This window comes from Mastacembelus armatus, chromosome 6 (genome assembly GCF_900324485.2).
Source record: "Mastacembelus armatus chromosome 6, fMasArm1.2, whole genome shotgun sequence".
NCBI classification, from domain to species: domain Eukaryota; kingdom Metazoa; phylum Chordata; class Actinopteri; order Synbranchiformes; family Mastacembelidae; genus Mastacembelus; species Mastacembelus armatus.
Genome location: NC_046638.1, coordinates 23,384,352 through 23,666,458, shown reverse-complemented (window position 1 = coordinate 23,666,458; position 282,107 = coordinate 23,384,352). Strand labels below are relative to the sequence as shown.

The following is a 282,107-nucleotide window of genomic DNA, read 5'->3' as shown; positions in this document are numbered from 1 at the left end:
CTGCTTAGCAACAGCTTTTTCTAGGATTTGAGAAATAAATGGCAGGTTGGATATTAGTCTATAATTAGCCAAGATCATTTCGTTGCAGAGTAAGAGGGAGACGATGATGTTTTACCCTGAAGATCCCAGTGAAAAGTATGGCCTGTTTGCCCTCAGGCTGGGGAAGTACAAGGCTCACTTCTATACTCAGGGTACAGTAGGTTTTATATACAGATCAACCACAATCAAAGCCACAATAGTTGTGATCTTGACTTGGTTGTTCATGTTTGTGCATCAGGATCTACCCACAGTGGACTTACCCCAGACCATGACTGCACAGTATTCGCAGCCTTGAAGCCCCATGACCCCCCTTTGATTTTTGACCTGGAGGCTGACCCCTCTGAGAACTACCCTCTCCCTCTGGATGACCTCCAAGCCCTGCTGGTGAACATCAAGAAAGTCAAGGAGCAGTTTGAAGCTTCTATGGTGTTTGGAGAGAGCCAGATATCAAAAGGAAGTGACCCAAACCTGGAGCCTTGCTGTGATCCTCAGTGTGCCCCCAAGCCCACTTGCTGCCTTTGCTAATGGGGACCAGTTCTCACACTTGCTAATGAAGATAATGGTGGGAAGGCTGGAGGTAATGCACTGACTTAAAGCACAAAATATATGGATTTTTGTAATTGTCTGATGATGCACTGCTATTTGTGCGTTGATAACCTCACTTTAATTACCATTCAGGCTGAAAAGTCATATATAGTAAACAGTCTGTTTCCTTAGTGAGGAGATGATTTTTTACATGAATATAAATTATATTAAGAACTTTTTCCTAAATGAATTTTATTGTTAAAGTGTTTGCAACTTCAATAACAAGGAAGAAGAGATCTGCACAATAAAGACAACAATGAGGGTTATGGACATCAAGCATATATTTTATTCATAAGACCAAACCCATGACAAGGCAGAGTGATTTTTTTTGTTATTTTTTTCAGTTTTTCCCTTGAATTTTACAAGTCCTTGTTTTTAAAGATACAAGATAGGATATGTTTGTTCTGTCACATACTGTTTTGCTCTAGGTATACAGTGAAGAATCTTGTTAATGTAATAAAGTCAAAAGTTTGGTTTAACTGTGAATGTATGTTTCAGCGGCTATATGGGACAAGATCAATCTCAGAGGTTTTTTGTGAAGCTGTGTGGAAAGAAGGATTTTAACTAGACTGTAACAAGATAGAAAAAACAAAGAAGCAAATAGATATAGATCGAAGATGGATCACACTGTTGGAGCTCAAAGGCGATTACTATAATCGGCAAGACACAATAATTTTCCCATGGCAGCTGACTCGGTCACTATTCAGCTCTAACAGCAGATTGGTCAGTAATCTGGTAGGTGTGTCACACACTAATGATGTCACATCTCACAAATATACCCTAAATGTACTGCTGAAGCCTGTCTGTAGAGAGTTATGGAGCTGGCAGAAATGCAGATGCCACCTTTGTGACCAATACTGAGATAACACCTTTTGTAGAAACATAAGACACTGAAATAAAATTATTGCAGATCACATAATGTGTGTTTTTCTTTTCTTTCAGGGCTTTTGTTTGGTTGTGATCTTTTTTTAATTTCATTTTAATCAATGTACATATTTCAGTAACATACTTAACATAAAGGACACAGCACTATCTTAGATTTGCTATTGTATATACATGACCTAACTAACAGCGACACATGTAGATAACACCTCACTAGCTCCTGCTATATCAATTTTCAGTGAACCTTTTAACACTGAAATCGTGCGGATCTGAGGTGTTTCTTTTGGTGGACTGTGACTGAAAGCAGCAGAACAAGATGCCAAACTGCCAAACTGTCTGAAAGAACAATGCGGATAGCGGGGAGTGGTAAACAAAAGAGTGAAATTTTTCATAGTCGACTGCATCATTTCAAAGTATATCCTTCCCCAGTGTAAGGTGCTAAACTATAAGTTGTGTTACAATAACCCCAGAGCAGATTATTGTTTACTGTATGAACACCAGACTTAAAGCAATAAATAACATAGGGACTCATGGCCATCCCTTCTGTCTATCATACTTAAAAAGACAAGATCAGTCTAACCATTTACAGAACTAAAAAAAACTCCCTTTAAATGCTTTATTAAAGGTTTGATTCTATTGTGATACAAGGACCATGAATTAGCAGGAGACTCACCAGAAAGTAGGCACACTGTCATACAGCATTACTGATACGTGGCTACTCGTCAGTCTAGTCATTCCTTTTCCCTCATTGAAACTGCCAAGTCAAAAGAAAACAAAGACTAGGGCGTCACTGAAAACAAGAGTTAAACAGTCGGAGGTGTGAGAATATGGCTTTTCCAAGGGCCATTGCTTTCTTTGACCTGAACGTCACATCAATCATAGAAAAGCTGAATGGTTTCCTATGAAAGTTTCCCACGGTGATGATCAGGAAGCAGTGCATTTTTGATAATTAGACAAAATGGTCCCGTCATATCCAAATGTGCTGACAGTTACTGCACTTAATCCAAGCTCAATATCTACAGGGATGATGACTTTCAAAATTCATTGCAATTCACTACAACTTGTCCAACATGTCTTATACCTGCAGTTGCTCCTGTCAGCGTGAGACATTAATACTCACAACAAAAATTAGAACAAAATCCCCTCCATCAATCTCAAATGTGAGTGTGTCTTAATTAGTGTAGATGAGGCGCCTGTATGTCTACTTCCTATACATGTATTTACAACACACACTACATCTTATACACAACACAGGGGTAAGCTCGGACCAAGGACAGTTCACTATACTCTCTCTACTTTGCTCCAATGTCACTATCAGTAGAAATCAAATTAGCAGTTTGTCAATAATGAACAAATACATATTTACAGATAATTAAACACCGACTCTTAATTCTACACCATTCCCTTACTGATTGTTGAGCTGCTTGCCATTCACTTGGATATGTGCATTTATTGGTGTGTCTGTGTGCAGTAACCCTACTAGCCATGCATTGAAAAGTGAAACAGCAGTAGTAGGTATATGTCATTTCAAAAGAGGAACCTTTAAATAAATAAAAGGGAAAAAGCATCTTAGTTTTACATTATGGAAAAAGATAAAAGAAACAGGCATTTAATCCACTGACATGATGGAAATAAACAAAGAGAGAGAGAGAGAAATGACTGAAATTAGTCAAATGCCTAGCATATTGTAGAAATGAAGCTCCCAGTTTTGGAGGGACAGAGAAGAGTATTTTACAATAGAGAAGACCCCCACTAACAGTGCCCTCTGGTGGAAAAATTGATGAACATACACAAGCTTTAGAGGAAGAAGGCAGTCATCATGGCAAAACATGTTACTCCAGGTAGATGTCCTCGGTGGGGCAGGCATACTCTAGATGTTCCTGGTAATATTCCTGGAAAGCTCGGCTGCAGGGAAGACAGGCAGATGAGAGCAGGATTAGCCAAGTACCGGTTAGTGGACAGTCGTCCAGAGTCAATATCCTTTTTGCAGTGACTTTTACATGATCCTGCTTTGTTTGCTAAGAAATGTTCAGGTACTGCAAAAAAATGCTTAGTAAAAAAAAGAGAGTAATTATTTTTTATAAGCTCTTTCCTTGTTGTTGAGTTTGTTCCACAGACAGAGCAATAAAAAAAGACAGCTCTGCCCATCCCATACTCTCCTGCCTGCCCTCATTCCATCCAGACGTGGTGAACTATCTGCGTCGTTAAGTATTCAAAGCCAATACGGCTGAATCAGACATGATTAAGCCTCCAATCATTATTTAACCTTACCCACATGTGCAGACATAAAAAGCCAGTGTGTACAATAAACCTGACCTGGTTCTCACACAGCTACAGATGAAGTGACTGGTAGCAAAGATTAATTAATTAATCTAGGACTTCTACCACAACAGAAAACTATCAAAGAGTACTCGAATCCTACCACAGCTAAATAGTTGGCATTGTCCTTTAAATGAAGGTAGTGGTTTTAGCAACTTGGCAAAAAAATGCATGTACAGTTTAAGAATAAATATGTCATGTTCTGCATTCTTTTAGCATAAAATGAGTCATTACTGCCCCTTGGTGTATGCTTCATAAACATAAACAGGAGTAACTGGAACAATAACACAATCTGGGCTTACCCAACACTCTCTGCTACAGGTCGCATGGACTCTTGGGATACAAACACGTGGCAAGCAAATCTGTTCAGCATTGGGTGCTTAGTGATGAAGCCAAAGTAGCTGCAGAAAGAATAAAGCAACATGATGCAATCAAAGGTTGCACTGTACAGTGATAACACGTGCAGAAAATCTGTGTCTTTGATTACCAGTTGTTCCTGGGATGGCATCCACAGAAGGAGATATTCTTCATCTGGAAGAAGTGACTGCATCTGTCATACTAAATATGAATGGAGAGGTGTATAGACAAGAAGACCGATATTATAAGTTGCTTTTATTATTTGTTATTATTATTTTTAATAATATGACATTTTAAAGAAATGCTTGCTTAATAGCACTTAATTTCTTCTTCCATTCATTTGTCCATACCTCATCGAGGTTGTCAAATTCATCCTCCAAGCTCATGATCAGTTTCACTCCTTGCAAGCTAATCTCCAACTCACACAGAGAAGGAGGTCGCACATGTACCGTCCGTTTCCTCGATATCGCAATCTAACAGTCAGGAGACACATCCATGTTAAACATACTGCCATGTGACATGCTGTATGTGCTGTTGTGCACGTTTTGTCTGACTTTCCATTTTTTGTACCTTCTGCATGGCAGCACAGAGGATGCCGTTGCCTTGGTGATAAGGTACCTCAACAGACCCCAAAAACTGAACGCTGAAAGTCTCAATCCAGGCTGGATTTCTTTTCATTCCTACAGAGTGAAATGTGGACATGCATACAGACTACGTGATTCCTCTATTTACAATGAGACAGGGAATAACTGTGGATGTGCCTCTCCACTCACCCAACAACTCCTTAGACTGCCCTATGACCTCATGGACGTAAAAAGCAGGGAAAATGCCCCTCTCCCCTGTCCGCATGTTATAGCCTCTGCACCAGTAGTCGTCCTCTTCTTCCTCCACATATAATGGATCATCAACATCGAGTTCCAGCTCATCTGCATGTCTGGGAATAAACCTACAGAGACAGGGAGGACAAAATAAGAGAAAATCATCACTGTTCTGTCTTTACATAGTAAACCTGTAGCAGAGCATATACTGGGGTTCATCTGTTTAGGTTTCAGGTGACTCCTGGTGGGGACCAAAGACAGAAAAGTGATGAAACAGCTGAGACAAAGAGCATGACAGCATGGTAAAGCAAATATGTATGTAATTATATGCGTACATGTATTATATTCTGCGTGTATATCAGAAAGGAGCCTAAAGCTTATTGTCTCTTATGCTCACACATACACAAACAGAACACGGGTGCTGGCTGATCTGAATATTACTGGATATCTGCCCTGCCCCATAACATCATTAATGATTCACAAGAACTTTCTTACCCAGATGCGAAATTGTAATTAGAAAATTTCACAATTCTTTCCACCAAACCATTTTTACAATCCATGAAAACTACTATTATTATTTTACAATATGCCCATTGCCCTTTTGATTCAATTTACAGTTGAATGAATATACTATGGATTGTCTTACCTGTAGACTGCCCTGTGTGTTTGATCCCTCTCCTCTCCGTTGATGGTACAAGAGAAAAGTCCAAAGGATTCTGTGCCTATTGGATAAATAGACACTATTTAGACTAATCACCACGTTTTTACAATTCACTGCTAAATGTGCAAAAATATAATTCAGCTGATGCTTTTTATGAGAGAAAATTTCTCATGTAAACTTTCTGACAGAAAGCTAATTGAATTTATCAAGAAATGTCAATAAAAGTGATGAGCCTTTCATGATGCAAATCACCCTTCATTAAAGACAGCAATCTTAAGACAAGACCACTGACTGATGATGAATGTACTGAGAATCTAAGCCTTCCCAGAGGTCTGGTGTGAGCTCACTGCCAAATTTAGATCACATGTTAATGCATCATGCAGACAATGATTAGTGATAATGCAGTATATTCATCCTGAAGAACACCATGGACACATTGATCAAATATGCTGTTAGGCCATATTGTGTCTTTCTTTTCCTTTTGGCTGCTCCCTTCAGGGGTCACCACAGTGAATCATCCACCTCCATTTAACCCTATCCTCTGTATCCTCCTCACCCACAACTATCCTCATGTCCTCCTTCACTACATCCAAGAACCTCCTCTTTGGTCCTCCTCTAGGCCTCCAATGTATAATAATTTTCATTTGTTTAAGGTAAAAGAGTTCAACGTTTTGAGACATATGCTCATTCACTTTCTTGAGTTAGAGGGAAAAAGTGAACACAAACAAGAAGATGTTTATAAAAACAAAATATAAGTTACTGGTTGTTGAGTTTTAGAGGAGATGATTCTTCCTGTTATGTTAATACTAAAGTTCTATTAACCACCTCCTGTCTGCCATGGTAGAGCTGTATCAACCTTCTCACATTCCTCTCAGTAAAAAATAAGAATAAACATATTTCTAAAAATGTGGAATACAATAGGTTTGTGTGTGACTTACTGGAGGAGCGGGATGTGCTGTTGACAAACACATTGAGGAACTTCTTCGAGAATGGGAGGTCTGCCTCAGGGGAGGAGTCCTCGGAAGAACTGAGAAGTTCTGGCCTCACCTCTGCCTCATGTTGCCCATAGCCCACCTCGGCAGTTCCCAAAGGCTCCTCATCACACAGCGTGGAAAGCTCACTGTCATCACTCAGGACAGAGGTGCACCTGTCAGGGCAAGATTTGTCCCAATTTATGGTAAGACAGCCACTAGTGTTATGATTAACTCAAGGAAGGCACATGGTGAAGAAGGTAGTAAACAACAAGGATTTGATAACATTTTTACAGTATAATAATAATAAAATAATATTCCATTATCTGATACTCAGATTTGAACATATCTTACATATGTATTTTTGCCACAGCATACCTTCTGAGGCTGACTAGTTCCAGCGTCGTATTCTCATCCACCACTAAAGTGTACTTCATGGAATCGTACGCCAGTCCATCCTCCTCAGTCGGCTGCTTGAGCGCAAGCTCTTTCTCACACAGTGGGAGGTCATGGTCAGATAAGGGACAGTCTTGCACACTGGGATCAATGGGCGGGGAACTGTCAATCTCTAGGTCACTACCCATGTACGACTGCTTCCTCAAGCCGCCCAGGAATGGATAGTCCCTGTTGTCCTCTTCCTCCTCATCATTGTCTGTGGAGTAGGTGAGACTGAAGCAGCGGTTGGTCTGTGCGGTGGGAATGTCGAGTGTCAGGCTGTTTTTGACCTCGGTGATGCGCTCAAGAGAGGCCGAGGAACGACTGGTTGGCCTGGGCTCAGTCTCTCGACCTTCGTCCTTGTCACTGACCACACTCTCACTAAGGCTTGGTGAGTCCAGATCCTTCCTGCCCTCTGACATCATAAAGTCATTATTGGGCTCCTCATCTTCGTCCTGTCTCCTGACATTCTTTGATGGTTTGTCTGTGGAATTCTTCTCATAGTCTTTAGCGTTATAGTCGTTAGAGTCTGTGCTTCCTCTCCCATTGCTTGCAATGCATTCTAAAATCAGAGGGGCTATAGTGTCACCAGTAGGGTTGCTCATAAAGAGACAGGAACCTATCACTGCACCTTCTTTTGAAGACTCTACACTTTTTCTTTCTCCTAGAGCCATCATTTCCCTTCTGTACTCTTCATCTTTCTTCTCTTCTTCCTCTGATCCCTCCATCACTGCTTTCTTCTCTTGGTCCTCATCATTGAAACCATCACCCTCTCCAATGTCTGAGGATGGTGAGATGGTGTCCGACACAGACACCTTCCTCTTGAAGCACTCCTCAGGACAACTGATTGGATACGAGCCTTCTGAGATCATTCTGTTGACTAAGTTGCTCAGAAGCCACGGTGAGTCTGAGTTCTCGCTCAGGTCATCTTCACTTTCTGATTCAGAGTCTCCCTCGCTAGTTCCATCATAATCATCTGCACATGGCATTAGCCTGGGTCCCACTGGAAGATAGAAAGAGCGTTTGAAGCTCTCCAGGCTGTGGTCTGGTTCTATCTGGAGCACCATCTGTCTGGACAGGCTGTCCTCACAACATTGGGCTGGTGGCAGAGTCTCATCTGGGTCAGCCTGGTGCTCACAAGACAGCTCCTCCTCCACATTCTGCAGCTCCACTGGAGCTTGACTGTCATCGTAGGACTCAGGAAGTAAGATGGGTGAGTCGACGGGAGATGGTGTGGCAATAGTGGGTGAGGGTAGAGGGGAAGGAGAGGGCAGAGGAGACCCTTCTTTGATTGGGTCAGGCTGGCCCAGTAGTAGCAATGCTTTCAGTCCAACAATTCCACTGTCCTGCTCCAGCTCTGTATCTGGGTCCAATTCCTGGTCTGATGTAGGCGAGCTGGCCTCCTCAATGGAGTTGGTGAGGTGAGATGAGCGTCCACTACTGCTGTCATCACTGGTGAGGTCCAGCTCTGTTTCTGAGATAGAAGAGATCATGTTGGAGACCACAGGACCTCCACAGGCAAACGCAACTTCCAGCTCCCCTTCAATGTCGGAGTCAGAGCCTGGAGAGCTGAGGTCTTTGTCCTGGTCTGAAGTCACATAACCTTGCTGGTTCATGTCTGCTATGCCTGGGTCTGAAGATGGAGAGGTGGAGTCATTAGCTGCTGCATCAATGGCAGAAGCTGTTGGAGCATCTGAACGGCTGGAGGACACATAGCTGGAGAAGGATGCGGGCTCAGAGGGTTCGATAGAGGGGAATTCAACGTACGATGACTGATTCTCTTTACACACCATATCGAAGGTCTCCTTACACATGAACTCTACTTCAAAGTCCTTCTCCAGCTCCTCATCAGACAAAGGTGTGTCAGCGCCATCATTGGCTCCCATGGGTGCTGTGGATGACAAGCATCGACTGGTTCCATCTGGGTCTAGATCGTTTTCCGGCTCCATACCTGACTCGCTGGTGATTGTGTAGGTGTCGGTGGCACGACGGTTTGAGTGTTTGTGGTTGTGGTCATTGTTGAGGTCATGGTCTACCTCAGTGTCTGAACACTGGGAGTGCTCATCTACAGAAGGTACTCTGGTTGTCTGGATTACAGGGTCATTTTTTGGCTCAGTCACATCACCAGAGCACGGGTGGGACTTATGTTGACCAAATGAACCTGTGGAGATAAAAAAGTATGGAAATGTATGGAATGGTCTGGAGTTGTGAAAGTAGAGCAACTTGAAAAATTAAAGAAAAAAGATAAAAAGAAAGAGCATTAGAAATAATGAATGAAGAGAGATAGCAGGTGGGAGTCTCTTTCTGAGTAATCAGCCAAAAAATGAGTGATGAGCAAGTTCAGCAAAATCCTCTCAATTAATAAGACACTAATTTGAATTCCTAAAATAGACTAGTGCAAGACTCGACGTGACAGTGTTTTGTTGAACTTTGATATCACTGAACCAGTTGAATGTTAAATTCACATCACGTCACTTAATTTCACATCATGGCACTACACGACACTGATGTTAATGAAATGAGAGCTAAGTTTGCTGGGCTGCCCTTCTTGTTACCGTATTCGGGCCTCTCCCGCCTGTTGCCTTCCATGTCGCAGAGGAGGGGCCTGTGAGGGGACTGGGGGTTCCCTCCCTCTCCTGCCTGTTTTGGTGGAGTACCTTTACTCCGAGACCCTGGTGCCTGGGAAACTGGAGAGGGTGGACATTGGCCTGTCACATGGCCACCATCCTCCAGACATGAGTGGGTAGGAGACAGACGGCCTGGAGGTAGAGTAGACATTTATTTTGTGACTGTATATAACACCTGCAGGTTGAAAATGATAATCTTCTAATAGCTGAGTGTCGGCCAATTACTACATGAATGAAATACATTAAGGTAACTGATTTCAGTAAACTCTAAATACAGTTAAATCTACTAGGAGATATTGTGATAGTCATGATAATTTAATAAACAACATTATGCTATAATATTATACTCATTTTAAGTTGTGCTTTTTTTATTTTGGTGATATCACCTGATAAGATTGCATTTGAGTTTCATATATTATATTATATTATATTATATTATATTATATTATATTATATTATATTATATTATATTATATTATATTATATTATATTATATTATTATACTGTTAAAAAGTCTATGTTGATTTTTAATAGTAGTTAGACCAGAATCTGGAGGGAAATGATAAGGACAGCCATCACTGGTACAGTGTTATCAGGAAAATTTCATTATTATTGTTGTTGTTATGAAAATGCTTGAATACTAACCTAAAGCTATATTTATTTTACCATAATTGATCAGCACCTTTTTGCATGGGGTATCATGTGTACTGGACACACAAATGAATACAAATATAAATGAAAACACATTCCCAGTCCACACCTAATTTCTTATAGACAACTAATCATGAACTTACTCTGCAGGGCAGGGTTGCGTAAAGAGTCTTGCCAGCTTCCTTTCTTTGGGGACAGGCTGCTGTTGTTGTTCAGTGAATCCTAATAAAAAGAAATAGAGGAAGAGAGTTAACAAGGTGCTACATGACAAATAAGACTGAACACCGTTTGCTGTGTGTGTATGAGCAGAGTTGCAGTCTGCTCACCTGTGATACAGCAGTGGTGAGGTTCAGTGTCGTGGGTCGGCTCTTTAGAGTACCAAGGGTAGGGGAGGGAGGAGGGGAGGCAGAGGGGGACGGGGGAGCATCTGGATCAACCTCTTCATCCTCTTCCTCCTCCTCCTCATCATCCTCGTCTTCATCATCAATCATCTCAAACTCTTGGAAGTCATCCTGAAAGGAGCAGACTGGGTGGTGCATGTCATTCTTCTCCAGAATGAGGGAATCCTGGAGGGGAGGGGGAGAAAGAGCTTTAATGGAGATACCAGTGCTCTTTGTTTTTCACACACTCAGCATATTTTAGATGATAGCCACACCAATTAAAGCATCTTCTGTTCTGACAGCAAGCAGGTGAAGCTATTATGTAGTGAGCCAACACAAAGGAGAAGAAGCTGCTACCTTCCCTCCACTGTGCACTACTTTCATTTAAAAGCTTTGGCAAGAAGAAGCCTGTCTGAAAGGCAAATTATAGAGAAGCACAGATGGGGAGCAAGCAACATAATCTACATACATGCCATCTGTAAACACAAACACACATATACACACACTGAAGCAGTGTAGTGGGCAACTGTATAGTACAACAACATTCAGTCACAATACATTTTGTTCATAGGTTCTTTGTGCATCTTCAGGGCATTTATGTGTGTAAAATAAAGGCAAAGTCTTGAGAACAGACTGTTTAGAAGAGAAAGGAGGTATAAAAAAAACAAATCAGGACGGGCAAAGAAATGAAAGTGGATAATCTGATACCTCTCAGCTTTCGGCTGTTTTACTGGAAAGTAGTGGACTAAATGATTTTGAGGTTTAAGCGACCACACCTCTATGAGTGTGCTGTCTTGGAGCCTTTGCTAAACACAAGGCATGTTGTTGTTCATGATTTAATCACCTATATGGTAACGTTTAACTAAATGTTTGAACATTGTAAATAACCTAACAATAATAAAAGGTCTTGTGTCCATTTAGAGGCTCTGCTATAAGTAGAAAAAAGTGTCATCACACCAACTTATTCTCTCCCTCACTGACCATGATAATATTGATAACAGTTTTACATGTGGTCATTGCCACAAACATCTCTTCCCTGTGTTGAATGTCACAATGCAAAAAGAAAGACTGGTTTATCTGCTGTGCAGTCTGAACAGCACAGCAGCTGCTCTGCCACTCAGTGCAGTCTTTTTAATGGATGAATCAAAGCTCACCCTCTCACCCATCCACCACACACACTTCTGCTGACGCCTGCTGCATCCACTTTAAGCCGCAGCAACAGAAATCAACACTCCACTACTGTCTAGTATCATATCTGTGCTTCAGCCTTTAAAATGGTACTGAATGTTTTGAAAAGAACCATGCATTATTGAGAAACATTTAATTGATCAATATATAAAAGCTGTGTTCATAACCTAACATAAAGATTCACAATGTTTTTTCCTCACACTGATCTATTACAATACATCACTGGGGATTTATGACCTATAACTCCATGACAGTGTAAAAATCCAGACATTCATCAGCAGGGCTATGAAAATGCCACATCTGCCTGAGAGAATAATCTGCACAGTCAAGAAACATCCTCTTTTAGCAGGCAGGCTAAAAGAAAGAGAGAACTATAAATAAGAGTTGTGTGTTGGCGAGAACCGATTCCCATGATCTCCTGTTCCCAAGGACATCTCATCCAGTGACTGTCCCTCCACTGTCATTCAGCAGTCTTATTCAATATGCACTCCTGCTGGCAGTTGTGAATAAATTTAACACTTTCACATACTTAATATTCAATATTAAAAGGGTACCACACACAGACTAAACCATACTGTTTTGTGTTATTTATATGTTTTGTTAACATTTATAGTAGTTTCTGCTCTTCAACAGCAGCTCAGTAGGACAATTGGGGAAGAGAAGGAAAAAGCTTTTTTATCTCTAATTGGCAGACCAGGTTTGTTCATTGTGACTAATTCCACATCTACTGACTGAGGTGCTGCTGCAAATCAGGAGCTGGTGTGACTGCAGAGCCACTGTACAGCACTGCCCTCAGCAGTGGAGTGAGAAGAGGCTGTGGGTTGAACTGTAGGGCCACCTTGTTTACTGATCTGACCAGCGGCTGACAGAATAAAGCATTGGACGCAGGAGCGGAGCTGACGACATGGTTTTCAAAAAAAAAAGTGGCCGCAAGGACAAAGAGAACACCGGGGACTAATAAATCTTGGATGTGGAGACTGAGAATTAAGTGGTCTAACATGCAGGGGGTCAAAAGCAAACAGAAGATGGTGGTGCCACAATTCACTACAACTGCTGATTAACAGTGAATGCAATGGTGCCAAATTAGTTTAGATATAAGGGAGTTATCAGATCCTCTATTGCAGCAGTCAGATGTTTAGCTGCATGTTTTCTTTCTTGACTACATAAATGCATTTTCTACACATTCACTACTACACATACACCTGCAAAGCCATTAGACTTGATGCATATGTAGAGTCTTGATGGTTAAAGATTAGGACAATGGGATTTTGGCATTGAGTTTACATTTTGATAAATGAGCATAAGAAAATATGCACCCCACATACTGTTGCCACTCTGGTCACCTCCTGTATTGATTACTGCAATTCACTTCTAACTGGCCTACCACAAAATCTCCTACATAAACTCCAACTTATTCAAAACTTTGCTGCCCGTATCGTAACCCGAATTCCCTTAATGCATCACATTACCCCCACCCTCCAACAACTTCACTGGCTCACTATCAAATATCGTATAGAGTTTAAAATTCTCCTCCTCACATTTAAAGCACTTCATAATCTCACTCCCCCTTACTTATCGGAGCTCGTTCAGTTCTACACCCTCTCACGCATTCTCCGCTCTTCTTCATCAAGGCTTCTAGTTACACCCCCTTCCTGCTTGACCACCATGGGTTCTAGAGCCTTCAGCTGTACTGCTCCACATCTCTGGAATTCTCTCCCAGAAATAATCCATAACATAGATTCTCCAACCAAATTCACATCTCACATATCATACATGATGTAAAGCTGCACTCAAATCTCCACTCAAGTTACTTGTCTTCAAGTATCTTAAATTATGACTCTGTTTTTTGTTTCATTAATATTGTTGTGTTATTTTTATAAAGTTTTTTCGGTTTATCTTTTATCTGGAAGGCGACCTTGAGTGACCAGAAAGGCGCCTATATAAATAAAATGCATTATTATTATTATTATTATTATTATTATCATTATTATTATTATGTAGTCTATGCCTAATATACACAATCACCATCACTGCAAAAACAAAAATGCCATTGTTTTGTTTTACACAACAACAGTATAAATGTGTCTGTGTTTGGGTGCATATACGCCAATATACAGACCCTTTACCAAATATACTGTAGCTTGTAATCTGGGTAAATCGTATGACAGATGTTCATTAGTCTCCCAATAATGGAAACCATCTAGTGAGTGACGGCCTCCATCAATCAGTGTTTCTGTAAAATTTCACATTTTAAACAGCTGAGACATACACACATTGCTCTGTCACATACTGAATTATGCATGCATTCATGGTGTTCGGTCTGGAGAGACAGAGATGGATATTTGTGAGCCAGGAAGTGAAGAATCCGACAAAATGAGGCAAAAAGCAGCGGGAACAGTCTGTGTGAGAGGAAAGAATCAGACTCAGGGAATGACTCTCTCTCTGTCTCGCTTGTGGTCTCTGTTTATATGACAATAAAAAATTAGAGGTCAAGAGAAAAAAAATAAATAAATCACACGCTTCAAAGCACACTGTCAAACCTCACGGACAGCTCAGGACAGCCTGAGCTAGAAATGCTCTGGCATTTTGGCATTTGGTCAGAAATTACCATTTCATCAGAGATAGTAATTCAGATATTGATAACAACCCCATGTGCACAATCTTTAATTGCCTGCCTTCAGATTGAGCGTTTCTAAGGCATTGAGTGTCTGTTTTTGCTCATGTGTCTGTGTAGTCCGTGTAGTGATCTAACGGGTTATGCGGATTACGACCTGGACCCCATAATGAACGGGAATTAATCAGGGCTGGAGGATAATGTCACTGTTTAGATGGACTGTTCTTCCTATACATCAAAGACTGGCTGCCTAATATGACCGCATCGGACTAACATAGAAAGGAGAAGAAGCCTCTCTCCTCATCAGCAGAGGGTGTTGCATGAGGGAGGGATTGCTGCTGTTGATGAGCTGACAAAGTGTCAACCACCCCACTGATGCAGGAAAAATCAAACACCATGTGCATAAAATTCTGTCTTGCTTTTCTTTCTCTGTTATTTATATGCACACACACACACACACCACACACTCTCTCTCTCTCAGAGGGCAACTGGGTGTGTGTCCTATTCATCCCATGTCAGCAAGATTACTTCCTCTGGGCAATGATGTAATGTAACAAGGACCGACATTGTCCGATTGCTCTGTTCTTTCTTGTTTGAGAGCAGTCAGGGCCTCTGCTGAAGTGTGTATGATGTGTGTGTGAGAGACTGCATGTGGGAGGCAGGGAGAAGATGGAGATGGTTTACTACACTATGACCTCTTAGGCATGATTAAAAAAAACAATCCAGTATCTGAAGTCTCTCTTTTTCTAGAGGTCTTCTCACACTTTATGCAAAAACAGCTTTGTTAGAGAAGGGCTTTGTTAGCTATCCTTAATGTGTTTTGTCAAAGGATTAAAGCGGAGGCAGCACAATATCTAGTGCAGATTTATGCTGAGAGCTTAACCCTTAGAACCAACTAGCCCTGAGCTAAATCCCCACTCCCAGCCACCTCAGAAAGTCAGGGAAGGGAGTGGAGAGGTGGCAGAGAGAAAGGGAGGAGGCAATGTGAGCTCTGTCTCTGAGCAACACTCTGCATAGCAGGGAGGGAAGGGAAGACACATGGGAGGGAGGAAAAGACAGAGGGAGGGAAGGAGGTTGTCTCTGCATAGCAGCAAACTGCACTGGGTCACCCACCCTCTGCTGCAGCTGTGGCTCCACGCCACCAGCATAAAACATTTACATCTCTCTTACAGGATGGAGAGAGAGTGTGGGAGAGAGAATCTGAGACAATAGTTCTTAGAAACTGTGTAATTAAGGTCTAAGCTGGACATGTGGGATGATACAGCTAATGACTCAATTTGCGTATACTTCATAACGCAGTCACTTGAACAGGATGCTTAGTAAGAGTGTTGCTCAGAATGTCTATTACATGCCGAGGAGTTTAATGAATGCATGGAGTTTGCTAATGCTTCTCATTTTGTCCCTGGTATTATAATGTGGCCATCTGAGGCTTGTGGTCATCACTATAACTGCAATGGTGATAGACTATTTAGCCTACAGACAATTTAAAGCTACAGAGATGCTTTCATAAGATATGCAAATGGTGAAAACTTATTCTATTTAGCATGTACAACAGCATATAAATGCTGCACACTACATATTTCAGACGACCACCAACAACTGGGTAAAACATCAATACAATGATCATGACAAAAACAAAGAACCTCACCTTCTCATATGGATCCGAATCATAGTTGAGTCCAATCCCACAATCATCAGTGATTTCAGAGAGATCTTCATCATCAAACTCCTCCAGGCTGATGTCATGGGCTGGCCTGGAAATACATAAAGCGACAGTATATTTGCTAAATGTTTTGTAAAGAGCACTGATATTTTCAATATGCATGCTTTATCAGGGAATATTTAAGATAAGATAAGCTTTATTTGTCACATGCACAGTTATACATAGTACAAAGTACAGTGAAATGTATTTTTGTACCTGCAGCCAATAGCCACACAAAGTATACAAGTATAAAAGATACAAATATGTATTTGTATATAAAATATATAAAGGTGGCAATAGATGGGTAGCTCATGTTTTGGGATTTACATAATGTACATTTTGCAGCTGTGACAATAAATTCAGACAATAATTTCAGAAGGTTCATGATTTATACCCTGTACCCTGAAGAAGTGTGTTCTAAGGGAAACCTGCTCTGAGTCATTTCATGCATCTTATGTGTGTGTGCGCTCAAATGTTGGGTACAGGCAGCTACACAAACTCCTCTGTCCTCTATCTTCTATTTTAATATAACAATCCCTATAGCAACAAGGGCTGCCACATTTCAGTGGTGCTGAATAACGTCAACACACAAAAAAAATCCTAAAATTAACTGTAAATATGCCATATTAACGTAGATGAATGTTATCTTATGTATATGTATGAGCTCTGGATGAATTTAACAGAGTTGGATGTGAATTATTGCCAGTTGTCTCTTACACCAGTTTCTGAACTTCCAATTACAGGCCCTGCACACTGGTGCAGAGAAGTGCATATGTCTCTGTAATGAGCCATGGCATTGCAAATTTTTTTTGATTAGGCTCTGTCTCATCTTTGCCACATCAGCTTCAGCAGGTTCTCGATTCTACAGTAGTTGGCTTGTGATGCGTTAAAAGAAATGCTGCATTGCAGCTTCTCTACTAAGAAAAGGACACTCCACATACTACATATGGATGCAAGCTTACACCACAGATATACAGTACATAGGGCTCCTATCCACACAATGTCATTGGTCATATGGAGCAAACAAGGGCATGCTGATGCATCTAAATTGAAACAAAAATAAGGTAATGAAAAAGTCAATCAGCAAGTCAGTCACATCATCCAGTCAGCAATTTGATGCCAATGCCAATGCTGGTCTGGTATAATGGACAATAATGTGCTGCTGACAGAAAATACAGGAAAAGAATAATGGAGATATTAAAAAGCAAAGGAGTGAGCTTTATATTAACATCATATACTGTAAAGTTCACCTTTGCAGCAATAATTTTACCAGTACAGTTCAGTTTACACAGCAAAAATACCAGCGTTAAATCAACACTAAACATGTTTATACTCTATGTGAACAGTAGACACATATAAACACTTTTTATTGGTAAATTAATGCCAACACTGGCATTTTTAAGCACAAAGAATAAAGCCAGTTAATAAGCAAGAACAAATTTTCATTTTAGCTTTTAAGCACTGAAAAGTAAAATAATAGAAGGACATTTTAAGAAACAAGGACTGAAGTAATCCAATCTAGCAGAGGGAAAACACTATCAAAATGAAATATTTAAATTCTGATAAGCTCAATGGCATAAAAGGTTTTGATAAACTAGTGTGATTCAGTTGGTACTGATACTGAAGCTTAGACAAACATTTATTTCCAATTGTGGAAAATCATAATTGCACTCAAACTATTAAGTGTGACCTTGCTGTTGATATGTATATCTAATCAGATTTTTTAAAAAAGTATTTCTGACATTAATGAAAACTTCAGAATGCTTTATCTAAAAATTAGTAGAAATTAATTTGGAAGCTGAAAGTTGTAGCTCAAATTAAAAAGACATACTTGTGAGATATTTAAATTTAAAATGATTCCTATAAATTGTATTGCTTTTCATGTAGAATAAGCAATACATTATAGTAAATTATAAAAGATTTAAGTACTTTTCTTTAGGTGACAAATTTAAATACCCAGAGTGTTTCTATTTCTTATCACTATGTTATTCCATCACATATCCACAAAATATCTTATATGTATATATATATATATATATATATATATATATATATATATATATATATATATATATATAAAATCAGTGATTTATGTTTAATTACAGCTGTGTTTGTGGAGTGTAGATTGTCAGATGTGCAAACAAATTATTTAGCGTCTAAGGGTCACCCTGTCTAAACTGATAAGACACAAGTTAACACAGGCATTCTGGCTGATATAGGCCCAGACACTGTATATAAAGACTGCTCAGATCCAAGCTGAGTTGTATCCATCCAGGAGCGCTGAGTCTACAGGAGGAACCATGAAGTGTCTTATTGCTGTTCTGGTTTGTGTGGTGCTCGCCGAGGGACTCGTCAAGTAAGGAAACTACCTCTCTATATTTTTAAGGCTCATTGCTTAATGCTAGAACAAATAACATTTTGTTTTAAGGGCCACGTCTAAGGCGGCTGAGAGTAACAGCCCATGGCAAGTTAAAATTCTCAACATTTTTTCTTCTTCCTTCCTCAGAATCCCTCTGAAGAAGCAAAAGTCCATCCGCCAGTCCCTGAGAGAGAAAGGCATCGAGCTGCCCTACCAGGATCCAGCTCTGAAGTACCAGCCCTTCGAGTTTGATGGCTCCGCCAACATGTACATCAACAACTATGCTGATGTAAGAAATACTGTGTTAACATGACTTTAAAAACACGCACTGTGCACAACATTTTTATTAAAGCATTAACTGACGGGTGTGTACTACTTTTATTCTGATCCTTTTTTTCACCTGTGATGCACAGACCACCTATTATGGACCCATCAGCATTGGAACACCCCCCCAGTCCTTCCAGGTGCTGTTTGATACCGGCTCTGCCAACCTGTGGGTGGACTCCGTCTACTGCAACACTCAGGCCTGCAGTGAGTACAATCCAACAGGCTTTACAATATATGCATCTGATGAACTTTTCCCAGGGACCTAAAGCTGATCTAGACATTTCACATCGTATTTCGAAGAGATTAAATGTGTGCAGACTAGAACTTAGATTTTTTCCAGATTCATGCCACAAAGAACTTTTAATCTTTGGGAAGAATCCGTGACTGCAAAATTCAGCTCACAATTTCTGTAATCATGCATATTAACAGAATTACAAAAAGCTCTATGAGGCATGAGGACATGTTTATGACACCGCTCAAGCAACAATCCAGATCTATGTCATTTGCAGACACACACACGAAGTTCAACCCTCAGCAGTCCTCTACCTACGTCTCTAAGGGTCAGAACTTCTACCTGCCCTATGGAGCTGGAAGCCTGTATGGAGTCTTTGGATATGACACTGTCAATGTAAGTCAAATCCAGAAAACAAACCAAGTATTCAGTTTAAAAAAAAATAGTATATGTCACTGTACTATATGTATACTGCATCATGCAGCTCAGTGCCAACACTGTGCCAGTAGTATTTTTTCTATATTGAGTTTTGAAAAGACCTGAAAACATATGCATCTTTATAAACCATCTTGACGTTACGATAAAGCAGCCTTAGAACACTTCTGATGATTTGGTACTTCAACAGCCTGAGCAGGAGTCCACCCTGCACAGTTTCTGATATTGCTATCCATAATCCTACTTGTCTTCAGTAGCCTGAATGCAAATAAATACACTCTATGATTTGGAACTGACTTATGGTTGGTTTTGGATCCATAGGTTGGCGGCATCGTGATCCCTAACCAGGAGATTGGTCTGAGCACAAATGAGCCTGGTCAGAACTTCGTGGTGGCCCAGTTTGACGGCATCCTTGGCCTGTCCTACCCAGCTATCTCAGCTGGGGGAGAGACTCCTGTCATGGACAACATGATTTCCCAAAACCTGCTGAATGCTGACATCTTTGCTTTCTACCTTTCTAGGTAAAACTGACTTGAGATTTTTGAGAAAACCATATTTTATATTCTATAATTACTGTAGTATATCAAGAGCTTTGCTTTGTTGTCTGGTACAGGGGAGGACAGCAGGGCAGTGTGCTCTCTTTCGGAGGAGTGGACAACAACATGTACCAGGGCCAGGTCTATTGGACCCCTGTTACCTCTCAGACCTACTGGCAGATTGGCGTTAATGGGTCTGTGTTTTTTTTTTGGTTTGAAACGTCAAATATATTCTGATCACTCTTAGGTATTAACTGTCCTAATGTGACCAATAAATTTAATCATGTGCCCCACAGATTCGCTATCAATGGTCAGGAGACTGGCTGGTGCTCTCAGGGCTGCCAGTCCATTGTGGACACTGGAACCTCCATGCTGACAGCCCCAAGCCAGTATTTGGGTTCCCTCATGCAGGCCATTGGAGCCCAACAGAACCAGTATGGAATGGTAAGACAAATGGACACACAGCTCAAGCAATCAGCAAATCCGACTCTGTACAAAAGCTGGTCCATTTAAAAGTTACTATGAAGGTATTACTATTAATGTCAAACCAAATAAAACTACAGAGGCATGGGCAGATACAACAGGAGTTCCTGTCGCCCTAAAAACTAATTTGTCGTCTTGATCTCCAGTATGTGGTGGACTGCAGCCAGGTCAACAACCTTCCAACTCTGAGCTTCGTTATCAGTGGTGTTTCCTTCCCTCTGCCTCCTTCTGCTTACATCATCCAGGTAAGTAACTGCATACTGAGCGTAAGCATGTATCTGTGTTAGTCTCTATACCCATTATTTACAGGCCATGATTTTTTTCCCCCATTTGTGAGTGTGTCTGCAATGATATGCACATTTCCCTTTTTCTCTCTTTACCAGGAGAACCAGAATGGATACCAGTACTGTTCAGTGGGCATCACCCCTACCTACTTGCCCTCTCAGAATGGCCAGCCTCTTTGGATCTTTGGAGATGTGTTCCTCAGGGAGTACTACTCCATCTATGACCGTACCAATAACCGTGTTGGCTTTGCTGCAGCTGCTTAAGTGTCACTATTGAAACCTAAGTTGACCATTAACCTGGTCAAATAATAATAATCTCCTTTATGTCCACTTACACACTGCTAAGCCCTTGAGGATTTGGTACATTTCAAAACATAGGCACATCTGTTTAATTTCAGTTAACATAGTTACCACTATAAAAGTCTTTTGAATCTACAAATTGGTACAGATCCTCAAAAACCTACTAAAGCTGGGTTTGTATATTCTACAGAGTTAAAGTGAAATGTCCATTATACTGCATCATTCTCAAGCACAATAAAGACAAAAAATGCTCACTGCAAGTGTTTTCACATTTCATCTTTTTAAATAAGGCCTTGTTGTCCTGAGTGAAGGACACAAAGGTTATCTCCCTTTCTAATTTACCTGGTGACTTTAAACACTTGGATCATATGCATATAACTCTCTTCCAACATGCAACAATTGCAATGATAAATCAGTTGTGTTGTCTTGCTATTCAGGTGCATCGTGCATGGAAAACCTGTTCCCAAAATAATTAAATGAGGATGTTATTTTATTTATTATATATACAATATACTTATATATACTTTTAATTGATTTATAGTGCACCACAGTCATATATGCTGCTGCCAAGTACCACTGATGCCAGACATTGTCAAACAATATATGTTGCAAAAAATGACACATTGTAATCACAACAAGAAACAGTCTAAATGCAGTCTGTGGGTGTAATCAGCACCTTTTCACATGGATGCTCACAAAGACAAAGTAGTCACTGTGCTGCATTAATAGCATTTTGACCAAAACTGGAGAGAGGAGGTCATTAACGAGTTCCTCACACATCCAGTTCTTCAGGCAACATGTGTTTGTGCGTGTAGGTGTGTGAGGGTGTGTGGTTCACAATGGAAAAACATCACATCAGTGCAGCTGTAGCCCAGTGTTAATTTTGACAGCAGATTTTAATTTAGTTTTAGTCATCGTCTTTTGACTAAATGCAATTTTAGTTTTAGTCATATTTTAGTCATCTGCTTTGTTTTAGTTTTAGTCGACTAAATAGCGTAAGACTTTAGTCGACTAAATCTACTGTAGATTTAGTCGACTAAATATATTGGGTTTGATTTAAATGTAATTTAGTTAAACTATTGTAATATACAAAATATTCTAAATTAAAATTAAATAAAAACAAGTTTCAGTAAATATATGAAATATGGCCTTTCCATAAAAGACCAAAAATTAGATATGCATTGTTTATAACTTGCATATGGCATTCTTCATTCTTTAACGCAAAAGGTCAACTCCAAAATATTTAAAAGAAAAACTGTATTTAGCAGTAATGCCACTGCATCAAAGATGAAACTGACCCATATATCTTCTCTTTGTTTTCTCCAGCTGTTTCCATTTCATTATAGTTTAAGTCAGACACAAACCCAGTGTAGGCTATGATGATGTTGTGTACTCAGGTGGATCAGTTACTTTTCAAATGTGTCTTACAGGATTAAGTCTGATTGGATCTTTTCTAAAAACGTCCCTCACTCACATTTTCCTCTCGTTTTCATCAGTTAATGAAAATGTCAGTATATTTTAATTATAGTTTTCGTCATCACCACTTAATTTTTATTTAGTTATTGTCTCGTTTTCATCAGTGAAAACTTGTCGTTGACGAAAATTATAACGAAAATACTTAATAAATAATAAATAAATTAACACTGCTGCAGCCAAGGCAGCTGTCACCAGCTTTTTGGAAAACGAAGAATTAAAAAGCATAAGTACATTCGAGAAATAGACATTCCTGTTTGTGTCATGGCACAACGTAATTTTTCCACAGTGACAGGATGAAAAGCACCAAATCTGACTTAGTGCAGTAGAGCACTAGAGCTATTTAATGTTGGTCTTGTTTCTAAACTATTTAACATTAATATACCGTATGCGGTATTGATCAAATTACACATATAGTAGCACTTTTATATGGTAGGTTCACCCAAATGCTATTACTCCGGATAATACCACAGAACATGCTCACACATAGAAAGTACCATAGCACCAGTGAAACCCACAGTAATGGTGGTTCTGTCTGGAAATAGATGGTGTTGTTGAAATATCACAAAGGTCACTTTTTAAATGTTGTGTGTAATAAAATGAGGACTAATACCACAACTCCTAGACATGGATCACTAGGTGTATGATAGAAAATATGCTATTTTGTAATTTGGATGAACTGGTCCTTTAATATTTATCACCATCACTCTGGATGATTAATGTTTTAAATTTCCTCTTCCCTTTTTGCACTGCTCTATTGCTTGATATTCTGCTGTGTTTTCCCCTACTCCATTTTGTTTGTGTGCTCATCTGCATACTGTTGGACTGCTCCTGTGGCTCTGCAATGCATGTCATAACAGAGTGTAGCCCCGTTTCCCTAGACTGCAAAACCTAAGAACTACATGTCACTGAAAAGCTGCAGACACACAATAATGCCCAGAACAAAAGCCTCTGTCCTCTTCAGTCACACACAAACACACAAGGAAACAGGACCATTTCATATGCACGTTCACCTCATCTCATGCACGTTTTGATTTCTGGCTTTATATCAGATAGTGACATGCAGCCACTATTGCAGCGTTGACGTTACTCGTCCATGTTGGTTCTTGGTGTTTAGACAGCGTGCAGTGCCTGTCACACTGTGTTTACCACTCCCTGTTGATCCATCACAACACTGAAGTCTCTTGCATTCAGCCCCCCATTTTTAATAATTAGGATCTGATCCCTGTGCTGCTTCCACATACTGTACAGAAAAAACAGTTTTGCATCATATCACACTGATGCTGGTGATGCTAATTTACCGCAACTGCTTCAGTCTTTAATCTATTTCTGTGAGTCTGCTTTTTTATTTTCTCCCTGATCTTCTCATACTTGAGCATCGCCAGCCAGTATGTGCTGTAACAGTTACTCCCTGTCATCTCTGATACTGTGATGTCCAGACCATGATCAAACCAATAAACTCTCATCGTAGTTTGTCTAATACTCTTAACTGACTGCACCTTAGAGCGTGCAGAGTACCCTTTTACCTGTAACACTTTTTATTGTTTTGTTATATGGAAGAGAATCTACACACAAATTGATATGTGATAATTTGCTGTTTCTCCTTGTCTTTATTAGAGTAAACTGTCAAAATAAAACAACCCAAGATATTTGGAGATGTCACGCTGAACTCTGTTAAATAGCAACAGATGTTTTCTCCATTCAGAATAATAATCAGAGCTCCAGTTGATAAAAAAAAAAATTGTTAGGTGGAACCCCAACCCAGCTAAAAGGAGGTGATGGGAAATGAGGTCTCTACTGTAATTAAGCTGCCTTTTAACCATGAGCATTTGCTTCACTGTGACATCACCTTTAAAAGACAAGGACATATGGTGTAGTTGCTACTGACTCATTAATAAGATCAATTTCCCAGGCTTTTTCAGCCACTGTCGGTTACACACCGGTAACATATAGCACACACCCCCAAACAGATACACTCGAGCACACACACACACACACACACACACACATATGAGTCATATGGTTAGCCTAATGGAGCAGTCTCTGTTGCCCGTGCCAGATCCAAACCTGAAGATCACGCCATTTTTCAACCAAAGACGGAGATGATGCATCGGTTTGCTCAGAGAAGATGATTTCAAGATTTGGCTGGATTTGTGTTCATGAAGTCATCAAGTTAATGCTGATAGATTGGAAACGTTCACTGGCATCAAACTGAGGGAAAACAAATCTCATCGGCTGCATAAATATGACTTGTTTAGTTATTCTTATATATTACTGTAGGTATATATGGCAGCAAACTACAGCAGCAGCCACTGTTTGACAGATGAAAACTTGAGTCGTACCCAGAGTCAAAGACAAGTCAAGGAAATAAACACAGAGAGAGAAGGGAAGATACCAGGGAGGAGGCAGAGACAAAGGCGCTTAAGCTAAAATGAATCTGTATGTGATTTAAGCCTCTTACCCCATGGTAACCATATCCACCACCCACCTCCCTCACTCACTCCCTCCGCCTTCTCACCGGCCTTCAAACGAGGCAAAAGTGGAACATCGACTGCTAAACATGAGATTCACAAGACAAAGGATAGTGGGGAAAATCTGAAGGATGCTACTGAAAACTGTAGTTGTCTACTTGTAAAATATTGATGCCCTAGTGTTGATCACAACTGGGGTTTGATAGAAGTACATCAAACTGGAATCATAACAAATAATCTCATAAAATGCAAAACTATTGCTGAATCTAGGTCTCCAACCGATAAATATATTTATCTATATATTTAGTCTATTTATTTATATTGATTTATTTGAAGAATATATTTTTATTCATCATCAAATTTAGAAAAGAGTGAAAGCAGCCATGAGCCTGAAATGATATTGTTAAACATCGTTTTGTCTGACCAACATCCCAAAATCTAAATATATTCAAATTACTGTCAAAAAACAGAAAATATTCACTAATCAATAGACTGAACATTGTCTGAATAGAAGAAAGTCTGCCATTCAGAGAATCAAAGCTGAGGTTTCACCACATTGACTAAATACTGTATATTCTACTTATCTACATATTTGTGAAGGTCTTGTACATTCAAAAGGGGGGGTCACAGTAAGTGATTTATTCAGCTTAGAGCCTTCACACATTTTTAACTTGGCCTCAGATTCTGAACAGACCGTGGTGTCTGAACCAAAGCCTCCTAATACAAAACATACAAACAATTTAACCTCCACATTAACACCAACACCCCAGACAAACAAATGCCTCCCCAAATTGCAATCGATGAACACTAAAGCTCAGGTTGTTGGCACTGTACTCTGTGAGTCCCACATTTTGATATGTCAGCATATTCGCAGGAATTGCTTTTCCTGCCTGGATTAATTTCTTTTCTAGAGAAACATTTCTGTAAACTAGAGCACCATAAACTCCTGTTGCACTGATTGAGATCCACCATTTTTTTATAGAACCATGTCCATGTTTATGTTGGAAGAAAAACACACGGACGTCGGCAACAGAAATTCATATACATCTTTTACAGTTCCTGTTCCCAGGAGAGAGAGCACTCCCTGACTGCAGGTAAAAATTATAGTGTGTCATAAATACCTAGTGCCCAAGAGAGAAAGATGGCTCTCTTATGAATTATGCTGCTCAGTGGAAACAGTGCTGGGGTTCTGTAAGGCAGATTACTGTATGGCACCATCACCCCACCAGAGCTTTCATCCATGAATCAGTCAAACACACAAAAACAAAAAGAGACAACACATAAAAACATATATACAGAGAAATAAGGAGAAAAGCGATGCACATGATCAAACAAATGTATGCAATTTAAAAAACTAAAAACTTTTGTTCCTGTATGTCTATCCCACATTCCCGTATCCAGACAATATTTTAAGCAGGATGATGGTGTTGTTGCTGGTATCTTAAATTGATCCACAGCAGAACCAAAATAAACACAAAAAGCCTGTGTGCTCTTGAAAGCACGGGAAACTATAACAGCAGATCGAACCTAATCAGCATCCAACCACTTTAAACAAATGAGCAACGTAAACAACTACTGTAACACAAAAAGAATGAACTTATACCCACTGGCCCTCTGATACAGTTGTGATTTGCTGGCTCAGGCTGTTTGCCCCTGTGGTAAATTCAGCAGTGATATATGGCCAGAGCTCTGGTTACAGGGAGTCATGCAAAATTCAGGCCTATTGATCTGATATGATGAGATGAAGCATCACTGAGTAATCTGATAACTGACAGCAGCTGCCATGTATGTTGGATGATGTAGAAAAATATGTCCTATTATTCCTGCCCTCTACACAGTTTCATCCAAATCTCACACACATGCATATTACACCTTATCACCTTGTTCATCCATCCATAATCAAACTGCTCTAGACACATGTCAGGGTTCCAGAGCTTCAGAGGGAAACTGGAGCTGTATCACTGATTTGTCTCAAGCAGTTTACGCCCTCTCCAAAGTGTTCATTAACACAGGCAGATGTTTTGATCCTATTATGTGTGGCAGAGGTCACATTAGAGGCGTATGAAACAACATCAACATTAGTGGCACTTCCGTAAACCATTGTTTAGCAGCGTGTCCTTGCCTGGGTTGGACTCAACAGGGCGTGGGCCTCACACAGAGAATGCGCAAAGCGCGGCAGCTACAGATCAATCATTTCCCATCTATTTACCCATTTTCACACTTTGGGGAGAATAAATAAACGATAGTGTGATAAAACCCAGTGTTTTCATAAAGAGCACCGGTTTAAAAATACACACAAGCAGCATTATTAAGCTGCTGCACCTACAGGCGAGCAGAGACGCAGCAGCAGCAGCAGCAGGCCTGGCAGCAGGTTGTCTACCTACTATATCTATTACTACTCGTGGCTGATACAGCCAGCGATGCTGCAGTCATCAAAACAAGCCTGATGTGTATGCTTCATGTTTCTCAGCTCATTTTTCATCTCTCATTCATCACCAGCGCACTCCTCCTCCCTGCATGTGAGCTCTTACCTGCAGCCAGGAGGAGAGAGGGAATGGAAAGTGGATAGAGAAAACATCTCAGCCCTGTCCGCCATCTTCTTCCACAAATGACTCAGAGCGACTGCAGAAAATCACGGAGGGAGCGCAGTCCATTCACAATCACAGGGTAGAGGACAGACGCCGCCGTGGACAGAGGTTTCTCTCTCTGCGGCCCCACAGATGACCCCCCCCCCACCCCGGCCGCAAAATCAGACGAGCCTGCTCAACACCATCAAATCTGCAGTCAACCATCCACACGAGCAGAGTAGAAGGGGGGTGCCAGGCCAGAAGCGATCTTCTGAACCAGCGCAGCACAACGCGGCGGAAATGAAAATACTATCCTGTGTCCGCACGAAGCGTAAATGCGCAGCGTGCGACCGCAGTCCGTGTGGTCGCTCTCCAAATGTCTGCTGTTATGATGCCGCCTGCTAGGACACACAACGGATACTGGCCAGCATTGCGTAGACTGAGGAGGAGGAGACGCTATAACGTCAGTGCCGTTACCGTATGAGCTGTCTGTCCTTAGAAGATGTAGCCAGAGCTAAACCATGCAGACTCGACAGGCAGCAGAAAAACATTGTCCGCACACAAAAATGTAAAATGTACAACCAAGGAAACGGTGTTTTCCGGAGTCGAGCCCGGAACCACTAGAGTTCCTTAAAGGGAATCCAGGGGTTTCTCGGAAAAGAGCTGCGCTTCAATTTTAGGACCATGGATATGGTTGTTGTTTGGCTTCTTTAATTTGGAGCCCATCAGCGTCCTTTCCTAGAGTCAGCCTTAGTTTGACCCCTGAGGGGACAAAGAGGAGCACGATGGAAAAGGAGCAGATCAAAAGAGCGCAAAGACACAGAATGAAAATACTCTGGATTTCAATGACCAATGTAAAAACAATACAAATAAAAAACTAAAACTAAGAAAACGAATTTTTCTGCAAGGTTACATATAAAATCACTGCTGTGTTATAGTTACACTAGTTTTATCATCCACATAAGAATAAATGTAATCGAATGATTTCCTGGACTTACAAGCTGGGTGTAAAAGGTTTAAACTCATCAGTATTTTGATTTTAGCCAGATGGTTTGAATTGATATTGAATTGATAGTCTCAAAACGCCTATTTGTAGTAAACAGACTCATCATAAAAACAATATATCAAACATAGTTGATATAATTGTTTTTTCGTAAACAGGCACTACGGAAACACACATACAGATTTAGGCAGATTTTGTCTCGTGAAGTTGACATTGCTTTACACAGATCAGCATCACAGTTTTAACGGGTATAATCAATTTGCCAATCACACCGTGCAGGTATTAATCTCTACTGATCATGCGCAGTGTGGAGCTGTTCACTGCCTGTGGTGCTGACACCGTGCACCCCGCTCAGCAGCAGTTGACCCATTGTGCCACACGAGGGCGGTCACAGAGTGAAAACCTGACCAGCATTGACCAGTAGATTCGTGTTGTACAATAATGCTGGAACATGCCAGATCACACAGCCAACAAAGGCAGGTGTAGCGAGGGTAAAGTCCATTTCAACTAACAGCCGAGGAGAAGCTCACCTGATTTTTTTCATATTGATATTAATGTAGGGTCTTAAGAGGCACCAAATGCGTATTTTATTTGTCTGTTTTGTTGTTAATGTTATGATTTTGACTGGGTATAAATCATTATTTTATTCTTACAGCTGTTTACTGTGTGCTCAATGTAGAGCTTAAGAGAAAAATAGGACGCTTTTGCTTTTCTGTGACGGCAGTGAAGGACACAGACTTTTCATAGAGTTGCATTTTTATTTCCATCAAATTGAAGGATTGAAGGAACTTGGATGATAAGTATATAGAATATTCATCATTAGACAGGATGAAATGTAAAATCAGTTACACTTAAAGGCTTTTAGTTTCTCAAACCTTCATAATATTTTTGACGTGTCAAATTTTGTAATGGCCAGATACAGTTCTTTCCTTGTTTAAACTGAACTATTAACAAGAAGCAAGAGAAATATACAGACATTTATGAACCAATGATAATGTCCATTGTGATGGTCACAGCCTCAGCAGGAAATTGAGTTAAGAGATCGCCTTCTCTCCGATGTTAAGACGCAGAGTGACGTCACCTTCCCATTCAAACGCTGAGGAAACAGAAAACAGAAGACGTGTTTTACTTGATGCACCATGTAGCTGTCAAACAACACAGGACACAGGCAAACGTACAGTAAGAAGACGCCATTATTATGTTGACTGCTCAGATTCTCTTTATGATACCGAAAACGTCAAACAGTTCGTGTTTATATGACCTACATTCCCTGGGGGACACATCACGGCCTTTCCGTGGAGGGACAGGCACATCCCCTGGCACTTGTGTTCCGCCACCAATAACAGATTCGCAACTGCTACAAGCTGTGTTCGAGCCACCTGCCTCCCTCCATCCACTAAGAAGATGAGATGTTAGACGTCATTACTGCATCAGTTCTCTATCCACACACGTGCACACTCCCACAGACTCACCCACTGATGTAGGAACAAGCTCTGTGGTCGCTATCGATGACTTGGGCGGTAGATGTTGCTCTCAGATGGCAGGTAATGTAGAGCTGTTGGTAGAATGAAATCTTAGTGTTCTTGTTATCTTGTAATCCTGTTCTTGTAATCTCGATATCTTTGCTTTGTAGCAGAACAGTGTGGGACATGCTCACCAGTCCAGTGTCAGTACCCTGGAACCTGAAGGCCTCCAGCTGGAACTCAAGCTTGTTCTCCATAGTGCGCAGCATGAATTTTGAAGTAGAGCCTGTGATCCTAGCATCAAGCAAACACCTGCACACACAAAAAAATATAAAACAACAGCAGAGAAGTGTTTTTGTGTGTGTGCTAGTGATCCTCTGTCCTCACTCCACAGTCCTCACCCACTGTCAAGGAAGAGGTATCTGGGGCTGGAGGATGGGTCAGAAGTCGCAGTAGCTACACAGGTGTCCACATAAACACGGAGAGGCACGTGGAAGTACTGCTTGACCGAAGCCTCAATATTAATGATGTCTCCCAGGAAATACTGGTAGCTTGGCCTCAGATATTGCCAGTCATCTGTGCAATACAATGATGAGACTTCAAAACACAATCCCATAAATGTAGAAGTACTCACATATAAAATGTTGTTTTACTGACCAGTCATGAGTCTCAAAGTGAAGTATAAGAACTCCTCTGCCACCTTAACTGCGGAGAATGGGATCCAGAGGGGGTCAAGAGGTAGGCTGCTCACATTGTGCTTCCTAAATGATTAAACATGTTTCCTTCGAATGCAGGATACTAAAGAAATCCTCAGAATAATGTTCATTTATTTATCAACTTTGATACTCAATAGTTATTTGATTTGATTAGGTCAAAGGTTATGAAGTGTATACCTCATTGATTCCTATATTACTTTATCTGTTTCATTATGTTTTGTTTGTTTATAATGATAGTCTGCATACCTTTGGTAATAGCATTCCACAATTACAGCAGCTTTGCTGGTCCTCACAACAGGAGAACCACCCAGAGGTTGGGGGTCATAGTTCAGAGTGAAGCTGTACATGAGGGTGTCTTCTAACATCTAGCAAAGAAAGTACAAAATCAAATAGGCTTGTGCATCATAGTTTAACTAATATTCATTATAGTGTCATATTTATTTTTCTGTGATTGGTATTATTTGTTGTGCTTACCGTTAATGAGCTACCACAATCTTGAAGTTCAGCTTCAAAAATCAACACTTGAGCAGCAGTGTCCTCTGCAATGGGAGCACAGGTTCCCAGGGTAAGGTCGGCAGGACTGATCAACTGGCCAATCCCAAAGAAGTCCTTCTTGACTTCCACATGAGCATCCTTCTCTCTGCACTCGACAGCAACAGTCGCAGCAGCAACAGGGTATCTCAGCTCAAAAGGCACCACAGGATCAAGGTCGGGCTTCGGATCTTCAGGGTACTTCCAGGTGAGTGGTTTCGTAAATTGCTGCTTTGACTGTTGGGTATCTTGAGGAGGCACCACGCCCAGAGGTGGTAGTGACTTCTGGAATCTAGACGGGAAGCTTCTGCTCAACTGAGCATCACGGAAACAGCCAAGCAAGGTCAGTGCCAGAAGGCACGCAGCAGAACATTTCATCACCATGCCTTCCCAACAACAAATGACCTAAACAGTTTATTAGGTGATGTAAGGACAGCGGAAATGTGCACCTTCTTTTATAATACAGTGACACCTTCCCTCCCCTTTTGCTGGCCATTCCCCATCAGATGTGATGGTTGTAAACTTCGGCCAATGGAATTTTTGCAGCTGTTGACACAAGTCCCTAGATAGACTTTTCAGCTGGCTTTAAACTTAATGCACAACATGCGGCTGTGCCAAGAAAATATAAGTAGTTATAAACAAAAAACATACACTTACCAACACAAACCAAGATATGAGGGTCTGGTGACTGTACCAAATGAAACACACAAACATATTTATGATAAGAGCAACTTTATTTTTCCTCAGGGGGAAATTCAGATTTAGTCTTGCAGTGAAAGTGATAAGTAGTAAAGTAGCAGGAATAGTCTGAACAGTTGGGTTCATGTTAATCAGTTATCTTTATCATCTTGTATATAAGCAAAAGTTATGCCGACCCTGGGTTAGGTCTCCCTGCCCTCAACTTGACATTTGAAATAATTTCGTTCTGCCAAAGTACATTTTGTCAGGGATTACAAATCAATATGGCTTCAGTCAGTATCAAATCAGATTAACCATCACGTACAAAAATACAACAAAGGGATCAGTGACTTTCACTTACAAGGGAAGATATTATGGGTTTTAGAAAATATTGACATGCATTAAAGTGTGTAAAACACATTTTTCTTTTCCTAATGTTGATTAATGCAGCACCTCCCTTCTTTGTCTGACATGGTCCCTGTATTTAAGGCCATGCCTGCTCTGATTGGTCAGCTCCCACAGGCCTGCAGCAGGATCCACCTACCGACTCAAAGCTGGGACCGCTTTTCCCGAGAATCGGTACAGCGGCCTGAACCTTCCAGCAGGGAGAGTACTGCCGTGGAGTCTAGGAGCGAAGTAGACGGTCAACGAAGATGGGCTGAGATACGATCAAAGAAAGTAAAGAAGAAGAATCCCGTGTCCACTCACTGAGAGTCAGAATTGGACAAAAAAAGCGAGAAAAAAAAATCCGGAATCCGCGGAAAAAAATTTCCACTCAGTTTGGAGAGCATCAAAAAGTGGGTTTATTAAACAAGCGAACTGTTTGTGCATGAAGGAAAGTCGTTGGTAATGGCGATGAATGTCGTTTAAAAGTCAAGTCACTGCAGACGCAGACCCTGTATGCAGCTGGAAACACTTAGAATGTAAATCTCATAGATCAAGTGATAAGTTACACTACTTACATCTTGTCTTCGGTAAAAGAGACTAAATTAAACTTCGATGTCAGCAGTTTCTATATGGGAACCTCTGCAACAGTGATCTTTATAGGCCTACCAACAATATTTCATTTCAGCTGTAGAAGGAATGGCGATGTTAAGCTGTAAAAAGACTCCTTAAATCAAAACGTCACGTTCTTTACGACTTGTGTTATACTTCTAGTGAGACATAATACATTTTCATTTTCACCAAACCTTTGAATGTGCAGCCTTTAATAAACAAGAGGTGTCTTATGTTTAGGGGCTTATTAATCACAATATGGATGTATAATATATATAATGGGTGTTTACTATCAATATTTAAAAATTGATAAGAATTAGAAAGGTTTGAAGAACAAAATAGGGCAGCACAGTGAGTTAGTGGTTAGCACTGTTGCCTCACAGCAAGAAGGTTCCTGGTTTGAAACCCATCAGGGGCCTTTCTGTGTGGAGTCTGCATGTTCTCCCTGTGCTTGTGTGGGTTTTCTCCAGGTACTCTGGTTTCCTCCCACAGTCCAAAAACATGTCTGTCAGGTTGATTGGTGACTCTAAATTGCCCATAGGAGTGAGTGTGAGTGTGTGAGGTTGTTTGTCTCTATGTGGCCCTGTGATGGACTGGTGACCTGTCCAGGGTGTACCCCTGCCTTTCACCCAGAGAGAGCTGGGATAGGCTCCAGCAGATCCCTGGGACCCTGGTTAAGGAATAAGGGGGTATATATGACTAAGTACATTAATTTATTTAGAAATGCTTTTATTGTTTAAAACTGCTTTAGTAAAGAGCGTAGAAGTACTGCTGCAAATAGTGAGACTTCATTTTACCACATTGTTGAGTTAATTGACTCTGATCTGTTCACTTTAAAACTAAGAACATTCACTCCTCTACTACACTATTTAACTTGAGGTTTCTGCCAAGTCAAAGACCACTTGCCTTTGAATAATCATAATCAATAATCATTTGCTGAAGAACCTCTTATCTAATTTCAACTACTTATTAAAAAAATGAGCATTTGTGATGCTGTATTCACTGTGCTATTTACTTTAAATGAAGTATAATTTATTTAAAGTTGCCATGTCATGTTTACAGTACCAAATACAGCAAAGTGTATTAAAATACATTTTACCTTTGTCATGTCTGCTCATTAATGAGTATGTCCACTGACCAAGGTGACACTTTAGTGCTGAGATGACAAATTTTGTGAGATCAGTTTTACATTTCTCAACATCCATTAACTTCCTAAGAGCTTTGGTTTGGCAGTAATTTCAGATTTCTTCTAGCTCATGAGGTTTTATGTGAAACCAATAAATATAATAATCAGATATTATTAGTGAACATGCAACACGTCTTGAAAAAAGATGTCCACCTGTGGGGACACTCGGTCTGAGTTTCCTCAGAACACAATCAAGACATCATTGTGTAAAAAAGTGCAAATTTCTTTTATTTCCAACCTGAACACAGTTTTCAACAAGTTTCATTGTCACTGTTGCATCTAACTGTTTCAACTTCTGAACATGAATATGGAAAAACAAAACATGCAACATATTCAAAAACAATGTGCCTATGTTTTGTTATTGCTTTTGTATTGCTTTTTTGTAATGCTCTAAAACTATGACTCCAAACTAGGGATGTCCCTTTTGTCTGTGGGGACAGTTGAACAGGTTTCAGTTACAATCAGTTAGAATCCAGTACTACGGTGCAGACAACCAAAAATGTGATGTCCATGTATGTGGACGCCAGGTCATAGGAGGTTAAAGACAATTCTGAGGTCACATCAATACTTTTAGGCATTATAGTGTAGCTACTATTTATTTGATTAAGAAATGATTTTAATACATATATTTTAGGAGAGTCACTTATAAAAGCTGTGATGTGTGAGTGAGGATAAGGTCCCTCAGTACTGGCATCATGTCCATCTGTATAAAAAGAGCTGTAGGCTGCTTTTACTGTGAGCGTTACCAGCCAACACTATGACATGACAGCCAGCACTGATACTGCTGATGCTGCCATTAACGTACCTCTGAATAGCATTGACCATTAGCCAGTGACAGCTCTGCTGAATCTGTTCACTCTGCACAATTTAAACACCATTGAATTGTAGAGCTAACACAAAAAAGGTCATTGCTTATATCTGGACAGTATTACTGTGACATGCGGCAGAGATATCAGGAGGTCCACAGGAGATTCTCACAGGTGAAATGGAAAAGCCGGGTGTTTGTGACACTGCAGGTTCCTGCAGTTGAGGACGTGGAGGAACTTGGAGTGGCCCTGAAGAGGTGGCACTGTGGTGCTGTCCCACAATGTGGTGTTTTCACAGTAGTTTGACTTGCACATTCATCAAGATTAAACCTTTATATGTTAGCATTTTAAAAACTCCACCTCAAATAACCATCAACCACGTCTTCCTGTCTTTCACTAGCCACCAAAAAGTTTTAGGATGTGTTATGTGATGTTGTTTGCTGTTTGGTGGGATGAAACATGTCCTATCAGGAGAGTTGGATGACAGGTCGACGTGGACATATTTACCGACAAATCCAAAATTTCGGTCACAACGACCTCAAACTTTATTTGTCACCAAATGTTTATTTTGCACACAGGGGAACATACACTATTGATTTTTTTTCTCAGATTCTGTAACAATGTTTGTCATAACAGATATTTCAACCTTGAACTAGTAGAAGCATTTATATTATGTAAGGAACAGGACACACATGCATCCCAGCATGTAAGAAAACAAGCTATAGGTGAATCTTTCTGTACCATAAACCACCAAAGAGTAGCAGTTTATAAAAGGTTATGAGTGGTAACAGTGGCTGTCTCATGAGGCCTGTCAGCACAGATAGATCATTAGTCAGATTCATGATGACTTTCATGATGACAACTTATTCATATCGTTATCATACACTCCTGTCAGTTCAGCTCAACCATTTCACTCTTATGAAAAAAAAAAATTCATGTTGTCTGTTCAATTGATCTTTTGCTGAGCTTGACAAACTCCAGGAGTGTGGTGGTTTTCTCTATGTCTCTGTGGTTTTTCTCCGGGTGCTCCAGTTTCCTTCCAAGACATGCAGTCGTGGGGTTAGGCTAATTGGTGTTTGTCTTTCTCTATGTGTCAGGCCTGTGATCTGTCCAGGGTGTACCCCACCTCTCGCCAGAGTGAACTGGGATTAGATCCAGCCCAAATGGCTCTTACAACATTTGAAAGGTCAAAGATTTGCATTACTAAATTAGTTTCATGTTAGGGACCCAGAAGTCAGCACTTTAGCATGAGAAGGCCTCAAGTGTCCATAACCTATGGGCCAACGAACACTGAAGGGGAAGTGGAATGAATGGAGGACCATCTTGGACCCTGGTACTTGGTTGTACTAATTCACACTTCACCCACAAATAAGAAGCTTTGGTACATTTTCTCTTCTTGTGTGACCCATATTGCAGTTTGCTATGATAACAGTGGCAAATTAACAGCTTCAGCTTTCTGTAATTTTTAAAGAATTGGTCCTCGATATCCAAGAGGTAGATGAAATACTGACCAGTAGTAAAACCACATTATCCCAACTTAACAATGAGCTGCCACACTGTCCAACACAATAATGAATTAGATTTAATTTGTTTTCAGACATTAATGATGTGTTTGGCAATTTTCAAATCAGCCAACTAACTTTAGCAATACCTTAACATTAACAGCTCAATGTATACCTGGCATTAGTTAATGAAAGAAATTGCTTGTTTATGAATACAAAAGTACAAAATTAGAAATGACAAACAAACATATATAAATGTCTTTCATTTAATACTCTATAATAATTATGACCAGGCCAGAATACAGAGTACACCAAGTTTTGACTTGTGCCTGTTGGGAGTTTGAACTTGGGAGTCCAGACATCTGAGGGCTAGAGAACAGATGTGGTGAGGTCACATCTTCTGATAACTAAGCTCTAACACTTCTCGAGTGTTTTTCAAATGCAGGCAATGACATATGACACAGAAAAATCTAACTTCCTGTGGGGAGCCTTTATTAAACTGCAAAATAGTGGGGCAGCATTTTATGCATGAAATCAGTTACAGTACTGATGAATTTTTATAGGAAACTTTGGAAATATCATAATAAACAAAGTTCAGTATGGATACCAACAGCCCACTTTTACTATGTCAGTGATTCCACTAAATTTATCAAAAAGTTAGTTACTACAAGTTCAATCCTTGTGTGTTAAATCGCTGCTTATTAGCCAGGTTCAAAAATATTTTCAAAAAACATATTCTCTCTATTTGAAATAACCTGGATTTTTGTACATTTAGGTACACCTTTGCATTGTAATGCACTCCAAACCATTACTACATATACTGTCTTTGTAAAGCTTCAAATACATTTTGAATGAGTTTTTTGGTCTTTGCTGAGACTGTGTCAGCCAGGGATTGTTTTTAAGGTATTATCATTTTTAATGCTGTCAGCTGTCATATTGTGCTCAATTATACTGAGAAGTGTTTCCAGAAATTATGTTTGACAAAATAAAGAAAATATTTTCAATATAAAAACCATCAAATCCTAATGTTATGCCTAAATACAGCTTTAAAAACTGGACAGTATAAAATATGCAAAAATTATTTATTACGGGTTTATCTTGACTGTATACAGGATAAAGTGGTATAGATTATAGATGGATGGATGTATTGTATTGCATTTGAAGGTAAAGTTATACCAAATGAAGTAGTAAGCTAGTTTATTTCATAAAATTAGCTTTCAGACTGCATTATAGCCAATTTCTTTTCATACAAATTTGACTACAATAATTTGAGGATATTCCTGCAGAACACATTTTGCTCTTCAGCATTTTACAAATATGTATGATACATTTTCATTTTCATTTTTTTTTTTTTTACCACAAATACTTCAACCAATGTCACAGATCTTTTACTGCATGTTCTCAGCCATTCTTGAGCTTGATAGTGCCGTTTACTGTGAAGGAGCGCCCATGATCACAGGCCCAGAAGAAACCACAACATTTGGCTGAGCCTGTTTCTGGTCAACAGCCCTGACGTTTCTCTCTGCACACAGAAATGCATATGTGGTGAGATTTAAACGCATATTGCTCTTGAATTATGCAGATTATTAATTCGTGTCTTACTTTTTCTGAAGCATGAGGGCTCACATGAGCGACCTGGTATTACCGTGCACACAGCTGTACTACAGTGAATGTACACCTGACCAAGGAAAACAATGTTAGTAGATCAATGCCAAAATATTGTATTTCAGCCATTTCTTAACAGTGGATATAGTCATTACCTTTTCCTTCTGGGGCACTAGTGAGGTGGGGTCCACAAAAGTAAACATTTTGAAAATGAAACGCCTGTAGTGAGTTGGGAAGTCCACTCCCGAAAAGGGACCCACTGGAACCAGTGTGGACAAGTAGCGATCATCCCTATATGGACAACTGGAAGGAAAGAAAAAATCCATTATTCCTTCTGAACAGGCCCGACAGAAGTTAAAACTCAGATAACAAATAAACATGACATCATAAAGAGGAGTGTAAATGTATATTTAAGTTACCCATTGATCAGAATGTCCCATTGGGGCAGACTGTGAGGATTGGGGTCTGTGGTTGTCCAACAGCGACCAAGAGTAAGGACAAGGTTGGGATCTGTCTTTTCTAGGAGTCGAACCTCCACGTACACAGGGTCCCTCAGCACTTTGGTCACAGGATAGTCTGCATCCGTATAGAAGGAACTGTAGGCTGCATCCACTGTGAGAGCAGAACGGCCAGTTAATATGCCAGCCAACATTGTGACATGGTCTATAAACACAGCAGTGCTGCCAGACTGACATACACTTACCTTCGTTACAACCCTTTGAATAGCACTGACCATTAGCCAACCTCAGCTCTACAGTGATGGGTCCCAGAGCACTAACTGGTAGAGGAGGATCTTGTAATGGCAACACCTCTGCAACCACAGTTTCAACAGCAGTGCCAATGTACCTACACTGGAAGAGCAAGCTGAAAAGAAAAACATTGGTAGTATTCAGAACTTGATACTTTGACACTACAAACGTCTTTAAAATTTGACCACATACTCATAATGGCTGTCCCTTGTGATGGCTCCGCGAGGCCCAACTCCCACTTCATATGAGGAAGACATCCTGTTTTCATAAATTAGAACACCAGTTTCCTCCTAGAAATGGCACAAAAGGTGGGTGAGAAAACAATCTTTCAAATTTGTCTTAAAGGAATAAAAAATGATGGATAATCAAGGTTTTACCTTAACAACAGTGCCACATTGAGTAACAGGAAATTGGTAGATGGCAAAGTCTGCATTAGAGTCAACAAATGCACACCTTGGACCTGTCCCCAATAGTGAGATTGACTCAAGGTCAAGGTTGGGCAAAGTGGCATCTTTAGCCACTACCACAATGAACTGGGCATCCTTGGTACACTGGACAGTCACTGGTGGCACAAAAATAAGCATCGATAAACTGAATGAGTAGATATAACTTACCAAAGAAAATATAACACGTCTGTTATAAACTCAATGCAAATATCAGCATACTGAGATAATAGGTTGAGGTTATGATCACACTGGAACTGGCTTATCAAAATGAAACATTAGAAATAATTATTTGATTATTTCTTCAGGGCATACATGAGCAGGATGTACAATGATATGAGTATTTTTGAGTGCATGTATATTGTAAATGACACAAAGTGACAAATGACAAAGTTGAATGTAGGATAGAGGAACTTCACTAATCAGTCATTGATAACACAATGAAAATTTTTATATGTACTTAGAAATAAGTAAATAAGTAATTATTTTTGGGGAAGGAATAACAGCTGAAAACCAACCTGCCTTTCCATAGTAGCAATGTCTGCCATCAAAACAGCAGCTAATGGCATCACATGCAGCAGCAGTAATATCAGAATTTCCACATGGGACTTTCTGGCTGTCTTCCACATCACAACTGTGTACTGTGGGATCTTTTGGTGGTACCTTTGGCCCCTGAGGATACGGAGGCACTGGAGGATATTGAGGATGTCCTGGTGGCCGAGGAGGTGATACCTGTGGCACTGGAGGGTTTTGAGGGTCTCCTGGTGGCCGAGGAGGTGATACCTGTGGCACAGGAGGATATTTAGGATGTCCTGGTGGCTTAGGTGGTGGTACGTGTGGCACTGGAGGATATTTAGGAACCCCTGGTACAAAAGGTGGTACGTCTGGCACTGGAGGATACTGAGGAACCCCTGGTACAAAAGGTGGTGGTACGTCTGGCACTGGAGGATATTGAGGAACCCCTGGTACAAAAGGTGGTACGTCTGGTACTGGAGGATACTGAGGAACCCCTGGTACAAAAGGTGGTACATCTGGCACTGGAGGATATTGAGGAACCCCTGGTACAAAAGGTGGTACGTCTGGCACTGGAGGATATTTAGGAACCCCTGGTACAAAAGGTGGTACGTCTGGTACTGGAGGATACTGAGGAACCCCTGGTACAAAAGGTGGTACATCTGGCACTGGAGGATATTGAGGAACCCCTGGTACAAAAGGTGGTACGTCTGGTACTGGAGGATACTGAGGAACCCCTGGTACAAAAGGTGGTACATCTGGCACTGGAGGATATTGAGGAACCCCTGGTAGCCAAGGAGATGGTACCTGTGGTACCTTTGGTGGGTGAGGTGGTACCTTTGGCACTTGAGGATATTGAGGAACCTTTGGTGGCTGAGGTGGTACCTTTGGCACTTGAGGATATTGAGGAACCTTTGGTGGCTGAGGTGGTACCTTTGGCACTTGAGGGTATTGAGGAACCTTTGGTGGCTGAGGTGGTACCTTTGGCACTTGAGGGTATTGAGGAACCTTTGGTGGCTGAGGTGGTACTTTTGGCACTTGAGGATATTGAGGAACCTTTGGTGGCTGAGGTGGTACTTTTGGCACTTGAGGATATTGAGGAACCTTTGGTGGCTGAGGTGGTACCTGTGGCACTTGAGGATATTGAGGAACCTTTGGTGGCTGAGGTGGTACCTGTGGCACTTGAGGATATTGAGGAACCTTTGGTGGCTGAGGTGGTACCTGTGGCACTTGAGGATATTGAGGAACCTTTGGTGGCTGAGGTGGTACCTGTGGCACTTGAGGATATTGAGGAACCTTTGGTGGCTGAGGTGGTACCTGTGGCACTTGAGGATATTGAGGAACCTTTGGTGGCTGAGGTGGTACCTGTGGCACTTGAGGATGTTGAGGAACCTTTGGTGGCTGAGGTGGTACCTGTGGCACTTGAGGATGTTGAGGAACCTTTGGTGGCTGAGGTGGTACCTGTGGCACTTGAGGATGTTGAGGAACCTTTGGCAAAGGTAGGAATGGTGGCAAGTTTGGAGGAAGTGGATTCTGTGGTTGTGGATGAGGTGGAAGTGAAGGCTTCTGCCAGTCTTGAGCAAATAAAGTCCTAGCTAAGAAGCTTAGCAGTGTGAGTGCAAATAAAAAGGTGGCACTCCAGTGACCCCCCATGGTTTCACAAGAGTTTGACCAGGACAGTCCCTAAGTCGATCAACTAATGTGTGTTGCCACATTTATATGTGAATGCTTGACTTAAACTTTTAAAAACTCCACCTCTGAAGCTAATAACCACCAATCAAGACTTCCCATTTTTCAATATCATAGAAGCTCCATGGTGCATGATGCAATGCTATCTACATTATCCAGGCAAATGATAAGCCTTTTGGAAACTTCACAAAATCACTTGTATGGGTGGGACTAGGTGATAAAATATTTGTCCTGTCGGATCAGGTGGGTTTGATGGCACTCTGACATTAAAGTATTTATTTGCAAGTCCAACATTTGGGTCACACAAACCTTTTCAAAGATCTTTGTGGCCTCAGGCTTTATTTGCCCCCAAAATGTTTATTTTGCTAGTGCACAATGGACAGGACTTGATTTGGTTTAGTTGGCAGTTTGTATTCTACCTTGAACTTAGTCAAAGGTTTAGATGACTCTGAGATGGTCAAGGCATTAGAAGGGTACATGTGCTACCTTTTCTCAGAATCTGGAGCACAGTTTTGATAAACTATGCCAAACTACACTTCTGTTTAATTGCTGTAATAACCTGATGATGGTCTTTACCTGGGGTGAGTTATTGACAATAAAATACTGAGCCTGACTTTAGCTCAGTGGAACTTAAGGGAAAAACTACAAGCAGCTCTAGCTGACCAGTCAGGCTGTTTTCAGTCCCAATGTATCATCCATAATTGTAGAAGCGATGGTGTTTAGCAATCACTTTAAATGCTGCAGATTATGTTAGAAAGGCCTGTTCACAGAGACATCTTCAGGTCTTACTTGGAAGTTTCTAGGGAGAAGAAAGTCAGGGCATCTCTGCTTAGACCTTTGCCCCATGACCCAGATAAAGCAGCAGAAAATGGATGTGTTTTAAACAAATACAGTGTAAACACAACTTTTTTTGCATAGTTTGGCCCAGACTTAAAACACTGTGATTCAAACCTTATCTAAATTGATATGAAAATTTAACCAATCCCTCTTGAATTCAATTAGAGCCAAATCAAAACATCAAACAAATATGACTTCCATACCAGATTAGTTGCGGCCCAGGTTAACAACGACCGCTACTGGTGCTGTTGACCTACAGGGTGCCAGTGAAAATTGGACTACTGTTGGTCAAAGAAGGAGAGGAGGAAGGCGTGTTTGTAGGCAAAAAGAGAAGCATAGGGGCAGGAGTGTAGGACTTAGAGTAGGGACTTTGAATGTAGAGAATTTGTCAGGGAAAACTAGAGAGTTGGTTGATATGATGGAGAGAAGAAAGGTGGATATCTTGTGTGTTCAGGAGACCAGGTGGAAAGGTAGCAGGGCCTACAGATTAGGAGCAGCGTTCAAGCTGTTTTATCATGGTGTGGATGGAAAGAGGAATGGAGTAGGAGTTATCCTGAAGGAGGATTTTGCTAGGAATGTTCTGGAGGTGAAGAGAGTGTCAGATAGGGTGATGAGTCTGAAGCTGGAAGTTGAAGGTGTGATGTTGAACGTTGTCAGTGGTTATGCCCCACAGGTAGGATGTGAGTTAGAAGAGAAGGAGAAATTCTGGAGGGAGATGGATGAGGTGATTCAGGGTTTCCTTAGTGGTGAGAGAGTGGTGATTGGGGCAGACTTCAACGGACATGTTGGTGAGGGAAACAGAGGTGACGAGGAAGTGATGGGTAAGTTTGATATGCAGGACAGGAATGCAGAAGGACAGATGGTGGTAGACTTCACAAAAAGGATGGAAATGGCTGTAGTGAACACATTTTTCCAGAAAAGGGAGAAGCATAGGGTGACATATAACAGTGGAGGCAGGAGCACAGAAGTTGATTACATCTTGTGCAGACGTTACAATCTGAAAGAGATCAGTGACTGCAAAGTAGTGGTTGGGGAGAGTGTAGCCAGACAGCATAGGATGGTGGTGTGGAGGATGACTCTGGTGGTGAGGAAGATGAAGAGGACAAGGGCAGAGCAGAGGACCAAGTGGTGGAAGTTGAAAAAGGAAGAGTGTTGTGTGGCTTTCAGGGAGGAGCTGAAACAGGCTCTAGGAGGTCAGAGGTTCTTTCAGATGACTGGACAGCTACAGCTAAACTGATCAGGGAGACAGGTAGGAGGGTACTTGGTGTGTCATCTGGGAAGAGGAAAGCAGATAAGGATATTTGGTGGTGGAATGAGGAATTTCAGGAGTGTGTTAAGAGGAAAAGGTTAGCTAAGAAGAAGTGGGACACTGAGAGGACAGAAGAGAATAGACAGGAGTACATGGAGATACAGCGTAAGGTGAAGGTAGAGGTGTCAAAGGCCAAACAAAGGGCGTATGAGGATTTGTATGATAGGTTGGACACTAAGGAGGGAGAGGTGGATTTGTACAGGTTGGCGAGGCAGAGAGACAGAGATGGGAAGGATGTGCAGCAGGTTAGGGTGATCAAGGACAGGGATGGAAATGTGTTGACAGGTGCCACAAATGTGATGGAAAGATGGAAGGAATACTTTGAAGAGTTGATGAATGAGGAAAATGTTAGAGAGCACAGAGTAGAAGAGGTGACTGTTGGAGCAGGAAGTAGCAAAGATCAGTAAGGATGAAGTGAGGAAGGCGTTGAAGAGGATGAAGAGTGGAAAGGCAGTTGGTCCTGACATACCTGTGGAGGTATGGAAGTGTTTAGAAGAGGAGGCAGTAGAGTTTTTGACTGGGCTACTTAACAAGATCTTGGAGAGTGAGAGGATGCCTGAGGAATGGAGAAGTGTACTGGTGCCCATCTTTAAGAACAAGGGAGACGTGCAGAGTTGTGGAAACTACAGAGGAATAAAGCTGATGAGTCACATAATGAAGTTATGAGAAAGAGTAGTGGAGGCTAGGCTGAGGTCAGAAGTGAGCATTTTGGGGCAGCAGTATGGTTTCATGCCAACAAAGAGTACCACAGATGCAATATTTGCTTTGAGAATGCTGATGGAGAAGTACAGAGAAGGTCAGAAGGAGCTGCACTGTGTCTTTGTAGATTTGGAAAAAGCGTATGACAGGGTGCCGAGAGAGGAGCTGTGGTTTTGTATGAGGAAGTCTGGAGTGACAGAGAAGTATGTTCGAGTGGTGCAGGACATGTATGAGAGCTGTAAGACAGTGGTGAGGTGTGCTGTAGGGGTGACAGGGGTGGAGGTGGGACTGCACCAAGGATCGGCTTTGAGCCCCTTCTTGTTTGCTGTGGTGATGGACAGGCTGACAGATGAGGTTAGACAGGAATCTCCATGGACCATGATGTTTGCAGATGACATTGTCATCTGTAGTGAGAGCAGGGAGCAGGTGGAGGAAAATCTAGTGAGGTGGAGATTTGCTCTGGAAAGGAGAGGAATGAAGGTTAGCCGCAGTAAAACAGAGTACATGTGTGTAAATGAGAGGGACTCAAGTAGAACGGTGAGGTTACAGGGAGTAGAGGTGAAGAAGGTGGAGGATTTTAAGGACCTAGGGTCAACAGTCCAGAGCAACAAAGAGTGTGGAAAAGAAGTGAAGAGACGTGTGCAAGCAGGTTGGAACGGGTGGAGTAAAGTGTCAGGTGTGATGTGTGACAAAAGAGTATCAGCAAGAATGAAAGGAAAGGTGGACAAGACAGTGGTGAGACCAGCAATGTTGTCTGGTTTAGAGACAGTGGCACTGAGAAAAAGACAGGAGGCAGAGCTGGAGGTAGCAGAGCTGAAGATGGTGAGGTTCTCTCTGGGAGTGACGAGGATGGATAGGATCAGGAATGAGGACATCAGAGGGACAGCTCATGTTAGATGTTTTGGAGAAAAAGCCAGGGAAGCCAGATTGAGATGGTTTGGACATGTTCAGAGGAGGGACAGTGAATACATTGGTAAAAGGATGCTGAGGTTAGAGCTGCCAGGAAGGAGGCCTAGAGGAAGACCAAAGAGGAGGTTCTTGGATGGTGGTACATGAGGATAGTTGTGGGTGAGGAGGATACAGAGGATAGGGTTAAATGAAGGCAGATGATTCGCTGTGGCGAACCCTGAAGAGAGCAGCCAAAAGGAGAAGAAGAAGATAATAAGTTTAAAGGCTTAGAAATTTCTGAATTATCCAATTCAGACTGTTTGTTTCTTCATACCTTTACCTGAATCTGCAGTTTCATAACCGTGTTTCTTTTGGAAGAAAAAACAAACAAAAAATACTTATTTTATATATTTATATATTTAAAAACACATGAACACACAATAGCTCTAACTTTAAAGGTGGAGAAGTGATAAATAAAAATTCCATGTCACACTTGTGTTTGACCAAGCCATTTAATTTGTCACCACTATGAGCAGTCAACACTAATTTGACACAACTACATCTGTCGGTGTTTCACTACAATCTGTTACTTATATAATAGTAAAACTCATTGCATTTTCTCTGGAACTGTAGCACCACTATATCAATAATAAGTCACAGCTACAACAAAAAGCAAAAATAGAAGAAATAGTGGTGTATCATCAAATCTGTTGTTTTTTCTTTTTTGTCATTTTGTGTGTTGCTCTCTTTTACTTATTAGTGTTTGATTTTATTTATTTACTGGTTTGTTCATGTCTTTTGTTAGTTACTGAAAATGACAATGAATCTATTATGTTAAGAGTAAAACTGATTAATTTCAAACAATATGCTCTGATTTCCAGCTTTTGCGGGAAGCTGTGTTTGCTGGGCTATAGGTGAAGAGACAGTAGGTTACTTCTTGAGCATTTCCACTGAACTGATTATCTTATTAATACATAAGTAAAACTAATCCAAAAACAATGTAAAGTTAATTTTGATACTAGCCTATATTTTGTTACTAAACTCTACTCTACTTTTATTTTGATCGCATATTTTTCAAATTTGACTAATACGTAATGAATCTAAATACTCCTTCGGTGTGCTTTTTGGATGGCTTTTCCCTTTAAGGAGCTAAACCGCGATGGCCTACATTTCCCACAATCACAGGCGGACATATTATTATTAGTGAATCGTTGCGTAGCGAAGTGACAGTGGCGTTCGGTCCCTGGTAATGATATGAGCCGTTCACTGTGACACGAGACTTGACGGAGAAGTGTCTATTTACCGGCGATATGTCGGTACCGGCCGCGCACAGCCCGGACACGAGCAGCCGAAGGAGGAGGCAGGCGGAACAGACACAAGGTGAAAGTCTTATTTCAGCCTGTGATATTCAAAAAACTTTATTTATAACAGACACTGCAAATACATACTCCATTTTTAACCTGCCATGGATTTGTTTCTGTAGCTGTCCAGACATAACTGTGCATATTTTTATTATGGATCAATCTATTGGTTATGCTTTCGATTTATCTATAAAATGCCAGAAAATAATGAAATACAGACCATCTGTCCCAGAGACTTCAGGCAGCTTCGTTGTACACCAAATAGCTCAGAACTCAAATATAATAAATGTGCATTGATAGAAACCAGAACAGGCAGGAATAAACACAGTACAGCTGATTTTAAGATGTCAAACCAGGCCATGTTTCATATTTTTGTATGATCACTTAGGAAAATAGTTCATTCACTAATTTATTAGTTGAATTATTGCTCTGATCCCAGTCCAGACTTTCCTTATCATGTTCAGCAACACATCTAATTTTAAACTTTCATATACTCCCAAGTCTAATACAGATATGTACGTATGTTATTTGCTCCGCAAACCAATGGGCTGGCTTTCATGATCAGTCTTATTAAACCAGTGCCCAGCTTTTCTCAGACAAAATGATTCACTGTCAGGAAAAAAAAATGTGTATTGTATTGTTAGACTTTTTCTTTGCTCAATGGTAACTTCTATACTTTCTACTATCTCAAGCAAAAACAGAAAGAGGAACCAAAACAAGACTCTGCCTAAAAGCGTGAGGTCTATTTTCACCAATAAAAAGAGGGAAGTCCATGCAGTATCGTCCTCGCTGGTATTATGAAGCCAGATTTGTCAGCACTGGGCCATTCATCAAAGCTGTATCTTGGAAGAGAGAAAACCTGGAAATAAAGGAATGACCCTTGTCATGATTTGCCCTTTGCTTAACAGCAATCATGTGTGAAGACATTAGATCGGTCAGGCCAAAATGGGATTTTTGTCACATGCCAGTGTGAGTGTCGTGCATGTGATGGTCCTGTCACTGTAGTGTCCGACATATGGGTTTAGGAGGGTAATAAGTGGAATCAGTGTGTGTGACGTGTTTTTGTTTTGAAGTTACCTGAACCTTTGTAGCAGCTGTGTCACGACGGATGAAACAGGGATTCTGGGCTGTACATTGGATACCAGGGATGGGGACATTGACTTGTGTTAGAATAAGGGCATTGTAAATTGCTAACTGTGTTATGAGAATTGTCATTTTGCAGACAGATTTATGTAAAGGGTGTAACCAGGCATGTCATAGTTGAGGAAACCCAGGTTTTCTGTGCAAATCACCAAGACATGTAAATGTATGGATGTGAACTCTGTATGAACTCTGAAGTTAACCTATGTTTCAACTTTCCCCTGTTGTTTAAAGTGAGACGGTGCCTGGAACCCATGTAACCACCTCCAGATATAAATTAAAGTGTTCTGAGCGGGCTCGGGGCTGCAGCCGGAGATAGCAACAAGTTTGTATCTCCTAACAGTCACGAGCTCAACCTAGAACAAAGAAAAGAAAGTCTCTGTTTAAATGTTTGATTAGAACCAACAACTTGAACTCCAGATTTGGGATTTGTGAATATTTTATAACTTTTTTTTTTTTTTAATTGCACATTAACATGACGGAAATGAGCTGAATATCAGTTCCCACTGTGACTTGACTGTGGATGAAACATCACAGATACACTGGTTCCACACAAGGCATCCAGTTAAAGTTAACTTTGTAATAGTTTAAACTAATTATCTACTAAACAACTAATCAATGTTGATACTTCTGCTAATGATGATAATGCAGTACATGCTTTGAATTCCTTAGATATAGCTGCATCAGCTCCTCTAAGCAGCATGGACTTTAAGACTTGACTTGGACTCAGTCTCAGAGACTAGAGACTTGGACTTGCACAGAATGACTTCTGAGCGTGTTGGCTGAGGGTGCCAGTAATTTGACTCAGCTGCTCTGACTCTGCAGAGTAAGGAAAGAAGTGCAGTGCAGATACAGATGACAAAGCGGCTTTTTCCCCCTCGTTTCTTCAATAGCTCCAACACAGTACTGCCCCATGCACTTACAGTTTGAGGAGTATTTAGATCATGGCCTACCCTGCAATAAGACTATAATTGTCATGACCAGTTTCATTTTATTTTAGTTGTGTTATCTTGCTTGGTTTTGCAGATCCACTGTGGGAGCATGATCACCATCACAGACATGAGCAGATGTATGATCGACTGTGTGGAGATTCAACAGGCGCCTGCGCTTCATCTTCACATCATACCTCATGTGCTGCACTGATCACAAGTTGCCTGTCTCCACACACATGTGAGTAGCAGATATGGACTCATTTATTGCTTTTTAACAGGCGTGCTGGGCTGTTTTATTTGTCATCTTGCTGCTTGTCATTTGAGGTTCAAGCCGTAATGCTTGTGAAGAGAGCTGGGAAGATATTCAACAAAAGAGAACCATCAGAGCAGAGAATGAAGTGGAAGCCAACAAACTGGTCAACAACTACAGAGTAAGAATGTTTTTCATGGCATTTGAAAGCAGCTTGAGTTCAGTGGAGGAAGCAAACTCAATATCTGTGTGTGTTAGTTTGGTTTTAGAAAATGGAAGAGCCATGTGACAGAGCGTTCATTTCAAGACAGATCGGATGTTGTGAAGGAACTCTACTCTGAGCTGAATGTCATTAAACCACACTCAGGTACAGGTCACTGTCCCGGTTGTTGTGTTCAAGCTTTCTGTTGGTTGATATTTTCAGTTTATTGCAACTTATTTTTTTAGGGTTGAGGTTTGTATTTGTTAAGGGAACATCTGAGAACACGACAGAACAGATAAACAATATCTGACAGGATAAGAACCAAGCAGTCAGACAATCACACAGGCTGGGGTTTCTTTTCCCGTGTGTCTATGAATGAATCCATAATAAACACACATTATTTTTTATATGTAAATTACACAGAGAAACAGCTTTGGTTTGAAATCATCAGCCTTGCACTATAATTGCTGTGTTTGTCTTGCCGGGGTCAGGTCGTCTCATCACGTGTGGAAATGTAACGTATGTACTTCTCTTTGGTTGGTGGGTCTCTCTGGCATATTACCTGGTCGGCATACTTATGTTCATCACTGTCATCGGTGTACCATATGGTAGGTCGGACCAGTCATGACCTGACAGTTACGTTCTTGACTGACATACTGTGTGTGTGTTTTTAGGTAAGCTCAAGGTAAAAGTATAGTACACAAACAGTTCATATCCAAGTTTCATTTGTAATGCAACTCTACTGTGAATTGGACTTATTGGTACTAATTATATGCTTCCAGGCCACTTATTTGTTTATTGCAGTGTACTTTATTTATATACATGTATGTGTGTGTGTATATGTGTATATATATATGTATGTATATATATATATATATATATATATATATATAAAATTTATGATCAAATCAGATTTGCCTTTGGTCATTTGTGGTCTCCGTCTGTTCAGGTAAACTTTGCTGGAAGTTGGCCTGCTACTTCCTGTGGCCATTCAGCAAGTCCATCCACGAGGTACTGTTCTCCCATTGTCCCATTTCCTTTTTCTGCTCACTGAAATAAGGTAGCTGCACAGTTTTCTCACTCTCACTGACTTGGAGTCATGAAAGCAGAAGTGCTGTTTTTCTGAGTAACACGTTAACTCTGCAACACTGTAAACCATTTAGTCCACCAGCTGCAGAAGAAACCCCACAGAAACACAAACACCTCTACATTCACTTTCAGTTCCTAAATAATGGAAAACAGAGCAGTGATTGGGTATTTGTTGTTGAGAGACATTTCTTCTTTAAAATAACAAAGTATATGTCAAAGCAGAATCATGACAGCAGTGTTTGTAATCTATGTATAGCGTCCTTAGTAGATGTTTCTGAAAGGGACTATAATATGTGTAAATTGTACTGCAGGAATATTTTCTTACAAACTGGTTTTGTCAGTAAACAGGCAGATAATAGTGAAGAATGCTCATTATAACCTCCCCTTTATTTTAGTTTCATATACCACAACTGATAACAGGGAAGCTGCACCCACAGATGTTTGGTGTTTTTGCCTAAGCCTTGACAAAAATGAATCACTCATTGTCTAAATGTTTTCTGATGAATTTTCTTAATTAACTTACCAGTTCATTGACCTGCTGCCACTCTGCCACAGGCTATGGCAGGACTCCTATTGCTCTGTTGCAGTTCATGGAGTTCTTATAAAAGTCAGCAGCAGAAGTCAGTGTCATAAGCAGATTGGTAACACCTCCTTCTCTCCTTCAGAGATCATTTGGTGTGTTTCTCTTGGTTCAGTTTTAGGTCCTTTTTCAGATTAGCTAATGTTCTTGTTTCAGATTTTAAACTTCAACTTAGTGCATTTCTAAGGGAGGTGATTTCACAATAAGAGCGTCTAAACTTTGTGAGCATCTGACCTTCACCTCACCTCTGTCTTTTTTTAATGTGCAACATATGATTGTTAGGATTGTAGCTACAGAATATTAGAATGGCAGCAAAGTATGCAGTGAAATATATGTTTTTTTAATTTCCCTTTCCTCTTGTTGTGGTTTCTACAGATTGGAAATACATTGAGGAGATGTTGTGAGCAGGCACCAGACTGTGAGTGCAACAGTGATAGGCTTGGCGATAACTCACCACTTCTGCTGCCTTCACCCACAGAGGTGCCAGTACAACCTCTGCACACTCCCTACTGGGTAACTCACATACTTAAAGAAGGATACATATAGAAAATGCATGATCACCATTGGTCCCATCATGTAGCTGATTTCTGTCTCATGTAAATCAAATATAGGATGTCATTAGCCTCTGTTTGTTTCCTGTTCTGTAGCATCGTTTCTCCACCTATGTGTGGCTGCTGCTGGGATATCCTCCTCTGGTGGTCATTCACTTCCTGGTCTGTTTCTTATCCTGGATCCTCATCTTCACCATCCCTGTTTCCAAGATGAACCTACGGGCACTGTGTGTCATTCTTCTCTTGCCTCCTGAGGATGTTTTTGTTTCCACCTGCTCTCAGCAGAAGGCGAGAGAGAGTTTGTATTTATCAGCCATAGCACATAAATGTGGAGAGATTAATCAGCTCATGAGTATCATGCAACAGTTACTTTGTTTTTCTTTTTTTTACCTAACTTGTAGCATCAAGACTCTGAGACCAGAGCACTGCTGTGCTGCTACCAAGCAACAAACTGGTACTACTACAAATACACTGTTGATGGGATTAATGTGTTTGCTGTCAGTATCCTTTTGCATTATACGTGAAGTGTGTGTTATATGTGTGTGTCACATGAAGACAGACTATCTTTGACTCCCACCTCAGACCTCCTCCCTCTAGTGATTGTTGCTATTATCATCGGATATATTGACAAAGAAAACAAGTACGCCACCTCTGATGTCAAGTTTGCCATAGCGATCTGCTCCATCATACCTCTGTCTTATTATATCGGTATGGGCATTGCCAGGTGAGTTCTGTTACTCATACCTTTAAAACACACCTGTAAAGGGACCTTAGAGATAAAGACATCTGGGCTTCATGTGACCTGGTTCATCTGCTGTGTGACAAATGTAAAAGGAGCTGCAGGTTTTCTCACAGAATATCTGCATTTGTGTCCTTCTGCAGTATCTCAGCCCAGAGTAACTTTGCTGTGGGTGCAGTGGTGAATGCCACCTTCGGTTCTATCACAGAATTGACCTTTTACATCACAGCCCTGATCAGAGGACACAAGGCAGCTAACCCATGTCTGCAGGAGGTTGTTAAAGCAGCACTCACTGGCACGCTCCTCGGATGCATCCTCTTTATTCCTGTGAGCCAACATGCATTTACATCAAATTATATTTCTGTTATTTCAACCAGATGTAATTTTAAGTCCTTGTAAAGACTGAAGGTGGGAAAATCTAAAAATTGTACAATTTTAAGTTGGCAGCGTGCATGGCAACCTACATTAAAGGTACCCTGTATAGGAAAAGTTCTGGTCATATTCAGTGTCTAACTAAAGTACATTATGTTTATACTCGAGGTCTAACACATGTGTTAAGTGATGCTTTTCCTCCTTAGCAAAGATGATTTTTGAAATGTTTCAAATCCTACATTGTACTGGGTTTATTTGTTTACAAGCTATCAGTCCTTTTCACTGCCTTTACTGAAGAATCAGTTTGGTTTTTGGTGCGTGTGTGGAGTTTGCATGTTCTCCCTGTGCTTGTGTGGGTTTTCTCCAGGTACTCTGGTTTCCTCCCACAGTCCAAAAACATGTATGTCAGGTTGATTGGTGACTCTAAATTGCCCATAGGAGTGAGTGTGAGTGTGTGAGGTTGTTTGTCTCTATGTGGCCCTGTGATGGACTGGTGACCTGTCCAGGGTGGACCCCTGCCTTTCACCCAAAGAGAGCTGGGATAGGCTCCAGCAGATCCCTGGGACCCTGGTTAGGAATAAGGGGGTATAGATGATGAATGAATGTCAGCTTACTTACTTATAAATATCATTTCAACAAATAGAACCAATAAGGAGTTTAATAAATTAGTGTCAAAGCCTCAAATGTGACGAATATAATTTTCACACACATACACACTGGTGCAGCATGTACAGAATGAATGTGGCTTGTTGCTTTGTCTTTCTCTCAGGGCATCTGCATGATAATCGGAGGGCTGAGACACAGCGAACAAAGATTCAACAGTCGCTCTGCAGGAGTGAGCTCTGCATTGCTTTTCATCTCTGTAGGAGGTAGGTATCCAAAAATCGATACTCTGTCATCCAGTTGCCATTTCATCCATTTTCAAACATGTCAAACAAGTTTTGACGTTAACAAACGTTATTGTACAGAACTCTTTATGAGGGAGCAATAGGAAACAGTATCTTCTTCTCTAGCGTGAATGTGGCTTTGATATGCTCGACGCTGCAAGCTCACACCACCTCCATGAAAAGGAAACTACAGTGGCAGTTGAGGACAAAAAGTGTAGTAGTTGTGAAGAATGTACCACTTGTTCCACATGCAGGTGGCTGATACAGCTGCAGTCGCTTTAATTCAATTCAATTCAATTCAATTTATTTGTATAGCGCCAAATCACAATACAAATCATCTCAAGGCACTTTACAAAAACTAAAACTAAGAACCCAACAAATCCCTTATGAGCAAGCACTTGGCGACAGTGGAGAGGAAAAAACTCCCTTTAACGGAAGAAAAAAAAACCTCCAGCAGAACCGGGCTCAGTTTGGGCGGCCATCTGCCTCGACCGGTTGGGGTGAGTGGATAGAGCAGAGAGAAAAGAACAGCAACAATAAACAACAAATAGACACTGCAAGTTGGTGGGGCCAGTAACTGCACATCAGCGATAAACAGCTCCAGGACCAGGGACACCTGCAGAAGGTACAGAGAGAGAGAGAGAGAGAGAGAGGGAGAGAGCACAAGGTTAGTGACATTCAATGGTGGAATATACATGAGGTGGGAGAGAAGAGGGGGGGGGGGTTAGGGTAGGGGAGCTCAGTGCACCGATGGTCCTCAGGCAGTCTAGGCCTATAGCAGCATAACTAACTAAGGGATGGTTCAGGGTTGCCTGAAGCCAACCCTAACTATATGCTTTGTCAAAGAGGAAGGTTTTAAGTCTAGCCTTAAAAGTACAGAGAGTGTCTGCCTCCTGAACCCAGGCTGAGAGCTGGTTCCACAGGAGAGGAGCTTGATAGCTAAAGGCTCTGCCTCCCATTCTGCTTTTGAGAACTCTGGGAACCACAAGTAGGCCTGCACTCTGAGAGCGAAGTGGTCTATTGGGATAATATGGTACTATGAGGTCTTTAAGGTATGAAGGAGCTTGATTATGAAGGGATTTGTATGTGAGAAGAAGGATTTTAAATTCTATTCTATATTTTACAGGGAGCCAATGAAGAGAAGCCAATATAGGAGAAATATGATCTCTCTTGCTAGTTCCTGTCAGGACTCTGGCTGCGGCATTCTGGATTAATTGGAGGCTTTTTATGGAGATACTGGGACATCCAGATAGTAATGAGTTACAGTAATCTAGCCTTGAGGAAACAAATGCATGGACTAGTTTTTCTGCATCATTTTGAGACAGGATGTTCCTAATTTTGGAAATGTTGCGCAGGTGAAAGAATGCAGTTCTAGAAATTTGTTTTATGTGTGAGTTAAAGGACATGTCCTGGTCAAAAATAACTCCAAGGTTTTTTACAGTAGTGCTGGAGGCCAGGGCTATGCCATCTAGAGTAGCTGTAATTTGAGAAAAGTTATTTCTGAGATTTTTAGGCCCAAATATAATGACTTCTGTTTTCTCCGAGTTTAAAAGTAAAAAGTTACTGGTCATCCAGGCCTTTATGTCAGTTAGACAGGCTTGAAGTCTGGTTAACTGGTTTGTGTTAACAGGTTTAATAGATAGATATAACTGAGTGTCATCCGCATAGCAGTGGTAATTAATAGAGTGCTTCCTAATGATATATCCTAAAGGAAGCATGTACAGGGTGAACAGAATCGGTCCTAGCACAGAACCTTGTGGAACTCCATAACTAACTTTTGTTCGTGTGGAAGGTTCATCATGGACATGAACAAACTGGAATCTGTCCGATAAATAGGATTGGAACCACTTTAACGCTGTTCCTCTGATACCAATCACATGCTCCAGTCTCTGTAATAAGATGTTGTGGTCAATGGTGTCGAATGCTGCACTAAGGTCTAGGAGGACAAGTATCGAAACAAGTCCATTATCTGAGGCTAAGAGAAGATCGTTGGTAACTTTCAACAGTGCTGTTTCTGTACTATGATGTGCTCTAAATCCTGATTGGAAATCTTCAAATAGTTCATTCCTGTGTAAGTGGTCTGATAGCTGCTTAGCAACAGCTTTTTCTAGGATTTTAGAAATAAATGGCAGGTTGGATATTGGTCTATAATTAGCCAAGACTCCTGGATCAAGACTAGGCTTTTTGAGTAAAGGTTTGATTACTGCAGTCTTAAAGGCCTGTGGTACGTAGCCTGATACTAGAGATAAATTTACCAAGTCCAATAAAGATGAGTTCATTAATGGCAGGGTGCCTTTAAGCAGTCTAGTCGGGATGGGGTCTAAGAGACACGTTGATGATTTCGATGAAGCAACTACTGATGTAAATTCAGAGAGATCTATAGGAGAGAAGCAGTCTGAACATAACTGAGGTCCTACAGATGATTCAAGAGCTACTGTAGTAAAAGATTCATTTATTGCAGGTATAGGAAGCATCTGCTGAATTTTATCTCTAATAGTTGTGATTTTATTTGTAAAGAAACTCATAAATTCATCACTGCTGAGAGCTAAGGGAACACTGGGCTCAACAGAGCTGTGACTTTTTGTCAGTCTGGCTACAGTGCTGAAAAGAAACCTGGGATTGTTCTTATTTTCCTCTATTAGTGATGAATAGTATGCAGTTCTGGCTTTACAGAGAGCTTTTTTATATGTTAGTAGACTGTTTTTCCAGGCTAGAAAAATTTCCTCTAAGTTTGTGGAACGCCACTTCCTTTCCAGCCTTCGTGATGCCTGCTTTAAGGTACGAACATGTAAATTATACCATGGGGCTAGTCTTCTCTGAATCACTAACTTCTTTTTCAGAGGGGCTACAGAATCAAGCGCTTCACGCAGTGAGGTTACAGCGCTATCAACAACATGATCAATTTGGTAGGGAGTAGGATTAAGGCAGCTGCCCTCCACTATGTTTATACTTGGCATAGATGCAAATAAAGATGGAATCATTTTCTTAAATTTATTAACAGCGTTGTCAGATAAACATCTGCTGTAGTGGAATTTTCTTCCAGACGCTGCATGATCCATCATTTTAAATTCAAAAGTTATTAAAGAATGATCTGACAAAACAGGATTTGGGGGAAAAATTATTAGATGTTCAATTTCGATGCCATAGGTCAGAACAAGATCAAGGGTGTGATTAAAACAGTGGGTGGGTTTATTAACGTTTTGAATGAAACCAATTGAATCTAATATAGATTTAAATGCAATGCTGAGGCTGTTATTTTCAACATCTACATGAATGTTAAAATCTCCCACTATAATGACTTTATCTGATCTAAGCACTAGATCAGACAGGAAGTCAGGGAATTCAGTTAAAAACTCTGAGTAAGGAACAGGTGGACGGTACAAAATGACAAGTAGAACTGGTTTTTGTGTTTTCCAGTTTGTATGTGAGAGACTAAGAGTGAGGCTCTCAAATGAGTTATAACTGTTCTGAGGATGAAAGTTTAATAATAAGTTTGATTGGAAGATTGCAGCTACTCCTCCACCTCGACCTGTGCTTCGAGGAACATGATAATTTTTATGACTGAGGGGGGTTGATTCATTCAGACTGACATATTCATCCTGCTGTAACCAGGTTTCAGTAAGATAAAGTAGGTCAATTTGGTGATCAGTTATCAAATCATTTACTAACAGAGATTTAGAAGAAAGGGACCTAATATTTATTAATCCACATTTGACAGTTCTGTTTTTCTGTTCAATAAGAGGAGTGGTCTTAATTTTTATTAAGTTTTTATGAATAACTCCTCTTCTGTTAACTTCTGATTTATTTGATTTATATGTTGGAGGGGCAGACACAGTCTCTATGTGGTTTGAGGGGGGCGGCGGCTCTAAGGAAACTGCAGAGAAGCGTTTTAGACTGAGTCTCTGCATCCCGGTCCCCACCCTGGATTGTCAGGCTTTAGGTCGGCTAAGACTGATTGGTGGCTTTACATTTAACCCTTGTTTAAAATAAATTACACATTTTAACAGAACTCTGTCATATTAAATAATCAAATGGAAAATTACAGATCAAAACGCATTAAGAGTTTGTAAATTAATTTATATTTGATTTCTCTATTTCTGTCTGGCAGGTGTGTTTGCCCCCACGCTGTTCTCCAAGGCTTATGGGAACTTGGTGTGTGACGCATGCACCAACTCCATCGGAGGAAACAGCACAAGCAACAGCAGTGGACCGTTTATCTGCTACAACTGCCACTACGATCTGGTCAGCATCCTGAGCAGCACAGTTTAATCAGAATATATTAATTGCATGCACTGTGCTATGTATAATGTGTATCTTTTTTATTCAACAGAACAATGGTACACTGTTCCACAGCCATGTTGAGTAAGAAATCATTTTTAACATATATATATGTAATGTAATGTAATATAAAAAAATTAAAGGGCCTTCCATGTTTTAGCACTTGGATTAAAAATTCTGAATATGTGAATAAACCAACAAGTAGTTTTCATTTAATCAACTTAACTTAATGTTGGAAAAAAACTTTGCCAAGGATGACCTGAAACCTGAAAGTCAAGCATGTTTCAGGTCTCTGTTGTTGTTTTCATACTGTAGTGAGAGAAATGGAAATCAAGACCTGCTGCTTCAGATGGTTGAAAATTTATTTCAAAAATAAGAAAAAATGGATTTGAAGTAAAGTATAAAATGGATGAAATAAATAAATAAATAAATGTTCAGCTGAGTTTCTACTAGAAATCACTAAGCTGTTCCCTTCTGTTGTTCTCTAGGCCACTGGTGTACACAGTGTCTGTCCTCCTGCCAGTTGCCTACATCATTGGTCTGATATTCACACTGAAGACACACTCCCACATTTACAACATCCATGTTGGAGGACAAGGTGTGAATCACTAACGAGTCGCTGTTAATAGCTAACACAAAACTGCACCTTGCATTACTGCTTTACAGTGAACAGTGAGGGTTTATTGGTTTTAGTGCTTAGCCATGATCTGTGTGTGTGCAGTGACTAGCCACCATGGAGCAGTGGTCCACTGGTCACGGTGGAGGTCCCTGGTCATCCTCATCGTGGCCACTGTGCTCATGTCTGCCTGTGCAGATCTTGCCACTGAGCACATCCAGCCCATACTAAACCAACCAAACATCTCTCAGGTCAGGATATGCACCTGAGCATGCTCAGGCTGTTTTTAATTTGTGGTGAGCCCCAGCCGTGCTAATAAAAAAATTTTTCTGCAGTACTTCATTGGGGTGACAGTCCTCGCTATGGTTCCTGAGATCCCAGAGATTGTTAATGGGATCCAGTTTGCACTCCAAAACAACATCAGTCTTAGGTAAATCATGTGTCTTCAAAAAGGTTCTTAAACCGTTTAACAGTGATATCTGTCTCTAAATCATCTTTATTTTTTAGCTTGGAGGTGGGAAGCTGCATCGCTGTGCAGGTCTGCATGCTACAGATTCCAATACTGGTTTTATTTAATGTCTTCTACGTAAGAGATTTTTGTCTTTCATTTATTCATATATAAATACAGTTTTTTTTAATTGTCTAAAATCAAACACCATCTGCTTTGTGTAGGATGTGGGATTTGTGCTTTTATTCAGTGATATGCATCTGTGGGCCAGCATCTTCGGTGTGATTCTAGTCAACTACATCTTCATGGATGGCAAGTCTGATTATTTTCAGGGTAGGTTTGAAGAAGTTACTGTGGAATTAGACCAGTTTTTAAAAGCAAATAATTCATTCCCATGTGGATGTAAAGGAAAGAGGAAGTTCACCAAAAGTTTTTAGTGTGTGAATTCACAAGCCATGTTGGATGATCAAAACACAGAATTTCAAAGCCTGAAGACACCGGTGCTTAGATAAGGATATATGAATTTTCTTTGTTTATTGTACTGATTGCAAAAGCCTGAGACACTCTTCAAAGCTGGGTCCACGAGTCTGGTTTAGTCATTACAGATCTTTTCATAGCGGTCAATATGCCTGAGGGTGTTTTGAGTTTTATTCAACAAAGTTATGTGGATCACTCAGAAAAGGCTGCATGAAAAACACAAAGTATAAGTATGCCTAAAATAACCTAGTGAATTCATTAAGAATAGAAACCTGCTGTCCAGTGCGATGGTTTAATTGTATGTTATTGTAGAATAGTAGGTCTTTTTATTTAACACAGTGTCATCTTCAGTGATTGTTATTTCCTGTCTGGTTTTTCTCAGGTACTGCTCTGGTGGTTGTCTACTTTATCCTACTAGCTCTGTATTACTTCGCTCCAACTCCAGCAGGCTGTTAAATGTCCATCTGTGATTTTAAGTCCGAAGGACACTGAGTGCCAACAGGATTAAAACTAAACAATCAAGTGGAATTCCTGTAGGGGGACCTTTATTTCAGTAACATGTTCAGTCACCTATTTAGCTTTCATAAGTAGAATGTAAACACAGTAATGTATTTGTAGACAGACATCTTTAATGTTTTCATTATTTGAGAATCACTGTGCTTGAGTGGTTGTCACAGGATGCTGCTGTATAACAGATGATAATATGGTAAAAGATTTGTACAAATATTTTATATAAATTTTAAATACTGACAAATACCATGACCTGTCCAGGGTGTACCCCTGCCTACCCCTATTTAGCTTTCATAAGTAGAATGTAAACACAGTAATGTATTTGTAGACAGACATCTTTAATGTTTTCATTATTTGAGAATCACTGTGCTTGAGTGGTTGTCACAGGATGCTGCTGTATAACAGACGATAATATGGTAAAAGAGATGTACAAATATTTTATATAAATTTTAAATACTGACAAATACCATGACCTGTCCAGGGTGTACCCCTGCCTTTCACCCAAAGAGAGCTGGGACAGGCTCCAGCAGATCCCTGTGACCCTGGTATAGAGTATAGAAAATATGATGGATGGACAAATGCCATATATTAAAAGTTGCACAGAACCACATTATAGACAATTGTAAATGCTAACTAACATGACATTAAATGTATTTTTATGTGGTTTCCTAGATTAAACAAATCAAAATACTTAAAACTGTAAGCTCAGGTAAATGCTTTGATTTTGATTGCAAAAACAAACTCCTACTACTGTAAAATGTATTGTTTGGAAGCTAACATGACTGAGTTTCTCTTTAGACTATGGTCCTTGTAAAATTTATAGTTTTGTAATACAAATGCATATTATGTAACATATCTGCACTAATGGTATTTTGTTGAAGGTACTGTTGTAATACATTTTATATACTTTAACAAATTAAGTGACTTTATTTCACCATCAGCATGTGAGTGTGTGTGACAGTAAGGGTGGAAATGGTGAGGCTTTCTGTGCATAATGAAAACAATAATATCTGTCAATGCAATTTTCTGTAAAACTACCTGCCTGTGTTTTTATTGTTTACAGACAGGAATTACAAAACATAGTGTACATTACAGCCATAATTGTCCCAGGAGTTTGTATAAAGTAACATGCACATCATGCTGACATGCAAAAGAGATTGGTTAACTTTCAGTAACATCAAAAATGATGCAAATACCAACATCTCAATCTTAAGCGCTGCAGTACGTTTATCAGAGCTGAGCAGGTAGTGAAGCAGAACGTAGCTTCACAATAAGACTATTCTGAAAAACAGGACTGAGGTGAAGGTTTTGAATTAGAAAATGGGCATTAACATGCAATAACCTTGAATGAGTCCAGCTTAAGATTGTATCAGCACAACTAAAGAAAACCAAAATGCTGCTGAGACAATCAAATTCAAAATAAAAGTTGACAAAATGGCTGGGAAAAAAAAGGCAAACATGACTGGATACAAAGAGCTGGGAGTAGTACTACAGTTTCCGATTTACAGTAACTGCAAAAGATCAAAATCATCTAGGGCGTACGACAATCTGACACCACAAAAATGATGGAGCCTGCTCACATTTTGAAGATGAACATGAAGCTCTGTAGACCAAGTGAACACAGTATGTTCAATCCTGAGCACGCCTTACATAATCTACCTTGTTACTAATTCAAAGTAAAATCCCATACCACTTGTTTTTCAATATATCACTGCACAACCAAAGACTTAAATAGTACTAATCAGTACTAGTCATACAGCATATGACATAAAAACTTTCAATCGAGTAAGACAAAGTGGGAAATCAAAGATCAAAAAAATGAAAGGTAGCTTCATTATACACTACAATTTAAGGTTTTGTAACAAAACAGCAGCATGGTGATTAGAATAAATAGGTAAGAACATGTGGCTATAAGTTAATGAAAAATCTTTAGCTGTAGTGGTTTCTCCTGATTAAACAAACCGTTCAGCAATAGATGGCTCATACAGGGAGCCCCATGCAAATCACATGGGGAAACGATGTACAGAAGAAAATAATCGAAAAATAAACATCTTAAAAAGGACAACTTGCAGAAATAGAAAAATGTCGCACATTTTGTAAATCACAAGGCACAAAATAAAGAAATTAGCTTTGAGAATCACTGCGGCGCTACAGGTGAGGAAATTCATTTCAACTTATTCAGGTTCATTTTTCCAAAAAGAAGAATCAAAGAGGCACAGAAAGATTCACAGTGATGGCATGTCACAGATATTTTAAAGAAATCTTGTAATAGCAAGGTCTAATGTGATCACTGAGGGGGAACGTTTTTCAAATTTTAAAGCAGACTTATAATCACATCGGCATGCAATCTAAAACGTGACAACTTAACTTAATTACCATAATTAAGAGGTACCGCAGGTATAGTGTGTCTCTATCAACAGCACGCCACTTTGTAGATGATCTGGCTGTTTCAAAACCAACAGATGAACAGAAATGTAAGAGTCAGGATTTGAGCATAGTCATTAAATCCTACCTATGGCACAGTGTGCGTAGCAGCAGCTGCCTACATACGTGAAAGATGGCGACAGTAAAAGAAGCATATCTGGGCCTCTGAATGGAAAGTAACATTCACACTGCCCTTCGGGACGTGGGCTTTGGAAGCTCTATCTACATCCTGCTCCACACGTTTCTGTGACAGTGATGTGTGGTTAAGTCAGAAAAAAAAGACTGAGGAATGCACTAACACACAAAGCACAAGACACCTCTGGGAGACAAGGAATTAGAAATCAGCATTCAGAGATTCTGGTGTCCACACAGACGCATGGCTTCTGATGGATACGTGCAAACTCAAATCTGACACGTTCATGTACAGACAGACTTAAAACATTGCACTTTGCATGTTTAAAAACAAGCCACACACATTTACATAAAACTAAAGCTAAAAGGCATTCAATGTTTTCTTAAACCCATCTAACATCTTCGCATTTTCTTTGTCCTTTCAAGAACTTTTTTGCCAAGTTAGGAGAAATTTTAGAGTCAGTGCTGTTCCATCTCATACCATTTTCTTCAGGCTCCGCTCTCTATTTGAACCTCTGAATTAGTGCGTGGGTCAGTCCCAGGTTGAGCAGCTGAAGGGTGGACAGCTGTGCTAAATGAGGAAAGGTTTTCAGCAGTTTGTCCCAGGTCAGTTCCAGCAGGCTGGGCACCACTAACCACACTTTGTACAAAGAGCCAGTCCTCCGGTTCCCAGATATGTTGACGACACCTCCGTGAACATACATACAGCCAGCCTGAAGAAATCCATCAATCAATTAGCAAATCAACATAAAGTTAATCAGCATCAGCATTTTGATAATTGATGCATTGTTTAAATCATTTTAAACAAATACTGATTTCAGTTTTACCTGTGCGAGAATTAGATTAGAATGATTTCCTAATATCAAGCTCTGGGAAACTGTGATCAATTTTATAGAGGAAAAAAAAAAAAACACTAAACAATCGGTTAACTGAAAAAATAATCAGTAGATGGATGAAAATTATCATAAGCATTAGACTGTACCAGTGTAGATTTATTTTCTTAGAGGAAGATGAGTGGATGACAATTGACTAACCGGTGTGACTGTAGCACAGTGAAAGTAGGCTGGTTCAGGCATGATGGCAGGCAGCTTGGTCCACTGAAAAGTCTGCAGGTTGATCTTCCACAGGTCGGACAGGATCACCTCTCCATTATAACCACCACATATAAACACCTCTGGAGGTAAAAGCAGAAAGAAACACGGCTTAAAAAAAAATATTCCAAAAAATTCCAGCTATTGCTGAGTGAAATTATTCTCACCATCTTTAACTTGCACACAGCTATGGCAACGTCGAGCTGCAGGATATCCTGTCACAATAAAGACAAATATTAATAAGATCACTGTGTGGTTTTTTTAGCTGAATATTCTGCTAAAAAAAAAAAAACAAAAACATGGATCACACACCTATTTTTTCATGAGGTTTGGTGACTATTTCCTCCCAGTAATTCGTCTCCAAGTTATATGCATGAATCTGATGAAGAAAAATAATATAACGATAAATAAATAATTTCAATGCATGAGGTGATGAAGTAGCATTTTGTTTTCATGTCAGAATTCCTTTGTGCTGGTCTATCTCACCTTGTCCAGGGGGTATGACATCCAAGAGGTGCCGCCACCTAAAATGTATATTCTCTGTCCGTCATGTGCTAGCTCATGCCTGTACCTGGATAGTCGAGCGTTTGTTTATAGTCAGCGTGTTTTAATATACTGGGAATAGGTCAAACATACTGTAGTCATTGTCTGTTTTGACTAACCTCTCCTCAGGTAGATCTGACGGTGCATTGTTGGGTTTGAGATGGGTCCATTCTCTAGTGGTCAGGTCCAGCCTGTGTAGGTCTGTGCTGTAAAGGTAGCCTGTTGTTCCTCCAAACACATAGAGGTAGCCGTTTATGATGGCCATTGCCTGGAAATGGAGAAAGATGTTTATGAGTAATATACATTTACATATCGTGGTCAAAGAGCACAGAACAACTTTAACCATACTTTAAACCCACTATCAAGAAATAAAACGGTGTTTGTTACCTGCCCGTAGATCTTGTTTGGCCTTTTCCCTCTGCAGCTGAGCATGTTCCACCGTTTGTACTGAACATTGCAAACATGAACATCATTGCCGTTGTTCTCACCGAAAGGAATTCCAGTTCCACCAAAGACCAGCAGGTTGTTGCCGTGTAAAACAGCTGGAAAAGACACAGGCACACAGTCGATCTCTGCCACAGTTATCTGGTTCTAAGGGAGAACAATTCAATGTGTACAGTGGGTGTGAAACACAATAAAAGAAAGAGCAACCTATCCGTCCTTACCTGACATAGACGCCAGCTCTGTGGGCATGTAACCCTCTGTGTGGACTTGTTGCCACGTGCCTGTGGCAAAATGAAACCGCCAAAGCTCCCTGAACAAAGGGTAGTCTTCATTTTCTGCACCTCCTGCCTCCTCGAAGTCTGGGTTGTAACCCCCAAACACGTACAGATTGGCGCTGTCTGCAACACAGCGGTGTCCACTCCGGGCGGGGGGGACACAGTGTCCTGTGGGGGGAGGAAAAAGGTAGAGACAGGACGTCCTAAACATTAAAGAACATATGTGAAGCATCTTGTCCTCACCAAATGTTCTTTATATACAAATACTACGCATTCTCACCTTCTCTTAGGAACCTGTTGGGGATCCTCAGGTTTGGGCAGGAAGGGGAGAAGATCCGTCGAGCCTGGAGCCACCGTGCCCTCTTCTTTGAGCCTGTAGGTCAGTCACCAAACAACAAAGGGTCACTCAAAAACCTGCACAGTAAAGGTTCTGCTTACATTTCAGTCACCAGGCCTGGTAGAAATGCTCACTGGTGTTCTGGACATCCAATCTTATTTATTTAGCATTTACCAAGTGTATCACTGGAGGTGGTTTTACACACCAGACGGGATTTAACTTCTGTTCATTCATGGTATCATTGACCCCTCCCCTCTCCAGTTTATTTGTTCTGACTGATCTCCGCTGGCTTCCGTAGCACACTTAGCTCTAACTATGGCCCGTGGGCTGTGAAACACCACGACATAAGAACCGACTCCTGGTGCACACGAACACAACACCGGAGGCTGGTACAGGACGAGCCTCGGTTTCCTGTTTGCTTCGCTGACAACAACAGTCGGGTTGTTTACAAACCTGAGTCTCGGACTGAGGGCCTCCACGACAGTTTCTCAAACTTATTGAGGAGGCTGCAGGTTCCGTCGAGTTCGACCGACGACATATTCGCAGGAGGCCACGACGTTCACACCTGGAGCTGGACGAGACCCCGCTGCAGAGGAAGCAGAAGCATGAGGGACCGAAGAGCCGCAATGATCACACCAACGTAAATGAAAAACAGCAGAGCGTCCACACCTGCGGCTGTCTGCAACGTCACAGACAACTGACCTCAGCGGACCAATCAGAGGAGGAGGACCCTTCATGACGCGTTCAAGAGCCACACGGAAAAACTGTACAGACCCTGAAATGCTCATATTCACAAAGAAGTGGGAAAACCAAAAGGTTTTACAATCTGTATGTGGTTAATCCTTCACTAACCTCACTGATACCCAGTGGTGGAAACAAAATCTGAGCCTCAGCTAGGGCTCAGCTCTGAGCCTCACCCCTTCCTCTTTTAATGCATCCAGTTCAAATAACAGAATACAATTTTTAAGGTAATCAGAAATTCTGCCTATGACCCGTTTTTTAACCCTAATTACCTCGTAAAACCTTCTCTGCGGTTTTGAAATATTTTGAACATTATTTGTCTTGTTTATTCAATTCTAAGCAGAAGCCAACCTACTCATGCCCCTTACTGTCTTTAGTCTAGATCTAGCTTTAGTCTAAGTTTCCTTATTGCTTTGTAACCTGATTTTATTTTGTAATGGCGTGACAACTCAACTCTTCAGCATTAGAGCAGTACCATGTTTAGAGACAATATTTTTGTTCACCTTCCTGCAGGAGTGGACTAAACTCTGTGCACGTTTCAGAGAAAGAAAAAGCCTCTGAAAGGCACTGTTATTGTTTTAGATCCCCAAAAAAATAGTCCGTCAAACTATTTTGCAAGCTAATTCGTCTGCACATTATTATTTTGATTATTCAATTGATCTGTTTATTGATGCTGACAGAAAAGCAGCAAATTCTCACATGTAACAAGTTGGAACAAATGAACATTTGGCATTTCTGCCAGAAACAAATTAGCTGAATACTTCATTGATTGTGATTGATATAATAATTAACTATAGATTAGTTACACTAAAAACACACAACAGGACGTGTACATACTATTTATATAGTTATGTTCATATTTACCATTTAAGATGCATGTTGTCTGTTCAGAGCCTATAGCAGTTTGCTCTCCTAACTTGTTTCTGTTTCTGCACAACTGCCCACTATTCAATTCAATTCAATTCAAGCTCAATGCACCGATGGTCCTCGGGCTGTCTAGGCCTATAGCAACATAACTAAGCGATGGTTCAGTGTTACCTGAAGACAGCCCTAAGTATACGCTTTGTCAAAGAGGAAGGTTTTAAGTCTAGCCTTAAAAGTACAGAGAGTGTCTGCCTTAGTGACTAATGTTTTTACAGGGTACACCATGTTCCTCAACAAATTTCCTTCTGCACTGCAACTTCACTTGTCCAGGTGGCAAAAATGTTAACCAAAGCTTTACAGTGATCATTTGTCAGCAGAAAGACTCATCTCCTCAGCGGCTCAGTGAACGTAACATTACCTCTCCAAATATTTTCTCAACAGGCTGACTGCAAGTAGAAAAGGAAACCAGTCCTTGAAACGTCATTGACAGTCAGAACAAAGAGCTGCAGTTGTGTTAATGAGATTAAAAAGGAGATGTGTTGTCTAGTTCCATCCTGATAGATTTCTAGAGGGCCGCACGTGAGACCATCTCATCTAAAGGGATTAGCATGATTGGGCGATGCCTTTTTGTTTGTTAATGCATGATGAGATTAAAATGGATAACAAAATGACTGTGCTTTAAATGATGTTGCCAAGGCGTGTTTTAACCTGCAGTGTAGGACGGGTTAAACAGTCCAGTAAGGCAGACTACTTTCTTATCACAAATCAATATGAGTACCAATCAATCTGCCAGTAAAGATCTGAAAACACACATGGGTAGATTTGTAAGAGCAAATCTCAGTGTAAGTAATGACACAATTGTGAATGTAATCGCTATATTGTGCATGCAATAGCAACTGTGTAGATTTAATAAAACTTCCTTTGCTTGCTAGGTAGTTTTAACCAGATCAAACTGACTGTTACACATCCATCTCAATGTCCATACTGGTCATCATTATTATTATCTGTGGTTTTCTGTTCACATGTAGTCTGGTGATACTTTTGTTTTGCCTTTCTTGAAAATGTGGAATATGCCTGGTGTCGTCTCTTCCACTGCAACTATCAAACAGTGTGCATGGAAGGATGGGTCTCTGTGAAGTCAGTGCACTGGCCTTTGCACTGTATTTGACAGATATTAAGCAAGTATTGTAAAACAACAATCCTTTTAAGAAAAGCTAATGTGTGTAATCACTAAGATTTTGCATTAGTTAATTTTGTTTAGACTCTTTCCAGTTTATTTTACTACATTATATTATTAACAGTAATAATATAATAATTATTATATAATTATATAATCATTTTCCAGTAAAGGCCACCTTAACAGAACATTAAAGTGAACTTTATTGCCAGACTGTTTAAATAGAGTACATTAGTTTAATCTGGGTATAGCCTATCAATTAAAGTGTCAAGTATATTGTAACCTTGTGGTCAGTTGAGCAATGGTTATTCTGCACTAAAATATTTACCAAAATGATATGTGGCTGAGACCGCTCATTATTCCAGGCTATCATTCATGGACATGGAAAATAACTTTGGCCTCATGTGCTTGTTATAGCCTTTCAATAAGCTAATTTCATCATAGATCCAGGCATAATAGAGCAGCGGACACTTCATTTTGACCACTATATGAGCAGCCTCAGGTAAAACAAACCAGAAGTACATTTTTCTGTGTGAACCTCCAGCCATGCAGAAACGTCTGCGGCAGCAGCAGCAGCAGTCATAATTCATTTTTATGACTATGCACCGCCGGTGTCGGTGTGTTCTTTGGAGCGTATGTCTATGCCAGGCTCCTCCTCTCGTCGGTCTGGTCTGGAGGTGGATGCCAGAGTCTTGAGGACTGAGCTGGTTACACACGCTGAGACCAGGACGAGTCAGCGATGTTGCAGCGAGGATCCAGTTTGTGGACACAGTGGGGAGGCTGCTGATACCGCCCTGACGGGGGTTTGTAGGTATTTTCTAGCGGAGAGGTCGAGGTAGCCCAGTCGCAGCAGTATTTTTAGATCACTTCTGAAGGGAACACAAAAATGTCGTCTCCAAGTCCGGGCAAGAGGCGAATGGATACCGACGTGGTGAAACTGTATCCTTTCCAGAACATAAACAAGCCAAGAAATCCAACAAACACGTCTCGTTGTTGTGATCATTATCAGCTTATTGATTACCCGGTGTTGTAATCAATCCTGTGGTGATGTACGTTGTGTGTCCGCTGCCTGTGTGACGTTAACGTGTTCGTGGAAAATGTGTAAACACTTAGCGGCTACTTGTGTTTGTCAGACGCTAGCTAGCTCGCCGTTGAGTTAGCAGCACGGCTAGGGAGCTAGCCTCACACATTTAGACCAGCTCCAGCCTCATGTGGGCGAATTAAGGAGCTGGTTTTAGCAAGTTAGGTCGCTCAGACTTCAGCTCTGCATGGCTTGTTTGTGTCCCCCGAGAAGCAGCAGCGGAATCTGTCGCAACGTAACGTAACGCAAAGCTAGCCGCGTTAGCTAGCGTCAAGTTAGCATTCCGGACTGACAGCATAATAATGTGAAGGATTTGGTGAAAAGACACGTTTATTTCCTCAGGATTTGTCTAGTGAGGTTCAGTAGCAGGCTGTTTGTTATGGTCCCATCAACAGAGAACTAATACGGTCTGACGTGTTAGACATATTATAAAGGCAGAGGCTAACTGTGGAGAAACTACTTTCACATTTTATACTTTATTTAAATTGATGACCGTACAGATACACATGTAACTGTAAAATAACAATCATTTTGTTACTAATAGTAAACAAGTCACGTTTAGGGAGTTTCTCAAATTATAATGTGAAATATATAAAGGTGAAATATACTTTTATCTTTAATTATGCTAAAAGCAAAAAAAAGCGAGCTAATATGTTTTGTCCTTTTCACTTATTTTTCACTAACATCACTGTCTTTGAGATTAAATGTCTTTAATGCTCTGACAGCTGACTGGTGTAGTCTAGTTGCTCATTATCTGTAGTCGCCGTGTAAACTTTGCATGAAAGGTTTTCTGACAGCGTGAGCTGAATTGTTTTGTTTTTGTCCTGCAGCTGGAGGCTGCAATCTGATTGGTCAGCCTGTTACCATCCGGAATATGGGAGAGGGCGGGGCTTCACATACAGCTGATCGGGGGAACAACAAGCGTGCTGTCCGGGGCGCATGCGGGGATGGGGGCTGGGAGCACCCAGTCCATGGCAGGGACTGGGCTGAACGCCATGAGGTTGAACACCCTGTTTTCACCTTAACAGAGTCCTTAGGAAAGACAGAGATTGTGCTGAGCTGTTTGTTAGTTGACTCATTGATTGAAAATGCACCATCGACAATTTTAATAATTAAGTAATTTATCAAGCAAAAATGGGATAACATCCGAAGTTTTAAGCTTTTCTGGTTTGCTAGTCATTGTCTTCTTGATCAAACAAAACTGATCGTCTAAAGTTTAATCATGGGCGCTAAAATTGTTATGAGGCTTTTACGCAATTTTCTATGAATTAAAAAAATAACATTTTAATTGAGAATTAAAATAATAGTAGTTGTCCTGCTTCTTTTAACATACATATTGTCTTTTATATTTATATATATAGATAGATATATATATCTATCTATATATATAGATATATGAGTGTGTGTGTGGCTTGGAGCCATCAGTTCTTGCTTTTGTGCATCCTAAAATCACTCACTCAGTCTATCATCATTTAGTTTGCTGTAGGTCACTATGTGCTATATAAATGTGCAGATTAATTGTACTAATGGGATTAGAGGTGATATTGTAACAACTGAATTTACAGATGGGTAAAAAACCTGTTAATCAGCCCGTTTACATGCATACCAAAAATCCAATCATTATCAATATATTGATTTCTGGAGTTATCTGATTATTCTAGTGATCATGTAAATACCATAATGCGATAAGGCTTTATCAGATAATGGTAATGAGGAAAACCTTTTTTCATAGAAGGATAATAGTGTTAAATCCCAGTGTGCTGTTAGTCTTTGTCAGAGTGAAGGTTTTCCCTTGTGTACTTATATCAGTCTTGAGTGAGTATATGCTTGGGTTTCCATGGATAACCCTAAGGGAAAGGCATGATAGAGATGCACATTTTCACCGCACCAGTCTGAATCTATAACAGGTTTTATTTATAGGACCCATTGCCTCAGACCACATTTAGAGCCTCTCTGTATTCTTGGATTGTAAACCTTTTTCTGTTGAGAGACTGAGATTTTTCAACCCTCTTGTAGATGTTTAGTTATTTTGCTGCCTGACAGTTATGTAATCAAGTTATTTTAGCGTTATTATTTGTTTGACTAAATTAGCATCCTGATGTTACTTTGGTTAGTTTGCTGGGAACACGATGACAGTAGGATCTATGGTGGGATGATGAAACAGGGTGTAACAGCTTCTTTGTGTGTTTTTGGTGTGTTGTGTTTTTCTCCATCTGTCATTGTGTCAGTCTCAGTTGCTGGCTAAATACACCCGACCTTTCTGCGTTACTGTCAGACAGTTGACTCAGTCTCATGTGTCTTTCTGTCACTGCACACTATGATTGTGACACATCCTCCCGCTCGAGTCACATTTTATCTTCTCCAGCTGCAGTTTACCTGCCAAAAATGATGATTTCCTATACAGCTTAGACAGCATATTTACATTTAATACACCTTATAGTGCTTGGCACTTGTGCTGTCAGAATTGACTCCTTTTTGAGTATTTTCTGATTTTTATCAAGAAATGCATTCTGGATCTGTGCAATAGAAAGAGTTGTCTTTAAATTCCAGCACTGAATAAAAGTTTCTATTACCAATTCAAATACCATTTTATTCTGCCCGGAGGTTGTTTTGTTGATAAGAAAAGTTGTTGTCTTAACACTGGCCACCACTTTATCAATCTCACTGCTACGGCTCATGATATTGATCCTATGTTTGATCTCTGCCCAGACCAGTTCACAGAATGAGGCAGTTTAGTGAACCCAGCATTTAGATTCAGCAGCCCAGCCTGTTTTTGATGAGGTTCTCTCAAAAATATATTTAGTGCTGTTTGAATTATGTGCCTCTCATGTTGGTCGTGTTTTGGGTGTGTCTTTTCCTTAATCAAATGTCAGCATCGAGAGCAAGCATGAGGTCACCATCCTCAGTGGACTCAATGAATTTGTGGTCAAATTCCACGGACCTCCCGGAAGTAAGGGCTTATTCAGCACTGTTTTAATGTTTCTTGTATGTTAAACCATTTATATAAAGCAATATTTTGAGATTTTGTTAAGTGTTTGCTCACTTTCCATTAGATGAAAAGATTGGTCCCTATGTTAAATATGAAGCTACGGCAGCAGCCACCTAGCTTAGCAGAGCTTCATGGTGTTGATCTCTTCTAACGCTTGGCAAGAAAGAGAATATGCATATTTTCTAAAATGTTTGACAGTTACTTTAGCAGCAATGCTCTTTTGTTGGCCACTGGTAAAATGATGGATATGTTTGTCTTGATTTGATTTGTTCAGCGCCATATGAAGGAGGTGTGTGGAAGGTTCGGGTGGACCTGCCAGATAAATATCCCTTCAAATCACCATCCATAGGTATGAATTCAAATGCTGTATTCAATCTTAAAATATTAATTATTAATACATAAATACTATAACCAGAAGCACTGAAAATCTCTCTGCCCATCATTCTTCTTATTGAGCAGTACTGTTGAACATCAGAGTGACTTCTATTTTCTTACAGGATTCATGAATAAAATCTTTCATCCCAACATTGATGAAGCGTAAGTAAGAGAGTTTTTTATGTCAGTCTGTAATGGTTGTTGACAACAGCCTGACAGCTACCTACAAATATTTTCATTAGTGTTGCCTACAGCATACCGTCATGTTCCGCATATAGGAAATGATTCATGCTGTCGAGGCAACGTTGATGTTTTTTCTTGGTCCGACTTTGCGTCCTTGTTTGCTTTGACAACCTCAGCTGGGCGCTTGTATGAGTCGTGTGTTGTGTTTTGTCTTTTTTCAGGTCAGGAACTGTGTGTTTAGATGTCATTAACCAGACATGGACAGCTCTCTACGGTAGGTCACATAAAAGAAGACAGTGTGAGAAGCTTACACCTCTACACTGCAGTTTCAGGCAGAGATTCTCAGTTTAATCAGATTAACAGTGGTAACTGTAGCTTGTCATGCATTGAGGCTGAGAGGACCTGAGGCTGTTTTCTTACTTTGTTTCTGTTGTTCGAGTGTTACGATAAACATAAAACTCATTGTTTTATTACTTTTGTATTAGTGTTGTCTACATTTTGATATACACTTATGTCCACCAGATTTATTAACACATAGTTCACTTGATCAAGTTGTTAGTAATGACTGAATTATTTCAATAGGTTGTGACTGTTTCATAAAGATGTTATGCAGCATGTGAACTTCATGGAACAGGGTACATATATAAAAGCATATTTATAGAGAGAGTAATTGTATCATAGCTGAGACAACAAGTGCATTTGTTCTTCAGCTTGCCTTTAAACCACAGCTTTTTTGTTTTTAGACATGTATGTGAAAACATCCTGGCAAGTGTTTGTGTGTAGGTGGTGTGACATCGGTGTGACGAGTACTTTGCACAGATAATAAGCTTTAGTTGTGGTGACTTACAGTGCCAACATTTGAACAAATGGAAGAGTGCATTCAGTAACCTTGATGATGGAGCTGACTGAAGTAGCTTTATAACTTATAGTTAAGAATTTTATGAAAGCCCCAGAGCAGAACAGACAGATGTTCCTTGTAACTTTGTGACCTTTTTCTACAAACTGTATAATTTTCAGACAGAATGATGGTTTCTATAAACCAGCCGTTTCACCTTAACTCCCTTTATGTGGGCCTGAGAATAGACAGATATATTTGTGCCAGATCTGTTCCTGTATTTGAATCAGTGTTTTGTTTTTGTTTTTTTAAATGATCTTTAGTGGACACATGATGGAACGACTGTATCGGAGTAATGAGAACCCATCCATGTCACAGGTTCTAGATTTGTTCTCTATTGTGACTAATCTTTCTTCCCACATCCACCAGACCTCACGAACATCTTTGAGTCGTTCCTCCCTCAGCTGCTTGCCTACCCTAACCCCATCGATCCTCTGAACGGGGATGCAGCTGCCATGTACCTGCACCGACCGGAGGATTATAAACACAAGATCAAAGGTAATACATTGGTGTCTTACGCTGAAAATCTCAAACTGTGGATAAGATGTTGAGTTAAAAAAAAACAAAAAACCAAATTGGTAGTGTAGGATGTTTCTTCTGGTATTTCTAAACTGGGGGAAAATAAGATTTTAACTACATTTCCAAAATTTGCAGCATAAATGAATTATCCCTTGTTTCATCCAATAATGCTTTGCAAACATTAGATGTTTTTTCACCAAAATAGAATGTTGGTGTTGCTTACTTTTCTGCTAGGTGACAAAACCTGTTTTAGAAGAAGTCCAGTCAAACTGGGGATGATGGAAAAAGATGTTAAATGTGATAAAAATGTGACATTTGTGTCATGTGAGGAACACTACGTCTCTTCATTGGTCCACATGGGTCTGATGTTTTTGCAAGTAACATGTTTTGTCTGTCAGAGTTTGATAAGTTTCCAGTGCACTTTACTGCATTTTATTTTTATTAATACACAATTTTTACCAACAACCAAGCTGAAAATGATATTTGATGATGTGATGAAAATGATATAGCTGAGTTTTATTTAGCACAAACTCAAAATGCAGTACATAAAAGCAGGTGGGTGGAAACATATTTTCTATCACTTGTTCTCCATGGGCACGTTACAGTTGCTCAGACGTGGTGGACAGGTTAGGTGCTGTTTGAATCTGTTGAGCTTTATTGCTGCCAACTCACTGACCTACTTATTGCACAGTCAGCACTCTCCCTCCTTTTTCAGAGTACATCCAGAAGTACGCCACGGAGGAGGCTCTAAAGGAACAGGAGGAGGGAGGAGGTGACTCTTCTTCCGAGAGCTCCATGTCAGACTTTTCAGAGGACGAGGCTCAGGACATGGAGTTGTAGTGAAGGGGGAGATCTGCCTGCTTCACGTGACAGGCTGTCATTTTACTGAAGAGCAGAAACTCAGTACTATATTCATATTTAAACAAGACAATTTTTTACAGCCACACAAGGATTTTTATTGCTACACAAGGATTTGCAGTATGATATTGCAGAATATTAAACCTTATTTAGGAATACGTGACACCTGCCCTTTCTCCCTCCTCGTCACCCCAGCACATCGTGTTAAGTTCAGTGTATCATTCATTTCCATGGTCTATAGTGGATTCAAGGTTTCCCACTGCACGACTGAGTCTAAACTGAGCAGTGAGACCAGTGAAGGAGGAAGGAGGACATCATCCTAATAAAACTAGACTGTTTACACTCAGTTTCATATTTGAACCCACAAGCAACATCTCACCAACTTTTCTGTTTTCCAGTCTGTATTCAATATGTTACTGCATCAACAGGCGTCTTTTCACACCAACAGAAGCCTGCAGGATGACAATCTACTATTACTGAGCGGTCTGAGCTTCATTTCAGAGGCATGTGGGTTCCATTGTTTTCCTGTAAACTGTCACCTTTTTTTTTTTGACACACAATCATCACTTATGAGGAGCTGAAGACTACAGTGCAGTCATATGCTCATCGTAGACAGACTGGTGTGGCTGCAGACAGCCCCGCCCTCTGTGCGGACCTGCCGATGCACACTGTAAAACAACCAATGCATCAACTGTGACGGCGGCACAGCACATCTGTGTTTGTGCATGCCTGTGGGCATGCATGAATGTAATGCAGGAGAATCATGGTGTGTTTGACACCCTGTGTTGTAATGACCCCTAATGCTCAGCAAAAGTGGAGGAGAGGGTCCCCAGTCCTGACCCATCTCACCTTTAGCACCTTCCTCCTCCTCCTCTCCGTTTTAGGAAAGTGTTTGTCATTCTCTGAGTATCTTTGTATGTCGTGGCATGACACAGAAGTAAAGTTTGTGTAGGACTTTGTGGAGCTGTAGACATGAAGCAGGCTGTAAGCCAGATGGGGTTTAGTGGGGATTATCCAGGTTCTTGTTGAATTGTTGAACTTCTTAACTTTGCCTATTGCTTGTGTTGAACTATAATAGGTGTTTGACTTGCGTAGGGATAGTTAGTTTTTTTTGCGGGTGGTGAATCCTATCATAATGTATGGTTTAATGCTTATATAACACACTAGTTTAATGACTAATTGTCCTGTAAAGATGAGGAGAATTAACACATCTTTGTCTGTGGGATGACTCTTTGTTGAAGCAAAGATATGTTACTCCCTTGCACTCCCTTCTTATGCAAATGTGTCCATCAACGTCATCTACATTATTAGACAGAAGTGCTCTTTGTTTCAACCATTCATCACTGCTATATTTACTTTTGCCACACAATTGATGGCCTGTTGTTTTCGAAAATGGCGGGACCAAAACCTTATGGATCTATAAATGTAGTTTCATGCATACCCCGAAACATAGGAGATCCTCCTCAGAATCGATTTAGAGATAAAGAGTTTAACCTGAGGTTAGAAGGAGAAGATAAATGGATGAATGTTCCTGGAAGTGCAAAACTCTTGAAATGCCAACTCATTTGATTTAAAACTTAAATGTGGGCACAGGTTTCTTCTTTTTTGCCTTTGGTCATCATCTTCAGTGGGCGAATTTTGTTCATGTGCCTGTTACCAGAGAAGTTACACTTTACTGTTGAATTTCTAATTTTATAAAAATAATATCAGAATCTCTTTCATGGTGTCTTGCCAAAAGGGTTTATCTTCGTTTGAGAATAATATAGGTTAAAAAATAGTTGCCATAGTTTTTGACATGGCATTAAAACTGTATTTGTTAAATAGGGCATTTAAAATGACTTTAATAAGCCTTGGCAACCAAATATATATCTTAAGACATGATGTCACAGCCAATTGTCGTTTCCAGCAAAAACAAAACACTGTCCAGTTTTGTTGTTTGTCATCATCTGGATTCACCAGTGCATTGTGTATTTTTTTTTCTTTATGAAACACATATATTTGATGCCTATAATTTGTTTGAATGTTTTTATTTTTGTGTTTTAAGCCCCATCTCCAGGATACAAGTTGCGATATCCCTAATTTTTTTAAAGGCAAAAAATGATTAAATGTGCTTCCCTTGTAACTTGAAGAAAGAAATGAACTACAATAAATATATATGCACTATGTTAGTATTATGCTGGTTTGTGACAGTGTCAGATTACCACAGCTGTTGAAGTAAGAAATGATTTTGTGCCTTTTCTTTTTAAATGTCAGTTTTTTTCAGATTCCCCGACTTGTTCAACCTGATTTTCTTATGACTGGTCACATAATGAATTTTAAGTCGTGTGGGGACTAAATTACTTTATTCTGGTGAAAGTCTCTGTCCTCTGTCCACTAGATGGCAGACATATCAGTCTGTCTTGCAAACTGGTTTTCATAAGGAGGAGGAAAAACAGTTTTAGATAACTCTTTATAAGCTTTATTTTAGCACAGAGACTTAAAACACCAACAGATGACATCTAGTTGCCAAGAATCACATCTTGAGGAAATTAACACTTTTAAAAATGTCATTAACACATTTCTAATTAAAAAGAAAGCCACAGCTCCACTTTATGGGTTGTTTATCTCTGGATTGTTTCTGTCTTACAGAATTGCTAGATGGTGGATCCTCTTAAATAAGTCAATGAATGAATGAAAAGCTTGCACAGACCTGGTGTGTGTTGAGATATTGGGCTTCACTTTGACAGACACAGGCTGACAATAATGATCATATGAAATATTCATAGTTGCGTGGCCACACAGCCTCTTTCTTTCAGGTTTCCTGTTTCAACATCAGCATTTGGCTGCAGGGTAATGCCATGCTCAGTAACGCAGATCAAGCTTTTGTTGACTAATTATTTTCACCAGACGTTATATTATTATTATAACTAAGACGCCATAACTTTTGCATGCTGTTTATTCTTATGATTTTTATGACTTTGTTTTAGATCTGTCCATACAGCACATTTGAACAGACTGCTTCATTTATTATTTGTGCTCTTAAAGTAACTTTACTGGGGTATAAATTGCAAAGACAAACCTTTACCAGTTTTAATATTAAAACTATAACTGATAATAACCACTGGTGGTTACTGAAGTAAAAATATAGTAAAGTATATAGTGCTATATTGTGGAAATACTCCACTACAAGTAGAAGTACTGAATTTAAATACTATTCATCAGCAAAATGCACATAAAATGGTCATTTAAAGGAAAAGTATTTAAAAAGGTGTATTTACCTTTGTTCAATTTGAAGTAAGTTATTTTATAAACTGTGGATAACAGCGCATCATTTATTAAAAGATGTCAAGTGTTTAATAAAACTATGGCCTACAAGAGGCAAATGTAGTACAGTAAATATTGTATAATATTGCATTTCCAATATAGTGGATTTAAAGTATAAAGTTGCATAAAATACAAATCTACTCCAGTAAAGTAGAAATATCTCATGTAGGAACGGTACCAAGGCCAATAACGGAGTGAAAGGAGTAATGATGCTTTTCATAGGTAATGAAGATTTTTAAGTCCTGTCTGGTGAGTGAAGTTACTTCAGAGTAAGGAGAGCAGCAGGAGAAGCAGCGCTGCTCACAGGGTGACGGGATGTGCTGCCCGGCTGCGCCTCCTTCATAATGTATGGAGGGGACAAAGGCTGCGCGGGTGGATTTCAGTGTCAACTTTGAAAGAGCCGTAACCCAAACCTGTCCTGTCCCGCTCGGACGGACTCACGGCAGCTGAAAACATGATACCTCTTCTTCCCAATTCAATCTGTCTAATAATCACCGACAGCAGGTAAGTGAGCCCCTGAGCCTGAGTGTCCGTATATAACGAGGAGTAGAGGTGGCCTGCGCTTGGAGAAACTTTCAGTTCCGTGCAGGGATGAGGGAGAGCGGAGCTTCAGGTCTGGCTGTAGCAGGATGCCACACCCGTGGATGCTGGTAGGTCTGGAGTCTGTTACCAAACATCAGGGTTTTAATATAAAGCATGCAAAGTTGAGCAGTGAAAACTAGAGTTTAACCATTTTTTGTCTCACATATTCTAATTCTTCACTGGCAGCTGACTGCTTTTCTTCAGGATGTTATAGTGCCACCTTTTAATTTAATGATTGATTTCCTCCGTTTTCCTCAGGTTTTGTTTGAAGTAAACAGTGAAGTACACGGGTAGCATTCATATAACAAAAATCCCAATGTCCATCATCATCGCCACTGCAGTGCGCTTCCTGTGCGTTAAAGGCGCAGAGGAAATGTGCTGTAGGCCCGCATATTGAGGCGGCAGAAGGAGAGGGAGGAGGGCGGCGTGGAATAAGATGCTTACAAACTAATTACCTGTGCACTAGAAAATCCCTGGCCATACAGCCCAAACAAAGCCGGATATGGAGAGTAAACTGTGGACTAGCGGGCTGGAAAGGCAACTAATAAAAAGTCAGTTTTCTTCAACTCAGTTCATTCAGATGAAAGACCATCACTTTCATACTGGCTGTGTGAAATGTCCTACTCCTGGATGCTTTGGATGCTTGGCTTTAAAGAAGAGGTCTTTTATGCGCATTAAGGATGTAGGATCTACTTTTTAAGGTAAGAAGCATTGCATATAAAAAAACGCAGGCCTCTGCAATACCAGGGACAGAATCCTGCACAACCCTCTGATAAATGCATGCTTTCCCTATCCAAGAATGACGAGGTTTCCATTCAAATGTTATCATCAGTAGTGCATGTGGAATTTAAAAAGTGAACATTTATGGCAGCTGAGGTGATCATAGGCAAACACAAAGATATAATAGTTTATCCTTAAAAACTGAATTCATGCTTTTGTTTTAGAAAAAAATAGTGCAGCTTTCATCATGTAAAAATGTGTGGACTTTCTTTCATTCAAACTAAAGGAGATTACACAACGTGTAGCTGGTTCATCCTGCACCAGTCTTGACCATCATGGATCAGATTTTGTAGGACATGATTATATTCTATGAGAAACAAGGAGGAGAAACTGAAGTCATGCAACTCAGTCCAACAGTATCTGATTTGTGTTTATGCTCTTTCTCTCTCTCTCTCTCTTTCTCTCTCTCAAGCTTTTTACTCTATTGATCTCTCCCGGAAACAGCAAGATGAGCCCTGCTTTGGGACCCATTTGGAGCGTCTCAAAAATCACTTAGCACATCATTCCCTACAGCCAGAATCAATCTAAGCAGCAGACCAGTTCCTACACCAGGATCAACGTGGAGCTCATGGAGGCTGGAAATGTCCCAAAATCCTAAACCCAACAGTAATTCATTAGTAGCTTTTAGATCACAATGACTCCAGCCCTGTATGTGAAGTAAGACATTGTCTGCTCATTTCCGTCCTGCACTCGACTGTTAAAACAAGACTCTTCAAAATTAAGATGAGCAGACAGACAAAAAAGTAGGACCCAAGCATGAAGCAGCACACAGGATGTTAAAATTCAGAGATGTCAGTCAGTCCTCTGTTTTCATTACTGTGGCGTCACACTCATATCTCCTCCTGTTCTGTGTATGGCACTGGTAGAATTCACTGTCAGAGCACACTATCAGTGAATTACCATAGGGCCATAAACAGAGCAGAGACAGAACCACACTGCCTGCCCTGGTTCTGGCTCAGCTTTAAATCCCAACCCAGCAGACGGAGCTGCTCTTCGGCAGGTGTCGTTTCTAAAATGTTTCTTCTTTGCCCATTTTGGCACTAGCACATTTTTGCTTTGTTTCTAATTGTTTGGGCAATCATGTGTAGTGCCAATATAGGACAAGACAGACACTCAGCTGTTCATAATAATCTGGTATCTCCTGTGTTTGTCTTTGTGAGAGAGAACCATACAGACAGAGGAGAGGGAGGCTCGTGAAGGATGGGCTATGGATCTGATCGATTGCATCGTCCCTCTCAGATATCACTGGTTGCCATGGAGGCTCATGCTTTATCTCTGAGACGCTGTCTCATGTAGCTTGAATGCCAGTTGTCACCCAGATCTGGTGGTGGTGACCGGTGCACTCTCCCACAGTGTTTGGCAATGGTAGAACTCACTCTGGTGGGCTGGAAAGATCCGGTGGTTCTAGACTTGCCAACAACTGACCGAGAGCTTTTACCAAACCACCCTGCAGTATTCTAGCACTAATCACAGAAAGGGGATGAATTTATGCCATTTAATCCATCCTGAGTGGTGTTACAAACTGGTTCGGGTGGCAGGTGTTAGCTCAAACGCTGGGTGTGTGAGTGACTGCAGGCGGAGCAGTAAGGGGTTAAAACTGACCATTCCCCCTGAGCGTTCCTGCAGTCTCAGAACATCATGGAACCTCTGCAAAAATGCAGCAGGTGTGTTGATTCCAACAGGAAAACCTGGGAACAAACCGCTGAGAACTACAAGTGCACCGAGTGTGTTGGTTAGAAAAACATGCAGATTGTGACTCCTCTTCGACCTGCCTCTTTCCTCCCTCAGGGTCATCCTGGCCACTAGTGATAACAACATCAAACCCTGAGTGGAATAGTGGACCTCAAACACTTAAGGTATGAGCCAAGGGAGATTTTTGACTATTGGGCCATAACCCCTGAATCCATGCAAAGGCCATAAAGCACCAAATTGACTATCACATGCCCTGATTAATAAATCAATCATGTCTGTGAAAGCAGCAGATGAAGACCTGTGTTTGTAAAGAGTCAGTGCTGGTGTTCGCTCAGTTTATGGTGCAGCTGGATCTTGGTTGGTCACAGGGTCTTAGGTCTTAGGTTATGAAGATAACAGACTCTTTAGTAAATGTATGATTAGAAACTTCTTAGCATTTGTCAAACCTACAGGGTGTGTGTAGAGATTGTACACAGTAAATCATGCTAAATTCAGATTGTTTACAGAGTGAAAATTCTTAACCCTGACTGTTTTAGGTCAAATCACAATAAAAGGGAAAATTACACAGATTAGTTTATTAGTCCCACTCTTCGTGAGGTGCTGATCAGTTTTTGTTGAAACTGAGACATTTTACTTATTCATCTTAGGAGATAAAAGTCACAGAAAACATATTTTTACTGGCAAATAAATGTAGCAAGACAATTAGTCAAAAAAGGAGCTGCATGAGTGAAATCAGACATTTTACATTAAAGTTTCCAAAGAAGTTCATGCTCAGGGAAAATTACAGTAAAGTACGTGCACAGACCTGCATGTTGACTTTGTCTTTGGGTTTTAAATATTTCAGTCACTCTCACAAGTGTTATGGCTTTCTTGAATTAAGTGTAACGGTGTTGAAAAATGTTTTTCAAGTCTTTGAGAACTTCAAGACAGGAATTACAAGAGTAGGTATGAAGTTTAATAAAATTTGGAGAAAAAAGTGATGGCCAGGAGAAAAACAGAAAGGAAGGACAACGGAGGCTGAGATGGAAAAATGATGATCATTTGTCTCCAAACATTAGTCATATTCAGACAAGGACAAAATAAATGACTGTGTGTGAGCAGTTGGACCAATCAGCAGCTGATTGGTTCATTGTACGAATGCTGTGAGAGTCCAGTCTGACCAGAGGGTTTGAGGGTAAGTGGTGAGAGGAAGGAGGGAGGCCGACACGCCGACAGCTGGACGAGTAATTAGACCATGTAGTGAAGCAGAGAAGGCATCAAATCTGTTTAGGAAGAATCCCTAACAGGGAGGAGGCACACACACACACATTAACCCCTCTGTGAATATGGGACACTGGTAAAACAGGAGAGTGAGTGATGTCATTACATTAGATTGGGGGTGGAAGTTAATGGATCTTCTCATTAATCTCTTCCACTAATGGCTGTTTAATTGCCTCAACTGAATGATTGAATATAACCAGGTCACATGTCTGTTACAATAAAGGTATTTAATCTCAACGGCAAGGTGAATGTCAGTATAAATGGGATTAGTTCCCAGCACAGAAAACAGAAAGAGACTGTCGAACCTGCAGGTCACAATCATCTTCAAACACTGAGGATTAATTCATTTATTGTCACAGGGAATGAAAGTTTGATGTAAAATATTAAAAAGCATGTTTAGTTGTCAGAACAAGGAATGAAAAGGAGGAGGGACTGAATGCATAGTAGTCCTGCAGATTTAGTGACTCCCCTTTAGTTTCCTGCCCTACAGAAACAAGCGTATTGGTTCAACCAGGATCTTCAACCAGGTCATGTCTTGGTAAATGAAGACCCAGAGGGAGACTCTGGATTACAGTAATCCAGGGACAGGAGAGTATTTTTAGGACTTTGCGATCAGACAGTCAGGATGCAATAACTGAGAAAAACATAACTGTCATATGATGAGCTGCATTTTCACAGAACAGGCTTAATTACGTGGCAGGAATCAATGCTGACGGCTCATTCTGCAAGTAAAGCTTCACTGAGTATCAGAGGATTTTATTTTTTAACTGATATGAAAAACAACTTGATTCTAAAACTACATGGGACACGTCTGTATACATCAAGCTCATCAGCAATTTAACTCAATTAAACCAAATGTTGAGCTTCAATTCAACTCAGTGACAGGAAGTGACCAAAATACATTTGTGACATTATGAACCAAATGAAATAACGTAGATTATTTTAATATATAGACATGTAAAGGCAAATCTGTCTGAGACAACATACATGTCAAAACAGGAAAGAGATTAACAAGCTCTTGTACCTACAACCTGAAAGTTCACAAAAAGATGAGAATAAAAACTGGTGACCTTTTCAATTACATGTTCAGATTCTTTTAATCCTTTCCAAAAATGAAGTAACCACCTGCAGACTAATGAAGGCTGCACGATTTCTCATTCAAAACGTTTAAACTGCATCTACAGTTTTATTTCAGGGCTCAAAAAACAAAACTTAGCTGTTATTGTGTGTGAGTGTGAAGTTTATTATTGAAACACGCATGACAAACAATAGTCCCCTCACCCCCTTGGCTCAGCAACACATCAGATATCAAACAGCAACAGATCATCAGCTCACTGTCTTTGAGTTGATTTACAAGTTCATCTGTTCACATTTTATAAGACTGTGGATTAGACTATTACAGGCTTCAGCTGGGCAATGATTTAAATTAGGATCACAGGGCATGAGACATTAGAAACTGTTCCTCCCTCACCGATAATCAGCAGATGTTATAACTTATTTCAACTCACAACCTACACATGGTCAGTTAAAATATATGTTTTTCAAGCCTGCTCCATTAAATAAATAGCATTGCTTATTATTTCAAATTTCAAATGTTAAATTTCAAATTTATTATTTTAAATCCTATCAACAAACCAAGTGAAGTGACTGAACTATTTGAGTCAATTTAGAAAAGCACAGCATTGTGTCTCAGTGACTGTCAGACTGTAGAGGGCGACAGAGCTCTGTCTGCAGGAGCATAAGAGGAAGCACATCCGAGAAGTTTACAGGCTCAATACCTGTAATAGTTAATAGTTAGTTAATAATGTGCTTTCATAAATAGATACATACAGCATAAATATATATATGTGTGTGCATATAGTTTGTATGTGCTGGTGTTCACCTGTAGTAGTGAGGTTTGAAGGGCCCGTGTTTGCTTATGCCCAGGTACTTGGCCTGATCGTCTGTCAGCTCGGTGAGATGAGCATCAAACATTAGTAGGTGGAGACCGGCCACAAATTCATCTGAAGATATCAACATATGGGGTTTATCACTTTTGGATTGGGTTTTGGCTGTACCGATAAGAAGAATGACAGGGAAAATGTTTGTTTGAAAATGAGGACTTGCCCATGTTCTTTGGCAGCAGGTACACGTCCTGTTTGTATCGTCCCTCTGGAGCGTTGTACAGCTCTATGAGAGCCAGTGCCTGACACATGAAAAGCTCTGTCAACATAGCAAGAAGTGACTGCCACTAGCTGTTACTCTGTTATACCTTTAGACAACATTACCTAATTATTTCCCACTGCGTTTTGTTAAATAAATGTCTCAAATAAATCACATAAAAACCTGAGTCGTGGCCGTGATAGAGAGGACCAATGAAGGTACTGTGGAGCAGCTCAGGTTCAGCAAATGACCCTGAGATACAGGTCAAAAACACAAAGAGCTTCTCATTAGAATAACACAGGTCCTTTCAAGGTGATCAGGTATATTTAACACTAAATGTGTTTCTGTATATTATGACTTGGTAGGTTGTATCATAATAACACAATAACAACAACTGGAGTAATAAAATGTCATCACCTCAGCCAGCAGGATGAGTCTCTTGCCATTAGGCCAAATAACATGGTCCACCTGAGGCCTCACACGCTTCCACGTCAACTCTGCTGTCCGCAGACTCACCTGACAAGCAAGATTTTACACACACTAACATACAGGTGTACAGTGTACACAGGTCTATACACACACAATAAGACATGTATTAACACACAGTCTGTTGTTATTATTATTATTATATGTTACCAAGTCTATCTCCATGTTGGAGTGGCCCATGTTGCACACTATGCAGCCATTTTTCAATCTGTCCAAATGTTCCCTTCTCACCACGTTTTTATTGCCTGCACAAAAATGAAAACTGAATAAAACCTGATCAAAATATTAACTGTGCAGTCTGTTCTTATGAAATTCTTATTAAGGGGGTTCATTTTGCCCGCAAGTTACCTGTGCAAGTGATGACTATGTCTACCTGTCTGACCACTTCACCCAGTGTCATCACTCTGAAGCCATCCATGCTAGGAGCAGTAAGGGACAGCACAATGGGGTTAAAATCTTTATGTCTGGTTTAAGAGGAAGGAAACTGGCGTCACATCAGTACTCAGTCCTTTCATACCAAGCCTGAAGTGCACATATCGGATCCACTTCTGTTACGTATACAACAGCACCCAGCGCCTTCAGGGCAGCACAGCAACCTTTGCCCACCTGTAGGAAGAAAGAGAGTTGGTAGAGTTTCTGAAAGGGAACAATTCTCACATATGTTACACAGACGAAATGATTCTAAACTTCATTCACTAACCTCACCGTAGCCACACACCACCACCTGTTTTCCTCCAAACAGGACATCAGTGGTTCTCTTCAACCTAAGAGAGGAGCTCAGCACAGTCAGGCTGTGCCACACCAACATTTTCACCTATTTACCATCACAGTATAATTCATTACCCATCCACTATGGACTCCTTGGAGCAGTAAAGGTCGTCAAATTTCTGCTTGGTCACAGAGTCATTAACGTTCATAGCAGGAGCATAAAGTCTTCCTGCCTTTGACAGCTGGTACAATCTGAAACACACAGCCAGGTAAAATACGTGTGAGCCTTTAAAAAAACGACTTCTGAACTTAGGGGGAGAATCAGTCAAGTCTTGTGTGAAACTGACCGATGGACACCTGTAACACTTTCCTCCACGATGCCTCTGATGTTCTCAAACAGGCTCGGGTATTTCTTAGAGATCCAGTGGGTCAGGCGGCCTCCATCATCCAGAATCTGACAAATAAACACCCCATCACAACCACTGGACTGGAAATCAAACACACCCAGCATAGTAAAGTACATTTTCAGTGGATCAAATTGATTTGCTGAGAGTTTGTTGCCTAATAAAAAAAAGCTAAGCTTTGGGGTTTTGTTGGTCACAAAGGTTAAATTTGAACATGAACAATATGAGTTTCAAAAAATTTCAAGGCAGTTACAGAAATATGAGTCAGATTCTTTGTCTGATGCAAAACAGATAAATAGACTCTGATTAATATTAAACTACTTTATTCATACCAACCTGGGAAATTCCCCTCTGCGCGCGCGCGCGCACACACACACACACACACACACACGCACAGGGCGGTGGGCAGCCTGAGGGGCAGTTTGGGCTTGACCTCGGTCGTGGTATTGAAGGTGGAGAGAGCGCTGGCTATTCACTCCACTCTATTTTTCATCTCTGTATTCTGAGATGCTCTGTGACAAACGTTATTAATGTTCATGTTCAATGGACTCTTCTGTACCATGTTGGGTTGCCAGGTCTCCGCACCGACACATCGGTCGATACACCACCAAAACTCGTCCTCTGACTGTCTCCTCCACGCAAACACCGCGATACCTGAGAGGGACCAAGATATAAAGAGCATGTGATGATCACAAGAGGAAGCGTATGAGCAGGACACTACGGACGCTCGTACCTCCTTCAGCCAAAGCAGCAGCCACATTGTTCTGAGTGGAGAACATGTTACAGGCTGTCCAGCGACACTTAGCCCCCAGCTTAGACAACGTCTCAATCAAGACCTGCAGGATGTGAAAAACAAATAAAATAATAATAAAAATACATAACAGTCAACATGACGTCTGCTGGACGTCTGTCAGTGTGTGCCACCCTATAAATCTCTAGGTTGTTTTAAAACAAAAAAAAAAACAATTACGCTGAAGTAGAAAAATATCAGTGACCATCATTAATCATGAATTTAGTTTAAATAATGAGCCATAACCAGACTTTTTAGTTAGTGTGTGTGTTGGACTGACCGCTGTCCATGCAGTGATGTGTGTGCAGCCCACTACTTTGGCTCCAGCTAGAGGTTTCTCCCTCCCAGCTTTTTCCCTCAGGACCATGAGCGCTGGCATTTCTAAAGATCACAGACACCATAAGTGTGTTCGTGCTCGTCCAATCAGTGACTCTACCTGTGCGTCTGTGGCGCTAACTGGCGGGCTATAAAGGTACCTCTCTCTTCCTCGTCCCCCTTTCTACCTCTTGCATTTCCGGGTTCCTTTGTGTGTGCGCTCGTTTTGTCTTTTGTTTTGTTTTGTTTTCTGTTTTGTTTGTTTTTCTAGAGCCGCTCCGAGTCTTGGAGGGCACCCTAAGTCGTACCTTAAGGTGCACCCTAAGGCGCACTGATGCTTTGTTTTGTTTTCTTCTGTTAAGACATAAGCCCCGTGTCGGCTGAACTGGTCTTTCTGTCTATGTTTACGGGAAAAGCTCCTGATCTGCTTCTGTAACCCTTTTGCTTTAGTTGTCCACAGACTCAGGGTCAATTTTCTATCAGAATCAAAGGAAGGTGTATGTGACGTTTTAAGGGTTGTTCTATTGTCGTACATTGGTGTGTGAGCTGTCAGTATAATGAGACAAATTTGTTAAATGAAAATTGTGAAAATAAATAAACTGAAAATGTATAAATAGAAAAAAATGGAACCTCGCTCACCTGCACCTCACTGAACTGAACTAGTTCGCCTTATTTATATATATATATATATATATATATATATAACATTTCATTCTCTAGGTCAGTGGTCTCCAACTCTGGTCCTCAACAGCTACTGTCCTGCTTATTTTCCAGATATCCCAGCCCTACCCACTGCTGATTGCCTGGATCAGAAGGGCAGGGATAGTTGGAAAAGGACAGTAGCTCTCGAGGACCAGGGTTCGAGACCACTACTCTAGGTGAACTTCCCGGGGTTGTTGGAGTTTTTCTGCTTTTCAGTTAAGCACCGAATTAATATCTCCCCTCAAGCACACACGTTTTAAATGTATGGCTTGATTTTTTCTTTTGCCTTCCACAGGGTCTCATTTTCTGGGTGCTACATACTGTAAATAACATACACTTTGTTTGCAGACACGTTGACTTTACCTTGCTCTGCCATCTCAATTTCTCTACGTCCATAATCGGCATGTTTGATGTTTCTGATGCAGAAGTCAGAAAGGCCTTTGGACGTTCTTTGAGGTGTGTCTCTGGGAGAAACCTCAACCTCAGAGCTGTCATCACACACTATAACAGAGAAATAAGACACCAGCTAGAAAAACTAAACTCTGTCTGAAGAAATATTTTAATATAGAGACACAAGAGCTGTGGGAAACCTTGAAAGTTATGTATTAGCTAGAGATTTCCAGTCTATATTGTTGTTTCTGACTCAGGTGAGGCTTTTCTGTGAAGTCCATATAAACTCTGGCGTGACTTAATTAATAAAGACACTTAATTCTTCAGTCTTTTTAATGAAGGTGAAGCCTTAGAAATATGCTGGGATCAGTATTTCGATTTCACAGGCATGTGATCAGACTTAAGAGTGTGTGTACATGTGTTTTCACGTGTTCACACCTGAACTGCAGCTGTCGGTAGATGACTGTGAGAAGGACTGAGACAGAGAGGGGTGACCAGTCCTGGGGTGTTTGTTGAATTCTTGTTTCTGGTCACCAAACTGTATTTGCTGAGGAGTGAAAACACAAATACACAGAATAAACATGATCATAAATAGTGTGTGTGTCAGGTCACAGGCATAAAGTTTAATCGACTTCCTGTTTGAAACCCAAACCTGATTTATAATAATACTCAAATTGGCACATCAGCACCATACTTCACATCAGTGTCACAGCCAGATCATAAATGTACTTATTTTCTGACTCATCCCTCTCCCACCATCCAATGTGGCTAAAGGCCACTGCTGCCATGTCACTCCCACTTAGCCATACTCACTTTCTAGATACTGCCTGAGATTTAAGTCCAGCTAAAAACAAACTCACTACAGGCTAAGTGAGGACTCCTCCTACATCCCCTGTTTTTGTAAAGGGATTTTTCTGCTTTTATTCTTTTTCTAATCCATGTGTACTGGCACACATACAACTAGACACACCCTTGAAAGTTATTTTAATGATTACAAATCTCTCCTATTATTTAAATTAATGGAGCAGTGAGCCTTAATGTATAAAAATCTCTCCTTGACTAACCATTTGTACATTGATTTGTAGCTTAAAATAGCCAAAATTACTTATTCCCTTTTGTGTCCACTGCCCTTAGTTTCAGTAAAGCCCAAGAAAATTTCCAAGTTGTTAAAACAGGTATAACTGTTTAGTTCTTAACATTTCCTCTGGGATTCCCATTAAAACCGTTTTGTTACTTTAGTTTAAATACAGTTTAGTTTAGTTTAGTTACAGTTTTTACTTTTCCCCACAGAACTGACTCATCTCCTCTCAAAAACAAACTGAGGAGTCATGAAGAGAGTAACTGCACTTCCAAAACAAAGGCAAATACCTTGATGGAGAGGGCCTGCACTGCCTCCCCGTCCTTCGCTTTAGGCTTGTTCACTAAGTTGTACATTTTCTTCATGCTGGCAACACGCTACTACAGTTAGAGTCAGAAACACTGCAGAGCTACAAGTTGATGCTGCTGGACTGGTCACGGTGTGTACAATGGTAGCTCACCCCCACCCTATATACAGGCCCAAGTAACAACTAGTACTGAGAAAAGGAAGTGGAGTATTTGTGAGACTAAAGAGAGAAGAACAGTGGAAAAATACAGAGGTGCAGTCTAGAGAAAAGGGAGGTGTGAGTCAAGTGTTACTTGCAACCAGAGATGAATGTGAGAAATAACAGAAAGAACCATCTGCTCTAAGGTATACCTTAAATAAATAAGAGACATTGTGTATTCATGGTCATCGTTTGTTAGTGAGAGAAAAAATCACAAGGTTTATAGTTACGTTCAGGACTGTGAGAGAGAGGGAACAGCTTAGGTTTCTTCTAATCAGACAATGGATCTAAGATTGTCCACTAAAGGGGCACTTCACTGTTTCTACACATGCTGATCAGTTTACCCATTATGGAAAGTACTTTACAGTAAAAACATGTTGTCAATGATGGGAAATGTAGGATTCAGTGTTTCTGAAGCTTCACTTTTACTAGAACATTTTATTTATAACTGCACCCCTATAACACCGGCTAACTCAGATGGACTGACCAAAATCAGAGGACTGGTCTTCCATGTACTCTTCCTCCTTGTCAAAAGACATAAGTGCTAACCACAGACTCTGGTGTGTTATATTAGTAGTGACTACGTCAGCCTGGAGTCTGAGGCCAGTTAGAAAAGTGTGATGGGTCAAACACTGAAATACTGATAGACGCCTGTTTATTGTAACTACAATCATTAAACCACCTGAGTATATGCAGATTCCTGCTTGTACTTTATATAATGTCATAATGTGGACAAGTTGGACACATTCGATGTTGTTGCTCACCATGTCATTCTCCTGGTACTCAGTAACCAGCTTTCCAGGCTTTGCCCTGACTTGGTCCCGACCAGGAGACGTCCATCTTCTCTCAGCTGCTTTTAGCATCTGCAGCAGTTTTGGGCTGCATTTTACTGTGTGAGCTTTGGTGCTTTCCTCTGTGGTAGGAGAAGCGTCCTCCCGTGCCTCTCGATTCAGCACAGCCTCGTCCTCCACATTCGGCTCTGGATAGTTATCAGGGAGGGACAAGTCCTCCCAGGAGGATTCTGTCTGGTCCCTTTCCTCTGCCATGACTCCACTGGCAGCCAGCGAAGTGAGTTAGATTCTTGCTCAGGTGATCTGACAGTGGAACCATACCCTGCCCGCATACACCTGATATTTCCTCCATTGAAGCAGCAGTTCATTGGTTACTTGATGTAAAGTAGATAATTAGTCCTGCAGTGTGTACAGGGTAAACACTGACATGAGAACTGCTTTTTGAAACTGAATGAAATCTAACCTGGAAATGTAGGAATCTCAGTGCTGTAAATGTCAGTGTGTGCCCTGCTTTCTTTAGTACTTGATGTCTGACTTGTTTATGCTGAAATGAAGTGTTTACACTCCAAACTTCAGGCATTTTGTTTGTTGTGTTTAAGGATTTCGGTTCAGTTCTGAATCCACATATTGAATTCAAATTTGTTTGAATCCCTCATTGACTTTAAGACATTTTTAGTTGTATAAAATAAATGTACTTTATTTGAGAGCAACAAAACATATTCAGGACACTTTGTTTAAGTTAACTAGTCATTTTAATAGTGATAATAACACAAATACCAGACTCATATGATACTAAAGTACTGAACTATCAAACTCAAACCATGGACATCCTGCTGTGCTGAAGGTTTGCAGGACCTTCGCCACAAACCTTACCTGTGCTGTCTTTCTGAAATGCACAAAGAGGTGACGCGCAGACCGAGGATTAGATTATAAACAAACAGGCAGGATGTTTACATTAAACTCCATCAGCATCAATAGTGGCCTCATCAACAATACTAGGTTTGAAGACAAGCCATCCGGGGCAAGAAAAAAGAAATAGCTGATCCCAGTGTCCACAGATAGATCATCATTCACAGCACAGTTAATAAACTAAACTTTTATATGGTTATATAAATATACATCTATGGTAAGAAATTGTTAAGAGGATAAATTCACAGTTTTTCAAGTCAGGTGCCCTCATAAACACTCAAAGGGCTTTTGCTTGCAGACCTTTCTCTCAGGTTTCCCCTGTAGTTTTTCCTACCCCACTTCCCATCTGTTTTTCTAATGTGTTAGGGAACAAAGGCTAAAATGCCCCAGAAAATATCTCAAAGAAAAATATTCCCTTGCTTTTCCACCAGTGTCCAAGTGAGGCATGATTTCTGTTCCACTAGGGGGCGTAACAGTTCCACTGCCATCCAGAGAAGTTTCCCACAGTGAGACAGGACACCAATCCTGAAAATCCTGTGCAAAAAAGGAAAGAACATTTCTTTCTGTTCTGTCTGACATGAACCAGTAGAGGCAGCTCAGGGAGGGAAGGTAAAAATGCATCTAGTCTCCCTATTCTTGCCAGATCTTTCTCTGATCTTCATCCCTGTTCAGTGAAGCAATTTCAAACTCTGGTGTTAAATTGGGAGGTGTGTGAAATGTCCCTGTTAGTGCTCAGTGAGGTGTTCACTGGGACATTTTGACTTGTTGTGGACAGATATATCTTTTGGGTAAATTATAAATCTCATATTAATATTCAGTTGTTATTTTTCCTGATTTGGCATGAATTGTCTTTGACAGCATCACATTTTACTTTCCTCTACACCTGCAGCACATATGTAGTTAATGCTATTCAATCATGCCTTTGTCAGAGCTCAGCAGTGGATAAACTCAGGGTCCACAGCTCACAGTCATTTGTCATTCAGTCTTTTTTATGTATTAACTAAATTACTATTAATAGCCTTGTTCTTCTTTGACCTGACATGCTCCTCTATTCTGGGATTCCCCTGCTGCTTTATGAGGCTACTGCACATTGTTTTATGTGGTGACGTTTCTCCCATCAGACGGCGACACAGCAGGAAACAGGCAAAGGGTGAAATGTCCAACTGAAGCTTGATGTCGCGATGTTAATGTCTGAGCACATTTGAGAACTGAAACTAAATTAAATGTTCAGCCATGGCTTTTTTTTTATTTACAGAAAACTGATAACAGTACATAAAGGAAGAAGAGAAATTATAGGCAAATGACACATTTCACAATAACGTGGATTACAGATGTTAATATGACTGAGTACACACATGCACACGCCACACTCTTATTTTTTTTTCATTAATTCAATAAAACCGCAGCGTTAACACATTATGCAATAACATGTCAAAAATATGCCTCTTTTTATAGTTTGAATGGAATTATAATTTTATACTAGATGTATCACAATAAATTACCTTTTTTCACAAAAGCATCACTCTGACCACAGAACAAAGGGGAAAATACCCTGTCAAACCCCATATGACACCCAAATGTACTTTGTTACAATAACTGCCTTCCCACCAAAATACATTAACTTGAGCGTAAATTTTAACACTTTATCTTAAAAAAAAAAATCAACAAAAGTACAAGTTTAGAACAGTTTCAATGTCAGTGGCAGTGAGAGTAATTTCACAATAAGAGCACACCTAGTCTATATTTTAACTCTATTTTCACTCCAATATTTGTCATGTGTGTTTACAGGATTTATCACATTACTTGGAAGCCATGAAAACAAGACTCAGTGTTCTCGTCCTGATCTTGCTGCACGTATGTTCTTGTACTGGCACAGAAGCAGGTGCTTGAAGGTGTTTTTGAAGGTGGCATTGCAGAGGGCGTAACAGGCAGGGTTGACTGTGCTGTTGATGTAGCAAAGCCAGTAGCCAATGGTCCAGAGTGAGTTTGGGATGCAGACAGAGCAGAAGGTGTTGATCAGGACCATGACGTTATATGGCATCCAAGTAGCAACAAACGCAACCAGAATGGCCATGATTGTTCTCGTGACCTTTTTCTCCCTGGAGGAAATTCCCTTCTTTTTCCACTTTGCCACTGCACTCTGCTTTGTCATCTGAGAAATGAGAATAGAAGAAGAGGGAATGTGACATTAATATTTTTGAGCCAGTGGATCATACTGTAAATACTTCACTAGCATATTATCACCTCACCAAGTTTTTGTGGTAAAAATTTTGTATTTCCTTTAATGGGAAGTTGCGTTTGTGGCCACTTGCAAATATGATGTGTGAATTATTCACTGACTTTAGTTGTGTTTTATTCTGCACCAGATCCTCAGGGAGACTGCAGGCTATTTAGCTTCTAAATAAACGGGGTAAAAAGGGGTTAACACTTTTCACTGAAATAGTTGTTCTGGAAATGAGGATAATGAGAATGATGACAAAGTTGCAAATTGAAAAACTAATAAGAAACAAAATAACAAAAATAATAAGAAACATGAAAATATTTCAGGACACCTAATAGATATGACAAATGTTTACAATGAATCCAGCAGTTAATGAGATATTTCCAGCAAATTATTGGACTCATCGATGTCAATGCTAAACGATGCTTGTCAGGTGTAAATTTGGTGAAATAATTGAATAATAATTTGTGGGTTTTCACAACCTGAAACATGATGTACAAGCATCTAATTAATTTACCTTAAACAGGGTCCTTGTGACAAGACTTTGCTGGTCCACTGCTGAGTTCTCTGGGGATGGTTGTCTTTGATTTGTCTCTTCCCCAACATTCAGTCCTTTATGTGATGCCAGAGCAGCCACAGCTGTGTCCTTAGATGATGAAGCCCGGATGCTTTCTGGCATAGCACCCACTTGGTCAAGACTTTCTTGCTTGCAGGGGCCACTTCCGTTCTGTTGCTGTAACATTTCCCTCTCCTTCCCATCTTCAATCTGTTCCCGAGCTGCTCTTGTTGTGATGCAGTTGTTCTGATTTTCACATCCCTCCTCCTGGCTATGAGAGGGGCCTTCACCCAGACTGGTCCCTGAGGTCTTCCTGCTGTCCCTCCTCATCCGGCTGCGGCTGGCTTTGGAGATGCGCCAGTAAAGGTGGATCATGATGACCACTGGCAGGTAGAAAGCTGCTATGGCCGTCCCAAATGTCACAGCTGGGTTTGAGAAGAACTGTATGTAGCACACACCCGGCGGCACAGTTCTCCCCCCCACAATGAACTGCCAGAACAAAATGGCAGGAGCCCACAGGATGAAGGACAGGACCCAGGCTGCAGCGATCATCAGGCCGGCCATCTTGGTGCTGCGGCGTGCCGGGTAACTGAGCGGTTTGGTGACGCAGAAGTAACGGTCGAAACTTATGATGAGCAGGTTCATGACTGAGGCGTTGCTGACAACGTAATCGACAGCCAACCACAGGTCACACACCACCGCTCCCAAGGGCCAGTAGCCAATCACAATGTAGAGAGTGTAGAGGTTCATGGAGCAGACACCAATAATGAGGTCTGCACAGGCCAGGCTGAACAGGAAGTAGTTATTGACGGTCTGCAAGTTCCTGTTTACCTTTAGAGAAACAACATGGAGCGTGTGTGTTTTCTTGTTTGTGTTAGATTAAACCTCTGCACAGGGTTGGACATGCTGTATTCTTTCTTTCATGCTTTTCAAAGTGCCCAGCACAAAACAAGAAAAGACAAACCTTTATAGAAAGCATGACCAGGATGTTTCCAATCACAGTGATCAGACTCAGAGATCCAGCCACCAGGATGATGAGCGCCTTCTCCACAGTGGTGTAGGAACTGATGCTGGTGATATCACCATGGCTGAGGTTGGTGCTGTGAGATGAATTCAGACTGTCCATCCTCTCTCTTCACAGTTGCTTCAGACCTGGGTCATAGCTGTTCAACACCTGGTTTCACAAAGATTATGAAGAATCACCTTCTTTACAGGTATTTTGCCTCATTGGTGATACGAGCACTTTATGTTTATGTGTGCACTTATCTGCCTGTACATACAAAATCATATGTAACTTCACAGCTGCCAAATGTTTGAGAGTGTTTGAGCTTGGAGTTTGGCCCAAATGTGATGGAAACAAAGCAGGTGAAGAAACAAAGCAGCAGCTGTGTTTGAAATACACAACACATAGTCAAATCAGCAACAATACACTGAAGCTCCCACAAAGTTGGAGTCAATCTAGATCCTAGAGGTGTAAAATTTGAACTAAATGGTTTTAGATGCTGCTGTAACAAAACAGTTTTAGTTACATAAAAATATAAATGGTTTCTTTGCCAAGCAGCTCTCTTTGCCTACATAAGTAGAAGGTCTACTTAAGTGACCTGGACGTTTCTGATAAAATTTGACCAGACAGGTTGAAGGAGGCCACCTACGCCTTTAGAGAGTTCATTTAAAATTCCCATCTGGCCTTGAAAGTCACAAAATGTCTCTTCAGAGTATCTAATCTGTGCAGGAGAGAAAAAAATGTCACGTTATCTTGATCCTCCAGGCATATTCAAGTAAATTCCTATTCCTGTGTGTGTGTCTGTGTGTCTTTATTAGAAGTTGTGGCTTTAATGTCAAGACAGGACAGATTCTGCTTTCTGACTGAGGATAAAAAGGTGTGTAAATTGGCACTGCCTGTTCTGTGAATTATAAAAGACTGTGGCTGTGTTTCACTGGGGCCACCCACACTAATAATCCAGGTATACTCATGGTGCTTTGGATAAAAACAGCTACTAAACAACATGTGATGCAAATATAGTCATACCTGCTCTTCTGTATTAATACTGGGTTGTGTATTTAAAATGACCCCATGCAAGCAAAACATCACAATCAAGGCAAAGTATCATTACTGGTGCTACTATGTTAAAAACCACACTAACAGCAAGATCAGGAATAGTCCTACAATATACACAGTACAACAAAGTGATTAACTGATGAGAAAATCAATGTAAAGACACTTAGATCAGACCACGAGGGTCGTGACATGCTACTAAAACCCTGTAAGTGACTCCATTAGGCCACATGATAACATCAAACTGTACCTGAGAGATGTTTCCTTCCTGCTCTTACAGTCAGGTGAAACTTCATTACAGCATCTCTAACTCTGACTTACTCATCAAAGACCCATTCCAGTCTATTTTACCGCGCGCGCGTGTGCGTGTGTGTGTGTGTGTGTCCTAGTCTCAACAACCTGTGATTCTCAGGTTTGACATGTGAGGACATGTTGATCTCAGTGATGTTAGAACATAGGTAAGATCTGGGCTAATGTTTTGTGAGAATAGGAGTTAGTTTCTTGCTATAATCATGTTGAATGTGCTGAATGTGCTTGATCACATTAAGCAAACATCAGGTTCCTACAAAGTCAACATTACACCTTCAGACTAGACTCTTCGTTAAGGATAAGGTTTAGGGTCGCAGTAAGATATGTGGTGATGTCTATCACAGAATATCCCTCTAAGGAAATATCCCTGTCCTCTGAAGCAGCGAGAGGAGAGTTAAGATGTGTCTTGGTCCTTTTAAAAGGGAAATAAGCAAAAACAAAATGTAAAAATGTCAAACTGTAAACCTCTTAGTCATTTTAAAAGTACTGAATCCACTTTATCCTAGTCCACCCAGGGTCACAGGGGGGCTAGAACTAAAATAAAGAATCAAATATTATAGTTTTAATTTAGCAGTATGAGCATTTTCGTTTTGTTTTGTACATTAAATTTTAAAGACTCCGCCGGTCTTGGTGAGTGCTGCTACTTATGCATCAAATAAATCAGATCAAATAAATAACGGCAGCTGCACATGCTTTGACAAATTGCCTCAGGTGAGGTCACTCGAGTCTGCGTTGGTTTGTCTAAGTGTCGGAGTGTCTGTCTCTCACTCTTCATTTCTGCTGCAAGCTAGAGGCCTCAGGGTTCGTTACCCACTACTAGCATGGCACACCCAAAACATCTAATGAAATGTCAGCAGTTGAGTTGAATTGTTGGTAATGTAGGCACCAGGTTTGGAGAAGAAAAAAGAATTTGTGGATTAAAAAAAAATCAGATTCTGTTTCCTTTTTTAAAAAAAAACATCCATAAACAGTTGGAGAATATGAAAAATAACTAAATAACTAATAACTGTGGTTGTTCAATAATTGCAGTGTGGTAAAAAGTACAATATTGCCATCTGAAATGTAGTGAAGAACTAACATACACTAGTAATACTGAAGTGAAGTATGAGTATGGTTAGCTATGGTTAACTATATTTAGATACTGCACCTGAGTAAATGTGCTTAATTACTGTCACTTCCCATTGCTCGTGTGCTTTTGAGTTATTATTTTTAAAAGCCTTTATAGACATATAGACAGTCAAATCTATTTAGCCATACGAGCCTGTTTTCCTGACTTCAGTGCATACTCACACCCTTCTCAGAATAATTCAGAGACATTATCAGGAGAGAGAGGCTGTAACAAAAGTAAAGTAAACATGCACCAAATATGCTGCTTTACTGTGAGATCATTGTCTGTTCATGCTCCCTTTTTCATTCCATTTGGAATAATAAGACCTATATTACACAACCTTCCTAATTGTAACTTAGGGATACTGGACAGAGTCACAGAGGCAAATGGTATTTTTTTGACAGGTCCAGAAACATAGTAATTAGATCCATCAGATGCTGCCTGCAACAGCTGCACCGATAATATACTTCTATGGTATAGGAGTACTCATCTGGCAGGTAGAACTGAGCTTTAAAAAGTCTGTTTGATATCATGAACGATGCAGCAGTCAGCTGCAGAGCCAGTAGTTACTGTCAGAGGAGATGGTGTAACAAGGGGCTTGTTTGCAGAGACAAGAGCAGATGTGGGAACACATCTGCGACAGTGGACGTTAAATAGTGTACACGGTTTGATCAAGAGCAGGATTTAATGACTACAGGGATCAAAGTGTACCCTTTAATTATAGAATACGATATGCATGCATGTGAGGTAAAACTTACACTGAGTATGATGCACTGTTTGTTTGACATTATTTAATCTGTAAAAGCAACATTTTATTTTTTTTTTCAAGGCAGCATTTTGCAACTAGTTATTATTGTGATTTCAGAGAACTGAGTCCTGATTCTGAAGAGTGGGAAATTTCACATGAACCTGAGCTTTGGCCTCACACAGCAGTGTAATAAAGAGAAGAGAAGGCTGCTGAATATCCACTGCCACACTGCAATAGAGCCAGTAAGAAAAAAAGCACAAACAACAGAGCAACCAGGGCAGAAAGACTGTAAAGGAAAAGTGAAATTATAACATGCAAAGAAAGAAAAGGGTGTAAATAATAGTGCAATGAACACAGAGGAAATCCATCCCAGAGGACAGGAGTAGGAAAGTTAATGAGCAAAGATTAAGAGCATAACTTGATTTCATCTTCGAGGCCTACAGTTTTCAGGGAGGAGGTGCCTGTTTGCAATCTAATTTCCCTCTCAGACACAAACAAGGTGTAATCAGGGATTCCTTGGGAGCTGGGAGACTGGGGAATCCAGAGTTGGGATGATGTTGATTGAAATCTTTCAGCTTGTGTCAGAGTTGAAGACAAACATTTCTAGTCATCATAGTCATCAGGGAACAGTACAAGACAGTTCTACTCTACAATAAGTGGACAATTTCTCAGGAAGCTGAAAAAACATGCAGAGGCTGAAATTTCAATCAATATATTAGTATATAATCACATTAGATTCCTGGACATTTTCTTTTTGTGTGTTTGTCAGTCCACAGTGACATTTTTATTGCTTTTAATGTTCCCATAATATTTCTTTAGATTTCTCATATGAATGTAGGTTCATTTAAATCAAGTTTTTTTACTTTATAGTATATTTCACATTTACAAAAATCTAATAGTTGGGGGATCTCATGTGTACATGAAAACACAGGATTTATAAACTGTGTCAATATGCCAAAAGCTAGTTAATTATCCTAGTGCCTCAGTCAGTAGATAATAAAAATCTGTTTAATAAATTTCATTTCAGTTCATTCTGAAGAAAAACTCCCAGGTAAAATTCCAAAGAGAAATTTTGTCTTACCTTATCTGAAGGGAATGACACGGATGAGCTGTGTTAGTTTTGTCCATGTTCTTTTTACACACTGAAGCAAAGAGAGAAGCAGAAAGTAATCAGACGTCGATGTTGCTCCTCCTCTGACAAGAACCTGTGTGTGTGTGTTAGACAGAGAGAGAGAGGCTGTTCTGGGGGCTGTTAGTGACTATGCTGAATCCCTTAACCTAGGTTCGCAAATTTGAATAAACAAAAGACAGAGATTGAGGAAAATGTTTATTCCAGGACCATCACTGACCTCTCACATCATGTTCTTCTGTGTTTCAAAGCCGCGAGCAATCATGGGGAGAGAAGTTTGAGTGACTGTGGCATGAAATAAAATGGTAAAGCACTATTTAAAAAGAGGACAAAAGAGCATAGATGCACTGTTGATCTGTTGCTGCAGGACGTTAACCTTTCAGACTCTGTTGTTTTGACCTTTTAACCAAACCGGTGACGCAGTCTGGCCCAGTTGGAGGATGACCTTACTTTGATGGACGTTCCACAGAAAATAATGGTCCTTATCCCTGAGAAAATATTGCAAATGAAACAAGCAATGTGCCATCAAACAAGGACTGTAAACACAAACTGATATAGAAAAATATGAGATGAGTTATGGTGCTGTGCAGACTTACTCACTGAGCTTGTCAACATTGGAATATAACTATAGTTTTAAATATGCAGGACCTCTGTGTACTCATATGTAATCACTGTCATCTAACATGGCATAGGTATTTACTATAAACTTAGTTTGATATGGCAATAGTTATGTTGCAGAAAATACTACTGGTGCGCCCTCCATGAGCTTCCGCTGTTTTACCATTTGTCATGAACACAAATCAATATGAAGCTTTTACCAGGGTTGGACTTAGACATTAAATCAACCCTGAATCCAGGAAGCAGCCCAATACTGGCACATGAATACAGTGTGTATGTCCATGGTTGTCTCAATACACTAACTTTTGACCCTACTGTATAAATCAATATAACAGTGTAGTACTGTCACACATGTAGTAATAGTCACAACTACCAGTGATGCCCTGTTTCTTCTTAACCAGATTTGATTTATGGAAGTTTTGTGTCTTGTTAAATGAATGATAAATTGATTACAATCTTACTGGCATGACTGACACCTTGACATTTCTGTCTTTAGAGGAATCATTCTTCAGTGCTGTCAAGTGTTTCTCCCAACCACCTTTTTATTTATGTTTTCTTTTCATGTTTTGAACTGCATCATGTTCTTGGTTCTTCCACACATCCTCACATTAAAAACCAGCAATAATAACAATCACTGAATTATTTGACATTGTGTCCTGTGCAATCTCCAAAAGAGGTTTACTAAGATTTAATGTTTACAACATACATGTAAATGCAATCATTTCAATCATATATGTATGTAATCAATGTATGATTGTAGCATAATGAATTATGGGACAAGTAAAGTTAAATTAACATGATGCTTCCTTAGAGACTGAATGTACAATTCATCAGAGCCACAGTTGTCTAGTCTTGCAGGCCACTGGCAATTGCTTTGCATTATATCATTCAGGCTTCCTCCTTGAATGGGCTCCTTGAATATTTTTCCTCTGGAGCTACATGCAAATATCTTTATATACCTTCATAAAAGTTTTCACAGTCAAAAGGACAGAAGGAAGCAATGAAAGCTACACTGCATCAGGATATATGATTATTATTGCATCCATCCATCTTCTATACCCCCTTATTCCTAACCAGGGTCACAGGGATCTGCTGGAGCCTATCCCAGCTCTCTTTGGGTGAAAGGCAGGGGTCCACCCTGGACAGGTCACCAGTCCATCACAGGGCCACATAGAGACAAACAACCTCACACACTCACACTCACTCCTATGGGCAATTTAGAGTCACCAATCAACCTGACATACATGTTTTTGGACTGTGGGAGGAAACCAGAGTACCTGGAGAAAACCCACACAAGCACAGGGAGAACATGCAGACTCCACACAGAAAGGTCCCTGCTGGGTTTCAAACCAGGAACCTTCTTGTTGTGATGCAACAGTGCTAACCACTAAACCACCTTGCTGCCCTTTTACAGATCATTTATTTTGTTATTATTTAGACACATTTACCAACTTGCTCTCATTAAGACATTTCTACACGTTGCTGTGTGTGCATGAGGAATAAAAAAACTGTTAATAATGAATTTCTCTCCTTGTCACTGTACGACGAGGCTGCAGGGAAATTTGTCATCTAATTAGAGTCAGAACAGCTGTTTGAATAAAGTGGGGCCACACACAATAAGACAGGTTCTCATTCTCTGAAATTTACTGACGCATCTAGTTATCAACAAAGCTGGGGAGGTCAGAAAAACTGCTATATGTTCTCTGAGCCTAACTGCACACTACATCACTGCTAATGGGCTAATGATAATGACACTAAGACATTTACTGTGCTGCTTCTCTGGGCCTGGAGCAAATCATGACAAAATCATCTCTTGTAATGATTCATCAGAGACCATCACTGCATCCAGACCCAGCTGGAATTTGATCCACCTGGACTCTGGTCAACTACAGGCACTGATCTAGATAAATTAGTTTGAGGCCTCATCCACTATCATTAGACTGGAGTCACAGACATATGTACATCAGGCAAACACAAAAGCCTGCAATTTTAGCTGTTCTGCAGTTAGTGTCTGACCAGAACTGTCAGCAGCTCCAGATGGATGAAAACATCTTCCTCCTGCAGCACAATAGAAAAAGATTTCTCACCTTACTATGTTTCCTAACCAGGTAGCTCAATAAAACTTCCCTTTCTCATCATGTATGACACAGGATAATGACAATAAAAATTGTATTGTTATATGAAAATATAAATTAATACAAAGTAATAATGTTTAAGTCTGTTTCATGACATATAAATTGAACACAGACATGCTGTTTCCTTCTGCTGTTTGTTTATTATTGAGGTCATTTCATAGTCTGAATGCAGGTTAAATTCAATTCATGAGAATCCGCTCACTGTCAGAGGAACACACAGACGAAAGTTATTGTTCTTTACTTAAAAGCTCAGTTAATGTTCAGTCTGTAACGTATCTCTGTCATGAGGCGGCAGTATCACCCTCCTGCCACGAGGGGCAGTGCCGCCTCTCCTTCTCCCTTCCCTCGTGTGTCCAGTTCCCTCTGCTTCCGTGTCTGTGCGTCTTGTTAATGTGTTGCAGGTGCAGTAGGAGAGAGAGCGGGATTCCCAGGATTCACCTTGCTATAAAAGCTCCGGTTTTCTTTAACCACATCGGCAGTTCGTCTAGTCTGCCTTCTCGGTAGTACTGAATCGCTAGGTCTCTAACGCTGAATTAAAACAACTACTTACTTAAACTTACTACTGACTCTACAGGTGACATTCAATCCGGTCTCCTCCCGGCATCTGTCCTACGTCTCCTGCTAACCTGCTACAAACCTGTGTTCAGTGATCACCTTCATCCCCGGTCATCATCGGACAGCCAACAGCCACTCTTCACGCCGACGGCGTTACTCCCCGGTCTCAACTGGATCATCGCCGACGCAGAATTCCAACCACGAGACAATCCTCGTCTCTTGCTTTACTGATTTTAAAATAAGCACTGTAAATACAAGTCTTGGCAAATAGTGATCTGCATTTGGGTCCTCTTTCCTCTACACGCGTAACAGTTTCATAGTGGTGGGTTGCTTCATGACTCTGCTGCCATCTGGAGGACTAATATCAGTCTCCCCTGAAGCACACAGACCTGCAAATGACTCATTCCTCAGTATTAATACCTAGTGGGGGGAAATATTATAGGCTAGACAAACAATGCATGTACTTTAGCTGATAGGATGATAACACTGATACTAATGTGAAATCTGAGCTCAACTAAAACTGGTTGCAATGCCTGCAGCCTCTTACAAACAACAGCTACACTAAATTAAGAATAACATGTTGTTAGTAAGGGCAACACAGTGGGTTAGTGGTTAGCAGTGTTGCCTCACAGCAAGAAGGTTCCTGGTTTGAAACCCATCAGGGGCCTTTGTGTCAACATTAGCTTTCCATTTCTCATATTTCCTGTTTTAATTCATCTTTTTGTAGACATCAGGCAGTTTATTCAGTAGTTGCTCAGATTACACACACACCAGTGTAGCCGTCTGGTGAAGCATCTGTACATGCCCTAAAGATCCCAAAAGTAGAGTGTTTTTAAAAAGAGGTAGGGTTTTAGGTGGTCTGCCTAAGGGTCATTACTGGAAGTGGGCTGCTTAGTTTGGTCCTCTAAGACCCCTCTGTGTGGTGCAGTGACTTTCTTTTTCCTCCTGGATGATGAGGAGCAATTCACACCACAGATTAGCATTACAATATCTGGTGGTATTACATGCTCAGTTACACTCCCCGTCTTAAAATGTCTACTGTTACAACACACTCAGCAAACTGACTGCACATTTGGGTCCACTGGGAACTCTGTCACCTTCGGTCATTATATGTAACGCGACCTTTGTATGACTAGTATTTAATACACTAATGTCTGTCCTAGGGCAACACAGTGTTTTAGTGGTTAGCACTGTTGCCTCACAACAAGAAGGTTCCTGGTTTGAAACCCATCAGGGGCCTTTCTGTGTGGAGTTTGCATGTTCTCCCTGTGCTTGCGTGGGTTTTCTCCAGGTACTCTGGTTTCCTCCCACAGTCCAAAAACATGTATGTCAGGTTGATTGGTGACTCTAAATTGCCCATAGGAGTGAGTGTGAGTGTGTGAGGTTGTTTGTCTCTATGTGGCCCTGTGATGGACTGGTGACCTGTCCAGGGTGTACCCCTGCCTTTCACCCAGAGAGAGCTGGGATAGGCTCCAGCAGATCCCTGTGACCCTGGTTCAGAATAAAGGGGGTATAGATGATGGATGGATGGATGTTATCAGTATCAGAAATAAGTTGGCACCTTTACAAATAACGTAAGAAAATTAAGAGTAGTAAACAGAAACTCACAGAATAAGGTAAGGGTTGAATAGCAGAAGTACGTGCTTTGCAGTTACCTGTGCAGTAATAATGAGGCCTGTACAACACAAACACACAAAAACTAAAAGGTCCCACTTGGATGCTCTGATCTCATTGGAGCATAATGAGCATCAGAGCGTTGACAGGCTGCTCCGTTGTTTCACTCGAGACCTCCTGAGGCTCAGTCAGAACAGTTCCTGTTAGTTAAGGGTACTGTGGCATGGCAACAATATGCCACACTACATGCCCTCCTTTTAAACCCTGACAAGTATGTTTTATTGTTTTAATATTCATATTACTGTTTTGAAACTCTGTGGTTTTGTGTTTGTTTTTGTGGCCATTTTACTCTTCATCGTGACATTTTTTTATCTCTGCAGATATTTTACATTTCTTTGACACCATTATGTGTCTTCCAGTGATGACGTTCCATGTCTTGGTAGTTTTTTTACTGAAAAGGGTAACAAGCATGATTTGCTGCACTATGCATGCACAGGAAAATCTTTCTATCTTTACTTTGAGTAGACTGGAAATGAATGGATTGACACTAGTTTGCATGTTACAGGGGCCATCAGCAATGGAAATCGTATGTAAAGTGAGGAGATGAATTCTGACCACAGCTCAACCCTTTCCCATCCCATTTATACATAAAACCATTGAAAATATAATGGATCCACTGAGGTCAAACTGATTCTGATCATCAAGAGCGAGTGTGTGACACAGTTCTATAACATGAAAATAGATTATTTTGAATTTTTCTTCATATTTGCACGATGTTTGTCTATGTGTACACATAAAATCCTTTGGAAATAATATCACTTGTTTGATAAGCATCATGCTTTTTATTCATCTGAACTTTATTTCACAGTTGCATCATTTGGAAAGGATAAAGTCATTTGAAGTTGCACAGATTTAGGGCTCTTATGGCTGAATCAGACAACCACCCACCAGTCATTTGAATTGCTGGATGTGGTCATGTAGAATGTTTAACCGCAGTGTATGGCCTTCATTTGAGAGCCACAGCTCATCTTTCCATCATCTGACAGAGATGCTTAACTCGAAAGGGCGGTAGCCACCTTCTGAGTCACTAATATGTCGAACCACCATTGTCTAAGCCAATCAAGCCAGTCAATTTAATGTCTTTTTTGTTTTTTTGTTTACAGATTAGTAGTTTGACCTCAGAGCCTGAAGGTTCTTGGTTCAAATCCTTTTTGAGCAGTGGGTCTTTTGTGTGGAGTTTGCATTTTCTCCCTGTGCTTTCATGGGTTTTCTCTGGTACTCTGGCTTCATGCCACAGTCCAAAGACATGTGAATTGGTCTGATGATAACTGGTGACTCTAAATTGCCCATAGGCGTGAATATGAATGTAAGTATTTGTTTCTATGTGTTGGTCCTGTGATGGACTGGTGACCTGTCCAGAGTGCACACTGCTCCACCTGGAACTGGGTCCACTCTGACCCTGCATGGACCAGGATAAGATGTAGATGATGGATTTATTTTCTAGGGATATAATGACAAATAATATCTTTGAACTTTTCAGATTGCACAAGAGTTTTCACAAGTGATTTTATTTAAAATAATTTAGTAAATTTTCCATATATATTATTTAAAAAAAGTGGAGGGAAAGAAAGTCTTAAAATCCTTAGTTCTTTTGAAACCCTCTAAATATATATTTCTAATTATTTCCTCTGTTTGAAAACATCAGATTCAAATAACTGAACCATTCAGAGCTAAATGTGTTTCTGTTTGAGTAGCTTGTCTGTCTGAGCTGCTCATGCAAACATGTTACTGAGCATTCGCAGCTCATGGTAGAGACTTGCAAATCAGCACTGACAGCAAGGACGAAATATTCATCACCCTGATCTCTCTTGATAAAAATATCAATACTTTTGTCAACATAAAAGATAGACATCATTACTTCCTAACTTAAAATGAGAAAGTTATTGACCAATACATCCATCCAGCCATCCATTTTCTATACCTGCTTTTTCCTGAATCAGGGTCACGGGGATCTGCTGGAGCCTATCCCAGCTCTCTCTCGGGTGGAAGGCAGGGGTACACCCTGGACAGGTCACCAATCCATCGCAGTTGACCAATACAATCAAGTAAATTTTTTTATTTATTAAACAGAAATGATTAGATAGAAAATCTAAACTGTGACATAGCAAACACAAATGGTGTTACAATTTAGTCAACTTGAGGTAGTCGTATCTTTGACTTACTAAATCAGTTATGAGTTACAAAGTCTACATTTTTATAATTTAAAATACATATGTAATAAAATACATTCAAATAAAAGTAGAATGCATGATAACGATATATGAAAATATGTTAAATGTTTTTCTTACTGTCTACATTTCTTATTATTTGTACAGTTCTCTGTAAAAGTTTGGGTTCCCTGGATCATATTCAGTACTTTGCTGATTTTTGAAATAAAAAGAAATATACAAGCCTTCCAAAGGGCACACATTAAGAATGAGCCATGCAAACACTATGTGTAACCAGCTTCATCTTTCTAGTCTTGATTTATTGTAGAATTTGTGCCAGATCACTTCTGAGTTCTGAGATACTTTACAATCTTCACGCCAACTGGCTATGAGGGCTTGTTCAGCTTTTCAGTTCAGTAGTGGATCATTATCTATTGTGGAACCCAGGTTCTTTTCAGGGTTCCATTTTTTTGACTGACCACATAACATTAGCATCCAGATATTTAGTGGAATTCATTGCTCCCTCTCTCGGTGTGATATTTCCTGTATCACCGGCAGCCTCAACCCTAAAGCACAATAGTTTCACCCCCATGCTAAACAGTTGGCAAGCTGTGAACAAATGCCTGTGACCCTGGTTCAGAATAAAAGGGTATAGATGATGAATGGATTTAAGTACATTAAATAAAAGTAACAGTGCATTAACATTTTAAAAACATTAAGTACAGGAGGAGCCAGAGCTAGCTGTACCCCCTGAGGAGACTGCGGTATTTTGGGGTGAAGGGGGCACTTCACCCCAAAACTTCACTGTCCTGAGGACCTTCTATGACTCTGTGGTGGCATCAGCCATCCTCTTCAGTGTGATCTGCTGGAGCAGCAGCATCACAGAGAGGAAGAAGAAGAAGCTGGACAAGGTCATCCAGAAGTCCAGCTCTGTCCTGGGCTGTCCTCTAGACTCAGTGAGGGAGGTGGGGAACAGAAGGGTCCTGACTAAACTAACATCTATGCTGGACCATGAGTCTCACCCCCTGCAGGATGCCCTGTCTGCCCTGGAGAGCAGGTTCAAAGACTGATCCACGCTTGCTGTGTGAAAGAGTGATTCCACAGGTCTTTTCTTCTGCTGCTGTCAGACTCTACAATGAACATGACTAACATCTGCTGTAATCATGTGCAGTACTGTATTATAAGGTAAATCACCATCAGTGCAATATACTGTGGTCACTTTACCTGGTATTTAATTATTTATCCATTGTTTCCATATACTGTACATAGCCATAGGCACATATTGTTCACATAGTTTTTGTAGCTTCATAGCTTTATGCCACTTAGTATTTTTTCATATTTTTAATTTTTTATTTATCTCCCACTCTGCTGTGTACTTGTACTTTGCTGTTGCAACAAGGCAATTTCCCCACTGTGGGACCAATAATGGTTTACTTTAGGGCTGTCAATCGATTAAAATATTTCATGTGCGATTAAGTTGTGATTAATCACTAGTTAACTCATGACAATCATGCGATTAATCACAATTTAATCGCACATTTTTATCTGTTCTAAATGTACCTTAAATTAATCCTTTTCAGGTTTTTAATACTCTAATCAACATGGGCATGGACAAACATGGATGCTTTATGCAAATATATGTTCATTATTATTATTCAAAGAACCTGTTCATGTCTATTAAACACATGGAAAAAAATAACAAAGAAAAAACACAAGTTCCCATTATTTCTCTTTCTAACCAGTTGATTAAACAGACAGGCCTGTTTACATTTTCAGATGACACGGCAGCTCAGTTTTTCTGAACAACATGCCCTGACAGTGAAAACAATCTTTCACAAGGTATAGATGTGGCAGGTGTTGTTGAGTCTCTGCAGACATCGTTTAGTAAATTAATTTACTGTTCAGAAGACCTTTTACTGTTTGCTGCTGCACTCTTTACTGTCTATGGTTGCGTTTTCTAATTATTCCCAGGTTAATATTTTTGTTTACAATAATCTGTGAAACAAGTGAGATTTTGAAATGTCACGCATGCGCAGTTCGCAGACGTGTATGAAGAACAGGAAGCGAACATTTTCGGTCTATTCCCGTTTTTCTGTGAACAAAAACGGGTCGTGTGTCCGCCTCTTCTTCTGCGCGGTTCAAACGCGAGTAGAAGAGCCAGCCCCGGAGGAATCCGCGCTTTACCGAGTATCTAATTTATGAGACAACTTGCTCGTCAAATCAGCAGCTTGATTGCGAGACCAGGGCGTGTTTGAATTCGAAGCCCCAGACCGCCCCCGAACCCCCTCCCCTCCTCCGCCTTCGCTGGATGCTAGCTGGGTAGCCTCAGTTAAAGTTGTGTTTTAGTCCGGGACTTTTATTTACTCGGAGCTCAGGCCAGAAGAAGATGGGGTGCACTCTGAGCACGGACGACAAGGCGGCGCAGGAGCGGAGCAAGATGATCGACCGGAACCTGCGGGACGACGGAGAAAAGGCAGCCCGGGAGGTGAAGCTGCTGCTGCTCGGTGAGAAACATGGAGGGTCGGGGAGACGGGTCTCGGTCTGTTTGCTGGAGAGGGACGTCGCTCCTGTCCACCCCACAGCTGCAGCTAAACCTACATTTCAGACATTTCCCAAATGAAAACACGACTCTGTTGTTGAAGTTTTTGTCCTGTTGGGAAATAAGTTCGCGGAGTTGACGAGTCGTTTGTGTAAAAGACACGGCGCGGTTCGGTTAGCTAAAAAGTTGGACCTGTTGGTTCGTCCTTTAACATTTCTTTCCGCCTCAGCAAAGTTAACCCAGCCCAATCAGTGGGCTAGTTAGTGTGGGGGTCGTTTTAACCAGCTGCACTGACCCAGGACCAGTTTAACTAACTAGTTTAGTTAGCGGAGCAGATAGCTGTTAGCCGCTAGTCTGGATTAGCGCTGGTTCTCTGCCCGCAAGATTAGCTAATCTTGATGTCTACGATTTTATTTTTCACCACGTATGTTCGTCTGAAATGTCTGTGTTGTCGTCGATAATGTGAGGGATTGCTTTCACTTTTGAACGTTAAATTACAGCAGCTTCCTGTTACACTGCCATTCACATAGTTATCCTAAAATAAAGCCCAGCGTGCGTGAGAAAACACACTCGGCCAAACTTCACTGTAACTAACAAAAAAGTAAATTAGTAAAAATGTTCGTGGGTTTAGAGATCATGCCAACTATGCTGCTCAACTACTCTGAATGTTTCTGCTAAACCTAAACCTATCCCAGCTGTTACACACCACTTTACTTGAATCATTGCTTTTTAAATAATATTGTGCTGTAAGGCTACTGGTGGTTTGGTCCTTAATTTGATAATACAAAATGTGCAGAGAGGAAAACATTAGTGTGGTTATTTGAATACTGTGACCAGTTTGTCAGCTGCAACAGGCAAATACGTCCAGAAAATGGCATCACTGAAGTGTAGTAAGTCTTTAAGACTTAAGACAACATTCAAATCAGAGGATCATACTGTAACAGTAATCTTCCATTTGATCTCCAGCTTCATATCCCAATGTCTGAATAACATTACACTACATTACGTCAGGAATGGTTAAAAATAAAACTACCACACCTTTATCTTTCTGGTATCCAGTGCTGGTTACCTCGGTCAGGAAAAGACAGGTGAGAAGTTGCATAGCAACCGGTTCTGCAGTAAGCACCTGTGGCAACTATATACAGACGCAGCTAGAACTGGCAGTGTTGGAAGAAGTATTAAAGTACTCTGCTACAAGTATAGGTCTTGCCTTTGAATCCTACTTAAGTAAAAGTATTATTGGCAAAATGTACTTAAAGTAGCAAAAGTAAAAATATTAATCATAGAGAAAATTTGTCTGTCTGAATATTAATTCTAGTGTATGTTATGTTTCTGGATTGCTATTACTGCTGTGTTAATACATATGTTGAATTTTCCTGCTGTAATTATTTCAGGTTGTTCAGGTTTAAAGTACTGTACAAACTGTGAGTAACTTAATTTGCAGCAGTGCATTGTCTTCTACTAGATGTCGCTGGTTTGAAGTTTGAAGGCTGTGGAAAAACTAATTTAAAAAGTAAAATAACTGCAGCTGTCAGACAGATGGTGTAGTGTAAAAGTACAATATTTGCCTTTAAATTTGTACTTAAGTACAGTACTTGATTAAATGCAGTTAGGTACGTTCCATCATTGCTAACTGGGTGTCTTTCTCCATCTTTGAGTTGGTCTCTTCTCAGGCAGGTCTGTGTCTTTGGCACCACCTATTTTCAGACATTTGACTTCACCACAGTCAAACACTATGTTCTGCTCAGCCACAACAGTCAGCTCTCGTATGTGTGCGTGTCATTTGAGATGGACATGATTTGAATGTTCATTGAGTCTTTTTCTTTTTTCCTGGCAGTGTTGATTCCCGCAAGCACCTGCATGAGTGGGAATTATTTGTGGCTTTATCATCTGTTGGGGAATTACCATATATCTTTGTACGCAATTGAGGCCTTCACGTCCACATTTCAGTGTGTTACATTGTCAGAAATGTCTTATATTATGTGTTTTTGTTTAAGTGTGAGACATAAGGTAACGCAGCTTTGCCTTAAGTGCTCAATGCATGGGCATCCTGTTGGGGGTGTTTGCATTAATGCTATAATCTGCTGACATCCTCTCAAGATAAGTGTTTTGAGTGGGAGGACTGCCTCAGACTTTACACTGCACAAATGGAAATCATACAGAATGATCTTTGTTTTGGGTAGACACATTTTTATCGTCCAGTGGCAAAAAAAGCAGCCCAGAAAAGAGTTTTTATTGTTTGCTCTGGATATATCTGCATCTCATATAGCTTGAGGCTAATGTGTGTTCCTGTTCTAGCCAGTGTAGATCTGTCAGGCCCCATACTTTACTGACAAACCTGCACTTTTTTGCTTTTTCCACTTTTTGCCCAAATTTCCATCCATTAAGTTCTTCAATTTCAGCAGCTCAGTGAGGCATGAGCATGTTTGGAAATTAATTTTGAGCGTGTTATGATGTTTGCAGTAATATTAGCTTTGTGTCTGTAGAGCATGGCTGTTTATCATAAGGGACGATCAACTAGTGAGCAGTTGTCCTCACTGGGGAACCATGAGTCCCTGCAGAGGGTAAGGTAATTAAAATGTTGTGTGCTCAGCTGAAAATGCACCTGAATCTCAGAGGGAGCTGCTGCAGAACTGTATTAGACTGTGTACCAAACATTTCTGGATGTCAGAATTACACCATTGTATTTTTGTTATACTTCTATATTTTTGCCTCTTAAGGCTGTCTTGGCATTATACCTGCCTCATGCAATATTGCACAGTATATTGGTCACACATAAATCAAATGGCCCAAATGTGATGCATCTGGTCAGAGTCCAGCCACTCACTCTGATGCAGCATGAGTTTGTCACCCAGGGAAGTTTAAGCTGTGTATAATCTCATTGACGAGATGATCCAGTTGATTAATCCAATTGCTGTGTGATTTTTATCTTAACAGGCAGCTCTTCACTGGATTGTTTAAACGTGTAGCCTCTGATATGCTGCAGGTTAAAGTAAACAAAACTTTGAGGAGACTGTATTTGGCAGAAGTTTGCATATTGTTTTGGGTGTGTGATTATGCTGGCACCATGAGCAATGATGCTAGCATCTTAGGTGTGATTGTTTTGATTTGACTAGGCTGCACAGTGGCCGAAAATATAAGTTGTCATCATAGTTTTTGATTTTATAAGCGTTTATTGAAAGAAATTTCTCTCCAACATTGCACTGTCAGCTGTAAAATCTTTACACCTTCTGTGAAAATGCAGCCAATGTATCTTAAAATTACTATCTGAGCTAACAATGATTATCTATAAAAAGACACATATGTGCGCTAAACAGTTTTCCAGTCATATTTTCTCCTCAGGTACGTGTCACTACTTGTCATTGGATGAGAAGCAGAGCAATAACAGAACCTCTGACAAACATGAAAGCATAATTTTACTGGTATTTACATATCCATTTTAGATGCTTTGTTTATGAAATACATAAATGACTGGAGAGACTTCGACAACTAGCAACAACTTAATCCAGCATGATCCTTTCAAGAATTTTGATACCAAACACCCAAATTAACCCCCATGACAGAGATTTCGACAGGAAATATGTTTGTAAAAATCATTTTTATGTTTAGTATGTTTTTATCAATTTAGTCAGCATATCTGGTCATTTAAATTGTGGTGACATTAAAGAAGTGTTTTCTATGTTGTGTCTGATTTATATTTGTAAAATCTTTTTTTGTCACATTTGCTTGTTTCAGGTGCTGGAGAGTCTGGGAAAAGTACAATTGTTAAACAGATGAAGTAAGTGTGGCTGATCAGTGTCACATTTAAGAACACATGAGGCACGGCTGCAACGTTTCAAGTATTGTTTGAGTGAATTATCTACATCAGAGCAGTGTTTCGGTCCTGTGGACCTTCTTAGGGCTTCACTGGAAGCTGATGACACAGTTCAGTATATGCTTCAGATCACCTGACCCAGCTGTCTGTTTTGTTTTTTTGACCTAACTTCGTCACTGTAATGGAAATTTTTCCTTTGTTCACTTAGTTGCTGTTTCCTGCACAGTGGACACAGTAAATTTGTAGCAGCCTTACACACATTGTTTTAATACACAATGAACACTTGAATTGATAAGAAGTCTAATTCCAGAAAACTGATTGCCACTAGTACCCTCTTTCACACTGATTATAGCCATTTAAACCACAACTACAGGGTTTGTTTTAATACACATTCCCTGTTCTTCTATTGTCATCCAATAGTTACATGTTGATCACATCCAAGCTGCATGGAGACAACTGCTAATGTCCTTTCTTTGTGTGCCAGAATCATCCATGAAGCGGGTTACTCAGAGGAGGAGTGCAAGCAGTACAAGGCTGTGGTCTACAGCAACACCATCCAGTCCATTATTGCTATAATCAGAGCTATGGGGCGCCTCAAGATTGACTTTGCTGATCCAGCCAGGGCGGTGAGTGAAAGAAAACCAAAACTGGCTGTTTTTCTGTGCCTGTGACATTACAGGTCGTGTTTCTGTGCTATAAGGGCAATAACTGCTTAGACATATTTCACTCTTCTCCACTGGGGAGCGCCGCCCCCCCCCCCCCCCCCCCCCCCACCACCACCCCCACTCCTCTGCACCAGGTCAGAGAGAGATGGTAGTGTCACATTGAGAGAGCTGAGTTTTACTGACATGACAAAAGGAGCATTTGTTTATGGTTAGCTGCTTCTCAACAACGAATTTTACAGTTATAATCAGCTAAATTTCCATTTTTTGTACTTATTGGTTTAGTGTTTTGCTCAACCATAGTATATTATCACCGCATGCTGTAAATGAATACAATAGAGAGTGCTGAGCATTTCATTTATTTTAAACAGATTCCTGCTTTCATCTGTTTTTTTTTTTTTTTTTTGCAAAACAAGAGGTCTAGTCATTGTTGCAGCATGACTGGCCTTGCTCTGTCGTGACCAATTTTACACCCAAAGCTTTTCTTTTCTGATGTTCTGTTTTTACCAATAGGTCTGTCAGTTTCTGGCCACTGAACTTTCCTAAGACATTGTAGCTTTTGTAATTAAATTTCATGCAAATTTTCATTACTAAAAGAAGTGGAACAGGTAGTAATTTGACATTTTTGATTTTGTAAATGAAAAATAAATTCTTTAGTTTGACTCTTAAGAAATGACGGACTGTGATTAGGCCAGTCAGGATTACATTTACAACAACTGTCGTGATTTTTATTCTTCAAAACACTGCTCTTCAGCCTTTGAAAATGGAAAATACACATACTGTCCTTACAAAATTGGCAGCAAGCACAGAAAATTGTGCATTGTTTAAACGGTGGGGTTGTCTCTCATTAGGATGATGCACGGCAGCTGTTTGTGCTGGCGGGCTCAGCAGAAGAGGGCTTCATGACAGGTGAGCTGGCTGGGGTTATCCAGAGGCTATGGAAGGACGGTGGCGTTCAGGCCTGCTTCAGCCGTTCCCGAGAGTACCAACTCAACGACTCTGCAGCATAGTGAGTGGGATGCATTAACACACACACACACACACACAGGAACTAACTTGAGACTGTAGATGCATTAACTCCAGTTCTAAAGTCTTAGTCTCAACCATCTGTGTAATTTGCCGATCTTGATCTGTTTCTCCAAAGCTACCTAAATGACTTGGACAGGATATCCCACAGTTCGTACGTACCCACCCAACAGGATGTGTTGAGGACTAGAGTCAAAACTACTGGCATCGTGGAAACACACTTCACTTTCAAGGACCTCCATTTCAAGTAAGCACGACCACCAGTTTGTCCAGTCACACTCTGTCGCCTCCACTTCTCTGATTGTTCGGTGGTTCAGACAGTTGTGGGTCTGGTGTTGATCTTTATCATGGTTGAAATATTCAGACCAGTCAGAGCTTTGTTTGCAGGATTAACAATGAGTATGTCACCTTCCTGAATCTGTCTGCAATAGAGTAACATAAAAAACATGAAGTTTAAATGTGTAATATTTAAAGAGATCTACCAGCAGAAATGGAAGACAGTATTCATAAATATTTTGTCATTAGCATGTAAACACCTGAAAATACCAACCATTCCTTTGTCTTTGTCTCAGAATGAGCCTTTTAAATTGACATAAGAGCAGGTCTTTCATGGAGGCTGCTATGTTGCATCACCCTGTCTCTAAAGTGGCCCAGAACGGACAAACCAGACACTGGACTGTTTGTTTTAAAGATGACAGCCACCCTGCCCTCTCTTGCTGAATTGAAAGGGTGTGGTGAGGGTGATGCTTTGAAGGTTGCATTCTGCAGTCTCACCACTAGATGCTGCTAAATCTTTCACATTGTTCTCATTGTATTTTGGATCAAGATGAAAGATGCTTATTTCTGCTGTCAGCTGATGAGAATTACATCAGTGGGATGGATATGTCACTTGCTTGCAAACAAATAACATCAGCTCCTAAACAGAAAGTGATTAACATACACACGACATTGGGCTGAATCAAACAGCCATCAAACAAATTGTCAGTGCTATCAGATTATCATGGTTTTTGTTTTGTTAAATTTATTATTCCACCCGGTAGTTGTATTAACAGTGCTAAAAAGAAACCACACCAGGAACAAACCTTCCCATTACCTGAATCAGAGTGTAGTTTACATGTCAATAAAGTACCAGTGCTAAGAGTCTGACTCATTTTTACCAGGATCCTCCAGGGAAATATGGAATTACAATCAATGTCTCGCAGCATTTTCAGAGTTAAGAAGCGTTTTAAAGACTGAAGAAGTGGTGTTACTAAGCAGTGTACATGTTATTTCTGCAGAATGTTTGACGTTGGTGGACAGAGATCAGAGCGGAAGAAGTGGATCCATTGTTTTGAGGGAGTCACTGCCATCATCTTCTGTGTGGCTCTGAGTGACTATGACCTCGTGCTGGCTGAAGATGAGGAGATGGTAAGACCTTTTGGACCATAACGCACCCCGATTTCATTATCTACCTTTATCCAGGTTTTTTAATTCATGCCCCTGTCCTCTCGTTCAGAACCGAATGCATGAGAGCATGAAGCTGTTTGACTCCATCTGCAACAACAAGTGGTTCACAGACACCTCCATCATTCTCTTCCTCAACAAGAAAGACCTGTTTGAGGAGAAGATCAAAAAGAGTCCTCTCACGATCTGCTACCCAGAATATGCAGGTGACACAGAACAGAAACACTTGTATGCAGTCCAGGATTGTTGTACTTGCCGATACTGTACTGTGTATGTTGGTGGTGCACACAAAACCATTAAATCCTGCCAAGTATGTTTGGACACGTGACAGTATTATTGGAGCTTCAGTAAAAAATTGTACGATGTAAATGTGGAACAGAATTAATGGGAATGTGCATTAAATACAGAACACTTTCATATTTCTGTTCATGTTATTGGTCCTTACAGTGGTGTCATATCCAACATAAGACTTATTTTGCAATAAAAATGTCTCAATAGTAAGTTTAATGTTCGATTAATTTCTGTAGGCTCCAACACCTACGAGGAAGCAGCAGCTTACATTCAGTGTCAGTTTGAGGACCTGAACAAGAGAAAAGACACCAAGGAGATCTACACCCACTTCACGTGTGCCACCGACACCAAGAACGTGCAGTTTGTGTTTGATGCCGTTACTGATGTCATCATCAAGAACAACCTGAAGGACTGTGGCCTTTTCTAAAGGTAATGCCTGCTGCTTCAAGGATGAGCTGGCCGAACACTCAGTGGTTGATCGTAATCTGTCATGTTTTTCTAATCACGGTGTCTTGTGTGGGTTTTTTTCCCCCCTTCTTTTTCTGCTCAGGCACTCTGGTGACCGGTTTAGAGAGTGACTTTATTCAAGGGGAGCCCGACTGGAGGGAACTTCATCGATCCTACTAAGAATGTCACTTTTAACCTCTTATTAACTTATGTTCATCTCTAAAAAAAATTTTAAAGATGGCGTGTAGAGAAAACATTTTTTGTAAAATATTTGGGCAACTGTCTGTGGCCATTTTAAAGAAGGAGGGGCTTACATTTTCTGTTGTCCATAAATGAACACTTTGTCTTTTTGTTTGTAGGTGTTTGTGCCTTGCATGCCATAGGTGCAGTGTTTTCCTATTTTAGGTGTTAGGTTTATGTAGATGTTCCCATTCAGTTCTTCCAAAGCACCCCAAAGTCCATTTTATCTTTTTTTTTTTTTCTCCCCCAAGTTTATTTCATCATTCCATCATTTTTGTGTCCTTGTGCAAACCAAGTAAGACCAAGTCACTCTGTAGACCAATATATTCATACTGTGAGAGCTGTGTGCAAAACCTTTTCGGATATGTGGTTTGCATGTGTGCTGCGAGTGGGACTTTTTGATTGAGGTCTGTGTGATTGTGTGTGTATGGCTGGATGGATGTGTGCACAACATAAAACAAAAGGGACTTTATTCCTTAACTTGTCATCCTCTTTCAAAATTTTATTTTTCTATGTGACCAAAAAGAAGCTACTCTCTCAACCTAACGTGTGCGCGTTGTTGGTGCACCGCTACAAACTAAAACATTCCTGATTGGGAAGTAAAGAGAAACTTTGAAAAGAGGATGCCAATGGCGGCCTTGTAGCAAACAGTAGGATCATATGTAGATCTGTGTTTCAGAGCACTGGCAGACAGGTGGTACAAGTGCATTGTTCCAGATTATGATCTGTGATACGTTCAAGTTGCATATCCCCCCCCAAGACCCCATCTCCCTGTTTCCATTGGACAGGGACGTTAGTGGCCTAATCTCCATGATTTTGCTAATAAATAAAAAAAAGCTGCTGTGGTGCACTCATGGCAGCTCATGCAACAAACTTTTTTTTTTAGTGAATTTTTTTTTTTTTCTAAAAGCACAATATTTGCCTCATAGGAATGAACTTTTAATTTGAAATTGAAGCTAAAATGTTTAGGCATTCAAAGAAAATGTTTAAATGTCTGGCTCTCCAGTGGAGACTTTTTCTTTTCTGTCTGTTTTGTTTCATTATTTCATTATATAAACTAAGTTTTAAAACTTCATGGAGAAACATTTCAAACATCACATTCAGCTCTGGCAGATTTTAGATTCTTTTCACTGATAATTTGATTTAAAAAAAGGTTTTTCATACTGAGAGAGCTGTGTGCAAAACCTTTTCAGATGTGTGGTTTGCACATGTGCTGCGAGTGGAACTGATGAGGAATGATTGTCTCATGTTTTGATAAGGTTAATCTCTAATAATTAGAATCGCTTATATGATACTGTTGAGCAGCAAACACTCCCCTCTAGTGGACAAATTGAGCAACTAATGATAAAAACTGCTGCTTAATGGTCTAAACAGACAACTGACAAATATCTAATCACCAATTACAATATACATATAATGATAAAATATTACATAAAATCTCAATTGGAAACACCCCAAGATTAGGACTGATTAATCCTGAGGTGAGTTGAGAACATGATTATAAGAACTGTCATATTCCTTCATATCCCAGTCTTTTTATGGTTACATATTTCATAAGCACCAAGATGATTGCAACCAACATCCTACAAATGGGTCAGAGCAGTGCCAAGGCTGACTCCTGACTTGTACACAGCTAAGCCATAACTGCTCAAGCACAATGATTAGGCATTAGCTGAGAAGACACTATTTTTGGGAGACGTGTGTGATTTAAATTTTTAAGTCATTTAGCTAATCCCCCAAACCCTCACAGGGTGATCAACCAGCACAGATATTAACTTTTCTTTTAAATAAGTTATGTGGCTGAGAATAGTGAAATAGAAAAGGATGATGATGCAAATGATGGCACATCATTTTAGACTGCAGCTGAACACAGTCAAAGCAAAAAAAAATCCAAACACATTGCCCGTCTAAAGAAACTTCATCTTATCTAACTTTTTTGATCTGTAGTTTAACTGAGTCCATGTTTGCCACTTTAAGAGAGTGAAAATCTAAGAGATGTGGAGGAGACAGAATTGATTAGTTTTTATCAGTTAATGATGTACATAGGCAAGGATGGCTGATGTTTGGGAGTTTTATGTATTTCATTTTATTCTAATTTTTACAGAAATAAAAAATTTCCTAAGGATTCTTTAACAATAATATTATGTTGGGACATACATTGATCATTGTTAGATGGTTGACTCAGTACCACTCTCATGTATGTACTCTATGTTTACCTTAGTACAAAGACTGGGAACAGGAGAAAATATTCAAAGATGCTCTTAATACCATCAATTTTAGTCATTTAATATATTTTTACCATAAAACTATCGTAGTTTCTACTATACAAAAATATTGACTAGTGCAGCTTAATGTTTTTGTTTGTTTGTTTGTTTGTTTGTTTTTTTTAACAGTATTTACAGTAATCATATATGGACATCCTGGATGAAAAAATGTATAGGGGGTAAACTGATATAATCTGATATTGGCCCACTGCAGGTGTAGTTTGCCATCACAAGTTTCACTGCATAATTAAATCTCATTGTCAGCTTGGAGAAAAAGCCAATGTGATTTAGTTGCCAATTCCCTTAAGCCATTTGGTCTAATTAACTTATTCTGTGTGTGTGGGCACATATTTGAAACTAATTTTTAACTGCTGCTCCAGTCCAGCACAACCCTGGGTTTGTTACTGATGCCACTGAGTTGTCTGTGTAATTTTAAAGTTTAAAATGTCTCCTAGACATTATTATTGCTGCAGTAGACATTAGATAATAGTTACTATGTTTGTCTCCAGCCTGTTTTTTCATTTTAAGCTCTGGCACATGCAAGGATAAAATATAGATGCTAAAGACAAGAGGAGCCTGTTAACCCTGTTGAGACAGTATGAGTATCTGTGTGAAGGTGACCGCATTCCCTGTTTCCCGAGTAATAAAAACAACTTAGTGTGCGTTTCTTCCCTAACAGCAAATGCACAAAGTCAACGAGGAAGGCAGTGAGCTAAATCCATATAGGCTTTATTGAAATTCCCCTTCTGACTGCACAGACTGCCTTGTGTTATTGTATTTTTGCCTTCTGTTGTTGGCACTCTGCTTTAGCATACTCATTACTTTCTGTCTATAACGGTGATATAAAGTAATATCCTTTTCTTCCTTCTACTTCCTCCCCATCCCAGTGTATACAGTCACAAATATATTTATTGGTCGGCTGACGAAGCTTCTGTGCATGCTTCTGGTATGCACAGTCGCACCTAATACATCCATTTTATTTTGGTTATTAATAATCTGGCAGAAAGCTGATCAAACTGATCGAGAGATTGAGCGTGTTGTTTTTGAAGTGCCATCAAACTGCACACCACAATGACACCAGACAGAAGGAGCTCATATAAGCTCACCTCCTCTAAACTGTCCAGGTGTGAGTGGCCACCCAGACAGGGCTGAGAGCTGCTGCTGTTCTGTCAAGAGAAAATCTTACATTCATGACAATTCGCTTGAAGTGTCTCCATATTTAGATGCTCCACCTCAAAGATTGGATGGCTTTTCTTCTTTTCTTTCTATCACACTCCTGTTCTCAAAGGAAGATCCAAAATAGTGGAGCACTTTGATCCAGATATAGATGACCACAGAACAAAACATTTCTGTATGGCTTATCCTGAACACACAAAAATGACAAGTTTTGTAACAAAAAGTTGCATGGTGCCAGATTTTTATTTTATTTGAAGGCAGCATCAGCTGATTTTATGATTTAGTGCATCAATAACTTTAAATTGGCTGGCATCGGAGTGGAAACCTGCAAACTCTAAGCCCTGCATGGTACATAATTCCTCAACCATGAATTTTTTTTTTTTTTTTTTTTTTTTAAATCCAGACTGCAGACCTCTTCATGCTGCAGTTCTGACATCCATCAGCAGAGGCACAAATACAGGCCCACTGAAACAACCCTGACTTTGTAAATTCCTGATCCAACCAGTTTTCTATAATATACCAGTGCTCTTTAATGTTCATCTTTAATAATCATCTAGTCTGGATCATCATCGGCTTAGAATTTCTGTCCAAAGCATGTGCAGTATGACCTAGAGATAAATAGTGATTCCACAAAGTGAATACATTGCTCCTCATGGATTATTTACTTGCTGCAAATGCACAAGGGGTTGTTTTGTAGGTAGGATCCACTCATTGCAAAAGCACATGCCTGTCCTCAAAAACACACACACACACACTCACATGGAGGTGGAGAGTGAAAGTAAAAGGGACTGTCATCCTCAGTAGACTTGGAGGAGCAGCTCTTGACTTTCTTGTTAAATATTGAATGAAATGTTACTTTAGCTGCTTTGGAAACCCATGCAACCATGAAAAAGTAATGACAACAAAAGGATTTGTCATTCTCTGTTGGTCCTGCATTCATGTCATCATAGCAATTATGTAACAGTGACCAACTTCAGGAGTCTGAAGAACAGATGCTTTTTCTACATTATGAAATAGTCCATGCTCTGTCTGTACAGTAAAACACAGGTACATTTACTGCAGACCAGTGACCACAGAGGAGATTCAGATGTTTATCACACATGTAAACACTAATTTCTTTGTTTGCATTCTGGCTGTAAACTGGACTTATACTGTCAGCAGTGTTGCACATGTTACTGTATATGACTGAGAAGCACATGGATTAACCATAAGGAGGAGTCAGGACTAAAACATGCTCTCTACTGATTTCTTCTACCTGTTTTGCAGCTTTGTATCTCTAAATCACATGCATATTAAAAAGTTCTGTAACTTCCAGTTAATGTTTGATGCCAGTGTGTGAAGTATCGTGGCCCATATGTAGTGAGCCATGTGGAGGTTGGGGTGCATGGGTCTGTAGCTCATCTCTGCTCTGAAACCTGAAGATCTGAATTACAACCTTTCCCTAAACCATCAAAGTTTAACAATGCTTATTTGATATAACCAATAGTTGTCATGTGCAGCTTTTATAAACAAAATGTTTTTTATGTTTGCATTTTTACGTAAGTCTGCAAACGTATCCAGTAATGACTTTGTTGTTTGATCAAGGGGCTACTACAATAAAAAACTAAATAAAAACTAAAGGAGGCATTAGAGCTGAATTTTCACGGGTGGTGCCCCTCCCCAGACTGGTCCTCAGCATAATGTAATATTTTATTTGGCTTCATTTGGTATTTAGTTGTGTTGTATGTCATGTAAGTGGAAGCCTACATACAATATTAACTAACAAACAAACTTAACTAAGTGCCGCATGATGAGCGTGGTGTAGTCATCTAGCCCTGTAGCCTACACCCAAATCTGCACCGCTGTGAAAGTCGCTTATCGCTTCTTTAAAATATTACTTTTCAGATATTTGATAGGACGCTGCTTGTTAAAATAGTCAGACATGCAGTTGAGGTTTATTTTATATAATGTGGAGTAAACTGTTGTTCTTCCTACATGTCACCGTCAGTGTGTGATCACAGCCAGCCTGAGGAAGAGCCCCTGGCAGTGTTGTGGGAGTGAAGCGCCTCCTGTGTGCTTTCCCCTCCTCTCCATCCTTTTACGCCGAACCAGAACCTTTCATCTCTCCCCTCCTTCGGGCTTCACATCCGGGTCATCCGCCAGTATCTGTCTCCTGCGTCTGTGTGTCTGACAGAGTAATAATTATTTCATCGTCCGCCGTGCTGTACTGCAGCCCTCTGCCCGACTGCGCGTCTCGCCGAGCGGACACTGCGCCTGGCGTGCACCGGTGATGATGGAGCCACGGGCGCTGTGAAGCCGCAGCCGGTCGCACAAAAGCAGGGATGAGACGGTAGGAGGCTTTTGTATGGGCTAGCCCGTGGTGATTAACTCGCCCTAACGATGTCTAAGAGCCTGAAGAAGAAAAACCACTGGACCAACAAAGTCCACGAAGCGGTGATAACCCGGGGGAAGGAAGGGGAGCTGGGGTTCGAACTGAAGGGGGGCGCGGAGAACGGCCAGTTCCCCTACTTCGGCGAGGTGAAGCAGGGGAAGGGACTGATCCAGAGCGGCAAACTGGCCCAGGATGAGCTGCTGCTGGAAGTCAACGACATGCCAGTGGCTGGGCTGACCACCCGGGATGTGCTGGCCGTGATTAAACACTGCAAAGACCCGGTCCGCTTCAAATGTGTCAAACAAGGTGAGATACGCTGAACGTGAGAGGCCAGGAGCGCACCGCCGCGTAAATTTAAGAGGCTGGGAGGAGAGTGCGTGTGTGTGTGCGCTGTTGGTATGAGTAGCTGGTTTGATTAAGATGTCATTTGTGCACGCATCCGTCCGTCTGCACTAAAGGGCGAAAGCGTGAGTTCAAAGCAGCGCTCAGGCCTGTTTGTTGGTGAAATGTAATTACGAGCCGTGATGGTGGGTTCAGTCCAGCAGGACCAGTAACTAGGATATAATGGTTATATCACAGTCGCCGTTTGTTTATCAGTGTTGCTGGTTCGATGCCACAGCCTGGAGGGGGTGTGTCCGTTCAGGCGTCATGCCACAGCCTGCGGTTTTCTCCTTATTTTGGTCGAAGACACGGATCGTTTTCACCAAACGGGCCTGCGCTGTGGATCAGATGTTTTCTCTATTTGCTGCTGTGCACTCTGAGCGACAGGCTTCACACAAAAACACAGACTGCAGCCTGCCAGTCCAACTAACGCTGCTTTTACAGTACAGTTACGCACTGATGGAAAATTTAACCTGCGTAGTCTAATTACTGTTTCGTATTGATTGGCTACCAGCATGGTTTTCCTTCAATTCCCTCCTCCCCAGTTTAATACACACACCTCACAGCACCCTCACACACCCAGACATTTGGTTTGTGAAATGTTCTTGAGTTCAGAAGTTGAAAATAAGTGTGCAGGTCTCGTGTAGTCATGGTTTGGGAAGCGTTTGTTGTAATGCTCCTGAACACAGCAGTGGACTTGAGTGAATGACCTGCTTCTGTCAGACTGGGTCTGTGTGAGACAGGAACACTGGATTGAAGGAAAAGCAGAGAAGATAGTTATTGTCACCCAGTCTGAGGCTCAGTTTAAGCCCTGATAAGTAGCGATAACAAGGCTGCATCACAGTGGCTCGTTTCTGAGGAGACAGGGAGACAAGAAATGAAAGCAGTTTTTATTTTTGGCCATTGCAGAGGTTACTCAGAGAGGGCTGGTCTTCACACATCCCTGCCCAGCTGCTCACTCTCAATTTAAAGTGTTTCCTTAGGTTGTGTCAGTGTGATTGATTGTTGAGTTAGAGCTGCTGACAGAGTGAGAGTGTGGTCTTGTGATGTGTGAGAGGTTAAATGCTAATGTGCGTGAATCCTAGATAGGGTCTGTTCTGTCCTTCCCTCTGTCTCATACTTGTCATCATCAGTGTGTATATGAAAACACCCAGGTCAGGTTGTTCTCCAGTTGAATGTGGTCTTCGTTAAGAACGTCCTTCAACAGTGCTGTTTCTGCACAGCTTGTTGTGCCTTTCATTATATATATTTTTTTGCCTTTTCCTTGGCTGTCATAATACTATTGACTTCCATCCGGTGGCGAGTGCAGTGTATTTATGGTAGCGTGTTTGCAGACAGCTGCTGACACACTCACGGCCCGCTGAGGAATCATCTAGAAGCAGTCTGGTCGCTTGGCTCAGAGGACACACACACAAATCAGAGATGGATGTCCTGTCTGGGCACACGAGCGTGTTTGACTGCCCATGCAAACTTGCACACGCATACATTTTAACAAGCTCTTTCCAGTCAGGTTGAACGTAGAAACCCCCTGTTTGTGTCCCAGAGGGAGTGCAGCATTGACAGTGAGGCCTGAAGAGATAGAGGTCACAGCCTGACTTTGCCCTGACCTGTTTCTTCCACTCTGATCACAGATTTCAGGAAATACATTTGCAGATAGACAGGACAGGACACTGTTTTGTAAATATGAGAATACTATGCACCTTTTACTGGAACAAAGCTGTTTTGTTTTTGTGGAACTGCTGCATTCTCACATTTCTGAGCCATGTTATAGACTGAGTCATGAACACAGACGGTATCATTTTCACATGGCACGTCATAACGTGCAGGTGCGAGCTGTGTATCATAGCACCTAGAGACATCTTGCATTATGTTAGTCGGTATTAAAACAGTTAATCACTCAAATGTCAAAAACTGTTTTGTTTTGAAGAGAATTTGCCAGGAAAGAAGCATGATTTGATTGAGCATCTCAGGAGGGCTGTTATCTATTTTCCTGGTGCGTGTGTGTGTGTGTGTGTGTGTGTGTGTGTGTGTGTGTGTGTGTGTGTGTGTGTGTGTGTGTGTGTGTGTGTGTGTGTGTGTGTGTGTGTGTGTAAGGGGTGTTTCAAGTGTCAGTTTTCTGTGATATCAGTGGTTGTGCCACAAATACATTTAAACAAATAGTGTGAAACCACAAACACCAAACTTCAGCAGAAGATGAAACAAAAGATTTCTACATTTATGAAACTAATATTTTTCAGCTTTCACAATCAGCTTTTTTTACATTTTTTCTGGACTTATTAAATCAGTTCTTCATGGAAGATATTTTTATATACCACAGAAGTCCTAGTATTATGCATGTTCTCATGAGCAATGGGGCACTTGATTGTTAATGTTGTTTTTAAAACCTGTGTTGTTATTGTGCATCAAAATGCCTGCTGTGAAAAAGTTTCCAATTAGTATAATCAAACATTTCTCTTCTCCACTATATTGAAATGGTTATTTTTGAATTTAAATGACAACAGTATGTTAGAAATGGATTTGTAATTTTACCGAACATATAGTCATTGATTGTCTTTTAAATGCTGGTCTGTAAATCAGTCAGTAAATCAGACCGTGTCCGTCTGTACGTAATTATCTGGTAACATCTCTTGTCCGTGTTAATCTCATCAGCAACGAGCAGGAGCGAAGCGCAAACGGTGCTAGAGGTGTCAGAAGAGTATGGAGAGGAGCAAAGTGTGAATGAACGAGAGAGAGAGTTGTAGTTTTAAGAGAAGAGTCTGTTGAAGGTGTGAGAGTACACAGTCTTGTGATTTTTGACAGAATTTTTAGAAGCAAACCAAATTGATTTTGCTGCTTGTTTCTGTAACTGTGATGTGTCTTTGTTGTGTTTTGTGACGTGCACAATGGACAACATATTACAGTGACAGCTCTGCCTTTTTTTCTGTCTTTCCCTAATTAACCAAATAGCTGCACATTCCGGTTTACAGGAGACAGTTTTCATAATCATTTTTGGTTTTGTCGATTCCACCTCAGTGCTGCTTATCAGTTGGTGTTTGCTGGTTGTCAGTTTTGGAAAAGAGGAAAAACAGGACAGATATTTAATAAAATTAAAATGTATCCACCTCTAAATAACCTAGCTCTGTTTTTAGTTTGCATTAATCATTTGTCATAAATAGCTCTGGACCAATTACAGTGATATTAATAATATTAACGTCAGCTATTTTTGGAGTTTTATTTTTTATTGAGGTTATATTAGGGCCATCATCCCAGGCTGAAACTACAACAAATGCTTCTCTGATTTACACAACAATAGGAAGAATATCAGAAAGGCTGTTTCCTTAGCTGAAGGTGCTTAGCTCTGGGTAAAGAAAAACATGTCACTGCTTGCTGATGTTGTATACTGATATCAGAAATGTAATTTCATAGTTTCTTAAATGTTTTTATGAGTGTGGCGGAGGAAGTCCCCAGGATGTTTCATTAACTCGAGTTTATGAGAACAATATGTGGTGCTTTCTGGGTAAAAAATCAACATAAAATCAAAATGTTAACATACCCTTTAACTTCTAAGTGGAGCACAGCAAGACGCCGTCACACTGTGCAGCAGCTCTCGGCCACGTCTTATGTAGGGCAGCCCAGGCCAGGGATCTCGCTATTTACTAATGGAACTTCAAAGGACACTTAACCACTTCATCGAATATAGAAACTTCTCTGTCAAATGGCAGCTTTCTGTCCAAGCCATTAACTGCATAGAGCGGATGATCTTGCTTTGACCAGATGCAACAACAGGGACCAAGGAGCTGTTTTCACTCTCACACTGCACATGTATGCAGTTTCCCAACCAGACGTTTTTGACTGAAATGTCCTTTTATCAGCTGTTATCTTGTGTAAGCTAATGCTAATGCTGATGCTAAAACCCACAGGTTGGCTGAGACCTGGGGGTTTTTAATATTTTCTCAGACTCCTTTTAAATAGAGAACATGGTGGCTACATTCATGATATTATACTGAAAGACTGCTGATGAAGCTGCATGACATTCAAAACCTTGAAATATTTGCCTGCAATGGAAAAACTAATATCCTTGGAAAGACAACACTGGTCAGATTTATGCTTTAATGTTCAGATGTCGTGCTTCACGTGGAGCACAGAAAAAGATCTGAAGATGAGGAATACTGGTTGAATTTAGAAAATGTAATAATGCTCAGCTGATGCAGTTTTTGGTGGGACTCTAAATTCTGTCTCCTATTTTCATAACAAACTATACCCTGCAACAAAAAAGAAAGGCCTCTGACTATCTTTCTACTGTAGTTAGTTAGTTTAACTTCAGATTCACTGTTTATATACAGCCATTTACATTATACAAAACAAAGCCACACGTATGTCACAGCATGGAATAATTGTCTTGACCTTTGACCCTGAGAAATATGCTTTAGCAACAGATTTTTAGTTTCTTAGATCAGAAGAAATTAGTCAGTTTCAAAGTTATTTTTTCAGGATAACATAACAGCTCTTTAAGTGATGGACCATCATGGAGAAATGTTTGGAGTTGTCAACTTGTCTGACTCGTCCAGGTCATTCCCTATAATGTGGGACAGATGGAGAACAGGGATGGAAGGCAGCCTTCTTCTGCTCTCGTCACTTTGTTGATGAGAACCCTGAAGAATCAGTGAGTAACATCCTGTCTGCTCTGTTTGTATTAATATCTCACCATGAGTGGAGTGCTGTCAGAGAATGATTTTTTTGAGGCTAGAAGCTGCTGGAGCTCAGCTCAGAGGATCAAACACAAGCTCAGCCAGGCAATGACCAAATATCTAACTGGTCCAGTTAAGTGAATTAGGTCAGTGTAATTCTCCTCACTACAGACGCACTGCAAGGGACAATCTAGGAACAGGCTGTTGGATGTGTTTATGAAATGTAGTTAGAAGTGGTGTGTGTGTGTGCGTGCGTGTGTGTGTGTGTGCGCGTGTGTGTGTGTGTGTGCGTGGGTGGGTTTGAAGTGAGATTTTTGCCTCAACAACAGAGTTGTTATTTTTCGTAGATCAGAAGAAATTAGTCGTTTTCAAAGGTATTTTCCAGAATAACATCACAGGCCTTTGAGCGATGGATCACCATGGAGATGCACCGTGGCAGACTGAGGTTGTATTTTAGAAAAGAAAAAACATATTCTTATGATTATTCATGGAGTTTGAGTGTTCAGAGTGTGTTTGTGTGCATGCTTGTGTTCTGCTAAGAAGGGAATGAAGAATAAATACAAGGGTATGCAAGCATGTCATTGTTGTTGAAAAGCATGTTTTTGTATTTCTACTTGTTACCAATAGGATAGCCACTACTGACCTTTATCAGTAAGAAATAACACTATTAGTTAATATATGACATAATTAATATTTATCTGTACACACACGTTTCATGTTTTAATTTGTTTATTTGGTCCATTTATCTGCATTTTTCCATATAAATCAAATCCTTTGAAATGATTGTGGCTAGTTCTTTTTGGCAATTACCTATTGGCATTGTGTGGAATATATTTTTATTTTGGACTTTTCTACTCTTTAAAAGTTTCCACACCCCCATCAATTAGCCAACAGAAATAAAAAACACACTTCTGTCATTTCACATTTAACACCGCTTTATATTTTAACAAGGCATATGTGCACTAAACAATGTTTACTGATGAGTATTGTGGCATAGTGGGTTTGGTTGAGGTCTTAGAATGCCAGTAAAGTACAGAGACAGTTAAATTTCACCCCTGACAAACGTTCATTACTGAGACTGCCGTGTTAGGTCCTGGCACCCAACCTGTCGCCTGTCCTGGCCTCCATCAGTCTGGAGGTGGGAGGGTTCAGTGAGAGTTCAGCTGAGAGACACAAACATCTCTCACCTCCAGAGACAGAGGCAGCTGAGACATCTGGCTCATCACAACCAGTGCGTCAGGGTGTACTGAAAGCATTCGCTCTGTATGTGTGAGCCCCTGAGTGTCTGTGCGCTTCAGACGCTGGTACACACACGCTCAGACAAACACTATGAGGTTCCCAGTTGGAGATGTGAGGTCTGCTTTCAAAATGATATGCACTGCATGTAGCTAACTCTCTGAGTGCGACAGCAGCCCAGGTCTGTGCCCGAAGCCAGAGCCTCCCTCTCCCAGTTTTACAGAATCATATCTTATTCAGTCAGGCATTGCAGCACAGAAGGCAGCGGATGGTTTTCATTCATTGACATAGATTAGCCAGCAACTCTAATCTGATAGCTTCGCTGTGGGCTTCAGATCTGAATGAGAAGGATTATAAAAGCTGGCTCAGGAGCCTGGTAGATGGCACCCTTCTGACTTTCTAAAGGGGCTTGATATCATTCCTGAGTTGACGATCCAGGACTGGAGCCATCTCATATGCACAGTAGTACATACACTCCATGTAGAGAACATGAGGGACGTTGTCATGGTACTGAGTTAAAACCCTTTTATACAGTCATACTTCAAGTGTTTTAAACTCCTCTAATCAATTTCATTGTCACGATCTGTAGGCCAACCTCTGTTTTCAGCATTGTGGCTCATGTAAGTGCTTCAGTTTGATTGCATCAGTACATGAAAGGCTAGAATTTAATTGCTCAATTTTTAAAATATGAACCTAAATTGCACTGCTGTGCTAATCATGTTCATTGCAGCAGCAGGCAGCTTCTTGACTTAATAGAAAAAGTCTCAGCTGATGTGTTTTAAATGTATCATTTGCATTTGGGATCATGCCATCGGTGCAATGGGTGCTTCTTACCAGTAGATGACAGCAGCTGCCTGATCAGGGTATACTCTGGTAGTTGTTTTCCTAAGGCCTGGGGCCACGTCCCCCTCTGCTCTGACATTCTCAGAAAGTTTATGGAAGTTTATGGTTCAGTTCAGTTTGAATTTCAGAAGTGATATTTGTTTATTTTCCCAACGTCAGTATCTTAAAGGTTTTAACCATCTTTTCATCTGAAAAGTTGCTGCTGTCTGTAGAGCTGAACAGCTTCTTAGCTCTGGTTAGACTGGCTCTGTGTTAGAAATAGTTCCAGTGAAAATGACTGACATTCTTTTCACCAGTGCAAGGACACTTCATGAGAATATTTTGCTGTTAAAGCTTATGAATGCTCTAAATCCATGAAATAATTACAAGTGACACAGCTATTCAGTTATATTACAGCACTTCATTATTAGTGTTGACATCGGTATTTATTTATTTATTTTTGCTATTGTCAAGGTTAAAATATGTATTTTGTAGCATTTTAACTTGCTCTTTACATGACGTAATCACATTTCAGGGTCTTTCTGGTAATAAAAAATATTTGTTGTAATGTATATAATAGCCATAATGAAATGACACCCACTACATTGGTGATTCAGAGAAAATGCCCAGTTTGTGAAGAGCTGTGTAGTTTTCCACCTAACTTGTTAGAATGTGAGTTATGGCCACTTTGCACTGACTTTATGTGCTGGGTGTGTATAATATTCCTCTTCATACAGTTCATCGTAACACTTTGTAATGGGGAAAAGAAAGGAGCAGTCAGGTCAGTATAGTTGAACTGAATTTAGTTCACTTTGCTTTAGATTTAGCAGCATGAAGGCCCCTTAATCACTACAGACAGGCTTTATTAGATTATCAGACCATAGCAGCCAAATGAAACACTGGAGAGGAGAATCATTATGATGCTCAGAGGATGGCCTTCTCTCAGCCACAGCCACAATTATTCATTTTTTTTGTATTGACTGGGAACCTACTCCTGTTGGTTTTAACCCCTCAGGTTATCGACTGCTACACCCCCAAACCAATGAGTTTCTTATTACTCTCTGTTGCCTCCAAGACCCTTTGGAGCCATCGCTTATTTCTCCCCATTACTGTTCCTCAACCTCTTCCTGCTGTGGAACCAAGTATGACATTTTTGAGCCCACACATACCTTTACGCTTGTTTACTGTATCCATTTCCCTTTTGTGCCTCTTATTGGGCTATTGCTTTAATTCTCATTAAGATGCATCCTGCCTGTTGCTCTTGAGAGAGTATGCATAGTGCCATTTGAGCTGGAGAGTGCAGTCAAGAGTGACAAACATCTCCATTTAGCTGCATTTAAAAGAGGAGACAACATATGAACAAAAAGACATTCCTCGTATCAGTACGTATCTCATCAATAGAGACGATGTGTGAGAAAAGGGGAGACATAAAGCTGATTTAGTCAGCTTTGGAGGAGGAGAGTGGTGCTGGCAATTCTTGTAACTTCCCTCTTTTAATTTTGAGTCTCATTTGTAGTGTGGGCTTGTTTCTTTTAGTTGTGACACAGATTGTAAATGTGTGTCTGGCCTTGATTATGGCACTGTACAGAAAGATATGGAGGAACATCATCATTAAGACTAGTCTGAGGATGGGGGGGATCAATATTAAGACCTTTAGGAGACAGGCTCTGTCATTTACTATTAATAACGAGCCCTGCCGCCTGCTGTAATAATGCTATTAGCAGGACTGCAAACACATACTTCATCCACAGCTAAATGGCCTTTACAGTACATCTACATGTAAGTGCTACCAATAGATATGATTCACAAACACAGACACTCTTCTTTCTCCCTCTCACACTCTCTCTTTATCTTACACAGACAGGCCTTGAAAGGCTAGCTCAAACTACCTGTGCCTAATTGTGACTGTAAAAGAAGTCATTTCAAGGTAGAATTAACTGGACCACCGGAGAGGTGGAGGGACGGACGGACAGACAGATTCTTTATTTTCAGATTCTCAATCTGAAATTTGTTTTGCATAAAAAGCAGTAATTCCATTGTGAAACACTGCCATAAGACATAGACATTCAACATAACATCCCACACCACATACTACTTACTCACCGTTATAACGCCTTTATTATAGATTAAGCTCCTTATTTCATTTGAGGATTGACTGATGGACAAATGAATGTTTCAGCCTGACCCTATTAAAGCGTGGAACACTGGAACGTGGTCCAGATGGAAGAAGTGTGTATTCAATTCAATTCAATTCAATTCAATTCAATTCAATTCAATTCAATTCAATTTTATTTGTATAGCGCCAAATCACAATACAAATCATCTCAAGGCACTTTACAAAAACTAAAACTAAAAACCCAACAATTCCCTTATGAGCAAGCACTTGGCGACAGTGGAGAGGAAAAAACTCCCTTTAACGGAAGAAAAAACCTCCAGCAGAACCGGGCTCAGTTTGGGCGGCCATCTGCCTCGACCGGTTGGGGTGAGTGGATAGAGCAGAGAGAAAAGAACAGCAACAATAAACAACAAATAGACACTGCAGGTTGGTGGGGCCAGTAACTGCACATCAGCTATATACAGCTCCAGGACCGGGGACACCTGCAGAAGGTACAGAGAGAGAGAGAGAGAGGGAGAGAGCACAAACTAGGGGAGAGAGAGAGCACAAGGTTAGTGACATTCAGTGGTAGAATATACATGTGAGGGGGGAGGAGAGGAAGAGAGGGGAGGGAAAGGGAAAGGGAAAGGGAAAGGGGGGGGTTAGGGTAGGGGAGCTCAGTGCACCGATGGTCCTCGGGCAGTCTAGGCCTATAGCAGCATAACTAACTAAGGGATGGTTCAGGGTTGCCTGAAGCCAGCCCTAACTATATGCTTTGTCAAAGAGGAAGGTTTTAAGTCTAGCCTTAAAAGTACAGAGAGTGTCTGCCTCCTGAACCCAGGCTGAGAGCTGGTTCCACAGGAGAGGAGCTTGATAACTAAAGGCTCCGATTTGCTGTTCAAAACATGTTTGGAGTCAGAGATGATGCTTTTAGCCAGCCGCATTGTGTTGTTGTGATAAACTGTCTCATTCAGTCCTTCCTGAGATTGGCGTATGATCTTTGAACAGCTTTTTATTAGATGTTTCAATCCAGATGTTGCAACAGTGGACAGACAGCTGTACCACATTGCATTACAACACTAAAAATGACAGCAGTAAAAAAACAAGTGCATCTGCTGAGTGGCTTATTTCCAGAGCATTATTTCTTGACACCCTGATGGTGCAACCCTGGGCTAAGAGAAAGGAATTAGGGAAAAACTAAAATGTCAGATGGGACAAAGGAGATGCAGGAAAACAATAAAAAAATCATAGTTGGAAAAAAAAAACTAAATCTATCATCAAATACCATCAGAGTAATTTTCAGTGACCCAAAGTATACTGCAGGCGTGATAAGGGACTAGCTTCAGCTACTAGAAGAACAAGGAGTCCAGTAAGAAAGTATATGGTCCCCACAGATCTCGATCTCAGTATCATGGAGTCTAGGATTGCATGAAGATGCTGAAACAACCTACCTGTCAAGTACCCAGAGAAACTATGCAAATTTATCTAGGAAAACTGGTGCTCTTAAAAAGGTATAGCATGGTCACCCACAAATATCTGTAATTATTAAAATATCTGTTCAGTTTTTTTCTGTTTTTCTGTTTTTTTGCACCTAAGTTGATTGTAAAAACTTTGCACAATACTGTACTTATATGTACCCTGTATTCTACACAAGCACAATTTTATTGATGTACATTACCTGCCTTTCTTTCTTTCCTGACAAAAGTCAATCATCTATGTAAATGTGATGTTTTCTGAATAAATTTTGCAATTTCCCAATGTGATTCAGATTTTTCACAGCAGAAATGTTGGAAACTAAATCAAAGGTGCGACTAATAACACTGGCCTGTCCCAGCAGTTATTGTGATGCAATAGAATAATTAGTGTTTGACAGTTTTCTGCTACGAAATAAACAAAACAAAACATTTATTTGGCCTTAGTTGACTCCACGTTTGTTCCACAGGTCAAATCCAAAAAAAACTTTGAATAGGAAGAGGAATTCTCGACTGTTTGAGGTTTATTATAATGGGGCATGATAATAGTCAGTATGAAGCAGTGTGGACTCTAGTGAATATTTGCTGAGAGGTATTGTTTATGATGTTCAGTTGCCTGAGCAGAATTTGGATGAGAAATTAAGTGAAGATATAATCCTCTTTTTACTGTGCATGCGTGTGTGTGTTGAGTCCCTCCTTGCTGCTCCGGTGTCACCTCTCGTGGATGTGTGGACAAACTATCGATCAAGTCTCTGAGTTTAGTTCCCCATGACAACTACTTGGGTACAGCACCACTTCACCTCATCTCTCCCCATCAGATGTCAACCTTTCACCAGCCAGACGTCCCCTCAGTTCGCTCAGTGTTGTGTGTCTGTATTTATGGTATTGTCAGGTGTGTCAGGAGTAAGTGTTTATGTGTGTGTCCAGATAAAGACAGGGAACATTTGGCCAACTTTGTCATGATGCTGGACCTTGTTTTCTTCCCACTGTTTCTCTTTCGTTCTTTTTATTTCCATGTGCACTGATCAGCCAGAACAGTGTGACCACCTGCCTAATGCTGTGGACACAGGAGCCAATATGGCAAATGTTTGGCACTTGGCTCACTGTGCAATGTAATCAATGTTATTCACGTCACGTGTCAGTGGTCATGGCTATTGGTGTATGTGTAAACATGTTGTGTCATATGGGCATGTACAGAAGGAGGCTGAGGTTTGACTGTAGGATTGACAGTTAAACATTCAGAGAATCAGTGTCGCACGGCTGTTCTGCTTTTCTTTGGCCTACTGGGACAGTGGGCATGTCGGACCTAACTGTACCTTCCTAAGTCAAACAAAATGGCTGCTGTTGGTTTGCTCCTCAGCCTCAAGCATCTTGTTGGTGCACATATAAACAATGCATTGAGTTCAGCCTTGTTAGAAGAGAATGCTGGTCAGGAAAATATGCTGCATGTAATGAGTCTGTCAAATCTGTTTTATTTATCTAACCTCTATCTGGTGTTTTTTTTTTTTTAGACATTTTCTTTATTCTATAGGACACTGTTGAGCTGGTTCTTCCTATAACAGTGAGACTAAAAACATCTAGGTCTGAAACAATTATTAAGCTGTTAGTCAACCAATGATTGGGAACGTATGGTTTGGCCCATCTCAGACAAAAATACCAAATGTTCACTGGTTTTTACATTCGTAAGTAATATTTGCTATTTTGCTGTGTTGTAGGAAAAATCTTTGGGTTTTGGACTGTGGTTACACAAATCAAGACATTTCACCATGTTACCCTGGACTTTGGGAACTCGTAATTTGTTGACATTTGACAACAGTCAGTTGAATTAATAATGAAAAGAAATATTAGTTACACTTCCAAAAACCTGAATCGTAACTTCATTAATATCCCAAAGGAAGTTTGTTTTTAAAGGTCACCAAAGAACTAAAATCCAGTCAGAAACAAAACAGAAATATGAAACATAATTAAGGCAGAAAAAGCAATGAAGAAGAAAAAAACATATCAGTCAAGCGAAACATCTAAGCTGCCATTTCAGACAAGAGTGGGACAAGCACAAACCTGCATACAGCACAGTACATTATATCTCTATTACAATTAAATGTATTATATTAAGTATTCCAATAATGTGCAGCGGATTAAATGTATCAGGCACCTAACGAGAAGGAAAACTAATATTATTATGGCTGAGATAAATCTATGGCAGGTGTTGTTTTGGTTACAGCACTTCTGCCTTCTCATCTTCTTCTGAGCTTGTAGTTTGCATGATGGTTAGATGCTGTTTCAATGAAGGTCACTTGTTAAGTGACAGGTGTTGGAGTGTTAAGGACAGGGTTTAACAATTAAGTTGTACGTCTCCTGGAGAAAGGCATCAGGTTCACGTCTGTTATATTGCAGCAGTAATGTTCTGCTGCTGAAGCTTCACTTATATAAATGTAGATGCACAACACAAACAAGAAAAGAAAACAATATTTTGGAGTAAACCTTTACCAGGTGTTACTTTGGATTTGTTCTTAAATTTAGGTTGAAGATAAACAGATATTTTACCCAGAAAAAAATTGTGCTAATTGTGCTGCTCAAATCAAACACAAAGTTTGAGCAGAATAGTCTGTAATTTGGAAGTGATGTCTGCATATGTAGCGGTTGTATTTCTATTTGTATTTGAAAACGTTAATCCCAACCTCCTTGTTAAATGAGTCCAAATCCTCTGTGATGGTAGAAGCACTGTTGGCCTGACTATGCAGATGGAGTCACTATAAGTAGCTGTGGTGGCGTTCATGCCAAATGTACTTATTGCTGTGAACAGTCATCATTGAAATCAACCACAGACTCTAGTGAGGCAGTTTGGTTTGGGTTTGATTGTTGTTGTATTTACACCACTGAGTGGAAGAAAAACAGGACAGAGGACATCTGGTGAACCTGCTTGAGCATCTGATCCCAGTTAAAGACCGTCAGTCTAGTCAAACTGAAGGGCCAAGACACATCACATATCAATATTTGAGTCTTGTTAGGGACCCTGTTGTGTGTCACCTCTTCATCTCCTGTCTGTCTCTTAAGTGCACTGTATGCTGTCAGATCTAAAGAGCTTGATCTGTTGTCATTTTTAAAGTTACAGTAGATACAGAGAACAAAATGATTCACTCACTCACCAGTCAAGCAATTGTTAGCTGTGTAAATAAATCTGCTTGTGTTGCTAAGCAACAAAAGCAATAGATTATGTTGTGCATGTCACAATCCATCCATAAATCTCTCTGTAAAACAGATTTTTTCTTGTCTTTTTATTTTATTTTGTTTTATTTCATTTTTGGGGGGCGATATCTCTTTAAATGTACTAACGATACGGCTCATCATTTACTGCCCAAAAGCAAACACAATTGTTTGCATTGTAGGGACTCAGCAATCGAGATTTGCATCCAAGCAGAATGCTAAACACTGGACAGGAGCACAGTTAACATACCCAGCATGAATAGAGCAGACACATACTCACACACCATGAGTTATTCAACGTATAATTTCAACACAGAAACCCACTGCACCATTTCAATAGAGACATGAAAAAGGCAGCGGCTGCTGTGGTGGAAGAAATGCCAGCTGCTGCATTAGCATCGGTTTGTGAGCACTACCTGCTATACAAAGGAATATGAAGGTGACAGTTCAAATGGGCCACTGTGTTGAAATGTGTGGTAAAATTTTTTTTTGTAATCACATGATGGGCAATAGACCTTCACTGAGCGGAAGTGGCCCTGATTGCTGTCTGCCTTGATGACTTTGTGGGTGATTATGGTCAGATCTTCTCCTTGACATGCTACAATATTTGGAAATATATAATCTTTGGCAGATTTTTTGCCCTGCTTGCTTTTCTTGCAGAATCCATCCACAAAACAACATGACCATGATGTTTGCAGCCTCAAGTTTAACTCTGACAGTGCTAAATTTGCACCGTTTCAACATAATAAACCTTCTTTAAATGCAGCCCTCCTCCACACTCAGCTGTGCCCCGAGCTCAGTTCTTATATCATGAACATGTGAGTCTGTGTTGGTGTTTGTTTATTCCTTGTATTTGGACCAAACCTTGACCAAGACGGTGCTCGAGGCATCTTCACTGGCGTCTGCAGCTGTGAGCTCACCAGCCATCCGTGTGTGTGTGTGTAGCCTCAGTGCAACATATGCTGCTGCTGCTGCTGCTGTGTTTCACAGTATTTCTCTCCAGTCAGTGACGTTTACACAAGGTCAAACAGGGAAAGCATCTGGTGGACGAGACACAGAGTATTTGAGGAATGTCAAGGAGCATCTGGGTGCACTCACACACACACATGTACACATCTACAAATTCTTTCACACACATATAATGCACATTTCCTGTGCACTCTAAATATCTGTCTTTCTTACACACACACACACACACACACACACACACACACAGACACCACACAGATGCTCCAGTGCAGTAACAGCAGTAGCAGATAGGGGCTGCTCTAGGACTTTGGAAGCTGTGTGGCCAATCCGCTGGCAGGTTGTTGGGAGCCCAGCTTCCCACTGGCACATCTCCTTCTCCTCTCTGTTCTCCCCGACGGTCGTCGTCTCTCTCCATCTCTCCGTAACTCTTAACACCTCCCTTCCCCCTCATCCTTGTCTTATTTTCTGGGATTAAAATTGGCTGCGACCAGGTGCTGTGTGCTGGAGCAGATGCGGGAGGGAAACGCTGAGCTTTCACTAAGGTGGCAGAAGATGTGCAGTGGCTGGTTGCGAGGCTAGAGGACGCCTCGGAGGACGGGCTGTCTGTGGATATATACCTGTGGAAAAAGGACCGTTTTGCCAACATCTGTGGCTGTTGCAGATGAGGTGCCTGGACTGCAATGCCTTTTTCTTGAGTCTTGTCTGTGTTTCCATCTCTGTCAGAACATATATGTGTGTTGGTGTGTATGTATAAATATGTGTCTATGTCTATACGTGTCAAAGACATTGCCTATGTCTAAATGCTATGCGATGTGAGGTTTACCCTTCTGAAAACTGTGACAATCCTAATTATGTTAATCAAGATTTCATTCTGTCTTCTGGTGTTATCTGGCTCTCTCCTCTCGCGTTGCTGAACTGTGAATCAATTCAGTGTTTCACAGCTTCATTAAAATGGTGTCAGGCTGTCAGTTTACATAAGATGTTATTATCAGAAAAGAATCAGTAGACAACATACATGCATGTATCTGCACAGTGTGTACGGTCTGCATTGGGAACTGGTGTGAAGAATTTCCTCTGCAACGCTCAACTGGATGGGCTCTTTGACGTGTAGGTGCTGCATTAATCTCATCTGGTACCCAAATGCTGTCAAGTCAGTTTGGCAGGATGTCGCTGGGGTATGCACGAATGAAAAGACATGTTTGTCGTTTGTAAATTCATGGCATGTAACTTCATCCCCCTCAGCTGTCTGATGTGATAGTCTTGCATAATGAATGTTGTGTGGAGAATAAGTTCTCCGCTCATCCTCCTGGGTTTCCTAGGGTTTGGATGAAGGGAGGAGAAGCACTTCATGGACATTATCATACAGTGTGTGCAGCACAGATATATTGGTCGGTTCTGAGTCTTCTGCCTTCAATTATGTTTGTCATTGATTTTACTGTGTTTTTGATCAGCGTCTTAAATTACAAGACTTTCTGATTTTCTTTGTTTGGCAGAGACTAATGCCTGTACTTTATAATAATGTCTGGAAATCCAGAATTTGGTTTAGGTTGTTTGTCTGTGCTGTACCTCCATTGTTCTCTAGAAACTGTTAAAAACGTTTCTGCTGCACAGGGTGGATGATTCTCCATCACTGAATCTGTGATGCTCATGGGTATTGTGGTGTAGATCTAAGCTAAACCAGGTTGTGGGTTCACAGACACTGTTGGTTTTAGTGTCTGTATGCGATTGGTGGAGAGCAGCCAAAAAATAGAAAATCAGCAGCCTTTTCCTTTAATGAGAAGGAAGACAGCTTGTGCAGCAAATAATCAGCAAAGACAGAGAGGCAGGGATGAGGTGGTGTGGGCTTTTGTCCTCTGTAGGCCTTTGTCATCCAACCCTGCTGACAACACACATTTAGCCCCCAAGGGGATCACTGGTTTACACAATTACCATGATTTGTGTGTGTTAATGTTAGCGTGTGTAGTGTATGTAGTAGCCTTTTGCTAGTTCTGTAGTTTTGCTTTGCTGTGAAAATCAGTACAAGCTTTTAACCTGATTCAGCCGTTTTGCTTTATATTCAACCGCAAAATGTCTTTTTTCTTTTACACCCTTAACGTACAGTTTTCTGCTTTGACTGCTCCTAAGAATGGTAGAAGGTTAATGAAATTCATCTTCAGTCATTTGTCAATTCAGTTGGACATATTTGGTATTGTTGGAAACTTTAATCGCCACTATAGTTTCTTTCCATTCTAGTGTCACTTGCATCATGAATGATTTCAGTTTCAGTATCTTCAAACAGAAGACGTGAACAAAATAAAAGGTTGCTGTGACCTCTCTTCCTGTGCTTGTGTGTAGGGGGGGTGGTTGACAAAGATTTGCGGCACTACCTCAACCTGCGCTTCTCCAAGGGCTCAGTGGACCACGACCACCAGCAGATCATCAGAGACAACCTCTACCTCCGCACAGTTCCCTGTAAGTCCTCCTTTCTGCATCTTCTGGCCTCCTCCTGTGCTTCTTGTCTCTCATTCATTTCTCCATTTCTTCCTTCTTACCTCTGACTGACTGTCTGTTAAACTGTCCTTTTCTTTGATATCACTCTGTCTGCCCCAGGTCTGTTTCCTTATCTTTCTGTTTGAGTTTTCCCTCCTTGCCCTCGGGACGTTGCCCTCATATTTTTTCATCACACTTGCTCTCGCTCTCCATCTCTCACCATCTATCACGCCTTCTTTTCCCTCAATCGGCCGGCTGCCGAGCTCTCAGCCTGAGGTTTCCACAGCAACCACCCTCTTGTCTCGAGGCTTGTGTTGCCGTGAAGCCCTACCCCCTTCAGCAAACGCTCAACATGCACAGCACACACGCAGATATACAAAGGTAATAAGGCGCCATGCTATTGGACGCATTGATATGTGGTTTTTCTGTGAGAACAGCATGAGGGAATTCTTACGCTGAGATGCTTCATGCCTATGGGTTGCATGTGGACCTGTGTCTGTGCTTGTTATCAGTGTGTGTGCTTGTTGCCTGTTGGGGGACGATGTCATTGCTGTGATTGACATTGAGGGGATGCCATTCCCAGCAGCTCTGTCTGCTGTCAATACATAGAAGAGCATTGAATTAGCTACTCTCGAGACTGAAGCTGCTCCGATGCTTCTCTCTGTAGACTGCACGTTATTCTTTTCATGCCACATGTGGATTGGTTGACTTTGATTTGATGTTATTTGAAGGACGTTGTGCTGACATGTTGTTGTAGTGTCCTCTGTTAATGCAACATGCAAGCAAAAATGGTTGCTCTAAAGCAGATGGCCTTTTTGTTATCAGATAGCCTGAGAAAGTAAAGACTTGACGTCATAGTCATAGTTGTTTTTCTGTTGGTGAAGAGCTTCCACTATACTGGATGTCTTCTGCTGGTATGTTGAGCTGATGACACAGAAGGGATTGTTCAATACACTCTCACAGCTGCACAGTTTCTGAGCCCCACTCTCTCCCGCCTTCCCTCTCTCCTGTCGTTTTCATCTCTTCACATTTACCTCTTCCTCTTCTCCTGCTTCTTGATTTTTTTTTTTTTTTTGGTCCCCTCCCTCTATCACATTTTTTTTCATTACAATTTGAACTCCAGACATCCCACTTGCCTTCACCTTTGTGCTTCCTATGCTTTTTTTGTGTTACCTCACCCAGCCTGTTGGCTGTGTAATAGTGCAGTGAAGGCAGACTGACAGGGTGACAGGTAAGGTGATGGGGACTGGCTGACATTCAACAGTGCAGGTCTTTGAAGTCCCATTGGGGCCAGAGGACAGCACAGGCCCCTTTTTGTAGCATGAACCATAGTTTGTTTCAGATATAGCCACATTCCAGCCCTTCGTGAGAATGGCAAGATAGTTATTCTCAGGGCTTAAAGTAGTCCAGCAAAAAGTCAGCTGCAAATTTGTTGCACATGTGGTTTGTCATAGTTGAGTCTATGGGTGTACCTGTCAGTGCTGTGTAAGTAGAGCAGCTTTTGCTCTCAACCTAACAGACTTCACTAGAGAGTCAGAAGACTTGGTAAACACTGCCATTGTTTCCTTAAACCTGGTGAACTTGTCTTAAGTTGACAAATGCCTTCAAGAGAAATGGTGCTGTGCACTGAGGAAAGCAGTCAAGACAGGAAGCCCTTTGGTTGTTGGTACCAAAAATTGAAAGAGCCAGGTGCCTGTTTCTTTTCAATGTGCTCAAAGCTACTGTGTGGCAGTACCAGAGGTGGAAAGGTGCTTTCTGGTCATGAATTGGACCCCAGTCATAAATCTGTTCCCACACACTCCAAAATACAACTACACCACTGGGAGCAACAGTTACAGCAGATGCTCAGTCATGATTGACTAACCATGTCTGCAGTCTAAAAATATATGCGTGTGCATTCATTGCTGAACATCATCTGTCTTTCATGATTTCTCAGCCTGTATTCAGCATCTGTAAGAAGCAACATGCTAGCTACCGTATATTCCAGACTATAAATCTCACTGGAGTATAAGTGGCTTTTAGCAAAAACAGCTTAATTGAGCAGAAAAAAAAACATATAAGTCACATTTCGAATTATACTAATTATAGTCTACCCTACAGAGAACGTAGATCAGACATAACAACAAACAGAAGTGCATTATGATATTCATTGTGTGAAGTAACGTTAAACAACTGCACGAACATCAGGGAGAAGGTAAAGTGGTGTGTCCTCTCAGGTTGTCCAGACTGTGTCTCAGCTGCACACTTTATTACCTGCACTTGTGTTACACTAGGAGTTAGAGTTTAGTTCAAACATAATATTATCTTCGGTTGAGTCAAGAGTGTCATCTAACACTAGTGACTACTTTACAAAATGACTGTAAATATCACTTCACTGTGTAAGTCACAGGACAAGCCAGAGGGGTGAAAAAAGTGCGACTTATAGCCTGGAAAATACGATACATTACAAAGTAATGTGAGTCATATTTGGGTGCCAAAATTATTAATTGCAGGTATCGTTCGATAGGAGACTTAAAGGTATGGTGTACCAATACCCAGCTCTATTCAGCAGGAGGAATGTAAAGTTTTGCAGTATCGTATTTTACATTGCACATACTGTTTCTAGAGAATAGAGGAAAATGGTGCAAAACCTTATAAAAATTCAGAGGTTTTTGAAGTTGCTCACACTTTAAAGCTGTTACACTGCTGTTACCCCCCCCCCTTTTTCGGCACACGGCTGAAAAACACATACCCAAATTAAACTAGCTGTTGTTCTTACATTTTAAGAGTTATATTGATGACCTTGGTGTCGTTTGAAGCAAAAGCTTCCCAGTTTTCTATCGGCAAGCTGAAAATGTGAAATATGACTCCCCTCCCCCTCTAGCTTCGAACGCTGCTTGCCCAGCGTTGTCAAGGCAACTTACAGTAAGGAGTGGGGGCCATTTAAAGCCCACTGGTGCGTCATCCGTGATAGACTGTGATACAGCGTTTGAAAGGCCTCATCATTGGCTACAAGATGCGTCAGTCATCATTGCCAAACAATGCGACTGGCTGATTCTACTGTCAATAGAAGTTAGTCTATGCCCTCTGACTGGGATTTGCTCTGAGGATGTGAATTCTATTGGTTTTGGGGTTAGTTACGCTGTGAAACGTAACAAACATGTTTGATTGAGGCCTCATGTGATTCACAGAAGCTTGCTATATCAAACTTTATTGAATAAACCACGAAATCAACCGTAAAACGAAGCGGATTACAGCTTTTTATGAGGAGGACGAAGGATTTATGGATTTACTGTATAATAATACGTCTTTTGGACTAAAACATGGGTGCACTTTGTTCTATGGATTCTAACGAACAAAACGATATGCGACACTCCATGTTTGAGTACAAATATGAAGTAACACGACAGAAAGGTAAGGAGCAGCGTATTGAACTGTATTTGTACTGTTGTTAAATATTAAGAAACTAGTCGCTGTGATTATTCAATCCTAAATTTATACCATTTGAATCGTGAGACTTTAAGCTTTTATTAGATATTAAATTTGTTAGACTGCATTCAAATTTATCTGACGATCTTTGGTGAAATATCTGGACATACTTTGGGACCGGTCACCAGATCCGGTGCTGGGGAACCTAAAATGTGAATGTGTGTAGTTAACTCTCAACCCCCTGTCCCAAACACAACCACCAATGTTTCAGGCCCAGGATTTCTTTTTAACTTTAGGTCCTGTATTCTGTGATTTATGAGTGATAATGACGTCGCCATAATTAACAGCCTATCACTTAACAAACAACCAGGGAAATCAACCTCCTGCACAGCAGATTTGATGCAAACAGTAAATGTCCATTTCATTTACATATACTTGTTATAATATTAGGGATTCTGCAAATTTGTCTTATGTCACTGACATAATTCAATTTGCCCTTGATTAGCACTTCATCAGTGTTGCACATGCAGATTTTTTTATATACAGTCTCTGCAGCCTGAGACTCTCAGACGCAGGCACTGCTCAGTCATCAGAGTGACACAGCATCAATTGGCTAAAAAAAGGGGATGATGGTCTTGACCGCTGCACTGCTTGTACCCGGCAGGCTGTTTGTTGTTGTGGTTTGGAGCGTTATAAAATCAGTGTTTTTATCGCATATCTGCAGAGCTCTGACCATGCTGTCATTGCAAGTCTGTCAGCTTGACAAGCAGACGCCACTCTGCATCACAACATGCTGTCGCACTGAAGAATGTGGGAGGAGGTGTGTCTGTGTGTGTTGTGAGTGTTCATACAGTTATAAGGCTTACGTGCTGACATTAACTCCTGCATCCTTTTTCATCATCCAGCTTATGGATTTGCCCCCAAAAAATGAATTGAATGTCATATTTTTCTTTCCAATATTAATAATTGCATTGCATTTCATGCTGTGTGTTTGCTGTTGTTTGTATGTGGATGCTTGTTTATTTGCACATTTGTTTTTCCAATGGGTTCACACTTCAACGAGCACACATGCCAAATAGTAGCAGGACTGCCACTTTAAGAACATGCACATCCACACATTTTCACTAGGGTAGAGACTAACACACATTGGAGACTGATAGAAAACTGAGAGAGAAAACAGATTGTGCAAGAGAAGATCAATAGACAGGCATCACATTTTATGGGTTACACCATCAGTCTTAACTTTTCAAGACTTTGAGATTAGAAATTTGTTGGCACAATAATTTCAGTTTATTTACAGGAGTCACTTAAGGATTTTGGAAAATGATTCTGAGCTTCTGCCACTGCACATGTGGTTGAAGGATCTAGACGACTTTTCATGGTTCTGCACTCTGCTTATGAATAGTGTGACCTTTTGGATATAAGTGGAGCTGACACTGTAAGACAGTGAAATTGGGCAAAAGCCATGAGAAAATTGGAATATAAAATCTGGAAAATACATAGCGAAGAGAAGAAAGATGTTGATACAGTACACGGGGTGAGCAAGGGGAGGTGAGATGAAACATGTGGACATGAGCAAAAAGGCTAGGCAAGATGAAAAAGGGCAGAAAATAGAGAGGTGGCAAAATGAAGAAGATCAGCATGGGAGAGATGTGGAAGGAAGAAGAGGGCAGACACAAGATGGAAATTGAGAAAGCTGGAGTATATGTAAGAGGATAGGGTGGTGAACTGAGGCATGGAGAGTGAAAGGTTGGATGAACACTCAGTGGGAGTAGATGGAGATATAAGGGAGCATCGTAAGTCATTCCCCAGAGAACTATCTCCTCTCCTTCACTCTACTCAAAGGCATCAGTAAAAGGCTCTATAAATAGCTTCAGCAGTGAGCAGCACGTTTCTCAGATAGCCTATAAATACATGCAGCTTCTGTCACTTCACATCCGCTGCTTTGGATGCATGCTGCCTGCAGTTTTGCAGCCTCTGACAGGGAATCCTCCTCTGCAGACTGCAGAGGAGGAGAAGAGAAAAACTGTGATGAGAAACATGGCCAAGATGTTTAGGATGGTGATGGTGATAGGGCTGACGGACGCTGCTTGTAATGATCGCAGTAATGAAGATTGCTGTCATGATGATGTGAGGAAATTAGGGGAAAATGACACTTTTTAACCCTGATGCATGAAGGAGATTTTAATTCGCTGTCCTGTTATGACAAAATCTATGCAGTTACTAGCAAGCGTTTTTCAGCACTAGGTTTTTCTACAATATAATTCATAAGGCTCTTTGTGCCATCTCAACATAATTTGTGCACTGAAAGATCAAAAATAGCAAAATGATGTAAACACATTAAAAGAGTTTAATTCCTAACAAAAAACAAGGCAAAGCAAACAAAGCAAAAACTGAAAAAAGGTATAGATTCAGTTCACGCCACTAAATGACATCCCTTTTTCATTGTTAGGGACGAAAATTAAAGATTTTTATATAGAATCTTCTATGTCTGGTTAGTTTACAACCATCAGTTTGTCTAAATAATAATTATACAAACATAATTTTTTGTTTCCACATTGTGGTACATGGTTTTTATAACTTTTTTCTTTACAGAAGTCTTTGTCATAGTTTTAACTGTTGTTCACTGGAATTTTGTGGGTCAAGGTGTAAAATCAGCTTTGAATAGATGGTACTAAAAATCTGGTTTTAAATAAACTGAGAAAATCTTTGTGTAGAGTCAGGAGTTAAAAATATAAAAGCTGCTTGTTTGCTTTGCATCACTGCTCAGTTACTTTAAAAAAAGGACCATGAGTACACCTGACCAAAGTATGTCATATTGTAGGTTTTCCTCACAGTTCTTGCTTTTCTGGCCTCGTAGCTCAGACCACATGGTTGCAAATGTTGTGCCATAACAAAACAATCTTTGATTCCTTATTCTGTGTCTGATGTTCAATCAATTGAACATTCACTATAAATACACAGGTCAAAATATGCACCTCCAAAGGGACATCCAGTCCATTTCCTCAGCGAAGGAGCCTGTCGCTGCACTGAGCTACCACATTCTCCCACCTCCATCTGTGTTTGATTAATTTGACTGGCTCAAAAACAATGTGATTGTTTCATCCAGAAATTTGTTTTGAAATGGAACCAAGAGTATAGGTTGAGTTTTGGGATGCTTTGTACTTGGAACACATTCATTTTAGTTATCAGTTGTTTAATGCTGTTTATAGGTTGCAGATTGTATCATCCTTATAGTTACTGATTAGGATATAAGTGCACTGTAAGAAATTTCCCTGTTAAATTACAGTAAACTACTGGCAGCTAGAGTTGGCAGCTTTCAACTGTACATACTGTAACCTATAACAGTGTATTACTGTAAAAAAAAATACACTATTGTGCTGTATATAATATATACTTTACAGTATAATACTGTCAGTTGTTTGGTTTGCATCATACTGTTATTTCACTGTAGCTGCTGTAATCTCCATAAACAGTTTACTACTGTAAAATGTAAAAGAGATGCTCTTACACCACATAGGCCTTTATTAAAGTCAATGCAGTATTAAACACTAACAAACTTAAGAGATTACATTTAAAAAAATAGACATTTTTAACACATGCTCAATATGCCTGTCTTAATCCATAAACCCCGAATTTGCTATTTTCTCAAAATATTGCAAGAGATGGCCATATAACACATTTAAGGCCACTGCATGAACCATATTCTGTAGCAAAGAAATTTCAAGTAATGAAATCCATGTACAAAATACAAACAAATACAATCCATAAGAAAAATGACTTCTTTTAAACAGATTCTCAATCTCAACACAACTTGCATAAAAATGTACCTGTCTTTAGCATCCATCCATTAAGACCATGTGCAACAGAAAATGAGTGGGAAAATAAACCTGAAATTGCACAGCTGAGTTTTAGAGGTAGACTGAACAAAAAACAATGCTGAGACTTGTTACCTTGAAATGGCAACATGAATTGCCATGAGTGAGTGTGAGTTGTGGACTATACAAAACCCCACTCAAAGTCCAAGAGGTTTTTTATAAGGATGGCCATATGGGGATTCACAGTTTCTGCCCTTTTGTGGACCAACTTCCCTGTCTTTTTGGACACCACCTTCCCCTGTATGGCCTTGGTTCCCCTCTCAGGGTTGATGCCAATGAGGCGTCTAAAAATGTAATAACAGAAATGTATTAAAATGAGAAATAAAATATGATTACAACAGACTACTTGCCATTATTTCAGATTCTGTTTGAAGCATTATAGGACACTGTAATCTTTGAGTAATGTAGACAGCATTAGATTACTGTCACTAATGTTAAGCAAAAGCAAATCAAACCTGTGTCATAATGGCCTTATCTTCTGGCAAAGGACAATTTAGGTATTTATGAAGTTAAGACTTGGTGTCTATTGTTACAACAATTATGCTGATTGTTGATTGTTGAGAGAGTAATTCTCTCTTTCCTCTTACTCCTCTCTTTATATTCCTCAAACACAGAAGTACCTCAAAGCAGGTTGTTGGAGCCAGTTGCGCTGCACACAGTGCCATGACCAGTCTAGTCAGTCCGATCCCTTAACAAAGTTGCTGAAAGGAGGCTGGCTGTGCTTTGAGGCACCTCTGTGTTTTATAGAAATACAGCATTACACTTGAATGTACATACTGGCTTCAACTTCAACTTACTATCAAAAGGATCAGCTATAATTGCAAAGTCAATATGGCAACAAAAGAGGGCCACGGATTAAAGGTACAGTTTATTGTAAATGGGAGTTTTACATTGCTGAACTGAGATTTAAAGAGGAACAAAATATTTAAAGACAAGCATTTAGCTTTGAACAAACTCCAGTGTCCTTGCAGCTTCCTCTGTATAGCAAGTTGAACACACAGTAGATAGCAAACACTGCAGCAAGCCTTGTGATGAAGCTTTGCCTTCACAGATGACATGGCTTTAATGCTGATCATCCAACGTCCAATTGTGACTTCATCACCAGCAACTCATACAGACCAAGATGATTGTTAATGTCCCAAAACAGAAACATTAGGAACACAACTATGTGCCTGACGTGCAAACATACAGCTGCAGGTCTTAGCACAATGTTGCAAGTTATTATTTTTACTGTAGCTAACTGGTATTTACAGCAAAACAATCTTAATAAAACACAAACGATTCTTAAGCTACGGTCTCAGAGAATAATACAATTATTCTTAAAAAAAAAGAGGCAGGCAGGAAACGACTGTGAAGCTCACTATGTGAAGCTAACGTCAGAGCGACTTTCAATCATGCTCTTATATCAATTCACTAAACGATAAAGCCACGACACATCATACAAATCTTTTTTAACTGAAATAGCCCACAGCAAACAGAAAAAAACCCTACTCCCTTGTGTAGATTTTACAATAAAACAATGTAACGCTAAGGTCACATCTTACCTCGGGACAACGCGCTAACGCTAAATTGCAAATTAGCATATGTTAAATCTGAATAGCTAAGCTAGCTAACTTACCTTAGAAATATAACACAACTAGCTAACTACTTAGAAAGTATTCAATTTTGTGGCAAGCAATGTAACGCCAATGAATTTAACATTTACCGTAACGCCATTCAACGCAGATTTATCTATTCAGCAGCTAAAGAGAAGTAGCTATGCTGGTTAAGCAGACGTTAGCTAGCTAGCTGAAAACATGCATGTTAATGTTAACGCTAAAAAACACCAAGCAGTAATTTCGACTTTGTTATGCTTATGTGGTTTCGGCAACAGAAAGTAAATAAAATGTAAACTTCGACACAAAATGACAGGGCAGGATTGACTTTGGTAAGACTCCAATTACGTTGTTCAGTAACCACAGGAACAGGGATGGTAGTAGATGCAGTCAGACGTGATGCAGCATGATTTTGTTTAATCCAGTTATGGGTGTAGTTTACTGAAGCAACACACTGATTTGAAAAAGAAAAAAATACTGTACTATACCTTAAGATGGTACAGCAGCTTGCTGTCATTTACTTCCTCAAAATCATTATCGTTTACAGTATTCAACTGTATTCAGGAAAAACAGTACATTACTGTACAATTTTTCCTGTATTTTTACAGAAATTTGTTACAGTGTGGGTTTTAATCCTTTAATTTCGCACAAGGACTGATGAGGTATAGGAGCAGACGAGCAGTGTGATGACAATTATCTGAGGGTGTTTGTCATGATGACAATATTCACATTTGAGATAAAACGATAGCATTTCTTTTGTGTGTGTTTCTGTAGCAGATTACCTGTATATCTGTGTGTATGGAGAAAACCACTGCTCATGATACACACATTTTTGTCGAGATTGATAAATGAATAATGTGAGTGTTATATGCTGTTGTTTGTCAGGGCTGCTTGTGCTTCTCTCTGTATGTTAGGAAGACATACATTCCCAGGGAATGTCTTCTTAAAAGGGTGATTTGCCTGCTGGCTTGCTCTTGTTAAAGGGCTGGCTGACATGCTTTGATGTGGTTCTGTGCTCCCTGCAGTTTGATTGGCACACTGGATTAATGTTGTCCCACAGATGAAAGAAAGTGTGAGGGAATGATATGAATTTTATGAAATGAAAATCGCAAATATTGAACATGATTAATGAATTGGTTATGTTTGCAGAGAGATTTTTACACTAAGCTCTGGACAGGTGTCATCTCATCTCTTTTTCCTCCTGTTCCTCCCCAGTTAATCACAAAATAAGGTTCTTCTGAAGCCTTTTATGTTTGTGTTCCTGTCTGGAGTTTTACCTCTTCACCAGCTCATTTTCCTCACCCTGTGTGTGTCTGAGCTACTCCTGAGATCAGAGTAATGTGCAGTGATGAGCTGGGGCTCAGTGAGCAGTTCATCCTGTGATGGTCAGTGAGCACTGGCACTTCAGAAGAGTTTGACTGTTTACACTGGTCAGTTTTTACCTCTCCACATGAACACACACACACACACACACACACAGCTGCACACAGTACATACCAAACACTATACACCCGCTCTGTATGTGCTGTGACCCCCACTGTTGTTCTGCACCAGTCGGCTCTGCAGACTAATAAAGCTGCTTTTCAGCCTATCAGGGCTGATTTCCATAACCACAGGAAACACCTCAGTACAGGGGTAATTCCTCAATGTCACCCAGGCAACAGCTCCACCAGATGCTGATCCACTGAACAGCACAGTTGTGTTTGCAGCCACTAGTGGACCTCGAGGATCCGTACATTATGGAAGAAACTCCACACTTGCTTTTCTAACCTGAATGTGCTGCCTTCCTTTGTCAAAGAGTGTCACTGGACTGAATCTGTCCTTCTCTCATGAATCACTTCTTTTAGTTTTTACTGATATTTTTCCTTTAACATAAAACACCGACAAGTCCAAAGCAGATTGTGATGGCAAGCTCAAATGCAAAGAACTCTGTTCCATTTCATTTCATGGCAATTATGTCTGGGATGAATAGGCTGAATTCAGTTAAATATTTTAATAATTATATAATGAGCAGTCGAGAAGAACAAGAACTGTTTACACTTATTGAAGAAATGACTCCAACTACTATACAAAAAATTTGATTTAAATCAGGCTGTATCTGATCAAAGTTGTTTTTTACTTTTTGTCAGGCCTTTTTCAGTTGTTTTATAAATGTTTGTTTAGGGTGTTAAGTCGATTAAAAACTAAGTAAAAAGTGAAAATTGTCTTTGTGGGACCAAACTCATCCTATTCAGATAAAAGCAGCAAGTACATTTGAAAACCTATAATCAGTACATGTTTGGGTTTTTTTTGTGACAAATTATTATAATTGTTGAAATAGTTTTTTTTTTCAATAGGTTGCAAAGGCTGTGTCTATTTTGGATGCACTCTAAGTAAAACATCTGCATTTATCGAGTTTCAATGTTCAGCAAATCCCTTAAATCTGTCATTCACTTCTGTTAGTTTACATATTGTGACGCAGACAAACTCATGATAACTCAGCACTATGTGCTACACATCAATAAAGTTGGGAAAAAAAATAACCGATTGGAAAATAATATGGTAGACCGGCTGAACCATTTAGAAGTCAGCAAAATAGCTGAATGAGGGAGGACAAGGATGATAAAAGTCCCAGAGAAATGACAACTATAAACTATGTTTTGTTTTTGTTTTTTTGTCAAAAAATGTGCCATTCTGAATGTCAGCAAGTTCGAGGAGCTCCTGTGTTTTTTTTGTTTTTTTTGGTATATTTTTTTCTTACAATGTGTACTGGCTCAAACAGAGTAGTGTACACTAAAGAGGAACTGTTGGCCCTGTCGAAGATTGGGCACGGAGTAACTTGCCGCCTATGCTGAGGAGACAGTTTTGTGGATGTAGAGCCGTGGCTAACCTAAAGGCTAAGAGGAACAACAGAAGGTGGAGATACAAGCCTTTTCCGCCCTCTGTGCTCATGGGGAATGTTAAGTCACTGCATAACAATTGGGACGAACTGGAGGCGCTTGTGATGAGTTAGAGGCTGTACAGGGAGTGCAGTTTGATATGGTGGTCTACTTTTCAATCAGAAATGGGTTAAACCCTGAAATGTGACTGAAAGAGAGGGTCTGCTGTCCAGACATTGAACTGGTCTCAGTTGGTTTCCGCCCATACTATGTGCCAAGGAAGTTTACATATATAGTCGCCATTATTTACATTCCACCGAAGGCAGCGCCTGCAACGGCGTGTGACGTCATACATGACCCAGCACCCTGATGCATTCATTGCAATTAAGAAGAAGTACTTTATTAATCCCCAAGGGGAAATTCAATTGTTACAGCAGTTATTCTCATTTAAAGTTATTAAATTTGATATTATTTAAATTATATAAATTAATAGTAATTAATAAAGTAACTTAACTTGTATGTAGAAAAATAATAAAGTAATTATTTATTTTTGTGTGGGGGGGGGGGGGGGGGGGGTGTGCTATTGTTTATATTGTGGAATTACAGAGTCTTATGGCCGTCTTGGCTTTAGGAGGAATTAGTCTGTGGCTGAATTAACTTCCCATTCGCCACAGTTCCTCATGAAGTGGGTGGGCAGAACTGTCCAGTATAGAGTTGATTTTGTCCACCATCCTCCTCTCTGCCACAGCCTTGGCCTCAACTGCCTTGATGCCACCTCCCCAGCACACAACTGCAAAGAACAGTGCAATCTCTACTAAAGACTAATAGATCTTCAGTAGCTTGTTGCACACGCCAAAGGAACAGAGTCTCCTGAATAGTCTGCTCTGTCCTTTCTTGAAGAGTGCATCCGTATTGTTTGACCAGTCCAGTTTATTGTTAATGTGGCCTCCAAGGTATTTGTAGCAATTTGTAATTACCGGGGATTTCAATCATGTCTCTCTGTCCTCCTGCTTGACTGACATTGTACAATATGTGGATTGTCCAACACGTGGAGAAAGAACATTAGATCTGTTCTATGCTAATGTCAAAGAAGCCTACAGGGCTGTACCTCTTCCACCACTGGGTAGATCTGATCACAACATGGTCTATCTTCAGCCCACATGTAGACCTTTTGTGCAGAAGTCTTGTTACCACCAGGTCTTTCAGGAAATGGTCACTAAAGGCAAGGGATTCACTGAGACACTATTTTGAGTGCACAAACTGGGATGTACTGATGGAGGAGCAGGAACTGGACAATGACTTGGACAGGAGAGTCAACATCATCACTGACTACATTAATTTCTGTAGACACATCAGTGACATTAAAGACCTCCTGAACCAGAATAAAAGGGCTTTACCAGACAGGGATAAGGGAAGCTCAGGAGTATATAACGGCAGCTCAAAAAGACACTGAAGTGAGCTAAGGTGGGGTACAAGAAAAAGTAAAAAAAAACAGCTGGAGAACAATAATACCGGGGGGGTGTGGAGGGGAGTAAGGACCATCACTGGTTACAAACTGAACAACTCTGTCTTTGGATGGTGATGTGGATAGAGCCAATACCTTCAACCAGTATTACATCAGGTTTGACAATGTGGCTACTCCCTCCACCACCACCCCAGCAGTTGCTCTCTCCACCTCTGAAGCTCCTCACTACACCTCATTCTCTGTCTGTTCCCTCCACCTTCACCTCTGCTGCTCCTTACTATACCTTATCCTCTATGACTGCTACCTCCATCTCTACCTGTATGGCTGCTCCCTCTTCCTCCACCATCCCCCTGCTACAACCTGAACAGCTGCTTATGTCTCTAACAACGGAAGAGGTTGGAGCTGAGCTCAGAAGACTTCAGCCAGGGAAGGCAGCTGGACCAGATGGAGTATGTCCAAGGCTTTTGAAGGACTGTGCAGGACAATTAGCTGTCCCTCTTCAGAGGCTCTTTATTATGGGTCTTTGGCTGGAAAAAGTCCTGGTGCTGTGGAAGACCCCCCCCCCCCCCGACGTCATGGATTATGGACGTCATATATTTGACATCCAGACCGCAGTATGTCAGGCTGGGGAGATGTGTTTCTGGGACACTGTAATGCAGCACTGGGGCTCCACAGGGGACTGTTCTTGCTCCTTTTCTGTTCACCGTCTACACATCGGACTTTATAACTCAGAGTCTTGCCACCTTCTGAAGTATTTTGATGATACGGCTGTTGTGGCATGTGTGCGTGATGGACAGGAGGGGGAGTACAGTCTATTTACTAAATCAAAATCACCATGTCAGTCAGTCTGCATTGATGGCCAGGAGATTGTACAGACCTTCAAGTACCTGGGGGTGGTACTGGACAAAAAACTGGAGTGGTCTGCCAATGTGGATGCAGTGTACAGAAAAGGGCAGCGCCACCTCTTCTTCTTGAGACGACTCGGTTCGTATAGTGTCTGCAGTGACATGCTGTGCATGTTCTACCACACTGTCATGGCCAGTACACTGTACTCTGCTGCTGTCTGTTGGGCGAGTGGCATTACGGACAAAGACTGTAGGTGCCTGGACAAACTGGTGAAAAAGGCCAGTTCTGTGCTAGGCAGGGGGCTGGACCCTCTCAGAACTGTGGTGGGGCAGCAGATGTGGAGGATGCTGCTTTCTATATTGAACGATAATAAACAACCCCTCTACGATATACTGACTAAACAGAGTAGCAGCTGTAGTGGGTGGCTCATCTCACTGTGCTGCAGAACTGAGAGGTTGAAGAGATCCTTTGTCCCCACAGCCATTAGACTGTTTAATAGTAATTGTTGATATGTTAGTTATGCTATTTATGATATATGTTATTAACTGAGTGTCTTTATCTGTTAATTATATTTCAAATTTTATATTTTATAGTGAAATCTCTGTTAAAGTTAATATAAGAGCTGCATGACAATCTGAATGAATGAATGAATAAAGTATCTATCTATCTGTCTGTCTAAAATCCTGGGATCCTTCAGCAAAGCCTAAAGTCCATGGTTTAGGTTTGACAGTCAATTACTGTAGTTTCTATTAGCGGGAATTGGTCTATAATCAGAGTTAAAATGACTAACATGATTAAAAAAAAGACTAGATTTCTGTTACACAAACCAGTTAAAAAAAACCTAAGCAGGTTTGATAAGGGATTTGAAAAGATTCAGACTTGGTAAGTGGATTTGAAACTGGAGTTTGATTTGATCAAATCCTATTAAACCTTTCCCTACAATTAATGAATCAGTCAAGCCCTTGATTTATGACTGGCCAAAGGCTGCTTGACAGTTTTCAGTGCTTGGTGCAATTGACATGATTCGTTCTGGGCTGATATATTTTTGCTGCACTGGTCCTTGAACCTTGCAGTTAAAGGAACAGTTCAGCATTTTGGGAAATACCCTTATTCACTTTCATGCCAAGAGTTAGAAGAGAAGATGCATGAAGCTGGGGCCAATTAGCTTAGCTAGCATAAAGGCAAGAAACACTGAGGGATAACAAGTATCCTGGCTCAGTAGGTTTATAATCTCCACCTACCAGTCACACCTAAGGCTCAGTGATTTACATATTATATCTTGTTTAATTTGTACAAAATACTTGTATTTAAACAAAGCCAAAAACACAACCAACTCTCATAAGTGGTATTGACCTTTTTAACTCCTGACAAAAAGCACTAATCATTATTTCCCAAAATGTCAAACTATTCCTATGTAAATTAAAACAAAATGAAGTGATTAATGGGCACTGACATACAGGCATAAAAAGAACTAGACACAAGCTTTCTGTACAATAGATGACCAGATGTTGATAGAACATCCATCCGTCTATTAGCTATACCCCCTTTATCCCTTTAGGGTCATGTCTCGGCTGGAGCCAATTCCAGCTGACATTGGGCGAGAGAGTGGGTACAGTTTGAACAGATTGCTAGTCTAGCACAGCGCCGACACAGAGAAAATAACCTAAAAAGCATGTCTTTGCACTGTGGGAGGAAGCTAGAGGAAATCTGTGCAAAGGGAGAGGAAGGAAACCTAGAAAGGCTCTGGCAGGTTTGAACCCAAAACCTTCTTGCGTGTGAGGCAACACCACTAACCACTGCACACGATTCTTCCCTGCTCTACAACAATCTGCTTTAAACTGCTGAGCTTAGTGTGTCTGTAACTGAGCGTGCAACCTAATCTCACATCCATCCCACACACTGTCTCATTGCAGACTGCAACTAGATGGCATTTATGGAAACAGAGTGCCCTCCAGCCCCAAGAGCACTGGAGAAGTGACAGGTTCTCCCAGCCTGTTGTCTCCATTGGCGTTAAAGCTGCCCCTTTAAACACCAGCTGAACTACTCTGAGGTGACCAGGTATGAGCTCTCAGTGGCTAAGCTGTGACAATAATTGATTGAAGTACAAGGCAGCGAGCAGCACAGAACTGCAGCAGTGCAGAGCGAAAGGGCTTGAGCTGAGCACCTCTGAGACTGTATAGTAAGACAGCTGCGTACGCCAAGTGTCATATCTGACATACATATTACCATGTCGATGCTACGACTTGTTACCATGGCAAGGCTCTGTTGCCAGGCACTGACGTGTTGTCGTGGTAGCAGACGCTCCTGTCAGTGTGTTGCCATGTTGTGCTGTTGCATCTGTAAACTGGGCTTTGTAGTGTAAATGAGGATGTGTGTGTGTGTGTGCTCAGTCATACCTCACCTATAGACCTGCTGTCACACTTCACATCTGTCAACCAGGGCGAGGGAGGAGACAGTGGACTAAAGTGCGAGACAAAAGAAGAGAGGATAATGAGGGGAACAGGGAACGGATTAAAAAAGGCAGAGAGGGAGTAATGGCGTCAGAGAACATCAACAGAGGAACAAATGGATGGAGTGATGAGGTAAATTGGAAACAAGAGGAACAGGAGAATGAGAGAGGCTAATTGAGAAGGGCAATTTAAAAATGACCTGAGAGAGAGAGAGATGAGAGATGCAAGTCTGAGACAGTAAATAAATAGAGAAGCAGCTGTGTGTGGATTCTGGGTAAACAGGTTCAGGATTTTGAGGACAATGCAATCTGTCTGTGTTTTTTGTTTTGTATGTAGAGAGGTGGATTGTATCACGAAATCCAATTACAGTCCCCGTTGGATAGCTTCAGAATTAGATAAGACTTTTTTTATATGGCTGTGCAATTAGATTGAATACAAACATTTTAATGTCTTTTGCATTGTGTTATACACTTTTTGTGAAATACTAAAAATAAGTTAGGACCTTTGGGATCTTTACTGGAATTTAGGAAAGGTTTGTGTTTAGCTGCGCCACATGTACACACAGCGACAGACCTACCACCCAGTAGGACATCAACATATTGATTTGGATGAGAAGACATGCAGAAATGTGTGTCTTTCCTCTATGCACTGTTATTTAGTTAAGTTGGACCTATTTTAAGTTTAGAGGACAGAGCTGCTGTGTCATCTCATCCTATGAGTTTGAGTCTAGACTAGAGTCTTGACTAGAGTGATAGAGCCAGGTCAGTTTTCAGAAAATAGTTTACTGTTACTGTAAAGTCGATGTTATCTTAGTCTCTAACAACGTCCCAAAGCTGCTCCTGTTCTGATGGATGGCAAAACACAGAACACTCAGCTGAATCTGCATGTGTGTTTATGTATTACAATTACAGATAGTGTAGGAGCGTTTGTGTCCACATTGAGTCTCAAAACTGGGATGCCATGATATCTATATATCAAAGTATCACCTGTTAATGTGAAACACACTTAGGTCCCCACCACCACTTTCACGTCCATTTCCCACAGATACTTGAGCCATATCCTTTGACCACCGTCCTCCTACCGGCTATTATGATAATCAGTCCATTGATAGTCTATTTTTAGCTCTGACTCTCTCCTCCTCTGCTTCTCGCTCTCGCTGACTTCCTGTCTAATTATACAAACATGTGAATGTATTCACATGCGCAGTATCAAACTCACTTGCAGGCTGCTGTGAATGCACAGTGAGGTTAATGAATCATTCTTTTCATATTTTTTCTGTCTTGTTGTCTTTTTCATTATGTGTCACTGTCCTGCCACTCTATTATTTAGCAAATGTCTTTGTCCTCCAATCCTCTGACACCCAGCTGAGTTATTTTAGGATATCAACTATTTTAGCTCTAGCTCCAAATGGACTTACTGTGTTATGTTTCTATGTAATCTCTCTTTCTTACACACATCTACTAATGTGAAAATATTCTGTAATGCTCAGTCATCGCTCAGAGAATGTCTTACCCCCTAAAGTGGCAACTCCAGAGCTTTCTGTGCTATTATAGATGTAAATCATTAATACCATATATCTCTACAGTAGTCTGCAGTGTCACCTCGCAGAGGTTTGGCTTATCTGGCTTATTGCAATGCAAAGACTATTTTTGGCTCAGAGCCGACTTTATCCTTTATTAGCCAAAGCATGACATCTAATCAATACTCAACAGCAGCACTGCTTTTGGCTCAGGAGAAACATTGCTGCTTCCTCTTTTGCTGCCATTTTTTTTTCATTTGAGCACCTGTGCAGCTTGTCCTGCTTTCCTCAGCTCATTTATTAAAGCTTTCCCTAGGAGTTTATATGTACCTGTTTCTATTTACTAAAAAATATAAAGTCTCCTGAGCTGAACTAATGACACAAAGCTCTAGCAATTATAGATTGTGTATTATTTTATGATGTTGATGATGAAGTTTTTGCAGAGGAGAAAAAAAAGATAGTTGAAGACGCAGGAATGCATGGACAATGTTTGTTTTAATAAGAATGATTCTTTCACAGTAATTTACATTAGTGAGTGTCATGGGGAAAGGAACAGAAAACGAAGGAGGAGAAACATGCTCTGGATAGGAATGTGTGTGAATAAAGGAAGGAAGAAAAGAGGAACAGCCTGCCTATCTCCTTATCTCAAGGCAAGATAGTCGATCAATATTCCCAGATCAGATCCACCAAGGCCCTCTCTTCCTCTCACTCTCGGTTGGTGTGTCCAGTAAAGGAAGCTGTGGGAGAAGGCCATTGGCAGGTCATCAGTATTCCAGCAGGCTCTGCCTACTCTGGTGTGGGCAGCAGAATAATTTCATTCTGATCTTACAGATCAATAATAGCTATACCCAGTGGAAAGCGACCAGTGTTGCCTGGCTTGCTGAGCTATTGTGGTTCTCAGTTGCACTTTACATGCAATGGATAGTAATCCCCAACCCTGCTTTTTTTTTAAACATGCAGTTTAGTTCATGGAGTGGGTTTTATTGTAAATATGTGTGTCAGAAATGTCTATTAGAGGGTAGCCAGTGTCTTGGTGAAGGGGTGGTCAAAACAGGCACCTGTCACTATAATGCAATCAGAAAACATTGCCTTTAGTGTACATCCTCTCTGTATACCTTATAATGTGATATGTTTGTAGAGATTGAGTCAAATGAGTGATGAGTCAGCTCATGGGGGTGGGGGAAGATATTTGTTATATCTTGGGATATAATGCAGTCCCATTTATAAGCACATAAAGTACTGCCTCAAAAATCACCTTAAGGGTAAATCAGAGCTTCTGAAATTGGAGGTGAATTTTAGTATCACAGCCATTTACAATATGTTCAACTGATTAAGAGACTTGGCCTGTCAGTGCCTGCCACTGGTAGGACACACCCAAGGATAAACAGCACACACGCTCTCACTCATACCTGTGGTTTGGTGGATTTGCAGTGTCCCACTGAGCTGTGATCAGTTTGAAGATGGGATTATTGTTGGCACAGTGGGCACGTTGTCACCATTCAGAGTCACAAAGGCATAGTCGAGTACCCACATGTAGACGCACACAGACAAAAGAAAATACAAATAAACACACCACTGTACACAGCGTAGCAGTGTTAGACAGCCGTAGACATATACCAGAGGTGTCTGATTGTCTGAAATCCCTTCTTTGCTCATTATTTCTTGCTAAGCTGCCATCGCTGCTCCCAGTGGTGAAGTAAATACAGTAGTAGTTCTCTGCTGTCTGCTGAACATTCGCTACTCAGAAGAGAATGTGCACTACAGAGGCAAAGTGGTGACAGACGATCAATAGAGATTTAATGATTAAGATATCACACTCTGGGGAGAGTTGGAGGATGTTGCACTCCACGAGACGACTAACCCCCCCCACTCACTCAGTGTTTTAGCATGTGCCTGGATTTGTGTCTGCATGTGTAAGTTGTGTATATACAGCACATCTGCCACCTGCTGTTTTAATCTCCCTTAGCCCACACTCCAATTATGATACTAATTAGTGTTTTATTCCCAACATTCAAACACGAGCACGTGTTGTTCTTTTGGGTCTTTACAACATTGTCAGACCTGCTGATTGTACACTTGGACCACTTGGACCACCATTGTAACAAATCTCATCTTTTAAGCCAAGTTAGAGCAATCCAACTTAACTTTCACTATGTAGACCTGAGTTCTGGACAAATGCTGGTGAGTGATGTTTTCAGTCAGGTGGAGAGCAGGAATCGGCACTGGTGGACTTCACTGAACCTGGGCTGAAAGTCCATTTGGTACAGCCATAAACACAGCACCTCATTAAACCCAAAACTCCCATTGCTGCCATTACAGAGCTGAGCCTCAGTGCTGCAGCACTGATGAAGATCTCCAGAGTGTTGATTTAGGAAGGCTCTAATTGCCTCATGGTAATGTGGTGCCTCTGCATTCCTGCTGTTTCGACAATAACCCTATCGGCACAGTATTGTGTGCTGTGCAACCAGGTTTGTGTTTAGGTTTGTAAAAGTGGCATATTGATTCACTACTAAAACAGCACCAGATTGGCTTGTAGGGACTGACTGATGTGGGTTTGCTGTTTGCACATGCTTTTCCTACTCCTGTCTAGCTGTCTCTCACTGCCACTCACATGAAATTGTGTGAATGGAATTGGATACCACAAGTGATGAGTCCTCACTCATCCTCTTCTGTTCCATTTCCTTTCCCCTCCCACTTCCCCTCATACACTTTTAAGCTTCAAATCTGCCATGCTTTTTTCCTCCAGACGTTTTTCTAGGCTCCTTCTCTGCCTTCCTGCCTTTTCTTCTCAAGTGCCCTATTTGGCTCTGATGCCCTCTCCCTTTTCTCTCTTCTTCTCTTGCTCTCTGTCTATGCAGGTACCACCAGGCAGCCGAAGGAAGGGGAGGTACCAGGGGTGGACTACAACTTTGTGAGTGTGGAGCGTTTTATGGAACTGGAACAAAGTGGAGCCTTGCTAGAGAGTGGAACCTATGAAGGTGAGCTCTGCGAGCACTGTGGCTGCTGTGCAGCTGCTGACGATTCTGCATCTGTGAGACAAGTACAGGTGCTCAATGAGGAAAAAATGGGGATAAATGTTTCAGATGAGCAATCTTACTGTTTTTAAGTTGGACCTGCCTTCTAGCGCTATAGTGTAGATGTCTTTACTTGATGGATCGGGTGTGTCAGATGATGAACACCCAGCTGAAATATACAAAATGAGTCTTCTGCACCAACTCCTATATCAGTTTCCTATGGTGCTTGTTGGAACGGCTGGTTCTGTGTGTGTGTGTGTGTGTGTGTGTGTGTGTGTACCCATGTATGTGCACATGCCTGTGTGTGCGTGCGTGTCTGTGCATGCATGTGTGTTGGATGAATACCATTTTCAAGTCATGTCAAGTCTGTGCATCTGCTTTGCAGCACTGTCAGGGATACATGTACAGATGGGGGATTTGCTGGTTCATTTGCCCAGAAGCGATTTTTGTGAGCATGTGTGAGATGAACACACTAGCACAAATTCTGTGCGTCACTGTGATGTGTGCATGCGTGCATGTGTGTGGCATATTATGTGTGTGTTGGTTTCGTAACTGTGTATCTTTGCGTGTTTTCGGTGTATGTTTCTCCGAACACAGAGCTTACTTATGCCCACTGGGAGAAGCTGCCTCTTTCTGGATGACTGAACTAGAGGTGCAGCAGCTCATTTTGTAATGCACATCAAAATAAGAGAATGGGAGACAGGAGGTAAGGATGTAAAAAGATGGAAGAAGTTTTAGGAGGCAATGATGGGGGCGGGGCAGCATGGTGGCTGAGTGGTTAGCACTGTTGCCTCACAGCAAGAAGGTCGTGGGTTCGCATCCCGGCCTTTCTGTGTGGAGTTTGCATGTTCTCCCTGTGCTTGCGTGGGTTTACTCCGGGTACTCCGGTTTCCTCCCACAGTCCAAAAAACATGCATGTTAGGTTGATTGGTGACTCTAAAATTGCCCGTAGGAGTGAGTGTGAGTGTGTGTGGTTGTCTGTCTTTGTGTGTCTATATGTGGCCCTGTGACAGACTGGTGACCTGTCCAAGGTGTACCCCTGCCTTCCACCCGAGAGAGAGCTGGGATAGGCTCCAGCAGATCCCCGTGACCCTGAACCAGGAAAAGCGGGTATAGAAGATGGATGGATGGATGATGGGGGCCAAACTCAGACTTGGAGTATCATCAGGAAACTCTTCAAGATAATTGTAGTGAGTGCATATGAGTGTGTGTGTATGTGTGTGTGCATTAGAGTTTACATATGCGATAATGAGAGATGAGGCACAGCTGAAGGAGGATATTGAACTGTGTAAAATGCCAAGATGCCTTTGGGTTAAACCTGAAACATTCAAGATATGGAGAACATTTGGAGCATTTTAAAACCCAGGGTGGTGCATGAGGAGGAACCCTGGACTAAACTTATCTCAGCATCCATTCTCTAAAGCATCATTCAGCCTGTCCTTAAGCTTTCACAGGTGTGCACTTGCTGCCTTGGTAGTTTCATACTTGTGTCTTTGTTTATAGCGTGTGCCTCTGTTTGTGAGTTTATATTTTTGTCAGGATGTGATGATTATGTTTGGTGGCCACCAGAGTAAGTGTGCTTATTGAGAAAGAGGTGGCTGCGATGTGGCCTTTGCTAATATCTGTCTGCTTCCCACTGGGGATGAAAGTAAACTGATGTCTATGGGCTCTTTATTGCTGATCCTCCTTTTGTCCCTTATCACTGCCTCCTTCCCTCTTTGCACAGCAGTTGTTCTCCTCCCATTGCTCCCTCCTCTCTTTGTATAGTCTTTGTGAAACCCCCACTGTTCTCCTCTTTGAGGGATTATAAAATAAGACATCTCTGCCACTCACCCACACTATTTAATCACACAGCATATTTCCCTGGCAGATAAAACAATATCACATTCCTCTATCATGTAAGTGGGATATTTACAGGGAGAAGCGGTGTAAGAAAAGACTATTGTTTTGTGCACATGCAAATGTACCTAAATATGACACTATGACACAACACACAAACAATAACAGAGCCACATACAGCCTGACTGCGCAGCTATCGTTATGGCCTAAAATAGGTTTGTGTGCATCATTAGGCAGAGAAAACACAGTGGCATGCTTTTTGTTTTTTGATGATTTATTTTTGTACAAAAGATTAATTTATCTTGACAAATGGACATGGTCTGCCGTTAGGGACATATTTAAGCTGCTGTATTGAGTGCTTTATTTTATATTCTGTATTAGCTCCCCAGTTTGTTTGTTTTTGTTCTGAAATCTCATTAAAGACTATGTGAAATCTGCTATTATTGAGACGTCCATTCTAAGGAGTATATTAATATGGTACCCACAGTAACACTGTAATAATCCTGCCCCATGCAGGTCCATAGCAACAGTGTTAGTTTAGGTAAAGCCACCTTGATTGAAATGAACATGCAGATGGTTTGGGCTTTGACTGTCAGTAAACTAATGAATTGGTTAATTTAACGTAGCAGTGGTGCGAAAGTTGTTTTCATTCCAAAACGTACTAAGGAAGGTTAGACTGTCTGAATGTATCTGCCCATTAAATTACCCAAAGCAAAGAACCTGTGGTACTTCATTGTCTAATTTGTAAGAAAAGATGCTGAAAAACTTTCGATAATTTATGGTCTGCTGGAAATGTACAAATGCCACAAAATGAGACAGCAATTCTGGATGAAGAGCCAATGTGACATATTGGAGGTGACAGGTTTGTAATTTGCATCCTGTCTCAAATGTTATATTTTAGACTCTAAGGGGTTATCTGTTTTTCTGTAGTGACTGAAGGACTGCAATGGCTCAGACAGCAATGATGATCAAATGTAAATTAACTGAAAGACGCCTGGAGTGCCTCCTTTCCAGGATTGGGTAACAGATCTGGGAAACACAGCTGCTCCCAAAAGAATGTCATATAGGATGTATGATAGCAAAGAAAGTGGAAAGATCAGGTGGAAGCACAGTAATGACATAAACTCCCTTAAAGGAGGGTGTGGGTTTGTACTCCCTCTAAGTATTACAGTAATTGCTTTATGTTTTTGTCATTCTTTACAAGAAAGCCACTTAGGAGGACCCCTATTGTTTCTCTGTCTGTATTTGATTGTGACTGGAAATTGATGAAAGCTTCATTATGGAAATTGAATGAGTTTCTTTCTGTTGGCCCATTGGCATAGGATCCTCAGATTTTCAGACAGACAGGTCTGTGTAAAGATGTCTACTGTTAGCCACTGTTCAGACTAGTTTTTTTTTTTTTTTTTTTTCATAAACCTCAGTGTAAATGCCCAAAATTGATCAGATTCCTTCTTAACAATTAGTTCCCAGTCAAAAACTCTGCTACACTGTGTTCAGGCACTTGTCTTACATTTTGAAAGGCAATTATCAGTTCAAAGACTTGCCCACAAGCGGTGGACCTGCGCTCTGCCTGACAGACGGTGCGTTACATCACCTGAGATCTCTCTTTAGTCGTGCACGTGGCCTCTAACACGGACGGTGCTGTGCTGCTCTGCCCTCAGATAACTTTTACGGCACACCGAAGCCTCCTGCAGAGCCGTCCCCCGCAGCCCCTCCTCTGAATGTGAGTGAGGCCCTGCTGCCTGGAGCCCGGCCCAGTGCCCAGGGCAAGAGGAAGAGGAACCAGTCAGTCAGCAATATGGAGCAGCGTGCCAGCCTGGAGCCGCCTGAGGAGGAGGAAGAGGAGAGCCCGGTTGTCAATGGCAATGGGGTGGCCATCACGCCAGGTATTCTACAATGAGAGAAAAATGCATCCATTCTATGTTCAGCTTCTTTTGTTCCATATTTTCTATCTAGTCAGGACTGAAATTAGAGTCAAACACGGTCTGTTTCACAAGTGCTGTGACCGTGAAGTCATTTTATAACATCTTATTTAGGTGAGGGGAAAATCTTGTTTGAAGGCATGCTCTGTCTCTGGTGTTATTTATTGCTGTCTCACTGGTTTAACTGATTAAACCCAGACAAACACACCAGCTGTAATAGCAATCGTTACCTTTCCTTTTTATTGTTCCTTAAGGATAACTCAAGAGTCTATTTTCTCCTTTAGTCCAGTTTCATGTCTGCACTTTATGTACTTCAACCAGTTCAGATGACTACAAATCTGACAACAAACTGTACCCTGACCAGTTATAACAGACATTAGCAGACTCAGCTTGTATGAGTGTGAACTGCACAGGGTCTCAATAACCTTATGTAACACAATGCACAAGGGCACCTTAACATCTCCACTATTATAGCTGTCCAGAGCCTCATTTTGGGTTCAGCTCCTGTCTTTGCTCTCCTGCCCTGTCCTTGTTTCTATTATTACCTTGGCTTTCCCCTCTGTTTTCCTCCTCTCGTCTACCATTCTCTTCTTTGTGCTGTCTAGTTTCTTCATTTTGTGATCTTGTCTCTTCTGTCCTCTTCCTCTACTTATTTCTCTTTGTGGTTCTTTTAGTTTATCATAGTCATCCTTTGATTCTCTTACTGTCATACTGTTTTACCTATTTCCTTTTTTCCTTTAGCTGCAACAGAAAAAATATCTTTTCTTTATTTTTCTTGTGCTTTTCAGATGTCACAACAAAATTATGTATATGTAATTTGTTACTGACTGAGAATAGGAAGTTTTGAATGGCCCATTTTGAAGAACTGAAAATGTGCTTGTACCCCTGACTTTAAAGTGTTTGGACAGAAACAACCACCTCACTACACCTGGAAAAAAATTGCTCTAGAACTGGCTTTCCAACAAGATTTGACAGCTTTTAGTAGGGCTGGATAAATATATGGACTTGAATAAGGACCTTGAATTGTCTTTCATTTGACTTTTTCTGGAAGAATTGTGAGCTTTTTATTTCTTGTCATTTTACTGTTTTTGCCCGATCTTTTATAAAAAGACACTGGGAGGTGTAGTGTATTTGTTTGCCTCATTTAGTGACTTAAATGCCACCAGTTTCTCTCCTCACTCTATAACTCTTTCCTTGTATATCTGACTCAGTCTGTGACCCCTAAAGTCTCTGTCTTTCTGTGTTTCTCCATTTCTGACATCCCCATGTTGTTTTCTCCTCATTGTCCTCAGACACCCCCCCCCCACCATCTCTCTCTCTCTCTCCTGGGGGTTCACAGCTCTGCAGTGGCTTGGCTCTGACTCATCACGCATGCCGTGTGTCGAGTGCGTCCAGGTCTGTATGTGTATACAAGCGTTTGAGAGAACAACTCTGTGTGTGTCTATGTTCTCCGCAGAGTCCAGTGAACACGAGGACAAGAGCACAGATGCCTCTGGGGAGGTTGCTGTTGAGCTGTCCATTCAGGCTCCAGCTTCCAGTGAGCCTCCTACCGAAGGAGAGGAGGCCCCAAAGTCCCCATCCAAATCCCCCACCAAAATCCCAGATGCAGATGAGGAAGAGCTGGGTCCTCTGCCTGACAACTGGGAGATGGCCTACACTGAGAAAGGGGAGGTCTACTTCATAGAGTAAGAGAAAAATAAACTCTCTGAATATAGTACTTTATATACCAACATCGGGATTTTACAAATTATATAAATGTATAAATGCAGCTGTTATACAGCAGTTACGTGTTTATGACCTAGTGAAAAACATTTTGTCTGAAAATGAGAAACAAATGTAATATACCTCAGAAAGTATACCCTCTTTTAAAATGGTTTATGTATGGCTGCGGTGTAAACTTTATATAGTGCAAGCCTCTGTGTTGAATAATTGATGTAACTTAGTGCAGCTAATCAGACACACAGGATACACACAGACACACACACACACACACACACACACATCAACACATACATCAACACCTTTGGAAACTTTTGCCCTCTCCTCTCCCCTTTACTAATTAGTGGCTCGGGGCTAATTAGTGGATTAATGGCTATTTAGTTTACCTTACAAAATCCCTTATTTCTCTTTGTCACTGCACACAGACAAACACAAACACATATATAGCTGTATAGCTATATTTGTGAGGACACTCCCTGACATTACAACTAAATGCCTAATCCCAGCTCTTCCCCTAGCCCTGACCTGAAACTAATTCTAACCAGGTCTTATCACTTAAATAGCCCTTTGAAAAAATGTCCTGCAGAGCAAAAACCTGTGCACACAATCACATAAAGACTCAGTGTTTCCCCTAGAAGATTTTCAAGCACAGTGGGAAGAGGATGATTGAGGTTCTGCATGCTCCCACTTATATTTTTAGTTATTTCTCATGCAGCACAAGACTTTTGGTTGGTAAATTCCATGTAAAAGTGAATTAAGAGTATTAATAAGATGTATTTATTGTAGACAAATTGATTACTTCATAACCACAGATGTTAGAACAGAAAATAAATAAGGACAAAAATACAGTATATAAACAAAAAGATAAAATCCACATAATGGAATATATAAAATAATAAAACTATAAGAAATTCTCCAGTTGCTCAGTAATTTGAAACAAACTGCTCATTTTCTCACCTTGAGCACAGTTTTCATACTTGTTTTCCTCCGCCATGTTCATGTTTTACTAACTTAAGTTGCATTATGGGAACTCTTGTCACGTTTACTCAAACGACAACCCAGATTCTCTCTGTGCTGATTATTTAGCGATCAATTATATTATGTTAAAATATAATGATGATTAGTGACACTTGTTAGTGTAACATACTGAAATTGCAGGCAATAGACACAATGACACTGCAGTTCCACAAAAAAACATTAAATATCACAAACCTATGCAAACTTATGAAGATAAACACAACAATAACACACAACAATAAAGTATATTAAAAACACTATTCTCAAGCTTCACCTTCATGTTTTTCATGTATTCCAGGGTTTGCTCATTGCAAGCACACATGCATATAATACTTGCACACTCTTACTGTAGATACAGGCCATTAGCTACATCTCTGTCAGTCTCTCTCTGACCTCTGTTTGCCCCTTTCATCTCCACATTACCTTCATCTAACATCTCTTTCTTCTTCTGCAGTCACAACACCAAAACTACATCATGGCTGGATCCTCGGCTTGCAAAGAAAGCAAAGCCGCCAGAAGAATGCAGGGAAGACGGTGAGGAGAAACAACCTGTTTGCCTGTTTGCTCTCTTGTTTTGTAACTTTTAGTTTGCGTTCATCTGAGTCTTGCGTGTCTTTGAGCATTCGTGGGAGTGTGTCGTCTCTGCATTTCCTACTGTTTGTGTACCTGTGCTTTCTGCTTCTGACTCGGTGTTCAAGTGTGTTTTCCCATCCCCGAGAAGCAGAGCACAAAAATACTCAGCTGTTTGAGGTGTTTGTCAGTCTGCTGATCTCACCGCTCTCCACAGGCTTTGGGATGGACTTGCATATGAGTATCTGTCATGAAACATAGAGATTTAACTTTTTAACTTTTTTTTTTTTTACCTTTCTAGATTTGTTGTTAAGAAGTGATTATTAGCACAGAATCGGCTTGGAAGGTGTTTGAAGAGAAACAGACATTTCATTCAGTATTTCCAGTAATTAATTCAGATTCAAATCCTTTAGAGGAAGTAGAGGGAACCATTGCTGAAAAATATCAACATAAACAAAACCAAACCTTGGCTAGACACAAGCAAAACTTCATCCGATGAGAGACAGCTACTAGCTGGTTTCAGGCCAGCTAATAGCTACGTCGGCTAGCCGTGTAGGCATGCTTTATGTCAAAACATTTGTTACTGCAGTTCATTTAAAAACCATAACCATGTAATTCAAACTTCATCACTCCAGAATAACACATCACTGATTGTGTTTAAATGTAATTTGTCCAATTGTATACAAGCTACCCTGTGATGGACTGGTGACCTGTCCAGGGTGTACCTCTGCCTTTCACCCAAAGAGAGCTGGGATAGGCTCCAGCAGATCCCCATGACCTCTGGTTCAGGAAAAAGTGGGTATAGAAAATGGATGGATGGATGTATACAAGCTGTAGTGGAAGTGAATTCATTGCTCATTTTAGTAGCTTTTTGAGATTTAAATATAAAGTGGCTTGCATCTGGTCTTGTGTGAATGGAGGAAATAGAAATAAAAACTGACTTAAGATGAAATGTCAGAGAGTATAGACCCAGTGCTGATGTCACACAGTTTAACAGTTTCTTTGGTGTGACATATAACGGTGAGGTGATCTTACATCCTCAGTGCTGCCTCCAGCCAATGAACTGGGTTGTGATGTGATTCACCAGAGTAAGATCTGGATCAGTACCTTCTCTGCCTCTCCACTGTTCTCTGTCTCTTAAATTGTCTTCTCCTCTCTGCTCCCCTCTGCAGTCCTTCTTCATCTCCCCTTTCAGCCTCCCTCTCTTCACTTTACTGTCTCACCCTCTCTGCCTAATAAAAGACTGGACTGTGACAGGAGCTAATCAAAACGTTCTGCTCTGCACAGACTGGTTCTTTCTCTCTACACATACATTCAATACTGTTGTCAATTTCAAAAACCCTTTTCACAAACATACTTCAGCTTCATTTGGCAAAGCGAAGATTGGTTTTCACAAATGCCATCGATGTCCAGGAGCCAAGTTGCTGTCAGCTGTGATGCTCTGTGATCAGTTATTTTATGTATTAGTGCAGCCACTTGCTGCTGCTTCTGTCTTTGTAATCAGCTTTTTAAACAGTACTGAATGTATTGAAGTATTTAGCTGCCTTAGGAGTGCTTCACCACTATGAGGTGTTGTCTCAGGACTTGGAGACTGGGTTTGGATTTATCGAAATTTGGTGAAGGGCTTTAGGTATCAGAGACAGTAGCTTCCAGGCAGATGTCTGCTGGTCTCATCCTTCAGTCTGCCACAGTAGGTGTGTGTGGTCTAAAACAAAAGCTTAATAATCTTTACTAAAGTAATTTAAACCAAATCCCCAAATAATGCAACTAATTCTCAGTAGCTTGCCACACATATAGCTTGACTAACGTACATGTAACTAAACACTGAGGAACAAAACAGGCGCATCTGACGATGTCTCTGGTTACAGTATACCCGTTGGTCATGCACTGACTGATACTCAGTGCTGAGAAGTTAAAACGACTCAACCATGGAAGTAAAGGACATTCACATCATCTGTGCAAAGTCAGGGAGTCGGACGGGAACAGTTGTTAGAGTTCATCCTGAGGAGGATATGAATGTCTGTAGCTAATTTCCTGGCAATTCACCCAATTTATGAGGGTGCTAAAGAAAAAGTCGGGGGATCACCAGAATCAGCAGAATTCATCCTCTGGAGAAGATGTATGTATAAACTGAAAGATTTTCTTATCTTTAAAACACATTTTTTCCTTACCAGTGCAACTTTCTTCCTTTCTTTCTGTAGTTTATCTACTGTGTGGAGGTAATAATTGCCTGCTTTTACCTTTGGGAAAGCAGTGGTTAAAGAAGGTTAATGCTGAAGTGATCATCACTAGCAGAGGATTTTGAATCAGTACATTTGTGAAGGCCCTGGATGACACATCACATCCTCCTGCAGCACATTTGAATTGAATAACAGGTTTAGTTGTTTAATTCAGCATGCTTTTCTTCACATGTCGTTGGGTCTCAGCTGTGTTCTGTAGTCTACTGCCTGCCCTAAGTGACGATACCATTAATCACATTAATGGACACTTAGTTTCTGTATGATGAAATATGTGTAGAAACAAGGATGTCTGCAGGAGAGCCTCTGCAGGAGAGTAAATAAAACTATCTAATTTGGGCAGGAACAGCAAGAAGAGGTGGGACTGTATTTAACTGCCCCCCCCCCCCTGAAAGCCTTAGGGAGGAAGCAGACAAACATCCAGACACACTTTCATCAATTTTGTTTTCCCCCTTTTCATGTATGGCTGTTTTATTACACTGTTCTATTCCCTTTCCTTTTGCTCAGTTTCTCAGGCTACTTTTGCTTCCTTGCTGTGTTTTAGGTGAATTTGAGGATACACTTGTTTGTGTTGATGTGATCGATAGTTCAAAGGCCCATCACCACAGATTTGCTCTTTTTGTCAGTCTTTTTGTGTTACGTAACACAAGCCCGTATCTTGGCTCTTTGCTCAGAGGTGGCAACAACAGAGAAGGACAGAGAAGCTTCAGATCACAGCAAGTGTTGGTTTCAGTTCTGCCCTTGGTTCACACAGTGCTGGAGATGAAAAAATGCTGCTTGTGCTCATTTAGAGGCAAAGTTTGTCACAATGTCAGAACCTGCCAGTGACCAACACTGAGAGCATCATGACGAGGGACATTAAATATCAGACTTGGCAGAAAAGAAAAGAAAAAGTAAATTAGAGAAACGATGGAATTACATGAAGTTGTAATGTCAAATACAGGGATGACTTGCTAGAGGTTTTTCTTGAGAAGATACAAATAGTGATGGAGAGAGGTCGGCATGTAAGGAGTGTTGAAACGCTCTCAGAGCAAGATGGAGTCGTGCTAAAAAGTTACCTCTGAGTTACATCACTGTTATTACCCTTGGTTGTGTCTGTCTCTCTTTTCCCTTCCGTTTTATTCTCATTTTCCTGTTTCTCTTTCTCTTTTTTCTGTCTTCATATCCATCCATTAGTAATATTCGCTTATCCTTGAAGGTGGGCTGCAGCCTATCCCATCGAGAAGCGGGATACAGCCTGGACTGATTGCCAGGGCTGTTATGCAGACACAGACAACCCTACTCAACTGCAGACATAAAGGCCCGAGCTGGCCGCCAGGTTTGAACCGTCTTGCTGTGAGGCAACCACTGCATCACTCTGCCACCTCTATCTGTTGCGATGGCTCGAACTTAATTTCTATCTATACTCTCTAGATCTAGATCTGGACTAGTTGATTATTAACCAACAAAACATTGATCTGAAAGTATTTTCATAACTGATTACTGTTAAATTTTTAGCCATGCTATCTGCATGTTAGGCAATCCATCTTTTAATTGGGTCAAAATTTTAATTTTGATTTTAAATCAGATTCCTGCAAAACTAAAGTTGCCACCAGCAAAATAGCAACTGTTAGCACATTAATACACTAAACTAAATGTTGGGTTAGGATTGTTATTGCGAGCATGTAATATAGCCTCTCAGAGCTGTCAGCATGGCAGTGGACCTTTAGTGTAGTTTAAGCTACAGTGCAATTCATCTTTTCATATGTGAATTTTTATAAATTTGTAATAATGCAGTCACTCACTTCAGTGTATTGTAGATGTTATTTTAAGTTGATAGTTTTACATTTTTCCCCTTCAGTCGACGATCAATAACCGATGACAAAGTTTTTTTCCGCCATCAAGTATAGACTGTAATGTCACTGAGTTGTTTTATTAATTGAAATTTAATGGAGGTTGTTGTTTGATTTAAGTTAATTAACTTTATTTTTTCTGTGAGTCAGATGAGTTTATTGTATCTGTTCCTGGCTGGTCGAGAGAGATTTTGTGTGAAAGGGGAGATGAGTCATCTGATGCAGAGGAATCACAATTATAAGAGAGAGACACCAAAACCCATAAACATAAAGAAGCTCCCAGACACACACAAGCTAGCCTCTTAGTGCTCATACTACACTCAGACACATGAGGTGTTTCATTCAGTGTCGAAGACGATAATGCTTTTATTCATTCAAACAAGCAAAAGCAGTTCAGCCATTTATTACACTCATGCACACACACTGCAAATATAGACACATACAAATGCATAAAACACACAGGCAAACACACGCTCTCTCTCTGTATTTCAGCGGCTGCAAAAAGAGACAAGACAGAGCCCTCAGCTCAGGCAAGAAAAAAAGATTTCCACTGGTGGTTTCCATGGAAACTGTCTCCCTTTCACTTTAGGGGGAGGGTAAGCGACTAGTGGATGAGTTAGGCCGACATTTAAGGTGGTGCATGGACAGGGTGGGAGGGAATTTAAGGTGGTTTGAAATGTGAATCCATCTGAGTCCTCTGCCTGGAGGTTGAAAAGGGTCATTTGAGTAGTGGCAGTACAGGGCAGGTGTTTGAGCAAACAGTAAAGCAGAACAAAGATAATTGTAGCACATGCTCCACACACACACACACACACACATTCACACATTCACACATGGATTATAAATATCAGTTCATTATTACAATATACTTTGAGGGGATGATGCCATAGTATTAATGTCATGAATATTTGTAAAAAAAATAAATAATAGAGTTGGGGATTTGTGTGTGTGTCTGTCATTGAGTGACTGTTTAAAAATACGATGTTATCTAAACACAAGCAGCCAAACAAGAACTATAAGAACTATTGAGCCCTGCATTTGATGCAAATATTTGAATCTTGACAATTTTGCGACTCGGTTCTTTAAGCAGGTTTTGGTTGGTACTGAGGCTGTATTTCCAGTGGTTCTGGCCTTGCCTACACACACACTAGTGATTGGCCTGCGTAAGCAAATGAGTTATGGAACAGGAGCATCACAGCTAAACTCCCTGCCCTGCCTGCCAACACCACCACACACTTTTCTATACAAATTCCACACCCACACACACCCTGTTCCCACTGTCTCACTCAGAACTCCAGTTTTCTGTGTATTTGGGTTTTAATAATAAGCTCAGAGTCATATCATGTCTCTAATGATTCATTGTTAGTGTATTTTCTCAGACCGTATGACACTATTGTTCGCATGCTTTCATTGGATTTGCTTGAACAACTTGGGCAGATGAACCTGTGTGTATTCTTGTATGTTAATGTGGCCTTGCAGGATGAGGTCAGTCCCATTGTTGTTGAATTTTTTTATGTGCATGTCAGCTGTGAAATAGAAGAATAAGGCATATAATATGGAAATTTTATTAGTGCCTTGACCCAGTTCTTCTATGGTAGAGCGGGAAGGGATCAATCAGCAAAAGGATGGATGAAGGGAGTTAACAGAAAGCTAGAGGAGACAATAAACAGCCATTGAAGCCATGCAAGGTGAAAACGAGTGGGTGAGTGAAAGAAAAGAGACAAACATGAGGTAGCACAGTGAAGATATTCGGCCTTGAAGGATTTGCACACACACAACAAAGATAAGAGAATAAGAGAGAGGGCAGGATGTGATGTGTCAGACGATTTAAATGTTCTTTTCCTCCTGCCCTGCTTTATATTGAGGCGTCTGTTGTGATTCGTGTTTCCATGAAGATCGCCAATGCTGCAGATCGAAGTGTTGTCTGTCTATTAAAGGGGGTGTTTTGGGAGTGTCTAGCTGTGAGCCCCGAGATTCATGTTGTCTCCCCTCAGTGTTTCAATTTAGTGTCTACATTCCTTCATTTGCTCTCAACCTAAACCGACTATTTTCCCTCCTCTGTTTCTCCTCCCTCTCAGAGCTGCCCTATGGCTGGGAGAAGATAGATGACCCCATCTATGGCAGCTACTACGTAGAGTAAGTCTCCCTGTTGACTTGGTTAACTCAGCCGTTCTATAGTCCATTGGGAAATGCTTTTATTTCTTACATTTCTGGGAGATTTAATTTGGATGTATATTTTGGTCGTAGCTGCAAATATTTGACTTCCACTAAAACACATCCAATGTCAAATTCTGGTAAAATATCTACTTGCTGTTCTGTGAGATTAACAAACATTTTGTTTCACAGTCAAGTGATTCAATGTCAATATAAAAAATTATCAGTGGAGTAGAAGCTGACCTGCTTTGGTACCTGTATTTCCTACATATAACATGGGCTCAGGAGATGTGTAGTACCTACGTCATGTGGCAGGTGTAATTCTTTCCATCCCAACAGCTGCAACAAACCAAACATATGATCCATGGCAGAGACACTTAAGGTGTCAGTCTGTAAATGCAGAGAGGATGCATAATCAGCCATAAACAAGTCTGTAAATATCTCCTGTGTGGGTATACACAGTTGCAAGGCTAAACACACATTTGCAATATCCTAAATGAGTACCTTCACTTTGTTTCTAAAGTACATTTTTACTGAAAATACTTTTATACTTAAGTTTAGACTTCTGAACTGTATAGTGGTATTCCTGTTTTTGGCTTTAAAACGGCTCTGGATTATCACTTTCCCGTTATTTTTAATGATGCTGTATCTTCAGTCACATCAACCGAAGGACTCAGTTCGAGAACCCAGTCCTGGAAGCCAAGAGACGCCTGGAGCAGCAGCGGCAGATGCAGAGCCAGGGACTTTCTGCACTACCACTGCCCACTATATACAGAGGTACACATTAAATACTACAGTATGTACTTGTAGTACTTGAATAAAACATGCTGACAGACTAGCTTGCACAAATATGAAAATGCCAGGACTGCAGAACAGACATGTATGGCACATTGCCATTTTCCTCAGGGCATCAATGGCCCCTGAAAGCTGAAAGATGTTTTTAAATTGTTAATTTGCCCTGTTGTACACTTTTTGTCAAATTGAACATTGTGCATTGTTTGTTTCTCTGACCTAAGTATTTCATGAGGCAAATGCAAAGTGTCACAATGTACAGGGTCGAATGGAGATTGGTGACAGCGTGGGGGGGGGGCAGAGAACATGCTCACCCCGAGGCCGTCATCGGGCTTATTCAGGCACGCGTGTGATGACGTACTAGTCCAGTACATAATGTACTACTTCATCTGAGTGAAAACTGCATACCTGTAATGAGTCATCCTATCAGGAGTTAATGAAAATATGTCTCTATTGGTGCTTTTGCATACGTTAAAAAATGTTGTAGCACTGAAAAGATCATTTCACACAAAAATAATTTGACAAACTGAACGTACAAGCGTCTTCTCAAGACCTTCTCCTCCTGCAGAGAAACCAATGTTTACAAGGGACCCAACCCAGCTGAAGGGCACCTTCCTGTCCACAGCCCTGCAGAAGAGCAACATGGGTTTTGGCTTCACAATCATAGGAGGTGATGAGCCTGACGAGTTTCTGCAAGTGAAGAGTGTGATACCAGACGGACCGGCTGCTCAGGACGGAAAGATGGACACAGGTAATTATGTTTACCGATATTTACCAATTGGACAACTGTTTCAGAAATAATTTAAGATTTGAACAAACTACTGCAGTGCTATAATACTTATAGAAGTGCTTAAGCAGGGCTTCATTATTCTGACATCTCACCAGCGTGGACTTTAATTTCCTCCCAGATCAAGCTCAAAATGTGTTCCACACATATTTTCCTGCCTATCAGGTAACATCTGTCAACATGTCTTTTCAAGATGCTCTCCCCTTAAATCTTCACATGTCGAGGGATGCACTCACTCAAAGATGGACTTTTGTTAGTGTACTGAAAACATTTAGTCTCCAGCTGTTCAGAAAAAAACTCAAACACAAGCTGATGAAATCCTTCCAAGCTGCATCATAAATAAATAATGTCAGTAATGTGAACAAAACTGCACTCTAAGAATTGTTGAAGCACGTTTTAGAAATGTAAAATGTAAAAATTGAGGTTTCAGTATTCTCAGAAATACCAATTCATTTTAGAAAGAGACACCATTGGCCCTTGATGGCATATTTGGGGTGCCCTATATTTGTTCCTGTAGCACTGGGTATCCCAGACAAGGACTTCAGATCTTCTCAGCACACACAGTCTCCTTTTCATGGCCATGAGAGGAACCAATTTGATCGGCCAACCTGACACCAGCACAGCCTCATTAGGAGATTAATTGACTTATCCCTACACTACAACCACTATTGACTGTATTTTAAAAAAAATCATACACTGAGATTTGTAAATATTAAATCAAAAGTTGAAGAATTTTTCCGGAGGTGGTCAAACCTCAAAAAGCTGAAGTTGGTAAAAGTTAATGGGCTGTAGTCATAGACTCAGAGAAGAAACTACTACATGAGGCCTTATGTGCTCTGAACCTGTGAGCTGGCCCCCTGCCTGGCACGGTCAGTGTCTAAACTGCTCATTTAGAGCTCATTTTGTAGCTGGGAATCCTCCTTCTACCCATCAGCTCCTGCTCTCTGTTTTTATGCCCCTCTCTCTCTCTGCCTATCATCAGTTTCTTTTATCTGGGATCTTTCTTTCTATTTTATCCCCATCTCTCTCTTTGTCTCTCTGACTTACCCTTTATTATGCTTTCTTATCTAACCATGTCATCAGACACCTCTCCTCTGCTTTCAGCCTCAGTATATTTTTCTCCTCTTTCTCTCTCTACCTCTTCAGTATTTCTCTCTCCATCCCTTTATTCCGGTCTTTCAGCCTTTTCCTCCCTCTCTGTTCTGATTTCTCTCTCCAACTTGCTCCTCTCCGCTCTGTGACATTGCCAGAGCTGCGCACACAAACATTCGCACTTACGCGTGCACGCAATCACACACGGGCGCACCCAGGCTGAGATTAGCTGGCCTATTTGAGCTGTGCGGCATTGCTTTTAGGGATTGTGTACGATTGTGCATGTGACACGTGTGGTGTGTGTTTATGTGTGTGCTCACGGGAGTGTGTGGATGTCTACATGTGTGACAGAGAGCGCCTCCAGAAGTGTGAAATAGAGGATTTGAGGCAGCTGTATTTGTCATAGGGCTTTGACTTTAAAGCTGAAATCCATAACTTTCCACACGTTCTAACTACAGCTGAGATGACGGAGCGTTTGGAAACTGGTGACTGGAAATGTCACCATCCAATCAGGTTGTAACATTGTGACCATAACTGTGTGCATCTGTGTTATTAAAATACTTAGGGCTCTCTATAATAATAATAATAATAATAATAATAATAATAATAATACATTTTATTTCATGGCGCCTTTCAAAGTCACAAGGTCACCTTACAGGGAAGAAAAACAACATAGAGCATACAATATAGATGCCAGGGTGTCATATTCACAGAGGTGCAGAGACATTGACCCTGTCTCACTCACGCCTGTTTCACACATATACTTGTAGACAGTGAACTGATATTATGTTTTTGTGTGACACTCTTTTGTGGCCAGGATCTTGTCTTTCTCCCGTGTTGCTCCAGTATGTCCTGATATGGTGGAGATTTGACATTTATAGCAGCAGGCAGTCTGTTTGAGACCAGATCGAATGGTCTGCGTAACATCATGTGATTGAGACTGAAGCTATTTTGTCCTGTTTTCTCCCTCTTCAGGTGACGTTATCGTCTACATTAACGACATCTGCGTTCTGGGTACCACACATGCCGATGTCGTCAAGCTGTTTCAGTCTGTCCCGATTGGCCAGAGTGTGACCCTCGTGCTTTGTCGAGGCTATCCACTGCCTTTTGACCCTGAGGACCCAAGTGGAGCAGCGAGTACTTCCCTGACACCCATTGGCCTGGAGCACCGCCCCCTGGTGGTTAACGGTCGCGGCAGCTACGACCCCTACTTGGAGTACCTGTCGTTGAGCTCCCAGCTGCCTCCTCAGGCTTTGGCCCAGTCTGGAGCATCTCACCCTGGGGACACACATCTAGATGGCTCGTCCTTGCCGCCCACCACACCTGGCTCAGCCTCGGCACTCACACCTCACGACGACAACGTGTCCATGGCGTCTTCGGGGGCTGCAGGGGTTGCCGGGGCAACATCACAAGGGGCAGAGCTGCTGACAGTTACTATGGTGAAAGGGGCGGAGGGATTTGGTTTCACTATCGCAGACAGTCCCACTGGTCAGCGCGTTAAACAGGTGATGTATCATGGGTCATTTGTACATCTCTTCATTCACTTTGTAGACTAAAATCAATAGTAGAAATAAAAGGCTTCAGACCAGTTTGATTGTTTGACAGTTTGTGTTTCAGAAAGCGAATGTGTTAAAATAGTAAAGTTAAAACTATAATTTCAAATTATTACATTACAAATTAAACTTGAGACAGTGAAAACAGCAGGTCAAGCTGCTATGAATACAGCCAATGCAGGTAGGTAGAGAAAGAAAGAGGTTAATACCAACAATGTGAGTTCAGCATGTGGAGGGTTTTCTATCCACTAACATGTAATGTCCTGACTGACTGTCCTAACAAAGCTATAGAGTACAGTACAGTACCATCCTGTGTACCCTAAATCCAAACAGCATTAGCTGAATTAGATAAGATGAGCTGCAATATGACAGATGCTATTTCTCACGCCTGTTAATTACCTGTACTAAAACATCTGCACTACAACAAAACATCTGTCTTTGCAAGCAATTTGTTTTTATGTTCAACATTCAAGACTTAATATTCTTTTAGAAGAACAAATAAAAAATCTGATTGTAGGTTATGATAATGGCATTGTTTCGCAAGTTACCCACAAACAAGCTGCACATACCATGAAATATAATATGTTACTGTTAGTTTTTAAATGCTGGGAGCTTCTTGGATGATTTAAAAGGAGATTTCTTTTCAGAATTAACAGAAAATGATGACTCTTAGTACGAACTAAGCAATGTGCACTTTTCCATTTTAGCTCATATTTATTTATTTTGGTAGATAATAGAGTTTATGTTAATGAAACTGGAAACTATCATAAAATCACAGCAGAACAGGTCCAAATGATAGTGGATGTGTTGTGCCGTTGTGGTGCAGGTGCTGGAGCCGGGCTCACAGGGAGCATCTGGGCTTATAGAGGGAGACCTGATCCTGGAGGTGAACCAGCAGCCTGTGGCTGCAGCTGGACATGGACGAGTGGTGGAGATGCTTAAAGAGTGTCCCGTGGGAGCTGAGGCAACACTCCTCATACAGAGAGCAGGAGCAGGTGAGAAAGAAAGAAAGTTTCCCTTGTTTCTTCCTTATTTGACTGACTGCCTGGTTAGTAGTAGACAGTTTTATTGTTTCTATTGTTTATTCATAAGTGCTTTGTAAGGAAACTTACAAATGAGACATAATAAAACTAATATGTATTATAACCAAATTTAAAATACATACCTGTAATAAATAAAATGTGATTGTTATACTTTTTGATGGATAAGGCATATTTCATTAAAATAACATGGCATTGTTGGTATAAATGTCATTCACTTTCATTAGTCAAAGCCAAATCATTTTTCACTTTTATTGCCTGTTGATGGTCCTTGATCTGTACATTTTACTGATGATGAGAAAATGATGTGAGTACAGTAGAACTTGTATAAAATCACAGGTGGCAATTTGACATGTCTGAATGACTGAAATAATTTTAACAGAAAGAAAGAAGGGCTTAGTGCAAGAGCCACTGCCCAGCTAAATACAAGCTGGCTTCTGATTGATATGCACAAATATCATATTACTGTGCATCTTCAGGCCCAGCTGCATCTTTGCATGAGAGGAGTCAACTAGAGTTAACAGTCAGTGCTGAAAGAGCAAAAGAGATTTTGATTATGATAATTTTGACACTCGTTCTATTTTTGAACACATTCACAGCATTTTGTTCAAGTCTATGGATGAGATTTTATTTTTGGCATATTAAATAGTTCAGACACTAGAGGAATATTTCTGCTTGACACAAATTATTATTTCTTGAATTTAAAGTTTTCCTAAAAAGTGTAATAATTCTAGATCATTTCACAGACCAGCAGTCCAACCAATTTCCATGTGTTGGCTAAGAAAATATTAGATTTGAGGAAATTGGATGATTGCAGGAGCAAAGAACCACAGGACACATTATTAGACTTTAGACAGTATAGATATATTTTAATGTGTTCCATGTTTGCTGATCTAATGCAGAGAATAAGTCTGTAGGCAGACGTCATACTAAGTGTTTTGTGTGTGACACTATATGTTCTCAGCGTTTTCAACATGCAGTTTTATCACTGACATGTCATCAATCCTCCAGTCAGTCGCCAGTGAAATGCACTGGAGCAACACTGGGGTTTTATCAGGGCAGTGTCTGAAGATGCAGCAGCTTAAAAGCTGGTCAAATTTAACACACATTGGTAGAGATGGAACCAACACCACCACAGGAAAGCGTTTCCATTCCCACTGGAGCCACTCATCTTCAAAATAAATGTACTTCTTTTACTCTAATGAGCTTTGGACAGAAATTATTGTGGATAGGCTCATCTGGCTGGTAAACAAGCTGAACTGGTTCCATGATGCTGCTTGGTTACCAGCACGTCTGTACCTCAAACACTGAAATAATAATGCAAACAGCATTTTTAGTTTTGTCTGTGTACAGTTGGTGTTTTCATGTTTTATTAAGTATAAAATCAGATTAGTTACTGTGTGTGACTGAACACACACCACCCTGTCTGAGTTTCCTCCCACATGCATTAGAAATTGAAGCAGAAAGTTCATTCATTCATTGTTGGCTGTGTGTGTATTCAAAGGGGTTGTTCTGTACTGTCACATGTTGAATCCCAAGCTCAGTGTTGTAACATGTTTGCTCCACACCACCTTTAATGCTTATATGTTCAAAATTTTACCTTTGGTCTTGAAGTAAAATGAGACGAACACCTGCCTGTGGTTTGAGGAAATAAACCAAGACAGAGTTATAAAGGAATGATGATTAGTTAGTGGAGAAGTTTGAAGTGTCAGAATGACATGGAGTGTGACCATTTTCCCACTTTCTCCTATTTCTTGCAAGATCGGCCACCTGTGAAGAAATTAAATTGCACAGTGAAAGCTTTGTTTGTTTGACGTGTGTGCTTGCACTGATCCCACACAAGGTGTTTTGGTCACAGGGTCAGAAGTTGACTTGAACACACCTACACCCAACTTCCCAGTAACAAAGAGAGTTAAGAAAGTCAAAGAACACTAGTTGTTTTGCCACCCAGCAGCTTTGCAGCTGTCATCAAGTCTGAGGTTGTTTCTTGAGATAAATTGCCAGAAGTGAAGAGTTAGTTGGAATTGTTTCTGAGATGATAACAGAACAATAAAGAGAAAATATAGATACGCTCTCATTTGCATGGCTCCTTTTCATGGGTAGTATTTAATTAGGGGTGAAGGCAATCAGTCTCATATGCATCTCAAGTTTAATTAATTGAAGTGTGACAGGAATTATTATTGCAGACCTGAAAAGCAATCAGAGCCATTAGATCTTAGTGATCCTGTTACATTAGTCTATCAGTTATAAGTGTTGAAGTGTGGGTTGCTGATTTTACACTCAGCATGTTGTCTCCAGTCTGCACTACATTATTGACCATTATTGGAGATATATTGAAAAATTGTTGTCAGACACAAGTGAATTGATTGTGAACTGTGCAGTTACTTAATTACATTAAAGTTAATGAAGGCTGCAGAGTCTGTGTTGAGCCTGATGCAAGTGTCTGCAGCAGGTTTAGAGAAAAGTGTGCTTGTGTGTGTGGCTGCCTGTCACCATGCATGTATGTATGCGTATGTGAGCAGCTGAGATCAAATGCTTTGGTGCTGAGCAGCAGCATCTGCCACCTGGTGGTTAGCCTTTATAAGGGTGCACACTCATCAGACACACCATTTAAAAAGCAGACTGAAACTGAAAATAAGGTTGCCCTACACATATTAATGCATTTGTACATACACAGGTCTGTATTCAAACATGCACACACGCAGCTGGAAATGGATTTTACTCCAGAAGCTGCCTCACCGGGACCATCAGCCTGACACACCTCTTTGTCTAGGATGAAAGAAAGGATAACATCCTGTGAAGTGACTCAGATGTTCAAAATATCACAAGTGTTTTAGTCCTTTTGTGTTTGCAGATGTCGAGTTTCTGTGCAGGGCACCAGTGGAGTTTAGCTTGCACACATGATTTCAGATGTGTGACTGAGAGCATTGGTTCTTTGTGCAGCACAGACAGGGTGTTAGACGTCCATTGCATGTGTGACTGCATGTGTTTGTCTCTGTATCTGACTACTCCGCTGTAGTGTGGGCACCCGGCCAGAGTTTCACTGAGCTCTGGTGGCGTTCACAGCTCCGTTCCCTGACATCCCAGTTTGAAGCAGAGCCAACGACAGACTAGAGACATTTTGTGGCACCAATGAGGATGCAGATCATGGCTGTGAAGAAAAGGATGTCAGGCTGCACAAGCCAATCAGGCTGATCTGAAGGCCATCCAGATCTCAGCAGGCTAGTTTGTGAGACCAGACTGCCAGACTGCCTGGCCATTAACTTGTGACAGAGGCCACATGAAGCCACTCTGCCGGTCATTTACTTGCATTTCATCAGCATGCATACAAGTGCACCACACATCCGCCACATATGCTGATGAATTGCATTAGCATTTAAATTAAGCTTAAACGTGTCTATGAGGCTGACACTCCTCTTTAATATGAGTGGACAATCGTCTTGTAGCTCATAGTCATTTCTTTTGCTGGTTCATTAAGGAAAGTTTCTTGAGAATGAGTTATTAGAATCCCTTAAAGGCGTCCCTTAAGGCCTGTATTCCCTGCAGGACATGGTTATTAGTCCCAGCCTCCCACAGAGCCCTCCCTCTGCTGCTGCCTGTGTGCTGAATCGTTTTAGCTCCATAGCTCTTCTCGAACCTCCAGTCATTTTTATGGCATTCATAGACAGGAGTGGTTTTATTTCTCATTTCGCCGACCTCTTATGTCCTCCTCCACTCTCACAGACACAGCAGGGACGTTGAAAGAAAATGGAATAGATTTCAAGGTACAAAAGATGCTTCAATTAAGCAAATGGAGGAGGGCTGGGAGTATAAAATGTGGAAAAATAGAAGATAACAGTGTAAGGAATAGTTGACATGAATTTTCCTTTTGACTTCAGAAGGATTTATTGTATTTCCTTGTCCCCAAATCTCCCCTCACTCCACCTCTATCTCACACATCCAAAAAGGAGGAAAATGTATAGTTGGAATGTAAGTTTATGATATATTTTAGCCAGTACACTACTATTATACACACAGTGTGCTTGATAAGTGAATGTTTATTCAGGACTGCCATTGCATCCTATTATGTTAATATGTATGTGGGTCTCAGCAGCATACGTGTTCATATGGAGGAGACACAGTGATATAAATTGCTCCCTGTTTAGTAGATGAAGATAAAATACTAGTCACAGAGATAACTTTGTGTGTGTGTGTGTGTGTGTGTGTGTGTGTGTGTGTGTGTGTGTCTGCCTGCAGCTACTGATGTAAATACATTGAAAACAAATGCAACAACCAGACCCGTTTAGGAAGACTTGCACAAAGTCAAAACAGGAATATGAAATCAGCAAACAAATTTTTTCGCACAGCACACCGTGACTGTAACATTTACACCCAGCGTTCCGTTCGTAGACATGCGGTTGGTTCCGTCGTAGCTGGTTTTGTCTGTATAGTTGTGTTTGCCTGAATCCGACACACAAACCAAATCTGTTTTTTGTTTTTTTTTTTCTTTCTTTTTTCCTCAGGCCACATCTCGCCATGGAAGACCTCCAAACAGGTACAGTTATTGAACCAAATGTTTTTCTGTTTGTGTGTGCATGAGTAAGACAAAAAGAAAATGCTGGTTTGTGAACCTGATTTGTTGGCTGAATCAGAGTAGTATTGCATATGATCAGATCAGCCAGCCTGTCTTGACCTCCTTATTGGCTTGATCACATCAGATCTCACACCTTGGCAGCTGGGGAAAGCTCTTCAGATTTATATTTAAACTGCACCTGTCACTGCCTGTTCAATCAGCACCCATTCATGGGGTTAGAATACTCAGGCTGATGTATCTCATCTCATTTACATTACATTTAAATTGGGGAATATTTATTTGGTTTCACATAACATATCTGCCCCTGGCCATATTTTTCTGTATTGCAGAGATTTACTAAATTACAGCATTTAAATAAATATCAAGTGGCTTCAGAAAATATTCAGATCCCTTTGGATCTTTGGATCGGATGACTTCCATTTATTCTGATTGATCAACATCTAATAACCTATAATAGCAAATTGATAACATGTTTTTAGAATTGGTTTTAATTCATTAAAAATCTCTCATTACAAAAGTATTCTGACCCTTCAGCTTCAAAGCTCTATGAGTTTTGCACACCTGAATTTGAGCACAGTCCTGGTGGTTCCAAACTAAAAATTGTAAAATAGAAAAACCATTTCACAGTTAGTGAGGCCACTGTGCTTCTGGGAACAGTCAAAGCTTTAGAAATGATTTTATTCCCTTGCCCTGATCTATGCCTCACCACAGTTTTTTATGGAGTCCTGCAGAGAGTTGGATGGGCTTCGTGGTTTTTGTCCCACCATATAGTGTGAATGTCTATACACACAGGTCATTCCCTCTACAAACTATGTCCAGTCAATTCAGTTTCAGGGTCTGGACACATTTCAAAGATAATTAAGGCTCACAAGATAGACAATTCTCTAGTAAACGCTCTAAATTCTTAATTGAGGGATTTCAGCTTTTGGTTTGTAATAACGTCAAAAGAATAATGTTGTTGTAAGAATGTTGTCAATTATATCCAGTTAAAATTAAATCTAGTGTGTAAAAAACTAAGGTTTCTGAATCATTTTTAAGCGTTCTCTTTCTTGGGAAACTTTTATTTATCCTTGGATTTGTTTTAACTTTGCCTTTCATAGTAAGCATAAAGCTTTGTCATTATGGTTATAGCATTTCATTAAACTGGATTAGTTTTATACAGGTTGATTCTTTTGCTGCTATAAATTGTTTTAGTTTCTTTTTCACCCCAACTTAATTTGCACATGAAATGCTTATTAGTCTTATTAGTACTGCAGATGGTGGTGTGTATGCTCGTATTAGTTCTTGTCTCTTTTACTTTTACTTGTGTATGTACTACAAGTCCTGCCCAGAATTTAGCTGTGTTTGCTCTCATGCCTGCATGGTGTGGTAACATGGCTGTTGCTCTTACTGGATCTTTGTCCTGTGTGCTCCAGGTTTTTATTTTCTATCTGTATGCTTGTTGTGTCCGCACTACAAATCCATTTCCCTGAAACTAATCAATAAGAGCCTTCAGGAAGAATGCAAGGACCCTCCAGGCATTTTGCCCACTTTACTGAAGAAACTTGAATACTCAAATGTTGCCTTATGTGCTGTCTGCACTTCAAAATGATTGGGGGACGTGTAATGCACAGGATTAAATCAGTACAAGAGCTTTAAATCTACATATTTTCAATTAACCATCTGTTGTTGGTGTTTTCCTTGTAGCTGACTGATCAATGGGATCCGCATGGCAGCCCCCAGGCAAACCTGACTGGGCCGGTCCTGCCTCCTGGCACACCCTTCCCAAACCAGCCACAGCACCGTACTTCAGTGCCTGACTCAAATGAAGGCTTCGACCTTAACAAGCCCGACCCTTATGACCTTTACGAGAAGTCAAGGGCAATCTACGAGAGCCGGCGTGAGTACAGAAGCTTTGTTTTGTGGTTGGTGGAGCATTTCGTAAACAAATTCAAATTAAAGAACGAGGCAGCATTTATTGTCTGCATCTGTGCGTGTCAGGTCCAGAGTATGAAGAGGTAGAGGTGCACCTGCTGAGGGAGAAGACCGGGTTCGGTTTCCGCATCCTGGGGGGAGACGAGGCCGTGCAGGCTGTGAGTCCGGACGCCCGTGACAAGGCTCGTATGGGACGGGCTGGACCACTATACATTTTAACCTCATACACACCAACCTCACCTGACCTGTACCTAACCTCATCTCACACACTTCATCCACTGCATGCATCTGACAAACACACACTGTCCACACACACTTTGACTTAACTCACAGAATCCTGACCCTCTTTACTGCTCAGTACCTCCCATACTGAAGTAACGCCTTGCTAACTTGTGCTGGTGTACAACAGGCAACAGAATATTTCAGAAGATGATAACAAAGACTCCAAACTAGTTTACAAATTAGACCAAATAATTACTGTGTCTCAGGCTCGACCTCCTCACCTTCATCTATCCTGCTAATATTGGTTGTCTTTGAACAGATTGTTATCGGAGCTATAATAGAGAACACTCCTGCTGAGCGTGATGGGCGACTTCGGCCTGGGGACGAGTTAATTTCTGTGGATAAAAATGTGGTTGCTGGGAAACCGCACAAATACGTAATAGACTTGATGCATGCAGCCGCTCGCAACGGTCAAGTCAGCTTGACTGTGAGAAGGAGAGTGCAAATGCCTGGTGAGGACATGTTTTTTGTTTGTTTTCTTTTTTTGTTTTAATTTTTTCACACTTTACCAAGACTGGGGAACATGCTTCACATTTCCTTGGCATCAAATTTAAAAAGAAATGGCAACTTGGACAGGACACACATGCTGACAGTCTGGAGGATCAGTGTCTTCTTCTCACACACACATCTTTTCTGTGGTAATAGATGATGCATATATCTATCTTTTGTTCATTGTGCACACTGCAGCAGGTTCTGTGGTTTGTTTCTTTCCAAACACATTATGGCTGGGAGGCGAAAAACATACCTGTCAAATGACAGAAGTTTAAGAAGCTGTTTAACTATAATGGCCTCTGTCTTGTTTTACACAAGCAGAGCTGTTACTTTGACTCATCTCCCTCCTTCCTCCCCTCCAGGTGACCTGTGTCCTGTGAACGGTCGCAGCCCGGGCTCCGTGTCGACACAGCACAGCTCTCCACGCAGCGATGCAGCCTTGGCTTCGGGCCCTTCGACGGTCACTGTCCCCACTGCCACCTCTCCTCCAGAGGGATCTGCCCTGCAAACCAGTGATGTTGTTATTCACCGGAAGGAAAACGAGGGCTTCGGCTTCGTCATCATCAGCTCCCTGAACAGACCGGAGAACGCCACTGTCATCAGTGAGTTGCCTCGGCCTGGATGCCTGAAGGTTGTTCCTAAATGCAAATTATGATTTATACATCTTGATGACCAAGGATCCTGGGGGTGATGACTTTGCTTGAGTGATTGTTTGTGGATTTTTCTGCTATTGCTGTTTCAGGTTATACATGATGTCTCTGGGTGTTTTGAATATGTGAATATTCAATTTTAGTGTTTAAAGTGTATGATAAATATGGTGAATAAGATATCTGGCTTTTATTTTACCACACAATGTCAATCAAATTAGCATTGCAGGTTCACCAAGAAACAGCATCAGAATATCATATCTGTCACATCTCTTCTGCTAATAAGTGCTCTTCATGCCCCTTAATTAATTTACTTGAGGGGTGTTTCTTATCCCATCTGACATCTTCTGAACTTTCATTAGCTGAGGTCAAACTCAAACTCACATTGACTTGTTTTCTAAGTTCATTTGCTCCCAATTTGGTCTAAATTTAAAGCTGAGTGAAATGGTCCTTAAAAGTCATAAAATGTGGATTTATTAAACTTATGGTTACACTAAAGAGAGCTGATCTTCTTTAATTCTTGGGATTCTTGAGTGAGTTTGGCCTGATTGTACACTGAAGAATTTTATGCTGCACAAAAACCTGATGCAATTATGGGAACATCTACTACATTTAAAAAAATCTAGGTATAAATTTCTACTGATATATTCCTAAATTCATAAGAACCCCTCTAGGTTTCTGATTGCACCTAGGAATATGCATATATCAAAAGTGGGCCATTCTGATATACAGTGTGTTGTAAATAGCTTTTATAATATCAAATATTAGTTCTGGGTGTGGTGCTTTTTCCCTTAGGTCCGTTGTTTGCTTGCTGGGTCCAATATTTTACACTGAAGTGAAAATTTTCAGTTTTCTGTTTTTATTGATATTAAGTGTCAATTAAAAGCAGAAACTTTGTCTAAACTTTGTTATTTTGATATAGATTTGATAAAGTTTCATTTCCTAGCAGGTGAGTGTTCCTGTGCAGCATCTGCACTTTGTAAGGCTCAAAAACAAATGTGACTGTAGTTTTAGAACGAGGCAGAAGGATGATAAAGTAAATCAAAATCTTACTCTCTGCACTTTGAAACTGAATTTAGTCTGTTTTGTTTTGACGTCTGTCTATAGAATTGGTCTTGACGATCTTTTTGTTGCCTCTTTCCAGCTGTGCCCCATAAAATAGGACGCATCATCGAGGGCAGCCCAGCAGACAGATGTGGGAAGCTGAAGGTGGGCGACCGGATCCTGGCTGTGAATGGACAGTCCATCATCAGTATGCCGCACGCAGATATTGTCAAGCTCATCAAAGACGCTGGGCTAACAGTCACACTGCACATCATACCGGAGGAGGGTAATTGTCATGTGAAATTATATTGAATTTTGTTATGTGAATTTTGTATGGTAGCTGGATTTGCTTTGCTCTGTACATGATGAAGTAAACTCTCCAAAATCTGTCTCATTTCTGTCATAAGTGACTATATTTTGTTATATTCAGCAAGGGACAACTTTATACGCAAAATGTATTATGTTAAATGCTTTACTATGCTATAGTAAATAAAGGACTCAAGGTTAGGAGGTCACCGTGGTGCAACCTGAGCGTGTTTGCCAAATTGTTATAGATCATTCTCCAGTTTAACATTTTTCACTCAGGTGAAATCTTACATCACCTTCTGTCCATCACAGGTTCCCAGTCTGGGCCCAGCTCAGAGAAGCAGAGTCCCATGACCCAGAAACACAGCCCACAGACCCAGCCCAGCCCTGTAGCCCAGTCAAGCCAAGGAGTCGGCCAGCCTGGCCAAACGGTTTCACAGCCAGGCCAGACTGGCAGTCAGACAGGTCAGGCACCTGTCCAACCCAGCCAGACACCAGCTCAGCCAAACCAAACAGCAACTGGCCCTCCTGCACCAGCAGCCTCCCAGCCTGCACCAGCTGGAACCCAGCAGAGCCCGGTCACCCAGCACTCTGGCCCCCCTCCACAACTCTACCTCCACGACGGCAGGTAGTAAAGCACAAAGACTGAAGTTTTTGTTGTGATGAACATGTGAGGTCCCTTCATGTCTTTGGTGACAGGAGGAAGGAGGAGTTTTCAAAACCTGTCCACAATTATCAAACTATAAATATACGAAATGTGCCATGCATGACTGGCTGTGTGTGCATGTGGGTCTCAGAGGAAGACACAGAGTAGCAGCTGTGAATTTATTTCATCAAGTGGGAATTACTCAAAACTTTCAAACTAAAGCGATATTTTCTTTTTTCTTTTTTTTTTTTGGTGAGTCTCCTTAGCTGCACACCGGCAGTAATCCTGATGCTTTCTTAATTCTCATGTCAAAACAAGCCTATATGTTATATGTATCTACAAAATATGTGGGAGACTTGCGGTGGTGTGTCAAGAATAGACACTACCCTGAAAACAACAGTATCTTCATCATGGGACAAACCTCTCTGCTGATTTATTTCTGCCCTTCTCTCCTCAGGTCAGAGGTAAAAGCAAGACAGGATGTCAAACCTGACTTCCGCCATCCTCCATTCACTGATTACAGGCAGCCTCCAGTAGACTACCGTCACCCACCAGTTACTGATTATCGACAGCCTCCAACACTGGACTACAGACACCCACCTGGTTTGCTGGACTTCAGACAGCACCCTGCAGCTGCGCAGTTTCCACTGGGGATCCCTGCAGACTTCAGACCACAGGTGCTGCGATAGACCAACAACTGACAGCGACACTGTGTTAAGCATTAAGGGGACATGCTCACTCATTTTGTAATCTGCATCACCCTTGCAGAGTCTTTTACTGTTATTTTCAGTGGGTTTGATGCATGTTCTGTGCTCTTTGTTCTGCAGGACTTTGATTACTTCACAGTGGAGTTGGAGAAAAGTGCAAAGGGTTTCGGCTTCAGTATCCGTGGGGGCAGGGAGTACAAGATGGACCTATTTGTGTTGCGCCTTGCTGAGGATGGGCCTGCCATCCGAAATGGGAGGATGAGGGTGAGATGGATGAGATCATGAATTAAAATAACAAGGACTTCTGTTGTTTTTCTGGTAACATTTTATCTTTCATTTTACTGCCTGCCCCATATCTTTCACTATACCACTGGGTAGGACATGTGGAACATGAGTAAGCACATAAAGTCAGTAACCTTCTGCTCACCCCCAGTGTCCTCCTGGGGAGGTGAGCAAGACAGTTAATGGCACTTATTCCCCAGTTGCTCCAGTAGAAATGCTCAACAGCACAAGACTGTGGATGTGTTGAAAAGTCAACTTCACATGCATAAACCGAAATCGAATCTGCCCTCTGTGTCTCTCTCCAGGTAGGGGATCAGATCATAGAGATTAATGGGGACAGCACCCGGGACATGACTCACGCCCGCGCCATTGAGCTCATCAAAGCGGGAGGCAGACGTGTCAGGCTGCTGCTAAAGAGAGGCACCGGACAGGTGCCAGAATATGGTGCGTTGTCCTGACACAAACCGAAGTTCCTAAATCTCTTTCCATACTTTCTTCATCCTCAGTCTCTGACCTGATTTCTTTCTCACTTTCAGACTAGATTCATTGTTTGAGATTCAACTTTACTGTTTTTCAACCAGAATGGCTCTGTCCTGCTAATGCTCTATGTTTTACTAAAGAACATATTAACATGTATGTTAACATGTATTTCTGTTCTTCTGCTCTGATGTCTGGATTCTACTTGTCTCTATGTGAAAAATCATTTTGATCAAACAGTAGAATAACAAGCTACTCTTTAGCCTTGGTGTGTTATAACCCCTCTGCTTTAAGTCTAATGATTGGTATAGGCTTTTACTTGCCTCCCCTCAGGAATGGTACCTCCCAACCTCTCCATGTGCATGAAAGGTGACACACTAAGCTCCCCCTATTTCTTCCTAATGGGCCACTCTAAAGACACGGTTTGTGGAAAAACTGCATGTCTCTCTCTCTCTCCATAATGAATAATCTGTATGCTCTGTAGATTTGCATGAGTTTTTGCATGGAAAAATAGCAGCTTTGTGTGTACAGGTCATGTGTGATGTGTACTAAAGAGAGCAATATGGTTTAAGGTCATCCCCCCTGATGAAACTGTATTATCCTGAAGCAGATTGTGAAGTAAACTGTGTGAAATCAATCCGTGCTCACACAACTACAAACATATTCATTGTTTTCAAGCAATGAATGAATGCTACCACGTTTGTAGTGTACATTAGAATTTAGGGATTATATTGGCACAAAAGCCTAATTAGTCCAGTGTGCTGTTCACACATGCATTTGCATGCAGTTTTTGCCTGAAAATATATCAGGATGTGGTGTATTATTGTGTACATTTTCTGGTTTTTTTTTTTTTTTTTTACTTCTTTGTCCCTCTGTGTATGTGCATGCTCGTTGTGCCAGTCTTTTTTCATCACAGTCCATATGAGCATGTTTTCTTCTTTCTTAACAGACTGTGCCGGCCCCTGGGATTCCCTTTCTACAGCCCACTCTGCCCTGCAGGAAGTGACCCTCGAACCCCACCCGAATCCATTGCTTTCATCCCACCCAGTCTCAGCCCCAGACTCCCCTCATCAGCTCCCTCTAGAGGCCACAGTGTGCATGGTAGACAAAGCTCCACAGCCGACAGACCACGGCTCCATTAGAGGGGCTACAGGTGGCAGGCCCACCCAACAGAAGTGCATCATCAGGGTGCAGGGAACCCCTCAGGGGTCTGTAGAGGTGGACTGTGGACCAGGCGACAGACAGCCTCGTGTGTTGCCTCCTAAATCTGTCCTGAGTAGACCTATGGAAAGAAGAGAGTGGCAGAGGGAGGCTTGCTCCCCCTGCTGTGAAAGAAAAGGCCTGCACACACAGGCATTAAGCACTGTCTGGCCCTGGGACCCCTACATGAGTGTGAATTTGAATGGAGCCTCTCTGGCCAGTGGAGATGGACACGTCAGCCTCCAGGAGAGGCTGGTGTCCAGAGGTCTGTTCCCCAGAGATGATGAGAAGGCCAGTGGCCACAGTGGTCTCTGCTGTTCCTCTAAAAGCATTGAAGATCCTTCTGCAAGGAGTGCAGCTGCCTCCCCTGGGCCCTGGAACATCCCTGGGAACATCCCTGGTACCCTGAGGTCCTGGACATCCACAGTAAGCAGGTAGAATGCAGGTAGAAAGCTAGCTGGTTTGGACCCGACCTGGTTTCTCATTCAGTTCACCACTGGACATCAGAGGAGAACAGTAAAGCTCCCTTGTTCTCTTTCTGTCCTGTTTTCTTTGACATCTCCTTCTGAGATATTTTTTCCTTTTGTCCCTACAAGATGATTATTACACCCACCACCTTAAAACAAAGGAAGCTTCACAGCTATAGTGACGTACCATACAGTACTTGATGGATAATATTCAACATGTAGGAACCCTGATCCTCCGTTATCATCTGAGTGGAGCTGTGCTTTAGACGTGTACCTTTAACCACTCAACCATAGTCTGGCTCAGATTGGTTAGTGCAACTTAACCTCAGATGGAACAGGGTCCCTCCCAGGAGCGAGACATGTGGACATCCAACAGATTTACTTTTGCTCTATTTTCTCCGCACATTGGGAAGAATGAGATCTGTCAGATGGAGGCAGTGACACTGAAACTCCTGGAGGACATGGCACCGACCCAAGTGTCAGCCTGGTTAACCCAACATATGTTAGATTTCACATGCCTACCAATATATCATCTACTGTAAATGTAAAGATGTGGAAAAATATGTACATTTGGTAAACTCAAAAACATACCTGTTGGTGTTTTTGAGGCCATGTTGTAGTTACATTTTAAAGAAAAGACAAAAAAATACACCAGGACAGTGTTTTAGGATCACTATATCCCTGGCCTCCTATAACTACATATCAAAGACTGAGCAAGTCACCAAACCTGGACCACCGACGGAGGCACTGGTTGTGTGCATGGATACAAACCGCGTCATTAAACAGGAACTCACATGTTTTGGAGCTGGAATCAACAGAGGATATTGTCCGTGGAGCTGGAGAGTGGAATGTGTGCTCACGTGAGACAAAAACAGATTTTTTTTTTTTTTCCCCTCCATCATATTGAACTTTTAAGGACAGTCAGCTTAGTAAGAACTCATAATACTCTGAGTTATGTACACAGTTTGATCACAAGTCAACCATGCAGTCATTGTGCAGAATTATAAGATGTGTTGTATTCATTTGATGCTCAACAGAAAAAATGTGTCCAGTCTATATTTCCCATTTCTATGCCTTTTACTGTGCTAAGTGTACCACATCACTGTGGGAGTGGGGCATCGGTGTGGGAAAGAGGAGGCCGATGGTTTTGCGGTGGGGCGGAGTGCCTTACTCAAACTAATGCAGAGCTGTTGCTGTTGTGATTTGTTTTGGAAACTGAATGCAAAACAAATGCTAGTGATCACACACACATATCAGCAAACCATTGAGTTGTGGAGCCTGTTTTTCTTCGGACTTAACACCAAGCAGGATAAAAGGTTTTTTTGGATGCACTCTCAGCTGTATAGCTTATCAGTGTCAAAGACTGCCCTTGTCCCCCGGTGTTGAAAGGGGGAATCAAATGTAGCCTGTAGCATTACATCCTCTTCTGGGAGAGCCGAGCTGTCAACGTTTATTCAGACAGGGTTATTGTGAAAGTGGACCATGGTTTTTGTAGTTTCTGAGCACTATTTCAGCGTCATCTATTCTGTAAAGAAAACGTGTTCACTTTGCATTGCTGCAGTTTGAACCCAAGACTTTAGATGATCTGGGAAACATACATGCCGCTGTCAGCGCCAACACACGCTGCTATTAAACCAAGACACCACAGATGAAGTCACAATCATCCCGCATTTCTCCATTTTAATATCATCAGCTATCAGCATCCTTTCAAGATGATTGCTCTCATTAAGGTCAAGGACCAGATGAGTTTAAAAATAATCACTGCTTGAGTGAATGCATCCCGATGGCAGATAAGCTGCACTTGTAAAATCATATGGACCTACTGGTAAACTGCTTTTAGTTAGACTATGTACCTGCAGACTGGGACAGTAGTAAGACCTTGTGGTAAAGCATCATCAATACTCAACCTGACCAGCAGTGGTTTCTGGGTAAAACACAGTCTGGATGTTTCTGAGCTGACGTGAAAAGGCTGTGGATCACGTGATAAACATTAGCAAAGAGCACGAGAACACACCATGAGGCTGTAAAAATGTGTTTACTGTTTGTACAAATGTCAAAGTTGAGAAAAGATGAAAACTTGTTCCCCAGCCCCCTGTCTGTTCAGGCTGTCCCCCTGCCTGCTGTGAGTGCTTTTGTACACAGAAACAAAAAACGGCTTTATTGGAACTTGTGAAGGACGGATGCCGCGTTCATGAATCCCCATTGAGATCAAGTATAACTGTGTAGTGTTAATTGTGAACTATTCACATTGTACAGCTGTATTCCTACAAATATGGTTTACTGTATCATTGATACTGTAGTTTCAAAGACGTGAACAACTATTTTTATGAAATGCGACAGTACTGATATATAACATTTTGCTAAAAAACAAAAAACTTGTTTACTGAAAGATATTCTGAAATACTGTCAAATAAACTCTTGACATGGTGTAAAATATTCGCCTCTAGAGATTTTTTCTTACAACCACAATGGTAAGTACAGCTGATATGTCAATTGATAATTTGATAAGGTAATTGTTTTCCAAAGCAAAAATGTGCAAATATTCTTAATGCGTTTCTTATTATTTAATACTATTCTTTAATGGTTTAAGGCTCTGCACACCAGCACAGCTGTTTTCTTTATTGTAGCTGGTTTAACGTGTTTTCAGCTTGAAGCTGGGCAGATCTGTGCTGGGAGTTTTAAGGTCACCAAACTACATGAAAGACTGCTTTCTCACAGGTTAGACCCTGTCTGTCAATCAAGTGTACACAAAACAAAACAAAACAAAAAACCCTGAGAAAATCTCTACCAAGCCAAAGTGAGTGAAAACGTGTATCACAGGAGATTTAACACCAAGTACCATCTATTTAACAAAGTCAGAGCTACAATAATGATGTACATTTCTTTTTCTGGTATTTATTTCAGTCCTTTCCAGGTGGATGAATCTTACACCTTCCCAATAATTTTTTAAAAAACTATTCACTAATTTCTAAACAAAGCAGGGGACACACTTTATAATAAAACAAACTGTAAACATTTTACCATCATCTCTAATGGGTTTGGCCAAGATGGCGAACTGTCATTTGGCTGCAGCTGAGTTGTTGTCTCATTGCTGAGTGTAACCGTCTGTATGAACCAGGGTTTCATTGTTTTCTCGTCCATTTTTATCGGCCTGATAAAAATAAAAAAATAAGGTGATGTGAAAACAAATGTTGACACTGGTGTTGTGGATTTCCAGATATGTTTTAATTCAAAGTGTCACTGTCCTGTATTCACTTACCTTAAGATTTCTGTAGATTCCCATTTGAAAACGGCAGCAAATTACATCAACCAAGAATCCCACCATACCATGCAGCATACCTGCAAGTAAGACAAAGATCCAACTTTTAGTGCTTTAAGTAACATAGCAGATTGCTTGTACATAAAAGCCTATCTTTTCCCAAGCTGCTTAACTATTTTTGAGGACTGAAGGTGGAGTCTGGGTCTTGGTTGTGGAGGTGAGCAAGAACCCTACTGTCACTCTAACAGAGTTGCAGAGACAGGAGAACTGACTGGAAGGACAACAATCAGTGGGGCCTTTATGCTTGAGCAGCAGAAGGGAAGACGACATGCAGTAAAAGGCAGATGACAGCCTGTTTGGAGTTTGCCAAATAATATTTAAAGGACTTGGAGGATGAGGGAAAAGACTCTCTGGTCTGATAAGAAAAAGTTGGACTCTTGGCCAGAAAACCACTACATCTGGGAAGCACCAGGCACTGCTCATCACCTGGTATGTTGGGAGATCCATGAAGAAATCCTGCTCCAGAGTGCAATGACCTGAGACTGGGGGTGATGATTCACATTTCAGCACAACAATGAGCTGAAGCACACAACCAAGACAACTCAGACATGGCCCAGTCAGACTTTAAGACCATAGAACATCTGAGACACTGAAAGATGCCACATACACTTCCTATCCAAACTGACAGAGAAACTTGAGCAGATCTGCCAGGAAAAATGAGATGGCGTGTCCAAAAGTCAGTGTGCTAAGACTTACCCACAGAACGGGTTAAAAATACTGAATTAATGATCTCAATACTTTTGTTAATGAGAAACGCTGTTTTTGGATGTTTTTTTAAATTTGCAAACACTTTCAAAAACATATTTTCACAATGTCATTATAGGTAAGTAATATGACAAAGGAAATATTGTTTCCACTTAAAATGAAAAACTACAACAGAAACTGTGCACAAAAGTGGAGGATCTGAACACTTCCTATAGCCACTGTAGGTTGCTGTACACTCTCTGACTCACATCCCAAATGTTAGAGCATCCCTGATGCTACCTCCAAAGATTTTTTCAAACCCACCCCTTTCCTGGCCCTACATTACCTAAAAAATGCTCACTGTGATGGGCTAATTATCTTTACCACATCTGAAGTCTCTGCAGCTTAATTTCTATAATGTAGTTTAATTAGTGAAGGCAAAAAGGCTGCTCAGAAATCAAGAAAGCAAGCCAAAGTTTAATTTCTGTATGCTCTAAACATATTCCCAGATTAATGCTAGTTACAGTATGTGATGTGTGTACTAGTGTGTGTGTTTGTGTGTATGAGTTCTGCACCTGTGGTTGAGAAAATGCCTCCAATGATGCCACAGAGTCTGACGAGAAACTGCCATAGAGGCATGTGCTGCTCAGTGACCTTGACCATCAGTGAGCTGATATCATATTTCATGAAGATGCCCGAGACTCCATGGCTGCCTGCAGCATGATTTATGACTCGTTCCTGTGAAAGAATAAAAAGAACACAAACATATTCACTATACTGACACTGTTACTTTACTATGCAATTATACAAATTAGTGTAGGATTTAAATCTACCCTTTCAGTGACTGAGTACTGGTGTGTGTCTGCCGAGACCTTGTAGGTGTTCAGTTTGGTTGGCACGATGGTGATGAAGTACTGAAACATGTGGTTAGCTGAAGGCAATCATCAAAAACACATTAGTGAGGGAAAAAAAAAAAAAAAAAAACATCAAAACTTTATGGACTTAAGTTTGACAACACATACAATCAGGAGCGATTTTCTCTGTGCCATCCAGAGGACTGATGATCCCAGGAAGTGCTTCACCAAACGACAGGTGATCAATCCGGTGAGAAAAGTTATAGGCTGTTAAATAATGCCAAATCATAACAATTATTACAGCAGCCCTAACGTTAATATCCAGTGGAAATATCATCACCACATGAAGTAGATGGATGAAGAACAAGGTTTTGTCAAGAGGATAGAAGACTCACCATCATGGCTGACTAGTGCAGCTAGATGGGCATGGCCTCTGGGATGTGGAATGGACCTGTGCAGGGATGAATAGGTCAGAGTTCAGCCCCTGATAAGTTCCTGCTCTGTGTCTTAACTCCTCAGTGATCCAAAAAGGTTCAAAATAACAAACTGAATACGGTCAAGTTGAATTCTCATGTTCCTGACAGATGCAAAATGTTTAATCTAGAGTATGCTGATGTATTGATATATTATCATGAGTGTGTTAAGAGTCATCTGGATACACACTTGCCAACAGTAATGTGGAAATTTCCCGCCACCTTGTTGACATACAGATGTCCATGTATCCTGCAGGCATTGAGGGAACTGGAGCGTTCCTCACTGTTGGTAAAATAAAATCATTTAATCACAATTCACAGTTTGGTGCAACATTTCCAAGTTTATCCTTGTTATCATATTTTCAAACTTCATGGACCATGTACCTTTGAACAGGTAGAGGAGGAAGATCTCCTTTTATTGCACTCTTGAAGAATACATCCTGCAGGGAATGTTCCACTCTCAGACGCTCCTGGATGTGCTGAAGAGTCCTGAAAAATCATAAAAACAAGCATTCACTTGGAATAAGACAAAACATTTTCACCAGATACACAACGTTTTTCTATCAATGTAAATAAGTAATCTGGGCTGCAACAATTAATATAGTAGATAGATTAGCTGACTGACAGGGAAGAATCAACTGAACTGTCATGATAATGAAAAACAAAGAAAAACAAAGACTCTGGTTTCAGCTTTTTTGTCCTATATTATATGATACTAAACTAAATATCTTTGAGTTTTTATTGGTTCAAAAACAAACTATGTAAATAGATCACCTATTATAGGTACAAGTTAACTGAATCTTACATGTGCCATATTCTTTGTTGTGGGGAGGGTTCAAAGTTGACCTAAGATGTAGGAAAAAAAAAACAAAAAAAAAAAACAACTGTCAGACAAACATGAAGACGCATTTCAACTGTAACATAGAGTTACATAAAAGTTTTACTTTTAACTACCGATTTAGTAAATTAATGGTAGAAACTCCTACTCACTGGTTCATATGTTAATCCATCAGATGAAACCATGGTTTCTGCCAGATCTAAGACATCTGCACCAATATCTGTATTCACCCATGTACAGGTATTTAAAATGCATCATAATACCTGTCTCCACAACACCTGAGTAAATGATGTTTTTTGTGTTTAAACACAAACTAATTCTACATTTTTGTACTTACACTGGCATCTCATTGCAACTGTAATATCCACATTTATCTTCAGTTTACTGTAAATGAAGACAGGGTGCAGTTAGGAAACTTCCCAAGCCAAGACAACACAACAGAAACACTTCTTAATTGCATGAGTTCACCTGTTCAACTCTCTCACCTGCTGAAGTCTTTGTCCACCTCGTACTCATAACTCACCCAGGTGTTTCTGTACACAAAGAACTCCAGGAAGGCAAGGACAGCCATGACACTAAAGGCCAGGACAGACACTAAAAAGAGCACCACAATGGGTCAGTGCAAAATTAAAGTGATGCGTCCACAGCTCCAGGTGTGTAATCTCAGAGCCACGTACCTGTCCCACCGCTAGCTGTCGCCTCCACATAGCTGTCGGGGACTTTGGGGAAAGCGTCCAACTCCTTCACCAGAGTCAGAGCCTTTTTCTTGTTCAGCCTCCTCATCTTCAGAGCAGCAACTGTGGAAATTCAGCGGAGTGCCTCATAAAGTGGATGTTTTCTACCTGGCACCTGTTTGACACCACGCCGTGGAGCAGGAACACTGACGCGTACGTCCGTGTACGCCTCAGCGCTGACGTCGACGAGCTAGCTGTTAGCGTTAGTTAGCTTAGCCGACTAAAACATGACTGGAGCTGTGAAGAGTGGATGTTGTTGTGCTGTCAGTTCATATGACAGGTGAGCTGCTGCTTCTCAAACTTATTAAACACAAATCCCGAAACGCTAATTATCGGGAAAGTGTTTTGAGAGATACTGTGTCCTTTGACCCCATTGTCTGAAAACTCACTGCATCCATTCGGACTTAGCGCCCTCTGGCGGTAGCTGCCTCTAACCGTTGGTACAGTATATTATCAAATGTTATATTAAAATACATAAAAAACATAATTTGTATATAATTTATGTTTATAAATATGAAAACATCATACGAGGGGAGCGTTGGTTGCCTTATATTTCGCGACGATTTCTGTTTCACGTTGAAAGAGTTGAACCGTCGAGCCGTGCGCGTTCACGAGCTGCACCCCGCCCTCACTGCTTCCGTTCTGCTCTGAGCGCAAACACCTTCATGCTCACCACACCAGTAGCTCGTACTACAACATTTCTGTAGAAAAGTGTTCCTGGGGCTTGCTTGCAGATGTTTTTGCTAATATTCAAGAATCAGAATCAGCTTAAATGGCTAAGTTTGTGCACACAAACAAAGAATTTGACTTCACTTTACTAAACTATGTACAAAAATAAATTATATGAAGGTAAAAAGAAAGCAAAGTATAAAATTAAATAGACTAGAAAATCTATGTATATATTTTTACATATACAATATATACTAATAATAGTGCAAGGATTTAACTGAGCAAGTATAACTGTGACAGTACAAATGCACAAATAAACATGTAATGTTATCACATGGTCATTTCTGCCACTCTGTGAGATCAGGAGTTCATGAGAGTGACAGCCTGGAGAAAGAAACTTGTCTGTCTGGGTGGTTTTGGCGTACAGTAGCACCTACCAGAGAAGAGTCTGAACATTTTGTGTGTAAGGTGCTTGTTCGCAATGAAAATGCACTCTCCCTTTTCAGTGACTGTAAACATGATGGTAAATAATACTGTCATGTATAAGAGGTGTGGTGCCACAGTACCTTTTCCATGATCTGGTAAATGCTTTAGATCTGGAACGTTCTATCAAATGTGTCAATATCATGGATGTAACATCTTTTTAATTGTCAGATGGATTGTTAAACCAAGCTAGAGACACATACAGTGTCTCTCTTCCCACTTCTTTTTCCCTTTTCCTCCTCTAGAAAGACAGTAGGCTAAATTAAGTATGTGATATAGAAGACAGGTATTTTCTGAGAATCTCACATTAACCTAAAGGTAAAATCCACTGTATGAATGAGTTTGTATTCTCCCACTGAATATGGACTTTACAATCAATGCAAACCCAAACACAGCTGTCTATTGACAAGAACAAGAATTGCTAACATTAGCAAGTCAGAATTTTTGACATTGGCACTGAATTAATGTCTGTTCCTAATGGCTCATACAGTATTTGACTGTGATATTATATCCAAGCTCTTTTCTGAATAATCAATTGGCAGGTGTGATTCCTTATGTCTGTGACTATGTGACATGTAGAATGTGCTTACAGTTGCTCATCACTATGTCTCTTATTTTCTATTAGATTTGTTTTTATCAACAAATTAAAATAATTTAAAAATAGGACAGAAATAAATGAATTTCCGTTTTAGGCTGGGCCTCTGTAATGGAAGAGGTAAAGTGTTAGATTAACTGCTGCTGAAAAGATTCAAAAATGACAAACATATTTTCTGGTTTAAACAACGGCCCATAAAACAGCAATGCTGCAGTATGATAATAAGGTTAATTGTACCACAATAACAGTAGTAACTCTCATAGACCCTGACTGCTATTATTCAGGCTGAGAACAATAACTTTATTCTGTGAAATGGCATCTCTTTAAATAAAAAAAAAAAGTTTATAATCATAAATGGTGCATGCTTTCGTGCTCAGGCTTCCTGACAGTACTACAGATATATTTACAGTGACGTACAATACAACTTATTATTTGCATGTTAGTGCTGTGCAGGCATAGTAAAAATAAGAATGCCAAACAGTCCATCCATCATCTTCACAGACAGTTGATTGCCACCAACATCACAGTTGTGATGCTCTGTCCAAACAGATTGTCTGGAAAAAGTCATCAACTGTAGAGCAACAGTCTGCAACACAGACACAAATACACAAAGTCATAAATAGCTGTAAAGTTAAAGCTCAGGTTTGGTGACTGAAATCACTTTCAAACTGTCCGCTCTATTCTACAGGTACAGAGTCTGGACCCTCGTCCTGCAGGACAGCAGTTTCTAGGAGGTCGGAGGTGGGAGTGTCAGGCGGTTCTTGAGAGATATCTTCAGAGCATCTGCTCACAGTGGGTGAGATCACATCTGGACTCGTGTCACATGACCCTGTGCTCTGCCCAGACGTGGCTGTTGTGATTGTTGTAGCAACACTGGGGGGAACTGGGTCAAACTCATCATCGTCGTCCTCCAAGATCGGCGACTCATGGACATCTGCTGACAAATACAGATACTTTAGACGCACATTTTCATTATGCTGAGGAAACTGTGGTTTTAAAATGATAAACAGTAAGAAAATGTTAACTCACTGCTAAAGGCTTCTGGGTATTGCTTAGCAATCTTTCCTTTTAGTGTCCTGGAGGAGCAAAAGCAACAAACAATTAGAGGTTTTGTGTGTGTACAGTATATGTATATATATATATATATATTTATATTTGAACTGGTGCAGATGTGTTTGCCTGATCCTCCTAAAGACACTGTCCAGATCTTTCTTCATCTCCACAAGGGTGCGGGTGTGCAGCAGGAAGCGCTCATTCATCTGCTGCAGCCGCACGTTAGATAGCCCGTTGAAGTTGATCAGCATTTCATTGGTTTTCTCAAAGCGGTCAAGCCTGTTTTCACAACCAGCACAGTTTTTAATGTGGTGACAGAAAAGCCACAGACTAAAGACAGTAACAAGACTCACATGTGTCTCTGAGCCTGGATGATGGCATTAACGTCTTCAGAGTTGACCATGCTCAGCATCCTGTTACAGAAGACTCCAGAAGCTGTAGACTCCTCCATGGTGAAGGTCAGGAGGAAAAACAACCTGCGAATACAAGCTTTTATTTACAAACATGTCCCTTCTCACAAAGATCAGCAACACTGAAATTACATTAAACTATTTCAATCACAATGTGTGATTCAATTCAGAGTTTAGCAGAAAAAGCGAAATAACAAGCGGAGCAACAACATCACCTGCCTGTTTGTTTTTTTAGTGGATGTTTACGCCCGACATCTGCAGCCAACAGCTTCACGGTTGATCCGACAGCTGGCTCTAAAACCAAAACAAAGCACTTCCGTATTTGTTTTTATTTCCGGTCACACGACGGTCGTTTCCGGTCCCTTTTTAATTTCCTCTTCCCTTTATTTAAAACTGCGCACATAACAAACGCACATCTTTAACAAATCTAATTTCGACATGTTATTGTTCTGCAGCAGAATGACAGCAATAATAATAAATGTGTCGATATTTCAAAATGCGTACATTTTAAAAACCCAAACGTGCATTTTAAAACGTCATTTAAACGAGCAGTAAAAAGAAGGAATGTATGTTTTTGGTTGCTTTTCTACTTGAATATACTTTTATTAGAATTAGGACTAAAAATGGTTTAACATTAAGTCAAAAACAGTAGTTTGTCATGCTTGGTTTTATGAATGTGAGGCATATTAAGATTTATAGCATCATCCAAAAACCATTTCCCCGAGGTGAAATGTTCAAATTGCGTCTTTCATCAGCGTCAATATATTTCAGTAATCTCACTGTGCTGCAGGTATTATGGATTTTACTTACTACTAAGTAGTAAGTAAAGTACTTACTACTTTACTACATGTGGGGACCTAATTATTTTCTCCATAATTCACATTAAACCTATTGTGTTGTGTATGAGTTACAATGGTTGGTTAACATATGTTGACCAAATTTCAAATGCATAAATATCAGAGGACAACAATATTACAGCAGTATTGAACTCTTGTTATTGGAATTACATACATTATCTATTCCTGCAGATGCTAAATGTTCCAAATTCACCTAGATGATATTGTGCAAGTCCAATGTATCTTGGATTACACCCACTCACCTCATAAAAATAAATTCATTAACTCCATACTTGCAGAAAACGCACAAAATTACTTTTATTAAGGGACAAGTAAAAAAAGTACATGATGTATAAAAAAATACAAAACCGCTTTATCTAACTTGAAAGCTAAGTAGATGCATAGCAACATTACATGCAAGTCTAGCGTTAAGTATCCTACTGTTCTGTAACATTTTTAAGCTACAGGCTAAACGGCAAAAATACAGTTTGGTTCTATGAATTGTTTCAGTCTACGTGATACAGATCCAAAGTGAAGATACAAAATAAGTCATGTTGCACAAAACTCAACTGATGATTAAATAAATACAAAACATTTCACAAATATTGACAACCAGTAATTCAAAGTAATGTTAACGAAAGCCTGCATGAGAATTACATTAGATTTTTGATGTACAAAACCATACTATGCATAAGCTGAAGATGAAAAATTATTCATAGTATTACACTACTAAGCGGGGATGCAGCGATACAAATAAATATGAAATAAATAAATAAAGAAACCCATAATAGCCTCATGCCCTTACCCAACCCCTTGTATGTACATAACACACCCTCTGCTCCCAACTACATCACATGTATGAAATTTCATATTAGTGTTTGTTTTTAGAAGACCATAAACATACATACAAATGACCTCGGACAAGCACACGTGTCCATAGAAAACCTGCATTGATTTGACATTGGGTGAATTTCAATGTGCTTTGGCTTTCGTTTGATAAATAAAGTAATATTAGGCTATATATCACAACACATTTGTGGTATATAAAGGCAATGGCATAGAATTTCAGCTTGTATAAAGACTTTTACCATATACTGACCCAGGAATGAGGGAAATCACTGATACTGATATTGCTGAATGACTATAGACCGATTGTGTGTTTTGCTGTTATATTGTGTGGTATTATGATGCAAAGACACTTCTATTCTTCATTTTCTTTTTTACATATAAAAATAAGTTAAAACTTCAGAGAAATTGATCCAAAGAAAAGAAAAGTAAGATTTACAGTTTATATAAGGCCATGCAATTTTAGTAGACTCATGCATCAGATCATTAGGTCTTTTGGATGAGTGGCTTGCCATTCATGCAAAATGCACTGTGTTACTGAGGCCACAAAAAGTATAGCTACTGTCTCGTTTTATTCCTTAATACCAATCCAGAATTAACACTAGCACTGTCTGTAACACATCATTAAGGCTGGTGTATTTGCTGTTGAAGCTGTGAATAGGCCTTATTCAAATGGGACGTAGTTGCACACACAATTGACACCAATTCAGTCTACAACACAGATTCTTTGATAGGAGTGGATGTCAGTGTGAACAGACACAAACACAAGGGCTGCTGTACAGGTCTGCGCTCTGTCAATATAAAGTGGCATTCATTCCAAAACAACATATCCACCATTTAAAAAAAAAAATAAGATATCTACTTTGACCAAAGAAAGCCAACCTAATCCCATTATATTGGCCATCTTAACATACAGTATATGCTTGTACACTATCTGCACTGAGAATGGGTTGAGCTGTGAAATGTTTCAAGTAGCACCTTTTTTCTGTAAGTAAGTGGATCTATTGCATTTTGGAATAAAACCTTTTAAATGTACCAGCAAACCAGAGCTCCAGCATTTCATCTAAAATAAATCACAAATGCCACAGATAATGGCCCATCATCAGGATGGCAAAAAAATATTAAATATAAAAAAAAAAAAATTAAAAAAAGAGTGGAAACACAAGAGTCCATAAATATCCATTTAAAGACAACAAACAAACCTCCAACATTATTATGGAGAAGACCAAAGGATTTTCAGCTGCTTTATGATTGAAGGCAATCTGAGGCAACTTATTTCTGCAAGTGCTTGGAAAAACAGCACCCCAGATTTCTTCAGAAATGTGTGCAAGGGAGATTTGGACTTTACCACCCTTCTTCTGCCGCCACCACCACCACACTCCTGGCTGGAGGCTCTGCATTTTGCTCACACATTGGTGTCTCCTTCGTTTCCTCCTCAATCTGGGATTTTTTCCCACTGACACCCACTCCCACTTGGCCCTCCTCCACCTCCACTTCCACTTCCACCTCTTCCTCCTCATCCTCTTCTTCGTCGTCATCTTCCTCCTCCTCTTGTTGCTGCTGCTGACGTTGTTTGTTGCGGCAGCATGGCTTAAACAAATGAGGGTCAATGAGCACCTCCCCAAAGCGCCCTTTGTAGATTATTCCACAGCATACCTTTTGCCTAGGCAGAAGATGACATATACATAGTGTAGGGAGCATCACCAAAATATCTGACAAAAACATAAGTGTGAATTTTCTCTAATGCATACTTGTTATAAAGATCCAGGATATAGGAAATGGAGTCATACAAAATAACGTAGTCAACTATCAAATCTCCACAAACTTTTTAAATACAAGTGAATGAAAACCAGCATCAGTAATATTAGAATAATACCATGGAGACAGCAGGCTCCTTTTATTGCTACTGCAAACTGGGTTCTATTTAAACACTCTGGTGGAAGATGTCACTGAACTATGAACTGAGTTGTCCCACCCAAACAGATGAAACTGCTATTGCTTCACCGCGTGACTGACCTTTTCCAGTAGGTGAGGTCCAGGAAGGAGAAGACAGGAGAGCGGCTGGATCCTCGGCTGAGTTCAGTGTCAGAACCGTCATCTGAGAGGTTGCTATAGCTGGGAGACTGAGCTGGAGATGCACTGGAGGTGGTGCTGTGAGCATCTGAATCTGGGGGGTAGAGCAGAGCACCAGAAGTGAAAAGATGACTACACAAGTGGTGTGTGATGACTTTAGGCAACAAATGGGCGAGCATCATTAATCATAAAGCTGTGCCAGAAAAAAAACAAAAAACAAAAAAAAAAAAACAAAAACTCACTGTTTCTTTTAAGTTCTTTCTGCAGCCTGCTGATCTGGCTCGGGCGGGCTTTCTTGGAGATGGACTTTATCTTCTTGGGCCTGGAAGTTAACTTCAGGCTGGGGCCTCCCCTGGCATCCACCACCTGTATGGAGATATTGAAAGATTTAAAACTGTAAGTCAATTTGTATAATTCAAGTGTTATATTAAAGAAACAGCTCAACATAATATCAGTACTGTGACTCACATGGTTCCAGTTCTTCTTGGTTCCCACAGGAAGCTTTTTCCATCGTTTCACCAGAAGCACACAGGCGTTGCAGATATCTCCAGATCGCGTTTCACTCAATCTGCAAGACAATTACAGTAAGTCCGTGCGTAAAGGCGGATGTCTCTCCAAACTCCACGTGTGTTTCTTACCCGAAACAGCTCCTGAAGTCTTTCTCGTACCGCTTGCTGTCCGTAAAACGAGAGCTGGACGACTTTGCGCGGCAGATGCAGCAGCCGTCCAGACTCCGGTACATTTTCGGCTTATGAAAGCCAAACATCTACATGAAAAACATGGAAAGATTTCAATATGAACATCTCATCATGTGTTTGGCTGCAGCACACCTGCAAGCCGTGCATTGGGGTTGAGAGCAGAGAAGGTATTTTATTTATTTTATTGTACCACTTCAGACTGTCCACATGTAAATTATTTTTTAAAAATGACTTGTCAGGACAAAAAGCAGCAAAACATCAGGGGAAAGCGATGATTTTGTTGGAGCATCTCTTCACTCTCCACATGGGGGGGGGGGGGGGGGAAGAAGTAGGTCAACAGTCAGACAGCGTGTCAGACAGATCATGTCACCATGCTGCGCTACAGGATGCGCGCTTCATTTCGGAAACTCAAAATATAATATCAGACCGCGCTCAGTCCGAGCCTCCAGGCTGCAGAACGCACATTAACAACATACAAAACGGTTCCACTGGCAGAGAAAGGCGAGAATATGAATCTGTAGAAAACACATCACTGAGTGCAAAGAGCGCACAGATTAGGCAAAGGAATTATGATTTACGTTGTTGAGCAAAATTTAATCTCTACAGCACATGTACACCCGAACTGCGGCAAAACTGTGAGCCGCGCCCCCCCCCCCCCCACGCTGGTGTTTTCCCCCCTTGCCATCAGTCCTGGGGTCTACTGACAGTGCGGAGACACAGCACGGAGAGCAGGAAAAAGCAAACACCTCTCACTTTGCTGCTTCCATCTGATACCTCTTAGAGAAGGCGTCCTTGGAAATGTAAAACATTACGCTACAGACTGTCTGGTTGACAAAACACTGGGTGAGAATGAAAATAAATAAATCACACGCACACATTTTCAGATGTGAAAACTCTGTGTTAAAAAAAAAAAATTATGAACACCCTGTGTTTTTATTAAAATGCATCATGTAGCAACAATATTATTATGATGTTCAAAGTAAAACTACGACTAGATTTTAATGTAAAAACTTTAAGTTATTGTTCTACAACACAGAGGTCAAAGTTACTGCTCAGTTACATGAAAACGCATTTCATCTGTCTATGCACCGATGGCACAGAGGTCACAATAACATGAGGACCTTCATTAAAAACCAAACCAACACACCTATGAAATAATAAACTAGTTAAACAATCCGTTTAAATCAGTATTTTTTAGGTTTTATTATGTAAAAAATGCTCGACGCATACATTCTGGAGCATGTTGCAAGGCCGACCAGTTTTTCACCTCCGAGTGTCTCATCTGTAACCTGCAGACGATCTCTGCAGCAGATTACAGTACGTGACGCAACGCAACATGGCAACACACTTCAAAGGCGGAGGCAGAGCGGAGAAGGGGGTGTGATGCGATTTTCCGCAAAAACTGTGATATTTAAAGTAAACTGTAAAAATCCTCCCCAAAGCGGGCGTCACTTGCACGAATAATAGCTGCGCTTCTTCAAAATAAGCGGAGACAACGAGCAAAGCGCTTTTATTTATCGAGAGAAAAGTGCAAGTCGCCAATTTCACCGCCCACTCCAGCGAGGAAGCATGGCATGCCACACGACCTGCTTCATGCGCACCCATTTTATGATGACCGTTCTCTGCTCGACCATGCCCCCCCCCCTCCCCGAAAAAAAAAACAAAAAAAAAAACAAAATTAACTTTGAGTAGTGAGATAAACTGAAGCAAACCCATTTCCAAAGCGGCGCATTTCCTTTTCAGCCTAAAAAGCAAAGCTGCTCGCACACAATCGCGTAATTTGATCTTTACTCTTTGTTATTCCAGAGCCGCGTCACTGCAACAGTCCACCTTCAGCTGCATGTGCACGGAGTTCAAACACACGCCTTTCTCAAACTCGCCGTTTTGTCGGGTGAAGTACATTTTCACGGCGGCTAGGGTGTCGTAAGGCGGCCATAGCGACTTTTATGGTTGCGGTAGATGTTTTTGTTGACAGCAGCGCCCGCGTGCTAAAACGCATCCTTGCTCCGGGTGGGCGTGAGACCGTCAACTTGGATTATTTAGCAGGCGCAAACGCTTAGTCGCCCACTGCGGCCACGATACGGACACCGGTGGGTTTTAGAAGTGAGTGTTTACGAGCGAAACGCACACACTTTGGTCCGACGGAGGAGCCGTGACGGGACCGCTTTGCTCCAACAAGCCCAAAGCATCGAAGCTGCCAGACTCGGCGCACCACGCTGCCCGTTCTGACGCTATTGAGCACATCTTTGCGCGTATCCCGCATTCCTTGCACTTTGCTCGGCTACTTTACGGCTTTGGACGGCGACCTGGTCGTCACGCTGCCCAGCCAGGTGGTCCCGCAGCAGGCCCCAGAAAGACCAATTGTTCTGAGACAAGTCGAAGCGTGTTTTGAATTACGCACCCGAGAGCTCAGCTAAGACTTTAGTATCCCCTCCCCAAAGTGTCACAGCGACAAAAAGCCACTGCGGTAGTTACCTTGCTGCGAGCTGCGTGAAGCTGATACAAAGTGCAGGTCCTTGGAGCGCGTCGTTACGATGGGACTATTATGAAAATCAACCCGCATCAGGAACCCGCTCTCTTGTTGACGCTTGTGGACGGGACTGAGAGAGTTGTGGACACAGCGCGCATGCGTCGTATCCACGCCTCCATTTCAGAACAGAGCAGGAGCCTTTTTTCTTTTTCTTCAATCAAGACATTTACATAAACGACGTATGACGCGTCCGTGCGTCCGCGCTCTACAGGCCTTATAAGGCCGTGAGCATTGCGCGGGAACAGGGGGCTCGGCCCCGGTTGCTATGGCACATTGGAGAATGTAAGCAGAGGGGCGGGGCCTGTGGTTTTACTACGCAGCGCCAGATGGCCAGTCTGGTGGCCGTCGGTGTTTGGGGGACTCGGCGTCTAGCGCAGACATACATGGGCTTTGTTGGTTTCAATTGCGTGACAACAAACATGATTGTCGCAGTGGTAAATAAAAGGTGCTTGAAACAGTCTCCATCCAGTGGTCAGCTCCTGTTTTATTTATGTATTTGTTTGTTTGTTTTTCAGACGAACAGGGAACCAGTTATCAAACTGTCACGTGGCTGAAAATTAATTAGAAAACATTTAAAATATTTTTTTCATGCAAAATGCAAAACATAGTCTGCTTCCACATCCCCAAATGTGCAGATTTGTTGCTTGTCCTTTTCATTGTTTTTTTATTTTTAATAACTTTGTGTCACTCATGTGCTCTGGGTCATTATTGTCATAAGCATTTATTAGAGTTTTCTGAACCTGTACAAACCAAATACTGGGTAGATTAGTTGAGAAAATAATCAGAATCCAGAATGAAATAATTAGTTGCCGTCCTATAGCCAGTTGTCAAAAATAATCTCTACCTCAAATCAAATGTAAAATTCAGCTTTTACATCAATACATCAATTCAATTATATATATATCATGTCAGCCACATGGGAACTTTTACTTTTAATTATCATATAGTGCCTTTTTCTAGTTATACTTTTACTGAATACTTTCAGACTTGTATTGTAATGGGGCCTTTTTGCAGTGTAGGATAACTTTTATTTAAGTGAAGTAGTCTTAAATCTTAAACATTTAATGTAAACAAAAAGGTGGATAACACTAAACAACACCTATGGACCCTTTTATTTATAGATTGGTTACTGTTAGTACTTTTTTCTTTGCTTTCGTGTGCATATGTGAAATAAAAGATTGGATTTCAGTCTGGCAATATATTGAATCTTGAATCCAACTTAAATTTCCCTTTAGGGATTAGTAAAGTCAATCATATCTTATCTATACATACATACCTCTTTTATGTTAGTGTAATTCAATTGTTGGACAATTTGCATTTATGCGTTTCACTTTAAAAGTCAAATTCTTTGTAAATATTAAGTGCAACTATAGTCCTATTTATTAAATATGCAGTACACTGCAAATGACAATCACTTTTCTACACAAGAGTCTTTCAGATATCACAGATAAAAAAATGACCAAGACATGTTATGTCAATATTCATTTTAATCTTTAACACATTTAATAAATAAGTCATTATTGCTTTCTCTAATCTGTATTTAAATAATAATAGAGACTCGGTCATTCTGGGTTACCTAGTGCTTGCAGGACAGTGCAGGAGACAATACTTTCATAATAGTTCAGCTGTTAAATTAAATGCAACGTCAACATAATACCTAGTGTCATCACAGACCTGTGCTCTATTCATTGCCTGGTTTTGCACAGACAATTGAACAGTTTCAAAACAAACAGCTTAACTAATAATCCACATAAGGCGCAAAGTGTGTCCATAGTGGAAGCTACTGTTTAACACAGACACAAATAAGATGCCTTTATGCAGAAAATATGCCACATATTCATTACACCATAATAACAAGTGGGCACAATTCTATCAAAGATCTAATGAAGCAAATATTTACAGTGAGAAAGGGACAAAGCTTCCTGACAAAGTGGAAAAGACTAATTGAACTGACAACTGGGACACTAGTTTGGTTTCAGAGTTTCAACAATTGAGGATTTCATGAGCTCAACTCTAAGCAGTATGTGACCCCAAAGTCAAACAAACAATGAGGAAACAGGCCAGATGTTACACAGTATAAATAAGAGCATAATAATAGAACACGTAACATTATAGAAGATATCCAGAATGAACAATGGCAAGAAAATGTTTATTTAATAAGGCCTGAGTCCTGATATGTCAGATCACAACACACTAAGACATAAACAAAGTGATTTTGGCCATGCATGTGCTTAGTTCAAAATCCAAGTGCAAGCAATACAGCAGGAGAAGGGGAGTAAGTTGTTCTATGGTCAGGTACAAGTGTGAGCTGTGAAAATATGTAGATGTGGGATTATGAATGACTCTTTCTCTTCAAGGAAACAGAATTTCACAGTGTAAACAAGCATTGGAAAAATGTATTTCCTGAAGCAAATACAGTATGTAAGACATTTACATCAGTGAACAAGGCAATGTGTTTGGAATTTGATTTAACAGTGACATTATCATCTGGTCCACTTCGTTTTTTTATGATAAAGCCATATTTGCCAAGTGTCTGAATGTACTTCCTTTTTCTACAGATGGAAAGATGAATATTTGAACCCATCAGCACACGTGCAGTAGGTTACAGAGCAGCAGCTTGAACCCTGTGCTTATCTGGCAGGGTCAGAGGTCAACCCCTTTAACCAGCGCCATCTCCAGAGTGATGGTGAACTCATCGAGCGTGTGCAGGATGCGTGACAGGGAGTTTACAGCAGCACAGTCTCGCAGCAGGGCGTCTTCTTCATATGCTCGTGCTGTCAGGGGACACTCTGCCAGCAGGGGGAGCCACTGAGAGAGAAGCCGGTCCCTGCCAAAAAGAACAGGTGAAGGGGTTAATAATGGCTCAGTGAACACTTAATGAAGTTTGCTATTTAATTGAAGGAAAGCTGACTGACAGACAAAACTTTATTTTATCTCGACGCAGCTTTCAGCATTAAGTCTTAATTTTCCTGAATGTCCAGAAATGAATAAATGAAACATAAAAATACAGAAAACGTCACATGAAACAAACCCATTAACTGTGTACATCTTTACTTAATAGACCACAGAAATAATCTCAAAACACTGACTACCTAATTATTTTTACTGTCTACATACAGTTTCTTACTTGGACATTTCAACCACTTTGATTTAAGCTGTTATGTATTGAGTCTCATAGTAGTGTATAAACGACAAAATGAGAATTTCTCTGAAAGTGATGTCACAGTTATCTAACTGAAAAAATAACTACACTTTACATGTTTCTTTGATCAGCTTTGCTTGACCGGTCTTTTACTTTGTATGTCAGCCACCCATCAGGAATTTTTTCACATGGACAGTTTACAGAATTTAAGGAAAGCTGAAATATTAAGTAAAATCCTCAGTGGATTTGAAAACAAAATGTTTAGTGTGTGGTGGTGAACACTGTCACCTCACAGCAAGAATGTACTAGGTCAAATCTCACTCAACCCTGGGGCTTTTCTCTGTTTGCATGTTCTCCTTGAGTCTTTATGGCTTTTCCTCTGGGTACTCTGGTTTCCTCCCAGAGTCCAAAGACATGCAGTTTAGGGTTAGGATAATTGGTGACTCTAAATTGCCTGCAGGTATGAATGTCTTTGTCTCAGCCCCGTGTGAGACTGGTGATCTGTTCAGGCTATACCCTGCTTCTCACCCAGTGTCAGCTGGGATTAGCTCTAGACCACCATAACCCTGAATTATTTTACTACTTATGGAGCTTCTTATACTGGGACAATGACATACTACAAGAACAATAATCCTGGGGAGTTTCCTCCTCTCAGATGTACTATTTTGAGTCATGTTTGCTTTTTAAACATCATGACCACTCACCTGATTCCCAGGCAGACAAACAGCTGGAACTTGCCCTCTTTCCCAATGTTTCGTGGTGAGACATTGATGGTGTTGACGTAGTGGCACAGAGAGTCGCAAGGTGGCCCCTTCTTCAGGGTTGATCCCTGCAGGTCAGCCATCTGGTCATCTGTCTCCATGGAAACCACTGCCTTCTCTATGGAATAATGTTGGGGATACTTTGCATTAATAACATATTATTATTATTTTTATTATTACATGCATTACACTGATGGTAGCAAACGCTAGATGGATAGTGTAACACATCCCTAAATCTGCTACGCGAGTGATTCTCTGAAATGAATTTTCACTGCCACTAGATGGAGACAGGAAACATATGACAGAGAGAAGTAAAAGATTACTTGCAGTGTTAATTGGATGCTCATGATGAACTCACACTTACAGTACTTACCTATAAAGTCCCAAACAAACACATTCCTCTGGAAAAGACGGTTGGTTTTCAAGCCGTGGAGGAGGAACTTTTCCAAGGAAAGCACCAGACCTCCTTCACCACATAACAGGACTGTCAAGTTCCCCCTCTGGATGACAGAAATGGGAACAGAGAGGCACTTTAAGCAAGAGAGTCATCTTACATCCTCAATAAATCCACTCACATAACTGACAGAACACACTGCAGCTTTTTTCTTCTTAATTTTCCACAACAAAACACAATTTATCTATTTTTTAATTTAGAAAAGGTTCTTCTTTCATTTACTAAAAGGAAGTTAACAGACCAGAGCTGACACATCAAAGCCTGTGCAATAAAGATGTTATTACAATAAACTGGAGGCCTTTTTACAGATAAAGTAATGTAATCCATCAAGTCCCTGCAGCACTTTTAAATTGCTGCTGAGATGAGAGAGCGCCTTAGTCTGATACACAAATGAGTCACAGGCTGGAGAAGCTGGGGTAATGAACCATGCTGCAGATAAAAATAAAGCATGCAGGAGGTTGATAGTCTAACACATCACTGCAGAGATGCTCTTCTTTGCATTAATCTTTTCGCACTAAAAGCGTGAACACGTTATATGAATGAATCGAGGGGGACACACGCTTACCATTACAGTCACATACCTCTTGTTCGTGTTTGTGGAAATGTTTAACAAGGTTATTTGCTGCCTCCCTCATGTCCTCTTGTACTTCGACAGATAGAATTCCTGACAAGATAAAGACTAGTTACAAATAGAAACATGAGAATGAATGATGACAGACTCGAGGGGAGAGAACAGAGAGTTGATACTGGAGCAGAATCTGTTATTGTAATGAGCTTAACCAGCAACTAGGTCAGCTATTGTACTAAGTAATGTGTTCTTTGTCAGGACGTACTGCTTCGGCTGCCAAACGATCCCAGCACTGTCCGTATGCTCTGAGAAGGAGAGGCCAGCTCTGGAAGCGTCCCTGTCCCTCTTCCAGCATCCTCCTCTCCACCAGGTGACACCAGCTGTCCAATGAGAACTCTTTCCAAGCTGCCATCACCCACGCCTTTCCCCAGCCATCGTCCGCATGGGAACCTGACAGGAAAGAGGACACAACACTTCATTGCATAAACATAACAAAATGATTTATTACACAAGGACTTGGAATAGGTGGGGCCATCTGTTCTAATCAGCTAGTTTAGTGTGCTGAGTGCACGTAGTTTATTTTTCTAAATCATTACCTAACCACACTATTGGTAAGGGTATGTTTTAGCTTCCATACTATTAATCATAGTATTTATATTAGGAAAAAACAATTTCAGTGGATCTTTAGACTTATTTACTCCATCATAGGCTACAGCTGGATTCAGTTCAGATAATTTGTTATTACATACATTTGCAGAGATCTGAAACATGCATGTGTGGATGTATGTAGTTAGCTACTGTGTTTAGAAGTCACATCCAGTGGTCACTGATGAGACCAAGTGAGAAAATGAATCTTACTTGTAGGTGTGGCCAGTGATCTCATTGTACACCATGACACAGTCTATCAGACACTTGGCCAGCAAACCAGAATTCTCCTGCCCCAGCTGGAGAGTACTCAACCTGCCCAGGTTTTTGCACTGAAGGAGAAGCACAAATCACAGTGAGAACAGCTCTGCATGTGTCTCTGTTGGGGTGCATGCTGCTTTACATGTGTGATCTGAATGGGATAAACAAACCTGGAAAAAAATCTCTTGCGTATTCCTCTGCATCTGTATAACTCCTGAATCTCCGACTTCCCCTGACACACACACCCAGGGGTTAACTGTTGCCATCGCAATGCTCAGCTTCTTCATGGGTATAATAGCAACACGGTAGGGAATACCTGGAGAGACACAATTCAATTCAATTCAATTTTATTTGTATAGCTCCAAATCACAATACAAATCATCTCAAGGCACTTTACAAAAACTAAAAACAAAGAAAACCCAACAAATCCCTTATGAGCACTTGCTCCACAGCGACAGTGGAGAGGAAAAACTCCCTTTAATGGAAGAAAAAACCTCCAGCAGAACCAGGCTCAGTTTGGGCGGCCATCTGCCTCGACCGGTTGGGGTGAGTGGATAGAGGAGAGAGAAAAGAACAGCAACAATAAACAACAAATAGACACTGCAGGTTGGTGGGACCAGTAACTGCACATCAGCTATATACAGCTGCAGGACCAGGGACACCTGCAGAAGGTACAGAGAGAATAGAGAGAGAGGGGGAGAGAGCACAAACTAGGGGAGAGAGAGAGCACAAGGTTAGTAACATTCAATGGTGGAATATACATGTGAGGGGGGAGGAGAGGAAGAGAGGGGAGGGGAAGGGAGCGGAGGGTAGGGGAGCTCGGTGCACCGATGGTCCTCGGGCAGTCTAGGCCTATAGCAGCATAACTAAGGGATGGTTCAGGGTTACCTGAAGCCAGCCCTAACAATACGCTTTGTCAAAAAGGAAGGCTTTAAGTCTAGCCTTAAAAGTACAGAGTGTCTGCCTCCTGAACCCAGGCTGGGAGCTGGTTCCACAGGAGAGGAGCTTGATACCTAAAGGCTCTGCCTCCCATTCTGCTTTTGAGAACTCTGGAAACGACAAGTAGACCTGCACTCTGAGAGCGAAGTGGTCTATTGGGATAATATGGTACTATGAGGTCTTTAAGGTATAAAGGAGCTTGATCACGAAGGGATTTGTATGTGAGAAGAAGGATTTAAAATTCTATTCTATATTTTACAGGGAGCCAATGAAGAGAAGCCAATATAGGAGAAATATGATTTATCTTGCTAGTTCCTGTCAGGACTCTGGCTGCAGCATTCTGGATTAACTGGAGGCTTTTTATGGAGATACTGACACATCCAGATAGTAATGAGTTACAGTAATCTAGCCTTGAGGTAACAAATGCATGGACTAGTTTTTCTGCGTCATTTTGAGACAGGATGTTCCTAATTTTGACAATGTTGCGCAGGTGAAAGAATGCAGTTCTAGAGATTTGTTTTATGTGTGAGTTAAAGGACATGTCCTGGTCAAAAATAATTTTCACAGTAGAGCTGGAGGCCAGGGCTATGCCATGTAAAGTAGCTATAATTTTATAAAAGTTATTTCTGAGGTTTTTAGGCCCAAATACAATAACTTGTTTTCTCTGAATTTAAAAGTAGAAAGTTACTGGTCATCCAGGCCTTTATGTCAGTTAGACAGGCTTGAAGTCTGGTTAACTGGTTTGTGTTAACAGGTTTCACAGATAGATACAGCTGAGTGTCATCTGCATAGCAGTGGTAATTAATATTTTTAATAATAATACTAATAATTAATAATAATTAATTATTAATAATAGTAATAATAAATAATAAATAATTTAATAATACTTTTAATTAATTAAAAGTGCTTCCTAATGACATAGCCTAAAAGAAGCATGTACAGGGTGAACAGATTCGGTCCTAGCACAGAACCTTGTGGAACTCCATAACTAACTTTTGTGCATGTGGAAGGTTTATCATGGACATGAACAACCTGGAATCTGTCCGATAAATAGGATTGGAACCATTTTAATGCTGTTCCTCTGATACCAGTCACATGCTCCAATCTCTGTAATAAGATGTGGTCGACAGTGTCTAGGAGGACATTATCTGAGGCTAAGAGGAGATTGTAACAGTGCTGTTTCTGTACTATGATATGCTCAAAATCCTGATCTTCAAATAGTTCATTCCTGTGGAAGTGGTCTGATAGCTGCTTAGCAACAGCTTTTTCAAGGATTTTAGAAATAAACGGTAGGTTGGATATTGGTCAATAATTAGCCAAGACTCCTGGATCAAGACTAGGCTTTTTGAGTAAGGGTTTGATTACTGCAGTCTTAAAGGCCTATGGTACGTAGCCTGATACTAGAGATAAATTTACTAAGTCTAATAAAAATGAGTTAATTAATGGCAAGGTGTCTTTAAGCAGTCTAGTCGGGATGGGGTCCAAGAGACACAGTGATGATTTCGATGAAGCAACTACTGATGTAAATTCAGAGAGATCTATAGGAGAGAAGCAGTCTAAACATAACTGAGGTCTTACAGATGATTCAAGAGCTACTGTAGTAAAAGATTCATTTATTGCAGGTATAGGAAGCATCTGCTGAATTTTATCTCTAATAGTTGTGATTTTATTTGTAAAGAAACTCATAAATTCATCACTGCTGAGAGCTAAGGGAACACTGGGCTCAACAGAGCTGTGACTTTTTGTCAGCCTGGCTACAGTGCTGAAAAGAAACCTGGGATTGTTCTTATTTTCCTCTATTAGTGATGAATAGTATGCAGTTCTGGCTTTACGGAGAGCTTTTTTATATGTTAGTAGACTGTTTTTCCAGGCTAGAAAAATTTCCTCTAAGTTTGTGGAACGCCACTTCCTTTCCAGCCTTCGTGATGCCTGCTTTAAGGTACGAACATGTAAATTATACCATGGGGCTAGTCTTCTCTGAATCACTAACTTCTTTTTCAGAGGGGCTACAGAATCAAGCGTTTCACGCAGTGAGGTTACAGCGCTGTCAACAATATGATCAATTTGGTAGGGAGTAGGATTAAGGCAGCTGCCCTCCACTATGTTTATACTTGGCATAGATGCAAATAAAGATGGAATCATTTTCTTAAATTTATTAACAGCGTTGTCAGATAAACATCTGCTGTAGTGGAATTTTCTTCCAGACGCTGCATGATCCATCATTTTAAATTCAAAAGTTATTAAAGAATGATCTGACAAAACAGGATTTGGGGGAAAAATTATTAGATGTTCAATTTCGATGCCATAGGTCAGAACAAGATCAAGGGTGTGATTAAAACAGTGGGTGGGTTTATTAACGTTTTGAATGAAACCAATTGAATCTAATATAGAATTAAATGCAATGCTGAGGCTGTTATTTTCAACGTCTACATGAATGTTAAAATCTCCCACTATAATAACTTTATCTGATCTAAGCACTAAATCAGACAGGAAGTCAGGGAATTCAGTTAAAAACTCTGAGTAAGGAACAGGTGGACGGTACAAAATGACAAGTAGAACTGGTTTTTGTGTTTTCCAGTTTGGATGTGAGAGACTAAGAGTGAGGCTCTCAAATGAGTTATAACTGTTCTGAGGATGAAAGTTTAATAATAAGTTTGAGTGGAAGATTGCAGCTACTCCTCCACCTCGACCTGTGCTTCAAGGAACATGATAATTTTTGTGACTGAGGGGGGTTGATTCATTCAGACTGACATATTCATCCTGCTGTAACCAGGTTTCAGTAAGATAAAGTAGGTCAATTTGGTGATCAGTTATCAAATCATTTACTAACAGAGATTTAGATGAAAGAGACCTGATATTTAATAATCCACATCTGACTGTTCTGTTTTTCTGTTCAATAAGAGGAGTGGTCTTAATTTTTATAACTCCTTCTGTTAACAACCTTTATGACCTACCATAATCCACCAGAGCATACCTTTACATGCTGTAGTGCCATTTTGGGAGTATTTTAAAATGTTATACGTCAATACAACCCTCATACCCCCAATTCTAAGGATATGTACTAACTACATAAGCTACATACATAGTCTGCTAAAAAGGGCAATAAACCACAAAAAACAAAGAAAAAACATCTGTTTACACACATTTTTTTAAATAACGTGATGAAATATATGGAACGTAGGAAGTGCTGTAACCAGCAGATCAGATCTATAGTAGGTTTGCATTATAGTCGTTTTGTTGCGTGTGCATATTTATGAGATTTGTGCAAACTCATTTGAGGTAGGAAACAGCACTCTGGGACATGTTGAATGCATGATATAAAAGTGTAACTTCTCCGCTTTTATATGCAAAAAGAATTATTGCTCTATCTTACTTGGTTGCAATTATACAGGCATTTAAGAATAGATATGCCAGTGAGATTGTGGGCGCTCTTGCCGGTTTAGAAGAGTTAAAATGTCGAATCTTTCTAGCACTACTCAAAAGTAAATAAGAATGTCCATTTTTGGTTAGTTTTAATGAGCTACAGGAAGTTTGGGTTGGTATGGGTGTAGTAAAACACAACCAGAAGCAAAGTTTAATTTTTAATTCTTTACAGACCATTAAATTACCAGTAAAATGTAAAGCTTTTGTCGTTCAAGTTTATAGGACTCACTGATAGAGGTGAAGACCCGTGTAAAACAGAGGTAGTCCACAGTGTTGAGAGAAAGCAGGTGGAACAAAAACTGCTCCCTTTCTTCCTCACAGAGCAAGAATGCATGAGGTTTATATAACTGCCTGTCAGGGGAACAAGAAAGGAAAAAAGTCAGTCAAAGGTATGGGACTAATGAAACTAAAGAAATTCATTAACAGGACAACATGGATTCTGACCTGAGCAGCTCCTGGTTTGTAAGCAGGTCCTTAAGGTGTTGGGAAAGCATTTTCTTCTCCAGAGCCAGGTGGATCCAGGCTCGGGCCTGACCCACCTCAGACAAACCTTCACTCATGGTCTGTATAAACCTGTAGGACCAGCAGATAGATTAGCATGAGCAGCCAGAAGATCCTTTATTCATCTTTTTCCAATAACACTGTATTCCATGACTCATCTAGGTACAGTATTGTTCAAAATAATAGCAGTACAATGTGACTAACCAGAATAATCCAGGTTTTTAGTATATTTTTTATTGCTACATGGCAAACAAGGTACCAGTAGGTGCAGTAGATTCTCAGAAAACAAACAAGACCCAGCATTCATGATATGCACGCTCTTAAGGCTGTGCAACTGGGCAATTAGTTGAAAGGGCTGTGTTCAAAAAAAATAGCAGTGTCTGCTGTTGACTGTACAAACACCAAACTATTTTGTACAAATGTTTTTGTTTCTAGGATTTAGCAATCCTGTGAATCACTAAACTAATATTTAGTTGTATGACCACAGTTTTTTATAACTGCTTCACATCTGTGTGGCATGGAGTCAGCCAACTTGTGGCACCTTTCAGCTGTTATTCCACTCCATGATTCTTTAACAACATTCCACAATTCATTTACATTTCTTGGTTTTGCTTCAGAAACAACATTTTTGATATCACCCCACAAGTTTTCGATTGGATTAAGGTCCGGGGACTGGGCTGGCCGCTCCATAATATTCATTTTGTTGGTTTGGAACCAAGACTTTGCTCGTTTACTAGTGTGTTTGGGGTCATTGTCTTGTTGAAACAACCATTTCAAGGGCATGTCCTCTTCAGCATAAGGCAACATGACCTCTTCAAGTATTTTGATATATGCAAACTGATCCATGATCCCTGGTATGTGATAAATAGGCCCAACACCATAGTAGGAGAAACATGCCCATATCATGATGCTTGCACCACCATGCTTCACTGTCTTCACTGTGAAAAGTGGCTTGAATTCAGAGTTTGGGGGTGGTCTCACAAACTGTCTATGGCCCTTGGACCCAAAAAGAACAATTTTACTCTCATCAGTCCACAAAATGTTCCTCCATTTCTCTTTAGGCCAGTCGATGTGTTCTTTGGCAAATTGTAACCTCTTCTGCACATGCCTTGTTTTTAACAGAGGGACTTTCTGGGGGATTCTTGAAAATAGATTAGCTTCACACAGACGTCTTCTAACTGTCACAGTACTTACAGGTAACTCCAGACTGTCTTTGATCACCCTGGAGCTGATCATTGGCTGAGACTTTGCCATTCTGGTTATTCTTCGATCCATTTTGATGGTTGTCTTCCGGTTTCTTCCACGTCTCTCTGGTGTTGCCCTCCATTTTAAGGCATTGGAGATCATTTTAGCTGAACAGCCTATCATTTTGTGCACCTCTTTATAGGTTTTCCCCTCTCCAATCAACTTTTTAATCAAAGTACGCTGTTCTTCTGAACAATGTCTTGAACGACCCATTTACCTCAGGCTTTCAAATGCATGTTTAACAAGTGCTGGCTTCATCCTTAAATAGGGGCCACCTGATTCACACCTGTTTTTTCACAAAATTGATGACCTCACTGATTGAATGCCACACTGCTATTTTTTTTTGAACACAGCCCTTTCAACTAATTGCCCAGTTGCACAGCCTTAAGAGCGTGCATATCATGAATGCTGGGTCTTGTTTGTTTTCTGAGAATCTACTGCACCTACTGGTACCTTGTTTGCCATGTAGCAATAAAAAATATACTAAAAACCTGGATTATTCTGGTTAGTCACATTGTACTGCTATTATTTTGAACAATACTGTATTTCACTCATGGGCCAGAAAAGCCAAAGCATGTGGCCAAGATATACTGGCTCAGAACAGAGCAAAATGCAGGAGATCAATGTGTAGGATAGCATTATCTAAAACTCACCCTAAAATATCTGCTGTGTAAAAGAGGAAGCATCATTTAGCTCAACAGAAATTTTTCATAAACATCAAAATAGGTTGGGCTCTCGTTACCTCATGTCCTGTAGTAAGGATCCTCTCAGGAGCAGAGCACCATCTTCAAGTGTTCTCTGGTTCAAAGTGTTAGAGCCTAAACAGGCAGCAAATTCAACACCAATGGTCAGCCAACTCTTAGCTCAGTGCTCTACACATGAAAAACAAAACACTAGGGTCACGCTCTGACCTGGTGACTCAGCCGGTACCTCTGTCTTCCCCTGGGCAGCCTGGTAGTGGAGCAGATGGGACCAGAGTGCAGACTTCCCCTATTAAGAATAAACACATTTGTCAATATTCAACCTCTTCATGCTGTTGTTTCTGTACTCGAGTGCATGATGTGAATTTGTTCACATGAGGACAGACAGGTCCGATGTTTTTGTAGGTCATCTGAGCTCATGAGCCATGTTAAATTAGAAGTTTGTGTGTGTCTGACCTGTTTCAGCTGCAGACCATGGCCCCAGGTCCTCTCCAGTAGGTCACATAAACCATGAATGAGTGTGTTTTCCTGCAGGCCTGTGATGTTGGCTTCTCCCTGACCCACTTCTGCACTCTCCTTCCCCATCCTCTCCATCAACATCCGTTTGGTCTAAAAAGCCGGAGAATATTTTTCGGCATTAACCGTAAATAATTATTTAAGAAAGCAGTGACAGAGGTGTCTGCATTACATGCAGCAAGAGCTCTCACCTTCAGACGACACTCACTCAGTAGCTCGTCAACAAACTCTCGGTGAGTCTGAGTGATGATTTGAGGCGATGGGTCGAGTAGCTTAGACTGACAAAGGTTCTTCCTCACAAAAGTGTGCTTCTGTTAATAAATATAAAAGGTAATGAATCAAACATGAGCCTCCGATGATGGTGTTTGTGTTTTTACCCATGAGAATTACCTGTCTCAGGTCATTGTCTGCTCCTGAGTGATCAGTCACTGTTGATCTCTTGGATTTGGTCCTGCGTGATGCCATCACACGATTGGACCACCTGTCCACCCACACAACATAACAAAATTAAAGGCACAATTTCAACTGTGCGTGCATTACAATCACAGTGTATTTTTCAATAGATGAGTGATATTCTAACACAGTGGCTTTAGTTTGTTTTGTCTGCTCAGAAGTTTGTTTCACATTGCACACTGCACTGCATATCAAAATTACCTACATAACATAGATACTGTTATAATCTTTAGATAGATAGATACTTTATTCATCCCCCATCGGGGAAATTTGGATTTTCCAGCAGTTCTTACATTTACTTCAACATAGAAATTTCACTATACAATATAATAAACAGATAAAGGCACCCAGTCAATAACATAACATAAATATCAACAATTACTATAAAAAAGTCTAATATTTAATAATAATAATAAATAAATAATATTTATATAATTTATTATGATAAAACATCACCATTATACCAGCCTGTAAATTTGTTTAAATACATACAGTATATATATATATATATATATATATATGTTTCTAAATATTCATGGTTATCATGGCTACCCATTAATATATAGTTATATAGAAGGATGAGACCCTGTGTACAAAGGCCCAGACCAAGTGAACTCCCACTGGAGGAATATCCACTTGGAGAAGCTTTGGAATCAATGTTCTAACATTTTCTCACTGAATAACAGCAGACGCAGACGCTCACTTGTTGGTGTTTTGTCCCTGTGCAAGCACATCGGCCTGCAGTTTAGGAAAGTAGCCTGGATGGTGACGACCCTGGCCAATTCTCATATCCAGCAGGTGGGGATGTATGGCTGTGTGGTCGGCCCTCAGCAGTCTGCGCTCAGCGGCCTGGGCTGTAGTGACAGACACATACAGTGAGTTTGATTCAACACAGATATCTGCTGCAGTTAAAATGAGGCCTGATGATGAGTCATGAAAGTGATGATGAAGACATTTCCCAGTAGGATGTGTTTCATGATTAATAACAACTCTGGCACAAATAGCCGGTTTCGTTGCAAGGAAACACAGGAAGACACAGTATGAGACAAAGCAGACACACTGCAACTGATATGGTGGAAAACAAGAAGCAGTCAATATGAATAATGATGCAGGTAGATGAGTAGTGCATTTTCTGCAGTGGGTTGGCAGCACGTCATAGAAGGTTTAAAACAGTTTTCACAGGACACAGAGCCCTGTCCTCTGCTCCCCTCACCATATCCTTTAATTCACCCCTCAATAATTCCCTAATTCTACACATCCTTCCCCTCATATCATTCTCTAATCCACTCCTTTGTTTTTATCACATTATGTGATTTTATTTTGAGAATGTTTCCATCAGTTATAATTTACATAGTTAAATGCTCTGGTCCAGACACCCCAAAAGAAAAACAGTTCTTGCTGGAAGGCAATAATCAGCATAAACCCAAACAGATGGCAACAGATTTGTAGTCTGGCATCCACTTTGGTCACACCATTCAAATCTAATCACCAGTTGGGGTTTCAAAGGAAACTGGTGAAACAGTCAAGTGTTATTCTTGATTTAACATTAAAATGTATAAAAATGTTCATAAAACGAATCTCTCAGTATATCACAGTTACATTTTAGTCTAATTTACATGAAAATCTATAGAAATTAAGTAATATATGTATATTGGTAGGGCAGCATGGTGGTTTAGTGGTTAGCATTGTTGTTGATTGGTTACCCTATGTGGCCCTGTGATGGACTGGTGACCTGTCCAGGGTGGACCCCTGACTTTCACCCAAAGAGAGCTGGGATAGGCTCCAGCAGATCCCTGTGACCCTGGTTAGTACTAAGGGGGTATAGATGATGGATGGATGGATATATCCTAATGATAAATGCTGGAGCAGAAATGGTTTAAAATTCTTTAACCCTGTGTTTGAACTTTAGAAATACACTATATTATATTTAATGTTGTAACAGCCTGCATGTCATAATACTTTACTTCATCCTCTTTCGATCATGAGCATCTCCTCAGTACCTGACTCAAAGAGTGTGGTGCATTTCCTGTAGCGACAGTTACAGGAGTCATTGTCATCTGGGTCATACAGTCGCTCTCTCTCCAGGCGGTTGTCAAACAGCTGCTGCAGTGGCTCTCTGTCTGCCCAGCGAGATATTACTTTTCCCTCCACAAAAGAAGAAAACATGGATGTCTCCAGGAATCGGGACAAGAAGCGCAAGTAGGGTGCAGGCTGAACTGAGAGGAAGGAAACCTGAAACATTTAAAAGGATCAATATTTATCATTTTATTGTCACAATCAAAAGCACACAGAAATGTAATTTCAACATATATGGAAACAACAGGAAATAAAAAGATGTTTGTGGACTGAAATCTACTAAGTTACCTTGTCAAAGTTGAATGTCCCCTCTCGATTGCTCAGCCAGGAGTCTAAATCTAGAGCACTGTGGATGACAAACTCCTCATACCTGCCAAATATGGCAGCAAAACGTCCAGCAAACACTTCTCTTAGCTGAATGTTCAACTTCGCAGCCTTCAGCTCTTCCTCCTCCTCTTCAAACACGTTTCCCAGTGTTTTCCTGCCCTCTGATGTTTTCCCCCCTTCACACCTCTGAGCCAGAGCCTGCAGCCTCTCCAGCACCGCCAGCTCCTCACCTCCAAGGTTCCCGTTCCTTCTGTCCTCCATCAAATCCTCCAGCACCAGGCTGCTCAGGCGAAGGGAGGTAGTGGTGGTGGGTTTGGTGATCCCACCGCCCTGTGGAGGGAGCCCAAAACGCAGCAGAATCTCACTCAGTTCCTGGATGAGCTCGGTCTGGTCTGGAAACACAGGAAGGTCCTCTGGAGCTTCAACACAGTGGTTGTCGATATCCACAAAACACAGGTTGGCCTGTGCATGAGAGACATAACACTTTCCAGCTTGCTCCTCTGTCAGATAATCATAATAACCAGTCAGAACCTACACTCTTATTCATCTCATGCAGACAAAGTGGCTGAGCTTTAGCAGCAGAGATCAAGATTTACATTTCATTAATAGATTCTTTTCACTGTGAGAAGCCCTCAGGACACTGGCATGTGAAGGATTATCTAATGTTTACTCTTATCACTATAACAAAAGAACCTGGGGAAACACACAGCATCAAGATTTCACAAAGGTTTTTTGTGACACCTGTGCAAAAAACTCTGCCCGTGAAGCATCTGAGAATTTTGTGAACAAAATTTTGTGGATTTAAGATGGACACTCATTTAAAAGAACTGCCTGTGTCAGCAGCAGTGAAGCACAGCTCAGTCAGCAGTTACACGACTTTCAGTTCTGACCTCAGGTAGCCAGTTTACGGCCTCGGGGGAAGAAGAGACGTGCCGTGGATTGTACAGGACCAGGACCTGCCTTGCTTTATCCTGATACTCAGTCGTCACTTCTCAGTTCACGACCTTTCTATCATCAAAGATCAGCTTAAACAAACATATCTTATTCCCTCAGATTGTTTCCCAGTTTGTCAATTTGTGATGCATGGAGCAGATCCTTTATTTTGAAAAACACAAAACAATCCACACTCTAGGTTTTTTTTAACATCTCATTAATATTAAGGATGACTGCTTTACTTAGCCAATAATACATGTCTTTCCCAATTCCTTCATATCACATAGCACAAAAATAAGTAATTTTCATTCATTATTCAGCCAGTCCCATTATTATGGCTCTAGCATGCTCTGCATTTTCACTTTCATCCCCGAAGCTGCCTTTCTGTTGGCTCTTTTCTGGGGCAAAGTGACTTCAAAGAGGCGTCAGTGAGATATTCATGCAGCATAAAGTGATTTCAGATGCAGAACTGGGGTCAGCTCTGAGGAAATGCATGGTCTCAGTTCAACAAGCTGGAGGCAGAGAGCAAATTGTCATGCAAGCAGAACAGAGCCTTTCAGCATGTGGCTGTAAGAATGTTTTGCTTTTCCATGGCATGTAAAAGATCCTTTTGTGTTAATGTGTACTGAAAAGTCTGACCTGCACATATTAAGCTACAGACGAATTTCACACAATAGCTCCTTGTTCAGTGAGTGCTGTACCTCGTGTGGTAGGTGGAGAGAGGATCGCTGAGCTCCATCCCTGTGCTGGATACCCATCAGGAAGGGCACAGGGGCATCCAGGAGGTGGTGTAACGGTGCAGACACAATGGGCAGGTAGATGTGTTGCCACTGAAATGGGAACAGCAAAGTGGTGATGCCCTCTGCCACCGTCATCAAACGCTGGTAGTCTGAGGAGCAGAGAGTATGAAAGAATCACCCATGAGTCCCATCAATGTAATTAAGCTGTTTTACATTAATTGCTTATAAAACCTTTAATTCATATTCCTGTTTACATGCTACAGTGCACAACTCAGTTAACGACTGTAGACACCCCACACTCATTAAAGTCACCACATCTGAATTTCTCTCCAGTACTTCACCACAAAGCCCGTCTCTCATGTTGTGACTTTAGATTACCCACGGCTAACTTAATGTGGGAAAATTCGTTATTATGTTTTGTTGTATCCCCGTGACCCTGAGCCAGGAAAAGCGGGTATAGAAAATGGATGGATGGATGTTTTGTTGTACCTCATGGAACTCTATTGTCCATTTGTATTTCAAAAACTTGGGGGATGGTTTATTTGGCTTATTTTATTAACATCGATATTCCTATTTCAATTCTGCTTACTTTGACAAAAATCTACTTCATATAAAAAAGCTTGTTTTTGAATGTTATTTTGAAAATTACTTACCATGAGAGTAAAGCAGGACTTGTGTCTCCAGAAGTGCACAGGTAAGAAGTTGCACCATATTGTCCACACCCAGCAGGGAGAAAGCTTCTCCAAGTGGATATTCCCCCAGTGGGAGTTCACTTGGTCCGGGCCGTTGGCACACAATGGGTCCCTGCACCCCGTGGAACCTCAGTGACCTGCCCGGTGGAGGCAAGGGCACCTCGTACAGGATGTTGTGTATGTAGCTCTCTAGGGGGAGGGGTGGGGCTGTGTGGGACGTCACAGCCTGGTGCAGCTGAGACAGAAACCGTCGTGAGGCTTGAAGAAAAGGAAGGGGCGTGAGGAGGCAGATGGCTTTAGACACGTACAGGGTGTCCCGTGCTGGATCAAAGGAGCCGGTGCAGCCAAGGCAACCAGAAACCCCGGCCAGGGACTCAGCATCTGACTCATCCAGGCTGCTCACTAGGGAGTCCATGCTGGAGGTGGAGGGTGAAGAGGCAGACGAAGATGATGAAGAAGGAGAGGAGGCCGAAGAGGAGGAGTGGTGCTCGACATGGTGCATCTGATAGAGAGTCTGCATGGCAGTGATGATCTGAGCACTTGTCACCTCCTCATAGAAGGTGTGAACAAAGCCATAGGAACGTGTACCATCGTCAAAAGAAATCGTAAATGAGTGGAACTGAGGATCGAGACTATTTGCCTGAGTGTGGAAGGACAGACCTCTCGGCATACAGAGCTGAAAGACAGCAGTGAAGAATGAAGAGAAGATTAAAACAGAATAAAGTGTCAAAAACTTTTCAGACAATGTAAATTAAACCATAAAGACTATCATGGGCAGTTGAAAATTCTGTGCCGAGTCTTGGGAACATCAACAATGTTGTACAAGACAACAACCTGGGCTTGATGTTGTTCTAGAAATTGTACAGAGCACAAAAACTGCTGTATTTTAAATATTAATTTAAATATTAAATAACTATAAAATGTGTTAATATGATATATGACTGATTACCCCTAACAACTATTTGTTCCATGTTATATTTTTCTTGATCTGAAAAGCCAGTAAAACAGTATTAAAATCTGATCAGTAAGATCCAGAAACTCACCATATTGACAGCATCTTTATTGAAGGGGCTCCTGTCTGTGTTTTCAGGGTAGTGCACCAGAACCTTTGACTTAAAAGACCGTCGAATGGGGCTCTGCTCAAAGCTTTCACCTGAAAGAGACGGGGACGCTGTCAGAGCAACAAAGAATTTATAACAAGATGGGAAGGATTGGACAAAATCATAGCAGCGTTGGTTTGGAAACAAAGGCTCGGTCAAGAGAACCTTGTCTAACACGGACTAAAAAAATGTAATCTGTGGTCAATGGCAAGGACCATTCTGCAGCAAAAAAGGAATTTTTTTTCAGGGGTTATGTAACTCAATTCATTACCACTGGGACAGAGCCTCATCTGGCAGGACTGAATTTGTAGTGTACACATGAAATCACTATTATATATTCCTACATTCACAGTGCACATTTTTGGTGCATTGCCAGATCTGGCTCAGGTTTCTCCTCTCTTCAGTGTCAGCTCCTGCTAACATACACAGTGCTGTCTATGTGAACGCTGAGTGGTTGAAGAAGAGCTGCTGAAAAAGAGCAGGGAGTAGAAATAAACTCAGTGTGTGTGATTCCGTGTGTGTAAACGACTGACAGTAGTGAATGAGGCGCTTTCATTATTCATCCACTTCCTGAAGGGATGCCCTCTTCACTGCATTCGCCATTTCACTAATCCACTGTGAAATCTCCGAGTTCATTTTCAGCTTTAACTGACATCACTGCATTGCAACAAGAACAAAAAATACCTGCAATAGCAAAGGAAGCGTCAAAGCTTTTCTCAGCTTTGACGCACCCATTCAGCATTCAGGGACATCGACCTCACCTGCCTACAGGATGACGCACAGGACCACCAGAGAGGAAACTGTGCCACAGGCGGAGAGAGGACAGACACCACTTCAGATGAAGCTGAGTCAGACTGCTGAGTGAGGGACAGAAGCTAATGGATCAGTAGAAATGACAAGAGGGTGTTTTTAGCTAAAGACACAAATTAGTGTTGGCACTGAAAAGCAGAATCGAGTCTCGCAGAAGGACCCCTTAGTTTCCATGGCAGCCACTTCCGCCGTGGCCTTGCCTTAAAGATACAGCTCTCAGACAGAGATCGTCAGCAGTCACGTCACCCAGAGCCCTATCAGCTGACTCAAATAAAATCCTGTTCCTCCTGACACGAGATCCCACCAAAGATACAGACTCTCTTTTTGTTTGTGTTCACACAACAGAGTGAGAGGGAGGTTTGTTTAACTGTCTGAATAAATGCATAAGTGCCAGTTTCAGTAAGGCTGTATTTAGCATGTTTCCTCCTCTTACCATGGCGTACACACACGCACAAGAAAATGTGTTGAACACGTCAATGATATGTCAGGAAGTAGTGACAAAAGCCCATCACAATTAATAACTTAAAACCCATGACAGTGTCTTCAAATTACTTGTTTTGTCTAATCAGTGGTTCAAAAACCCAAAATATATTAAACTCATGGATGGACTAGGGGACCACAGGCCCCTGGGCACAGGCATATAAAAGGCCCTTACCTACACTCCTGTGAACAAGACCGCATCACTTTTAGTCCGTTTTCTTGGGGGTTTTTTTTTCTCAGGTTTTACTCATTTTACATTTACATTACTCATTACATTCCATTTGTTTTAATTGTTTTGTGTTTTATTTGGTCATTTTTCATATTTTTTAGTAGTTTCTCTGTTGTTGGTGATGTTTTGTGTTAATTTTAGTCATTTTGTATAAATTTGCATCTATTTTTTGCAGACATTTTGTTGTCATTTGTTTGACTTTCTAACTGGAAGGCTAACAGTCACTTCATAGTTCTGTCGTCTAGGGGCCCCAGTAGACCTGTTCAGTAGTCCATCCACAATTAAAACTACTGTCACATAAGACAAAGAAAATCCCTGTAAGTTAGACGCTGAAACTGTTCAATGTTTGGTGCAGGATTACTTGCAACTGCAGATTATTTCTGCCCCCAAGCAGTTTCAGGCTTAATCTTCAATACTTTAAAGTCCTTATCACTGTAACTGTATTGTCAATATTGTCGATGTTTCTGGAAGACAACCAAGGGTGTCAAATCCATTACAAGGTTCAAACACGCATCACAAAGATTTATGGCCCCTAAAACAGGAGCACTTCATCAGTGATGACTAAACACTCACAAAGCAAGACATCTGTCATGTTCACTAACTCTATTACTCCCCATTCATCACATCATTACATGAGGGCCCATATAAAAAATGAAAAGAGATTAAAATGACAAGCAAATGTCATCTGGCATTTGACTGATGAGGAATTATTCCTTTATGGCTCAAACAGTTTCACTCATGATGCCTGTCCACTGAAAGAGAGTCACAGTAAAAGAAACAGCATATTCTGCTGTTTTTCTAATTGCTGAAAATAAAATATCCAAGTGCCGAGTGCCTAAAAATAAAATTCATGGTTCAGCATCAAAAAGCAGCTCTGAAACGTTCAGACAGGGAGTCCTCCCCCTCCCCCTGATGTCGTCGCTCTGTGACAGCCCTCTGACCTGAACGGGCACTGAAGCCTCAGCCATTGAGCATTCCAACAGACAACGTCATGTGAAATTTGATCAGGCTGCAGAAAACACAGGGGCCTCTATTGAGAAGCCAACAAGAAAAGACTGTCTCACTCTAGACAATCCACCAATTACACACACACATGCATGGAAACAGATCATGTACAACTCCATCTAAACACTTGTAGTTTTAGTGTAAATATCTTACTTGACTGCAGCTTGTGGAACATGTATGTACAGGCAGATCTCTTAGAAGAAGCAGAGCCCCCTGCTGCAGTGGGTCTGAGATTACTTGCTGTTATATAAGCAGATTGGCAGAGCTCAGATACACTATAGCTGGTTTTGCTGTCAGTCGCTGTAGGGAGCCAGACACTAAACACCGCATTGGTTAGTTAGAGGACTAAATAATCTGCAGCAGAGACATTTGTTCCAACACAATAAAGCGCTGAGCTCTTCCATACAAACTGCCTACAGCATCTTTGCCCTGACAAGTTGCTCTACAACACTATGATACAGGGTGTGACTATTGTTTGTACTGCCCGATTCAAACCTGGATGTGACGCTCAAGGTGCTGCGTGGTCTCGTCTCCTCGCAGAGACACAGGTGCAGACTCAGCAGGGCACATGCAGACATCACAGCAGACTCCTGGGTGAATCTGTGCTCAGCTCATTGAGCTGAGTGTCAGCAACTGAGCGTGGAAGAAACAGACATAGCTACCACAAATAAACCACCATGATGAGGCGCCGACACAAGGCAGCATCACTGCGGCTGTGCTCACTATAGCAACCCCGACATCTACCACTACCACAGCAGCCATTTCCTGTGACTTCCTGCACGACCTGGCTGCTATGTAAAAGAACAGAGGGACCATCTGAAATAAGGGATAACACAACAACACACAGAGATTCTCGTTGCTTTGAAAGAATGATGTGATGTGGGCACACACAGCCCTGTGTTAATGAATTAGCATCTGGATGTTCCAGCTTCACTATGATGCTGTTGTCCTCTGTGCAGCCTTTTCTCTGCTATGCTCTTCATCCAGGTGTAGCAGTGGATGACTTGCAGAAACCAATAAAGCTTTAAAATCACTTGACTGACATTAAGGTCTTGAAAATATGATTCAACACAGTGGACAGAGTTGTAATGTGATTCCCCCCAGCAGGTGTGACATAAAATACCAAGACTATGGGATAATACAGCAGAATTGTCCATTTAAATTCACCCAAGTTGCTTCATTTTAATAGTAAAATAATCGTTCTCTTGGATTTGTTTTGATTTCAAACCCTCAAAAACGGAGGGTTTTTAGCATTTCAGCATTTTAAAAACATTCTGCCAACATGCAGTCGCATTGTGATTAAATCTATTTCAAATAAAATCTTATTGTACAAAATAATGTTTTCAAAAGGTGGAGAAATCCAATCAAAATAAAGGGATGTCACCTCAGCACCAAAAAGCCCACATGAAACTGGTAGATCTGAATAAAGATGAAGAATGCGACGAAATTTAATCTCGGTTGTGTGTTATTTATCAGTGAGGCTTAGTTTCTTCCATTTTTGTTGATCATCTACCTGCTCCGTCGTCCAGCTCCAGGCCCGTCTCCGTGTCCACTCCACACACAACAAAATAGTGGGCGAAACGGCAAGAAGCCGATCCCGTAGCCGCCGCAGTCCCGCTCATCCTCGTCGAGTTTGCTGTGTGAGAGCTCGGTTTATTTCTGCTGAACGTCGGGGATGTTCATAGCGCATGGAGCTACTCCAAAACCATGTCCGCTCCCACGGTGCTTTTCTGACCCGTGCGCTGCGTCCTACTCGCCAGTGCGCACTCACTGATCCGCGGTCCGACTGCGATGGAGCACAAGATGATCCAGTGATGGTTGTCTCGTTTGTTCAGAGGGGGAGGAGGCTGTGTGTACTTCTGGCAGGGTGGGAGTGTTGGAAACAAAGACCCAAACGCATCAGCATCGCAGCTGAATCAGCCGCATTTTAAAGGGTGTTGTCGAAATTCGTCACTCATCAGACCATTTTATTTATTTAAGGCGTTTGATATCAGTATATCAGGGAATGCATATCTCATAGATCATTATATATATTTCATTTTAATATGATTAAATTTAGGTCACAGGGCAGGTTTATATGAAGGACAGAAATAATAAAGGAAAGAGTAAATTGAAAATTAGAAACCTCTTTAAATAAAATAATAAAACAACAGTGGTCTGATAGAAATAATATAAGTACATAGATAAACAATAAATGCTTAAAGGAGCAGTTCATCAAAATACTTATCAAGCTTAGTTTACTTGGCATTTAGATAAGCAGCTGTATGTTGTCTTCTGTAGCTGAAGGTGAAACAACTGGAAATGACTTGTGAAGTCTGACTTACAACCTGAGTGTGAAGTTTAACAGATTGAGTATAAATATTTAGTACTCAGGGAACTGCAGAAAATGTGTCCAGTGTAATATATTTGAGTGAGCATAAGTAAAGAGGTGTGTAAGTCATAGAGTATTTATTGAACCATTCAAACACACCAACATCTCATTCTGTAGGCAAAATGCAGACTACCTTTATTAAATAAATGTGATAATCTAGGACACAGTCAGCCTCCTGCTGTAAAACACATTGCCTGAGAGATCTAATTTAGGATCTGGGTAAAATAAGGTCAGTGTCCAAATCTCAAAAAGTGCAGCATTTCTATACACCTGGAAAAGCTCATGCCATAAATTCTTGCAATAAAAATCACATTCTGATATAACTGTGACATTCTCATGCACATATGACCACCGTCCAGTCAGCGTCGAGTCATGTTTACCAAGGTATCAAATGGGCCACTGCTCCAGTTTTCCAGTGCATAACTAAAAAAAGCAAAGTTTGCTTACCATTCAACTAATAATGCCATTCAACAGCTATTTTATGCTTAACATGATTCACATACAGTAATTATTGATATTATCATTATAATTATTACCAAGTCCTTTGTCCAAGGTCAGTAAATCCTACGCTTATTTTTAGGCTGCACATCAGTCCTTTTTGCTACAACTTCCTCCAGTTTTTCCCTGGGGGATGTGCAGTTATTTGTAGGCCAACACTAATACTACTTGGTTCAACCCATCCAGTCAGCTGTGACTGGTGAACCTTCAAAGTCGAGTTTACTCTGATGTATGAGACACCTGAATTCGTTCTTCCTAATGTGAAGCTCTTACTGCAGGAGTTGGAGCTTCAAAATCTTCCAACATGTAATAGAATCTCAGAAAATGGGGTCAAACTATTCTTAGCTTAACTTTTATCGCTAATAAAATCACATTCGCAAATAAAACAAACATGAAACATTTCGCTTTGGACTTTTAAATCCAACATGTTGATACAATAGCAAGAACTGAAGCTGTGGTACATTCATTCATTTCTTTGTATCTCCAAGGCATACTAAGGTGTGCAGAACAAACATTCTCCAGCTCTATGTCTGTATGATGAACTACAGAGGGGTACTAAAATGGGTCAAGCTGCACAGATTATACAGATATATTCTCTACAAAACTTTTTGGCAGTGGGTTTAGGTTTAGACATTTCAGCTTAGAAATATTTTTAAAGAAATTAGACGATCATCTCAGAAGAAACAACACTGTCGATCTTTGATGGAAAATAATCTATGAGAATGAGAATAAAACTTTAAGCAACATGAGTAAACAGGGAGAGGTCTCCTGAGTGAATGGATTCACTGCTGATCGATATTTGTAGTGTAAGTAACTGGTGGTCAGGAAAGACATGAAATAAATAATTTAGTTATGTCTAATAATATTGTTTTGGGGAATACTGTTGATATAGAGCATGACAGAGTATCCACAGGAGGCTACACAACCTGCTCTTCCGTAACAAATTGAAATTTACGGTGAAGGGGAACGACTTGAGGCCTTTGACCGGGAGTGTAGACATGGATGTTTATGTCAAGATACGAGACACCTGGGCCTGAATCTCTGCATCAGGGTGTGAAAGCAGGTGCACTAGTCTGCTGTGGAGCTGGGAGGATTCATCTAGCATAACACGGAAAAGACAATCCTGCTTCTGCCTCAGTTCGTCAGCAACCTGGGCTGAAGGTCTCCATGCCTTTAAGTTCCCTGCAAACATCAGCAGTCGTAAAAGCACAGCAGTGGTGGTTCGTGCATCAAACAGCAGGATGACAGAAGCAGGTGCCTGGGTCAAGAAACAGAAAATAACAATTGAAGGGTTTAACTACACCACACTTGAGCTGTGCTCCACTTCTGTTTGTTTTGATGACAACATGTAAACTACCCCAGTTATTTAATGAGGATGACAACATAAACTTTTCATCCTTCTATTCTTACCTGGGCTTGAACAATGTCATCTATCATATCTGGATTAGACGACAAATTCACAAGGACTTTCAAAGCCTGAACCTGAAACAAAAATTATAAGAGCTTAACATATGGATCGAACAGCGCTACCACTTGACTGGTTATTAAACATTTATCAGAGATATCCACAATGCCATATCATAACATGATTTAAGAATTCTTAAAAAAAAAGCCTAGGTTTCAGCAATCTGCTTATGGAAAAAGATCCCAACACATAGGCAAACTACACCAACCTGTAATGCTTCATTGCTCACAACAAGCAGAGACAGTAAAAGTGTAACTGAGTTTTTCAGCAAGTGTTGATGTTTGTCTGTCACTGAAAGGTTTGTCAAGAGCCTGAGAGCACCAAGCTGAGGTTCAGAATTCACTGGTGACATCTCAATCAGTTCCAGCACTTGCAGCACATAAACCTACAAGACAAGATGAGACTGTAAATGAAACATATCTTCTCCAAAAAGAACTGTCATGAGTGCATATACAGAAACATAAAGCAGAGAGATTCTATCAGTTATTCTTAACAAATATAGAACAACATACCTTTATTTGTTCCTGGTTTTGTATGTTCATACACAGATTGTTTAAAACATTCAGAGTCTGCACTCTGACCTCTGCTGTAGGATCAGAAAGAAAACTGGCTATCAGAGGAATCCCTTCAAATTCTCGTATCAGATTCTGAAAGGTAAGGAGAGCAGAAAAAAATACATTACATTTCCATGAAGAAATACAAAAACTTTGTGTGAGGTAATGGACAAAAAAGCTACACATTTTTTTACTATGTAATTTAAAGGATACACTCAGATTTCTCAGGCAAGAATACAATTAGTAGCAACCTCACTTCTAGTTTTCTACACTTACAGTACCTGATTCACAGTAAAGGCAGCAGCATTTCCTAGTGTAAGCAGGATCTTACACCTGTCAGATGAACTATTGCTGGTCTGCAGACATGCAAGTAACATTCTCAGGTGTTGTGGCTCCAGGTTTCCAGGCGACTGATGGATAATATCCCCTGTAGAACATAGGAAGCATTTAAACCTACATTTACTTATACTTTGTCATATGTTTGCAATGAATTACAGAATTACAGCCCAGCTATAGTTAATACAAATGTTCATCAAGGGCTCGATGTTATCACAATCAGGGTACTCCTATGGGTGCTATGAAGAAGTGTTTACATACAGGATATTTTGACCAATCATCTTGACATATTCACTTTGGTACGCCAGATTAGATACGCTATAGACTGTGAATGGTGTCCAGCTCTGTGGTGCTCACCTGATGCCACATCCACGGGTCTTGGGCAGACAACATCCAGTCCAGACACTTTGGCTAAGAGGCTCCCCGGCTTTAAGATAACTTCACTGGACTGACTGCTCCTCACACCAGGACCTTCACTGCTGGCAATTTTCTTGTTTTTCTTTAAGCTTCCTCCGCTCAGAAGTTTGTATATCCCGTACGAAGCTCCAGCTCCGGCAACTATTCCGAGCAGCGCCTTCATGTTGCTGAGCCTGGGAGTCATGCTGCCATCTCCCATGCTGCCTTGGCTTTAGCTCGGCTAGCTAACGTTAGCTAGCTAACGTCAATCTACAGTCAAATGTGTGTACCAGCTACGTATCCCAGCTCATTAGTTAGCTAGCACTGACGGCGACCTATGGAAACCAACACAAAACATACACCAACTAATCCGAACAGCTTCATTGTGTTGTAAACTGCGAAGTTTGCTAACAACCACAGTTGTCAACAATATAGGGGAATGACGTATTTTTGTCGCATCAACCCGGCTACCTCCACAAAAAGCCAGTGGGACTCTCCTTTGGCTTGTTCAGCGAGACAATACCCATAAACGAACCCACTTTATGTTTTTTGAAGCCTAAATACCATCAACACAAGTGAAAAGCTGCCGGTAGACGATAAACGGACTATCCACGGTCACATAACTTCAACGTCACCAACGCTGAACGTCATTAGTTTTATTCGTTACCAGGCAACGATAAATGACCGGAAACGCTGATTAGACCTAAACTGAACTACCGAAATAACGAGTTGATTTGATAACGTTACGGTAATTACAGGAGTTTGCAAATGTGTCCAAAACAAGATCATATGGCTGTGCCAAACACGGGACCTGTTTTAAAAGAGTGTGAATGGAAACACTGCCTCCCACAAATATATAAGGTAGGTAGAACTATATTTAGCTAAAAGGGTAACTAGAGCTAGTTAACTGATGCTAACGTTACAGATATAAGTTTCGGCTAGCTAATAGTTAATACAAACTTAGTTCACTTTATGTGACTATTGACTATGTATGTGGCCACTGTCAGAAACCATTACTTTTTTGTTTGTTTGTTTTTACCAACAGACCCTCTTGGCAGCGTCTTGCCTGTCATGTCCCAGCGAGCCGATACAGTTTCTGAAAAACACTCTCATGGCTTTACAAGGACATGTAAATCTTCAGGATGTTGACTGGTAGTTATTCTTCCAATGAACACTCGGTGGCGCAATTTCTCAAGTTTCCTTTTAACTCCTGGGAGTGAAAGTCATGGTAGACTACCAAATCCTGAGGGAAAATTTAAATTCATGTTTTTCTTTAGTTACTTTTCATATTTTAACCTAAAATGTACTTTACATAGAGGGGAGGATTGCGCACAACAAACTAAACTGAAAAACATTTAAATATAAATGCAAATTAATTCGAGGTATTGTATGTTTTGGATATCACCTTTTTTTGTCTTTTTTTTTTTTTTTAGGAACGGGTTTGTTGCTAATGCAGAACAATGCAATGCCACAACCTCCCACACATGTAGGGCTGCGGTCTCTGTGGATCCAGATGACAACATGGTACCGTTTGGATTAGTAGTGCACATGCCACTGAGTTCTGTCAAGTTGAATCTGAGATTTTCCAGACAAATTACACAGTAATTGATAGTTCAGTTTTGAAGTTTTTATAATAATTGCTTTCCTATATTTCTTTTTAGCTGTCCTTTAGTGCGTTCAAGAAGGCCTACTCTTGTTACTGGAAAAATTTAATCAGCTCTTGTTTCAGGTAGGCCTGATGATCAGCCTGTGAGGGTTTGATTAATCACTCAAGGACTTCTTGAGGAAAAGGAGAAAGAGAAAAAAGCTCAGTGTTTGAGCAGTTATGTATTTGAAATGATTTTATTTTAGCTGAACAAGGTTGAAATTAAAGTTCAGAACTAACATCCCACAGAGGTCTCTGAAATATCAAACTGCAGTGCATGAATCAACATCTTTTTACTTCTGACATATTGAAGTTTACTCTACTGGGGACTGTGGGAGGAGGAATCTGCTTTTTCGTGTTGCCACAAATTTTCCAGCCAGGGAATAAGCTTGCAGGCAGCAGTGTGTGCCATGTGTGCCATGTTCCTGGGCTCTCTATAGTGATTGTTCTCTTCTGTACATTGTTTTTTTTTTATTGAGGGTGTGAAGATGGCCGGCTCTGGTGGCAATCGCAAGCTATCATTTAGAGAAATGCCTGTAGTAGGTTTGTAATAGCATGTATATCACCATTTGAAAACATTAGAGATTATGTTATCCACAGTTCAATTTGGCAATGATTTCTGTGGGTTGACAGGTGATGCAGTTACATGGTCACTTAAAGATTAATGTGTAAAATTTGAAAGATTTAGCGACATCAGGTGGTGAGATTGCAAAAAACAAGCTTCTTAGCACCCCTTACTGCCCACTGCCCCATTTCCAGACTCGAGAGAGGGTATGGCAGCCGTCACTTTTAAAACAAAATGCGATTCCATGTATAGTGCCAGTTTTTGGTTCATCTGTTCTGGGCTACTGTAGATACATGGTGGTGCAACATGGCTGCCTCTATGAAAGGAGACCCAGTCTCTATTCTCTATGAAGGTTTAAAAGGCTCATTCTAAGATTAACCTATTTAGGTACCTTTTAAATGCAGCTCCACAACAAGTTAGAAAGAAAAAGTAACATAGGACAAATTTCACCAAAAAACACTTGCATTTCATTTGCCGAATGAAAGGTACATAGCAGTGAGTGATCAATATAGCTGTTAAAATATTCATCATACCAAGCGAGAGTGACTCAGATGGAGCACATTGCAGACATTTGACCCAAGTGAATGAAAGACATGAATGTTTTCACAGGATAGGTGTTGACAAGTGGGCGAGTTTATGCAGATATCATATTTCTGCTCTCCACTACATATTGTCAGTCTATCATCTCTGCCACTGACCTTTTATCTGAATGTTTACACCTGCTTCAGTTGAATAAACAAATTTAAGATAAAATAATGTTTAGACCTAATCCATGAATACCATTTCAGTGTTATTGATTGCAGTGCTTTTTGAGTAAACATAGGTCCTGACAACCTTTCTCTGCACCTGTCCACTGAATTAATGATGAGCTGTATTCGCTGTTGGGTACAGGAAGTGGAAGAGGTTCACAGTGCAGAGCAAGAGAGATACTATAGCACTGACTCTAAAGATGGACATGACAAAGAAGCACTTTGAGAGGCAATGCCAGCGGGTTGCACTCACAAAATGGCTGAAAAGTGTAAAATTACAGAAGAAAACACGAACTGGTAGGTGACCATATATGTTTTTCTGAGTGAAATAGTCATTTATGTTATGTGTGCCTAACTAATGTGAATTGAATGTTTTTGCAAGCTCAGTATACAGCCAGAGAAAACATGCACTGTGGTTTTAGAAAAGTGTCCAAAACTTTCCTGACACTCTTCCAGTCTCCCCCACTGTATACACCCACTCCTGTGACTCACTTTGTCCCCCATTTCAAAGCTAATTTGTCCTTCAGATACAACATAATCTTACTTTGTGGTCATAATATTATTATGTTAAAAAACAAACATTTAAAACAAGATTTTCTTTTCTCTCAACTTAGCTGGTATCATGAAACTTGAGAGCCTTATAAATGCTGGCCGTCTTAAACGCATTGTAGGTGCATGGAGTAATGTTGTAAAGGACTCAAAGAGGACAAAGGAGTACTTTAAGGTATCCTTTAGTGTGGAATTTTACAATTTTACATTTTTTAACCTTGTCATATATAGTGTTTTTTTGTATGCATCTTGTAGAGATTGAAACTTGGTAACAAAGACCAGCAGATTGGAGAGGGATATGATGGACTCTCGTTGCTCCCTATCAGCCTCTCATTGAAGGTAGTTGTTTGTAAATCTCATATGATTCCTGTACTGCATTCACTCAGACAGTTTTTACATGTTTTCCTGAATAAACCTGATTTCTTCACACACAAACTGGTGATGGCCCTGGACTTAAAGTTGAAGCAGCATCACTTCACTGTTCTCTAAGAAAGTGGACGTTCTGTAAATATTGTCCCAGCCTGTAACTGATTGAAGTCAGAGGCAGTTCATTATGCTCCAGCGAGCCTATTGCACATTATCACAGAAAGGGCATGTTTATGAGACTCACCTGATCTGTTGCTTTATTTAGGTTTATGCATACTGATGTTTTTGTAGACCTTTTGTAATTGGTAAGTACTTAGTAGAAGTGACAGGGAAAACCTCTGTGGATGTCTTTTCATCCCCTTGCCTATAGCCAAACATTTGAAAGAACACATATTGTATAGTTTTTAATGAAAACTATGCTATAAAGTACTCAGGTTTTACCCAGATAAATAGAGTTTCATATGTCTACCTTCTTTCATGTGACACTATTTTAAATGATCACATAGGTTATTAAATTGTTTGTTTGGTTTTTTTTGCAGATTTTGCAATACCTACAGTTACGAGACTGGCTGACCTGTGCTGAGGTGTGTTGTACATGGAAAGCCATCATTCAGTCAGGCAAACTGTGGAGTCAGGTCTGCACAGGGTTTGATTTGTGTGTTTAATTCAGATTTGTGTTTAATTATCAGATGTCAAATGTTCATATCAAATGTTTCCTATTGTTTATCCTTGTTAGATCAACTTCTCTGTGGAGAAGGACTGGATAACAGACAGCACAATGAAGCGGATTCTGCAGAACTACCGTCCATTTGTGATCCATCTTAACCTGCGTGGCTGCACGTCCCTGAAATGGCCCAGCTTGAAATGTATCAGTGGGTAGCACAGTAAGAATTAGTCAAAACAGTCAGTTATTTGACAAATCTTATATTTGATTATACAACACTGACAAAACATGAAAGAAAAGCATTTTCTCCATCTGATACAGACTGTTTTATGGTATTGAAAAGAAAGGAAAACCAAGAGCCTTTTTAAAGTCAAAGTTTCACTGGAATCAGGACAGTCTGATGATGTGGTATTTCTGTGGTGCTCTCAAGTGGCTTGGCTCCAGCTCCTCCTCCAGCTCTCCCTGGGCTTCCATCTCTGTGTTCCAAAGTTCAGGGTCCATTTCCTCTTGATCTGCTCTGCTGTGCTGTCTGTCCTTTGGGCACTCTCTGTTGTAGGCATGCACATACTTCTCCACACTCTCCCCAACATGTTCAGGAGGGGAGTGACACAGCAGGCCAGAGTGCATCACCCCTGGGTGCAGATGTAGCCAGTACACCATGTAGTGGATGCTATAGTCACACACCCAGGGGTTTCCTCCCAGTTTAAGCTTTGACAGAAAGTAAAGGTCTTCAAGAACCCCATACTGGAAAAAATGTAGGTTGTTGTCAGACAGATCCAGCTCATGGAGGTACAGGAGCCCAAACAGGGAAGCTTTGAGAGAGAAGAGAAATGACTATAGTATATGAGTATAGTAAGTATCCTTTTTTGCCTCCCACAGTTTAAATAGTTTATTAATAGCCAAGGAAAGTGGTGCAGCCAAACTCTGATAGGAATGTGAATGTTTGTGTTTGCATCACTTAAGCACAGGTCGCCAATTTATGTCTGTAACACCCTCAGCTTTCCCCACTGTAAATACAACTAATGCTGTAAACACAAAGATGGCAGTGTGCCTGCTGTTTTGATGGAGAAAATGAGAAACAGAAGTCAGTTGAGGTTGCATAATATCTTCACAATCGTTTGACTTTCAATATGTTATCTGTCAGCCAAAGCAAAACAGCACTTTCATTGGTAACTGGAGATTAGGCACATCTTGTAATATTTACTGACTATGATGAATAGATATGCAGCAATAATAACACATGTAAACGTTTTACCTGTGTCTATGCGCTCCATGCTGTTACTACTGAGGTTAAGGGTTCTGAGGCTTCTTGCACCTTGGAAATCTCTGGCTTTGAGATGACGAATTGAATTATGAGACAGATCCACATGAACAACATCTTCTGGAATACCTGTGGGCACCTCAGTTAAACCTGAACATAGAAAGGCAGGCGTTAGTTAAGATGTGTATTAAATATTCATGATCATATTACTTCTGCCAAAAAATATCATAGCTTCATATATTAATGCTCAGTATTTATTTTATTTATTAATTAGAATAATAAATTTTTCATTTATACCATGGATTCAAATTGAATTTTCAAGTTCAGTAGCTGACAAATTGGTGCAGACAGATTCATGCTCTGCCATAACCTTAATTTGATATCATAGTCCAGGCCTCCTGCCATTAGGATGCAAAAAGTAGAAACATTTGTTTTAGTCTATTCTTAGACAAGTTTAAAATGCTTTTGCAAGGACTTATTCTGATGTATGAGCCAAACTATGTTTAACTGATGCTTTTCGAGTTGTTTATAGAAAACAAATGACTATAACATCAGTCAGTTATTAAGGAAATGATATAACATTAAAATAGAAAACACCTGCCAGACCAGATGTAATCCAATTCTTTGTCTGACCCTGAAAATCTGTAGATGACTGGAGGTTATACCTCAGAATTTAAACATGAGTACACATGCTCCCTGACATCCTACTTTAGATGTTTTTTTCATAACCTCTCTTTGTTGCATAACATGTTCTGAAAACATAGTGAGGCTCATTGTAGGATACATTAATCAAACTGATGTACATAAATAGTGATTGTGGACCTTGTTTACTGCAGTTCATCCGTATCTGGGGGAAAATGTAAGTATGGCAAAAAGTGGTGGCATCTGGTTTGGTGCGGAGTGGACTGGGCTCCACTGGGTATTTGGGATCTGTTTGGTCATCCTGTGTGTTGCTGGTTGGGTCCCATTCTTTACAAAGTAACTCAGGGTCAATCTTCTTCAGTTTTATGCCTTTTAGTCTGATGGGCTCTGCACACCTAGCAGAGGAAATACAGTTAGGTCATGGATAAATCAAATGTGATTTTAGGAGGCACTTTGTTAGTCTTATTAGGCTTGGTTGTTATGCTCAGTAATATCCTGTACACATGTGGAATCATACTAAATGGAATTAGTCACCTGGCGTGAGTTCCTAGATTACGGTTGCTTGGGACCTGAAGGGTGCGTATGAGACTATCCATAGGGCAGAGACAATTCCAAGGATTATCATATAAACGCAGGTAGCGTAGGTTTGGCAGTGGAATAAGGGCCTCCTCACTAAGTGTTTCCAGGTGATTGTGCTGCAGCAGCAGGGTTGTAAGGTGTGTCAGACCCTGGAAGGCCCCTTCCTCCACTGAGGAGATCTGGTTCTGCTGCAGGTCAATGCTGGTTAAACTCTTATAGCCCAAGAAACCCCCATCACGAAGAACTCTGATCCTGTTACGTGCCAAAAGGAAGTGCTTGGGCTCTTTAGCCCAGGTCTGTGATGAGGGAATGTAGGTAAGACGTTGATCTTGACAGTCCACAAAAACGTCTCCAGATTCTGTCGACTCTAAGCAGTCAGGTGACACAAGCCTGGAGGGGCCTGTCCTATTGTGGCGCCCAGCTCCTCTTGCCCTGACATGGATTCAGACAAAAAAAATATGTCATGGCTTGTTGTTGTCTGTATGGTCATTAGAATCTGAGAAAAATGGACTGAACAAGAGCAAATCCATACCTGTGCTGTGTGAGTTTTTGTCGTGCTGCCCTGAGGCCTCTGCCCCTCCCCGGTCTTTTCATCTCAGTGCAAGGGAGCAGGAGGAGCAGAGAGGCCATGAAAAGAGAGGCCACATGCATCCTGAGCCTGCAGGGATTGCCTTTTGAGTAACTAGAGCTGGAGCAGAAAATTTGGTTGAAAGTCTTATGAACACATGCTTGAAAACAGAAACACTTGTTCAAAGGGCAACAGTAACGTTGATTGAACACAGCTCCTGCAAACCCTGCAAATAGAACCAGCACATTATGTAAGACACAGGAGCTACTAGGATTGTATATACAAAATGAAACAAAGCAGAATATGATGACACGTTATGTTGTTCCTTACTTATTGTCATATATTACTTTGTTTTATCACAGTGTGCATGTAATAATAACAAAACTTACAAAAATGTAGATTGACCAATTATGTGTGTGCTTTTTTCTCTCTGTGCATTTTGTTTTTTCAGGTGAATGCAGAAATCTCCAGGAGCTCAATGTGTCAGAGTGTTTTAATGTTACAGTAAGTCAAATATTGTCTCCTAATAATGCATTCATCTTTATACCACGTCTGTTGCATTACTGTTTATGCTATTTTCTAAGGTTTTTAGTAACAACTAGATATTTGTCTGAGAATTCACTGCATTTGTCTGGCAAAGTGCCCTTCAGTGTTCATCAATATGATTATCATTGTTGCAGACAGTAGGTCATAAATAAGAGCAACATCACATTTGTTTAATGTTCTTTTACTCTGTTTTACTCATTTTAATATTTACATATAATGGATTCAATTGTATATAAACCAAGTTGAACTTGAGATAACATTTCAACCTGTGCTCTTTAACAGGATATGATGGTTCAGAAGATTGTTGAGGGCTGTCCCTGTCTGCTCTACTTGAACCTTTCTTGCACACTTATAACAAACCAAACTCTAAAAGAACTGTCCAGGTAAACTGTCCACACTAGATTAGATGTGTACTTTAACTATGGTTCAACACACTTTCTTGCATGATGCTTCTTTTTCTGGCCATGTGATTTGTGATACTCAAGTATATAAATATAACTCGATTTCACCTTAGTTCCCAGAAATGTCCCGGTTCCTATTTGTCCATTGTGCAGCCCACTGTTGGCTTGTATTTCATGTATGAAAACAGTGTGGTCAGTGTCAAATGATTTAGAGGAACAGATCTGGCACACACAACATAAATGCGGTGCGGCTACACAGATAAGACTTTAGGGTTGGACTGCTTTCTGTGTCTAGCTGTAGCACTATGCAAAATATTTCACAATCTATCATGCAAAAATTAGAAGTTATATTTTGTGTTTTGCTAAAAACAACCCACTGTAAGCTTAAACACAAAATATTTGTATGTTACTAACTAATCTGTTACTTTTGCAAAGGAACTGTCTCAACCTTCAATACCTGAGTCTGGCTTACTGCTGCAGATTCACAGATAAAGGCTTTCTGTACCTGACCACAGGAAAAGGCTGCCACAATCTCCTCCACCTCAACCTGTCTGGCTGTACTCAGGTCCGTTGGTATTCTCCCAGTTTGGTATAGACTGGACGCTGCTTTTTGCCTTCTGAGTATTTAGTGTTCAATTGTCCTTAGATAAATCCAGTCCCTGTTCTCTGTTTGCACGTGTTTCCTCTTGTTTCTGGCTGTACACTGGGCCTGTACTCAGGCAGGGCTCCCAACGAATGCACAAGGATCTGAAGGAGAGAAAGAGTGAAAGGAAGTTATGGCCAAGTGGAGGGTTGGGTTTATACAATCATCTCTGGCCCACGCACTCACCATGCGCACACTTCAGAACATAAGACACATTTTGCTCTAGGAATGTGTATTAGCTTGGTTCCAGATGTATGGTTTCACTTTATGGGTCCTTGGAAATGTGAGAAGTGAGGAAAAACTGGATCCAGGAGAATGATTCAAATTCCAACACATATTTTCCTGTCTATCCTCCCAGATGACAGTTCATGGGTTCAAATATATTTCAGCCGGATGCCCGACACTCAAAGAGATTGTGATCAATGACATGCCCACACTGTCAGATAGCTGTGTCTTGGTAAGTATGTTCAGCATCACTGCTCCGTAATGTAACGTTAACTATTCACAAAAAGTAGCTTCATGAACTCTTGCATTTTTTCTTACCTAAGCACTCTTTATCTCTCACAGAGAGAAAGGTTTTGATTCTTAGTCTTCTTCAACAGGCTCTGCTTGCCAAGTGTCACTGTCTCACTGCCATTTCTCTTTTGGATGCTCCTCATCTTTCTGACATTGCATTTAAAGCCATTGCTGAAGTAGCCAAACTTAAGACTTTTAGCACAGAGGGTGAGATGCATCTCGCAGCCTTTATTGCCATATACACATGAAACGACATAACGCTGCTCCAGGTTTACTGTCTAACCTACACACCACGTGTTCTTTAGGTAACAGCCAGTTGTCAGACGACAGCTGGGAGGCCCTGTGCAGCAGCTCTGAAGGCCTTCACAGACTCCATGCTGCAAAATCCCCCAGAATGACTGACGCCAGCTTTAAATCTGTGGCCACCCTTAAGAACCTGAAATACCTGGACATCTCATTTTGCAACAAGTGTGTGCGTTTGTAATTGCTGAAGTCTGTCACACTTTCAACTTTAGACGCTGTGCTTTGTCATTAAATTACATGATGTAATGTGTTTAGTGTTTGTTTTTCAGGGTGAGTGATGTTGGGATCCAGTACTTGACTGAAGGCTCCTCAGTCACCAAATTGCAAGAGTTGAATATCAGTCACTGCAGCCACATCACTGACATCTCTATCATGAGGATTGGACAGAGGTTTATAGTATGACTTCACACACACATTCATACAAACACCTTGATTATATCAGTAGTAGCTCTTTTGTGTTTTGTGCATTTATATGCGTGTGTTCACAATTTATCAGGTTGTGTAAACTGTACCATCTCAATATAAGTTACTGTCAAAGACTGACTGACATGAGTCTGGAGTGGCTGAGTGGCAGCTCCATCTGCTCTCTGGATATCAGTGGTTGCAACATTCAGGATCAGGTGCTGTTTGTTTTTACACTCACACATGTTTTTACAAGAAAACTTGTACTTGTTGTGAACAGTCTGTAACTTGGCATCTTAATTTTTAGGGTCTGGCTGCTGTCGAGAGAATTCGCTTGAGGAAGTTAGTTCTTGCTGAGTGTGTCTACATCACAGATGTTGGCATAGAGGTACAGGAAATAGTTCGAATTTCAACACATGACCAGATGTGGAATTTTTATAGCAAAGTCTGCCAGGACACTTGTACCCAAAGCATTTCTTGGTAAGACAGTTGGTTACTGTTGGTTACCCCGATCCCAGGCCTGGGATAAGTTTCCAGATGTATTACAAAATTGAATTATCACAGCGACTATAGTTTCTTAATGTTTAACAACAGTAGAAATATTGGAAAAACGCTAGTTCTTTACATTTTCTGTCGTGTTACTTCGTACATGTACTGAAACTTCAAGTATTGCATGTCGTTTTTTTCATTAGAATCCAGGTAACATAGTGCATCCATGTTTTAGTCCAAAAGACGTATTATCCCTGAGTAAATCCATAAAACCATCGTCCTCCTCATGAAACGTTTTAATCCGGTTCGTTTTACGGTCGATATCGCCGTTTATTCAATAAAGATTGACAAAGCAAGCTTATGTGAATCACACGAACCCTCAATCAAACATGGTTAGTTACTTTTTATAGCGTAACTAAGCATAAAACCAATAGGAATCACCACTGAGAGCAAATCCCACCAGGGGGATAGGACAAGTTCTAGTGGAAGTAGAACCAGCCAGTCGCCTTGTTTGTCAATGATGACTGACGTATCTTGTAGCCAATGAAACGCCCTTTCCAGCAACATATCACACTGTATAGCCGACAAAGGGTAAGGGGGATTTAAACGGCCCCCACCGCTACAGTAAGTTGCCTTGACAACGGTGGGCACGCAGCGAACGAACCAAGGGGTGGGGGTCATATTTCATATTGTACAGCGTGCAATAATAAACTGGAAAGCTTTTCCTTCAAATGACACCAAGGTCATTAACCCTTGAAATGTGAAGACAACAGTTACTTTAATTTGGGTATGTGTTGTTCGGCCGTGTGCCGAAAAAGGGGCGGGGTAGCTAACAGGAGGCCATCACAGCTATTTTTTCACTGTTATAAACAGATATGAACAGTACCATGTTGTTGTTGTACCATGTACATGGCCTCATTTTATCCAATTTCTTAATACTCCCCATATAAAAACAAATCTCTGTCATTTCCTGTGTTCCTCCTGAGGACAGAAGCTGTGCAAGAATGTGAGAGATCTGGAACATGTTGATGTCTCTTACTGTGTCGGTCTGTCTGACTCGTCCATCAGAGCCATTTCATTTTACTGCAGAGGTTTGGTCACATTGCGAATGGCAGGTTGCCCAAAGGTAAACACACATTGACACAACCATTAAAGCTTTTATATATTCCCCATCTGAAGTCAATTATACCGGACATTTTCTATTTTTACTCTTCTGTCCTGCCTAGATGACAGATATAGCGGTCCAGTATCTGACCAGTGGATCTCAGTACCTGCGAGAGCTTGATGTGAGTGGCTGTGTTCTACTCACGGATCGTGCACTTCGACACTTAGAAAGGATCTGCCCTCCACTCTGCTCCATCTCAATGGCTTGCTGCAGCAGCATCACCAAGTAAGACATGAACTTAGAGGAGTATCACACAGTTAAAGTCCTGCATGAGAGCTAGTGACTAGTGAGTGTGTTTTCCCACAGGGTGGCCGCCTTAAAGCTGCAGCCACGTGTGGAGTACTGGGAGCACAGCAATGACGACCCTTCGCACTGGTTTGGATACAGCGTGGGAAACATTACATATGAGTAGTGACTGAATAGTGACTGATGACACCTGGGAAGTGGTGGAGTAGCATTCAGTGATGACAAGTAGTGAGAACATAAGTAACTCATGACTTCCTAAAAACAGACACCTAAGTAACAGGTACAGATTTCTGACAATCACGTAATCACAGCAGCCATCACTAAATTATTTGCTTTATATCAAAATGTATTCACAGCATTTTCAACAAAACATTTGTGAAAATCTACACAAATCACTACTTAAAGTCATTAGGTTGAACTTTTTTCTCTGTACTCGACCTGGCTGGCATATTGTAACACTGACATGTTACTGAGAAATGTCCTGTTATGTTTTGTGTTTCGTCACCTTTTGTTTCTTCATAAATTGTTACCTGTTGTTTTGACACTTCAAGGCTCTAGTGCTTTTCTACCAGTCAATTTAAAGATATAATTTACATGATTTCCTCAGTTTGTGGTCCTTTGTTGTTCACGTTTTATAGTGATTATCTCTTTTCTTTACCACATGTTCTACACAGCCAACCACAGAAAAGTGTAGCACTTTATCTCATTTTTAAATTTGACTTTTTCCTTTAAAACAATGTTTTTTTCATTTATGCAGTTTAAATTAAATTAAATTTTTTTGAAATCTTGATATTTTAAATTTGTGATTGCTTTTCTACTGAAATCTAACTCGTCAGGTGTTGTTTGTCTTTATGTGAGCCGTTGAATGTCAACCATGTAAGAATAACCAGGGAGAACCAGACTTTCTGCTTTATGCTCCAGTGAACTGAAGCATAAATTAGTGGAAACAAGTACATATCCTGAGCAATTTATTGGCCTATTTAATGTAATAAACAAATGCTTAGATTACAATGTTTTACTTATTAGCTTATCATTGATTAGAGATTTTTTAACTATGACTTAATATGCTTGAACAATTATTAGACTGAACACTGAAGTGAGACCTGTATTTACTGTTTAAATATCACAAAGAAGACAAAATTATTGGCATATAGGCAAACTTTCAAAATATACCAACATGTAATGAGTTTCTCAAAACCATGTGATTGTTCAACACTGTGATGTTTTCCAGACTCAAAGTATGTACAATGAATACATAAATACAGAAAGTTAAATACTGTAGATGATTTCCAGTATAATATCGACACTGAAATATACAGCACATGCTGCATTTTATACATGGTTCTGTCTTTAAATGTAAAGCTCCTGCCACTTGTTAGGTCAGCTCCCCAGCTTCATCGACTCCATCCAGCTTTGTGTCTTCAACCTGACAGAGCCTCTGTGTGTCTTGGCTTTGACCCACTGGTCCCCTGGAGACTCCGTGTTCATGTACCCTGAGAGAGACATGGAATAGAGAAAAGAGAAATACAGGGGATATTCAGAATTTGAAAAATAAAGAAGTTTCTGTGTTGATTTACTTGGAGGGTTTAATTAATTAACGGTGCCATGAAGTGTGATATAATGAACAGCTTACCAGAAACTGTGGTCTGGCCTTGAGTTGTGCTGTTTTCTACTCCATGCAGAACAACTTCTGAGCTGACTTCCACCGATGTTCCACAGAGCTCTACTCCAGCTCTTAATGAGGAGGAGACGCGCACATACACCAATCCTACAAACGAGAGAACGAGGGATGAGCTAAGAAAACGTCTCAACCGAGACAAACTGTGGTTTGGAAGGATGAATATTCTTCTAACACTGTGCGTTTACCTTCCTGAGTGTGGAGTTCAGCACTGCCGCCATCTCCCACATAGACATCAATGTCTCCACTGTGAGAAGAAACCTTGATGAAACTATTTGAGCCATCTGCCAAAGCAAAGCAGAGGAGGCCTCAGTTGTTTTGCGTTTACCAGCCCCTGATATACAACACAAGTTAGTCATTGTGTAATTAGTCAGCTTACCTATAACTGTATCTCCAGACACGTTCTTGACAGTGGTGGTACCTTTTAATCAAAGAAACCATAAAGTCAGTATTAACAACTGTAAATTACTGACAGATTATTTAACGTTCCGAGTACATTACACTATGGAAATTTGAATGACCAAAAAATGTGGCAAGAACACAGACTGTGTATCACAAACCTGCACCACTGAAGTTAACAAGATAATTGTTTCCATGTTTGCTATAATGAAAAGTTCATCTGTATCAGGAAGAAATTAAAATTCTATGTAGATAATGTATTTTCTTGTCTTGTCATCACAAGGTTGTGTCTTTGTCGTCCAATCTCTACCTCATAGAATTTGTCTTTTTACAACTAACCTGTTTTATAGCTAACCCAAAACAAACAAGATTTGTGACAAATGGCAACCACACTGCAGCTAAATCGAGCATGTTTGGATTACAGCCAGGTTTCCTGGCATACCAAATTCCTGCTTTACCAACCAAATTAATATAATGCAGCTGTGCTGCAGCAGCTCTGGGGTTTTTTGAAGATTGTGATGATAGAGTGACCTCCACTAGCTACAGGTTCTTTTAACTTTAACTCAGCTTTAGTGCTTTTATGGCTCAGGTGGCATTATGGGTGAGCTGTTTACTGTCGAGTTGAAGGTTTGATTCCCTGATCTGCCTGTTCCGCTAACCCTAAACTCCTCCCTGAGTCTATGTGGGAAAACATTTAAAACACTTTCAACCAAAGTCTGCCAAATGAATGTGATGGAACATTTTTGTCTGTGGTGCAAGAAGTGTTCAGATCCTTCACTCAAGTAAACTACTAAGTAAAAGTAATCTAAATCCGTAGTTTTCTCTGGACCCCTCCCCAATCTGACCAGCGATGACATGTTTAGCCGCATGTCGTCGTTCCGTCGCTGGCTGTCTAGGTGGTGTCCAGCAAACGATGTGGGCTTCATAGACAATTGGGCCACTTTCTGGGGAAAACCCGGTCTGATAGCGAGAGATGGCATCCATCCCACTTTGAATGGTGCAGCTCTCATCTCTAGGAATTTGGCCGAGTTTCTTAGCCGACCTAAAGCCTGACAATCCAGGGTGGGGACCGGGATGCAGAGACTCAGTCTAAAACGCTTCTCTGCAGTTTCCTTAGAGCCGCCGCCCCCTTCAAACCACATAGAGACTGTGTCTGCCCCTCGAACATATAAATCAAACAAATCAGAAGTTAACAGAAGAGGAGTTATTCATAAAAACTTAATAAAAATTAAGACCACTCCTCTTATTGAACAGAAAAACAGAACAGTCAAATGTGGATTATTAAATATTAGGTCCCTTTCTTCTAAATCTCTGTTAGTAAATGATTTGATAACTGATCACCAAATTGACCTACTTTATCTTACTGAAACCTGGTTACAGCAGGATGAATATGTCAGTCTGAATGAATCAACCCCCCTCAGTCATAAAAATTATCATGTTCCTCGAAGCACAGGTCGAGGTGGAGGAGTAGCTACAATCTTCCAGTCAAACTTATTATTAAACTTTCATCCTCAGAACAGTTATAACTCATTTGAGAGCCTCACTCTTAGTCTCTCACATACAAACTGGAAAACACAAAAACCAGTTCTACTTGTCATTTTGTACCGTCCACCTGTCCCTTACTCAGAGTTTTTAACTGAATTCCCTGACTTCCTGTCTGATTTAGTGCTTAGATCAGATAAAGTCATTATAGTGGGAGATTTTAACATTCATGTAGATGTTGAAAATAACAGCCTCAGCACTGCATTTAATTCTATATTAGATTCAATTGGTTTCATTCAAAACGTTAATAAACCCACCCACTGTTTTAATCACACCCTTGATCTTGTTCTGACCTATGGCATCGAAATTGAACATCTAATAATTTTCCCCCCAAATCCTGTTTTGTCAGATCATTCTTTAATAACTTTCGAATTTAAAATGATGGATCATGCAGCGTCTGGAAGAAAATTCCACTACAGCAGATGTTTATCTGACAACGCTGTTAATAAATTTAAGAAAATGATTCCATCTTTATTTACATCTATGCCAAGTATAAACATAATGGAGGGCAGCTGCCTTAATCCTACTCCCTACCAAATTGATCATGTTGTTGACAGCGCTGTAACCTCACTGCGTGAAACGCTTGATTCTGTAGCCCCTCTGAAAAAGAAGTTAGTGAATCAGAGAAGACTAGCCCCATGGTATAATTTACATATTCGTACCTTAAAGCAGGCATCACGAAGGCTGGAAAGGAAGTGGCAGTCCACAAACTTAGAGGAAATTTTTCTAGCCTGGAAAAACAGTCTACTAACATATAAAAAAGCTCTCCGTAAAGCCAGAACTGCATACTATTCATCACTAATAGAGGAAAATAAGAACAATCCCAGGTTTCTTTTCAGCACTGTAGCCAGGCTGACAAAAAGTCACAGCTCCGTTGAGCCCAGTGTTCCCTTAGCTCTCAGCGGTGATGAATTTGAGTTTCTTTACAAATAAAATCACAACTATTAGAGATAAAATTCAGCAGATGCTTCCTATACCTGCAATAAATGAATCTTTTACTACAGTAGCTCTTGAATCATCTGTAGGACCTCAGTTATGTTTAGACTGCTTCTCTCCTATAGATCTCTCTGAATTTACATCAGTAGTTGCTTCATCGAAATCATCAACGTGTCTCTTGGACCCCATCCCGACTAGACTGCTTAAAGGCACCCTGCCATTAATGAACTCATCTTTATTGGACTTGGTAAATTTATCTCTAGTATCAGGCTACGTACCACAGGCCTTTAAGACTGCAGTAATCAAACCTTTACTCAAAAAGCCTAGTCTTGATCCAGGTGTCTTGGCTAATTATAGACCAATATCCAACCTGCCATTTATTTCTAAAATCCTAGAAAAAGCTGTTGCTAAGCAGCTATCAGACCACTTACACAGGAATGAACTATTTGAAGATTTCCAATCAGGATTTAGAGCACATCATAGTACAGAAACAGCACTGTTGAAAGTTACCAACGATCTTCTCTTAGCCTCAGATAATGGACTTGTTTCGATACTTGTCCTCCTAGACCTTAGTGCAGCATTCGACACCATTGACCACAACATCTTATTACAGAGACTGGAGCATGTGATTGGTATCAGAGGAACAGCGTTAAAGTGGTTCCAATCCTATTTATCGGACAGATTCCAGTTTGTTCATGTCCATGATGAACCTTCCACACGAACAAAAGTTAGTTATGGAGTTCCACAAGGTTCTGTGCTAGGACCGATTCTGTTCACCCTGTACATGCTTCCTTTAGGATATATCATTAGGAAGCACTCTATTAATTACCACTGCTATGCGGATGACACTCAGTTATATCAATCTATTAAACCTGTTAACACAAACCAGTTAACCAGACTTCAAGCCTGTCTAACTGACATAAAGGCTTGGATGACCAGTAACTTTTTACTTTTAAACTCGGAGAAAACAGAAGTCATTATATTTAGGCCTAAAAATCTCAGAAATAACTTTTCTAAAATTATAGCTACTCTAGATGGCATAGCCCTGGCCTCCAGCACTACTGTAAAAAACCTTGGAGTTATTTTTGACCAGGACATGTCCTTTAACTCACACATAAAACAAATTTCTAGAACTGCATTCTTTCACCTGCGCAACATTTCCAAAATTAGGAACATCCTGTCTCAAAATGATGCAGAAAAACTAGTCCATGCGTTTGTTTCCTCAAGGCTAGATTACTGTAACTCATTACTATCTGGATGTCCTAATATCTTAATAAAAAGCCTCCAATTAATCCAGAATGCCGCAGCCAGAGTCCTGACAGGAACTAGCAAGAGAGATCATATTTCTCCTATATTGGCTTCTCTTCATTGGCTCCCTGTAAAATATAGAATAGAATTTAAAATCCTTCTTCTCACATACAAATCCCTTCATAATCAAGCTCCTTCATACCTTAAAGACCTCATAGTACCATATTATCCCAATAGACCACTTCGCTCTCAGAGTGCAGGTCTACTTGTGGTTCCCAGAGTTCTCAAAAGCAGAATGGGAGGCAGAGCCTTTAGCTATCAAGCTCCTCTCCTGTGGAACCAGCTCTCAGCCTGGGTTCAGGAGGCAGACACTCTCTGTACTTTTAAGGCTAGACTTAAAACCTTCCTCTTTGACAAAGCATATAGTTAGGGCTGGCTTCAGGCAACCCTGAACCATCCCTTAGTTAGTTATGCTGCTATAGGCCTAGACTGCCCGAGGACCATTGGTGCACTGAGCTCCCCTACCCTACCCCCTTCTCTCCGACCTCATGTATATTCCACCATTGAATGTTACTAACCTTGTGCTCTCTCTCTCCCCTAGTTTGTGCTCTCTCCCTCCCTCTCTCTCTCTCTCTCTCTCTCTCTGTACCTTCTGCAGGTGTCCCTGGTCCTGGAGCTGTTTATCGCTGATGTGCAGTTACTGGCCCCACCAACTTGCAGTGTCTATTTGTTGTTTATTGTTGCTGTTCTTTTCTCTCTCCTCTATCCACTCACCCCAACCGGTCGAGGCAGATGGCCGCCCAAACTGAGCCCGGTTCTGCTGGAGGTTTTTTTCTTCCGTTAAAGGGAGTTTTTCCTCTCCACTGTCGCCAAGTGCTTGCTCATAAGGGAATTGTTGGGTTTTTAGTTTTAGTTTTTGTAAAGTGCCTTGAGATGATTTGTATTGTGATTTGGCGCTATACAAATAAAATTGAATTGAATTGAATTAAATGTTTACATAGGGAAAAGTAAACATTGTGAATAACTGGAGATGATTCTACATTTTTTTTAAAGAACACACTGACCTGGGATTTAGAAAAATAACATTTGATTGTATAATAAAGTTAATTTGAATTGGAAGCAGTTTTAGCATCTTATTCTGCAAAGTATCTAGTGACCATGGAGAGTGAAAAGTAAAAGTGCTGGAGTACTGGTATTCACAATACAAGTACTTCAAAGAGCGCAGTACTTAAATAAATGTACTTTGATACTTTCCACCCCTGCGTAATGCTTCTCCCAGCACCTGAGGTTGGCTGCATTACTAACCACACAAACCGTACAGATGAGGATATACAGGCTGTTCACTCACCGTGTACATGTCCCAGTTCTACTTTCCCAGAGAAGGAGGAGAAGCAGCTGGACTCAGCATAGATGGTTTTGACCTTCAAAGGGCCACGTTCTGTCGAAACTTTCATCTTACTGCCCTGCAGCTTCTTCACATCCACCGCCTGTGAGCACACAGAACTGATCACTGCATGTTTAGATAAAAAATAAAACTCAGTCCTGTGAACGCGTTAGATTAACTCTGTATTCAGGATGCTGCTGCCCTCTAATGCCTGCTGAGAATAAGATCAGCAGCTACCAAATAACAACTCTTTCCTTACACTGTCTCCACATGTGCTGATGTCCACGTTCCCATGGATGGTGCCCAAACCGATGACGTGTCCTCCACTGGACTGCACCTCGACCTGATGACCCTGTGAAACGACAAGCAACAGTAAGAGGAACAGGACTGATGGTCAATCTGAAAAATAAAAAGTTCCTCTGAGGCACAAGCAGTGAGTTAGAATATTTTTATTTATTAATTTATTGATCACTATCACAACAATGAGAATTTTCAGAATTCCTGAACATCCATAACTATAGTTGCATGAAGTGGCAAAGAAACTGCAATATCAGCCACCAAGCTGTAAATATTATGTTAATGCATAATCACTTACATAGACTTTATTTAATCATTTTGATTATTTTGCCATGTACCCACTTACCTTGACAGAGTGTAGCAAACAGCTGCCTGTGTCTGTCTGCACCCTGCAGATATCACACTCCATTTCCTTCACTTGCACGTTGGCTTTTCCTTGAGTTGTAATAAATAGATCTGAAGAAAACACACAGTGTCATTATTCAGTTACAGACTGTTTCATATACGGTCCACTATGGTCTGGGGTCATTTCAGCTTCGGGGTCAACGCTCACTGCTTTTAACAGGTGCAGCCAGATCAATGGACACGCCGCTGGGCGCCTCCTCCGCGGAGATGAGCAGCTCTTTGGTCCTCTCATCGTAGTGGACCTGTAAGTGATCCAGACCGACCTCCTGCTTGGGGTCCGTCCCGTGGACTGTGACGAAGGCCCGGTCAGCCTCGGGGAAAGCATGCGGGTCCAGCGGGCGGACGGAGAAGCTGCAGCCCAGCCGCGCCCGCACGGTCCCGAAGGGGCTCACCGCCAGAGCCCACCGCCTCAGTGGCACATGAGACTCCTCATGTGTTTGTGACAGCGCGGGGGCAGACACGGAGAAGGACCGGGAGGTGCGCAAAGGGCACCGGGGGTCAAAGAGAGCCCTGGGGCTGACTGAGGCAGACCAGAAGCGTAGAGACCCGAAACATCCCCGGAACCACATCCTGGACTCCTCCACCGTCCAGACCGCTGTAGCTTCAGCTACTTAACACTAACGTCGTTACGCGCCTGCGCCGGATAACTACTTCCGGTGTGAGTTTTCAAAGTAAAAGCCTCGTTTACAAGCCGACTACAACTTTACAGACTCATCCGTGTGTTAGTAGTGTTATCTGTTAACATGTACTCATGTGTCGATGAATGGATGTACAGAACCCACAAAAAATGTTACTAACCAACAAAATAACTCGCCACCAGTTTATAGACATTTTACTTGATGTCTTCACGTCTTACTTAATACAACAAATAGTGAAAAATACTACATTTTATCACATTTCACTACAAGCAGAAAATGTTTAACATTTCTTAGATTTAAAAAAAAATGACATGATTTGTCAATGATTATAATAATTGCTGATACATTTTCAGTCGATCAACAAAACGATTAACAGATTAAACATTTTCTACAGGTAAAATTAAACAGGTTTCATTTAATTATTATCATTATTCATAAATTTTATCATGTTAGCATTTGTAAGATATGATTTATTAACAATAAGATATTAACAGATTTTGATTTACTACTAATCTTATGCTGCTCTTAGCAAAGTATTACATTCATAAATGTAAATTTGCGAAACAAAAGAAAAGTTTTAAAAAATGAGGGATGAAAACATTACCTGCAGACCATTAAACATTGCACCAATGATGCTGTAAAACTGTCACTGGATGTCATGTATTTAATGTTTGGTTTTGTGTGTTTATTTTTATTTTATTTTATTATATATTTTATATACACCCAAGGACTCATATCGTATTGTTACCGGTAATCCTCAATAAAGAGTTGTAGGAAAAAAATAAAAAAAAATATGGGAACGCCTCTCTTCTGGTTTTGTCCAATCAATTGGCTTCATTGTTGTAGGTCAAGGATTTTTTTTTCCTACCGCAAAGACTTTCGGGAATTTGAGTCTTCAACCTGTTTTGATCGTTCAAAGCGCCACTGCTCGGTTCAGTAATTTAAATCTGAGATGAATCTCCCATTTTAGAGAAATATATGTGTTTCATTAGTTTAATCTTGACCAAACTCATTTGTATTGTTTATTGTTATTTGGTACTTAAGTGAACTGAAAAATAAGTCCCCAGGATTTCTCCCCCTCGTCATTAAAGTCAATTCACTCTCAAAGACATATTTAATATTAAAATGTTATTAAAGACAGACAGGTGCTTATGTATGTGACAGTATAACAGTCAGAACTATGTACATCCTCATTCATCTGTAAACAAAACAGAAGAGCCAAACAAAACACAAGCAGGCGGCAGCATTGTGTTAATGGTGCACAATACTATTAAACATTAAAACTGTCAGAGGCATCACAGGAGCTTATGCTTAAATCTGGGACCTAGACCCTTTGTCATGGCGCAAAGCCCTTCGGTCTGATCATCATCCTGACGGCCTTAAAGGACTGTCTGTCACTGGTGGGGTAGTACTCCGTAGACTGGTTTTTCCACGTCCCCCAGAAAATCCCATCACGGATCCCTTTGTACCTCTTGGCGTAGTATTTGCCGTTGAGGTTTGCGGCCATGCAGGCGTCGAACCACCAACCGGAGCTGTAGTAGGCTCCGCAGTTCCCGGATGGGTAGCGGTCGTGGTCCCTGTCTGGGGTGGTGAACGCCCTGTTGTTGTGATCATAGCTTCTGCTGAAGCGCAGAGCGTCACCTGCCGTACCTGAGTACCCACCCACCGTCAGTCTGTAGCGCAGCCGCTCACCTGCCACTCTGAACTGCTCATACTGCGCGTACTCCGTCACCCCGTCAAAGTCCTCCAGCTCCACCCGCAGCACCATCGCCCTGTCCCGGGTCAGCAGGTGGATCTTGTCGTTGCCCAGCCAGAACTCCCCTCCGTGCAGCTCCCCAAAGCCCGATCGGTACTCAGCCCAGCTGCGGTTGAAGCTCACGCTGCCGTCCGCTCGTCTCTGCAGGAGCGTCCATCCTCCGCCGCCCAGCTCCATGTCACAGAGGACCGGGAAGCCTCTGCTGCGCGTGTCAGGGGTCACCAGGTACACGCCGCTTTTTGTGGCTCCTCGGAGCAGGTGTTCTGAGCAGTCTCTGGTCGCTATCGTTACTGTGGATTAGGAAAACAAAAAGCCATTAGTTCACAGTTTATCTCAGAAATGTCTATAAACAAACCAGTGTCCTCATCGTTTGGTAGACACAGCTTTTGTTTATATTTTGCAGAAAGATCATTTCAGGGCAGCACGGTGGAATAGTGGTTGCCTCATAGCAAGACACCAGGGGCCTTTCTGTGTGGAGTCTGCATGTTCTCCCTGTGCTTGTGTGGGTTTTCTCCAGGTACTCTGGTTTCCTCCCACAGTCCAAAAACATGTATGTCAGGTTGATTGGTGACTCTAAATTGCCCATAGGAGTGAGTGTGAGTGTGTGAGGTTGTTTGTCTCTATGTGGCCCTGTGATGGACTGGTGACCTGTCCAGGGTGGACCCCTGCCTTTCACCCAAAGAGAGCTGGGATAGGCTCCAGCTGATCCCTGTGACCCTGGTTAGGAATAAGGGGGGATAGATGATGGATGGATGATTTCAGTGAAGTGTGCTGAGTGAGGTCCAATTCTCAGTCTTTTCCTAATTGTGCTTTAGAAAATAAATCAGGAATACACAGCATAATGTGATCTGTGATAAATGAAGTCAACAAACAGGACAATCATTTTGAAATTGATCTGTTACTGCTGTTACCTGATGTCTGTTTATTCACTTACATTGAGCAACAACCCTCTGCAGGATGTTTTTAAGCTGCTAGTCCATGCATACTTGTGGTTTGATCCCCACTCACCACACACATTGTGCACACATATGCAGTTTGATATTACTGAACATAATATCCATGATGTGTAGTACAAAGATGATCTCAGACCACTTAGTTATATTCTGTTTTTTTTTAAAGGAGGATCACTGGAGCGTACTGTGTGGTCCTCATACTTAAAATCAGTTCAATTTGCTTTTTTTTTTGAGCGAGTAATAAAATCTTAAGGCGCTTGAATACTAATGCGTAACAGTTCCTCAAGTGTGTTCTCTCAACTAAATTCTCATGGTGCTTTTATGATGTGGGTTGTAAATTTCAATGAATTTTATTATAAAGCTGCATTTGTCTTCTCTCTGTCCTTCTCAAGTTTATATTCATTTATTTGTATTTTTCTCTTTGTGAATGTTAATCCACTTTTTTAAGTTGACTATAATAAAAGACCTATTATACTCCTGTACATGCTGGTAAATCAGTATAATTTGCTGCCATAAATATTATGCATACACAGAGAAAACATGGCAAAGCACTGTGACAGTGTGAAACAATATTTCTTGCCTTTAGCTGGTGTCAGTGGTGGTTGTTTATTGTCTGTCCTGCCAGGTCTGCTGCCTCCATGGTTGTCCTGTGATCTTCCATTTAGACTCAGGCTGTTATTGAGAAAAGCAGCAACCTGGTTGATTTTCACACGAAGCTCATGTGCACTGGGAGTGGAAGACTCAGGAGCCGGGGCCTTGGAGCCAGGGGTCTTTGACCTGACGTCAGGGCTCACTGTGGATGTAGTAAGAGCACTGGGGGAAGGGGCTGGAACCATCATTTTGTCTGGTTCTGGAGTTTGTCTGTGTGCTGTTTCCTTCACATTATGAAGTATCTTTGCTTGTAAGCTGGAGTCCGTATTAGAAGCTATATTTGGCTTTGTGGATCCTGGACTGGTGCTAGGGAAAACACTTGGGAGGATCCTACGGGTGATTGTGTTTGGTATTGTTGTTGTTGGGATTGAGGATAGTTGACCAACTGTTTGTGGCCTCAGATCAGACGTAATCCTGCTGTTTGGGCTCGTTGTGAATCCTTCGGCGAGAGTGTGAAGGTGAGGGAAGGGTCCAGGCGTCAGGCTGTTATCGGTCTTTGGATGCAGAGTCATGGTGCTGGGACTGAGCTTTGTGTCAACTGGGGAATGAGTCACATCAATAAGGGGGCCAGATGTAGGTGGCATGTTAGTTTGAGAGTTTTGGATGCTGTTTGAAGTAGTCATGCTGATATGAGGAAGATCTAAATCTGTCTTGGTCTTTGCACTTGGCTTTGATTGCACTGCTGGTTTTGGCCTTTGAGCAGGTGTTGCTCCTGGCTTGAGTACAGGTCTGGTTGATTGTCTGTGACTCAGGGGGGACTTTGGTTTGACTCTTTTGTTGGATTCCTCTTCTGGGCTTTCGTCAGTCTCAGATTTTGGGTTAAGATTAGTCATTTGGTCAGGTTTCTGTGTTTTAAGCCTTGGATTAGCTTGTGGTGCTTGGCCTGGTGTAGGTTTTATATTTGGTTTAGTCCTTTGACCCGTCATATGCACTGGATGTTTTTGGCTAGGGTTAGGTATGTGGCCAGGTTTAGGATTTTGTGTAATTCTAGGAATTTTCAGATTAAGTTTTGGCTTTTGATCAGGATGTATATTATCATGGTCAGGGTCAAGCTTTTGTCCAGGTGTTGAGTCCTGGTTAGATTTTGGCTCAGGAGAAAGACTTTCATCAGAATTTCCCATTAATTCTGTTACTGGCTTTTGTTTAGGTTTTGGTGTGAGGATTGTTGTTCCACTTCTTTCAGATTCAGACTCTTGAACATGTGTTAAATGTTGGTTTGGTTCAGATCTGGGATCAGGTTTTTTCTTTTCGCTTTTTGTTGTTTTGTCAGGTTTTTGCTTTTGGTCAGGCCTGTCAGTTCTAAAAGGGTGATGCTTCTGTATGTCAAGTTTTGAGTTTTGGTTAATAATCCTGATTCCAACTGACTCAGACTGTTGATCAGTTGAAGGATCTTTGTCAGAACCAGTTGCGTTCACAGTTGCAGGTCTTTGTTGAGATGTAGGTCTTTGGACTGGAAAAACAGACTTTTGCTGCGAGTGTGGCTTTTGAACAGGCAACTGGTTTGTTGTACTGGTTTGGTCATGTTTGGGCATTTGGTTGTTTTCCAGATTTTGATCAGATGTAAAATTATCGGTTGGAGCTCTTTGGTCAGGTTTTGAAATTGGAAGTGGTTTATTGTCTTTGTCAGATTTAGTTTTTTGGTTGGTTGTGGGTCTTTGGTGAGAAGGCTTCTGCTTTTGGTCATGCTTCGTTTTTTTGTCAGGCAAAAGAGTTCGGTCAGGTTTGTGATCTTTGTTAGGATTTTTTAGCTTTTGTTCTGTTTCAGGATTAATTCCAGGTTTATGCTTTTCATGGGGCTTTGGTCCTGGCCCTGGTCGAGGTATTACCCCAGGCTTAGTGTTTGAGCTGATGTTCCTTTTTGCAGTCCACATACTGTGGTCTAAGACTTCTGGGAATGTAGCTGTGTACAAATTCAGAATGGGAGTAGAAGTGGTTGTAGTTGAGCTAAGTTGACCCTGAAACCCTGCCCCAGGTCTGACGCCAGTCGTGGAGGTGAACCTTGTAGTGGCACTGTTTGTCTGTTGTCTGAGGCCACCCAGCGTGCTTATTGTGTCTGGTGCTGTTGGGCTGTTTGTGGTCCTAAAGCCTGTGTCTCCATCAGGGCTTTGGTGTTCAGAAGTGCCAGTTGGTCCAGGGCCAGTGATTCGTGTTGGTAGTCCAAAAGCAGCTATCATCGTCCCATGGTTGACATCTGTGCTCACATGTGAAGGGGAACTGGACAAAGGAGGAGATGACGTAATGGTTGTGACTTGGTTTGAGTCCATGGATTCGTGCCTCTGAGCCAGACTAATGGCAGACTGAGGAGTCGTGCTGATTGAAACAAAGTCTGTCCTCTCAAGTGCTTTGCTGGATGTTAATTCTCCATCACTGTGTCTCTGTACACTCTGGACAGTTTTTTCTCCTTCTGATTTGATCTCCTTTCCTGTCTCCCTGTCCTCCTCCTCCACCTCCGCTTCTTTTATAGTCTTCTCTTTTCCTGCATGTCCAATGTTCTCGGTCTGTTTTGGTTTTTCATTATTGTGCTCTGCTTTTATTCCCTTATCCATTTCCTTTTCCCTGTCCTCACTGTGCTGCTCCCGGTGCTTATTTGTATGCTCATCCTGATCCTCAGACATCTTTATCCCATCACTGGCCCTGATGTCTTCTTCATTGTGGGTGCTTTTTTCTCTTTCCTTTGTTTTATCTTGTCTCATGTGAGGGTCACTCTCTGGTGCTTTCTCTCTATTTTTTATATTAGTGGTCATTTTTCTTTCTTTTTCTCTTTCCAGCTTATCGTCTTGATCGCCCTTTGAATATAATTTTCTATCTTTTTCTTTATTTTTGTCTGTGTCTGTCTTCCTGTGTCTGTTGTTTTCAACAATCCTTTCTCTCACTATATCACCTGTTGTCTTCTTTCCACCAGCAGCTGGCACTTTTGCCTGCCCCACTTTGCTCTTTCTTTTTGCCCACTCTGTCTGAGTTTTTCCCCCTTTTTGTGTCCCTTCTTTTAAAGTTTTTTCCTTCTCATTCTCTTCTGCATTTCCTTGGTCACTCTCCTTTTCTGCTTCCCATTTCTCAATTTCTCTCTCTTGCTCTATTGTTATTTTGTCTGGGCCAGTGTCACCATCTCTTTCCATAGTCTTTTCCATTTTAACCCCATCTGCACCACACCCTTGTCTGAAATCTTTTTGCTGCTCAGGATTTCTCTCATTCATCCAGTTCTTGTCATCCCCATCTTTACACACATTCAAATTCTCATGCTCTCTTTCTCTTTGCCTTCCACACTCTCTCTCATTTTGGCTTACTGTACAGTCTGCACACATCTTCCTCAGTTCATCCACATTGTCCTTCAGCTTCTGCAGATCCTTCATGATCTTCTCCAGCTCCCTGAGCTGCTTTGGCAAATGGACAGTCATTGGTGGCAGACTGATAAGGTAGGGGCAAGTATTTTCATCCTGCCCCTGTCTACACAGCCCCCAAGGTCTCAAAGTTGCAGTGCAGGGCCCAAATACCTGATCCTCTAGGAGGTCTCCTCCACCAGAGTCAGCTGTGGTCCAGGAGAGATTCAAGAAGGTCAGCAGGGTCCCACATACGCACAGTGCTGTTAACCTCATCGCGTACTGAGAGTGAAGAGTGAAGAGAGACAGAGGAGAGAGTGTAAAAAAGATCCACCTCAGTTTGTGACAAAGAGAGGAGGAGGCAAGGTGGGAGGGAGAAGAGGAGCGTGGGGGAGCTGATGGAGCTGCTCGGTGGAAAGTGAGAGAAATGAGGAGCTTTGAGGGGGAAACAGGTGAAAAAATAAAACAAAGTAAAAGGAGGATTGTGAGGATGTACTTCTAGGTAGATTTTGATGGATGAGATAGTGGATGATAAGCATGACGTGTGAGGAATGGTTAAATATTTCTGCTTTCTAATGTAAGCAGCATTAGTCGTTCTACAGTTCTAAAACATGAACTGTCATGAAAAGCATAAACTGTGAAAAAGTTAGAAAGCATGTGTCTTTTGCTAATCATATTATTACATTTCAGTGTATCCTTATTTTACTCTAATCACTTAATGAAAACCACTGGTAATGCATTCTCACTCCGTGCTGTAATGATAAATGTATAATAGCCTTGAATATGCATGTGTCTCACAGTTGCTTTGGCAGGCACTTCCCATGCTTCCTGTTAGTCCACAAACATGTGAGTGACAGATGCTCAAAATATGCATCAAAATATTGGCTGGTGGCCTGCAGAGTTTGTTACTCAAATTTGTAAGGTCATATTTCATCTTATTGTAAGGTCTGTGGATTAGTTCAGCTTCTGAGTAATGCCAGAGGAGAGAAATTCCTTGTGTACTACTGACTTTATTCAACAAGTGTCCAGAGTCTGTGGGTGGAGAAGCTTAATCTCACTGGGTATAGACTCTTGAGTTCATCTAAGACTGGGGCTTTTAGCTAAGTCACTGTATCTACAGAAAAGAGAAAACACAGTCACATGAACTAAATGAAGCATCCGCCTGGCAGGGAGTTTAAATAATGAGGCTTCCGTTTCTCAGACCTGGGGTGTAAATGTCAGTCCCACCACATGATATGAGGATAAAGAGTGATAGCATGCAGTGCCTGATTTTAATATTTAAGAAATGTGTCCACTCTTAATGTTTGTCTGGCCACTTTAATCGTCCTATTTTTAGTCTGTGATTAAACCTGATACTTCCACATTTTTGTTCTTTCTCCTCCACAGGCCAGTGTTTCTGACAGTGTCTCTTTCTCAACCTTCTATTAATGATGACAAGGGAAACCATTTGCTAAGCATGAGGACCATGGGAAGCTTTAGGTTAGAACTGAAGAACGAGTTAAGGTTAAATAAAAAGGCTCAATATAGCAAGTACAGCATTGGCCTTTAGGTTCACAGCTGTGTCTGGAAAAAACAACTTTAAATGCCTCAGCTTGTTAAAATGTTTGAAATGTTTGAACTGCAGTTCAGTGTTTCACTTTAGAAAAGAAGTTTGAATATCTTTCCACTAGACTGTAAGAGCTACTAGACTATACTGAGGCCTTGTGCACATATGCTTGTATACTGCACATATGCTTGTATAATGCACATATGCATGTATACTGCACATATGCATGTATGCTGCACATATGCTTGTATGCTGCACATATGCGTGTATACTGCATATGCATGTATGCTGCACATATGCGTGTATACTGCACATATGCGTGTATACTGCATATGCATGTATACTGCACATATGCGTGTATACTGCACATATGCGTGTATACTGCATATGCATGTATACTGCACATATGCATGTATGCTGCACATATGCTTGTATGCTGCACATATGCGTGTATACTGCATATGCATGTATACTGCACATATGCATGTATACTGCACATATGCTTGTATGCTGCACATATGCGTGTATACTGCATATGCATGTATGCTGCACATATGCGTGTATACTGCACATATGCGTGTATACTGCACATATGCATGTATACTGCACATATGCATGTATACTGCACATATGCGTGTATACTGCACATATGCTTGTATGCTGCACATATGCGTGTATGCTGCACATATGCGTGTATACTGCATATGCATGTATGCTGCACATATGCGTGTATACTGCACATATGCGTGTATACTGCACATATGCATGTATACTGCACATATGCTTGTATGCTGCACATATGTGTGTATACTGCACATATGCATGTATACTGCATATGCATGTATACTGCACATATGCATGTATACTGCACATATGCGTGTATACTGCACATATGCTTGTATGCTGCACATATGCGTGTATGCTGCACATATGCGTGTATACTGCATATGCATGTATACTGCACATATGCATGTATACTGCACATATGCGTGTATACTGCACATATGCTTGTATGCTGCACATATGCGTGTATGCTGCACATATGCGTGTATACTGCATATGCATGTATGCTGCACATATGCGTGTATACTGCACATATGCGTGTATACTGCACATATGCATGTATACTGCACATATGCTTGTATGCTGCACATATGTGTGTATACTGCACATATGCATGTATACTGCACATATGCTTGTATGCTGCACATATGTGTGTATACTGCACATATGCGTGTATACTGCACATATGCATGTATACTGCACATATGCTTGTATGCTGCACATATGCGTGTATACTGCACATATGCGTGTATACTGCACATATGCATGTATACTGCACATATGCTTGTATGCTGCACATATGTGTGTATACTGCACATATGCATGTATACTGCACATATGCTTGTATGCTGCACATATGCGTGTATACTGCACATATGCATGTATACTGCACATGTATTCAACTCTTATGTACATGACTTAACATTTCAAGTTAGGCTCTTCCTCCCATTTCTATGCTAATGCAGTTCTGAGCTCATTTGACATTTTACAACTGTTGGCAGGATAAAAGCCAGAAATACGGGTCCTTTCACCTTTCACATTCACTGTAGTGCTTCAACCCTTACACTAGGAAATGGTGTGAGAGAAATGTTTATATTCTTAAGAGTGTTGTGTCTGAACACTAGGTCGTATTGATTTATTATCATTGAGCCACATCTTTTTACAGCACATCCAAGCATAAATCCACACGGTGGCTGATGAGCAGCAGCAAACAAATCTCATGCACAGGCTGCATGAAAAACAGAAATGACTGGAATACAGTTGATTAAGGTTAATAAGGTTGAAGCCGATCTAAATGAATCCATTGTGTTCTTCACATCTGCAGAGCACAGCCAGGAATTCTGTTGTTCACCATAATACCCTCCTGGCTCCTGGCTTTACCCATTTATGGAAAGCAGGTTTTTTTATCTACAGTATGCCCTCTTGGGATACAGTGTTTTGAATTCCCCCGGTGAGCTGGCTTGGCGAACTCTCTGTCCTGGATCGTGTAAACACTGTTTTTTTTTTTTTCCATACAGGCTAGAACAAACATCTGACCATCAGTCCAGCTTTGCTGCCTGCACTTCCTGGCAGGCCACTTCATCCCCATCCACTTTGGGCAGAGGAGCCAGTGTCATCATGTCTGTTATGTGCATAAGTGTCGCATTTCAAAATGAACTGGAGTGAACCCAACCACTGTGGCAGTGCAGAGCCATCCTCTTAGCCTTGAGGCATAAACCTACATGAACATTATTGTTCTACTGACTCACTGTTTGTACGATGAGAACAAATAAACATATTACTTTAACAAAAGTTTCATTATACTCCACCTGCCTTAATCCTGCGGATCAGTGTGGATCAGTTTTAAATTCTAGTCTTTAATTCAATCATACCAATGTATTCATGTTTACGTTGTATTTTCCCAGTTCTTTAACTATGCAGTTGCTGAAACATTCCTTTGCCATGTGTGAGAATATTTCCCGTTGGTCAGTTGACTGATAGTGATTCTTAAAAATGAAGTCCTCACATCTGGGCTGGATTTCCAAGATCTAGCCAACACCAGATAACGTCAAGACAATTTTTTTTTATTCCAAAGGCCTGGACTTCATTAAGACATGGTTTGAAATTTATTTTTAAGACTCCTTCTCCTGATGTATGATATGGAAAGCACGCGTAGGTTATCTGCCTTTCATACCTTCTGCCCAACAGAAATGAACTTGGAGGTGGAAGAGACCCTGGCATATATGAGAAATACACTGGTATTTTCCCACCACAGAAGAGATTATTTTACATTTTATAGTAAACTTCAAATAAGGAAATTTGACATAAATGAAGGATAGCTGTTTGGCTTTTCATTGTATCATATCCTGATGTTCATACTGAATAGATTTGTGCTGCATTCTGTCTATTTCCCAGCTGTGATTAATAGAAACCATGCATGATATGCAGAGGATGGACGAGGCATGGATGCACAGAGAAGTGTGACTGAGCACATCAGAAGAACTAGCTTTGATTGACCTGTATTCTTCTATGTACCAATTTTACTGAGATATTAGAGGCTGCTAAAAGTAAACTGCATGAGAATTTGCTTTCTTGCTTTCTTTCCAGAATACTGATAAATCAGATATTAAATATCTTTATCTTTATATAAATACAAGCAAAACAAGTCCTTAAATTGTAAGTTAAGTAAAATGATTTGTTAATATTCACAAAATATACTTGAGTAAATGAATTTTGAAGCATTGCTGAAGGTGCCACTGTGCGAAGGATTGTTCTTTGCATTCTCTTGTGTTATGGGAACCAAAAATAACCTTTACTTTGTTATCTTATAAACTGTGTCTCTTTCTCTGTGTCAGCTGTTTAAATGTCAGTGCTCAGTTAACATTCACCAAATGAACAATTTGGGTCAAATGAAATAAGCAAATCTCGTTTTAGAGTAAGCCGATGTCAGCACTGATGAACGCTGTATACAAGACCCTCCCAATGTTCCCGGCAAATTAAAGCTTCAGCTTTAGTGGCTGCAGATGCAGGGAGAGTAGCATGTAATGGATGTGGACTGAGAGGAAGGACCATTTAACAAATTAGTTAGGAGAAATGTAGTTTTCCAAATCTTCTTGTCATAACAAAAGGAACTTTCATCAAACATCAGTATGGAATGAAAGCCAGCATTTATACTTTGTATTGAGATTTCAATCATATAATGTTGATATTAAGTGAATGGTGAAACTAGTGACTAATGAAGTTTTGGTTTACACTTTGAGCTAACAACTCCTAACATATGAATCGTTTTTGCAGAACCCTGATTATACAGATGCAAGGGTCAGTGAACATGATGATTTTCACAGATGAAAAATAATGCATTATATTTCCATAACTATACTGCCACCTAGAGATATTTGTAAGAAATATTGGAATATAGAGATACTGTACATCAGGGGTAGCCAGCTCCAGTACTCCAGGCCACAGTCCTGCTTGTTGTCAACTATCCCTGCCCTACCAACTGCTGATTTCCTGGATCAGGTGTGTTCAACCAATCAGAAGCTGGATATAAGACATATTTGATCAAAAACAGTGCAACTCTTAAATACAAAGTACTTTTCTTTAATTATTTACAACTTTAGATGTAAAGAATTCTGATCATTGATCTTTTAGAATTGCTTTTTACAGCAATATCTAAAAATGGAGTCATGGAAACACAGTGTATAATTCAATGGGTCTATCAGTGTTATCACCACACATTTATCACTAAATGTATCAACATGGCACATGAAGGTTGTCATACTCTTCTCTAATTCATATTTTCTTTAGATTTCTATGTTGTGAAGATGTCACAGCTGTCAGGGCCTGCTCATGAAAATTTGTGATTTTATGCTACTATATTTAAAGGAAATGTATAAATTTACTGAAATACTATACTTACAGACAATTTTGAGATACTTTTCTTGAGTACATTTTTCATTCAACATTCACGACATTCATTTCCATTTTCTCATACTCAAAAGCTGTATGTTATCCCAGCAGCAGTCTACATGACATTAATAAAATAAACTCCACCTTTACCAGCTGCAAAATCAATGTATCAGTACAACCCAGTGATATATTTACATTTGTTACTTTAAGTATATTTTGATCCTTATACCTTTGTATATTTTAAATAGTGGTGGAAGGTTACTAAGTACATTTACTTAAGTACTGTAGTTAAGTACAATTTTGAGGTATCTGGACTTGAGTATTTCCTTTATTTTGCGACTTCATTTATTTTATAATTTTAGTTACTTTTTGGGATCAGATATATAAAACAAAACACAGTATAATCATCAAACTTTATTGATCCTCAGTAGTAAAGCTACCGAGCAGTATATGAAGTACAGCTTTACACTGGGGATGAAGGATCTCCACTTCTTTTACTTTTACCATATAGTATTTCTTCTACTTTTATGATATCTATAATAAAATGAAAGTTAACTGATTCGCTTAAAATGACTGAGGTCTAATCAAGAATTATACTGGGCATTCCTGTTTTCCTTAGTCCGTTAAAAACTGGAAAGCAGAGAGGTCTAATATAAATTACACAAATTTTTAGTTTTCAAAACAGTTAAAAATTAAATTAATTATAGTCTTTTGTCCACATTCTAGGTCTGTTTGAAACTGACCCCTAGGTGCCTCTGTCTGTGAGCAGACCTTCCCTGCACCCTGGGGCCCGTAACCCCCCCCCCCCCCCCCCCATGCGTCTGGCGTCACGCACAAGGCCACGCCCCCGCCCTGGCTCTCACGCACCAGTTACGTCTCCCCGTAAAAAATAGAAACTTCCAAGATGGCCGAGTCCGTGGACTCCATGCATTTCGCAGCAAACAGCAAAACAAATTCCCCCAAACCCCTGATAGCAAAGCGGCCGCCGGAGAGCCGACCGCAGTCTTCCAGTGACATTTACCCACCGCCCCCCAAGAAGGTCCGGGTGGAGGAGAAGGGCCTAAAGCACCGGAAAGTGAACGGGGAGTTGTGCGCAGGGGAAAAACACAACGGGAAGCAGAGTTGTGGGAGCCCAGCGAAATGGAGTTTCGGCCCGGCCAAGGCGAGCCACTCCGCCGCTGCCACTCCAGCGACTCCCGCAAGGAAAATCTTCAAAATCAGCAACTTCCTGGCGTCTCCCCCCAAAGTGAAGAAGGCGAAAGAGAAGCGGCACAAGGAGAAGGCGAAAGGCGGCGAGGTTCCGCGGGGCTCCGCGGGTGCTGTGGAGAAAGTGAGCCCGGTTAGCTGCCATACAAAGACCGAGAACGGCGACCTGAAAATGCCCCAGAGAGGTAGGACACCACGGGCTGCTGCCTCTGCAGCCCTCCGTTTGACCTGTTTATTCTCCGATTACAGCCCCGTGTGAAGCAATTCTGTAATGCAATTACAATTATTACACGATTACATAATGTGCTGTGCCACAGGCCCTGGTGTGCATTAGGCCCAGACGGTGATATAGACATATACACGTGGAAATGTTTGTTCGACAGCTGTGTGTCTCCTGTGCTGCTCAGATCATCGTGTGAAAGACAGAGAGAAGAAAAGGGACAAGAACAGAGAGTGGAAGAATCACAAGCTGCCACCTGTGCACGACATTGGCAGAGAAAACGGAGAAGTGATTTCTCCACAGAAAGGTAAGAGGGACTGTTCCCACTGAGCCCTGGGATTACTTTACTTTGTTTAATTTAATAACACATCTATTCTAAGGAACAACTGGGACAACTTTCCTTGAGTCATGTGCTGGTACTAATGGCAGATAAATGAAGAAACACCCAATATGTTGATGTAACACTGAAAATATTGTGTTTTTAAATTAAAACATAACATAACCCAGTGGAACAAGAAGTTCAGCTGTAGTTTCAAGTGTATAATATTGTTACTTACTTATTTACAGCTGCTAACTATGGGCTTGAAATTGATGCACATTGTTGTAAAAATGGATAATTGTCCTTCACAGAGTCTAAGGAGAAGCCCAAAGTCAGTTCAGCGGAAGACCTGCTGAAGAAACTCAAGAAGAAGAAGAAAAAGAAGCACAAGGACGGGGAGCGAATGAAGGAAAGGCACAGCCGACCCAAAATGTATAATCGCTCATGCCAGACGGTGTGTTCGGGAGTGTCTTTGGGTCTGCCGGATTTCCTGAGCCGGATTAATGGGAACAACAGCATTAGCAGCAGCAGCAGTCTGCTCTGCAGCTCCACAGCTCCACAACAGCAGCATCAGGATCCTCCAGTCACTGCTACAGCCTCAATTTCTTCCATGGTCAGGGACAGTCTTGCCTACAGCTCTCCGCTCCACTGCGCCCCGGACCTGGGCCTGCCAGGTCTGGAGTTTGGCCGCCTGATCCACATCGAGCACCAGGCCAACGGAGGAGGGTCTGTGGTGCACGCCTACAGCGAGCAGCTCTCTGCTCTGTCTCCGGCCGAGATGCAGCGCTTCGCTGATGAGTTTGTGACCCTGTCGTTCGGTGAGGATAAGGCCCAGGCCGCGTGCTTCGTGATGGGAATCGTCCACGGAGCGGCGTCCTACCTCCCAGACTTCCTGGACTACTTCTCCTACAAGTTCCCCAACGCGCCAGTGAAGATGGAGGTGCTCGGGAAGAAAGACATAGAGACGACAACCATGGCCAACTTTCACTCTCAGGTGAGGAAATTGTTCTTTCTTGGTTTCCCTTAGATGTTGTGTTTGTGGATGCTGAACTGTCCACTGTGATACTGTGGAGTGTGTGGGTGTGTGTGAGCAGCACAGATTCACCTTGAGCTGAAACAACACATGAGGTTTTATTTATTTTATTGTAATTTTGATGTTTTGTGCGTCATTCTTTGTTGGGCAGATCTTTCCATGCTGCTTTGAGTCATCTTTATCCCTGACAGTGTGTGTCATGTCCTCTTTTTTTACTCTAAACTCTTTGGTTAAAGTGCTGGGTGCTGATCACTGACGCCCTCAGTGGGAGTTGTGCTGTGCTGTCAGATAGTGCTGAGAGGCTTTAAAAGGAAGTCTGCATCTGTGGCACCTCTTACACTGTAGGTTTGGTTTTGCGTTAACAGCTTTGTTTGGCCGTCTGGTCACATCAGCTTCCTGGATGCTAAATTTATAAACTAGTCATAAGTCGGGTATAAATTTCTAAAGGAAAACAATAAATAGTCAAATTTTTTCTCGTTTTACTTCTTTACATGTTGGTCAGCATTGTTAATAGTCATTGGCAGCGGCATCTTCTTTTAGTGCTGAGGCTATTTTATTTGTATCTTATAACTTTCACACTGAATAGGTTTTTCTTTTTGACTTCTTACTTTCAAAGATTGTAGTCTGAGATAATTCGACAGGATTCTGTTATTTAGAGATCAGAACATAACTTGATCACCGAATTTCAGAATTTGGCTGCTTATAGAAAGAACATTTGATAAATTAAAAGCTTTGTTTCCCAGCTGGCTTTTATAATTTTACATTAACTCTTACAATGATGCACAAATATCTACAGACACACTGAGAAGTTGCTTTTTAAATGATCAATATTTACTAATTTTGTGTTTATTTCTGCCATTAAGTGCTGAACCCCTGCTGCGGCAGCATGTTGCTGGATATAGTTCTCATCCACCAGAGACTGATGTTTGTTGAATGATATTTGTAAAATTTCAAAAGCAATGTAAGCATTTACTGATCTACACCAAAATCACATTTTGTTATTCTGGTGTCAACAGGTTTTTAGATATTGATTTAATCCAAGAAAACCCAAAATTGTAACAGGGAAGAATATTTTACTGAGGTCTCTCTTGTGATCAACTGATAGTCCTCCTGCTTTGTAATCAGATATCGCTTCAGCTTGTTGTCTGGCATCATGACTTCCTCCGCTACAAACATAAGGCAGATGGTGCATCTCATCCTGGTACTGTTGTCAGTAAAGCCAAACTCGATGCGACTGTCAGCATGTTTTCCTTATTTAGCTGCTTTGGGCTTAATGTTACTTGATGATATGGACCGTGGACTTACATTTTTCCATCCTAACAAACAGTGTTTAGCTGGTGAGGCAGCTCGCTGAGTTAAATGATGGAGTCCTGACTGTGTCTGGGGTCAGACTGACATGGTGTGTCCCAGTCTGCTGGTACTAAGTTTACATGTGGGATTAAGGGATATAGTATTACATGTATTTTATTGCATAGCCTGGACTCAGTATCCTGAAATATACACTTTTAGTAGCACAGCAGTGTTTCTTTTTCCCTCCGTGCTGTGTCACAGACCCCAGGGGTCCCCAGATCTCATTTTGAGAAACCCCGTTTTAGAGCTTTACCAGACGGCATCCTGTGAGGCTGCAGCGTGTTTTGAATCGGTTGATTTTCTTTTTAAATGATTTTTATTGCAGTGTTTACAAGGTAAACAAAACAAACAGTGTGCTTTGAGAGGAATGACAGGAAAAATGACTAGGAACAAAATGTAGTGTTTCTTACATTGTGTCCAAGGCAAACGTTTTGACTGTTACTCAGTTATTGTTAAATGTTGAAATGTCAAAGATGTTTAGGTGGTTGGAGGTCTGTTAGATGTCCTCACTCCTCCTCTGCCTTTGCAGAGAGAAAAATGGAGTCATGGTGGCTTAGTCAGTCTTTAGAAAGTCACCATTTCCAGACTAGATGGAAAATAAACTGGTTTTAAAGTTCAGAACTGTAGTCACGGGTAAAAAAACATTATTTCAACCTCTATGGGATTATTTGACCTATGTTAACATTTACACTTTCGGAAAACATGTTTGGAAATTACTGCGCCTTATGACCCTGGCTCTTAGGACATTTTTATGAACAGCTGTGGTTTTTCACACTTAAATTGCTGGTGGTAGTCATGTAAACACCAACAGGGCCATATCAGTTTAGTCTGTATCTGGTTTCATTAGTTATCATTGTTAAAGGCCAACATTTACCTCCTCACATCTCCTACGTCTGTATGATGCAGCCTTAATGTTTTACTTCATGCACGTTTCCTGGTCCAGTGGGGACATTTGGCTTACATGAGCAGTCAATAATAGTAAATACAAAAAAATTCAAAACTAACTAGGACCAAAAAAAATAAATGCACACATTGTCTATGGAGGTACAACCTTTGTCCCCATGGATGCAAATTAAAGTCATTATGTGACACTTATGCAGAGCCCAGTACCATGTCCACAGTTCTGTCTGTAACATGCATGTATTGCATATACATGTTCATTGAATGTATGGATAGATATATATTGTGTGTATCTAAATAGATGGGTGACAAATTGCTGAGCAGTGCAGTGAGTGGATCCAGTGAGCTCTGTCTGGCTTGTTGCTTTAGAGGTGAGAGTCACAGCATATTGGTACAAAGTAGTTCTGAGTGATCATCTTTAACCTATGGTGAAATATTTCTATCCTGATGGGAGCAAGCTCTTCCAGGATGACAGTAGTAGAATAGTTTGATGATGGTCTGTGGCCTTTGCTGTCACCACATCTCATCTCAGCTGAACATCTATGGGAGATTTTGGACAGACATGTTTGATGCCGCTCTTCACTACCATCATCATAACACCAAAAGTAGAAATTTCTTTTGGAACAATGGTTCATTTGTTTACTAGAGTTCAGTGACTTGCAGTATCAGTGCATAAGCATTGAAGCTGTTTTGGCTGCATGCTGTGGCCCAATACCTTACTAAGACACTTAATGTTTTTTTTTTTCCCCCGTAATGTGTCACCTATATGGACTATACAAGTAGTGAACACTATGTTAGTAGGAAGATATATTCTATATTCTCATGTGGCCTCCCAACATAAACACAATAAAGGTACATCATGCATAAATAATAGAATAGATATTTTTGCTGTTTTCTGTAGCACCAAATATTTGTGTTTATCTGCCAAGCAGAGTGTATTGGTAATCTCAGTGAGTGCTTTATTAAAGCCAGGTGCACCGGAAAGGTCACAGCATTTATGTTAACAAGGCCCAGACCCAAACTGAATAGTTGTCTCTAAAAAATAAACATGATTTTTTAAAAAATGTGTCAACTTGGTATGTTTATTTGTGTTATGTTTAGTTGTGTTTTGTAGTGATATGTATTTACCAACCTGCTGGTTGAGGATCTGATCGGTCTCTGCTGTGGTCCCTGCTGCAGGTGAAGCGGACATATTCGCAGGGAACATACCGTGCTGGGGCCATGCGGCAGGTCAGTTTGGTCGGAGCTGTGGATGAGGAGGTCGGAGACTACTTCCCAGAATTCATCAGCATGTTAGAGGAGTCTCCATTTCTGATGGTTAGTGTTTGTTGAATATACATATGCACAAATACCCTCAGCCAGTGGATATGTGAATTTATGTTTGATTTCCCTGTGTTTTGCTGGGAGTCATTCTGTAACTAGACGTTTCTTGCCATGCGTTTCTGCAGCGGACTCTGCCCTGGGGAACTTTTTCCAGTTTGCGGCTACAGAGTCCCACAGAGAGCGACGATGGCCCCATTATGTGGGTCAGACCTGGAGAACAGATGATCCCAATGGCAGACATGCCAAAATCGCCCTTTAAAAGGAAAAGGTGTGTAGAGATACCAAATCTATGTATAGTTACCACCAGTGCACAGGTGTTATTGTCTCACCAGCGTCCTCATTTGTGAAAGCAGGAAACTTAATTGAAAAGTAAAGTAGGAAAACCACATCTCAGTGACATTTTTTTGGACTATGTCTTACCTGCACATGTCATATACAGGTGCCGTGTCTTGAATATTTCCTGACTTGTAAAAAAATGGATTTCAGGGCCACCAATGAGATTAAGAACCTGCAGTATTTACCCAGAACCAGCGAGCCCCGGGAGATGCTGTTCGAGGATCGGACAAGAGCCCACGCTGATCACATTGGTCAGGGTTTTGAGAGACAAACTACTGCTGCTGTAGGTGTGCTGAAGGCTGTGCGCTGCGGAGAGGAGTGAGTACACGCTGGCTTTTTCCCACTCAGTCACATACAGTGCACAGCTAAGATGCATAGAATATACCAGCTTTAAAAGACTTTGCCTGGCAATCACAGGTAACAGATCAGCAGTGTTAGGAACTGATATATCTTTATTTGACTGGAGTGACACATATAAGGATACTGTAAAATAATGACTTAGGTGTTTCTGTTTACTTAGTGTTCACATTCGAGCTCAGTGCAGTAAACAAAGCCTCTGTTGTTTGCCTTACAGCAGTGATGCTCCTGCACGGATCACCAAAGATGTTGTGTGTTTCCATGCTGGAGACTTCCCAGATGTGGTCATGAGGCTTCAGCTGGATCTACATGAACCTCCACTGTCTCAGGTTGGTCAGATTTCTCAGTCATGTCTAGTGGGATGCAACATTATCTGCCAGGTATAGACGATTTTTCTGCCTCATTACAAGTGTACCAAACCCGCTTTAGAGCAACACACACATTTGGTTGGTTGTAACAAACTCAAAGTCTCAGATCACTATACCCACAAGTATTAGAACAGCTGCAACAGAGCCTTTTTTAAAAATGTCTTTCAGCTCGTAGTTGTGGTTTTTCCGCCCAACAATTTTTATCAATTTGGATTCCAGCAGCAGGCAGCTGTTTTCACCTAAAAAGGTTTGAGCCCACAGGTCACTACCTGCTCAGTACCAAATTGACAGAGAAAGTTAGCAGCCAGTGAACCTACTGGAGCATTTAGCATTTTAACAGCCACATATTTCCAGCAGGCTGAAAGGAGAGCGAAGGCTGTGTGTAATGTGTTAAATTCACCATGCAAACAGAAACACTTCAAATAAATGGCTGGGTTTCCCACATCCCACAGCTGTTTAATGTTAAGATGTTAGTAATATGTCAGTATTATGGTTACAGCTTGTCACATTGTCCATAAGTGGACAGTTAAATGAGAATAGTGATTAACTTTCCCTTTTATTGTGGGTTTACTAAACCCCATGTGTTCACTGTGTCCACAGTGTGTGCAGTGGATCGATGATGCTAAGCTGAACCAACTAAGGAGGGAGGGGATCCGATACGCTCGTATCCAGCTCTACCACAATGACATCTACTTCATCCCCAGAGGAGTTGTTCACCAGTTCAAGACTGTGTCTGCTGTCTGCAGTCTGGCCTGGCATATCCGACTCAAACAGTATCACCAACACGAAGAGGAGGTGGAGGAGAAAGAGGAGGAAGAGAAGCACGCTCCACATGAAGCCACACTTCACATCAAAGAGGAGCAGGACAACGAGGAGGTAAAGGAGGAGTGTGACACTGCTGTACAAACTGCGATAACGCTGAAGGATGAGGGCGCTGAGGGAAAGGTGGGGTTACTCTCACAAAGCCCGACACAGATTCTCAAAGAGGAAGAGCGAGAGAACAGAGAGATGAAGGAATTGTCAACAACACAGTCTCTGCCTTTTTTCCAAAAGGAGAGCCATGAAGGTGTAATAACTCGCACACTAATGAAGCCCAAAGCTGAGGAAGATGAGGAGGAAGAAGGTAAGACAAAGGGAGATGGAGATGCCGACACATGCCAGACACTTCAGAATGACCATAGGGAGGGCGGAGTGGACAGTGTATCCTTAAAGTCACTACAGCCAGTTAGGAAAGAGGATGATGTGGAGGAAGAGAGACAACAAAAGACACCTCTGCCAGGTCAAGGTCTAAAAGACAAAACTAAAGATAGTGTAACAAGCACTTCCGGCACACCACAAATCAAAAGGGAAAAGGACAAAGGAAAAAGAGAGAAAGAGGAAAAGGAAAGGCCGAAAGAGAAGAAGGACAAGGATCGGAGTAAAGAAAAGGAAAGGGATAAAAAAGAGAGGGGGAGGGACAGAGAGAAAGACAGAATGAGAGAGCCAGAGAAATTTAAGGGTGAGGGAGGAAGAGAGGGTGGTACATGGACACAGCTGTTGTCACAGATGAGGAAAAAAGAGGATGAGGAGCGGACAAGAGAGAGCAGTAAAGCCTCTCAGTCTTCACTTCCTGTTCAAAGAGATGAAAAGTTGGACTCAAAGACACAAGCCCATGTCAAGCGAGACAAGGAGCATGATAAAGAGAGGGGAGTCACACAGGCGACGTCTCACTTACAGGACAGAGAAGACGCTCGAGACACCTGTTCCCATAAACACAAGGCTTCACACTGGAAGAAGGAGAAGAGCGGGCAAAGGGAGGGCAACACATCGAGCATGCCGGGGGGGCAGGCAAAGCCAGGGAGGGAAGACGGGAAGACAGACGCTCCCAAACATGCAAACATTCAGGTTAAGAGAGAAGGAAAGAAGGAAAAAGACGTCAATAATAAAGAGGAGAGGAAGAAGTCCACTTCTGGTCCTGCACCACCAGAACACAAACCACCTCGGACGCTCATCACCTTTGACCTCTTTAAGCCAATGGAGGCTCACCAAACTCTGGCCATTTCCTTCACAGACAGTAGACCTAAAATACATCATCACAGTGACTCTCAAGGCTCCTCCTCTAAGCCTGGATCTGACAGTCGGACAGTTGCGCCCTCTAAAGGAGCAAAAGTAAAGGACTCTGTGCAGGGAAAACCTGCGACACCCCTACAGGACACTCAGCACTCTTTAAAAGAGGCCCTGAAAACACACACACCCCAAACACAGAAGGACTTCTTAATATGAATGTCTAGATGTGTAGTCTTCTTTTGTTCTTACTGTACAACTTACTCCAAGGCTTTGTTCAAATATTTGAAAGTGCATCCTTTCGTCAGAATTGGTCTTTTTAAATTTGTAATAGATGAGCAGATGCATTCTGTGACTTTATCAACACAGCCGCATTACTCCAGCAACACAGTGAAAAGAGGATGCACTCAAAGTATTTTAACAGTGCCTAAGAATGTAAGCTAAGTAGCTCACTTCACGTTTGTTAGCGAATGTATGTAGGCTCTGTATAAAATGTTATGTGACCCGCGGGTTAGTGCCTGTGCACTGCTTAGCTTAGCCTACTTAGGCTCTGAAAGCACCTATTTTAGGTACTGACTAACCAATTGGACAACAACCATCCTTTCTCCCGGATACAGAAACTGTCTACGCTCACTGTTTTTGAACATGTCGGCGAGTTGCAGAGCTCCTCAAATCCTCTTTGCCATGTTGCTTTTGTCACTGGGGTTTGTTTATAACACTCAGAGCTCGTAGTTGTTTTCAGACTGGACTTTGACTCACACAGGGCTGTAAATGATACTGTATGTACCAAAACTGTACAGTATAGATGTTATTAGCACCAATGTCAGAAAATGTATACAGAAATTGCATATATTTTTTGTAAGACAAGTTTTATTTTCCATAGAACTTATTTATATCATTTACTGTCTTTTTATTTGAAACCAATGTATGTGAAAATTTTGTTGTAAATACATTTTATTTCCTAAGATAAGACTTGGTAGTGTGGTTTATACTCTGATCAGAACCTCTCAATAAATGGTTCAAAAATCTTGACTTAGTAATATCTTCATATTGTTAAGGTGTCAGTATGTTGTCTTTTTAAATGCTTTAGTAGTTTAGGTCTAAAGATGAGGATGATGGACCAGCACTGAAACCTACTGCAGAGTTTCCCACAGGCATGAAACAGGCATTACCTGCTGGCAACCAAATGGTCTACTACATACCACAAATAACAAATACAGTATTTTGATACGTATATGGGAAGAGTCAGACAAAGTAAAAAATGACACACTCCACATGGATGTAACATTTCACCTGGATGTCATCTGACTATTAAAAGGAATAAGTATATTCCACGTGAAGTCAACCAGCTGAATCTTCCCCTGGTGTAGTTCACTACGAACTACACCATGCAGCTGTTACAATGGACAGGATTGGTGTCAAAATGTGAATAAATCACTCACTGTGGCACAGCAAACGTAA

At 40.8% G+C, this 282,107-nt stretch overlaps 23 protein-coding genes across 44 annotated transcripts in view; 8 read left to right on the top strand and 15 right to left on the bottom strand.

Annotated features, from left to right (window-relative positions):
* arsa (arylsulfatase A) overlaps positions 1-1,538 on the top strand; it is a 6,041-nt gene extending 4,503 nt beyond the window's left edge. For 2 of the 3 annotated variants that reach the window (XM_026311153.1, XM_026311152.1), the window contains exons 7-8: positions 89-191; positions 278-1,538. In XM_026311153.1, coding sequence (XP_026166938.1) covers positions 89-191; positions 278-564 — 390 coding nt within the window. In that variant the 3' untranslated portion in view covers positions 565-1,538. The remainder of the gene's footprint in view (positions 1-88; positions 192-277) is intronic. The other variant, XM_026311154.2, reaches the window with a different exon arrangement.
* mapk8ip2 (mitogen-activated protein kinase 8 interacting protein 2) lies at positions 1,054-27,824 on the bottom strand. Its single transcript, XM_026311150.2, has 14 exons — positions 27,661-27,824; positions 16,176-16,281; positions 10,672-10,911; positions 10,489-10,567; positions 9,623-9,826; positions 7,011-9,228; positions 6,600-6,808; positions 5,647-5,722; positions 4,956-5,128; positions 4,753-4,862; positions 4,533-4,655; positions 4,313-4,383; positions 4,128-4,226; positions 1,054-3,411 (listed from the first exon to the last, which is right to left on the bottom strand). The coding sequence occupies exons 1-14, from the start codon at positions 27,723-27,725 to the stop codon at positions 3,339-3,341; spliced, it is 3,846 nt and encodes a 1,281-aa protein (XP_026166935.1). The 5' UTR covers positions 27,726-27,824; the 3' UTR covers positions 1,054-3,338.
* LOC113132467 (gastricsin) lies at positions 18,530-21,348 on the top strand. The gene is made up of 9 exons (XM_026310539.1): positions 18,530-18,585; positions 18,736-18,877; positions 19,002-19,119; positions 19,425-19,543; positions 19,904-20,103; positions 20,196-20,312; positions 20,415-20,562; positions 20,748-20,846; positions 20,985-21,348. Exons 1-9 carry the CDS (start codon positions 18,530-18,532, stop codon positions 21,147-21,149), a joined length of 1,164 nt encoding a protein of 387 aa, XP_026166324.1. The 3' UTR covers positions 21,150-21,348.
* Positions 27,825-29,607: 1,783 nt separating the features above from the next.
* LOC113132971 (zona pellucida sperm-binding protein 3-like) lies at positions 29,608-31,814 on the bottom strand. 3 transcript variants are annotated; one of them, XM_033325269.1, is made up of 8 exons: positions 31,353-31,814; positions 31,125-31,243; positions 30,820-30,923; positions 30,564-30,738; positions 30,357-30,474; positions 30,172-30,254; positions 29,965-30,095; positions 29,608-29,795 (listed from the first exon to the last, which is right to left on the bottom strand). In XM_033325269.1, exons 1-8 carry the CDS (start codon positions 31,791-31,793, stop codon positions 29,734-29,736), a joined length of 1,233 nt encoding a protein of 410 aa, XP_033181160.1. In that variant the 5' UTR covers positions 31,794-31,814; the 3' UTR covers positions 29,608-29,733. The 3 variants fall into 3 exon arrangements, with proteins under 3 accessions (XP_033181160.1, XP_033181159.1, XP_026167224.1); XM_033325268.1 differs by having other exon boundaries at positions 30,172-30,474; XM_026311439.2 differs by having other exon boundaries at positions 29,696-29,795; positions 29,961-30,095; positions 30,172-30,474.
* Positions 31,815-37,878: 6,064 nt separating this feature from the next.
* Positions 37,879-41,551, bottom strand: LOC113132926 (zona pellucida sperm-binding protein 4-like). The gene is made up of 9 exons (XM_026311374.1): positions 40,752-41,551; positions 39,893-40,046; positions 39,309-39,493; positions 39,124-39,221; positions 38,886-39,046; positions 38,602-38,794; positions 38,338-38,485; positions 38,180-38,255; positions 37,879-38,099 (listed from the first exon to the last, which is right to left on the bottom strand). Exons 1-9 carry the CDS (start codon positions 41,538-41,540, stop codon positions 38,008-38,010), a joined length of 1,896 nt encoding a protein of 631 aa, XP_026167159.1. The 5' UTR covers positions 41,541-41,551; the 3' UTR covers positions 37,879-38,007.
* Positions 41,552-46,527: 4,976 nt separating this feature from the next.
* LOC113132841 (putative cation exchanger C521.04c) lies at positions 46,528-60,592 on the top strand. Of its 4 annotated transcripts, none has more exons than XM_026311214.2 (20): positions 46,528-46,689; positions 48,837-48,980; positions 49,067-49,173; positions 49,251-49,359; positions 49,686-49,802; positions 50,144-50,205; positions 51,239-51,376; positions 51,511-51,702; positions 51,816-51,915; positions 51,997-52,138; positions 52,297-52,480; positions 53,295-53,394; positions 57,521-57,654; positions 57,743-57,774; positions 58,179-58,288; positions 58,412-58,557; positions 58,642-58,736; positions 58,814-58,892; positions 58,979-59,087; positions 59,614-60,592. In XM_026311214.2, the coding sequence occupies exons 1-20, from the start codon at positions 46,620-46,622 to the stop codon at positions 59,685-59,687; spliced, it is 2,244 nt and encodes a 747-aa protein (XP_026166999.1). In that variant the 5' UTR covers positions 46,528-46,619; the 3' UTR covers positions 59,688-60,592. The 4 variants fall into 4 exon arrangements, with proteins under 4 accessions (XP_026166999.1, XP_026166998.1, XP_026167001.1 ...); XM_026311213.2 differs by having other exon boundaries at positions 49,680-49,802; XM_026311216.2 differs by lacking the exon at positions 46,528-46,689 and having other exon boundaries at positions 48,841-48,980; positions 49,262-49,359.
* Positions 60,593-60,715: 123 nt separating this feature from the next.
* On the bottom strand, positions 60,716-65,667 carry LOC113132842 (kelch domain-containing protein 10-like). The gene is made up of 10 exons (XM_026311217.2): positions 65,441-65,667; positions 64,931-65,023; positions 64,597-64,818; positions 64,319-64,473; positions 64,051-64,199; positions 63,875-63,959; positions 63,701-63,767; positions 63,556-63,603; positions 63,332-63,471; positions 60,716-63,010 (listed from the first exon to the last, which is right to left on the bottom strand). The coding sequence occupies exons 1-10, from the start codon at positions 65,523-65,525 to the stop codon at positions 62,801-62,803; spliced, it is 1,254 nt and encodes a 417-aa protein (XP_026167002.1). The 5' UTR covers positions 65,526-65,667; the 3' UTR covers positions 60,716-62,800.
* A 2,772-nt stretch (positions 65,668-68,439) lies between these two features.
* LOC113133185 (ubiquitin-conjugating enzyme E2 H-like) lies at positions 68,440-76,834 on the top strand. 2 transcript variants are annotated; one of them, XM_026311805.2, is made up of 7 exons: positions 68,440-68,708; positions 71,724-71,800; positions 72,114-72,188; positions 72,337-72,376; positions 72,619-72,671; positions 73,662-73,790; positions 74,527-76,834. In XM_026311805.2, exons 1-7 carry the CDS (start codon positions 68,656-68,658, stop codon positions 74,649-74,651), a joined length of 552 nt encoding a protein of 183 aa, XP_026167590.1. In that variant the 5' UTR covers positions 68,440-68,655; the 3' UTR covers positions 74,652-76,834. The 2 variants fall into 2 exon arrangements, with proteins under 2 accessions (XP_026167590.1, XP_026167591.1); XM_026311806.2 differs by lacking the exon at positions 68,440-68,708 and adding an exon at positions 68,771-69,850.
* A 7,117-nt stretch (positions 76,835-83,951) lies between these two features.
* Positions 83,952-90,881, bottom strand: LOC113132881 (S-adenosylhomocysteine hydrolase-like protein 1). 2 transcript variants are annotated; one of them, XM_026311273.1, is made up of 17 exons: positions 90,571-90,881; positions 88,662-88,770; positions 88,197-88,334; positions 87,097-87,197; positions 86,760-86,862; positions 86,586-86,680; positions 85,970-86,076; positions 85,758-85,874; positions 85,615-85,678; positions 85,432-85,520; positions 85,263-85,333; positions 85,065-85,159; positions 84,846-84,944; positions 84,612-84,680; positions 84,393-84,471; positions 84,169-84,289; positions 83,952-84,064 (listed from the first exon to the last, which is right to left on the bottom strand). In XM_026311273.1, exons 1-17 carry the CDS (start codon positions 90,850-90,852, stop codon positions 84,058-84,060), a joined length of 1,746 nt encoding a protein of 581 aa, XP_026167058.1. In that variant the 5' UTR covers positions 90,853-90,881; the 3' UTR covers positions 83,952-84,057. The 2 variants fall into 2 exon arrangements, with proteins under 2 accessions (XP_026167058.1, XP_026167059.1); XM_026311274.1 differs by lacking the exon at positions 83,952-84,064 and having other exon boundaries at positions 84,165-84,289.
* Positions 90,882-93,223: 2,342 nt separating this feature from the next.
* On the bottom strand, positions 93,224-100,529 carry LOC113132995 (muscarinic acetylcholine receptor M2-like). The gene is made up of 6 exons (XM_026311489.1): positions 100,010-100,529; positions 99,854-99,918; positions 99,586-99,646; positions 95,248-95,457; positions 94,245-95,114; positions 93,224-93,658 (listed from the first exon to the last, which is right to left on the bottom strand). The coding sequence occupies exons 4-6, from the start codon at positions 95,407-95,409 to the stop codon at positions 93,332-93,334; spliced, it is 1,359 nt and encodes a 452-aa protein (XP_026167274.1). The 5' UTR covers positions 95,410-95,457; positions 99,586-99,646; positions 99,854-99,918; positions 100,010-100,529; the 3' UTR covers positions 93,224-93,331.
* Positions 100,530-108,825: 8,296 nt separating this feature from the next.
* Positions 108,826-119,984, top strand: LOC113132429 (guanine nucleotide-binding protein G(i) subunit alpha-1). The gene is made up of 9 exons (XM_026310463.2): positions 108,826-109,266; positions 113,037-113,079; positions 113,600-113,741; positions 114,629-114,786; positions 114,922-115,050; positions 116,081-116,210; positions 116,299-116,452; positions 116,774-116,966; positions 117,088-119,984. The coding sequence occupies exons 1-8, from the start codon at positions 109,149-109,151 to the stop codon at positions 116,962-116,964; spliced, it is 1,065 nt and encodes a 354-aa protein (XP_026166248.1). The 5' UTR covers positions 108,826-109,148; the 3' UTR covers positions 116,965-116,966; positions 117,088-119,984.
* Positions 119,985-122,661: 2,677 nt separating this feature from the next.
* magi2b (membrane associated guanylate kinase, WW and PDZ domain containing 2b) lies at positions 122,662-195,397 on the top strand. 6 transcript variants are annotated; one of them, XM_026312309.1, is made up of 23 exons: positions 122,662-123,341; positions 140,216-140,332; positions 161,228-161,347; positions 164,884-165,108; positions 166,601-166,829; positions 168,335-168,414; positions 174,598-174,655; positions 175,329-175,450; positions 176,034-176,216; positions 178,320-178,849; positions 179,724-179,892; positions 184,440-184,471; positions 186,197-186,389; positions 186,491-186,582; positions 186,966-187,158; positions 187,561-187,800; positions 188,990-189,175; positions 189,508-189,823; positions 190,299-190,518; positions 190,669-190,812; positions 191,136-191,274; positions 191,641-191,729; positions 192,257-192,432. In XM_026312309.1, exons 1-23 carry the CDS (start codon positions 123,044-123,046, stop codon positions 192,311-192,313), a joined length of 4,032 nt encoding a protein of 1,343 aa, XP_026168094.1. In that variant the 5' UTR covers positions 122,662-123,043; the 3' UTR covers positions 192,314-192,432. The 6 variants fall into 6 exon arrangements, with proteins under 6 accessions (XP_026168094.1, XP_026168092.1, XP_026168090.1 ...); XM_026312307.1 differs by having other exon boundaries at positions 186,491-186,606; XM_026312305.2 differs by lacking the exon at positions 191,641-191,729 and having other exon boundaries at positions 192,257-195,397.
* Positions 195,398-195,853: 456 nt separating this feature from the next.
* On the bottom strand, positions 195,854-200,495 carry LOC113133474 (endoplasmic reticulum-Golgi intermediate compartment protein 2-like). Of its 2 annotated transcripts, XM_026312310.2 has the most exons (13): positions 199,820-200,495; positions 199,628-199,736; positions 199,480-199,526; positions 199,295-199,362; positions 199,110-199,150; positions 198,689-198,793; positions 198,495-198,587; positions 198,227-198,282; positions 198,000-198,098; positions 197,811-197,908; positions 197,553-197,715; positions 196,234-196,313; positions 195,854-196,125 (listed from the first exon to the last, which is right to left on the bottom strand). In XM_026312310.2, exons 1-13 carry the CDS (start codon positions 199,923-199,925, stop codon positions 196,060-196,062), a joined length of 1,131 nt encoding a protein of 376 aa, XP_026168095.1. In that variant the 5' UTR covers positions 199,926-200,495; the 3' UTR covers positions 195,854-196,059. The 2 variants fall into 2 exon arrangements, with proteins under 2 accessions (XP_026168095.1, XP_026168096.1); XM_026312311.2 differs by lacking the exon at positions 198,000-198,098.
* A 1,446-nt stretch (positions 200,496-201,941) lies between these two features.
* kxd1 (KxDL motif containing 1) lies at positions 201,942-203,443 on the bottom strand. Of its 3 annotated transcripts, none has more exons than XM_026312313.1 (5): positions 203,306-203,443; positions 203,030-203,152; positions 202,803-202,955; positions 202,653-202,699; positions 201,942-202,560 (listed from the first exon to the last, which is right to left on the bottom strand). In XM_026312313.1, exons 2-5 carry the CDS (start codon positions 203,125-203,127, stop codon positions 202,301-202,303), a joined length of 558 nt encoding a protein of 185 aa, XP_026168098.1. In that variant the 5' UTR covers positions 203,128-203,152; positions 203,306-203,443; the 3' UTR covers positions 201,942-202,300. The 3 variants fall into 3 exon arrangements, with proteins under 3 accessions (XP_026168098.1, XP_026168100.1, XP_026168099.1); XM_026312315.1 differs by having other exon boundaries at positions 201,942-202,557; XM_026312314.1 differs by having other exon boundaries at positions 203,302-203,434.
* Positions 203,444-206,112: 2,669 nt separating this feature from the next.
* Positions 206,113-207,613, bottom strand: sinhcaf (SIN3-HDAC complex associated factor). Its single transcript, XM_026312312.1, has 5 exons — positions 207,480-207,613; positions 207,310-207,409; positions 207,084-207,207; positions 206,785-206,935; positions 206,113-206,431 (listed from the first exon to the last, which is right to left on the bottom strand). The coding sequence occupies exons 1-5, from the start codon at positions 207,605-207,607 to the stop codon at positions 206,113-206,115; spliced, it is 822 nt and encodes a 273-aa protein (XP_026168097.1). The 5' UTR covers positions 207,608-207,613.
* Positions 207,614-211,597: 3,984 nt separating this feature from the next.
* Positions 211,598-233,881, bottom strand: LOC113133522 (DENN domain-containing protein 5B-like). The gene is made up of 21 exons (XM_026312382.1): positions 233,584-233,881; positions 229,490-229,599; positions 228,408-229,122; positions 227,716-227,903; positions 226,043-226,543; positions 225,679-225,910; positions 224,382-224,532; positions 223,616-223,706; positions 223,417-223,536; positions 223,166-223,318; positions 222,920-222,998; positions 222,751-222,826; positions 220,707-220,835; positions 220,492-220,613; positions 216,071-216,216; positions 215,853-215,971; positions 215,260-215,444; positions 215,008-215,090; positions 214,346-214,472; positions 213,916-214,090; positions 211,598-212,896 (listed from the first exon to the last, which is right to left on the bottom strand). Exons 1-21 carry the CDS (start codon positions 233,690-233,692, stop codon positions 212,713-212,715), a joined length of 3,795 nt encoding a protein of 1,264 aa, XP_026168167.1. The 5' UTR covers positions 233,693-233,881; the 3' UTR covers positions 211,598-212,712.
* A 666-nt stretch (positions 233,882-234,547) lies between these two features.
* Positions 234,548-238,173, bottom strand: armc10 (armadillo repeat containing 10). The gene is made up of 6 exons (XM_026311262.2): positions 237,652-238,173; positions 237,240-237,385; positions 236,917-237,051; positions 236,613-236,789; positions 236,350-236,421; positions 234,548-236,197 (listed from the first exon to the last, which is right to left on the bottom strand). Exons 1-6 carry the CDS (start codon positions 237,908-237,910, stop codon positions 235,946-235,948), a joined length of 1,041 nt encoding a protein of 346 aa, XP_026167047.1. The 5' UTR covers positions 237,911-238,173; the 3' UTR covers positions 234,548-235,945.
* Positions 238,174-238,413: 240 nt separating this feature from the next.
* On the top strand, positions 238,414-250,637 carry fbxl13 (F-box and leucine-rich repeat protein 13). 2 transcript variants are annotated; one of them, XM_026311259.1, is made up of 21 exons: positions 238,414-238,551; positions 238,736-238,842; positions 239,124-239,214; positions 239,352-239,419; positions 240,792-240,946; positions 241,264-241,373; positions 241,454-241,537; positions 242,104-242,199; positions 242,301-242,436; positions 245,730-245,782; positions 246,107-246,207; positions 246,661-246,790; positions 247,227-247,325; positions 247,471-247,591; positions 247,690-247,852; positions 247,957-248,076; positions 248,184-248,307; positions 248,397-248,477; positions 249,570-249,704; positions 249,805-249,968; positions 250,050-250,637. In XM_026311259.1, the coding sequence occupies exons 1-21, from the start codon at positions 238,459-238,461 to the stop codon at positions 250,153-250,155; spliced, it is 2,337 nt and encodes a 778-aa protein (XP_026167044.1). In that variant the 5' UTR covers positions 238,414-238,458; the 3' UTR covers positions 250,156-250,637. The 2 variants fall into 2 exon arrangements, 1 of the variants encoding a protein (XP_026167044.1); XR_003295940.1 differs by lacking the exons at positions 249,805-249,968; positions 250,050-250,637 and having other exon boundaries at positions 248,397-249,365; positions 249,570-249,650.
* LOC113132874 (leucine-rich repeat-containing protein 17-like) lies at positions 242,616-249,983 on the bottom strand. The gene is made up of 7 exons (XM_026311260.2): positions 249,888-249,983; positions 246,731-246,972; positions 245,243-245,398; positions 244,666-245,142; positions 244,312-244,526; positions 243,484-243,639; positions 242,616-243,040 (listed from the first exon to the last, which is right to left on the bottom strand). The coding sequence occupies exons 3-7, from the start codon at positions 245,359-245,361 to the stop codon at positions 242,616-242,618; spliced, it is 1,392 nt and encodes a 463-aa protein (XP_026167045.1). The 5' UTR covers positions 245,362-245,398; positions 246,731-246,972; positions 249,888-249,983.
* A 292-nt stretch (positions 250,638-250,929) lies between the features above and the next one.
* fam185a (family with sequence similarity 185 member A) lies at positions 250,930-258,509 on the bottom strand. Of its 2 annotated transcripts, none has more exons than XM_026311863.2 (8): positions 258,027-258,509; positions 257,820-257,929; positions 257,436-257,528; positions 257,141-257,279; positions 252,047-252,088; positions 251,856-251,954; positions 251,623-251,757; positions 250,930-251,482 (listed from the first exon to the last, which is right to left on the bottom strand). In XM_026311863.2, exons 1-8 carry the CDS (start codon positions 258,445-258,447, stop codon positions 251,370-251,372), a joined length of 1,152 nt encoding a protein of 383 aa, XP_026167648.1. In that variant the 5' UTR covers positions 258,448-258,509; the 3' UTR covers positions 250,930-251,369. The 2 variants fall into 2 exon arrangements, with proteins under 2 accessions (XP_026167648.1, XP_026167649.1); XM_026311864.2 differs by having other exon boundaries at positions 250,931-251,482; positions 251,856-251,951.
* Positions 258,510-258,948: 439 nt separating this feature from the next.
* LOC113133214 (uncharacterized) lies at positions 258,949-265,469 on the bottom strand. Its single transcript, XM_026311862.2, has 2 exons — positions 261,806-265,469; positions 258,949-260,562 (listed from the first exon to the last, which is right to left on the bottom strand). Exons 1-2 carry the CDS (start codon positions 265,467-265,469, stop codon positions 259,853-259,855), a joined length of 4,374 nt encoding a protein of 1,457 aa, XP_026167647.1. The 3' UTR covers positions 258,949-259,852.
* A 6,612-nt stretch (positions 265,470-272,081) lies between these two features.
* On the top strand, positions 272,082-281,674 carry LOC113132927 (lysine-specific demethylase RSBN1L-like). Its single transcript, XM_026311375.1, has 8 exons — positions 272,082-272,582; positions 272,805-272,924; positions 273,248-273,930; positions 277,399-277,536; positions 277,668-277,810; positions 278,029-278,196; positions 278,453-278,564; positions 279,204-281,674. The coding sequence occupies exons 1-8, from the start codon at positions 272,096-272,098 to the stop codon at positions 280,863-280,865; spliced, it is 3,513 nt and encodes a 1,170-aa protein (XP_026167160.1). The 5' UTR covers positions 272,082-272,095; the 3' UTR covers positions 280,866-281,674.
* tmem60 (transmembrane protein 60) overlaps positions 281,497-282,107 on the bottom strand; it is a 3,208-nt gene continuing 2,597 nt past the window's right edge. For all 3 annotated transcript variants that reach the window (XM_026311376.1, XM_026311377.1, XM_026311378.1), the window contains exon 2: positions 281,497-282,107. This exon is cut by the window's right edge. The gene's annotated coding sequence lies outside the window, so the exon portion shown is untranslated.

Coding starts and splice junctions, on each gene's coding strand:
- armc10 (XM_026311262.2), bottom strand. CDS start 237,910: ATGGGAGATGGCAGCATGACTCCCAGGCTCAGCAACATGAAGGCGCTG. Junction 237,052..237,239: donor CTGCCTTTACTGTGAATCAG/GTACTGTAAGTG, acceptor CTTACCTTTCAG/AATCTGATACGAGAATTTGA. Junction 236,790..236,916: donor AAAACCAGGAACAAATAAAG/GTATGTTGTTCT, acceptor CTTGTCTTGTAG/GTTTATGTGCTGCAAGTGCT.
- LOC113133185 (XM_026311805.2), top strand. CDS start 68,656: ATGTCGTCTCCAAGTCCGGGCAAGAGGCGAATGGATACCGACGTGGTG. Junction 72,189..72,336: donor CTTCAAATCACCATCCATAG/GTATGAATTCAA, acceptor ATTTTCTTACAG/GATTCATGAATAAAATCTTT. Junction 73,791..74,526: donor TTATAAACACAAGATCAAAG/GTAATACATTGG, acceptor CTCCTTTTTCAG/AGTACATCCAGAAGTACGCC.
- kxd1 (XM_026312313.1), bottom strand. CDS start 203,127: ATGGAGGAGTCTACAGCTTCTGGAGTCTTCTGTAACAGGATGCTGAGC. Junction 202,956..203,029: donor ATCCAGGCTCAGAGACACAT/GTGAGTCTTGTT, acceptor TTGTGAAAACAG/GCTTGACCGCTTTGAGAAAA. Junction 202,700..202,802: donor AGTGTCTTTAGGAGGATCAG/GCAAACACATCT, acceptor TTGCTCCTCCAG/GACACTAAAAGGAAAGATTG.
- LOC113133474 (XM_026312310.2), bottom strand. CDS start 199,925: ATGAGGAGGCTGAACAAGAAAAAGGCTCTGACTCTGGTGAAGGAGTTG. Junction 199,527..199,627: donor GTGGACAAAGACTTCAGCAG/GTGAGAGAGTTG, acceptor CTTCATTTACAG/TAAACTGAAGATAAATGTGG. Junction 199,363..199,479: donor AGTTGCAATGAGATGCCAGT/GTAAGTACAAAA, acceptor GGGTGAATACAG/ATATTGGTGCAGATGTCTTA.
- LOC113132467 (XM_026310539.1), top strand. CDS start 18,530: ATGAAGTGTCTTATTGCTGTTCTGGTTTGTGTGGTGCTCGCCGAGGGA. Junction 19,120..19,424: donor CTGCAACACTCAGGCCTGCA/GTGAGTACAATC, acceptor TGTCATTTGCAG/ACACACACACGAAGTTCAAC. Junction 20,313..20,414: donor TGGCAGATTGGCGTTAATGG/GTCTGTGTTTTT, acceptor TGTGCCCCACAG/ATTCGCTATCAATGGTCAGG.
- LOC113133522 (XM_026312382.1), bottom strand. CDS start 233,692: ATGAGCGGGACTGCGGCGGCTACGGGATCGGCTTCTTGCCGTTTCGCC. Junction 222,827..222,919: donor GGTACCGGCTGAGTCACCAG/GTCAGAGCGTGA, acceptor CTGCCTGTTTAG/GCTCTAACACTTTGAACCAG. Junction 220,614..220,706: donor ACAAACCAGGAGCTGCTCAG/GTCAGAATCCAT, acceptor TTCCCCTGACAG/GCAGTTATATAAACCTCATG.
- LOC113132995 (XM_026311489.1), bottom strand. CDS start 95,409: ATGGACAGTCTGAATTCATCTCACAGCACCAACCTCAGCCATGGTGAT. Junction 95,115..95,247: donor TGGTCATGCTTTCTATAAAG/GTTTGTCTTTTC, acceptor GTTTCTCTAAAG/GTAAACAGGAACTTGCAGAC. Junction 93,659..94,244: donor TCACAAGGACCCTGTTTAAG/GTAAATTAATTA, acceptor CTCATTTCTCAG/ATGACAAAGCAGAGTGCAGT.
- LOC113132874 (XM_026311260.2), bottom strand. CDS start 245,361: ATGCATGTGGCCTCTCTTTTCATGGCCTCTCTGCTCCTCCTGCTCCCT. Junction 243,640..244,311: donor GATGAACTGCAGTAAACAAG/GTCCACAATCAC, acceptor TTCTATGTTCAG/GTTTAACTGAGGTGCCCACA. Junction 243,041..243,483: donor CATGGAGCGCATAGACACAG/GTAAAACGTTTA, acceptor TCTCTCTCAAAG/CTTCCCTGTTTGGGCTCCTG.
- LOC113132971 (XM_033325268.1), bottom strand. CDS start 31,793: ATGGTGATGAAATGTTCTGCTGCGTGCCTTCTGGCACTGACCTTGCTT. Junction 30,475..30,563: donor TACCTCTTCCTTGACAGTGG/GTGAGGACTGTG, acceptor TTGTGTGTGCAG/GTGTTTGCTTGATGCTAGGA. Junction 29,796..29,964: donor TGATGTGTCCCCCAGGGAAT/GTAGGTCATATA, acceptor CTGTTTCCTCAG/CGTTTGAATGGGAAGGTGAC.
- LOC113132429 (XM_026310463.2), top strand. CDS start 109,149: ATGGGGTGCACTCTGAGCACGGACGACAAGGCGGCGCAGGAGCGGAGC. Junction 115,051..116,080: donor TTCAAGGACCTCCATTTCAA/GTAAGCACGACC, acceptor TTATTTCTGCAG/AATGTTTGACGTTGGTGGAC. Junction 116,453..116,773: donor CTGCTACCCAGAATATGCAG/GTGACACAGAAC, acceptor TAATTTCTGTAG/GCTCCAACACCTACGAGGAA.
- LOC113132927 (XM_026311375.1), top strand. CDS start 272,096: ATGGCCGAGTCCGTGGACTCCATGCATTTCGCAGCAAACAGCAAAACA. Junction 272,583..272,804: donor CCTGAAAATGCCCCAGAGAG/GTAGGACACCAC, acceptor TGTGCTGCTCAG/ATCATCGTGTGAAAGACAGA. Junction 277,811..278,028: donor TCGCCCTTTAAAAGGAAAAG/GTGTGTAGAGAT, acceptor AATGGATTTCAG/GGCCACCAATGAGATTAAGA.
- sinhcaf (XM_026312312.1), bottom strand. CDS start 207,607: ATGTTTGGCTTTCATAAGCCGAAAATGTACCGGAGTCTGGACGGCTGC. Junction 207,208..207,309: donor CCAAGAAGAACTGGAACCAT/GTGAGTCACAGT, acceptor ATCTCCATACAG/GTGGTGGATGCCAGGGGAGG. Junction 206,936..207,083: donor GAAAGAACTTAAAAGAAACA/GTGAGTTTTTGT, acceptor TCTACCCCCCAG/ATTCAGATGCTCACAGCACC.
- mapk8ip2 (XM_026311150.2), bottom strand. CDS start 27,725: ATGGCGGACAGGGCTGAGATGTTTTCTCTATCCACTTTCCATTCCCTC. Junction 5,723..6,599: donor CAGCACATCCCGCTCCTCCA/GTAAGTCACACA, acceptor TTTATCCAATAG/GCACAGAATCCTTTGGACTT. Junction 5,129..5,646: donor ACACACAGGGCAGTCTACAG/GTAAGACAATCC, acceptor CTGTCTCTGTAG/GTTTATTCCCAGACATGCAG.
- fbxl13 (XM_026311259.1), top strand. CDS start 238,459: ATGTGTCCAAAACAAGATCATATGGCTGTGCCAAACACGGGACCTGTT. Junction 239,215..239,351: donor TGGATCCAGATGACAACATG/GTACCGTTTGGA, acceptor ATTTCTTTTTAG/CTGTCCTTTAGTGCGTTCAA. Junction 247,853..247,956: donor GACATCTCATTTTGCAACAA/GTGTGTGCGTTT, acceptor TTTGTTTTTCAG/GGTGAGTGATGTTGGGATCC.
- LOC113132842 (XM_026311217.2), bottom strand. CDS start 65,525: ATGTCGTCGGTCGAACTCGACGGAACCTGCAGCCTCCTCAATAAGTTT. Junction 63,604..63,700: donor CAAACCTCATGAAAAAATAG/GTGTGTGATCCA, acceptor TTATTGTGACAG/GATATCCTGCAGCTCGACGT. Junction 63,472..63,555: donor CTGTGTGCAAGTTAAAGATG/GTGAGAATAATT, acceptor TTTTACCTCCAG/AGGTGTTTATATGTGGTGGT.
- magi2b (XM_026312304.2), top strand. CDS start 123,044: ATGTCTAAGAGCCTGAAGAAGAAAAACCACTGGACCAACAAAGTCCAC. Junction 161,348..164,883: donor AGAGAGTGGAACCTATGAAG/GTGAGCTCTGCG, acceptor CTCTGCCCTCAG/ATAACTTTTACGGCACACCG. Junction 166,830..168,334: donor GGGGAGGTCTACTTCATAGA/GTAAGAGAAAAA, acceptor CTTCTTCTGCAG/TCACAACACCAAAACTACAT.
- LOC113132881 (XM_026311273.1), bottom strand. CDS start 90,852: ATGGCAGAGGAAAGGGACCAGACAGAATCCTCCTGGGAGGACTTGTCC. Junction 86,863..87,096: donor ACATCACTGCATGGACAGCG/GTCAGTCCAACA, acceptor CACATCCTGCAG/GTCTTGATTGAGACGTTGTC. Junction 85,679..85,757: donor AAGGAGTCCATAGTGGATGG/GTAATGAATTAT, acceptor CTCCTCTCTTAG/GTTGAAGAGAACCACTGATG.
- LOC113132841 (XM_026311213.2), top strand. CDS start 46,620: ATGTCGGTACCGGCCGCGCACAGCCCGGACACGAGCAGCCGAAGGAGG. Junction 49,360..49,679: donor TGTCATTAAACCACACTCAG/GTACAGGTCACT, acceptor TTGTCTTGCCGG/GGTCAGGTCGTCTCATCACG. Junction 51,377..51,510: donor CTCTGCACACTCCCTACTGG/GTAACTCACATA, acceptor CCTGTTCTGTAG/CATCGTTTCTCCACCTATGT.
- LOC113133214 (XM_026311862.2), bottom strand. CDS start 265,469: ATGAGGTTAACAGCACTGTGCGTATGTGGGACCCTGCTGACCTTCTTG. Junction 260,563..261,805: donor ACCACTGACACCAGCTAAAG/GCAAGAAATATT, acceptor CCTAATCCACAG/TAACGATAGCGACCAGAGAC.
- fam185a (XM_026311863.2), bottom strand. CDS start 258,447: ATGTGGTTCCGGGGATGTTTCGGGTCTCTACGCTTCTGGTCTGCCTCA. Junction 257,930..258,026: donor GGCTGCACCTGTTAAAAGCA/GTGAGCGTTGAC, acceptor TGTTTTCTTCAG/ATCTATTTATTACAACTCAA. Junction 257,529..257,819: donor GTTTGCTACACTCTGTCAAG/GTAAGTGGGTAC, acceptor GTCGTTTCACAG/GGTCATCAGGTCGAGGTGCA.
- LOC113132926 (XM_026311374.1), bottom strand. CDS start 41,540: ATGGGGGGTCACTGGAGTGCCACCTTTTTATTTGCACTCACACTGCTA. Junction 39,047..39,123: donor ACAAGGGACAGCCATTATGA/GTATGTGGTCAA, acceptor TTTTCTTTTCAG/CTTGCTCTTCCAGTGTAGGT. Junction 38,100..38,179: donor GCCCTCATGCTTCAGAAAAA/GTAAGACACGAA, acceptor TTCTGTGTGCAG/AGAGAAACGTCAGGGCTGTT.